Source organism: Canis lupus, chromosome X, assembly GCF_003254725.2.
Source record: "Canis lupus dingo isolate Sandy chromosome X, ASM325472v2, whole genome shotgun sequence".
NCBI lineage: Eukaryota > Metazoa > Chordata > Mammalia > Carnivora > Canidae > Canis > Canis lupus.
Genome location: NC_064281.1, coordinates 98,157,809 through 98,446,166, shown reverse-complemented (window position 1 = coordinate 98,446,166; position 288,358 = coordinate 98,157,809). Strand labels below are relative to the sequence as shown.

At 37.5% G+C, this 288,358-nt stretch overlaps 2 protein-coding genes and 2 pseudogenes across 2 annotated transcripts; 1 reads left to right on the top strand and 3 right to left on the bottom strand.

Annotated features, from left to right (window-relative positions):
• Positions 1 to 9,635: 9,635 nt before the first annotated feature.
• LOC112649096 (proline-rich protein 3-like) lies at positions 9,636 to 10,435 on the bottom strand (annotated as a pseudogene).
• A 12,120-nt stretch (positions 10,436 to 22,555) lies between these two features.
• On the bottom strand, positions 22,556 to 24,558 carry LOC112649382 (trifunctional enzyme subunit beta, mitochondrial-like). Its single transcript, XM_025431616.3, has one exon. It carries the CDS (start codon positions 24,451 to 24,453, stop codon positions 23,077 to 23,079), a length of 1,377 nt encoding a protein of 458 aa, XP_025287401.1. The 5' UTR covers positions 24,454 to 24,558; the 3' UTR covers positions 22,556 to 23,076.
• A 56,109-nt stretch (positions 24,559 to 80,667) lies between these two features.
• Positions 80,668 to 260,528, bottom strand: LOC112649080 (dynein light chain 1, cytoplasmic-like; annotated as a pseudogene).
• A 244-nt stretch (positions 260,529 to 260,772) lies between these two features.
• LOC112649216 (DDB1- and CUL4-associated factor 12-like protein 2) lies at positions 260,773 to 264,563 on the top strand. The gene has a single exon (XM_025431370.3). The coding sequence runs from the start codon at positions 260,773 to 260,775 to the stop codon at positions 262,189 to 262,191; it is 1,419 nt and encodes a 472-aa protein (XP_025287155.1). The 3' UTR covers positions 262,192 to 264,563.
• The last annotated feature ends 23,795 nt before the right edge of the window (positions 264,564 to 288,358 follow it).

The window sequence follows — 288,358 nt, the reverse complement described above, 5'->3', positions numbered from 1 at the left end:
CTTTCTGTCTTGTCTCTGTAGCCGCAATGGAACGTTTGTCTGTTACTGTGTTCTTGATACCTGTTTGCGCGCTGGTCTGTGTTACTGTGTTCTTGTTAACTGTGCGTTTGACTGTGTTGTTTCTTAACTGTCATAACTGTCTGTGCCTTGGTGTGGTCGGGGGACATAATGGGGCAGACACAAACCACACCCTTGTCTCTTATGCTCTCCCACTTCTCGGATGTTAGGGAAAGAGCTCGTATTCTCAGCATAGACATACCGAGAGAGAGATTCCAAATTTATTGCATATCAGAATGGCCAACCTTTGATGTGGGATGGCCCCGAGAAGGAAATTTCACCTACCTATTATCTTACAGGTTAAGGCCGTGATCTTCAGGGACAAACCGGATGGCCACCCTGACCAGGTGCCCTACATCCTGGTCTGGCAGGACATGATCGAGAATTCCCCTTCTTGGCTAAAACCATTTTTACTCCCCAAAGTGCACAACTCGGCTGAAGGTAAGGAGAGACTCTGCGTCCACTGCCAGACTCTAGGGGCAGGTCTCCAGGCTGCCGAGCGCAAGCCTACCAATCTGGCCGAGGTAAGACAGTGTAAGGACGAGAGTCCTGCAGCTTTCTTAGAGAGAATACTAGGAGAGAAAAGCTTGCAGGACTTATAGTAGCAGAAAGAGTCTATAAGTCCGGAAGAGCAACAAACCAAACTAAGTGACCGGCAGACCTGAAACCTAGCCAGGATCCTGCTGGCCACAACCGTGGATGACCACAGGAAAGACGGAGGCACCTCAAGAAGCTGGCTTCAGGGACAGGTAAGGAGGATGGCCCTGGTCCCCGTTGGGAGCGTCCTAAGTTGAACAAAAACCAATGTGCTTACTACAAAAAAGAGGGCCACCGGGTGAAAGACTGTCTTAACAAAAGACCTAAGGCCCCTGCCAAGATCTTGGATATGAATGACCTGGACGACTAGGGGAGCCGGGGTTCAGCACCCTTCCCCGAGCCCAGGATAACTCTCAGAGTGGAGGGGCAACCTGTTGAATTCCTAGTGGACACTGGTGCACAACATTCGGTTTTATTACAACCCCAAGGGAAATTGGCAAACAAGACTTCATGGGTGCAAGGGGCCACGGGCACCAAACAGTACTCATGGACTACCCAAAGAACTGTGGATCTCAGCATGGGCTGGGTATCCCATTCCTTCATGGTCAGGTCGGGATTTGCTCACCAAGATGGGGATACAAATTTCTTCCACCCGAAGGGGCAAAAATCCTAAACAAGGAGGGGCACCCTATTCAGGTGCTTCTCCTGAGTTGGAGACGGATATTGTCTCCACCAAACGCCCTCAGCCCCAATGACTGGCATTGACCATTGGCTGCGGGAATTTGCCCAAGCATGGGCAGAAACTGGGGGAATTGGGCTGGCCCAGCATCGACCGGCCATATACATAGAACTAAAGCCAGGGGAAGACCCTGTCAGGGTCCGCCAATACCCCATGCCTCTCGTAGCATGTAGGGGAATCACACCCCACATATGGTGACTACTGGACTCGGGCATATTGAGGCCTTGCCAATCAGCAAGGAACACTCCCTTGCTGCCGGTTCGGAAACCGCACTCTAACGATTACTTGGGTGAGTTCTGTTCCAAGCACCCTCGTTTGATATCCTGTTGGTGGAGGAGGAACAGGACACATGCCTGTGAAGCACCAGGGACTTGCTACAAACCATTGTGGCTCTAGGATACTGGGCCTCAGCTAAAAAAGCCCAGATCTGCAGAGCAGAGGACAGCACAGACCGTGACCAAGAAACTGCTGGAAGACATTTCACTGAGGTATGGTTTTCCTGTTAAGACTGGATCAGACAACGGCCCAGGATTCCTCTCTAAGGTAACACAGGGAGTGGCACTAGTACTTGGGGCAGATTGGAAATGATATTGTGCATAATGGCCCCAGAGCTCAGGACAGGTAGAGAGGATGAACAGAACATTAAAGGAGACCTTAACTAAATTAGCCCTGGAGACTGGCAGGGACTGGGTGACTCTCCTCCCCTTTGCCCTATATAGGGTGAGGAACTCCCCATAAGATGGGACTGACTCCCTACAAGGCCATGTTCAGTATTCCTCCACCTAGTATCCCCAGTTTAGCAGCAGGTTTCCAAGGTGAACAGCCTCTGGCATGTTGGAACCGATCGGAAGGGAGTCGGGGTAAGATCCTTGAATCCGGAGTGGAGGAGATGGGCGCCGTGAGGCGTCCAGTGTGGTAACACAACCGATCCCGGAGAAGCCAGCGAGAGCCCCGGGGAGAGCTCTCTTTTCTTTGTGAAGGGCAGGGCGCCCTGGAATGGGCTCGCCCGAGACAGGGGCCTGTGCCTTGGAAGCGTCACGGTTCGGTGGTGCCCGGGGAGCTCTCGCTGGCCCTTGAGAATCCGGGGGACAGGGTGTAAATCTCGCGCCGGGCCGTACCAATATCTAAACCTGAGGTGCTTGCTGAGTTTGATCACCAACTCCTTTTCTCCCTCCAAATGTTAAAAGGAACCCATGAGCAGGTGTGGCCTAAGCTGAGGGCCCTCTACGAGACTGGGCCACCCCCGGGCCCCCATCGATACCAGCTGGGTGACTGGGTGTACATGTACATGCAGAGATACCGATGACACCAGACACTTCAACCTCGCTGGAAGGGACCCTATCTCGTGATCCTGACCACTCCCACCGCTCTCAAGGTCGCAGGATTACTCCCTGGGTCCACTACACCTACGCCAGGCCAGCTGCAAGGACTTTGTTAAGACTGCTCTGTTCTCGGGATCCCTGGGTGGTGCAGCGGTTTAGCGCCTGCCTTTGGCCCAGGGCGCGATCCTGGAGACCCAGGATCGAATCTCACGTCGGGCTCCCAGTGCATGGAGCCTGCTTCTCCCTCTGCCTATGTCTCTGCCTCTCTCTCTCTGTGTGACTATCATAAATAAATTTAAAAAAAAAGACTGTGCTGTTCTCACTTACCCCACTAATGTTGTTCATGCTCTGTCTTCTTCGTGCCAGAACCAATCCCCATTAACCATTTAAAAATGTGCACCCAATTCAGCCTTGCTTTTATTTTTTTATTTTATTTATTTTCATTTTTTTTCAGCCTTGCTTTTAAAGTCTTTTAAGGTTTAAAAAGATAGGAGCATCTTAACTGTAGAGAGGCTTTTGCAAGCAAGGGGGGGGGGGCATTATGTGTTGCCCCAGATGAGGAGTGTTGCTTCTTTACTGACCACTCAGGAATAGTCTGGGAATCTATGGCAAAAGTCAGAAAAGGTTTGGCTAGTCGTAAACGGGAGCGAGAACAGCAACAAGGTTGTTTTGAATCATGATTTAATCATTCCCACTGTCTCACTCTGAGACCAACCTGGACCCATGATTGGGTCCTTCCTTAGGTTCCTTTGAGAGGGGGAAATGTGGAGGCCGAGAAAAATTAAGGCCATCCCACCCAAAGTTTAGCATTAGCACAAGTACAGCCATCTTAGGCCCCTGTGAATAAGAGCTGAACTTTATGGGAAAAACTGCAGAATGTCCTCAATGTCTTTGGCAGGTAATCCCGTATCAGAAAGACAACAGAGCCCACACCCGTGGTAGAAAGTCCCATCTTAGAATTCTTCCATCCCTTCTGGAAATACCTTAGACCAGACTATAAAAAACCCAGCTGTAACCCACTTCGGGGTCCAAGTCCCTGCTCTGCTGTGTCGGGTATACTTGGACCCAAGCTCGAGCTTGCTAATAAACCCTTGTGCGCTTGCATCGGTGTCGCCTCCTTGGTGGTTTCTCGGATTCACAATCTTGGGCACAACACCTACACCATGCATTTTGAGTGTATCCAATTGCTGATCTTCTCAAAAGGTTTTCTTTCCATCAAAATTCTTATAAATAGAAAAGGCAGGTTTATATATTTAGTGATCCAGTAGCATAGCTAGAACCATCTCTATGGCAAGCTTCTTTGGTTGGATTTTTGACAGGATGTCTATTTTTAATCAGTAAATGTCATGTAAATGTGAATGTCTCATTGTATGTGGCCGTATTCAGAACTATATTAGTAATACAATTTGTGACTGTTAATTTAGATTTTGGTATCGTCAGCTAAATTCCTATGAGCACACTTTGTGTTTGGTCATATAACTTTATTGTCTTATTATAACCAGTTGGCAACAAAGTTGATCATGTGCTAATATAAGATATAACTTTTCAAGAAAATGTGAAAAGTAATTTTTCAAGAGAAATACAAGAGAGGAATCTTTAAATGTATCCTAGAACTCGAGTCATTCTTCCATATGCTTCAATCACAGTTGAGCTTGGTTTAATTCAGATTTCTGATTTAAGATTAGATAGCACCATATCTGCCACTGTTTGATGTTGCTTCTTGTTATCTCCATTCTAATGAGCAGTTACAGAGAATGAAGTGGAAATAGTAGTGCATTTAGTAGGGAACAAGTAAACTGCCAAACATAGCAGGCTGAAAGCTTTTGCCATGTAGTCATTAATTATAATGAATAATTATTTTTAAGACCCACTAGCACTAACCCATGGTCTTAGGATATACTTGTGTAATCAGTGTGCAAAAGATGGTAGTTCAACTAAACTATGAAGGGTATTCGAATATGGCAATAGAAAGTATAAGTATCATAGCACTTCTATGGCAAATGACCTATTTATTCAGACTTACCAATCTGTTTGGTCTAAATGAAGAGAAAATGTTTAGGATTATACTGAACCATTTATTACTGTTGGCTCTGATTTCAAATAAGCAGGGAAAACAACCCCCTGTCCAGGTGGAAGTTAGTTTTATGCACTTCCTTCGCCTTTCAAATCATCAGAAACAAGTCTCAAAACATGGCTATTTCACAAGTACTTTCTAATGGGTTTTAGCACTTTGTTGTGTTCATTGGAAGTATAGCTTCACATTTGTGAGACAAAATGTGTTGACAATCAAGGTGGCTTTGAAATGAATATTTACATATGAGGTGTTTTTTTTGGTCTTCTCATCAACCAATGTTCAGATTGCTAACCAGGCTGTATGCATGCTAGCTTCAATACAGTCACCCTAAAATGTGCAGTAGCAATCTGACACTGACTTTTCCATTTGAAGATTGTTTACAGGATTTCCTAGAAAAATATGCAGATTTGCAAATGCATATCATACCAATACATTTGATTTAGCCAGGATAGCATGCCCTTTTTAAAAAGATTTGTATTTATTTATTCATGAGAAACACAGAGAGAAGCAGAGACACAGCTTTGAAGAGGGAGAAGCAGGCCCCCTTTGGGGATCCCGATGTAAGACGATCTCAGGACCCCAGGATCATGTCCTGAGCCAAAGGCAGATTCTCAACTCCACTGAGGTGACCCCAGATAGAATGCCCTTATGTCTATAATACTGACTATTTAACCCTATTTCTACTTCTCTTCTTATCTCACCAACTCCTATCAATTACTCCACATGGGGAGGAATGGAAATGTGGTACTAACCTTGGAAGATATTTGAAAAATTCATACCTCTGTAGTGACTGAAGTGATATTAAAGTCCTACAAAAATTCTGTTCTGTTTTATTATACATCAAGCTCTGAGAAATCATATAATTATTGGTTATATATTAATTTTTCTAGGAAATCCTGTAAACAATCTTCAAAGCACTTACATAATTTTCAGTTTTTGAATGTCATAAATAGGTCTTTGCCATGTCATTTTTCATCAAAAGTCAAACTGATTGCATTATTGGTCTTTTTCTTGATTTAGAATCCAAAAAAAAGATACGTATTACAAAAGAAAAGAGATTAAAAAGAAAACAAATAAAGGAAAAGGAATGAGATAAGGAGATCATTGCATAGAAGTCCAAAGTTTCTCAATCAATAATTTTCTAATATTCTCATATAATGAAAAATAGGAAATAGTATGCTATATAATTGGATCTTAAAATTGACTAGTCCTTATGTTATTTTTTTAAAGAATATTTAATACATGTTCAGTAATTCTAATTAGATGCTTAGATTTGGCAAGAGCAGATTGGTTTTAACATAAAGGCTTCTTGGGCCCTTTGGGGCTTTGGAGAGCATTAATATTGAACCTGAAGGAGATATGCAAAGCAGCCAACTTGATGGGGAGGACTTTGCCATCATGCAAGAAGGAAAGTAAAAAAGATGTACCATGGCTGGCTCCCCAAATTTAAGATTTCAAGTATTAAGTATGACAACTAATTTTATACTTTCTTTTTGAACTGTGAATTCCAAGAAAATATGGTTATTTCCAACTTGTTATTCTTACCTTTTTTATTTTTAAATTTTTTTAATTATTTTTTTATTCTTACCTTTTATAATCAATTATTAAACACATTTTAACTAAAGCTTTTAACTATTTGTACTATTTTTATTCATATTTCCATGGATCTTTAAGAAATTGATATTTTATTTGGCATAGGAAGAATTTTTATATACAGACAGTGGTATTTGACTTTGAAACCCTTATGATTTCTATTATTTGCATCAGTATCATCTAATGATCATTATCTATAACTGCTGAGAAGAACACCATGTATTGGTAACCAATGCCAGGGAAGGAGTTCAACTACATAAAGGATTAGTAAAGATCATCACCATGTCAGCCCCAGGTATAAAAATCCAAACATTTCTGTTCATTGCATCTTGGTTTTGGAGTTGCCAAGGAAAACATAACACAGTCAAGTGCTAAACATAACACAGTCAAGTGCTAAATGCTAAATCTTTATGTACCTAGAGATGAGACAGAGCAATATCAGCTCCAAGAGTGGACATCAGTTCTTATGGCCAGTAGGTGTCCTGGACAGCCAACGGGAACCACTGTCATGCTCCAGCAGAAGGACCTCTTCCTCCCTAGGCAATCTGAGATACTGAAAGCTTGGTGTGTGTGTGTGAGGGCCATTAATGTACTTGTTTAAGCAGAAAAGAGGAATAATCATTGATTCTTCAATAGGAAAGGCTATTCTTATATAAGGTGAAAAGCCCAGGAGAGGCTGTGAACCCTGTATCTCTCCTTTTTTAAAATATTTTTATTTATTTATTTTGGGCAACAGGGAGAGTGTGACTTGGAGGAGGGGCAAAGGAAGGAGAGAGAGAATCTCAAGCAGACTCCACACTGAGCACATAGCCCACCATGGGGCTCAATCTCTTGACCCTGAGATCATGACCTGAGTCAAAATCGGGAGCCAGACCCTTAAACGACTGAGCTACCCAGGCACCCTGCGCAAATTATCTCTAGATAAGGAGGTGTTCCAAGTCCAATGCTCATTCTTATGTGATGAGTTGGGGGCGTCCTAACACTGTGCACGTGACACTGCCTCTGCAAACCATAATCAACAGTCACGTAACATGGAAGATTTGGTGCCATGTATTTATAAAACCTCAGAAATTCAAACACTTCTATCATGCAATTAATAACTTACATATAGGTTTCATAGATTACCTTTTATACTACATGCATATAAAAATATTTTCTAAGTAATTAACCATGTTAACTAGATTTGAGTATGTTTAAAGTAGTTAAGAAATCTTCCTAAGGTTCTTAGGTATGTCAGTGTCTTTGGACACCCAACCTATTAATTACAAATAGTACTTATGTATCCACTAAAACCAAGCACAGTATATAATAGACAATTTTTTTTTACTAACTTTTAATCCTGAAAATGCAAGAACTTCTTTATTAACATAAGAGCTTTGGTGCCTACAGTTTATGAGATTATACTATATATTCTGTAAGAGACTGTGGGATGATACAAAAAAAAGTAAGACATTCCCTCTAGACTCAAAGAACTTGGGGCCCAAATGTGATATCATGACAACCAACATGTAAACTCTTCTTTCAACACAGAGTTCATATGTAATCTTCCAATGGTTGCAGATGCTAGATGACTTTGTTGTTTGATAGCTGAAGACAAAAATAACTATTTAATATTTACGGTTAATGAAAGAACAAAGGACAAGTCCATGCTTTTTTCTAGATTGCTGTCTTTAAATCCTATTTGATTCAATAAGAGTATCTACCCTGACTGAGGCCATTAGTGCCTGCAGTGAGTACATATTTTAAGAACATTTGCCTTAAAAGTCTTTTCTGTTCAAGAACATAGTGCCAGGCAAAGCAAACACAAAGCCCCAGTAAGGCAGAAATCCTTACATAGCCAGCTATGTCTTCTACTTAAGTGCATCCTCTTCTGTGTGAGTATGACTTTCTAATCATCTTGCTTCACTGAATTGCTGAATTTCTTTCCACTAATTGTGATTACCAGTTATCAACTGGCCACAATACAGCAATCTGTAGTGACTCTTAGTGCATGGAACAGCAGAGGGTTACTTTTTAAAATATGAATAGTGTAGAATTACTATTCTATTCCTTTGGATGAGATTATTTTTCCATAGCAAGTCATTTTATTGTGGTTTCTTATCAATGTATGTTTTGGTTTTTGCTTTACTTTTATTTTTTGGTTTCCACTGCATTTATTACTAATATAAAAAATGTTAAAAAGAAAAAAATCATTCTCAGTTCTCCAATGGCTCTCATCCTTCCCTCTTGCCCACACAACCCCTTAGCCATTTCCTCAGGGCCAGTTCAAAACTGAGCCTGTTCACTGGTGTTTTCACAGAAAACAACCAGTTCCAGGGATATAGGGAAGAAGGCTAGATGAGGGCGACAGTACCATCCAAGTTCCACCCAAAGGTAGGCCAGTGGAGATCCATAGAATTCAGATGAAAGGGCTGGTGGCCTCACAATGATGTACTCTAACTAAAGTGGGCTGGAGAGGAGATAGACCAGTCAGAGGCTTTAAAGGACATCTCATGGGCTTGTGTCAAACCCAGAAAAACAGACACCAGGAGACTGGGGAGATCAGGGAGGCAGTCTTGCAGAAAGTTTCACAATTTTCTCATGTTGGAAAGTGTGGAAAGTCTAGAAGGCACTAAGAACCTCACTCATTTTGGCAGAAAACTTACTCTAGTGTTGAGAAGTCACAATGATGCCACAGTCATTGAGAAGCTATGTACGAGGGGATGCACAGTTTCACAAAGCATAGTGATCACAGACAAGAGTTGTGGGGATCATGCTATTGACATAAGATATACAAAATCCAAAAGTAGGGAGAGTGGCCTTTCAGGGAGTAACTGCACCAGTCATCTGTACTTGATCCCAGGTCAACTGGTGAGTTTCACAGAGCAACTGGCAACTTTGGGGCTAGGGTTTGTCAAATAAAAAGGACTTAAAAGAAGCAGCTAGAAGAAGGGAATGATAGGAAACTGCTCCAGGAGTCTCAGGAATTGAGGACAGTACCAGGGTGGACAGATGTACAAGAAACAGCACCAAAGAGATTTCTTGTTCAGCAGTCAGTTGGCAAAGGGGAAGAGGATCCAGGAGGCAGTTGAAGGAAGCAAAGATGGGGTCATGAAGGTGAGTCTCGAGGCTGGATCAGAAGAAAGCCCACACACTGGGCACCAGTGATGAAACAACTCTGGACCCCAAATGGGGAAGGTGGCATATGGGGGTTGGTGTCACTGGCTGAGGGTGGTGGATGGAACAGCTTCACAGTAGCTGTTACAAAGCCATAGGGAAATATATGGCCACTAGGTCAAAGGGCTTCTTCCAGCCAGGATGGGAAGGCACAGTCTCACAGAGGAGGTCCATTGACGTCTGGGTGGTAGAAGGCACAGAGGTCCTCATATCAACAGTGGCCCTTTTTGGCAAAGTGTTGGTAGACAAAGCGGTTGGACTTGTCTTCCATAACTTGGGGTCCATTCTTGGGTGGGCAGGTATTTTTGATAGAAGACCAACTTTTGAGCCTTCGAGGATTTCTCTGCTTTTTGTGAAAGCTTCCCCTGGAAGGACCCCCATGGTCAGTCCAGGAAAAGGAGGTTTAGTATTGGCCTCCCACCAGCCCACAACTATATGGGCCACACCTAGGGCCCAGGCCTCTCCTAATTGGGGCTCTGCCCCTGGGAAGAGGTAGGAGACTCAGAAGTTATGAACTCATTGATACCTTTGATCCTGGAGGACTTCTGTGAAGAGAGTCTGCATTCTTTTCTGTCTGGCTCCTTTCACTCAATATTGTGTTTGTGAGATTCATCCAGGTTGCCTGTAGCAGTTCATTCATTCATTTTCATTGCAGTATAGCATCCCATTGCATGCACACACAACTTATTTATTCATTTTACTGATGGTGGAAATGTGGGTGGATTTCAGTTTGGGGCTGACTTGGGGTTACCAGGCTTTCCATTGGCCATGGGGGGAGGGCCCAGCTAGCTGGGTGGTCGGATGGGACTCCCAATTCTCCTCATCTCCAGTCTCTTTCTGCTCTGGCAGCAAGGGCTGTTGTGGTGGTGGTGGCTGCTGCTGATTCTGCTTCTGTAGTTTCAGCATCATGGTTGTGGCTATGGCTGCAATGGCTGTAGCAGGATTTGGAGGGTAGTGAGGAAGCTTTGTTTTACCTTTAAGAGGATGTGTTACTTTTCCTGGCTATTGCTTTAACTACAGCTTGCTTTTTGCTGTTTATTTTTTTAACAGGGCCATAAGATCATAGAACTTTATATCTGGAAGGGACCTTGAAGAACATATAATTGATTCACTTTATTTTACAAAAGGTGAAATTGAGGCAGAGAGATAGAGATAGAGATAGAGATAGATAGATAGAGAGAGAGATTGAGACACTTGCTCAAGGAAGAATATGGACAAAAATTGTCTCCTGATTTATAATCCAGTGTACTTTTATCCAGTGCATGGCTGGCTTCCATTTTGCCATCAGAATTCTTAATAATAAGTAAAAGGAGCTTTTCAAACATGTTAAATACAACTATTGAAGTCTGAGTTAGTTGCTATTTGGATAGACAAAATGATGGGAAAATGGATCACAGGACATTTTAGAAAGACAATGGAAAAAAAGTCAAGATTCTGACAAGAAATCTGACCATAGGTAGATAGTATATATATTTTCTCATTTGTCCCTTTTATTTTCATACCAAAGAAATTAAGGTGGAGTTTTTCTGTAATTCTAAGATATATAGGGCAGTTTCACCTCACCTTGTTTATTGTCACCCTAGATGTTACAAGTTCTAAGTTTCATGGCCCATTCCATTTTCCTATAAACTGCTACTGATATTATTTTACAGCTCTGGCTGTGCAGTGGAATCCTTAGAAATCTGTTCAATGAATTATTTTCAAATGCAAGTCCAGGGACCTGCTTTTCTTACCAACATAATTTCTAAAGAGCTATGGCTAATTTTTGAATCAGTTAAATTAAAATAGGTGCTTCAAAGCAAAGACACAATTTTTACACAAGGTATTTTAAGGTCCTATTATGATCATAAAGGCTTCCTTAGATATGCTATACTAAAATAAAACCTTCCACTTGGCAATCAGAACAGTACAAATTATTTTCTCCAATTACCACCTATTCACCCTTCCCTTCCTCACCACAAGCATTTTCAAATTCTATCCTACCTGCTGAAAGAATCTCATTCCATCCAGAAACTCTTTTTTAGATAGCTTTGAACTATACTAATATGCAGTGTCCAGGAGGCTTCTACCTTGCTGTCTTTACTGATATTTTGCTTCCAGAGAAAATCTACTATGAAGTGTTTCATTTGGTTATTTTCAAAGTCCTGGTTGTTTTTAAGCTCTATAAAAGAAAACAAAATAGTTTTAGTTGCATGTGGCTTGCGTAGGGACAACCAAGAGAGCTACTGACCAATTTCACAAGTCTCTGTAAAAGAGGTAACTGGACAATATTCCTCTCTTCTGTAGATTGAAAGATGGGCACTAAGGGGGGCACTTGGCAGGATGAGCACTGGATGTTATGCTAAATATTGGCAAATTGAACTCCAATAAAAAAAAATTTAAAAGAGTGGGACTATCAACATTAATGAGAATTATTCTAATGTTCCAGAGAGAACTACAATCCAGCTAAGGAAATAAAATCTTTTGATTTTCCCAGGACTCAAATTAACCTGGTGTGAATTTTATCTAAATTAAATATTTCTTGGGATGCCTGGGTGGTTCAGCAGTTGATCGTCTACTTTCGGCTCAGGGCATAATCCCAGGATCTAGGATCGAGTTCTGGGATCTGGGATTGAGTCCCACATCGGGCTCCCTTCAGGAAGCCTGCTTCTCCTTCTGCCTATGTCTCTGCCTCTCTATGTGTCTCTGATGAATAAATAAATAAATCTTTAAAAAATAAATTAAATATTTCTTGGGGTTGCTTTTTTTTGCTGTGTTGTATCCTTAATAATAAAAAAGTTAAGGCTTTTCTATCAGCCTTTCTGAGTTTGAAATGAAAAATGGAGTATCAAAATCATAATTCTTGAGATCTAGTGATTTCCTCCTTTCTGTTCTCCTTCTTGACTTTTTCTTTTTTCTCTTTGGAGAAGAAATGAGAAATTTAATGCAGTTGACCAAATGAGATCAGCCTGAGGAAAGAAAGAATGGACTTTGGAGGGGGTGGGGGAATGATATCATAGCCTGAAGGAAAATATAGATAAGAAAAAGAAAAGCCCTTCTCAGTCATCAAGGATGAGGGCTCAATGTAGCAGTCTGGCTGCCTGTGTCTTTTCATTCACAGAAAGTGTGCAGTAGGGCCAGGGTGCAGTACCTTTATGTACAAATTCATAACACATTTGTGCTCAAGGTCCTAGCCCATGTTTAGTATTTCTAATATGAACCAAGGATGTAGCATCTGAGTTAGATGGAAATTTTATAAAGACTCAAACCCTTTTTAAAAAAGATTTTTATTTATTTGAGAGAAAGAGTGAGAACAGGGAAGGGAAGAGGGAGAGGGAGAAATAATCTGAAGCAGACCACACTAAGCACAGAGCCTGAGGTGGGGCTCAATCCCACAACCATGAAATCATGATCTGAACCAAAACCAAGAGTCCAATGCTCAACCGACTTAGCCACCACATGCCCCAAATAATACATGTATTTTTAAAAATTACAAAATTACACATGCCCCAAATAATACATGTATTTTTAAAAATTACAAATGAAAACCACGTCAGGTTTGAAGCTTTAGTCTTAGACCCAACATTTCTTAACTGGTCTGAGACCCAACATTTGTTAACTGAATGACCTTGGGCAAGTCATTTGAGTGTCTGAAACTCAATTTTCCTATTTGTCAAAGGAGGATCTATGTTGCAGTAATCAATTGAGATAATGGGCATGACATTGCTATGTGGACTAAAAGATGTTAGGGAAATAAGAGGGCTAGTATATGAGAGAGAGAGAGACCTTTCTGAGACTCTCAACTATTTCACATATATATATGGTCACTTACTCTGCTGATTCTGACAACACACAGGTCGGAAAAAAAAAGAAAAAGAAAGACACAAAAGTTTTATTGAAGGAACTGGAAATACTGGAAGAGAATCAGAATATAATTATACCATAGGCAGAGAAATATTAAAAATTCCTTCATAATAACCCACAGTAGTGTTTATTGAGAACGTGGTATGGGAAAATCACTATATGTAGTGTTCTGTAGAGTTGCCCTGGAGTGCATTCATTTGGGAGCTCTGATCCTAAAAAGCTTAAAGGGTGATTAAAACAAACAGTAATCAAACAAAATAAGTAATTAAATAAAACAGTAATCAAACAGTAATCAAACAAAAATAAGAAAAATAAAATACAAGTAGTAGAAAACAGTAAATACAGTAGAGAATATGTAATTAATTACACTTTGAAGGAATAATAGCAAAAATTTATTGAGCACATACTATAGGCCATGTTTGCATTGATCTATATTATCTTACTGGTATTTCTTACACTTCTAGGGAAACCTTTTTAGGATCAACCAATAGCATGTATTTAGGACATCTTTTTCTTTTTTTTGTGTAGGTCCCTTAAGGATGACCCTTTTCTTTGTCATCTAATAGTAGTCCAGATACTAAGTACATGACCAATACATAGATATTGAATTGGAACATTAGAGACTTTGCTAAATGGAAATTTTGCATACAAAAGGGGAAGAAGACAGATTAAAAGCATCAGAGAAGGTCATAGTATAGAAGCAAGAAAACATACAAAAGTCCCTGTCTATGTAAGGAAATAATGTAATTTTGGAGGTGGATGAATGCATAGTTTTTTTTTTAAGATTTTATTTATTTATTCATGAGAGACACAGAGAGAGAGGTAGAGACATAGGCAGAGGGAGAAATAGGCTCCTGGCAGGGAACCTAAAGCGGGACTTGATCCCCAATCTCAGGGTCACGTCCTGAGCCAAAGGCAGATGCTTAACCTCTGAGCCACCCACACATCCCTGAAAGCACAGGTTTTACATCATATCTACACTTTTGTTCAAAAATGTCTAAAGAAGGCATAGAAACTCTAGACATGATGATTACTAAGGACTCCACAGTTGTAGAGTAAGATTAGAAGCACCTAATCTTACTCAAGTACTCAAGTACTCAAGTACTCCCTCTCTCTGCCTGTGTCTCTGCCCCTCTCTCTCTCTCTCTGTAACTATCATAAATAAATAAAAATTAAAAAATTTATTTATTTATGATAGTCACACACACACACACACACACACAGAGGCAGAGACACAGGCAGAGGGAGAAGCAGGCTCCATGCACCAGGAGCCCGACGTGGGACTCGATCCCGGGTCTCCGGGATCGCGCCCTGGGCCAAAGGCAGGCGCCAAACCGCTGCGCCACCCAGGGATCCCTGGTAGATTCTTATCAGTAATAGATACAATTCAAGATGTGTTTCACATCCGTTACTATATATAGTCCTCCTTTATTCAAGTCTTCAGTTACCCATGGTCCTCCACAGTTCGGAAGCAGATTATCCTCCTCCTGACATTGTGCCAGAAAGTCGATAGTAGTCTAAGGTGGATTCATAATGCCTATATTATTCACCTCATTCTGTCTCATCACGCAGTCATTTTATCATCTTACATCATCAAAGAAGGGTGAGTATAGTACACTAAGATATTTTGAGAGAGAGATACCATATTCACATAACTTTCATTATAATTCTATTTTTTTAGTTACTGTTGTTAATGCCATATTGTGCCCACTTTATAAATCAAACTTTATCATGAATACGTATGTATAAGAAAAAGTATATATAGGGCTTGGTACTATCCTTAGTTTCAGGCAGCCACTGGGGTCTTGGAACATATCCCCTGTGGATGAGTTGGGGGAGACTACTGTGTTTTAAAGTATTCTCCTATATAGTCCTCGGTAATGTTAAAAACTTGAGGATTTAAATCACTGTATTTTCATCTTATATCCTCATTGGGAAAGAGACTGTTTAAATGCAAACTGGTATCAGCAGCATTTCCCTAAAATTTTAAAGGGGAAAAATGAGGATTTAGGAAATAACATCCTTGTAGCAACTAAAGACTAAATTAGTCATAGTAAATAAATTAATTCATAATAGTAAATTTCAAGTGGGAGTGATTTTTAAAAAGTAAGAAACAACATTGAGTGAACTCCAATGTGTTATATAGTATATTGAGCACATTACATATATTATCTCATTTAATCTTCACACTAACTGTAATGTACATACTATTCCACTCTCTGCTATCCAGATGAAACTGAAGCTTGGATTAAGTCATTTATCCAAGATAATAGATATTTTTAGTGACCAAATTGACATTCGAACGAGGGTATAATATAATGCAAAAGTCTGTTTTATCTACTACAATTTACTGCTGAAACTCTACAAAAGCAGTTTTGTTAAAATGGATATGGCAGCTTCACATTGACTTCAAAAAAGATGCCATAGTTTTCTCATTCCAAGCTGTTTTTTTTTTAAAGGTTTTATTTATTTATTCATGAGAGACACAGAGAGAGAGGCAGAGACACAGGCAGAGGGAGAAACAGGCTCCATGCACCGGGAGCCCGACGTGGGATTCGATCCCGGGTCTCCAGGATCGCGCCCTGGGCCAAAGGCAGGCGCCAAACCGCTGCGCCACCCAGGGATCCCCTCAAGCTGTTTTTTTATACCATCCCTTCCCACAGACTATACGCAATGAGTACTCAAATTATCAAACATAGCCCCCAACTCTCCTCTGTGTGTAAGGTGTCAATCAGAGTCAGCTTATAGCTAGTGTTTTTTTTATTGGAATAGTGTCTTTTTTTTGGGGGGGGAGTGTAGTAAGAAATTTCAGATGATCAAAATGTTGCCTATTTATTGGACCAATCAAGAACAGAGACTTTTATGGGAGGCATAATAGGAAGATTTCTCAAAAGGACATTTCTGAAGTTAAAAGTCCAGTGCTTACTTTTGCAACTCAAAATTACTTAGGAGCTTTCTGTATCACAGGTATTCAACTAGCTTAAAATCTCACTTTGGTGAGTAAGGTATTAAAAACCTGCTGGATTATTCTGGAAAGGTTTATATTAATAAAAGGTGGCTAGATTCTTCATATCAATCATATGGTTACCTTAAGATGTGATGAGTTGATGTTGAGGCTCAAAAATAAATCCCCTTTGAAGTCATCATATTTCTTTTTTATGTAGTTTTTATTTTTTTTGATAAATAATACATGCCCATTGCTTAAAAAGTCAAAGAAAGAAAAACAGCAGTCTAGCTCCCCACCCCATTTCCACCGTCAAGTACCATTCCCTAGGCTAATAGATTTTAACTCTTTTAGATGTTTCCTTTGATATTTATCTTGCTATTTCTAAAAAGCATGCTAATACTTACATTTAAAAATTTTTATTTTTCCATATTATATTTTGATTTCTTAGCTTGGGATATGAGGAATTCTCTTAAGCATCATCTGAAGTGCTGTATTTGCCTAACTCTATTTCCTGTATCTCCATTTTGTTTTGATTTCATGGAATACATTCCTCAGTAGCTTCTTGAGAAAGCCTGTGTGTTTGATTTTTAAAAAATCTTTCATGTCTGAAAATTATTTATTCTGCCTCTTGCTTGTTTGATGCTTTAACTAGATATAATTTTTTTAGGTTGGAAATGATTTTCCTTTTGAATTTTAAAAATATCTCTCCAATAACATCTACCTTTCAGTGTTCCTGTTGAGAAAACTGATGTTATTCTCTTTTTTAAGTTATTTTTTAAAATATTTTATTTATTTATTCATGATAGACACACACAGAGAGAAAGAGAGGCAGAGACACAGGCAGAGGGAGAAGCAAGCTTCATGCAGGGAGTCTGATGTGGGACTCAATTCCCGGACTCCAGGATCACACCCTGGGCTGAAGGCAGGTGCTAAATCGCTAAGCCACCCAGGGATCCCCTTAAGTTTTTATTTAAATTCCAGTTAGTTAACATATAGTGTAATATTAGTTTCAGGTGTACAATATAGTGATTCAACACCTCGTGCTCATCACAAGTACATTCGCTAATCCTCATCACCTATTTCACCCATTCCTCCTCCTCTCTGATAATCATCATTTTGTTCTCTGTAGTTAAGAGGAGAAAACTGATGTTATTCTTGTTTCACATATTTTGTATGCCACCTTTGTTTTTCTGTTTTATTTTTTCCTCTAGGGAAACTTTTAGGATCTTCCCGTTGCTCCAGTTGTCTAAAATTCACAATAATGTGCTATTTATAAGCCTTCTTTTACTAATTTGGTTCTCACCTTCATTATGGAAGCTCATATTCTTCAGTTATGGAAAGTTACATTTTATGATTGTATTGATAATTTCTTCTCTTTAGATTACTTTTCAATCATTTCTGCAAATTCTGTTATGCAGAAGTAGGACCTCCTACTGTTTTCTTATCTTTCCTGTTGCTTCCAAAGTCTGACATTTTACTTTTTTCTGTGCAGTTTCATTGAATTTTTCTTCCAAACACTTTATTGATTTATTGTTCAGTGCATGGCGATGCTGCTGTTGCTGCTGCTGGCATCCTGTTTTGCTCTCTGTACTAACTCTGTTTCCTCTAAACTCCCAAACTTGTTTGTTTGTTTTGGTCTATTTTTCATTTTAGAAGTTTTCATTGTAGGGTTTTTTTCATATTTAGGAATGAGGCACTAAAAAGTTGATTGCAATCTTTGCATGTGCATTATCTTTTCTGGGTCACCCAGTCAGCTCAGGTGGAAATCCATCCACTAATTCTTTTCCTGGGATTTTAATTTTGGTTGCCAGTGCTCTAGAACTTGAGGGAGAAAGGGCTGAGAGTATTCCAACACTCAGGATGTAGACTCCCAGATAATATCCTAGTTTTAGTTGTGGCATCTGCATTTCTTAGCTGTGCCAATAATCTACAACTTCAGAATTCCTTTGTTTCAATATTGTCCATTTTATGTCAGAATTAGGAATGGATCTAGAGGTCTAAGTGTTCTTTACACAGAATATAAAACACTCCTCTTGTATTTTTTTTTGAAACATGCATCCATCTAGACCTTCAGAATTACCTGGTGATTATAGTTTCTGATTCTACCCTAGGTTCTGAACACAAAAATTGACTGTTTTACTGCTATTCTCTATCCTGTTTCTGTGTTCCTTTAATGCATTTAGCTTTCAATCTTCTAAGTTTTATTATGTCTTTAACTACTCCCCCATGTTATTTGCATTTCTCTATTGTTTTCCCTCTTCTACTTTCTTCAGTCTTATGATTTTTTATCTAATGTGCATTATTTTAATAGACTCAATCTGCCATGCTTAATCAGAAGTTACCAACATCTTTATGTCCTCCTTTTGTGAAGAAGTACTGTCCTTTAGTTTGTTTCTTAGAAGAATAAATGTGAATCTTAGAAAAAGTTTAAAAACGTTAAAATTACTTCACTTCCAGTAGACTTTTGATGTTCCTTATGTTTTATCTAAACTAAATGGACCTATATCCCTCCAGTGTCATCATTGGATACATTTTCTTTCCACATTTTCCAGCAACAAGACTGCCAGAGAAGGTATTGCTGGCTCATCTGATGTGAGTCTAGAACATGTAAGAAGCAGGTGCATGTAGTACAGAATATGTTTTGTTTTTAACATATTTCACAGTTATAGAGTAATATTAAAAAGACTCTCAACTGAAGGATTTCAGATACAAGACTCAGTTTGAGTTCTCACTATGATAATTTATATCTTAGCTAGGCCAGAGAAACTTATGAGTTATCATACATTGCTATTTATTCTAAACACTGCTCTGCATGAGGAATTTCAAAGCTCTCCTCTAGAAAGAGTGGAGCACACAGCTGGCCATGAAGGCTCCTGTCTATGTCACATTAGAAATCCTTTTCCTGTAAGACATTTACACTATACTTCAGCAAAAACTATCTGGACACAATCCTATTAGAAGCCTGTGTACAAAACAACTGGAAAGGGAACAACAAATGCATTTGGCATTCCTGTTGAGAAGATTGCACATTCCAAATCTAAATCTTATGGCAAGATATACTTTCCGCTCACCAGTAGCAGAGAGATTCTATTATACAGCAGCTTGAAAGATAGGGAAATCACAGGATATTAATAAAACACATACTGTTTAGCATAAGCAGGGAAGAAATGCAGAGGGATTTTTCAGAACAGGATACTTCATGCGTGAAGCCATTCTCTTAGGTATAGAAAGAAGAATGTTTCCGGGGAATGTCAAAAGATACAAGTGGTAGTTACCAACATTGAAATTAGGAATATATGTTTTATACTAAGAATATTCTATGTTAAGTATATTAAGTATTCTATACATATGCCTGTTGATTAGCACAAGTTAATGAGAATGTGTCGGGAAAGCTAATCAATTACCGAAAAGCTTTTTTTTTTTTTTAATTTGGTGAAAAAATACTTCTATTTGTTAATGAACAAATAAAATAAAAATATTGAACTATTTTTGCCCTGGCCCCATCCCTGCATGTAAACACATTTGACCTAAAATAAGGAGACAGATGAACAGATGAATTCCTTTATAAAAATCAACTGTAAGCCAGAGAAAGCTTGGGTTAGAATAAATACTGGCATCTGCAGAGAGAATGAACTGCAGGGCAATGTTTAATATATCTTGACTTTTCTTATTTAACATTATTGAGATTGGGCAGTGTGCTGGCTGCTGTGCAGAATGTGAGCAAAACATGCTTTCTTTCTTTCTTTAAGATTGTAGTGAGAAAAACATTTCCTGGCTAGTTAAAGAGAAATCAATGTGAATATCATTTGTATGCATTTACTTGCTGAATTTGAGAAGCCCAGATTTATAAAATCAAATGAAGTTAACAAGTAGATAAGCATCCACTGTGTTCTTACTGTGGTGGTGGGATACAACAAAATAAAACAGTCTTACCAAGGAAACAGTATTAGTTAATATGAAACAATAAGAGACCAATGTATTAAAGAAAATAGAGTGAAAGGGAATATAAGGGAAGGGGGAAGAAATGTGTGGGAAATATCAGAAAGGGAGACAGAACGTAAAGACTGCTAACTCTGGGAAACGAACTAGGGGTGGTAGAAGGGGAGGAGGGCGGGGGGTGGGAGTGAATGGGTGACGGGCACTGGGGGTTATTCTGTATGTTAGTAAATTGAACACCAATAAAAAATAAATTAAAAAAAAAAAGAAAATAGAAGATGGTATATAACAAGTGCTAGATGGTAGAGGAACTAAATAATAATGCAAATATTAAAGGAGGTAAAAAAAGGGAGAGGTAACTGTGAGTTGAGATTCAAAAGAGGAGCCACGGTAGGTATGAAAACAGATTGGATTTCTAGTATGCAGCTATCAAAAATACTTTTAAATTCCAGGATAAAGAACATGAAAATATACCCAAGATATATTAAGTTAAAAAAGTGAAGATTTAAAAGAGTATATAAAGAAGATGTGGTTTATGTATACAATGGAATATTACTCAGCCATTAGAAACGACAAATACCCACCATTTGCTTTGATGTGGATGAACTGGAGGGTATTATGCTCAGTGAAATAAGTCAATCAGAGAAGGACAAACATTACATGGTCTCATTCATTTGGGGAATATAAAAAATAGTGAAAGGGAATAAAGGGGAAAGGAGAAAAAATAAGTGGGAAATACCAGAAAGGGAGACAGAACATGAAAGACTCCTAACTCTGGGAAACGAACTAGGGGTGGTGGAAGGGGAGGTGGGCGGAGGGTGGGGTGACTGGGTGGCAGGCACTGAGGTGGGCACTTGACGGGATGAGCACTGGGTGTTATTCTGTATGCTGACAAACCGCCCACCATCGCTTGTTCCTTTCTCAAAGTTAGGAGTCTCTCATGTTCTGTCTCCCTTTCTGATATTTCCCACTCATTTTCACTCCTTTCCTCTTTATTCCCTTTCACTATTTTTTATATTCCCCAAATGAATGAGACAATATAATGTTTGTCCTTCTCCGATTGACTTATTTCACTCAGCATCGTACCCTTCAGTTCCATCCACGTCGAAGCAAATGGTGGGTATTTGTCATTTTTTATGGCTGAGTAATATTCCATTGTATACATCTGCTACATCTTCTTTATCCATTCATCTTTCGATGGACACCAAGGATCTTTCCACGGTTTGGCCATTGTGGACATTGCTGCTATAAACATCGGGGTGCAGGTGTCCTGGCGTTTCACTCCATCTGTATCTTTGGGGTAAATCCCCAGCAGTGCAATTGCTGGGTCATGGGGCAGATCTATTTTTAACTCTTTGAGGAACCCCCACACAGTTTTCCAGAGTGGCTGCACCAGTTCACATCCCCACCAACAGTGCAGGAGGGTTTCCCTTTCTCCACATCCTCTCCAACATTTGTTGTTTCCTGCCTTGTTAATTTTCCCCATTCTCACTGGTGTGAGGGGGTATCTCATTGTGGTTTTGATTTGTATTTCCCTGATGGCCAGTGATACGGAGCATTTTCTCATGTGCTTGTTGGCCATGTCTATGACTTCCTCTGTGAGATTTCTGTTCATGTATTTTACCCATTTCATGATTGGATTGTTTGTGTCTTTGCTGTTGAGTTTAATGAGTTCTTTATAGATCTTGGATACTAGCCCTTTATCTGATACGTCATTTGCAAATTTCTTCTCCCATTCTGTAGGTTGTCTTTTAGTTCTGTTGACTGTTTCTTTTGCTGTGCAGAAGCTTCTTATCTTGATGAAGTCCCAATAGTTCATTTTTGCTTTTGTTTCTCTTGCCTTCATGGATGTATCTTGCAAGAAGTTACTGTGGCCAAGTTCAAAAAGGGTATTGCCTGTGTGTTCTCCTCTAGGATTTTGATGGAATCTTGTCTCACATTTAAATCTTTCATCCACTTTGAGTTTATCTTTGTGTATGGTGTCAGAGAATTGTCCAGTTTCATTCTTCTGTATGTGGATGTCCAATTTTCCCAGCACCATTTATTGAAGAAACTGTCTTTTTTTCCAGCGGATAGTCTTTCCTCCTTTGTCGAATATTAGTTGACCATAAAGTTGAGGGTCCACTTCTGGATTCTCCATTCTGTTCCATTGATCTATGTGTCTGTTTTTGTGCCAGTACCACACTGTCTTGATGACCACAGCTTTGTAGTACAACCTGAAATCTGGAATTGTGATGCCCTCAGCTATGGTTTTCCTTTTTAATATTCTCCTGGCTATTCGGGGTCCTTTTCTGCTTCCACACAAATCTTAAGATGATTTGTTCCAACTCTCTGAACAAACTCCATGGTAATTTTTTTGATACTTCCTCACTTTATTAAGGTTAACAGGATACTTATACATCTAAACATTTACTGTAGGTATTCAGTGACATTTAAATTCTGAATTACCTTCCCATAATTAAGTTTCTTTAGGCACATTGGTTTGTATTTTATAGAAAACACTTATCTTTAGGTCACAAACAGGAAAGAGTATAATTTGCAAATGTTACAAAGATGATACCAAATCTCAGCTAATCTCTTTCCCAAATTGCAACCACTGTTAGTATTTAATGAAAACAGAGCCCCAAAATAATTGCTTAAACATTATCACTGTATGATTGTGGTGACTAAGAAATCCCTGAAAGAGCAGTAAGCCATGATTACTGGAAAGCTCAGAACACTAGCAAGGCTTAATTGCAAAGTGTTTAACAGAAGGCCACAAATTGTGTTTTCTTAAGAGGAGCTAGGAACTATGGATGTCATTTAGTAATGCATTGGAATGGCATTGCCTAGTGCGAGTGTTGCACAAAAACTCCAGGTCACCTCTTTATCATTATTTTGGATAAGCTTCCACAATCATAGCATGGCCCTGCCCACCAGCTGCACAGGCAGCCACTAAGCCATACTGGCCTCCCTCCTTCCGTAATCTGTTGGCACCTGCCATAACCAACCGGCAGCCAGTAGCTCCAAATGGGTGTCCCAGGGACAGCGATCCACCCCAGTTGTTAAACTTCTCCAGAGGAGGTGACCCAACCTTGGTTTTTCTACCCATGTAGTTTTGTGCAAACCAGTCAGAATCCATGGCTTTAAAATTAGCCAAAATCTGACCTGAGAATGCTTCATGAAATTCAAAAGCATCAATATCATTCAGTGTTAATCCTGCTTTTTCCAGAACTTTTGGAGTGGCATATGTTGGTCCAAGTAAAAGTTGATCTTTTGGATCTTGAGACACATATACAAAATCCCTCAAATACGCCTTGAGCTTATAACCCATGGCCAGAGCTTTTTCCTCTGCCATAATCAGCATTGCAGATGCACCATCGGTCAGGAAAGAAGAATTTGCAGTTGTCACCGTGCCATAGGGCTTGATGAATGCAGGTTTTAGTTTGGCCATTTGCTCCAGAGAAGAAGGACGAATGTCATTATCTTTGGTAACTGTATCTTTTCCTGGTACTTTGAAGGGTACAATATCAGACAGGAGTCCTTCATCCTGTGCCTTCTTGGCAAGGCTGTGCGAGCGCAGTGCATACTCATCCTGGTCCGCTCGAGAAACAGCAAAAGCAGCGGCTAGCCGGTCTGCAGAGTGGCCCATGGTCTCACTGGTGGAGAACTCAGCCACGGCAGGGAGCTCAGGTGACAGGAAATTCAATCTGAATTTTGAGAGTAAAGATAGTCGTTGACCCAGAGTCTTGGCCTTATTGAGATCAAGCATCATTTTCCTAATTTTCCTTGAATGACGAATAGGGACATCAGACATTAACTCTACACCACCTGCCACAACCACATCACACTGCCCAGAAGCGATCAAGCCAACACCTGTGATCATGGCTTGGTTGGCAGAGATGCAGGCCATGGTGACAGTGTGAGCAGGAGTCTTATCAGAGAAGCCAGCTCCAAGGGCAGCCTCTCTAGCCACATTGCTAGTTTTCACTTCCTGTATAACTGTGCCAAAGATGATATAATCAACAACATCCTTTGAGACATTGGTCCGGTGCAACAAACCCGAAAATGCTGCTCTAGCCAAATCATGTGGCATCAGGTCCTTATATGAAGTGCCTGACTGCAAAAACGGAATGCGAACACCATCCACTACCACAATATTCCTTATGTTGGGTTTGGCTAAGGTTTTCTTTGATTTGGTCTGTGCAGCTGGGCAGCTCGTAGCTGGGAGGAACAGCTCAGAGGTCTTACAGAAAATCGGAGGGCCCATTTTGATGCATTAGGAAGATTTTTAAATGTGTAAGTCAAGATGGAAGTCATTCTGAAATCTCAGCTCCGTCCTCTCGAGCTCGCCGCGGGCACGGAAGGTTCGGACTCCTCCATGGTATTTTGATAGGGATTGCATTAAACGTGTAAATTGCCCTGGATAGCATCGACATTTTCCCAAGGATAATTCTTCCATTCCATGAGCATGGAATATTTTTCCATCTCTTTGTGTCTTCCTCAATTTCTTTCAGAAGTGTTCTGTAGCTTTTAGGGTATAGATGCTTTACCTCTTTGGTTAGGTTTATTCCTAGGTATCTTATGCTTTTGGGTGCAATTATAAATGGGATTGACTCCTTAATTTCTCTTTCTTCAGTCTCATTGTTAGTGTATAGAAATGCCACTGGGGCACCTGGGTGGCTCAGTCAGTTAAAAAGCTATTTTAAAAATCTCTAGCACAGTTGCCTTGAAAACAGCATAGCAGTTCCTCATGAAATTAAATATAGGGTTTCCATATGTTCTAGGTTATTATCTGAGATAATTGAAAAGTGTATATACACAAAAACTTGTACAACAATTTTTCTAAAGATTTATTTATGTATTTAATTTAGAGAGAGAGAGAGCACACATTCATGAGTGGGTGGAGGGGCCAAGTGAAAATGAGAGGGAGAGGGAGAGAGAATCTTGGGCAGGCTCCATGCTCAGTGTGAAGCCCAATGTGGTGCTTGATCCTACAACCCTGGGATCATGACCCAACTCAAGCCAAGTCAGAGAGTCAACTGAGTCACTCGGGTACCTCTGTACAGTAATGTTTTAATAACAGCGTAACGTTACAAAGGCAAAAAGCAGTAATAATCCAAATGTTCATCAACTGATGAATTGATTTTAAAATAATGGTATATTCATACAATGAAGTAGTATTCACCAATCAAGACTGATGAAATACTAAGATTTGTTACAACATGTATTAACCTTTAAATCATTATGCTAAGTGAAAGAAATACACATAAAAGGCCTCATATTGTACAATTGTATTTATACAAACTATCCTGAAGGGACAAATCTATCTACAGTTTTTCAGGGACTGGGGACTGGAGGAAAGAGGTGCTGACTATTAATAAGCAAGGGTTTATATTTGGGGTGATGGAAATATTCTTGTATTAGATAGGGATGATGGTTACATAACTTTCTGAATATAGTAAAAAGCACTGAATTATATACTTTAAAAGGGTAAATTTTATAATAAATGTGTTAGATACAAATAAAATATTTATTTATTTTTTATTAAGTAAACTCTACACCCAACATGCTGCTCAAATTTACAACCCCTTGATCAAGAATTGCATGCTCTACTGACTGAGCCAGCCAGGTGCCCCAATGAATAGAATATTTTATTTTTATAACCTAGACAAAGCATCATATTCTATAATGAAATATTAAAAACATTCCCTTTAAGATCAGGAATTAAGATAGCATGTGTTCTATCATTACATCAACATAACATACTGTTGGGGGTCCTTGCCAATACATTTGGGAAATATATTTAAAAAACATATAAAATTAAAAGAGAAGAAACAGACTCTTGTTATTTCTTGACATTATTGTTTTCTATACAGAAAATGTAAAGATTCAAAAGAATAAGCAGAAAAGAATATTAAAATGTAAAGAAAAATTTCCAACAAGTAATGCTGGAACAACTGGATATCTATGAGTAAAAGGAGGGAGGGAAGGAAGGAAGGAAGAAAGGAAGGAAGGAAGGAAGGAAGGAAGGAAGGAAGGAAGGAAGGAAGGAAGGAAGGAAAGAAGGAAAGAAGGAAGGAAAGAAGAAAGAAAGAAAGAAAGAAAGAAAGAAAGAAAGAAAGAAAGAAGAAAGAAAGAAGAAAGAAAGAAAGAAAAAAGAAAAAGAAAGAAAGAAGAAAGAAAGAAAGAAAAAAGAAAGAAAGAAAGAAAAAAGAAAGAAAGAAAAGAAGGAAACTAAGGACAAAACTCATACCTGAAAAATTAACTGAAAATAAATCATAATTGTAAAATATAAAACTGTAATACTTTGGAAATAATGTAGGAGAAAATATAAAGGACCATGAGTTTGTCAATGGATTTTTGAATACCATAACCAAAGTATGATCTATGAAGGAAAAATGATAGTTTGGATTCATTAAAATTAACAACTTCTCTGCTAAATATAATATCAGGAGAATTAAAAGACAAGCAACAGACAAGAAGAAAAATTTGCAAAAAACACATACAATAAAAAACTGTTATCCAAAATATACAAAGAACTGCATTCAACAACAGAAAAACTAAAAAAACAATTTGAAAATTGGCCAAAGACCTTAATAGACATCTCACCAAAGAAGATATACAAAACATATGAAAAGATGCTCCATGCCATAAATTTTCAGGGAAATGCAAACTAAAGCAACAGTGAGATACCACTACACACCTATTAGAATGACTGGAATCCAAAATTCTGAAAACACCAATTGCTTGTAAGGGTACAGAGTAACAAGAATTCCCATTTATTTTTGGTAGGAATGCAAAAAGTTACAGGCACTTTAGAAAACACTTTGGCAATTTCATACAAAAGTGAATATACTCTTGGGATGCATGGGTGGCTCAGCGGTTTAGCTCCTGCCTTCAGCCCAGGGTGTGATCCTGGATTCCCAGGATCAAATCCCACATCATGCTCCATGTGTGGAGCCTGCTTCTCCCTCTGCCTATGTCTCTGCCTCTCTCTGTGTGTCTCTCATGAATAAATAAATAAAATCTTTAAAAGAAAAGTGGATATACCCTTATCATACATTCTGACAATTATATTCCTTGGTATTTACTCCCCAAAAGTTGAAACTTTCTGTCAACACAAAAACCTGCACATGGATGTTTATAGCAGGTTTATTCATAATTGCCAAAACTTACAAGCAGCTAAGATGTCCTTCAGTAAGTGAATGGATAAACTGTAATACATCCAGACAATGAAATATTATTATTCAGCACTAATAAGAAAAAACTATTAAGCCACAAAAAGGCATGGAAGAAAGTTAAATATATATTGCTAAGTAAAACAAAAGCCAATTTGAAAAGACTATAAACTGTATGATTCCAATATATGATATTAAGAAAAAGTGGAGAGAGTAAAAAGATGTGATTATCAGTAGAGTTAAGGAGACTCTTCACAATTCTGTAATGATGGATGTCATTATACATTGGTCAAAACTCATAGAATGTACAACACAAAGAGTGAATCCAATGGAAACAATAGCATTTTGTTAATAACAATATATTAATATTAACTCATCAATTTGTAACAAATGTACTACACTAATGCAAAATATTAATATAGGTAGGTAGAGGGAGGGCAAAATGGGAACTCTCCGTTTTTTCCACTCACCTTTTTTATATATCAAAGACTGTCCTAAAAATAAAGTATATTAAGTTTTAAATGTTATGGCAAAAAAGTATAGAAAGTTCTACCAAGAAACCAGATCTAATATAACTACACAAAAATTCAATTGCACTTCTATACGTTGACAAGAAATTAAAAAACGACACTTGAAAAGATACCATCTTTGGGGTGCCTGGGAGGCTCAGTCGATTAAGCATCTGCCTTTTGCTCAGTTTATGATCCTGGGGTCCTAGGATGGAGGCATGCACCGAGGGGAGGGGGTAGGTCCCCACCCAGTGAGGAACCTGCTTCTCCCTCTTCCTCTGCCTGTCACTCTCTCTGCTTGTGCTCTCTCTTTCAAATAAATAAATAAAATCTTTTAAAAAACCCATCTTCATTTTCAATAATATTATTAAAACTGAGGAACAAATATGACAAAAGGTATACACAGCCTTCGTGTGACAATCAATAAATACTTTATTAAAATACATTAAAGATAGAGGATTAGAGTCTGAAACATATCGATTCTCTTTGAACAGATCTAGCAGTGTTTTGCAACTCTGCATACATATTAAAATTCCCTTGGAAACGTTTAAAATCCTTATGCTTGACTAGTCTCTAACTTCTCAAGTTGAAATAAATTAGATTGTCCCACAAATAAAATTTTATTGGAATGCAGCATTTCTAATGGACAGTTAATTAGAATTCATAATATGTAAAGAACTCCTATGATTCCAGAAGAAAAGAAATTACCCCAATTTTTAAGAAATGAAAGACAAAAAAAGCATTTCATGGAAGATGAAGCACAATGTCCATGAATATGAAAATACATTAATATAATTTTTAATCAGAGAAATTCAGAGTACAACTACAATGCAATATATATATTTTTTCATTTCAAACAGATTGAGCTAAATTTTAATATCTTACAATAGATACTGTTCAGTGATGTTGAGAAATTGGAATTCTCATTCACCGTGGGAATGTTAATTGTCACACCCACTCTGGAAAATAATTTGGCACCACCTATATGGGCATATCCTACAACCTATGATTTCACTACCTAAAATATTTTCTTCCTAGATAAACACTCATACATTTTTATTCGGAGTCATGTAGCAGAATGCCAATAACAACACTGTTATAGGGGGAAAAAAAACACAAAGTTCCATTAATTGTAAAATAAATATACAAAGTGTGATATATTCATATTCGACAAAATGTTACACAAAAGTGAAAATAAATGCATGCAACAACATGCATGAATTTAAAAAAAACATAACATTACTGTTGAGAGATAAAAATAAGACAAAGTAATACAAGCAATATGATTCTGTATATGGAAAATTCAAAACATCGCTACAGCTAAATGATATTTTTTTAGAGCTGTATATAAATGTAATAAAAAATAAAGACAGATAATGAAACATTTGATACAGAATTTAGGATGAGGTTTATTTCTGATGGAGAGAAAAAGATTTAAAGCAAAAAGGTGGGGCACCTGGGTGACTCAGCTGGGTAAGTGACTGCCTTCAGCTCAGGTCTGGCTCAGGTTCGCGTTGGGCTCCCTGCTCAATGGGCAGCCTGCTTCTCCCTCTCCATCATTTGTGCTTTCTTATACACACGCTCTCTCTCAAATAAATAAATAAATAAAATCTTAAAAAAAAGCAAGACAGGGACATGCAAAAGCTTGCAATGACACTAGTAATATTGTATTTCTTAAATTGAGGGACAGATATAAGGTATTCAATTATTTTTAACATATTTAATCCTTTAAAATTTATTGAGAACTTTTCTCATCTGTTTGTACTTCAATTTGTACTATTTTTCTTACTTATATGCTAGAACCTAGCTAATTCTCCCTTTAATTTTGTCTATTTTTCTATTAACCTCATCCAATAAATTCTTAATTTTGATTATTATATTTTTCAGTTCTATAATTTCTGTTGGTTAATTTTCAAATCTGTATTATAAGTTTTTATAGTTCCTAGTTTCTTGCTATATTTTTAAAAGTAAGGATTTTATTTCCATAAGAAGTATTGCAAGCATAGTTGTTTTAAAGTAGAAATCTGGTAATTACAAGGATTGTCATGTGCCTCATCATCGATTGTTTGACATGTATTATATGAAAAAATGTTTTTAGAAATCATTTTATGTTTAGGATGATGTTAACTTTCTCCAGGAAGGAAATACTTTCCTCCTGCCTGATACCTGTGGTCAATAGCAGTCCAAGATCAATCAGCCCACCATTCTAGACTGCAGCCTTTCTGGGCACTACAATAGAGCAGAGTCTTACATTACGGTAACATTTGTGAATAAGTCTGTATTAACAAAGGTATTTAAAAAAAGAACAACAGGAAAAAACAAAGATATTTCTTTCCTCAATTATTGTAATGGATTTCTAACTAGTACCCTTGTCCTCTTTTCCCAGCCATTTCAAACACTGTTGCTTGAATGATCTTTTGAAAAACAATTGATTATGTCTCTCTTCTGCTTAAAGATGTCCAAAGTTTCCCTTCTCCTACAGGAACAATCCTAAACTTCTTAGCAAAGTAATTTATTATCTGATTCCAACCTGCCTTTCCAATCTCACTTCTTGTCCTTACTGTCTAATCACTATGCCCTACGGTTATAGGAAACTTGTCAACTTTCTTTAAACACACTATATTCTTTCAAGTGTCTTCAACTTTATTCCCTATACCTAGAATGTCCATGTCCATGTTCCCCACCTGGTGAACTCATTTCTTAATACTGGACTCAAACTCTTCTTATTTGAAAAAGTTATCCTACAGTGCCAGGCAGAATTAGTTGCTCACACTTCTAGACTATCCTACTACTACAACACAATGAACACAAACCATTTTTTCTCTTAATTTTTTTAAAATTCAAATTAGTTAACATATAGTGTATTATTAGTTTCAGGAGTGGAATTTAGTGATTCCTCAGTTGCATATAACACTCAGTGCTCATTACATCAAGTGTCCTCCTTAATCCCATCACCCAATTACCCCATCCCCTGCAGCAATTCTCAGTTTGTTTTCTAGAGTTGAGTCTCTTATGTTTCGCCTCCCTCTCTGTTTTTATCTTACTTTTCCTTCCCTTCCCTTATGTTCGTCTTTTAAAACAAACCTTTCTTTTAAAGATTTATTTATTTATTTTAGAGAGAGAGAGTTTGAGTGGGGGGGCAGAAGGTGAGAGTGAGGGGAAGAAGACTCCCCACTGAGTGGGGAGCCAGAAGCAGGGCTTGATCCCAGGATCCCGAGATCATGACCTGAACCAAAACCAAGAGTTGGACACTGAACTGACTTAGCCACCCAGGTGCCCTTTTATTTAAAAATATTTCTTTGAGAGAGAAGGAAAGAGGAAAACAAGTAATTTCTTTGAAAAGTAATTGGAAAATATTTGTCCAAATGCAATATTTGCATAACACTGTGATACAAAACTTCCACCACTAGAATGCACTGTACAATGAATGATAAACACAAAGCTATTTATTAGAATATTCTTTGTTTTGAAATAGCAACTACCTGAAAACCAACAAAATGTATTTAAGAAGAGATTGGTTAATTTGGCTTATATCCACACAATAAAATGTCATTTTGTTATTAAAGAGAGTGAGGAGTGGGCCTAATATGGGAAAATCTCCAAGATATTCTAAGTGAAAAAAACAACGTGCAGATGGATGGGCATAATGTATATGCATATGCATATGTATAATGATAATTTCTAGAAAGAAATATAAGAAACAGAATAGTACTTGCCTTTGGGTGGGGAACTGAGTGTTTGCAATGATAGTGTCTTTTTATTCTAATTCATTTTGTAAGGCTTGAATTTATTTTATTACATATATTTGTAAAAAATTTTAATAACAAGATTTTTAATATTAGAACTCTTGCACCCTTTAAAAATGAAAATTTAGGGACACCTGGGTGGCTCAGAAGTTAAGCATCTGTCTTTGGCTCAGGGCATGATCTTGGGGTCAAGGATCGAGTTCCACATCGGGCTCCCCGTGAGGAGCCTTCTTCTTCCTCTCCCTATTCTCTGTCTCTCTCCCTGTCTCTCATGAATAAATAAATGAAATCCTAAAAAAAAATAAAAATGAAAATTTAGCTTATCACATTGTAGTTTATCTGTGTATACTCCAGTTTTCTCTACTTGACTGTGAGCAACTCACAGGTAGAACCTGCCTTATACTCAGTTCTAACACAGTGCCTTATGGTAATAGACATTAAGGCAACTAAATAAAAAATATGAATAGATATTTGTTTACTTAATGGATGGATGAAGAAATGAATGCTTGAATAAATAAATGAATTAATTATAGATAAGAAAACCAAGTTCATTAAAGGACAGTACTTATAGTAGGTCTTCAGACACTCCTCCATGGTCCCTCATGTATGTTTTGAGGATCCATTACAAGAGGAAATTCTGGAAAAATACAACTATTTTATATTCAGAGGTGACCTATCTGATGAAGACTACAGAATGATATTAATTACGCACAGGAGCAATGAAATACATTTCATCCTAGACTGCGTCAAAGGCAAGTCACTGTGAAATGAACTGAATGATTTAACAACACCCAATGCATAAAAGGTCCTCCTCACCTTAAAGGTCTTCAGGACAGCCTCTTAATTTGATTTCTGTTTTGTTGTGCTATCTTCATTTTATGGTCTTTAGTTCTCCTTATTACAAATGTAATTTTTAAGGGTCAAATTAATTTAATTTCACTTTGGCTTTGGGATGCTTGAATGCAAGGTTGTGAAAACCACCAGCTTAAAACAGGTGCTCTGCAAAACTTTATGCCAAGCCTTCTAAGTCATCAGGACATCTATAAAAATCAGTGTTATCAGGTGAGTTCAGAGCTATGCTAGAATAGTAAGGAAAAATTATAGATTTTTTCAGACTTTATCAGCATAAGTTGACATTGTCTTTGCTCATACCACATCCTTCACCCCTGCAGCCTATGAGTCTTGTTTGACTCCTTTTTTTAACTTTTCAAAATCGTGCCTATATTTCAAGATACAACTCAGATCTACTCTCTTCTTGTGATGTCTTTCCTTATTGCCTCAGCTAAAATCATATTTTCCTGCTCCAAGCTGTTTATTTAGAAGCGAATATATCTGGTCTTGTATCTTATATTTACCTCTTTTACCATCTTAGGCCATGAAGTGAATCATAAGCTGTTGGAGTACAAAGAACATGTGCTACACTACTTTATATCTCCATAATCCTCCCCCTGATTCTAATAAATGTTCTTTTGCTTTTTTGGATTCATGAACAACTTTGAGAACTCAATGAAAGCAATTTTCAGGGGAAATATGCGTATGCAGAAAGTAAAATTTTCCATGCAATTCCAAGGGTTTAGGAGTATCTGATCTAGTATCTATTCAATTAATGTTGATAACAACTAGGGAGGCAACATCAGCTACATTGATGTGCTCAGAGTTAAATGCCTTGAGTTTGTATCTCAGTTCTGCTACTTATTAACTCTAAGACCTTGGACAGGTTACTCACCCTTTCTGTGGCTTGATATGCTCTTCTGTGATATGGGAATAATAATAGCACTTTCCTTTTAGGATTATTGAGAAGACTGAATAGTAATAGAAATTAAGCATAGTGCTTGGCTCATAGTATGCTTTTAATGAGATAATGATTTTCTCACAACTACATACATAATGGAACCAGGTTTCCAATCCAGGTTTGTCTAACTTTAGATCTCACTTGAGCCAGGCAGACCAGGTTACAAATGCAGACTTCACCATTTACTAGCCACTTATTCTTGGTTAAATCAGTTGGATGGTCTCCAATACAATATAGTACATTTTCTCAACTAGCACATACAGTTTTAGTATGTTTGTTGTGTACATATAGAACTAGAAAAAGTACCTGAGACAACAAAGAAAGTAGAAGGAAGGCAGAGCTTTTGTCCTCAAGTGCCTCACAATCTCCTTGGAAAAAGAAGATACTAGAGTGATAAATAATAAGGCTTAACAAGTAGGGTGTAAATGACCTGTGAAGGCTGAAGCATGTGAGTCAAAGGAAACAGGCAATGCCATCTGGAAAGGGTAGCTGGATTAATAGGAGCAGGCAAGCCTTTTTTACATTGGCCTTTTTGCTACATCTTATGCATTCAGTAAAGAATGTTACCCACGTATTTTCAGATTCTCAGTTAGTCTCTTATCATGTTTTCATTTGATTTTACTCATCTTCTGAGTCTCCTGCAAAGGCTCAAAGCTGAGTAAACTGCTACTTCTGCATGTCATCACAAACCATAGTGATATATATTGACTCTGTCAAACATCAAACTGATCTTTTATTTATTTATTTTATTTTTTGGTTTTAAGTTCTTTTTTCTTTTGTTTAAAAAAATATTTTATTTAAACTCAATTTACTAACATACAGTATAACATCCAGTGCTCATCCATCCCATGAAGTGCCCTCCCTCCTTAGTGCTCATCATCCAGTTACCCCATCCTCCCACCCTCTTGCCCTTTTTGCAATCCTTTGTTTCCCAGAGTTAGGAGTCTTCCTCTCCATTTTTTCCCCACTCAGTTTCTCTCTTTCCCCTTATAGTCCCTTTCACTATTTCTTATATTCCACATATGAGTGAAACCATATGATGGTTGTCTTTCTCTGATTGACTCAGCATAATACCCTCCAGTTCCATCCATGTCGATGTAAATGGTAGGCATTTGTCATATCTATCTATCATCTATCTATCTATCTATCTATCTATCTATCTATCTATCATCTATCTATCTATCTATCTATCTATCATCTATCTATCTATCTATCCATCTATCTCACATCTTCTTTGTCCATTCATCTGTGGAAGGACATCATGGCTCCTTCCACAGTTTGGCTGTTGTGGACATTGCTCAAACTGTCTTTTAAATTGCTTTGATGACTTATAAAGCTATGTTTAGTTTAGGGCTACTTTTGTTGTATGGTGATTATCTCTTGTTGCCTGGAATGGAGTGTCCAGGTTTTCCAGAATAAAGTGAAACATTTTGCTAGTTTCAAAGAATCTGACATACCTTCTGACTCCTGTTTTGATTAGAGAAAAAAAAAAACACCTTTCATCCACCAATAGACAGAGACAATGCTGAGTGGCTGAATACATTGGGATAACACGGGAAAAACCCTATTTTCTATTCCTATTCGAACAATTGAATTAACAACACTTCTTGGGACAATCATATGAATGATTAAAATTGGTATTTGGAAGTATAGCCCTTCAGGAAATGTTGTTAGGGGATGAATATTGTCCAAAAGAAGATTGGGAGCATCTACATAAAATCTTCTGCTCTTTACTCAACATAAAGTATAGTATTTTTTCCTGCTGAATTTGCTATTTCCTTGATTTCTCAAACAATGGCTAAAGACCATTAATCCACTCTACAAAAATATACCTGTATTATTGTCATACGTGCTGTTTCTGCCTAGAATATCTACCCTAAACTCTTTGCCTATTTAACTCCTTATTCCTTAGCTCTTGGTTCAATAGATAACACATCTATTATAAACTCAAATAACATATATGACTTCCCCTCACAGCACTTGGAACAGTTGCAACTTTTTGCAAGTATTTTTATTAATGTCTGCTTTTTCTCCCTTTTCCCTGCTGAGGGCAGGCACCTGAGCACATAGAATAATTCCTGGCTCACAGCAGTACTCAATAACTGCTTGGTGAATAAATGAATGGATTTCAGTCTTCCCTAATTAGTTTGTATTAATAACATACCAGCTTTATTAGTAAGATGCAGGGATAATCTATGCTTTAAGAAAACTCAGTATACAGATTGAAAAGTTTCACTTGTGAAATTTTTTTAATAAAATAATTTTTTATTGGTGTTCAATTTACCAACATACAGAATAACACCCAGTGCTCATCCCTTCAAGTGTCCCCCTCAGTGCCCGTCACCCACTCACCCCCACCCCCCGCCCTCCTCCCCTTTCACCACCCCTAGTTCATTTCCCAGAGTTAGGAGTCTTTATGTTCTGTCTCCCTTTCTGATATTTCCCACACATTTCTTCTCCCTTCCCTTATATTCCCTTTCACTATTATTTATATTCCCCAAATGAATGAGAACATACGCTGTTTGTCCTTCTCCGATTGACTTACTTCACTCAGCATAATACCCTCCAGTTCCATCCACATTGAAGCAAATGGTGGGTATTTGTCGTTTCTAATGGCTGAGTAATATTCCATTGTATACATAGACCACATCTTCTTTATCCATTCATCTTTCGATGGACACCGAGGCTCCTTCCACAGTTTGGCTATTGTAGACATTGCTGCTATAAACATCGGGGTGCAGGTGTCCCAGCATTTCATTGCATCTGAATCTTTGGGGTAAATCCCCAACAGTGCAATTGCTGGGTCATAGGGCAGGTCTATTTTTAACTCTTTGAGGAGCCTCCACACAGTTTTCCAGAGTGGCTGCACCGGTTCACATTCCCACCAACAGTGTAAGAGGGTTCCCTTTTCTCCGCATCCTCTCCAACATTTGTGGTTTCCTGCCTTGTTAATTTTCCCCATTCTCACTGGTGTGAGGTGGTATCTCATCGTGGTTTTGATTTGTATTTCCCTGATGGCATCACTTGTGAAATTTAAGACAAGGTAGGAATGGAAGATTGCTTACTTGTTTGTGGCAAGGCAGAATCAGATTCCCATGGGATTTACCATTCTGGACTGTGCTACATATAGGAAGCATGAAATGAATATCTGATATTATAAACCCAAGAGTGCAGTAACTCTAGAAATATAGCTCTCTACATTTATTTGTTGTTTGTTTGCTTTTACAGCTCTCTACTTTTAAGAAACTTTCCATCAGTTTGGGATCTTAGCATTAAAAAAAAAAAAAACTACCAGTAATTAGTGAGATAATGAAACATGTTCAGAAGCTCTAGAAATAAGTTGGCATCACAGCTGAAATTAATGCCTACATTCAAATATACAACTCACAGATTCTGTTTTATTTTATGCTGACCAACAGCATACATGTGATTGAAACAATTGAGTTTAAACTGTCTTTTCTCACTCTGCCTTGAAGGCAGAGACCGATTTACTCATAAAGGTAACTAATGTGCCTTGCTCAATGCCTGGTATATAGTAATCTCTTTCTCTCTCTCTCTCTCTCTCTCTCTCTCTCTCTTTCTCTCTCTCCATATGGAATTTACATGTCCAAACATGTAGAAAGTATATACATTGAAAAGTTCTTAGACTGGAGGTCAAGCAACCAGGATTATAGTCTTGTAGTCTCAAATCAATAATAAACTATGTGATCTTAGACAAGTTATTTAATTTCCTTCCACCTTATTTTCTTCATCTATCAAATTTGGCTTATTTGTCTGTCTGACTGTTGTCTGAAAAAGAAAAAATGAAGTGACAAATGTGAAAATGTTTTGAAAAATGAAATGTATCATTCAAATGTAAGTGTGATGGAGAGCCTGTGCTATGAGTAGTAATGTACATGACTAGGCTACATAGTGTTAATTTCAAACAAAATGAAGAGACTGAGGCTCATTCTCTGGAAGCTCAGCCCACATAACCTAACTTGCATAATCATCCTCTTGTCTGTCAGCAGGGCTTCTTCCAGCATTGAAATAACCCGATAAATCTCTCACTTCCTCTCTTGTTCTGCTTGCTGACTCAGCCTTTGTGAAAGTATCCCCTCCAGTGTGTAATATTTTGAAGAAATTTTCAATAAAACTTTATGCCCAGAGAGTGCTGATTCAGCACAGCAAATGAGGTGACAGAGATGTATTTGGAACATTTCATTGGCAGGAACCTGGTCTGACCAAGTCTACATGAATAAGGAGGTACCTGTTTTGCCAATGGAAACACATTGCTTACAAATTACCATATATGTTTCTGACTTTGGAGGTATATGACATGTGGGGTAAGAAGGTATCACCATGTTTTAAAGGCACCATCTTGTACATTCAAATAGTCCATATTTAATTTATGACACATGGTAATCTGCTTTCCTTCTTCTTATGCCTCTGTGTATAACTGATTCTAGAAAATGTACCTTACAGTGTTATATGTCACCATGTTACAAGACATGAAGTAGAAAGGCACTTTTTACTATAATGTATCAGAAATATATCAAAATTATTCATAAGCATGACTGAAGACAAATAATTCTACCTGTCTTAAAAAATCATTATGCTGCAACAGCTTTACTCACACACCTGGAATTTTGACTGGCAGAACGTACATTTTGCTGATTTTAATCTTTAGTAACACAGTGCTTTCCTGAATCTTGTTCACACTTATTAGCTGCCAGATGCAGAAGACATTTTAAAGCATTATTTTCAAAGATATCACAATGTGACAGGAAAAGATGTGTACCAGTAATAGGTGGTAGAGTGAGGATGGTGGTCAGATTGCAATCTGAATGACCCTTCTTCAACCAAGCTTGCAAAAGCAAGTCACTCAAACTAATTAGATGATATAAGGAGATTACTTGAATTCTTCTGGAATACCACAGATTTTTATCATTTTCAAAGCAGATAAACAAAATATAGTCCAGTTAATCATTAAAATCAAGTGAAAGATCAGTTCTCTATAAGCATTAAATCTAAACTTTCCTACTGGTCTCTGGTTAAAGAAAAAAACATTTTTACTATAAAATCCTATTTCTATGTTTTTCCCTTTCAAATGATTCATTTTTTCATGGCATGAAGAAAACAGACTTAATAGAAGTAATCTAAGGAAATAAGGAAAAACTTGAGGAGAATATACTTTGCCAAATATACTTTAACATTCATTGAATATGTGTAGTATTTCTATCAGGTTGATTTTCATGCAAGCTTCGAAAGTCAGCCAATATTTAGAATGTGCCAGAGCTAATAGCGCATTTGATTGTCCATCATTCCATCTCTCTTCCCATCTGTCTGTGAAGTCTAATGATTGTTGTGAAAGAGATCACAGCTGTTTTTCATCTTCATTTTGAGGCATACATTTTTATTCAAACTTACTATTATGTATTTTCATTTCCTGAAGTTATAAAAGCAACTTAGATGGAATCATTTCCAGCTGGAAAGGCAGCTCTTCCTCCTTCTAAGGCACAGTTGGATTCTGTGATTTCTATTCCCCAGGTATACTTTGACAAGTGGCATGTCGATTGGCTCTTTTTGACCTTCTTAACTTATTTTTCACTATCCTTCTTCTCACCCATCCCAACCCTCAATCCTGACTTTATCAATTAAGCACATTTCCAAGATCTACATCTTTCCCCTGTTCTAATCTCCCATCAGAATATTCTCATCCTATAAATGTCCCCGCTTCTGCCTACAAGAGACCATATAACTTGGAAATTAGCAGATTATAAATCAATCCTATAAATTGTGTAAAGTTTATTAATAAAAACAATAGGTTAATGCATTACATATCCCAGGAATATTGTATTTAAACAATAATTTCCTAATGGGATTACTCCCTTATCACAATATTTTAGGCTTCATTGACAATTTTGGAGGGTTATACTACTCAGAAAGCAAAAAAAGACAAGTTGAACATCTTTACTAGCATAGACAAATAATTTTTCATAAAGGGTTACTGTGCTGTAAGGATTTCTTATTTTAAAATCAGAATGTGAAAGAAAATTTAGAATAAGTAGCCTTTTTACACAAATTAACAGATTTTCTGATGGAGAAATGTATCTGCTGCCTCACTATTGTCCCAGATTAAATTCTATCACAATCGTTCTAACAGAATAAACCAGGGGGGACGGCAAGATGGCGGAGGAGTAGGGTCCTCAACTCACCTGTCCCCACCAGCTTACCAAGATAACTTTCAAATTATCCTGAAAACCTACGAATTCGACCTGAGATTTAAAGAGAGAACAACTGGAACATCATAGAGAGAAGGGTTTTCGCTTCTAATAAGGTAGGAAGGTGGAAAAAAATAAAAAAGAATCAAGTGGGGGAGCAGCCCCGCGAGGAGCCGGGCTAAAGCCAAGCAGTGAGAACCTTCAGACAGTAAAGCCCAGCCCTGGAGAAGCAGGAATGTTAAAAAATCCAGGATCCCAGGGTCACTAACAGAGGAAGTGAGCCCCGGGGGAGAGCGCCACAGATTGTGGGCCGAGCTGGGTAAAGGGCTGGAGTACGTGCCTGGCGGGGCCTCGGGAGAAGCTCAGGCAGTGGCTCGGGATGGAGGTGGCTGCGCCTGCTGCCTTCAGGGTCCACGGTCCCGGGAGCGCGATTCCAGCAGCGCAGACCCCAGATCCCAGGGCGCTGGGGGACACAGCCCAGTAACCTGCGCTCCCCTCCTCCGGACAGGCAGAGGTGGGGAGGGCACAGGTCAGCGAGGACGCTCCTGCCACCGGGCGCCCCCAAGCTGTGCAGGTCAGGGCACCCGTGCCGTGCCCAGAGCATCTAGGCCAGTGCAGACGGGGAGACTGTGGGAACTGACTCTAGAGCTGGAGACCTGGCCGCCACCAGTGTGATTGGTCCTACTGGTGTCACCTTGTGCCTGGGAGGTGGGGCCGCCAGGGAACAGCAGCCTCACGGGGTAACAGCTCCCACTGAGCCGTGCACCCAGCATGGGGCGGGGCAGCTCCCCCAGGTGCACACACCTGAGAATCAGCACAGCAGCCCCTCCCCCAGAAGACCAGCTGGAAGGACAGGGGAAGAGCAAGTTCTTGACCGAGCAGCACTGGAAAGCTCCAGGGGAAGTCGAGAGATTTACAGTATATAGAAACAGAAGGTAACCCTCCTTTTTTTTTCTTTCTTTTTTCAGTACAACTCGTTTTTATATCAGACTGTAAATATCCATTTTTTCTCTTTTCCCACCTCAACTACAATATTTTACCACCTCTTCATTTTTAAGATTTTTCCTCTTTGACTTTCATATTTCTATAATTAAGGTCCTAGATATGTTTTCCACTTCTAGATTCCCTTCAACATACTCAACTTAATTTTGGGAGATATACAAGATATGTTTTGTTGTTGTTTTGTGTTTTTTGTTTTCTCTGCCTCATTTTGTTCTACAATGCCAGAAGTTAATACCTCCTTTTTTAAAATAAACATTTTATTTATTTATTCATGGAGAACAGAGAGAGAGGCAGAGACACAGGCAGAGGGAGAAGCAGGCTCCATGCAGGGAGCCAGACGTGGGACTCGATCCCGGGGATCCAGGATCATGCCCTGGGCCAAAGACAGGTGCCAACTGCTGAGCCACCCGGAGATCCCAGTAAATAACTTGTAAAGCATGACCAGTATCCACCCAGAACCAAGTGGTATACTGTGCTGGTTGATTCTGTGAGATTCCTCATTCCCATTCTGCCCTCCTCTTTTATCACATTTATGTTTTGGTGGTCAATGTTGGGGCCCTCTACAAGTATTTCTGGTTTATATAAATTTGGGACTAAGAATCTTCTAACATACAGAACTTAATATACTCAGAAACAAGGGAATCATCCTGTAGAATCCCTCAGGTAGACTACATTCTCCCTCCACTACAACTTCGTAACCACCACCATCTCCCAGTCCTCCCCATTTTTTTTTCCTCCCCATTTTTTAATTTTTCTTTTCCTTTTTTTCTTTTTTCTTTTTCTTTTCTTTTCTTTTCTTTTTTTTCCTCTTCTTTTATAGGATTCCTGGCCTTTTAGTTTTTAAGAGTTTCTTTTAAAAATTGTTTTTCACTTTGCCACCAAAGTGATCTTTGGTGATCTTTCTATTCAACTTCTGGTCTCTGACCTCATCAGAATCATCTAGGGTGAAATTTACTTAGGTCGTGGTTGATATTCTTGACTCAGCCCACTCATACAGCCACTATGCACTGAGCAAAATGACTAGGAAGGAGAGCTCACCAGAAAAGAAAGAATCAGAAACAGTATTCTCTGCCACACAGTTACAGAATTCAGATTACAATTTGATGTCAGAAAACCAATTCAGAAGCACAATTATAAAGCTACTGGTGCTCTGGAAAAAAAGCATAAAGGATTCAAGAGACTTCATGACTGCAGAATTTAGATCTAATCAGGCCGAAATTAAAAGTCAATTAAATGAGATGCAATCCAAACTGGAGGTCCTAACGATTGGGGGTTAATGAGGTGGAAGAAAGAGTGAGCGACATAGAGGACTACTTCATGGCAGGGAAGGAAGTTGAGGAAAAAAGAGAAAAACAATTAAAAGACCATCAGGAAAAGCTATGGGAAATAATAGCCTCAGAAGGAAAAATCTATGTTTAATTGGGGTTCCAGAAGCTTCCAAGAGGGCCAGAGGGCCAGGAAGCACATTTGAACAAATCATAGCTGAGAACGTCCCTAATTTGGGGAGGGAAACAGGAATTCAGATCCAGGAGATAGGTTCCCACCCCCAAATCAATAAAAACTGTTCAACACCTTGACATTTAATAGTGAAACTTGCAAATTGCAAACATAAAAGGAAAATCCTTAAAGCAAAAAGAGACAAGATATCCCTAATGTACATGGAGAGAACTATTAGATTAAAGGTAGACCTCTCCACAGAGACCTGGAGGCCAGAAAGGGCGGGCAGGATATATTCAGGGTCCTAAATTAGAAAAACATGCAGCCAAGAATACTTTATTCAGCAAGGCTCTCATTCAGAATAGAAGGAGAAATAAAGAGCTTCCAAGATAGGCAGAAACTGAAAGAATATGTGACCTCCAAGCCAGCTCCACACGAAATATTAAGGGCAACTCTGTAAAAGAGATAGGAAGCCCAAAGAGATAATTCACAAAAACAGGGACTGAATAGGTATTATGATGGCACTAAATTCATATCTTTCAATAGTAACTCTGAAGGTGAATGAGCTTAATGATCCCATCAAAAGATGCAAGGTTTCAGACTGGACAAAAAAAGCAAGACCCATCTATTCCCTGTCTACAAGAGACTCATATTAGACTAAAAGACACCTCCAGCCTGAAAATGAAAGGTTGGAGAACCATTTACCATTCAAATGGTCCTCAAAAGAAAGTAGAGGTAGCCATCCTCATATCAGGTAAATTAGAGTTTATCCCAAGAACTGTAGTAAGAGATGAAGAGGGACACTATATCGTACTTAAAGGGTCTATCCAACAAGAGGACCTAACAATCATGAATATTTATGCCCCTAATGTGGGAGCTGCCAAGTATATCAATCAATTAATCAATTAATAACCAAAGTTAAGACATACTTAGATAATAATACACTAATACACAGCAGTTTCTGCAAATGGCAGATCTTCTAAGCACAATATCTCCAAAGAAACAAGAGCTTTAAATGATACACTGGACCAGATGGATTTTACAGATATTTATAGAACTTTACATCCGAATGCAACTGAATTCATATTCTTCTCAGATGAACATGGAACTTTCTCTAGAAGAGACCACAAACTGGGTCACAAATCAGGTCTCTACCCATACCAAATACTGGGATTGTCCCCTGCATATTTTCAGACCATAATACTTTGACTTGAACTCAATTGCCAGAAGAAATTTGGAAGGAACTCAAACACATGGATGTTAAAGAGAATCCTTCTAAAAGATGATGGATCAACCAGGAAAGTAGAGAATAATTAGAAGAATCATGGAAACTGATGAGAATGAAGATACAAGGGTTCAAAATTTTTGGGATACAGCAAAGCAGTCCTAAGAGGGAAATACATCGCAATACAAACATCCCTCAAAAAATAGGAAAAAAAAAACTCAAATACACAAGCTAACCTCCACCTAAAGGAACTGGGGAAAGAACAGCAAATAAAGCCTACACCAAGCAGAAGCAGAGAGTTAATAAAGACCTAAGCAGAACTCAATAAAATAGAGACAAGAAGAACTGTACAACAGATCAACAAAACCAGGAGTTGATTCTTTGAAAGAATTAATAAGATAGATAAACCATTAGCCAGCCTTATTAAAAACAAAAGAGAAAAGACTCAAATTAATAAAATCATGAATGAATGAGGAGAGATTACAACCAATACCAAGGAAACACAAATGATTTAAAAAGCATATTATGAGCAGCTATCTGCCAATAAATTAGGCAATCTAGAAGACATGGACGCATTTCTGGAAAACCACAAACTAGCAAAACTGGAACAGGAAGAAATAGAAAACTTGAACAGGCCAATAACCAAGGAGGAAATTGAAGCAGTCATTCAAAATCTCCTAAGACACAGAAGTCCAGGGCCTGATGGCTTCCCAGGGGAATTCTATCAAACATTTAAAGAAGAAACCATACCTATTCTACTAAAGCTGTTCCAAAAGATAGAAAGGGATGGAATACTTCCAAACTCATTCTATGAGGCCAGCATCACCTTAATTCCAAAACCAGACAAAGACCCCACCAAAAAGGAGAATTACAGACCAATATCCCTGATGAACATGGATGCAAAAATTCTCAACAAGATACTGGCCAATGGGATCCAACAGTACATTAAGAAAATTATTCACCATGACCAAGTAGGATTTATCCCTGAGACACAAGGCTGGTTCAACACTCATAAAACAATCAATGTGATAGATCATATGAACAAGAGAATAAACAAGAACCATATGATCCCCTCAATAGATGCAGAGAAAGCATTTGACAAAATACAGCATCCATTCCTGATCAAAACTCTTCAGAGTGTAGGGAGAGAGGGAACATTCCTCAGCATCTTAAAAGCCATCTATGAAAAGCCCACAGCAAATATCATTCTCAATGGGGAAGCACTGGGAGCCTTTGCCCTAAGATCAGGAAGAAGACAGGGATGTCCACTCTCACCACTGCTATCCAACATAGTACTAGAAGTCCTAGCCTCAGCAATCAGGCAGAAAAAGTAATACAAGGCATTCAAATTGGCAAAAAAGAAGTCAAACTCTCCCTCTTTGCAGATGACATGATACTGTACATAGACTACACAAAAGACTCCACCTCAAGATTGCTAGAACTCATACAGCAATTCGGCAGTGTGACAGGATCCAAAATCAATGCCCAGAAATCAGTGGCATTTATATACACTAACAATGAAACTGAAGAAAGAAATTAAGGAGTAAATCCCATATACAATTGCACCCAAAAGGACAATATATCTATCAATAAACCTAATAAAGAGGGAAAGGATCTATACCCAAAAACTACAGAACACTTCTGAAAGAAATTGAGGAAGACACAAAGAGATGTAAAAATATTTCTTGCTCATGGATTGGAAGAATTACTATTGTGAAAATGTCAATGCTACCTAGGGCAATTTACACATTGAATAAATTCCCTATCAGAAAACCATGGACTTTCTTCAGAGAGTTGGAACAAATCATCTTAACATTTGCGTGGAGTCAAAAAAGACACCAAATAGCAGGGGGATATCAAAAAAGAAAATCAGAGCTGGGGGCATCACAATGCCGGACTTCAAGCTGTACTACAAAGCTGTGACCATCAAGACAGTATGGTACTGGCACAAAAACAGAGACATAGATCAGTCTAACAGAACGGAGAACCCGGAAATGGGCCCTTAACTCTATAGTCAGCCAATATTTGACAAAGCAGGAATGACTATCCTCTGGAAAAAGGACAGTCTCTTCAATAAATGGTGCTGGGAAATTTGGACAGCCACATGCAGAGGAATGAAACTAGCTATTCTCTTTCACCATACACAAAGATAAACTCAAAATGGATGAAAGATCTAAATGTGAGATGAGAATCTATCAAAATCCTAGAGAAAAACACAGGCAACACCCTTTTCGAATTGGCCACAGCAACTTCTTGCATCATACATCTGTGATGGCAAGGGAAACAAAAGCAAAAATGAACTACTGGGACTTAATCATGATAAAAAGCCTCTGCACAGAAAAGAAACAGTCAACAAAACTACAAGACAACCTACAGAATGGGAGAAGATATTTGCAAATGACCTATCAGATAAAGGGCTAGTTTCCAAGATCTATAAAGAACTTCTTAAACTCAACACCAAGAAACAAACAATCCAATCATGAAATGGGCAAAAGACTTGAACAGAAATTTCACCAAAGAAGACATAGACATAGCCAAGAAGCACATGAGAAAATGCTCTGCATTACTTGCCATCAAGGAAATACAAATCAAAACCACAATGTGATACCACCTCACACCAGTGAGAATGGTGAAAAGTAACAAGACAGGAAACAACAATTGTTGGAGAGGATGTAGAGAAAGGGAAACCCTCTTACACTGTTGGTGGGAATGTGAACTGGTACAGCCACTCTGGAAAACTGTGTGGAGGTTCCTCAGAGTTAAAAATAGAACTGACCTACGACCCAGCAATTGCACTGCTGGGGATTAACCCCAAAGATACAGATGGAGTGAAACGCCGGGACATCTGCACCCCGATGTTTCTAGCAGCAATGTCCACAATAGCCAAACTGTGGAAGGAGTCTCAGTGTCCATCGAAAGATGAATGGATAAAGAAGCTTTGGTATATGTATACAATAGAATATTATTCAGCCTTTAGAGATGACGAATACCCACCATTTTGTTCAATGTGGATAGAACTGGAGGGTATTATGCTGAGTGAAGTAAGTCAATCGGAGAAGGACATACATTATATGGTCTCATTCATTCGGAGAATATAAAAAGATAGTGAAGGGGAATAAAATGGAAAGGAGAGAAAATGAGTGGTAAATATCAGACAGGGTGACAGAACATGAGAGACTCCTAACCTGGGAAATGAAGAAGGGGTAGTGGAAAGGGAGGTCGGTAGAAGAATGTTGTGACTGGGTGACAGGAACTGAGGGGGGCACTCTTCAGGATGAACACTGGGTGTTATGTTATTTGTTGACAAATCGTATCCCAATAAAAAAATACAAAAAATAAAATAAAGCGAAGGCTTTTTCCATTAAAAAAATAACAATAAATCCTGAAAGTACCTCAAGTACAACTAATCTCTTGCCTTGAGCTGTGCCCTCACTTGATTACAAAAATTTCTTTTTCAAACTAGCATCATAAAAAATAAAATTTTAATCCTAAATGAAGCCTCTTGACATACACTTTTTTTTGCCACTTTTATAAATGAGTTCTATGTTTTACTGTGTTTTTTTTTTTTTAAGTAGTTAGCTTTTCGTGATTCTTTCAGGTAGGAGATGACATAGGAAGTATAATCTGTTGAAATATTTTACTTTTGTAACAGTTAATATATAATAGAACTATTTAAATTCAAACATTTTCTGTACAGGACAGATGGTCACCATAGATACAGTGTTAAGCTATTTTCCACATTTGATCTAAATTTATTTTTGTGGGATTTTGGTCTCTTAGTGGTTCATGATTTCTATAGAGGCATCAGAGAAGCTAGTTCGAGGCAGGTGGTGAGACAAGCTAAGTGATAAAGTGGAAAGCACTATGGTTTTGAACTCAGACAGACCTGCTCAAATCTTGGCTGATATATTTTCTAGCTGTGTCATTTGGAGCAATAATTTACATTTCTGAGCTCTTCCTTAAAACTAAAATGTTGTAACAACCAAATGATAACCTTTTATGTGCATTAGGTGGGAAAATATATAAAATATTTGTAATAGAGTGATCAACATATGATAGGTACTCACAAAATAATCATTATTTTCTATCCCCTCATTTTAATTTCTGTGAGCTTACACAAACTGAGGATCTCATGCCATTATCTGGGGCCTTTGGGTCAGCTTTTTCTGTTAAGTGCAAGCCATGATTAGTGTTATTATTAGAGTACATTATTATTAGGGTACTTTAAACTCTAATAATAACAAAACATAAAAGGACAAAATAATCCACAATAGATTTTTAGGTAAATACAGTGAAGATCAAATTAGCTTGGGGATGGATAGCCGGAGGAATGTAAGGCATTGGAAATCTCTCTCAAGTGTTTCCTCAATGTTGTATCCTTGCTATTATCTGCAGTGTATTAGCTCCTTATTGAGCTGACATTGCACTAACCTTAAAGAGATGAATCACATAGGTTGGACGGCAGGAAGGAAAGATATAACAAAAATGTGGCCTAGTTATAATTTGGCTCAAGACAGAGGCTCAGGGTACTTAGAAAAACCACATTGGGAGAGCAATCAGATGAAAGCATAGTCTAATACTTGTGAGGTAGTTCAGGGGCAAAATTGAATTCACCTTTTATTCATAGACTCTTTTACAGCCCCTTGCTATTTAAAGACATTTGTCACCTAAAATGAGGTTCTTTGGTTCAGCCTCTGTGATTTACTGTCTATGGTGTTTTTAAAAGTGATACCAAACTATAGCAGATAAACTAGTGAGTATATCCCCCTTTTCCCTGATCTAATTGTCTGCTCTGGTAAAAATGTCTTCACAGTTGAGATATGCTTTGTGTTGAGGTCTTTTCATTCCTTGTGTTCATCTATAAAGTGGTAGCTTCAGTCAATGTTAACCTATCTGTTTTCATCTATGATAAGTGTTATCTGAAATTCATTTATGCGTTTAGGAACAAGGTGACAAGATAGTGGTATGCTCTTGATAAATATCACATACAGTATGGCAGCCTATGAGTCACTCTTATAAGTGGTGTAGACTTTATTGTCTTACATGACTTATGCTTATAGCCATACATAAATCACACAGAACTACTAGAGTATTTTTAGTGTTTAGTCATATTAAATAAGAAATATCAAAGATTGTCTCCATCAAATATGAATGAGATCAATGAAGGAAAGGATTCCTAATAAATAATTGGTTTTAACTTCATGTCAGCTAATGAATAAATTCTTTACAAAATTTTAATAAGGAACGTTCATCTTGTTTTATATATGCTTCAAGTATGTGAAATGGAGCCCCTGAATAACTTGGAAAGGTTTCTCTTAGGCTTTAGTATTAGAGGCTTTTAGTTTAGAAAAGGAAAATAATCAGTGTCTAGATCTCATGAGGCTTTAGTTTAGTGTTATATCAGCTCAATATAAAGTACCTCAATTCATCTGTTCAACAAGCATTTATAGATAATTACAGGTGAATTTTGCATGACCCAAAAGTCAAAATTCCAAAACACCTTTCGAAAAAATAGTAGAAACTTGTTTATTCATTTAATTCATTTAAGAAAAAAATCTAATTTCTATAGTATGGCAAATTTCTACAAATGTCTAAGTAAAAGATAACTCAATTTTTCAAAATTGGCAAAGAATTATCATGCTGTTTGCAGAAACCAAGATATAAACAAACAAGGAATATACAAAATGTCATGAATAAACAAAAAATAAAGAAAAACAATACCATATTTTACCTATCATATTGGTAAATATGAAAAATAATATATAATACTCAGAAGGAAATTCATATATGTGCAGTTTTTGGAGGGCAATTTTGCAATTTCTACCCACATTTTAAATACATACACCATTTGACTCAGCTAATCCTACCATAGAAATCTATTTTGCCAAAAAAAAAATCTATTTTGCCAATGTACTTAGACAAGTTTTTGAAAAACCAAGTATTTATTTTCAGTATAACTTTGTTTAATCTAAGAAAGGAAGCAAACTTCATGTCCCTAATAAGTGAATGAGAGAAATTTATATGATTACAGTACATCCATGCAATTGATATAACAATATTGTTTTAAAAAACTAGTTTTATCTATATATGCTTTTATTTTTTAAAAACATTTTATTTATTTATTCATGAGAGGCACAGAGACAGAGAGTCAGATACATAGGCAGAGGGAGGAGAAGCAGACTTCATGCAGGGAGCCTGATGAGGGACTCCAGGATCAAGACCTGAGCCGAAAGCAGACGCTCAACCACTGAGCCACCCAGGTGCCCCTATATCTGAGATTTCAAAGTGAGATTTGGGGGAGAGGGAGAGGTATTTTTACTTTTCAATTTTTAAAAAGATGTATTTATTTATTTGAGAGAGAGAGTGCAGGGGGAAGGGGCAGAGGAAGAGGGAGAGAGAATCTCAAGCAGCCTCCGTGGTGAGCATGGAGTATGATGAGGGGCTCTATCCCACAATCCCAAGAACATAACCTAAGCCAAAATCAAGATTTGGCGCTCAATTGACTGTGCCACCCAGATGCCTATTTTTCTTCTTCCTCTTCTTTCTTCTTCTTCTTCTTCTTCTTCTTCTTCTTCTTCTTCTTCTTCTTCTTCTTCTTCTTCTTCTTCTTCTTCCTCCTCCTCCTCCTTTTCTTCTTCTTCTCCTTCTTCTTCTTCTTCTTCTTCTTCTCCTTCTTCTTCTTCTTCTTCTTCTTCTTCTTCTTCTTCTTCTTCTTCTTCTTCTTCTTCTTCTTCAATATTTTATTTTAAAATAATCTCTGCACCCAATGTAGGGCTCAAACTTACAACCCTGAAATCAAGAGTCATATGTTCCACCAAATGAGCCAGCCAGGTGTCCCTTTACTTCTCATTTTTAACCCTTCAGATGGTTTTAAATGTTTATCTTGTTCATAGTTAAGTATGACATTTTGAGAATTTGGCATGATTAAAGGGGAGACTGCAAAAAAATGTGAACCAACATTAATTAAGCACTCTCTACTTCTCAGGCATTTTGTTTTTGCAATATATATGACTCTGTTTTCATCCTTTCAACAACTCAAGATAAATATCAATTTTCCCATTTCACAAATGAGGAAACTAAAGCCCAAAGAGGTTATGTTGTTTCACCAGTGTTACATAGCTAGTATTAATGAGACTAAATATGGAATGAGAGTAATAATAACAAATGATAATAATCACTAATTTTAAGCACCAATTACATCCAAATGTATTACATATTTGTGTTTCCAATTGTTGTATTGATCTAGCTCCCACTTATAATTAATGAAATTGGAGTTCAAAGAAATTATATAATTTATTAAAGGTAACAGGGTTGGTATTTGAACATAGTTCAGTCCATTTTCAAACACCAGTCTTTTTCACTGCACTATATCATTTTCCATACATAAGGTTCCTGGAAAAAGATATGAGAAGCAAGGATACATATTAGAGTATCTTGCACTAGTATGTGTGAGAGATTATCAGAAGAGAAAAAAATATGAACAAAGTTTCATTGGCAAAGTCAGTAAGACATGATGAGTAATTGGACATTATGGTCCAGGTAGAAGAAAAAGTCAAGGATGATCATGAAATTTCTAGGTAGTAGGTGATGAGCTTTATCAAAATAGGAGATATGAGAGAAACATTTTGGGGTAATGACAAGGTCATTTTTGCATATGTTCATTTTCTGATGTATGTGGTATATCCTAGTGGAGATGTCTATTCAGTAATATAATATATGGCTTTTGATATTTCTGTTATTGTTCTCCATATCATCCAAGTTTTAATCTCAGAATTACTTCTTTTTTTAATAAAAAAGATTTTATTTATTTATTCATGAGAGACACACACAGAGAGAGAGAGAGGCAGAGACACAGGCAGAGGGAGAAGCAGGCTCTACGCAGGGAGCCTGATGTGGGACTCAATCCCAGGTCTTCAGGATCACACCCCGGGCTGAAGGCAGTGCTAAACCACTGGGCCACTAGGACTGCCCTCAGAATTACTTCTAATTCCTCCTCTCATTCTTATCCCTACAGTCAAGTCCTATAATGAAAAATATAGTGCTACAGTGTCTCCTTATCCATTTTCCATTTCTATTTGCAATGAAGTCCCTAGTTCTGACCCACATTATTTCTTGCCTATAAATTTTCAGTAGCATCTAAACTGATGTAAATCTGATAATTAACCTCTCTCCTTTCCATCCATGCTATGCACTATTTCTCAAATAATATTTTTCTTTCTTTCTTTCTTTTTCTTTCTTTCTTTCTTTCTTTCTTTCTTTCTTTCTTTCTTTCTTTCTTTCTCTTTCTTTCTTTTTCTTCTTCTTCTTTCTTTCTCTTTCTTTCTTTCTTTCTTCTTTCTTTCTTTCTTTCTTTCTTTTCTTTTCTTTCTTTCATTTTATTTATTTGAGAGGGAGAAAGTGCACCTGCACATGCATGAGAGGGGGAGGGGCAGAGAGAGAGGGAGGAGTGGAGAAGCAGACTCCCTGCTGAGCATGAAGCCCCATGTGGGGTTTAATTCCAGGACCCCAAGATCATGACCTGAACCACAAAGTCAGATGTTTAACAGAACCACCCAGGTGTCCTTCTCAAATAATCTTTTAAAAATACAATATATCCCCTGATAAAACTGCAACACAAAGAAAAGAAGCACTCAAGTCCTTTTAGTACCCACAAAATAAAATCCAAACTCAGACATAAAATTCAAATTTCACCATGACATGACACCTATTTTTCTTTCTAGGTTTTCCTTCTACTATTGTATCTCACTGAAAGAAGCCAGGCAATTCAGAATTCCACTTAATCTTTCCTAAAGTGACACTAAACAATCATGCCTTTGTTTTTATTACTAATTTATTTATTCATTTCTTCAGCCAATCAACAATATTTTATTGTTTTAACAAATATTTAAAAACATCTCATGATAATGGTGGTACTTATTGAAATATATACATGAATTCAAGCTGTATTTGGGAAGTAGAATTTACAGAAATTGAATATTGAGGAAAAGAGGTAAAAAGATTCTAGTTTTATGGCTTACCCATTTGGAGATTTCTAAGTGATACCAGAAGAGAACCACCTTAAGGTGAGGGTAGAAGATTATGAGTTTGGTTTTGCACACGTTGAAATTGAAGTGCCTTTGATATATCAAAGTGAAGAGATTACGTTGGCAATTGGATATAGAAAGCTGGTCCTCATCACTAGAAATAGAAATCTCCAACTCATCTTCATGGAGTTGATAATAGAAACCATAGGCATACATGAGATTCACTAAGGACAAATTATAGAAAAAAACAAACAATGGCCTAGAATTGAAACTACAACTTGTAATAAAAGGGGATAAATTAGATTGACCTACAAAGGAAACAGAATTGTCATAGTTGGAGAGGTAGGAAGGAAATGGGAAGAATGAAATTTCATGAAGCAAAAATAAATAAATAAAAACTAATCCATGATCCCAGAATGGGGGAGTGATTTATAGTACTCAGTAATAGAGAAGATTAAGCAAAATAAGGACAAGAAGCCTTAATCAAATTTAGGGACCTGAAAATCATTGTTGATTTTGAGAACATTTTTAAAAAATATTTATTCAGATCATCTGCCCATTTTTTAAAGGATTTATTTATTTATTCATAAGAGACACACAGAGAGAGGCAGAGACACAGGCAGAGGGGGAAATAGGCTCCATGAAGGGAGCCTGATGTAGGACCCCATCCCAGGTTCTGGGATCACGCCCTGAGTGGAAGGCCGACACTCAGCCACTGAGCGACCCAGGTGTCCCAAGAACATTTTTTAATAGTATGATGGAGATAGATACTAAAACAAGTGGAAGTGATTAAATGGAGTCAACAAAGTTGGGCACAAAATATGTGGCTAAGGGGATTGGGAATTACATGGGATTATGGGATGTTTAATGTTTGCAGGGTATAACCATGTTTGGAGTAAGATGTTAAATAAGAGCAGAGGAAGGGTGTAAGAAAAGAATGACTGGAATTCTACAAGTAGAAAAAGTACTTTTTGCAAAGTAGGGGTGTGGACAAGTGAAACTGAGGGGATATGTCACAAAATAAATGGTGAGGAGGAGGAAACCTGTGTAAGCTGGCTACCAGAATATTATATAGTCCTGGAGGGCAAAATCAAAACCTTTAGAAATCTGCTCCAGTGAGACTTCCTTTCCTGAGAGGTGCTCAGTGCTGAAGCATGGCAGGGTCCCAGGTTGGACAGTGGAGTCTCTCAATCTCCAGGGTTACAGAAAGAACAGGGTTACCTGAGTAAGCAGAGTTTCCAAGCTTTGGATCAGGGAAACTGGTTTTGGTTACCATGCCTGGGAGAGGGCTCTTTGCTTGGCTTGCCATAAACTGCAAACTGCAGCCTTTTAAGGTGGCTGCTTTCTTTGTTGGGGCCCTGGAACACAACAACCCTCCATCTTCTTCTGAGATGGGTGGAGCTGGTTAAATGCTTTCTGAGCTGGAGCCCCACAAAGTACACAAATTGGCAACTCCACCTTCCCTGAGAGGATTGGAATTGAGTGGGAATCACAGAAGTCTGAAGAGTTTGGCACACACCATGATCTTGCAGCTTTGGGGCTGGAGATCAGGACATAGCCATTTTATTTTCGCCCTTTAAAGAGGCACAGAAAGCCTTCAAGGAAGAAAAGCCACACAGAACAACCAGCTTACATTGATCCCAGCCCCTGGCATGGGGCAGTGCAACTCTGCCCAGGCAAAGACATCTGAGATTCAGCACAGCAGGCCCCTTTCCCAGAAGACTGGCCAGAAGAAAAGGTGAGCAGCAAGCTTACAGATGAAACAGGACTTCAAAGCTCTAGCACTAGGGGAAAATAGTATAAAGAACTTGAGCTTGTTTTCTTATGATTCATTTATCTGTCAGTTAAAACTTCTCCATTCCTTTTTCTTTTTTCTATTTTCAACTAGTTTCTTATTTTATCAACTCTTTGTTTTTAAGTCTTTTTTTAACCTCCATCTTTTACATTTGCATTTTATAAATATATGTTTCAGTTTTGGCTTCCTTCCACTGTATTCAATTTTATTTTCATATATATATATATATGTGTGTGTGTGTGTATACATATATATATGTTATATATATATATATATATATATATATATATATATATATATATATGAAGTTCTGTTTTCTTTACAATTTTGGGACTTAGTGTCTTCTAACACACAGACAAAAAGACTCAGGAACAAGAGGATTACCCTGCTTTGTCCACCCTGTGAGATTATATTCTCTTTCCCCCATCCACTCTTCTCTGGAAAAAATGTCTAGAAGAAGGAATTCACAACAAAAGAAAGAGCCAGAGGTAATACTCTGCCACAGATCAATCTGACATGGATAAAAGCGAGATGTCCTAGCTGGAATTCAGGATAACAATTATAAAGTTACTAGCTAGGCTTGAAAAAGCATAATGAACACTATAGAATCTCTTAATGTAAAAATGAAAACTAATCAGGCTGAAATAAAAAATGTCTAACTGAAATGAAGTCTGAATTGGATGCTTTAATAGCTAGGGTAAATGAGGCAGAAGAGCAAGTCAGTGACATAGAAGACAAGTTGATGGAAAGGAAGGAAACTGAAGAAAAGAAAACAAAACAAATATTGGATCATGAGAGGAGGCTTTGAGAAATCAGGGTTGCCATAAAATGAAACAATATTAGAATTATTGGGGCACCCCAGGGAGAAGAAAGAGAGACAGAAAGGAAACAGGGTATATTTGAGAAAATCATACCTGAGAACTTTCCTAATCTGGGGAAGGAAACAGGCATTCAAGTCCAAAAGGTAGAGAGGACTCCTCTCAAAAATCAATAAAAATAAATCAACCCCCAGATATATAATAGTAAAACATGTACATTTTAGAGCTGAAGAGAAAATCCTGAAAGCAGCTCGGGACAAGAGGTACTTAACCTACAGGGGTAAGAACATTAGACTGGCAACAGGTAGGCCAGAAAAGACTGGAATGATATATATAAGATAACAAATGAGAACAACATGCAGCCAAGAATACTTTATCCAGAAAGACTCTCATTCATAACAAAGGAGAGATAAAGTACTTCCAAGACAGACAGAAAAAAAAAGAATATGTTACCACTAGACCAATCATGCAAAAAATAATAAGGGGGATCCTGCAAGTGAAGGGAGAGGCCAAAACTAACATAGACCAGAAAGAAACAGAGACAATCTACAGAAACAAGGACTTTACCTAAAATACAATGGTACTAAACTCATATCTTTCAATAGTTACTCTGAATGTAAAAGGGCTAAATGCTCAAATCAGAAGACACAGGATATCAGATTGGATAAAAAAAATCAGGACCCATCTGTATGCTGTCTACAAAAGACTCATTTTAGAACAAAAGTAATCTCCAGATTGAAACTGAGAGGCTGGAGAACCAATTGTTATAGTAATGGACCTGAAAAGAAAGCTGGGATAGCAAACCTTATATCAGAAAAAATAAATTTTAATCCAAAGATTATAATAAGGGATGAAGAGGGACACTATATCGTACTTAAAGGATCTAACAAGAAGATCTAACAATTAGAAAAATTTATGCTCCTACTTGGGAGCAGGCAACTATATAAACCAATTAATAACTCAAAGAAACACATTGATAATACAATAACAGTAGGGAACTTTAACACCCCACTCAAAACAAACAACAGATAATATAAGCAGAAGACCAACAAGGAAACAAGGGCTTTGAATGACACACTGGGCCAGATGGACTTCACAGATATCTATGGAGCATTCCACCCTAAAGCAACAGATTACACATCCTTCTCGAGTGCACATGGAACATTCTCCAGAATAATATACTTTACATATTCACATACTGAGTCACAAATCAGGTGTCAACCAGTAGCAAAAGACTGGGATTATTCCCTGCATCTTTTCAGATCATAATGCTTTGAAACTTCAACTCAATCACAAAAGCAAAATTGGAAGGAACACCAACTCTTGGAAGTTAAAGAGCATCATGATAATTAATGAATGAGTCAACCAGGAAATTAAAGAAGAATTTAAAAATTCATGGAAACTAATGAAAATGAAAGTACAACTGTTCAAAACCTTTTAGATACAGCAAAGGGGGTCCTAAGAGGGAAGTACATTGCAATACAAGCCTTTCTCAAAAAATTAGAAAATTCTCAGCTACACACGGTAACTTTACACCTAAAGGAGCTGCAGGAAGACCAGTAAATAAAGCCTAAACCCAGCAGGAGAAGAGAGATAATAAAGATTAAAGCAGAAATCAGTGAAATAGAAGCCAGAAGAAAAGTAGAACAGATCAAATAAACTAGAAGCTGATCCTTTGAAAGAGTTAATAAGATCAATAAACCCCTAGGCAGACTTATCAAAAAGTAAAGAGAAAGGACCCAAATTAATAAAATCATGAATGAAAGAAGAGAGGTCATGACCAACACTAAGGAAATACATAAAATTTTAGGGATATATTATGAGAAAATCGATGCCAACAAAATGGGTAATCCAGAAAAATGGATGCATTCCTGGAAACTTATGAACTAGGAAAACTGAAACGAAGAAATTTAAAAAAACCTGAACAGACCCATAATCAGCAACAACATTGAAGCAGTAATCAAAAATCTCCTAACAAGCAAGACTCCAGGGCCAGGTGGCTTCCCAGGAGAATTCTACCAAACATTTAAAGAAGAAATAATAACTATTCTTCTGAAGCTGTTTAGTTTTTCTTTTTTTAAAAAAGAATATTTTATTTATTTATTCACGAGAGACACAGAGAGAAGCAGACATAGGCAGAGGGAGAAGCAAGCTCCCTGTGGGAACCCTGATGTGGGACTCAACCCCAGGACCCCAGAATCATGCCCTGAGCCAAAGGCAGGTGCTCAACCACTGAGCCACCCAGGTATCCCCAAAGCTGTTTCAAAAATAGGAATGGAAGGAAAACAAACTCATTCTATGAGGCCAGCATTACCATGATCCCAAATCCAGACAAAGACCTCACCAAAAAGGACAATTACAGACTACTATCTCTGATGCCAAAATTCTCCCCAAGATACTAGCCAAAAGGATCTAACAATACATTAAAAGGATTAATTCCCATGACTAAGTGGGACTTGTTCCTGGGATGCAAGGGTGGTTCAACATCCGCAAAAGACTCAATGTGATACTTCACATTAACAAAAGAAAGGACAAGAACATTCTTATCCTCTCAATTGATGCACAAAAAGCATTGGGCAAACCACAGCATCCTTTCTTGATTAAAACTCCACAGTGTAGGGATAGAAGGAATGTAACTCAATATCAAAATCATCTACAGAAAGCTCGTAACAAATATCATCCTCAATGGGGGAAAGCTGAGAACTTTGCCCCTAAGGTCAGGAACATGACAGGGATGCCCATTTTCACCATTGTTGTTCAACATAGTACTAGAAGTCCTAGCCTCAGCAATCAGACAACAAAAAGAAATAAAAGACATTCAAATTGGCAAAGAAGAAGTCAAACTCTCACTCTTCCCAGAGGACATATTTTATGTGGAAAACACAAAAGCTTCCAATCCAAAAATTGCTAGAACTCATACAGCAATTCAGCAACATGGCAGGATACAAAATCAATGCACAGAAGTCAGTTGAATTTCTATACACTAACAATGAAATAGAAAAAAAAATAGAAATTAAAAAGTCGATCCCATTTATAATTGCACCCAAAACCATACAATACCCAGGAATAAATCTAACCAAAGAGGTAAAGTATATATACTCTAAAAACTATAGAACACTTCTGAAAGAAATTGAGGAAGACACAAAGAAATGGGAAAATGTTCCATGTTCATGGATTGGAAGAACAAATATTGTTAAAATGTCTATGTTACCCTGAGAAATCTACACGTTCAATGCAATCCCTATCAAAACACCATTGACATTTTTCACAGAACTGGAACAAATAATTCTAAAATGTTTATGGAACCAGAAAAGACCCCGAATAGCCAGAGGAATGATGAAACAGAAAACTAAAGCTGATGGCATCACAGTGCTGGATTTCTCGCTATATTACAAAGCTGTAATCATCAAGGAAAGATGGTAGTGGTACAAAAATACCCACATAGATCAATGAAATGGAATAGAGAACCCAGAAATGGACACTAAACTCTATGATCAAACAATCTTTGAAAAAGTAGGAAAGAATATCCACTGGAAAAAGGACAGTCTCTTCAATAAATGGCTCTGGGAAAATTGGATAGCCACATGTAGAGGAATGAAACTGAATGATTTTCTTTTTTTTTTAAATTTTTTTTATTTATTTATGATAGTCACAGAGAGAGAGAGAGAGAGAGGCAGAGACTCAGGCAGAGGGAGAAGCAGGCTCCATGCACCGGGAGCCCGATGTGGGATTCGATCCCGGGTCTCCAGGATCGTGACCTGGGCCGAAGGCAGGCGCCAAACAAACCGCTGCGCCACCCAGGGATCCCGAATGATTTTCTTATACCATACACAAAGATAAACTCAAAATGGATGAAAGACCTAAATGTGAGACAGGAAAACATCAAAATCCTAGGGGACAACACAGGCAGTAACCTCTTTGACCTCAGCAGCAGCAACCTCTTGCTAGACATGTCTCCAAATGCAAGAGTACCAAAGGCATAAATGAACTATTGGGACTTCATCAAGATAAAAGTCTTCTGCACATCAAAGGAAACAGTCAACAAAACTAAAAGGCAATCTATAGAATGGGAGATGACATTTGCAAATGACATATCAGATACAGGGCTAGTATGCAGGACCTATAAATAACTTATCAAACTCAACACTCCAAAATAAATAACCCAATCAAGAAATGGGCAGAAGACATGAACAGACATTTCTTCAAAGAAGGTAGACAAATGGTCAACAGATATATGAAATGTTCCACATCACTTGATATCAGAGAAATACAAATACAAATACAATGAGATACCACTTTACACCAATCAGAATGTATAAAATTAACAAGACAGGAAACAACAAAGGTTGGAGAGGATTTAAAGAAAAAGGAACCCTCTTGCACTGTTGGTGGGAATGCAAACTGGTACAACCTCTCTGGAAGATGATATGGAGGTTCTTCAAGAAGTTTAAAATAAAGCCATACTATGACCCAGCAATTCCATTATTAGGTATTTACCCCAAATATTCAAATGTAGCAATTTGAAGGGGCACCTGCACCCCAATGTTCATAGCAGAAATATTCATAGTAACCAAACTGTGGAAAGAGACAATATGTCCATCAACAGATGAATAGATAAAGAAGGTGATAACTAATATTCCACTATATAGTTATGAATACTTACCATTTACATCGACATGGATGGAACTGGAGGGTATTATGCTGAGCTAAATAAGTCAGTCAGAGAAAGGTATTTATCGTATGGTTTCACTCATATGTGAAATTTAAGAAATAGCACATAGAATCATAGAGTAAGGGAGGGAAAATTGAGTGGGAAGTCATCAGAGAGGGAGAAAATCCATGAGAGACTCTTAATTATAGGAAACAAAGTGACAGTTGCTGGAGGGAAGGTGGGTGGGGTGATGGCGTAATTGGGTGATAGGCATTCAGAAGGACACATGACGAGATGAGCACTGGGTGTTATACGTAACTGGTAAATTATTGAACACTACATCTAAGACTAAGTATGTACTATATATTGGCTAAACGAATTTAGATAATTTTTTTAAAAATAAAATTTTTATTTAGGGATATTTAAAAAATAAATAGAAACAGGTGGGATGAATTTATGCTAATTTATTTTATTTAATTATTTAGTTCAAATTATCATTTCATCATGTTATCAGAATAGAAAACGGATAATAAGATATTTTACATTCATTTTTTTGGTACTATATCTTCAAAATTTGCTATATATTTTTATGCCTACAGCATATCTCAAATTAGACTAGTCATATTTCGATTGCTTGTAGCCACACATCATACTAGCTACCACAGGGAACAGTACATCAGTAGACAGAGAGCTCCTTAAATATCCTTCAAAGTTACTGTTTGGATACTCCTATATTTCCAATCCCTAGCTCAGAGCTTAGTAAGTAGCAATTACTAAATAGATGAATAAAATACATTTTTATGTTGATATAGGATCACCTTATGAACTATAGTTGGTTTTAGGAATTATGGAAAGATGTAAAAGTAAAGATATCTATCTATCATCTATCTATCTATCTATCTATCATCTATCTATCTATCTATCTATCTATCGGTCTATCATCTATTTATCTATCTAATAACATGTTGGGAGGGCAGCAAGGTGTTCACCTTTACTTCATTTCTACTATGTTGGCATTTAAAACATCAGATAAGTACAATTCTTCTGGAATGTTCCCTCTTTGTTATGCCTGATATATTCATGTAGCTTTTTTATGACCCCTTTTAGATAATAGAGCCATTTGAAGATAGTATCCCTTTCTGATTCATCTTGTTATCCTTTGTAGTGCAGACAATATTATACTCATTCCATAAAGATTTGTGACATCTTTTGGGGTAGATTTCCTCAGGTCAGCCTTCCTTCATATAGTGTATTCACTATAATCTATGAGGAATCTATCCACTGCTTGCATAGGTCTCAAAGATAGTCAGCAGAGGTGATCTTGGGTAAGATAACATAGTGACAAAAACAATTTTCATGAATAATCAAAATGTATACACAGAAAAGTTGCCAGAGAAGGCTTTCAGTAAACTGTATGGTACAGAAAGGCAAAACCACTAAAACCAAGTATTCATTTTTGTTAGAAGCCAACTCTACTCTTAGAAATAAGGTGATTAGAAAATACATTGTTTTCTCCTTTATATTAATACTTTTGTTCTATATGCATTTTTACATGAAGAGTGAGGACAAGTATAAATAGAAGGTCTCTAGAATCTTTAAATACAATGGCTTACCCTCTCCACTGTTAGTAAATATTCTTTTTTGTTTGTTTATTTTTTTGTTGCCTTTCACCCTCACCAAATTGAAAGGTCCATAAAAGTGAAATTATGTCTTTTTTTATTAACCAGTGTATACTCTATGTAGTACAATGTTGAGCTTGTAGAAGAGTGCTCAATAAATATATATTATATTAATGAATAAATGGGATGATTTTTCACATTGTAATAAAATTTACATTTTTTTCAAGTGGATGATCAAAATTTAACTTAGAAGTAGGGAAAAATACCCAGTATGATAATTTTTGAAGCCTTTTTCCTATAAGTAAACACGATATACTGCATACTTTTCCTCAAATAACTCTGAAGATTCTGCTGAATTTCTGATTATTAAAATAATAATATGAATTAATAAATTAGATTTTATTTATAATCATGATTTGTGGAAATAAATAAACCCTAACCAATTATTTTTCATTCACTATATACAATGATGCACTGCTTTTTCTAAAAAAAAAAAGTGAAATGAATGAGGAAGTGACTTAATATTTTACTTTGCAAGTGCAAGACTTGTTATTCTTTTGCATGTGAGCTAGAATTTCATTGTCCTACTCAGATGAAGTTTAGCTAAAATGTAATTATGAAAAAGGAACTGTATTAAGCACGATTCTCCAGAGCAGTTGGCAATGGAAACCCAGGACTGCTAATGGTATAGTTCCAGTCTGAGTCCAAAGGCTTGCGAACAAGGACAGCTGATGGTTAAGTTTCAGTTTGATTAAAAAAGCCTGAGAACTACAAGAGCTGGAGTTCTGTTCCAATCTGAAAGCTATGAGGCTTGAGACCTATGAACATCTCATGTTTCAGCTCTAGTCTAAAAGCAAGAACAGATCCATGTGCCAACTCAGACAGTAGTTCCCTCTTAGGATATAAGAATGTTCAGCCTTCTTGCCTTCCCTAGAAGGCAATCTGCTTTGTTCAATCTACCAATTCAAATTTCAGCCCGAACACCATCACAGACACATCCAGAACATTATTTAACCAAATATCTGAGCATTATATGGCCCAGTCAATTTGTTATATAACATTAATCATCACAGCTACTCCCAGAAAGGAACTTGTGTGATGTTATAAATAATAACTTTTATTATCTATCGTTGCATTGCTCTGCTTAGCTCAGTCAAATCTTGGATCTTTGTGATAACTGTCTTGTAATTATAATATTTTAAAATGAAATAGTGGTTCTACAGAGTCAAACTAAGTTTATCCACAGAAAACTTGGCTATCTACTATAATGCATTTTTGGTTAGAATGCATTTTGGTTAATTTCTTAACATTAGTAAATTATGGAAATTACTTGCTTGAGTCTTCTCTACTGACCTACAAATAGGAATAGTTCTGCAGCAGAACTTAAAAAAAAAAACAAAATAAATAATTAAACTTAAGTAATTAGAACATTTTTAAAAGGAGAATTTTCTGGTTGAAGCAGGATAAATGGGAGAACATGGAGCTCTGCCTCCTCACTCTTTACTACCTCTTTATCACCTCTGATATTCAAGCCAACTTAAGGCTCCTACAGAGAGGGCTGGGGCTACATAAAATACAATTTGGTGATCACTAGGTATTAAGGTAGTCAAATAGTGACTAAATATGTTATGGAAAAGAGACTACAATAGTGGATTCACCAGACTTTTCCTCACATGGCATCTAAAGTCTCCAGAAGATTTGTTAAAATCACAAGGCTATGTCTGATATTTAGAGGATCTTGAAATGGCAAAATATGTGACTTGCAAAGGAGTATGGGTACACTTCTAATAGAATCTGTACTATCTTTTAAACTGTGTTGGGATCCCTGGGTGGCGCAGTGGTTTAGCGCCTGCCTTTGGCCCAGGGCGCGATCCTGGAGACCCGGGATCGAGTCCCGCATCGGGCTCCCGGTGCATGGAGCCTGCTTCTCCCTCTGCCTGTGTCTCTGCCTCTCTCTCTCTCTCTCTCTTTCTCTCTGTGACTATCATAAATAAATAAAAATTAAAAAAAAATAAACTGTGTTGATGTGTGATGAGAAAATTCATGGGGACTAAGCTGAGATGATTGACCCATTTGGAAAAATGAACTTGGACCTTAATGTGGCCTAACTCGGACTGGACTGTTGATTCTGTCTAGGTCTGTCCCTTAAAATTGTCTATAATGTTGCTTGTAAAAGACAAGCTTCTGGGGTGCCTGGATGTCTCAGTCAGTTAAACCTCCAACTCCTGATTTTAGCTCAAGTGATGATCTCAGGGTCCTGAGATTGAGCCCAGTAACAGGTTCCCTACTCATCAGGGAATCTGTTTGTCTCCCTCTTCCTCTGCTCCTCCTCTTGCTCATGTGCTTTCTCTCTCTCTAAAATCAATCAATCAATCAATCAATCAATCAATTTTTTAAGACAAGCTTCCCACACGTCTGCCCATGCTGATTTGCCTCTATGGATTTTAACAATTAGTACAGAGTAATGCATGTAGAAATTCATACCGATATTAGGAGGATCAGTCCTGGGGAACTGACTAGATCATTTTAACTATGTTGTAGCTCATTTACAGATTCAGGTGCTACAATTTACTTTCTATACCTTAACTTTCAAGTGAATTAGAGCTCTATCTTGGATGCCAGATAATGTCTTCTAATTCATTCTCCTTAGCTTGAAAGCTTCCTTTTTCCATTGATTGTAAATACTGTTTGCTATATATATATAGTTGGATTATTTTAACAGTAGCCCTGGTGCTTAAATATATTGCAGAAAATGAGGAAATGGGCTAAGATAGTAAAGCATTTTACCTTGACTATACCAAACTAGAGTATTCTATCATAGCACAGAATAAAGGTTTTTCTTTAAACTGCAGTAGGAGCCTCCTCAACAAATGTTTCCTTCCAGGACAAGAATGTAAACTTTTGCCTTTGATTTGACATTGTCCTTCATTGTCTCAAGTTCAGCATTCTATACCAATGGCTATACTTAGAGCTTTTCTGAGGATCTTCTGAGCAGTATAAGAATTGAACTGGATAAGTCCTTCTCTTATGAAAGGTCTTCCAATTTGTTTCATTGATTCAGTTTTTATTGACCTAAACCTCACTGCTATCTTGCTTGGCTCTAAGTCCTCTAACGGGATGTTATAAATACCTAGAAGATATGTTTAAGCTTTGGCAGTGGTTTTAATTAAACATACAAATGTCAGATACTAATCATAATGTTGGATAATGGAACTAATACTTCCTATATAGACTCACTGTTCACGTGTTCTTTTTATGGAGTTGTATTTTAACAAATTGTATCTGACACTGTTAGTACATAGTTTAATGCAAACCAGTCTTGTATAGTAGAATGTACATAGGATTTGGAATTAAATAAGCCTGGTCTTGAGTCTCAGCTCTGTCACTTAATTGTTGTGTGACCATAAGTGAGCCGCTTACCCTTCCCAGGTTTAGTTTTCCTTATTAAGACAATAGTAAAAAAAAAAAAAAAAAAAGACAATCATGACATCACATGCATTAACTCCTCAGATTTCCTTCTCCACATACACACATATACGGTGCATTGAGTGCACACACACACATACACACACTGAATAGAGGCAAATGAGGAAAGAAGTATTAAAATCCACAAAAACTGTATTTTAATGGTTCTCTATTATTCCTTGAAGTTTGAATTTTTTTATTTTCCTTCTTTTTTATCCTTTTAAAAAATATTTAATTCTTTTTATTGGAGTTCAATTTGCCAACTTATAGCATAACAACCAGTGCTCATTTAATTCTTTTTATTGGAGTTCAATTTGCCAACTAATAGCAACTTATAGCATAACAACCAGTGCTCATCCCATCAAGTGCCCCCCTCAGTGCCCATCACCCAGTCACCCCAACCCCCCCCCCCCCGCACATCTCCCTTCCACTACCCCTTATTCATTTCCCAGAGTTAGGAGTCTCTCATGTTCTGTCACCATGATATTGACCACTCATTTTCTCTCCTTTCCCTTTATTCCCTTTCACTAATTTTTATATTCCCCAAATGAATGAGACCATATAATGTTTGTCCTTTTCCAGAGGACTTATTTCACTCAACATAATACCGACCAGGTCCATCCACATCGAAGCAAAGGGTGGTTATTTGTCATTTCTAATGGCTGAGTAACATTCCATTGTATACATAAACCACATCTTCATTATCCATTCATCTTTCAATGGGCACCGAAGCTCCTTCCACAGTTTGGCTATTATGGACATTGCTGCTATAAACATCGGGGTGCAGATGTCCCGGCGTTTCACTCCATCTGTATCTTTGGGGTTAATCCCCAGCAGTGCAATTGCTGGGTCATAGGTCAGTTCTATTTTTAACTCTTTCAGGAACCTCCACACAGTTTTCCAGAGTGGCTGTACCAGTTCACATTCCCACCTACAGTGCAAGAGGGTTCCCTTTCTCTACATCCTCTCCAACATTTGTTGTTTCCTGTCTTGTTAATTTTCCCCATTCTCACTGATGTGAGGTGGTATCTCATTGTGGTTTTGATTTGTATTTCCCTGATGGCAAGTGATGCAGAGCATTTTCTCATGTGCATGTTGGCCATGTCTGTTTCTTCCTCTGTGAGATTTCTCTTCATGTCTTTTGCCCATTTCATGATTGGATTGTTTGTTTCTTTGGTGTTGAGTTTAATATTTCTCTTCATGTCTTTTGCCCATTTCATGATAGGATTGTTTGTTTCTTTGGTGTTGTGTTTAATAAGTTCTTTTTAGATCCTGGAAACTAGCCCTTTATCTGATATGTCATTTGCAAATATCTTCTCCCATTCTGTAAGTTGTCTTTGAGTTTTGTTGACTGTATCCTTTGCTGTGCAAAAGCTTCTTATCTTGATGAAGTCCCAATAGTCCATTTTTGCTTTTGTTTCTTTTGCCTTCATGGATGTATCTTGCAAGAAGTTACTGTGGCCGAGTTCAAAAAGGGTGTTGCCTGTGTTCTCCTCTAGGATTTTGATGGAATCTTGTCTCACATTTAGATCTTTCATCCATTTTGACTTTATCTTTGTGAATGGTGAAAGACAGTGGTCTAGTTTCATTCTTCTGCATGTGGATGTCCAATTTTCCCAGCACCATTTATTGAAGAGACTGTCTTTCTTCCAATGGATAGTCTTTCCTCCTTTATCGAATATTAGTTGACCATAAAGTTGAGGGTCCATTTCTGGATTCTCTATTCTGTTCCATTGATCTATGTGTCTGTTTTTGTGCCAGTACCACACTGTCTTGATGACCACAGCTTTGTAGTACAACCTGAAATCTGGCATTGTGATGCCCCCAGATATGGTTTTCTTTTTTAAAATTCCCCTGGCTATTCCAGGTCTTTTCTTATTCCACACAAATCTTAAAATAATTTGTTCTAAATCTCTGAAGAAAGTCCATGGTATTTTGATAGGGATTGCATTAAATGATAAATTGCCCTGGGTAACATTGACATTTTCACAATATTAATTCTGCCAATCCATGAGTACGGAATATTTTCCATCTTTTTGTGTCTTCCACAATTTCTTTCAGAAGTGTTCTATAGTTTTTAGGGTATAGATCCTTTACCTCTTTGGTTAGGTTTATTCCTAGGTATCTTATGCTTTTGGGTGCAATTGTAAATGGGATTGACTCCTTAATTTCTCTTTCTTCAGTCTCATGTTAGTGTATAGAAATGCTACTGACTTCTGGGCATTGATTTTGTATCCTGCCATGCTGCCAAATTGCTGTACGAGTTCTATCAATCTTGGGGTGGAGGCTTTTGGGTTTTCTATGTAGAGTATCATGTCATTGGCGAAGAGGGAGAGTTTGACTTCTTCTTTGCCAATTTGAATGCCTTTAATGTCTTTTTGTTGTCTGATTGCTGAGGCTAGGACTTCCAGTACTATGTTGAATAGCAGTGGTGAGAGTGGACATCCCTGTCTTGTTCCTGATCTTAGGGGAAAGGCTCCCAGTGCTTCCCCATTGAGAATGATATTTGCTGTGGACTTTTCGTAGATGGCTTTTAAGATATTGAGGAATGTTCCCTCTATCTCTACACTCTGAAGAGTTTTGATCAGGAATGGATGCTGTATTTTGTCACTCATTGTTCCATTGATCTATGTGTCTCTTTTTGTGCTAGTACCACACTGTCTTGATACCACAGCTTTGTAATACAACCTGAAATCTGGCATGTGATGCCCCCAGCTATGGTTTCCTTTTTTAATATTCCCCTGGCTATTCGGGGTCTTTTCTGATTCCACACAAATATTAAGATGATTTGTTCTAACTCTCTGAAGAAAGCCCATGGTCTTTTGGTAGGGATTGCTTTAAATATGTAAATTGCCCTGGGTAGCTTTGACATTTTCACAATATTAATTCTTCCAATCCATGAGCATGGAATATTTTTCCATCTCTTTGTGTCTTCCTCAGTTTCTTTCACAAGTGTTCTGTAGTTTTTAGGGTATAGATCCTTTACGTCTTTGGTTAGGTATCTTATGCTTTTGGGTGCAATTGTAAATGGGATTGACTCCTTAATCTCTCTTTCTTCAATCTCATTGTTACTGTATAGAAACACAACTGATTTCTGGGCATTGATTTTGTATCCTGCCACACTGCCAAATTGCTGTATGAGTCCTCGCAATCTTGGGGTGGAGTCTTTTGGGTTTCCTATGTAGAGTATCATGTCATCTGCGAAGAGGGACAGTTTGACTTCTTCTTTGCCAGTTTGAATGCCTTTTATTTCTTTTTGTTGCCTGATGGCTGAGGCTAGGACTTCTAGTACTATGTTGAATAGCAGTGGTGAGAGTGGATATCCCTTTCTTGTTCCTGATCTTAGTGGAAAGGCTCCCAGTGTTTCCCCATTGAGAATGATATTTGCTGTGGGCTTTTCGTGGATGACTTTCAAGATGCTGAGGAATGTCCCCTCTATTCCTACTCTCTGAAGAGTTTTGATCAGGAATGGATGCAGTGTTTTGTCAAATGTTTTGCCTGCATCTATTGAGAGGATCATATGATTCTTATTTTTTCTCTTGCTGATACGATCAATCACATTGATTGCTTTTCGAATGTTGACCAGCCTTGCATCCTGGGGATAAGTTCCACTTGGACATGGTGAATAATCTTCTTAATGTACTGTTGGATCCTATTGGCTAGTATCTTGTTGAGAATTTTTGCATCCATGTTCATCAGGGATATTGGTCTATAATTCTTTTTGGTGGGGTCTTTGTCTGGATTTGTATTTAAGGTGATGCTGGCCTCATAGAAAGAGTTTGGAAGTACTCCACCTCTTTCTATCTTTCTGAACAGATTTAGTAGAATAGGTATGGTTTTTTCTTTAAACATTTGATAGAATTCCCCTGGGATGCCATCAGGCCCTGGACTTTTGTGTCTTGGGAAGTTTTTGATGACTGCTTCAATTTCCTCCCTGGTTATTGGCCTCTTCAGATTTTCTATTTCTTCCTGTTCCAGTTTGGTAGTTTGTGGTTTTCCAGAAATGTGTCCATTTCTTCTAGATTGACTAATTTACTGATGTAAAGTTGTTCAGTTTCTCAACTTTAAAATTGTTTGTATTTCCTTGGTGTTGTTAGTGATCTCTCCTTTCTCATTCATGATTTTATTAATTTGAGTCTTTTATCTCTTCTTTTTAACAAGGCTGGATAATGATTTATCTATCTTATTAATTATTTCAATCAACCAACTCCTGGTTTTGTTGATCTGTTCCACAGTTCTTCTGGTCTCGATTTCATTGAGTTCTGCTCGAATCTTTATTAATTCTCTTCTGCTGGGTGTAGGATCTATTTGCTGTTTCTTCTCCAGCTCTTTTAGGTTCATGGTTAGCTTTTGTATTTGAGTTATTTCCAGTTTCTGGATGGATGCTTGTATTGTGGTGTATTTCCCCCTCAGGACTCCTTTTGCTGTATCCCAAAGATTTTGAACGGTTGTATCTTCATTCTCATTAGTTTCCATGAATCTTTTTAATTCTTCTTTAATTTCTTGGTTGATCATTTCATCTTTTAGCAGGATGGTCCTTAACCTCCACGTGTTTGAAATCCTTCCAAACTTCCTCTTGTGATTTAGTTCTAGTTTCAAAGTATTTTGGTCAGAAAATATGCAGGGTACGATCCCAATCTTTTGGTATCATTTAAGACTTGATTTGTGACCCAGTATGTGGTCTCTTCTGGAGAAAGTTCCATGTGCGCTTGAGAAAAATGTGTATTCAGTTGCATTTGGATGAAAAATTCTGTAAATATCTGTGAAATCCATCTGGTCCAGTGTATCTTTTAAAGCTCTTGTTTCTTTTGAGATGTTGTGCTTAGAAAATCTGTCGATTATAGAAAGTGCTATGTTCAAGTCTCCCCGTATAAGTGTATTATTATCTAAGTATGTCTTAACTTTGGTTATTAATTGATTGATATACTTGGCAGGTCCCACATTCGGGACATAAATATTTGTGATTGTTAAGTCCTCTTGTTGGATAGATCCTTTAAATATGATATAGTGTCCCTCTTCATCACTTATTATTGTCTTTGGGATAAACTTTAATTTATCTGATATAAGGATGGTTACCCCTGCTTTCTTTTGAGGACCCTCTGAATGTAAATGTTTCCCCAACCTTTTATTTTCAGGCTGTTGTTGTCCTTATGCCTAAAATGAGTCTCTTGTAGACAGCAAATAGATGGGTCTTGCTTTTTTATCCAGTCTGAAACCTTGCGCCTTTTGATGGGGTCATTATGCCCATTCACATTTTGAGTTATTATTGAAATATATCAATTTAGTGCCCTTATGATCCCTATTTAATCCCTGTTTTTGTAGATTGTTTCCTTGGACTTCCTCTTTCTTTTAGAATCCCCCTTAATATTTCTTGCAGAGCTGGTTTGGTGGTCACATATACTTTCATTTTCTGCCTATCTTGGAAGTTCTTTATCTCTCCTTCTATTCTGAATGACAGCCATGCTGCATAAAGTATTCTTGCCTGCATGTTCTTCTCATTTAGGACCCTGAATATATCCTGCCAGCCCGTTCTTGCCTGCCAGATCTCTGTGGCGAGGTCTGCTGTTAGCCTAATATTTCTCCCCATAAAGTTTAGGGATCTCTTGTCTCTTGCTGCTTTACGGATTTTCTCTGTATCTTTGGAATTTGCAAGTTTCAGTATAAAATGTGAGGTGTTGAGCGTTTTTTATTGATTTTAGACCTGGGATCTATCTCCTGGATCTGAATGCCTGTTTCCCTTCCCAAGTTAGGGTAGTTCTCAGCTATGATTCGTTCAAATACACTTTCTGGTCCTCTGTCTCTTTTGGTGCTCTCTGGAACCCCAATTAAAAGTAGATTTTTCCTTCTGAGGCTGTAATTTATTTCCCTTAACCTATCCTCATGATCTATTAATTGTTTTTCTCTTTGTTCTTCAGGTTCCCTCCTTGCCATAAACTTGTCTTCTATGTCACTCACTCGTTCTTCTACCTCATTAACCCTCATTGTTAGGAGCTCCAGTTTGGATTACATGTCATTTAATTGATTTTGAACTTCAGCCTGATTAGATCTAAATTCTGCAGTCATGAAGTCTCTTGAATCCTTTATGCTTTTTTCTAGAGCCACTAGTAGCTTTATACTTGTGCTTCTGATTGCTTTCTGACATTGAATTGTAATCCAAATTTTGTAACTGTGGGAGGGAGTATTGTTTCTGATTTTTCTTTTGTGGTGAGTTTTTTGCTTCTAGTCATTTTGCTCAGTGCAGTATTTTGCTCTAAATGAAATATGGGAGAGGCTTTTTCAATGTCAATGTCACTATATTGGTTCACAAATTAAAATCTAAGTGTGCTTATGAGAACCAAATTAAGAATATAATGAAACTTACATTATGGTTCTCAGTATGTACCAGTAATATAATCCTACTAATTGCAAGATATTTTAATGTAGTGGCTTAAATAATCTTATTAAGTATATTATTGCCATCCTACTGTTGGTTGGAAAATAAACCTAGTGCTTAAGTTTTAAATGCAACTATTTGAAAATTAAAAATGCTTTCTTTTACCTAAGTGCAGTTCAGAAACAGAGTTTATTACCAAACTCCAGATAGTGCAAACCACTATGCATTTTTAATGATTTTTTTTCTACCATAAATATAAAATGTTGTATTTGAATGAAAAGCTGGTCACAGAAAATAAAATTAACTTGGAATTTTATTGTTGAAATTAGGAAAAATTATTTTGGTATTCCATTTATGTTTTTTTTTAGAGAATGTGGGGAGAGGGAGAGGGAAGGGGCAGACGTAGAGGGAGAGAGTTTTAAAAAGGTAAGCCCCAACTCTGAGTTCCATTTTACAACCCTGAGACCATTTCCCGGGCCAAAATCAAGAGTGGGATACTTAACCAACTGAGCCACTCAAAGCTCCCCCTCCCCACTTATGCTTTCTTCATCTTGTTGTTCAGGCTGTTGATTTTGGATGATTGGCTTGCTATGAGTACACATCATATACTGATAATAGAAAGTTTAGATGCTGTTGCTTTATCTACAATCTCAGGTTTGCAGATATGAAGCTGTGTACAGATTTAATTTTAAAACAGCTCACTAATTTGGAATTCTTGTGGTGAGCTTGCAAAATAGAAAAATAATGTTAAAGTGAATCACAATTGAATATTTAAAGGATTGTTGTTTTGGCAACAGGTCCCTTTCAGGATGTAAAACTAAAAAAAAAGTACTTTAAATTTTAATGAAATAATTATTTGATATATTCTTCTGCTAGGATATAGCATATGTAGAGTAAAGGAATACTAGTAATCAAAAAGATCTCAGCTTTTTTCTTCCGTTAAAGAATTTTTAAAGCAACACAATCATTTCTGAAGAACGATTTTAGCGTAATGCAGGAAATTATTTTTGGTTAAGCTAGAATGATAGAGTATAAAGGAAATAACACTTGAGTTAGTGAAATAATAAGGCATTTTAAAAAATAACTGTACTCTATATTTATAGGTCTTTCCAGATAATAATGCCTTACGATTTTTAGGTGTTTTACAACAAATAGATCAATCACATGTCAGTGCAGCATGCAGCTACTTTTAGGATAAAACTTAGGAGAATTTAGATGTACAAAGAAACTCTATATAGCAATTAGTAAGAAGCAATTAAAAAATACTATGAGCAATTAGAGTACAATAATATACAATTGTTGCACACAAGCAAATTCAGCATTGTTTTCTTCATCTTTATTTTTTTTTATTTTTTTTTATTTTATTTATGATAGTTACAGAGAGATAGAGAGGCAGAGACACAGGCAGAGGGAGAAGCAGGTTCCATGCACCAGGAGCCCGATGTGGGATTCGATCCCGGGTCTCCAGGATCGCGCCCTGGGCCAAAGGCAGGCGCCAAACCGCTGCGCCACCCAGGGATCCCGTTTTCTTCATCTTTAGAAATACTGCTATTGAAATACCATTCAACTACAGATTTATTCATTCTAAAAATTGATCAATTTTAAGAAATCATATCATGTTTAAATGTGTGAATGACAAGATTCAAATTTAAATTTTTCAGATTTATTTGAAGAGACGTGTGTCTTCAAACTCAGAATCTTAAATCAGGTATCATTTTATTTTAACTATCTAGAGCTTCCTGATCTCCAAAATGCATTCATTTTGGGTATAGTGTGATTGGCAAAACATGAAAGTTTTCTTTATATTTAAGAATGCATTACAGGTTTATAAAAATTTATGCTTTCTCTTGGAAAGCATAATTGCACATATATGTGAATATGTGTAAGGGTGAGTCTGATTTTCTTTTAAACTGATGAGTTGGGTTAGTGATAGCAATTTAAGAAAATGTACTTTCTTGCATATATCAAATTGCTTTATAGTGTTATATCTGGGAATGATAAGACTTTGAAATACTTCTTAAATTGATAATGTCAGGGTCTCTAGTAAAACTCTTCAACTTCTACTGGCTTACATTTGATTTGCTCTAATAAGTGTTATGGAAAAAGAAAAACTATTGGGACTCTATTTAGAGCTGCCTGGCAACAGACAAGTAGGAACATCTTTGAATTACTATTTTTCATTACTAGAGGGTCCCTTAGGACCACATTGGGAAGAATTCTGTCTACCTTAGATAAGAGTCTCCTAGCAGTTTAATGCACCAATCAGTTGTGCTCAGCATCCTGGGATTATCATATTGGAGCTATTAAATTGTTCCAGACCATATGTTTCAAAGGATGGAGAATTTGATATGTGACATACTTCCAAAGAAAGATGATGAAGAGCATTAATATGCTGATAATGGAGAGGGGGAAATATAAAATACTGAACAATGTGGGATCAACAGTACTATAAGATGGGGAAAAACTTATGTAAGCAGTAGGCACCTCATAGTCTACAACTGCATGTCTGCCATAGCCATATTGTTCACTCAATGCTAAAGTTCTCAGTTCTTGTCACTGTTAAGCGTCAAACCCTGGGATAATAGAGCACACATGTACTTTTAAAAGACACAGTGATAGAGGCTAATTAGATTCTCTTTCAGATCAGCACTATTATATGTTCTATTCTGAGAAGTCATCTTGAATAATATTAACTAGAGCCTTATTACCATTTGAGGTTGCCACCATACTTTTGAAAAATAAAACAAGATCTTTAATATGATGCCTTTAAAGTAAAAATAAAATGATAGGGAAAAAGTACACTTTCTTCTTTTTCATCTCAAAAGATCTTACCAGGTAAAGAACTGAGCTTATATTCATTTTTTAAGAAGCTAAATAAGAGGTGTGACTTATGTTACACACATATACTTAGCATGGAATGTAGTTTGTCAAAGAATGGTGACATAGTTCTAAAGTAGGATTAAGTAAGACCTTTGGAGGTCCAAAGGACTAAAAAGAAAATTGTTCCTCACTCCCATCCTTGATATATTATTAAAAATAAGTTTAAAGTACTCAAGTTAATGATATCGAGTTATTTTAAAGAAATGTATTAGTGACCCTATTTTGACAGTACTCTTAGCATGTGTATATACCTATTGGATAATTCAACATATAATTTTCAATATTATAGCTCAGTAGACTATGGCCAGGCCAACTGCCCTAGTTAAGGGATAGAAAAAAAGGAGGTTGGGATAGAAATAATTACCATAGGATATGCATGAATGTCTCTCTGAGGAGAGGGAATTTAAATGAAGTGTGGGAGTTGACCATGTGGGTAGCTGAAGAAGAGTTTCCTAGGCATAGGGAAAAGCAATCGTAAATATTCTAAGCCTGGAGCATATATGCTATGTTTGGTTCAGCAAGTGGCTTGAGCAGAGTGAAGAAGAGCGAGGGAGAAAATTTCAGGTAAGAAAAACAATATGGAAAAAGCTGAGGAGTAACAGATGGCTCTCCGGCATCAGGATTATTTTACTTCTGAAGTCACACAGCCATCCCTAAATATCACTCAGAATATCATATGTAGCTAAACCTATGTCCAGCATCAACTGCATAAACATGGTTTTTTGATCTTTCTGAAGGTCACTGAATAGACTGGGAACACCAGGAACTCAGATGGCTAACATAAGTAACATAAGGTTTACATGAAGGAGACAAATGGGTAAAAGCTAGAATTTGGAAAACACAAGGCAAATTTAAAAAAGGACCTTTTTTTTTTTTTTTTTTTTTTTGGCTTTTAAGCGCTTAACAACAAATCCTGTGCTATCAATTCAGAAAACTCACAAACTGATCATAATTATGCATAAGGTGCACAGAAATTGATGGGTTCTATTAAAATACAGAAACTTGGAGTTGCACACAAAGGACACTGATGAATGATAAAATTCAGTGATGGTACTCGTAGCTAACACATTTTTATTATCTCACAATGTTATTTGAGTACAATGGCATATGGACATGAACAGAAGCTCTAAGGCCAGAAAAGAGCACTGAGTGTATTATAAAAATTCAATGAAATATATTCATAGTCATAGAGGGATACTGAATTTACCATTTTAAAACACGATCAGATAATCATTTTTGTCCAAATTTTGTCTTCACTTAACTAGGGACTGAACAGACCGAACTGACTAATAGTTTGGATTTGGGGGGCACTACGTAACACTATATTAGCATTAATTATGCCAACTTCAAGCAAGTAGTGAAAATTGGTCAACAGAATGGTTTTATCTTTTTTATTTATTATTAGTCTTTTTTATTTATTATTAGTTAAAATTTATTTGAGAGAGAGAGAGAACACAAGCAAGAAGGGCAGAGGGAGAGGGAGAGGGAATCTCAACCAGGCTCTGTGGGAGACCTGAACTGAAACCAAGTCAGATGCTCAGTCAATTGAGCCACCCAGGTGCCCCCAGAATGATTTTAAGAAGTCAAATTGATTGTTTGACATTGTGAAGTTATAACCTAAATATGTTTCAATAAAAATACTTGCTCATATATGCAGATAAAGCCCAGAGCTTTTTTAACCCTCTTAGGTCAAGAGTCTAGAACTGTCCTATAGCACCATATTATATGCACATATAATCCTTTATACTTTTCCAATACTTTTATATATATTCACCTTCTTGATGAGATTTCTGTAGCCACCACCTTCTTTAAAAATCCCTGTCCGCTTCTCCTGCCCTGCCTTATTCCACACTTGAATCCCACAATCCTGTGCCATCTTTTTTAATGTTTTAAAAAATTTATTTATGATAGTCACAGAGAGAGAGAGAGAGAGGCAGAGACACAGGCAGAGGGAGAAGCAGGCTCCATGCACCGGGAGCCCGACGTGGGATTCGATCCCAGGTCTGCAGGATCGCGCCCTGGGCCAAAGGCAGGCGCCAAACCGCTGCGCCACCCAGGGATCCCTCCTGTGCCATTTTTATCCATAAACTTATCACCTTATATCATGCTATCTCAATTACATGTTTATTTTTTTTAATTTTCTGCCTCTTTCTTCTAATATGTAAGCTCCATAGCAACATTGCTGGGTAACTTGACAGGGGCCATAGAGACAATTAGTGACAGTTGAGAGGAAACTAAAGCACGGTGTCTTGATTCTCAATCCTATATTTCCTTTGGAGAATCCAAATTCTCTTTTTTAAGATTTTATTTATTTATTCACGAAAGACACACACAGAGAAAGGCAGAGACACCACAGAGAGAGAAGCAGGCTCCCTGTGGGGAGCCTTATATGGGACTTGATCCTGGATCTCCAGGATCATGCCCTGGGCCAAAGGCAGATGCTCAACCTGGGAGCCACCCATGTATCCCCCAACTTCTCTTTTGACCATCATTCTCAACTATGGTTATGCATTAAAATTCCCTTTTATACTCTATGAAATTATGCCTGGGTCCACTCTTAGAAAATCGTGATGCAGATTGGGCATCAGAATTTTTATCTCATTCTCCTCCTCAATAAATTAAGTCTGTTTTTTACAAAGAAACATTTCAACAGTATAATGGATAGGAATCAGATAGAACTGGGTTCAAATCCTAATATCTATTTTATCCTGGCAAATTCCTCAACCTGTAAAGCTGTTTTCTCAGCTCTCAAATAGGGATAATAACACCAAACTTGTAGGGAAATGCAAGGATCAAATGAGATAGTGTGTATGAAAGACTCTGGCACATAATAGGTGCTCAATAAATATTGCTTTTCTGCCTCTTTTGCTTATTTCTGCCCACAACATTTTTTACTATTTCAGGGTACTATTACATCCTAGTTCTATTACAGAGTTATTAAAATTTGTTAGCTACTAATGTTGACATTGTGATTTTACCATTATTACTATTTATTAATCTCTGTTATATCAGTGTCTGAGATTTTCCTTTAATAAGAATTATCAACTCATGCTTTGAGTATAATTATGATCATGCAATTAGTTCTCTGAATTGATAGTACAGTATTTATTTTCATGGGTCAATAAATAATCACATGTTTGTTGTTTGGGTTTGATTTTATTTTTCCATCTCCCAGTGCTTGCAGATTGTGTCTGTTTTAAGGAATTTAATGCTTAGTCAGGCAACTAGTTAGCCAGACAGTTTACAAGCTGGTCTTGGCCTTTACTTCTTGCTTGCACAGAGCCTTAAGGTAAGCCAGAGGTGGGAGCTTAGTGTCTTCTCAGGTCTTTTGTGAACATCTGTCTGGCAACAGACATACCTGTGGCCTTCTAGATTCCTTAGAATATACAGACGATTTTTAAAGCCCTTATTCCTGGAAACATCTCTTTCTCTATCCTTTTCCTTTTCAAGCTTTTTGGCCTATTGGTTATCTAGTTATCCTTTGCTCATAGCAGCAGTGGCTAATACATATCCTTTAATGCTGACCAGAATGCTGTTTCAGCCCTGGAGAGGTTCTGTGGCAGAAAAAACAAGTTCAAATCCTTGGGATTATCTCTCAAGGAGCCACCAGACAGAAGAAAACACACAACCAGAATTCTTTAAAAATAAGTTCTGTATGTCTTCTTCTGATACTTGTAACCTGCAGTGGAAATGCAAGTTGTCATCATCAAAGTAGAATGGAGAGTAGGAGATGTTAACATGTAAGTTAAAATGTCACAGATTTCTCTTATGTAAATTCATCACCTTTTCTTCATTAAGCACACTCTATTTATTTTAAATTTTTAATTTCATTCTAGAGTTCTGAGAAAGTTGATCCTGACAGTTTTTCAGCTTACTTACTGCTTTTGTGAAGTAACAGAGTTTTGGATTTCCTTACTTAGTAATTTTTGGTGACTTCATTTGATAAGTATCACTTTTAATTTATAGATCAATTTGATGAGAAATTCCATTTTCACAACATTGAGCTTTTAAATATTGATCATTTAGATTATCTTTAATTTCTCTCAGCAATGGTTTATAATTTTCAGTGTATTGGTCTAGAAATTATGTGTTAAATTTATTTCCAAGGTTTTTTTCTTTTTAGGATTTTGAATGAAATATTTTTTCTATTTTTATTTTCAGATTTTCTGTTATTATTATATGTAAATTTATTTGCTTTTAATATATTGTTCTTGTATTCTATAACTTTTCTAAATGTGTTTATTAGTACTAATAATGTGTGTGTTTGTGTGAGCCTATCTTTTTAGGATTTTCTACATTAAAGATCATGCCAGTAGGACTTTTCCTTTGCTTTATTCTTTCTAATCTAAATGCTTTTATCTTCTGCCCTCTTTTTTTTCTTATTGCACTGACTAAAATCACTATTATAATGTTGTATAGGAGTTCCCAAACAATCACCAGGACAGTATGGTACTGGTACAAAAACAGATAAGTAGATCAATGAAACCTAATAGAAAACCCAGAAATGGACCCTCAACTATATGGTAAACTCATCTTTGACAAAGCAAGAAATATCCAATAGAAAAACAGGCAATCTTTTCAATAAATGCCGTTGGGAAAATTGGACAGCTGCATGCTGAAGAATGAAGCTGGACCACTTTCTTATACCATACATAAAGAAAAACTCAAAATGGATGAAAGACCTAAATGTGAGACAGAAAGCCATAAAAATCCTAGAGGAGAACACGGCAGCAATTTCTGTAACCTCAGCCACAGCAATTTCTTGCTAGACATGTCTCTAAAATCAAGGGAAACAAAGGCAAACATATACTATTGGGACTTCATCAAGATATAAAGCTTCTGCAGAGCAAAGGGAAGAGTTGACAAAACCAAAAGACAACCGACAGAATGAGAGAAGATATTTGCAAATGACATCAGATAAAGTGCTAGTACCCAAAATCTATAAGAAACTAATCAAATTCAACAAAGAACAAATAATCCAATCAAGAAATGGGCAGAAGACATGAACAGACATTTCTCCAAAGGAAACATACACATGGCCAATAGACACATGAAAAAATACTCCACATCACTCAGCATCAGGAAAAAACAAAACCATAATGAGATATCACCTCACACCAATCAGAATGACTACAATTAACAAGTCAGGAAACAGCAAATGTTGGAGAGGATGCAGAGAAAGGTAAACCCTCCTACACTGCTGGTAGGAATGCAAGCTGGAATAGCCACTCAGGAAAATGAGATAGAGGTTTCTCAAGAAGTTAAAAATAGAGCTACCCGATGACTCAGCAATTGCACTACTAGGTATTTACCCCAAAGATAAAAATGTAGTGATCTGAAGGTACACAAGCACTCCAGTGTTTATAGCAGCAATATCCACAATAGCCAAACTATTGAAAGAGCCCAGATGTCTATTTATAGATGAATGGATAAAGAAGAGGTGGTATATATATATATATATATATATATATATATATATATATATATAATATATATATATTTATATAATGGAATATTACTCAGCCATTAAACAAATGAAATCTTGCCATTTGCAAAGACGTGGATGGAACTGGAGGGTATTATGTTGAACAAAATAACTCAATCAGAGAAAGATGATTATCATAAGATTTCACTCATATGTGGAATTTAAGAAACAAAACAGAGGAAAGGAGGGAAAAATAGAATTACATGAAATCAGAGAGAGAGAGAAAAACCGTAGAGACTCTTAACTCTAGGAAATAAACTGAGGGTTGCTTGAGGGGAAGTGGGTGGGGGCTTGGGGTAATTGGTGATGGGCATTAAGGATGGCACATTATGTAGTGAGCTTTGGGTATTAGATGTGACTAATGAATCACTGAATTCTATGTCTGAAACTAATATTACACAACATGTTGAATTTAAATAAAAATTTAAAAATTAAAAAAAGAAGTTGCCAAAGCAGACATCTTTGTTTTGTTTTGTTCCCAATCTTAGGCATCATGCAATCAGTCTTTTATCATTAAGTATGATATTGATTTTAAGTTTTTTAAAAAATATTTTATTTATTTATTTGAGAGAGATAACAAGAGAAAGGATGAGCAGGGGTGGGTGAGAGAGAGAGAAGTAAGCTCTACACTGAACAGGTGGCCCAATACAGAGCTTGATCCCAGGACCCTGGAATCATGACCAGAGCTGAAGGCAGACTCTTAACCAACTGATCCACCCAGATACCCCTGATTTTAAGTTTTTAGTAGATGTCTTTTATGGATTTGACCAAGTCCCTTTTCTTTAGTAGTTAGTTGATTGTTTTTATTATGAATTAGTGTTAGATTTTGTCAACATTTTTCTCCTTATTGAGATACTTATGTGGTTTTGTTCTTTTCTCCATTAATAAAATATATTACATTATCAATATTTAGAGGTGAAAACAACTTCACATTCCAGGTATAACTGGTCACTGGATAAAAAGCTTTTTAAAATTTTTTTATTTAGTTTTCACTTCTCTGACACATTTATTTTTTGAAAGCAATGGATTTTGAAAAGAAAAAATCATGAGACAGAAGTATGGAATAAGAAATAAATACAAATGTAAGCTGTTTTGCTAATTGTTTTATAACCACAACAAATTCATACAGAGTATGACCTATACAAAACAACACAATAAAGGCTCAAAGATCAAGGTGTTCCCTTGGGCAAAGCTGAAGATTTTAGTCTCGGGTATTTGAAATTTAGGTTGCTGTCCTTGTTTTTGGACGAATCATTGGGTGTGTGACATAGTCCATGCTTTTAACCATATTTGAACAGAAGGATGGCCACTTAGCCCAGGTTGAAGTAGATGAAGTGTTTGGTTTCACATGTCGCATCACCACCAAAATTCCTCCCCATGATGCAGTGTCAGGGGGGTTCTAATCTTTGTTGAACTCCTTCTTAATACGGGCCACAAGGTCTTTCTCTATATTCTATTTCTCCAGCTCCTAAGTAGCACACTACATAGAGTCCTGTTGCATCTTCTCTGATGAATCAGCATTTTTTTTATCATGGCCTTTTGGTCACACAGGGTTACCAAGGAGTGGGGGTTGGCCAACTACAGTGGTCTCCTGTGGGAGGGGTTGGCGATACTGAGACTTAGCAGTATCTTACTACTGAATCCCTGGTGCATCTCTGTAATGCTTTTTAAAAGTTTTATATATTCAGCTTCATAGTATTTTGTTGAGAATTTATGTCTATATTTTACTATTTGTTTTCTACATCTTTCACATCTTATTGTTCCTACAGTTCTCTTTTGTTGACTTATATTTTGTTGCATAGATATTTTTTGCTGTGTCACCTTAATACCAATTTAGTTTGCTATTTGTTTGTTTTTACTATTTTTTAAGTTACTTTCTTAATTGTTACTATAGGATTTATGTCTTAGTTGGCTCAGACTGTCATAACAAAATACCATGAAATGGGTGGCTTAAACAACAGAAATCTATTTTCCATGGATCTGGAGGTTGAAAGTCTGATATCAACCAGGATGCTAAATATTTGGGTTCTGGTGAAATCTCTCTTCTTGGCTTGCAGACAGCCAATTCTTATCTTATCAAGATAATATAGTATTTCTTCAGGTGTGCATGTGGTGAGAGAGATCACCCCTTGCCTCTTTTAAGGTAACCAGTCCTACTGGATTAGGATCCTACTCTCATCTCATTTAATCTCAATACTTTTCTGAAACCCCTATCTCCAGGGGGGCCCGGGTGGCTCAGTCTGTTAAGCCTTTGACTTTTGAATTTGACTCAAGTAACGATCTCAGGATTCTGGAATGAAGCCCTGTGTCGGGCTCTGTGGTCAGTGTCAAATCAGCTTGAGATTCTCTCTCTCTCTCTCTCATTCTCTCTCTCTCTCTTCATCTGCCCCTTCCTCTGCTCACATGCTCTCTTTCTTAAATAAATAAATAAATAAATAAATAAATAAATAAATCTTAATAAATAGATAAACAAACAAATAAAAGCCTTATCTCCAAACACAATCAAATTGGGAGTTACTCTTTAACATGTGAATTTTGGAGGACACAATGTATGCCATAGCAGCTCAAAATATTCTTTTTTAAAAGATTTTATTTATTTATTCATGAGAGACACAGAGAAAGACACAGACACATGCAGAGGGAGAAGCAGGCTCCATGCAGAAGCCAGAGGTGGGACTTGATCTCGGGACCCCAGGAGCATGCCCTGGGCCAAAGGCAGAGCCAAACCACTGAGCCACCCGGGCTGCCCCTTTTCTTTATTTATTATAATCTTCTTCAAGTTGATTCTAATTGAATTTCAGTAAATATATTTGCTCCAGTGTAGCTTTATTCTCATCCCACTTCTTAGTGCTAGTATTGTCCTATATGTCTTTATGTCATAAAACCAATAATATAGGTTTATTTTTATTATTTTTTTTGGTTCTTTTTTTTAATTTATTTTTTATTGGTGTTCAATTTACTAACATACAGAATAACCCCCAGTGCCCGTCACCCATTCACTCCTACCCCCCACCCTCCTCCCCTTCCACCACCCCTAGTTCGTTTCCCAGAGTTAGCAGTCTTTACGTTCTGTCTCCCTTTCTGATATTTCCCACACATTTCTTCTCCCTTCCCTTATATTCCCTTTCACTATTATTTATATTCCCCAAATGAATGAGAATATATAATGTTTGTCCTTATATAGGTTTATAATTATTGCATTATGCAATTGACTTTTAAAATATTTATTTATTTATTTACTTATTTTTTAAATATTTTTTTAAATTTTTTATTTATTTATGATAGTCACAGAGAGAGAGAGAGAGAGAGAGAGAGAGAGAGAGGCAGAGACACAGGCAGAGGGAGAAGCAGGCTCCATGCACTGGGAGCCCGACGTGGGATTCGATCCCGGGTCTCCAGGATAGCGCCCTGGGCCAAAGGCAGGCGCCAAACCGCTGTGCCACCCAGGGATCCCTAAAATATTTTTAAAATTTATTTATTCATGAGAGAGAGAGAGAGAGAGAGAGAGAGAGGCAGAGACACAGGCAAAGGGAGAAGCAGGCTCCATGCAGGGAGCCTGATGTGGGACTCGATCCTGGGTCTCCAGGATCATGCCCTGAGCCAAAGGCAGGCATTAAACCACTGAGCAACCCGGACAGCCCTCAATCTTTGTTTATATAGGTATGTCTTTTTTTTCATCTTCACTATTGAAGAAAAATTTTACTGGATATAAAATATTCAGCAGGCACTTTTTCTTCCCACACCCTGAATATGCCAACTCACTGTCCCTTGGCCCCCATTGTTTCTGACTAAAGGTAAATTGTTAATTTTATTTTGGTTCTTCTTATATGTGATAAGTTCTTTTTCTCTTGTTGCTTTCAAGAGTTTCTGTGTACCTTTGTCTCTCAACCACTTGTCTATAAGTCTCTAGGCATGGGTCTCCATGTTTATTTTTATTCACTTGAGATTCATGGATGTATAGATTAATATTTCTCTTCAAATTTGGAAATATTTTGGCCATTATTTCTTTTATTTAATTTTTATTTATTTATGATAGTCACAGAGAGAGAGAGAGAGAGAGAGGCAGAGACACAGGCAGAGGGAGAAGCAGGCTCCATGCACCGGGAGCCCGATGTGGGATTCGATCCCTGGTCTCCAGGATCGCGCCCTGGGCCAAAGGCAGGTGCCAAACCGCTGCGCCACCCAGGGATCCCTTGGCCATTATTTCTTCAAATATACTTTCTGCCCCTTTATGTTACTCTTCTCATTTTGAGAATTGTATTATGCCTATGATGATATAGGTTGTTTAGACCTGGGGGTCTCTAGGCTCTATTCATCTCTCTCTCTCTTTTTCTTCAGATCATATAATCTTTATTGATTTATCTTTTTTCATTTCTTTGTTTTTTAAAATTTGTTTTTATTGAAGTTTGATTTGCCAACATATAGTTTAACACCCAGTGCTCATTCCATCAAGTGTGATTTATCTTTTATTCCATTGATTCTTCCACTGTCAGCTCAAATCTGTTATTGAACTCTTCTAGTACATTTCTCATTTCAGTTATTGTACTATTGAACTATAACATTTCCACTTGGTGCTTTTAAAAATATATTTTGCCTTTGTATTGATATTCCTTATTGAGTCATTGTCAACACATGCTCCTTTAATTTTAAAGAATGATTTTATTTATTTGTCTAAGCACATGTATATTAGATACTTTGAAATATTTTTTGCTACTAAGTCCAACATTTGGACACTATTAGAATTTCTCTTGACTTTTCCCCCCTCTGTGTATGAGTTATATTCTCCTGCTTCTTTGCATGCTTTATAAATTTTTGTCAAAAACAGGTCACTTTAGATAAATTAGTTTAGTGCCTATGGATTTGGATCCCTTCTACAGATTTGTTGTTGTTGTTATTGCCTTTTGCTTGGTCCATTTGTTTGGTATCTTTCTTAGGCTAATTCTGTAGAGTCTGTATCCCTTATATCCCATGTACTGTGAGGCCATTGATGTCTCTGTTCTATTTTTAAAGATATTTCATTGTTTTAATTTTATTTTTAATACTGCTTTCATAGGAGTTACCTCTGAGTCATTAAAAATTGGTGGTTAAAAAAAATTGGTGGTAAACCAGTGATTAATTAAAATTTGTGCCAAACTCTTTAAGTGAATAACATTTCTTTGCCAATTTATCTGTGTATAGATTGGGGTACACAATTTAATTTCAGTCAGTTATAAGTCACTTCTTATGAAGTCAGTATTTTTCTGGGTGCACAAGGCTTCATGATCAGATAGGGATAAACACCTTACCTGACTATTCTTTAAGCCATATCACTTTTGGCTTTAATAATACCTCTGGGAGGAGGCAGCTAGATGGCGGAGGAGTAGGAGCCCTCAACTCATCTGATCCCACAAACTTACCTAGATAACTTTCAAAACATCCTGGACACCTACCAATTCGACCTGAGGTTTAAAGAGAGAACAGTGAAAGGGAATATAAGGGAAGGGAGAAGAAATGTGTGGGAAATACCAGAAAGGGAGACAGAACGTAAAGACTGCTAACTCTGGGAAACGAACTAGGGGTGGTAGAAGGGGAGGAGGGCGGGAGTGGGAGGGAATGGTGACGGGCACTGGGCGTTATTCTGTATGTTAGTAATTGAACACCAATAAAAAATAAATTTAAAAAAAATAAAGAGAGAACAGATGGAATGCTACAGAGAGAAATGTTTTCACTTCTAACAAGGTAGGAAGGCAAAAAAAAAAAAAAAAAGAATAAAGTGGAAGAGGGGAACCACCACTAGCAGGGCTAAAGCGGAGCTGCAAAAGCCTCTGGGGAATGAAAGCCCAGCCCTAGAGAAATGGGAACTTCAAAAATCAGCATCAGAGCTTTCCTTGACAGAAAAGTGCTTAGCAGGAAAATCAGGCAGAATAACAGGAAAGGCAGTGAAGCCTCAAGATTCCTGGAGTCACTATAAGAGGAGGGGTATCTGGAGGAAAGCTCACCACAAACCACGGTCTGATCTCAGTAAAGGGCTGGAGTGCTGGAGTCCTCCAGGGCACTTGGAAGAAGCCAGTGAGTTATGTGGGCTAGCTCCAGAATGGCCTTTACACTAGAACCCGGCAATGGACAGAGGTGGCTGTATTCCATTCCCTTCAGGAAAGGCAGTCCCTGGGAATGCATGTCCAGCAGTGATCCTCCATTTTTGCTGGAACAGGCAGAAGTGAGAAGGACAATGGAAAGTGAGAACTCTCCTTCTGCTGGGCACACTGCAAGCTGTGCAGATCAGAACACCTATGCCTGTCCCCAGGCCACTGTGGGCTGGGAGACTGCAGTTAGTTACTCAAGGGGAGCTTGGCTACAGAACTGGAAGTCTAGCCAACACCACTTTTTTTTCTTTTTCCTCCTTGTTTCACCTTGTGTCTCAGAGAGGCAGGGCCTCTACGGGGCAAAGGCTCCACAGGATAAACAGCTCATATTGAGCCCAGCACCAGGCAAGTGGTGGGGCATCTCTGCCCAGGCACAGACACCTGAGAATCAGCACAGCAGACCCCTAACCCAGAAGAACTGCTGAAAGTACAAGGGAAAATCAAGTTTACTGAACAAACAGCACTGGAAAGCTCCAGAACTGAGGGTAAATAGTATACAGAACTAAGGGTCCTTTTTCTCCCTCATTATGACTTGTTTTTTATATCAGATTAAAAATTTGCAATATTTTTTTCTCTTTTCCCATCTTAACTACAATATTACACCAACTCTTCATTTTTCAGTTTTTTCCTTTTTGACTTTCAAATTTCCACAATTACATATCTTAGATATATTTTTCACTTCTGGATTCCCTTCAACATATTCAATTTAAATTTGGTAGATATACAAAATATGGGTATTTGTTTTTTTGTTTTATGCTTTTCTGCCTCATTTTATTTTACAATTGTGGAAATTAATACCTTCGAACACATGACCAAAATACACCCAGAACCAAGTAGAACACCACATGGTTCATTTTGTGACATTATATTCTCTTTTTCTTCCCATTCTACCCCTTTCTTTATCTTATTTATGTTTTTGTGGTCAATGATAGGTCCTTATGTAAGTATAGGTGATTTATATAAATTTGGGATTGACCGTTTTCTAACATAGAAAACAAAATGCACTCAGAACAAAGAGGATCACCCTCTAGGATCCATCAGGTAGACTACATTCTCTCTCCATTACCACTTCCTTACGAACACTATCCCCCCCTTTTTCTCTTTTCTTTACATTTTTTTCGTTTCTTCTTCTTTTTTTTGGTTTTTGACTTTTTATTTTTACTACTTTGTTTTAAAATGTATTTTTCCCTTTTGTGGTCATTTTGTTTTATTTTGATCTGTTCTTCTTTCTCTTATTTTCTGGTATCTACTTCTTCAGAATCATCTAGGGTGTATTTTATCTAGGTTGTGGTAGATACTTTTGACTCAGCCCACTCATACAGCAAATCTGAATTGGAAAAATGATTAGAAGGAATAATCCATCACAAAAGAAAGAACTGGAAACAATGCTCTCTGTCACAGAGTTACAGAACATGGATTTCTCTTTTATTTGTATATATTTTTTATTGGAGTTTGATATGCCAACATATAGTATGACACCAGTGCCCATCCTGTCAAGTACCCCCCTCAGTGCCCATCACCCAGTCACCCGAACTCCCCACCCACCTCCCTTTCTGCCACTCCTTGTTTGTTTCCCAGAATTAGGAGTTTCTCATGTTCTGTCACCCTGACTGATATTTCCCACTCATTTTCTCTCCTTTCTCCTTTATTCATTTTCACTATTTTTTATATTCCCCAAATGAATGAGACCAAATAATGTTTGTCTTTATCCAATTGACTTACTTCACTCAGGATAATACTCTCCAGGTCCATCCACGTTGAAGCAAATGGTGGGTATTTGTCGTTTCTAATGCCTGAGTAATATTCCATTGTATACATAGACCACATCTTCTTTATCCATTCATTTTTGATGGGCACCAAAGCTCCTTCCACAGTTTGGCTACTGTGGACATTGCTGCTATAAACATCGGGGTGCAGGTGTCCTGGCGTTTCACTCCATCTGTATCTTCGGGGTAAATACCCAGCAGTGCAATTGCTGGGTCATAGGACAGTTCTATTTTTAACTCTTTGAGGAACCTTCACACAGTTTTCCAGAGTGGCTGTACCAGTTCACATTCCCACCAACAGTGCAAAAGCGTTCCCCTTTCTCCACAGCCTCTCCAACATTTGTTGTTTCCTGTCTTAAGTTTCAACATTCTCACTGGTGTGAGGTGGTATCTCCTTGTGGTTTTGATTTGTATTTCCCTGATGGCCAGTGATGTGCAGCATTTTCTCATGTGCTTGTTGGCCACGTGTATGTCTTCTTTGGTGAAATTTCTGTTTATGTCTTTTGCCCATTTCGTGATTGGATTGTTTGTTTATTTGCTATTGAGTTTAATAAGTTCTTTATAGATCTTTGATACTAGCCCTTTATCTGAGAGGTCATTTGCAAATATGTTCTCCCATTGTGTAGGTTGTCCTTTAGTTTTGTTGACATTTATTTTGCTGTGAAGAAGCTTTTTATCTTGATTAAGTCTGAATAATTCACTTTTTGCTTTTATTACCCTTGGCTTCATAGATGTGTCATGCAAGAAGTTGCTGTGGCCAAGTTCAAAAAGGTTGTTGTGTATGGATTTCAAAACGAGGCCAGAAAGTCAATTCAGAAGTACACTTAAAAAGCTACTGGTGGCTCTGGAAAAAAGCATAAAGGACTCTAGAGACTCGGTTACCATAGAATTGAGATCTAATCAGGTCAAAAATAAAAATAGATTAAATGAGATACAATCCAAACTGGATGTCCTAACTTCTAATGATGAGTTAATGATGTGGAAGATAGAGTGAGTGACATAGAAGACAAGTTGATGGTAAGGAAGGAAGCTGAGGGAAAAAGAGAAAAAATAATTAAGAGACCATGAGGAAAGGCTTAGGGAAATAAATGATAGCTTGAGAAGGAAGAATTTACATATAATTGGAGTTCCAGAAGAGGCTATGAGAGAGAAAGAGAGAGAGACCACAAAGTATATTTGAACAAATCCTAGCTGAGAACTTCCCAAATCTGGGGAAGGAAACAAGCATTCAGATCCAAGAGATTGAGAGGACCCAGCCCCCAAATAAATAAAAACTGTTTGAAACCTTGACATTTAATAGTGAAACTTGTAAATTCCAAAGAAAAAGAGAAAATCCTTAAAACAGCCTGAGACAAGAGATTCTTAACATACATGGTCAGAAATATCAGATTAACAGCAGACCTTTCCACAGATACCAGGCAGGACAGAAAGGGCTGGCAGGATATCTTCAGGATACCAAATGAGAAGAACATACACCCAAGAATACTGTATCCAGCAAGGCTATCATTCAGAACAGGAGAGATAAAGAGCTTCCAAGATAGGCAGAAGCTGAAAGAATATGTGAGCACCAAACCAGTTATGCAAGAAATATTAAGGGGAACTCTGTAAAAGAAAGAGGAAGCTCACAGAAATAATCCACAAAAGATGGACTGAATAGGTATTATGACAACACTAACTTCATATCTTTAAATAGTTACTCTGAAGGTGAATGGGCTAAATGATCCCGTCAAAAGACACAGTGTATCAGACTGGATAAAAAAGCAGGAGCCATCTATATGCTATCTACAAGAGACTTATTTTAGACCTAAGGACACCTCTAGCATGAAAATGAAAAACTGGAGAACCATTTACCATTCTAATGGTCCTCAAAAGAAAGTTGTGGTAGTACTCCTCATATCAGATAAATTAGAGTTTATCCCAAAGACTGTTGTAAGAGATGAAGAGGGACACTATATAATATTTACAAGATATATCCAACAAGAAAACTTAACGATCATGAATATTTATGCACCTAATGTAGGAGCTGCCAAATATATCAATTAATAACCAAAGTAATGAGATACTTATATAATAATACACTAATAGTAGGATACTTCAACATGGCACTTCCAGCAAATGACAGATATTCTAAGCAGAATATCACCAAAGAAACAAGGTCCTTAAATGATATACTAGACCAAATGGATTTCACAGATATATACAGAATTTTCCATCCAAATGCAAGTGAATACATATTCTCCGAATGGGCACATGGAACTTTCTCCATAATAGACCACATACTGGGTCACAAATCAAGTCTCAACTGAAACCATAAGATTGGGAATGTCCCCTACATATTTTCAGACCACAATTCTTTTGAAACTACAACTCAATCACAAGAAGAAATTTGCAATAAAACTCAAACATGAGGAGGTGGGGAGGAGGGGCAAGATGGCGGAAGAGTAGGGTCTCCAAATCACCTGTCTCCACCAAATTACCTAGAAAACCTTCAAATTATCCTGAAAATCTATGAATTCGGCCTGAGAATTAAAGAGAGAACACCTGGAATGCTACAGTGAGAAGAGTTTGCGCTTCTATCAAGGTAGGAAGACAGGGAAAAAGAAATAAAGAAACAAAGGCCTCCAAGGGGGAGGGGCCCCGCGAGGAGCCGGGCTGAGGCCGGGGCGAGTGTCCCCAGGAGAGGAGAGCCCGGTCCCGGAGAGGCAGGAGCTGCACCAACCTTCCCGGGCGGAAAGGGGCTCCCAGGGAGTTGGAGCAGGACCCAGAAGGGCGAGGATGCCCTCGGGTTCCCTGGGACAGTAACAGAGCAACTGCGCGCCCAGGAGAGTGCGCCGAGCTCCCTAAGGCCTGCAGCGTGCACGGCGGGACCCGGCGGGACCCAGAGCAGCTCCGAAGGGCTCCGGCGGCGGCTCCGCGGAGGAGGCTACTCGGCCACGGGAGCAACTCGGGGGGGCTCGGGCAGAGGAAGAGGCTCCGAGCGGAGGGGGCTGCGTGGTTCCAGGAGCAGCTCGGAGGGGCTCGGGAGGCGGCTCTGTGGAGGGGGCTGCGCGGCCCGGGAGCGCGAATCCAACAGCGCAGGCTCCGGAGCACAGGGCGCCGGGACACAGCCCAGGATCCGGCCTCCCCCGGGACAGGCAGAGGCCGGGAGGGCCCAGGACAGCAAGGACGCTCCTGCCCCGAGCTGAGCAGATCAGCGGCCCCGCCCCGGAGCCTCCAGGCCCTGCAGACGGAGAGCTCCGGAGTTCCTGCCGGAGCTGAATCCAGGTTTCCAGAGCTGGCCCCGCCACTAGAGCTGTTGCTCCTGGGGCCTCACGGGGTAAACAACCCCCACTGAACCCTGCACCAGGCAGGGGCACAGCAGCTCCCCCAACTGCTAACACCTGAAAATCAGCACAACAGGCCCCTCACCCAGAAGACCAGCTAGACGGACAACTTCCAGGGGAAGCCAAGGGACTTAAAGTACACAGAATCAGAAGATACTCCCCGGTGGTTCTTTTTAGTTTGTTTGTTTTGTTTTGTTTTGTTTTGCTTTTGGATTTGTTTCCTTCCCCCACCCCCCTTTTTTCTCCTTTCTTTCTTTTTCTTATTCTTTTTCTTCTTTATTTTCGTTTTTTTTTCCTTTTTTTTCTCTTTCTCTTTTCTTTCCTTCTTTCTCTCCTCTCTTTTTCTCCTTTTCCCAATACAACTTGCTTTTGGCCACTCTGCACTGAGCAAAATGACTAGAAGGAAAACCTCACCTCAAAAGAAAGAATCAGAAACAGTCCTCTCTCCCACAGAGTTACAAAATCTGGATTACAATTCAATGTCAGAAAGCCAATTCAGAAGCACTATTATACAGCTACTGGTGGCTCTAGAAAAAAGCATAAAGGACTCAAGAGACTTCATGACTGCAGAATTTAGAGCTAATCAGGCAGAAATTAAAAATCAATTGAATGAGATGCAATCCGAACTAGAAGTCCTAACGACGAGGGTTAACGAGGCGGAAGAACGAGTGAGTGACCTAGAAGACAAGTTGATAGCAAAGAGGGAAACTGAGGAAAAAAGAGACAAACAATTAAAAGACCATGAAGATAGATTAAGGGAAATAAACGACAGCCTGAGGAAGAAAAACTTAGGTTTAATTGGTGTTCCCGAGGGCGCCGAAAGGGACAGAGGGCCAGAATATGTATTTGAACAAATTCTAGCTGAAAACTTTCCTAATCTGGGAAGGGAAACAGGCATTCAGATCCAGGAAATAGAGAGATTCCCCCCTAAAATCAATAAAAACCGTTCAACACCTCGACATTTAATAGTGAAGCTTGCAAATTCCAAAGATAAAGAGAAGATCCTTAAAGCAGCAAGAGACAAGAAATCCCTGACTTTTATGGGGAAGAGTATTAGGGTAACAGCAGACCTCTCCACAGAAACCTGGCAGGCCAGAAAGGGCTGGCAGGATATATTCAGGGTCCTAAATGAGAAGAACATGCAACCAAGAATCCTTTATCTAGCAAGGCTCTCATTCAAAATGGAAGGAGAGATAAAGAGCTTCCAAGACAGGCAGCACCTAAAAGAATATGTGACCTCCAAACCAGCTCTGCAAGAAATTTTAAGGGGGACTCTTAAAATTCCCCTTTAAGAAGAAGTTCAGTGGAACAGTCCACAAAAACAAGGACTGAATAGATATCATGATGACACTAAACTCATATCTCTCAATAGTAACTCTGATTGTGAACGGGTTTAATGACCCCATCAAAAGGCGCAGGGTTTCAGACTGGATAAAAAAGCAGGACCCATCTATTGCTGTCTACAAGAGACTCATTTTAGACAGAAGGACACCTACAGCCTGAAAATAAAAGGTTGGAGAACCATTTACCATTCGAATGGTCCTCAAAAGAAAGCAGGGGTAGCCATCCTTATATCAGATAAACTAAAATTTACCCCAAAGACTGTAGTGAGAGATGAAGAGGGACACTATATCATACTTAAAGGATCTATTCAACAAGAGGACTTAACAATCCTCAATGTATATGCCCCGAATGTGGGAGCTGCCAAATATATCAATCAATTATTAACCAAAGTGAAGAAATACTTAGATAATAATACACTTATACTTGGTGACTTCAATCTAGCTCTTTCTATACTCGATAGGTCTTCTAAGCAAAACATCTCCAAAGAAACGAGAGCTTTAAATGATACACTGGACCAGATGGATTTCACAGATATCTACAGAACTTTACATCCAAACTCAACTGAATACACATTCTTCTCAAGTGCACATGGAACTTTCTCCAGAATAAACCACATATTGGGTCACAAATCGGGTCTGAACCGATACCAAAAGATTGGGATCGTCCCCTGCATATTCTCAGACCATAATGCCTTGAAATTAGAACTAAATCACAACAAGAAGTTTGGAAGGACCTCAAACACGTGGAGGTTAAGGACCATCCTGCTAAAAGATGAAAGGGTCAACCAGGAAATTAAGGAAGAATTAAAAAGATTCATGGAAACTAATGAGAATGAAGATACAACCATTCAAAATCTTTGGGATGCAGCAAAAGCAGTCCTAAGGGGGAAATACATTGCAATACAAGCATCCATTCAAAAACTGGAAAGAACTCAAATACAAAAACTAACCTTACACATAAAGGAGCTAGAGAAAAAACAGCAAATAGATCTTACACCCAGGAGAAGAAGGGAATTAATAAAGATTCGAGCAGAACTCAACGAAATCGAGACCAGAAGAACTGTGGAACAGATCAACAGAACCAGGAGTTGGTTCTTTGAAAGAATTAACAAGATAGATAAACCATTAGCCAGCCTTATTAAAAAGAAGAGAGAGAAGACTCAAATTAATAAAATCATGAATGAGAAAGGAGAGATCACTACCAACACCAAGGAAATACAAACGATTTTAAAAACATATTATGAACAGCTATACGCCAATAAATTAGGCAATCTAGAAGAAATGGACGCATTCCTGGAAAGCCACAAACTACCAAAACTGGAACAGGAAGAAATAGAAAACCTGAACAGGCCAATAACCAGGGAGGAAATTGAAGCAGTCATCAAAAACCTCCCAAGACACAAGAGTCCAGGGCCAGATGGCTTCCCAGGGGAATTTTATCAAACGTTTAAAGAAGAAACCATACCTATTCTCCTAAAGCTCTTTGGAAAGATAGAAAGAGATGGAGTACTTCCAAATTCATTCTATGAGGCCAGCATCACCTTAATTCCAAAACCAGACAAAGATCCCACCAAAAAGGAGAATTACAGACCAATATCCCTGATGAACATGGATGCAAAAATTCTCAACAAGATACTGGCCAATAGGATCCAACAGTACATTAAGAAAATTATTCACCATGACCAAGTAGGATTTATCCCCGGGACACTAGGCTGGTTCAACACCCGTAAAACAATCAAAGTGATTCATCATATCAGCAAGAGAAAAACCAAGAACCATATGATCCTCTCATTAGATGCAGAGAAAGCATTTGACAAAGTACAGCATCCATTTCTAATCAAAACTCTTCAGACTGTAGGGATAGAGGGAACATTCCTCAACATTTAAAAGCCATCTATGAAAAGCCCACAGCAAATATCATTCTCAATGGGGAAGCACTGGGAGCCTTTCCCCTAAATTCAGGAACAAGACAGGGATGTCCACTCTCACCACTGCTGTTCAACATAGTACTGGAAGTCCTAGCCTCAGCAATCAGACAACAAAAAGACATTAAAGGCATTCAAATTGGCAAAGAAGAAGTCAAACTCTCCCTCTTCGCCGATGACATGATACTCTACATAGAAAACCCAAAAGTCTCCACCCCAAGATTGCTAGAACTCATACAGCAATTCGGTAGCGTGGCAGGAAACAAAATCAATGCCCAGAAATCAGTGGCATTTCTATACACTAACAATGAGACTGAAGAAAGAAATTAAGGAGTCAATCCCATTTACAATTGCACCCAAAAGCATAAGATACCTAGGAATAAACCTAACCAAAGATGTAAAGGATCTATACCCTCAAAACTATAGAACACTTCTGAAAGAAATTGAGGAAGACACAAAGAGATGGAAAAATATTCCATGCTCATGGATTGGCAGAATTAATATTGTGGAAATGTCAATGTTACCCAGGGCAATATACACGTTTAATGCAATCCCTATCAAAATACCATGGACTTTCTTCAGAGATTTAGAACAAATTATTTTAAGATTTGTGTGGAATAAGAAAAGACCTGGAATAGCCAGGGGAATTTTAAACAAGAAAACCATATCTGGGGGCATCACAATGCCAGATTTCAGGTTGTACTACAAAGCTGTGGTCATCAAGACAGTGTGGTACTAGCACAAAAACAGACACATAGATCAATGGAACAGAATAGAGAACCCAGAAGTGGACCCTGAACTTTATGGTCGACTAATATTTGATAAAGGAGGAAAGACTATCCACTGGAAGAAAGACAGTCTCTTCAATAAACGGTGCTGGGAAAATTGGACATCCACATGCAGAAGAATGAAACTAGACCACTGTCTTTCACCATTCACAAAGATAAAGTCAAAATGGATGAAAGATCTAAATGTGAGACAAGATTCCATCAAAATCCTAGAGGAGAACACAGGCAACACCCTTTTGAAATTGGCCACAGTAACTTCTTGCAAGATACATCCACGAAGGCAAAAGAAACAAAAGCAAAAATGAACTATTGGGACTTCATCAAGATAAGAAGCTTTTGCACAGCAAAGGATACAGTCAACAAAACTAAAAGACAAATGGGAGAAGTTATGGGAGAAGTTACAGAATGGGAGAAGTTATTTGCAAATGACATATCAGATAAAGGGCTAGTTTCCAAGATCTATAAAGAACTTATTAAACTCAACACCAAAGAAACAAACAATCCAATCATGAAATGGGCAAAAGACATGAAGAGAAATATTAAACTCAACATCAAAGAAACAAACAATCCAATCATGAAATGGGCAAAAGACATGAAGAGAAATCTCACAGAGGAAGACATAGACATGGCCAACACGCACATGAGAAAATGCTCTGCATCACTTGCCATCAGGGAAATACAAATCAAAACCACAATGAGATACCCCCTCACACCAGTGAGAATGGGGCAAATTAACAAGGCAGGAAACAACAAATGTTGGAGAGGATGCAGAGAAAAGGGAACCCTCTTACACTGTTGGTGGGAATGTGAACTGGTGCAGCCACTCTGGAAAACTGTGGAGGTTCCTCAAAGATTTAAAAATATACCTGCCCTAGACCCAGCAATTGCACTGTTGGGGATTTACCCCAAAGATACAAATGCAATGAAACGTCGGGACACCTGCACCCCGATGTTTAAAGCAGCAATGGCCACGATAGCCAAACTGTGGAAGGAGCCTCGGTGTCCAACGAAAGATGAATGGTTAAAGAAGATGTGGTTTATGTATATGTGGTTTATGTAATATGGAATATTACTCAGCCATTAGAAACTACGAATATCCACCATTTGCTTCAACGTGGATGGAACTGGAGGGTATTATGCTGAGTGAAGTAAGTCAGTCGGAGAAGGACAAACATTATATGTTCTCATTCATTTGGGAAATATAAATAATAGTGAATGGGAATATAAGGGAAGGGGGAAGAAATGTGTGGGAAATATCAGAAAGGGAGACAGAACGTAAAGACTGCTAACTCTGGGAAACGAACTAGGGGTGGTAGAAGGGGAGGAGGGCCGGGGTGGGAGTGAATGGGTGACGGGCACTGGGGGTTATTCTGTATGTTAGTAAATTGGACACCAATAAAAAAATAAATTAAAAAAAAACATGAGGAGGTGAAAGAGCATCCTACTAAAAGATGAATCAGTCAAACAGGAAATTAGAGAAGTGTTAAAAGAAGTTCATGGAAACTAATGAAAATAAAGATACAACCTTTCAAAACCTTTGGGGAACAGCAAAAGTGGGCATAAAAGGGAAATATGGGCAGCCCGGTGGCTCAGCAGTTTAGCGCCACCTTCAGTCCAGGGTGTGATCCTGGAGACCCAGGATCGAGTCCCACGTCGGGCTCCCTGCATGGAGCCTGCTTCTCCCTCTGCCTGTGTCCCTGCCTCTCTCTCTCTCTCTCTCTCTGCGTCTCTCATAAATAAATAAATAAATAAATAAACTCTTTAAAAAATAAATAAAAAGGAAATATATCACAATAAAAGCCTGTCTCAAACAGTAGGAAAAAAATCAAATACAGGAGCTAAACTCCCACCTAAAGAAATTGGAGATGAAACAGCAAGTAAAGCCTACAGCAAACAGATGAAGAGAGATAATAAAGAATCGAGCAGAACTCAATGAAATAGAGACCAGAGGAACTGTAGAGCACATCAACAAAACCAGGAGTTGGTTCTTTGAAAGAATAAGATAGAAAAATCATGAGCCAGCCTTATTAAAAAGCATAGAGAAAAGATTCAAATTAATAAAATCATGAATGAATGAGGAGAGATGACAATCAATACCAAGGGAATAGAAACTATTTTAAAAACGTATTATGAGCACTGATATGCCAACACATTAGGCAATCTAGAAGAAAAAGATGCATTTCTGGAAAAACAAACATTACCAAAACTGGCACAGGGAGAAGTAGAAAACCTGATGAGGCCAATAACCAGGGAGGAAATTGAAGCAGTCATCAAAAACCACCCAAGACCCCAAAGTCCAGGGCCAGATGGCTTCCCAGGGGAATTCTATCAAAGCTTTAAGAAGAAACAATACCTATTCTACTAAAACTGTTCTGAAAGATAGAAAGGGATGGACTACTTCCAAACTCGTTCTATGAGGCCAGCATCACCTTAATTCCAAAACTAGACAAATACCCCAGCAAAAAGGAGAATTATAGACCAATATCCTTGAGTAACACAGATGCAAAAATTCTCAACAAGATACTAGCCAATAGGACCCAACAGTATATTAAGAGGATTATTCACAAAGACCACCCTGGATCACAAGGTTTGTTCAACATTCATAAAACAATCAACGTGATAGATCACATCAATAAGAGAAAAAACAAGAACCATATGATCCTTTGAATATATATAGAGAAAGCATTTGACAAAATGTAGCATCCATTCCTGATCAAAACTCTTCAATGTCCTTCCATTTCTTCTAGATTATTTGTTGGCATATCCCTGCTCATAATATGTTTTTAAAATCGTTTGTATTTCCTTGGTATTGGTTGTGATCTCTCTGAGGGATAGCGATAGGGATAGACAGAACATTCCTCAATATCTTAAAAGCCATTTTTGAAAAGCCCACAGCAAATAACATTCTCAATGGGGAAATACAGAGAGCCTTTCCCCTAATATCAGGAACACGACAGGGATGTCCACCCTTACCACTGTTATTCAACATAGTACTAGAAGTTCTAGCCTCAGCAATCAGACAACAAAAAGAAATAAAAGGCATATTCAAATTGGTAAAGAAGAAGTCAAATTTTCCCACTTCGCAGATGATATGATACTGTATATAGAAAACCCAAAAGACTCCACCCCAGGATTGCTAGATCTCATACAGCATTTCAACAATCTGGTGGAATTCAAAATCAATGCACAGAAGTCAGTTCAATTTCTGTACACGAACAATGAACAGGAAAAAATAGAAATTAAAAAATCGATCCCATTTATAATTGCATTGATAAGTATAAGACACCTAGGAATAAACCTAACCAAAGAGGTAAAGGATCTATACCCTAAAAACTACAGAACACTTCTGAAAGAAATTGAGAAAGACACAAAGAGATGGAAGCAAGTTCCATGGCCATGGATTGGAAGAATTAATATTGTGAAAATGTCTATTCTACTCAGGGCAATTTACACATTTAATGCAATCCGTACCCATATACCATGGCCTTTCTTCACAGAGTTTGAACAAATAATCTTACAATTTGTTTTGAGTCAGGAAAGATAGCCAGAGGAATATTGAAAAAGAAAAGACATGCTGGGGGCATCACAATACCAGATTTCAAGCTGTATTACAAAGCTACAATTAACAAGACAGTGTGGTACTGGCACAAAAAACAGTCACATAGATCAATGAAACAGAATAGAGAACCAGAAATGAGCAATAAAGTCTATGGTCAACTAATATTTGACAAAGCAGGAAAGACTATCCACTGGAAAAAGACAGTCTCTTCAACAAATGGTGTTGGGAAAATTGGACAGCCATGTGCAGAAGAATGGAAATAGGCCATTCTCTTACACCATACACACAAATACAAACTCAAAATGGATGAAAGATTTAAGTGTGAGGCAATAATCCATAAAAATCCTAGAGAATAACACAGGCAGCACCCTTTTTCAACTTGCCCACAATAACTTCATGCAAGATACATCTATGAAGGGAAAAGAAAGAAAAGCAAAAGTAAACTATTGGGACTTAATCAGGATTAAAAACTTCTGCACATGGGGCGGGACAAGATGGCAGAAGAGTAGGGACCCCAAGTCACCTGTCCCCATGAACTTACCTAGGTAACTTTCAAATCATCCAGAAAATCTACGAATTCAGCCTGAGATTTAAAGAGAGAAAAGCTGGAATGCTACAGTGAGAAGATTTCGTGCTTCTATCAAAGTAGGAAGATGGAAAGAAAGAAAGAAGAAAGAAGGAAAGAAGAAAGAAAAGAAAGAAAGAAAGAAAGGAAAGAAGAAAGAAAGAAAGAAAGAAAGAAAGAAAGAAAGAAAGAAAGAAAGAAAGAAAGAAAGAACCCAGTGGGGGATGGGACCCCGCGAGGAGCCGGGCTAAGGCCAGGCAGCGAGAGCCTCCAGGACAGGAAAGCCCAACCCAGGAGAGTCGGGAAATTTACCAATCTTCCCTGTGGGAAAGGCACTGGCAGGGAGCTCGGGCAGGATCCCAGGAGGGGCAGTGGAGCCTCCAGGTTCCCGAGGTCACTAACAGAGGAAGTGTGCCCCGGGGGAGAGCGCGCCACACACGGTAGGCCGAGCTCCCTAAAGGGCTGAAGCATGCACCCGGCGGGCCCTGGGAGCAGCTCAGGCGGTGGCTCAGGCAGCAGCTCTGGTGGCTGCTCCATACAGAGGAAGCTGCGCACCCGGGAACGCAATTCCAGCAGCGCAGGCCTCGGATCCCAGGGCGCAGGGGGAAACAGCCCACGATCTGGCACTCCCTTGGGACAGGTGAAGGCTGGGATGGTCCAGGACAGCGAGAACTCTCCTGCCACTGGGCACCCCCACGAGCTGTGCAGATCAGCGCCCCGCCCCCAGAGCATCCAGGCCCCTGCCGCCTGGGAGCTGTGGTACTTACCGAGGGAGCTGACTCTAGGGCTGGAGAGCTGGCCACTGCCACTGTTGCTGTTCCTCCTCGTGTCACCTTGTGACTAGAACAGAGCAGGGCCACCAGGGAGCAGGCACCTCACAAGATAAACAGCTCCCACTGAGCTGTGCACCTGGCAGGGGGCGCGGCAGCACCCCCAGGTGCACACATCTAAGAATCAGTGCAGCAGGCCCCTCCCCCCAGAAGACAAACTGGAATGACAGGGAAAGAGCAAGTTCTTAACCAAGCAGCACTGGAAAGCTCCAGGGGAAGTCGAGGGACTTAACAGTATACAGAATCAGAGGATACCCCTCCTTGTTTTTTTTTCTTTGTTTATTTGTTTTTCCCCATTTTTTTCCTTTTTCCTTCCTTTTTCAGTACAACTTGTTTCTAGCCACTCTGCACTGAGCAAAATGACTAAAAAGAACTCACCACAAATGAAAGAATCAGAAACAGTCCTCTCTGCCACAGAGTTACAGAATTTGGATTGCAATTCGATGTCAGAAAGCCAATTCAGAAGCAAAATTATAAAGCTACTGGTGGCTCTGGAACAAAATCAAAAAGGAATCAAGACATTTCATGACTGCAGAATTTAGATTGAATCAGACTTAAATTAAAAATCAATTAAATGATATGCAATCCAAACTTGAGGTCCTAATGACGAGGGTTAATAAGGTGGAAGAAAGAGTGAGTGACATAGAGGACAAGTTCATGGCAAGGAAAGAAGTTGAGGAAAAAAGAGAAAAACAAAAGACGATGAGAAAAGGTTAAGGAAATAATTGATAGCCTTAGAAGGAAAAATCTACTTTTATTTGGGGTTCCAGAGACCGCTGAGAGGGACAGAGAGCTAGAAAGCATATTTGAACAAATCATAGCTGAGAACTTCAACAACACGGGGAGGAAAACAGGCTTTCAGATCCAGGAGATAGAGATATTCCCCCCTAAAATCAGTAAAAACCAGTCAACATCCCGACATTTAATAGTGAAACTTATAAATTCCAAAGATAAAGAGAAGATCCTTAAAGCAGCAAGAGACAAGAAATCCCGAGGTCTTCTGTTAACCTAATACTTCTCTCCATGGCATTAGGTTAACAGCAGAACTCTCCATAGAGACCTGGCAGGCCAGAAAGAGCTGGCAAGATATATTCAGGGTACTAAATGAGAAGAATATGCAGCCAAGAATACTCTGTACATCAAGGCTGTAATTCAGAATAGAAGGAGAGATAAAGGGCTTCCAAGATTGGCAGAAACTGAAAGAATATATGACCACCAAACGAGCTCTGAAAGAAATATTATGGGAGACTCTGTAAAAGAAAGAGGAAGTCCAAAGAAACAATCCACAAGAACAGGGACTGAATAGGTATCATGATAACACTAAATTCATATCTTTTAATAGTAACTCTAAACATGGACTTAATGATCCCATCAAAAGGCACCAGGTTTCAGACTGGATAAAAAAGCAAGACCCATCTATTTGCTGTCTACAAGAGACTCATTTTAGATGTAAGGACACCTCCAGCCTGAAAATGAAAGGTTGGGGAAACATTTTCCATTCAAATGGTCCTCAAAAGAAAGCAGGGGTAGCCATCCTCATGTCAGAGAAATTAGAGTTTATCCCAAAGACTGTAGTAAGAGATGAAGAGGGACACTATATCATACTTAAAGGATCTATCCAACAAGAGGACCTAAGAATCACGAATATTTATGCCCTGAATATGGGAGCTGCCAAGTATATCAATCAATTAATAACCAAAGTTAAGACATACTTAGATAATAATAGACTTATACTGGGAGATTTCAACATGGCGCTGTCCCCAAATGACAGATCTCCTAAGCACAACATCTCCAAAGAAACAAGAGCTTTAAATGATTCACTTGACTAGATGGATTTGACAGATATTTACAGAACTTTCCATCCGAACACAACTGAATACATTCTTCTCAAGTGCACATGAACTTTCTCCAGAATGGACCACATACTGCATCACAAACAGGTCTTAAACGATACCAAAAATTGAGATCATCCCCTGCATATTTTCAGACCATAATCCTTTAAAACTAGAACTCAATCACAAGAAGAAGTTTGGAAGAAATACCAACACGTGGAGGTTAAAGACCATCCTACTAAAAGATAAAAGGGTCAACCAGGAAATTAGAGACGAATTAAAAAGATTCATATAATGAGAATGAAGATACAACCATCCAAAATCTTTGAGATACAGCAAAAGCAGTCCTAAGGGGGAAATACATTGCAATACAAGCATCCATCCAAAAACTAGAGAGAACTCAAATACAAAAGCTAACCTTGGACCTAAAGGAGCTAGAGAAAAAACAGCAAATAGATCCTACATCCAGCAGAAGAAAAGAGGTAATAAAGATTAGAGCAGAACTCAATGAAACAGAGACTAGAAGAACTGTGGAACAGATCTACAAAACCAGGAGTTGGTTCTCTTTCTAATATAAATTTATTTTTTATCGGTGTTCAATTTGCCCACATATAGAATAACACCCAGTGCTCATCCCATCAAGTGCCCCCCTCAGTGCCCATCACCCAGTCACCCCCACCCCCCGCCCACCTCCCTTTCCACCACCCGTGGTTTGTTTCCCAGAGTTAGGAGTTGGTTCTTTGAAAGAATTAATAAGATAAACCATTAGCTGGCCTTATGAAAAACAAAAGAGAAAGACTCAAATTAATAAAATCACAAATTAAAAAGGAGAGATAACAACCAATACCAAGGAAAGACAAACTATTTTAAAAACTTATACTGAACTGCTATATGCCAATAACATAGGCAATCCAGAAGAAATGGATGCATTTCTGGAAAAATGCAAACTACCAAACCTGGAAGGAAGAAATAGAAAACCTGAACAGGCCAATAACCAGGGAGGAAATTGAAGCAGTCATCAAAAACCTCCCAAGACACAAAAGTCCAGGGCCAGATGGCTTCCCAGGGGAATTCTATCAAACTTTTAAGAAGAAACAATACCTATTCTGCTAAAGCTGTTCAGAAAGATAGAAAGAGATGGAATACTTCCAAACGCGTTTTATGATGCAAGTATCACCTTAATTGTAAACAAGACAAAGACCCCAATAAAAAGGAGAAGGACAGACCAATATCCCTGAGTAACACAGATACAAAGATTCTCAACAAGATACTAGGCAATAGGATTGAACAGTCCATCAAGAAGATTATTCAGCATGAGCGAGTGGGATTTATCCTTGGGATGCAAGGCTGGTTCAACAGTCGTAAAGCCATCAATGTGATAGATCATAACAACAACAGAAAAAACAAGAACCGTAACGTCCTCTCAATAGATGCAGAGAAAGCATTTGACAAAATAGAGCATCCATTCATGATCAAAACTGCTGAGAGTGTAGTGATAGAGGGAACATTCCTCAGCATCTTAAAAGCCATCCATGAAAAGCCCACAGCAAATATCATTCTCAATGGGAAAACACTGGAGCCTTTCCCCTAAGCTCAGGAACAAGACAGGGATGTCCACTCTCACCACTGCTATTCAACATAGTACTAGAAGTCCTAGCCTCAACAATCAGGCAGCAAAAAGAAATGAAAGGCATTCAAATTGTCAAAGAAGTCAAATTCTCCCTCTTTGCAGATGACATGATACTGTACATAGACAACCCAAAAGATTCCACCCCAAGATTGCTGGAACTCATACAGCAATTCGGCAGTGAGGCAGGATCCAAAATCAATGCCCAGAAATCAGCGGCATTTCTATACACTAACAATGAGACCTAAGAAAGAGAAATTAAGGAGTCAACCCCATCTACAATTGCACCCAAAAGTATAAGATACCTAGTAATAAACCTAACCAAAGATGTAAAGTATCTATACCCTAAAAACTACAGAATGCTTCTGAAAGAAATTGAAGAAGACACAAAGAGATGGAAAAATATCCCATGCTCATGGATTGGAAGAATTAATATTGTGAAATTGTCAATGCTACCCAGGGCAATTTACACATTTAATGCAATTCCTACCAAAATACCATAGACTTTCTTCAGAGATTTGGAACAAATCATCTTAAGATTTGTGTGGAATCAGAGAAGACCCCGAATAGTCAGGGGAATATTAAAAAAGAAAACTAGAGCTGTGGCATCACAATGCCAGATTTCAGGTTGTACTACAAAGCTGTGGTCATCAAGACAGTGTGGTACTGGTGCAAAAACAGACAATAGATCAGTGGAACAGAATAGAGAATCCAGAAGTGGACCCTCAACTCTATGGTCAACTAATATTCCACAAAGTATTAAAAATTGATTGGAGGGGCAAGATGGCGGAAGAGTAGGGTCCCTAAGTCACCTATCCCCACCAAATTACGTAGATATCCTTCAAATCATCCTGAAACTCTGTGAATTCGGCCTGAGATTTAAAGAGAGAACAGCTGGAATGCTACAGTGAGAAGAGTTCAGGATACTATCAAGGTAGGAAGACAGAGAAAAAAGAAATAAAGAAACAAAAGGCATCCAAGGGGGAGGGGCCCCGCGAGGAGGCGGGCTAAGGCTGGGGCGAGTGCCCCCAAGACAGGAGAGCCCCATCCCGGAGAAGCAGGAGCTGCACCAATCTTCCCGGGGGGGAAAGGCCTCGCAGGAGTTAGAGCAGGACCCCAGGAGGGCGGGGATGCCCTCAGGCTCCCTGGGACAGTAACAGAGCAACTCTACACCAGGGAGAGTGCACCGAGCTCCCCGAAGGGCTGCATCGCGAGCTCAGCTGGACCCGGGAGCAGCTCGGAGGGGATCGGGCGGAGGCTCCGGCGAACGGGGCTGCCTGCCGGGAGCGCAAATCCAACAGCGCAGGCCCGGGAGCACAGGGCGCCGGGGACACAGCCCAGGATGCGGCCTCCCGCCGGGACAGGCAGAGGCCGGGAGGGCCCAGGACAGCAAGGACGCTCCTGCCCGGAGCTGAGCAGATCAGCGGCCCGCCCCGAAGCCTCCAGGCCCCTGCGGACAGAGAGCTCTGTAGTTACTGCGGGAGGTGAATCCAGGGCTCCAGAGCTGGCTGCAGCCACTCTGGTTGTTTCTCCTGGGGTCTCACGGGGTAAACAACCCCCACTGAGCCCTGCACCAGGCATGGGGCAGAGCAGCTCCCCCAAGTGCTAACACGTAAAAATCAGCACAACAAGACCCGCCCCCAGAAAAGCAGCTAGAGGGACGGGGGAAAAATTATTGAACAAGCAGCACTGGAAAGTTCCAGGGCAAGTCAAGAGACTTACAGTATACAGAATCAGAGGATACTCCCCACTTTTTTTTTCTTTTTGATTTCTGTTTGCTTCCCCGACCCATTTTTTTCCTTTCTTTCTTTTTTTTTCTTTTTCTTCTCTTCTCTTTTCTTTTTTTTATCCTTTTTTCTTTTTTTCTTCTATTCCCTTCTTTCTCTTCTCTCTTTTTCTCCCTTTCCCAATACATCTTGTTTTTGGCCACTCTGTACTGAGCAAAATGACTAGAAAGAAAACCGCACCTCAAAAGAAAGAATCAGAGACAATCTTCTCTCCCACAGAGTTACAAAATTTGGATTACAATTCAATGTCAGAAAGCCAATTCAGAAGCAGTATTATAAAGCTGCTGGTGGCTCTAGAAAAAAGCATAAAGGACTCAAGAGACTTCATGAATGCAGAGTTTAGATCTAATCAGGCAGAATTAATATTGGCAAAATGTCAATGTTACCCAGGGCAATTTATACATTTAATGCAATCCCTATCAAAATACCATGGACTTTCTTCAGAGAGTTGGAACGAATTATTTTAAGATTTGTGTGGAATCAGAAAAGACCCCGAATAGCCAGGGGAATTTTTTTTAATACATTTTTAAAAATTTTTTTGATTTTTATTTATTTATGATAGTCAGAGAGAGAGAGAGAGAGAGAGAGGCAGACACATAGGCAAGGGAGAAGCAGGCTCCATGCACCGGGAGCCTGATGTGGGTTTCGATCCCGGGTCTCCAGGATCGCGCCCTTGGCCAAAGGCAGGCGCCAAACCACTGCGCCACCCAGGGATCCCGCCAGGGGAATTTTTAAAAAGAAAACCATAGCTGGGGGCATCACAATGCCAGATTTCAGGTTGTACTACAAAGCTGCGTTCATCAAAACAAATACCCACCATTTGCTTCAACGTGGATGGAGCTGGAGGGTATTATGCTGAGTGAAATAAGTCAATCAGAAAAGGACAAACATTATATGTTCTCATTCATTTGGGGAACATAAATAATAGTGAAAGGGAATAGAAGGGAAGGGAGAAGAAATGGGTAGGAAATATCAGAAAGGGAGACAGAACATAAAGACTCCTAACTCTGGGAAACGAACTAGGAGTGGTGGAAGGGGAGGAGGGCGGGGTGTGGGGGTGAATCCCTGACGGGCACTGAGGGGGGCACTTGACGGAATGAGCACTAGATGTTATTCTCTATGTTGGCAAATTCAACAGCAATAAAATGTAAATTTATTATTAAAAAAATAAATAAAAAAGAAACAAGAAAAACAAAGTAGAATAAACTATCCATTGAAAAAAAAGACAGTCTCTTCAATAAATGGTGTTTGGAAAATTGTACAGCCACTCGCAGAAGAATGAAACTATACCATTCTCTTACACCATACACAAAGATAAACTCAAAATAGACTAGAGATCTAAATTTGAGAAAAGAATCCATCAAAATCCAAGAGAAAAACACAGAAAACACCTTTTTTGAACTTGGCCACAGTAACTTCTTGAAAGATACATCTATGAAGACAAGGGAAACAAAAGCAAAAATGAACTACTGGGACTTATTCAGGATAAAAATGCTTCTGCACAGCAAAAGAAACAGTCAACAAAACTAAAAGACAACCTACAGAATGAGAGAAGATATTTGCAAATGACCTATCAGATAAAAGGCTAGAATCCAAGATCTATAAAGAATTTATTAAACTCAACAACAAAGGAACAAACAATCCAATCATGAAATGGGCAAAAGACATGAACAGAAATTTCACCAAAGAAGACATACACGTGGCCAACAGGCACATGAGAAAATGCTGTACATCCCTGACCATCAGGGAAATACAAATCAAAACCACAATGAGATACCACCTGACACCAGTGAGAGTGGTGAAAATTAACAAGGCAGGAAACAACAAATGTTGGAGAGGATGTGGAGAAAGGGGAACCCTCTTGCACTGTTGCTGTGAATGTGAACTAGTGCAGCCCCTCTGGAAAACTGTGTGGAGGCTCCTCAAGGAGTTAAAAATAGAACTGCCCTACTACCCAGCAATTGCACTGCTCAGTATTTACCCTGAAGATACAGATGGAGTGAAATGCCAGGACACCTGCACCCCGATGTTTATAGCAGCAATGTCCACAATAGCCAAACTGTGGAAGGAGCCTCAGTGTCCATCAAAAGATGAATAGATAAAGAAGATGTGGTCTATGTATACAATGGAATATTACTCAGCCATTAGAAATGACAAATACCCACTATTTGCTTTGATGTGGATGGAACTGGAGGGTATTATGCTGACTGAAGTAAGTCAATTGGATAAAGACAAACATTATATGGTCTCATTCTTTTGGGGAATATAAAAAATAGTGAAAAGGAATAAATGGGAAAGGAGAAAAAATGAGTGAATATATCTGTGAGGGTGACAGAATATGAGAGACTCCTAACTCTGGGAAAGGAACAAAGGGTAGTGGAAGGGGAGGTGGGCGGGGGGTTGGCGTGACTTGGTGATGGCCACTGAGGGGGGCACTTGATGAGATGAACACTGGGTGTTATGCTATATGTTGGCAAATTGAACTCCAAGAAAAAAATTAATTAATTAATTTAAAAAATCTTCTGCACAGCATAAAAGATACAGTCAACAAACTAAAGACAACCCACAGAATTGGAAAAGATGTTTGCAAATGAGCTATTAGATAAAGGGCTAGTATACAAAATGTATAAAGAATTTATCAAACTCAACACCCAAGAAATACAAAATCCAATCACGAAATGGGCAAAGGCATGAACAGAAATTTAACCAGAGAATACATACATATCGCCAACAAGCACATGAGAAAATGCTCTGCATCCCTTGCCATCAGGGAAATACAAATCAAAACCACAGTGATATACCCTCACACCAGTGAGAATGGTAAAAAATAATAAGATAGGAAACAACAAATGTTGGAGAAGACGTGGAATAGGGGCTTCCTTTTATACTGTGGTTGGGAATGCAAATTGGTACAGCCACTCTGGAAAACAGTGTGTGGGTTCCTCAAGAAGTTAAAAATAGAGCTACCCTTTGACCCACCAATTACACTACTGGGTATTACCCCAAAGATACAGCTCTATTGAAATGCTGGGACACCAGCCCTCCAATATTCATAGCAGCAATGTCCACAATAGCCAAACTGTGGAAGGAGCAATGATGTCCTTTTACAGATGAATGGGTAAAGAAGGTGAGATCTCACCAAATACCCACCATTTCCCTTACACACACACACACACACACACACACACACACACACACACAATGGAATATTACTCATTCATCAGAAGAGAAGAATACCCACAAATTGCTTCCATGTGGATGGAACTGGAGAATATTATTGGGGGTGAAATAAGTCAAGCAGACAAGGACAATCATCATATGCTTTCACTCATACATGGAATATAAGAAAAAGTGAAAGGGATTTTAAGGGAAAGAAGGGGAACTGAGTGGGAAAAATTTGAGTGGGAGACAAACCATGAGACACTCCTAACTCTAGGAAACGAATAAAAGGTTGCAGAAGGGAAGGTCGACGACAGGATGGGGTAACTGTGATGGGCACTGAGGAGGGCACTTGATGCGATGATCACTGGATGTTATATTATATGTTGGCAAATTGAATTTAAATAGAAAAATTGTAAAAAATAATAATACCTCTGAGCATGAGTTTTTATTCTTTCTCTAAATCAAGACAGCTGCCTTACACCATAAGACTCTTAAGTCCTCATGGCCTATCCTGCACTGGTAGAGCTATCACAACATGATAGAGCTGTGGCTTGGGGATTGGAACAGCCCCAGACTGAACTGCCATATATTCCCATTGTCCGTATTAAGGTTTATTTGTGTTTCTCAAACAAACTTTTTTCAATCTTTTGTATGGCTTTAGTCAATCCAGAATCCTGAAAGGTTAGTTTTTGATGAATTTGAAGTTTTTTATTTTATTTATTTATTTTTTGCTGAACTCCTTACTTTGCCATCCAAAAAAAACAAGTAGCATATATCTTCCTGCTCTTGTTTGAAGGATAAAGTAATGAATTATTATGAAATGGCTATTTCAATTGAGTGGACATAATTTAGTTGAATCATTTGTCATAAGAGTTAAGGCAGCATAAGAAGAGATTTCTATATTCTCCACTTCTGTAAAGGAATCTACAAAATCTTGTTGCTGCTTCACACATTTCCCAACTTTAAAATGTTATACCCAAATAATATTTTTATCGAGATAAAGGCCTTTTATATGTAGGCTTTATAAAAATATGTCCTATTTTCAGGATTTTTGAGGTTTTATTTGCTTTCTTGTTTTTGATTTTTGTTATACTGTTACAGAGCCAGAAAAGAATGTGCCATTATGTAGTTGGCTCTAAAAATGCAAGGCCTTTATTTATTTATTTTTCATTAAAACATTAAATTAAATTATCCAATATATAGTTCATTAAAAAATTAAATTATCCAATATATAGTACATCATTAGTTTCAGATGCAGTGTTAAATAATCACTTTCATATAATATCCAGTGCTCATTACATCCAATGCCCTCCTTAATGCCCATCACCCAATTACCCCATCCCCCCACCCACTTCCCTTCCAGCAACCCTCAGTTTGTTTCCTATAGTTAAGAGTCTCTCATGGTTTGTCTCCTTCTTTGATGATTTCCCATTTAGTTTTTCCTCCCTTCCCCTATGATCCTCTGCACTATTTCTTATCAAAATATGCAAGGTTTTTAAAAAAGTTTTGCCAAATTGTCCTACCTTGATCCATAAATAGCTGAAAACACCAAATAATAATAATATAAAGCTAAATGGATCCAACTGTAGTCACAGCCTAACAAACAACTTCTGCTAGTAAGCCTGTCTATGAAAAACTTATGAGAACTAATTAGGAAGTTTTAGTGTAGAAAATGTTCCACACTAAGATGAAAATGGTATGAAGGGAGCTTGCAAGTAAATACCAAAGCAGGAATTTAAAGTGTATAATTATTAAGGTCTTTCAGATATTGCTCTGGCTTTTTTCCACATAGAAATAGTCTAGTTCTATATAGTTGTATTATTTTTAACTTAAGACTCCTATTATTTCCTGTTGGGCAGTGGACAAACTGTTCTAGAAATATTGCAATATTTTGGGGGGTTGGAAATGGTTTGCAGAGGAATTTTTAAAATAATAATTTTAAGAAGAAAAACACAAGCAACTTGTTTGTATTGCCTACTATCAATGGTGAAGCTGAATCAAGAAAAATGAAGATTTTATTTCAGACTAGACAGTCCATCTTTAGAGCCTTTAATTTTACTTTTTATCCCACATTAGCTGTATGCCCATAATTTTCAACAGCAGGTACTATTTTTCTATTTTTAAGTGGATGAATCATTGAATTTTAGAATTACAGAGGGATTATTGTGTCCATTTAGTTAGAAAAGCTAACATGTGTAAAACTCTATGCCTTACACAAATTTTAACTGTAAAATAATCTCTTTTAGGAAAGAAGTTAAAAATAAGATTTCTGTTTTCATTCTAAATAAGTGCCTTTTAAGTATGGGCACTTGGAACAAACTTTCGAGAAGTCATGACTGTAGATAATTCAGATTTCTAAGATTCATAGTTTAAAGATACCAAACTAAAACATAGGAGATTTCCTTCTCTCTTACTTATAACAGTATCTGTCACATAGTAAGTGTTTTTATTTTTTAAAAGATTTTATTTATTTGAGAGAGAAAGAGAGCACATGAGTGAGGGGGAGGGGCAGAGGGAGAAGTGGGCTCCCCACTTTACAGGGAGCCTGACAGGACCCTTGGATCATGAACTGATCCTAAGGCAGATGCCTAACCAACTGAGCCATCCAGAAGCCCCTAGTAAGTGCTTAAAGAAGTATATGTTGTTTTTTGTTAAATATCCCCTTTAATTTGATGGCATTTGCACTAAAGATGAAAGGCACACCCTATAGATATTAATAGTAAAATATAGTAAAATTAAAATAGTAAAAGTACGTAAACATTATTTTGGCATTGATCTCAAGATATACAAAGCATTTTTCAAAACAAACAAAAAGAAGCAATTAACATTTCCAGTAAATTTGACCAAGCAATATTATCAAAAGTCTACTTGTAGGTGTGGATAACACAGATGGGCTCTCTATGTTGAATATACTAATTGTAATTACTAAATGTCCAGCCTTCTGCTTTGTGATTTAGATACAGATCTCTTTGCAGATATCTAAATAATATTTAAATGGCTAACTTAATCAACTTTCAATGAAGCTGTGTAGAAAAAATAATCAGTTTCATTTATGGAAGCATGCTGTTGTAAATTCAAAATTTGCTTCAGATGTACAAATTAAACCAATTAATTGTACACTTAATTCATCTTCATAGAAATTACATATATAAAACATCTGGTTCATTTTTATTAGTTCCATATAGTTTTTTTGGCACAGATGCTATCAGGGAGATGAGAAATAAAACCCTGTGATTTGACAGACTATTTCACTTTCTTAAAAGTTGCATTGTCATCCTATAGATGCAGCTGAGGGAACATACTACAACTGTATTTATTCTGCATTATCTACCTCCTTCAAATATGAATGTCCCCTAAACATTCTTTGACACTCATCCAAAGAGAGAGTTTAAGACATGGTCATGTTGAGTTTAAGACAACACACTATGTTAAGAATGTCATTATATATTTGACCACAATTGCATGTGTCTATAGTGATGTGAATGTGACACCTCTTAACTTGCAGTCATCTATTACTCCGGATCACGCAGCTTCATAAAGTCCTGAATTAATCTTCAGGGAGAAGAATGCCTAATAAAGAACACAATAATGTGCAGCAGCTCTGGCAATAAATTTGATGAAAGGTTTCCTGAAAGCCACAGCAAAGGGTAAATGAGTCCACTTATTAGTTCTGTGTTGGTATTATTTATGTTCTGCAATCCATAGGGAGATGAGAGATTTTATTTTGCTGCCTGGGCCTCTTTGCCAGGATTTCAGCATGTTGGCACTTTGGGACCAGTGTTTGTATACTGAATGGGATTTTTTTTTTTAATTTTGAGAAATATGCTGCTTTCTTCATGAAGGAAACTTGCAGACGTGTGTGTGTTTGTGTGTGTTCTTGTTGTTGTTGTTGTTGCTACTGCTTTGGTTTAGCTATTTTATTTAATTTTAATCTAGGATCTTGGAGTTTTGGAATTGTGGTGTACTTTCGTGGCTTGTGGGATTTAAAGTTATAAGGGAAAATGAGCTTATTACCTATGTGACCCTGTAATAAATCCCTGGGAATATATTTGAGGAGCAGAGAATCAAAGTGAATCAAGCACAAGTTTCATTAGATACCTTTCCAAGAATATACTCTTTTCTGGTTTTATATCAGTTCAATGTCTGATAACTATAGAGAATATGCCATCTCATTTTTACTGATGTCTTTTGGAGGATATATGTGTGTATTCAAAATTTTATATTTATATATGCATATATATACACATATTTAAAGACTTTATTTATTTATTTGACACACAGAGAGAGAGAGAGAGAGAGAGAGAGCAAGCACAGGCAGGAGGAGTAATAGAGGGAGAAGCAGACTCCATGCTGAGCAGGGAGCCCAATGCAGGACTTGATCCCAGGACCCTGGGATCATGACCTGGGCTGAAAGTAGATGCTTAACCAACTGAGCCACCGAAGTGCCCCTATATTTATATTTTAGAATTATTTTTTGATTGGATTCTTTCAGAGTTGAATTAAAGGAATGGCTGTGGTTATTATATTTTATGTTCATAATTTAGTTCCTTTGATGGCACTCTTTTTTTTTTAATTTTTTTTAATTTTTATTTATTTATGATAGTCACAGAGAGAGAGGCAGAGGGAGAAGCAGGCTCCATGCACCGGGAGCCCGACGTGGGATTCGATCCCGGGTCTCCAGGATCGCGCCCTGGGCCAAAGGCAGGCGCCAAACCGCTGCGCCACCCAGGGATCCCTGATGGCACTCTTAAAGAAAGAATAATGACCCAGGAAAACTTTGGCCTTACATCCTATTCCTTTTTTAAATTTTTATTTATTTATGATAGTCACACAGAGAGAGGGGAGGCAGAGACACAGGCAGAGGGAGAAGCAGGCTCCATGCACTGGGAGCCAGACGTGGGATTCAATCCTGGGTCTCCAGGATCGCGCCCCGGGCCAAAGGCAGGCGCCAAACCGCTGCGCCACTCAGGGATCCCTTACATCCTATTCCTTTAGGAATTTTGCATTGATCATTTCTCTTCACTTCCAAACTCTAAGGTCATTAATACCATTCCTTGAATATTGTGTTCTTTTCATTATTGTCAGCACTGCCTTAGGCTCATTTTTGTGGGTTTCTTTTATTATTACTGTTCTTGTTGTTAGTACTTTTTAGAAAATAAAGAAGATGGTGTTCATCAGGGCTTTACTTGAGTATTTGAACTTGTATATTATGATCTTATTTTTCTCTTTTGATATTACATTTTAATTATGCAGCATTTTGAGCTCCTGAATGTGTGTGGGAGGGAGAAAGAGAGAGACAAATGAAAAGAGTGTTATTATATTTAATTATTATGGGTCAACTATTTATTTTGCATTAATTCTCTATATTTCCTGTATGTCCTCTGTGTTAATTTAATATGATAGTCCAAGCACAGAAACTAGTCATAGAGCTCAAACAAGAAAAATTTGATGCTATTTAGTTCAAAGTATAATTGGAATGATAGATTATAGAACATTTGGGGAAAATGCTCCTTTCTCTGGAATACAGACTTGGGGTAGTAAGGATTAACAAATTAAAGATAGAAAGGTGTACAACTTAAAGAAGAGAAATACAGGTTCTGATTAAATTCAGTGTTTTATTATTATAAAAATGCAGAATTCAAGTGTGTGTATTTCTTGGAGGGAGTAAAAAGAGCTCTCTTCAAAGTTCAATTTGTTGACATTTACTTAATCAACAAATGTGTATTTAATGACAGTTTGTATAAGACACTGTTCTACGTAATATAGTGAATGATTCATGGCCTTTGGCTCTCAAGATTTACTGTCTGTAAACATAGTAAAAAATAATCTTATATGAGGTAAAAAAAATCTTATATGAGGTAAAATTAAACCTAGTTTTAAGCAGGATTAGTTACATAAGCAATTTTCTATAAAAATGCAAACGAAGGATTCATTATGAAAGTGACTAGGAAATATTCTAGAGCAAGTTATATATAAAACTGAAAAATAAATAGTTTGTTAATTCAACAAATTAAAAAGTTGGAACAAAGTCATTTCTTTCTGAAGGAAAAGTAGAGGCAGAGAGGTGTGAAAATATATATCATATTTAAGTAGACACAAGTGGGATCTCCTTTTCCTTCAAGCTAAGCCACCTGCAGTTCTGAGCCCAACCTCTGACTCCTCACTGGGGCCCAGATTCCACTTTCCTCTGTGAATTCTGGACCCCAGCTGCCCCTGCTCTCACTATAAAACCTATAGCAGGCTGCATTTTGTTGCTTCTTCTCTGTGCTCCCCATTGAGCCTGTGTCTCTTGTAAATTCTTTTCTGGAGGTCACTGACTATCTTGGACTCAGATTTGGGAACATGTGTGTTCAATAAATACTGAATAAGTATATTTTTTCCCTTAAGAAAAGTAGATTTAAGTGGATTATTTGATATACATTTGATGGGACTAGCAACCAACTGGTACTTTGGCAGTGAAAAGAAAGTGAGAGAAGAAACTTTGTTTTGAGGCCAAAAATAGAGTCGAGAAGGATTTTCAGAGTAAATGGAAGGATTGACTATTAATTAGCAGACTGGTAAAAAGGAAGCAGTTGTTGACTCTTGAATCCTTTTATGTTTTATTGCACTGACATATAAGTGTTCAATTTTGAAGGGAAACATTTTTTTATCACTATTCTTAAGAAAAATTATCTGAACAATACATTAGTTGAGGACATAGGGAAAAGACTGGATCTTTGTGGGCAATGGCCTCCTATTTAGTTTAGAAAAGAAATTGTTTCATCAACATTTCCATAGTAAGTTCTTCAGATAAATAAGGATCACATGGGGTGGCTGTAAGAATATTAGGCAAGGAAAATACATTTGGAGATCTGTGGGTTCAGCAAGGTTAAATGTTTTATTACTGCTGCTTATGGCCCTGTCTTTAATATAATGTAAATCTTCTAGAGAGGACTGTCTAGTGCAATATCTCTTAAAATAGAATTTGACAAGTAGATGCATTTCTTTTTCTGCATAGCATCTCACAGAACAAGCACAAAAGAGTATTTTTGGAAACATAGCCTTACATAAATGACTTAAAAAAAAAGCCCTGCCTAAAAGATACACTTACTATATGATACTCCAATTTGAAAGTTTCATTCAAAAAACATTATGTACAAAATACTATAATTCCCACTCTGAAGTTAACAAATAATGTTTGTATTGTTCATTTTATGGCTTACAGGTGTAACATTTTTACACTATACTCATGCTACTTAAAGCTCCTGAAGAAGAGTTGGAGGTAAAATGATTAAAGTTCTGAATTCTGCAAAATTTGATGATTCCTTGATGTGATTCATTTCCAAAGAGACTGGATATCTAGTATTTTAACTGCAATTTAGAAACATCTAAACCAAAAGTCCATGAAAATGAAAAACTGAGAGGAAGAAGATGGACAATTGTCTACTTAGAGTTCATATTTCTAAATCTATTGTGCGTAGCAAAGGGAACTGTTGCTTATACATCTATATTTGTGTTGCCCTTGAGTCCTGGCTAATGCTTTATTTTCTTTAAACCTCTGCAGTTTTAAGATGACTGCATCTGGTTTGGGGTAGGTTTAGCACAGAGTAGTATGCATTAAAAGGACTGTTTAGTTAAATTACAGTTTTTGATATACAGTATGAAGTATGAGATTACTTTAAGAAAAAAATGGGATGGCAGAAGATAAACCTCTGCAGTTTTAAGATGACTGCATCTGGTTTGGGGTAGGTTTAGCACAGAGTAGTATGTCATTAAAAGGACTGTTCAGTTAAATTACAGTTTTTGATATACAGTATGAAGTATGAGATTACTTTAAGAAAAAAATGGGATGGCAGAAGATAATGTACGTCTACTCTCAATACTTCTAGCAAACAGTTGGATAGGAAGTGCACCATGGAAACTAAGATCACAATATATTTAAAATGACTGCTCTTTGGTTGAAGAATTTGATATCAGCCAATCTGCTTGATGGGACTTATATACTAAGGCTTTAATTTTATCTTGGAACCAAAAAGTATAGAGATAACTACTTTATGTGGTGCTAATATCTAGAATAATAAGTCCTCACACACATCATCCTTGTTGCAAATAAAATAATTGAGTAAAATATTGCTTTTTAAAGAAACACCTCATCAATGTCATCAGTCATTGTTCAGAGATATCAAGTTACACTAATGAGGTTGTCTCTGTTAATGGTTTAGTACTGTGATATCTTCATCATTGCAGTATGGAGGATTGTTTAGAGGGTGATAGGTCATACAAAGTAAATTTTCATGCCTAAATATATAGCAAGAAAGGGAGAGAAGGAGGGATGGAGAGAAGGGGAAGAAAGGAGAGGGAAGAAAGAAGGAAAGAGAAATAGAGGCAGAATGTATTTAGATTAACTTTCAGAGTTTATGCAATGACCCTTCAATAATGGTTGTACATGATTACACCATATTTAACATCCCTAAGTGCATAAGAAAATATATGTCATTAAAAAAATCAAGTGACATAGTTTCTGTTATAAAAGAAGAACATGGTATGAGAACGGAGAGCACTTGACAACATGTTAGCATAATAGGAAAGTAGGTTAAGACTATTTGCAGAATAATTCACTACATAAACTATGGTACCAATCAAGATTAATGTGGACATCATACATATATACATATACATACAGGAGTGCTTCTGCTCAGAGCAGCTTGGATTTAGAGATATAGAGTCTTAAATAGAAACCTTTGGAGTATAAAGTGATTCATAGCTCTTGGAATCATTGTCTAACAAATTCCTTAAAATATCCAATTACAGATTTAAAAAGTATTTTTTGGCAAGTATTATAAGACTGAATTAGCATCTTTTCAACTAATTTGTCTATTCCCTTGTAAGTAAAAGATATGCCAATTTCTCCAAAGAAGAAATAAATTTCTAGAGTGTGAAGAAACCCGAGTGGAAAAAAAAAAAAAAGAAACCCAAGTGGTCTCTTGCTGGAAAGTTTAATGATTATGGAATATTTGGTGGAGAATATTAGTGCCCTGTTAATAATATGAAAAATGATGCTACAAATGAGACCAAACATCTCTCGTATTGAGGGGCTATTTGACATTATGTGTCAGTTCAAAATATATTCTTTCCTTATAATTTTCCATAACTTAATGGGGATAGTTTTTTTAATTCTGTGCATTATGTCTTTTTCATTAAATCAACAAAGCATAAATTTATAGAAATTACTTAAGAAATTTCTCACCTTCTTCCCAAGTTCTCTATTTTTCCCTTATCCCTCCTCTTCTTTTTTCCTTCCCTCCTCCTTGTTATCTTCCTTTTCTTTAATTAATAACACTTATAGCTACCGTTTATTGAACATAGATATTGTTCTAAGTGTATATATTCTTTATTCATTTCACAAATCCATGGTGAGCATTTCTAAGATAGAAACTATTTTAGGAAAATTATCCCTGCTCATATAGAGCTTGAGGAAATAGATAAATATGTAAGTAAGCAAGATAATTGTAGATTATATGAGAGATTCTAAAGAATGTAAACAGGGTGACAAGATAGTATAACTGAGTGGAGAGAGTTAAGAAAAATCTCTCCGAGGAGGTGACATTTGGACTGAGGTAAAAAAAGAAGTCAGCCATACAAGGCTGTGGGGTTAAAACATTCCAGACATAGGTTACAAAGGCATTTAGGATGTTAGAGAGAGGGGACTGTTTTGTTAGAGCTTACTAAGGAGAAATATATGAAATGATATCGGAGAAGTAGTTTGGAACTAGATCATTTAGAAACACTCTAGGCTGAGGTAAGAAACATAGATTTTATTCTGGGAGTGATGGGACTCCATTGAGGTATTCTATGCTAGGGAGAAGATAGGATCTGCTTTTCATTTTCAAAATTTTCTTCTATTTATTATAGGGAGAATTGGTAGTGAACATTAAGAATAGTGAGAAGTGAACTGATTGGGGACTTGTTTTGGAGATAAGGCCACAGGTTTTGGTAATGTATTGGATGTGGAGAATTAAGGTAAGCAACTGACTGAGGATGAATTCTAAGTTTTCAGTTTGAGGAGCAGAAGTTTACAGTGGCATATTTAGTAAATTGAGGGTAACTAAGGGAACAACAAACTGTTGTTATTGTTTTGGGATGAAAATCATGAGGTCTTTTTCAACATATCAACTTTGGATGCCTAATAAATATGACTGGTGACGTCAAAATATTGTAATACACAAATCTGACTCAGAACAGAGGTCTGGATTTTATATAGAAATTTGAAAATCATCAAAAAAACTAATAGTATTTAAAGCCACAATGCTAGAATGGAGTTACCTAGAAAGTTATTATAGAGGTAAAAGGGAAGGGGAACAAAAAGAGAGCAGAGTGAAAGAGAAGAATCCAAAGATTAAGTCCTCAGGCACACCAAGATTTAGGGTTGCACAGAGAATGCTGGACTCCCAATGGAGACTGAGAAAAAGTCAAGGAACTCAGTAGACAGTCAAGAGAATATGGTGCTTCAGGAAAGCATAGTTAGTTGGGTTAAATGCTGTTGAGAGGGCAATATAGACGTCGTTGTTAATCTTGATCATTGCTATTTCAGTGAAGTTCTCAGAGCAGAAGATTGAAATAAATAGACTAATGAATTGGAGATCATGATGTGAACTCATTTAACCCTTATAAGAAACCTGGGGACTACTACCATTTAACAGAAAGAAAATTGAGGTTCAAAGATGAAGTCATTCATTAAGTGTCACAAGAAATTGATGGAGGCAGGATTCAAAACAAAGTCTCCCTCACATCAAAGATCCCTGTATTTAATCACTATATATCAGGAATTCAGATTTAGAGAGTAAAAGGTTCAGAATTTGGAAAACTTAGTCTATTGCATCAGTGCTGCTATTATTCACTTAGTAACACTGGTAAATTACCTACTCCAAAACAAAAATGGATCTTAAAGCTGTCTTTAGGAATAGGTAGGCTTCAAGGAGGTGCTGGCATTATGCAATGTATCAACATTTATTTCACAAAAGGCAACTTCTATTGAGATGTATCAGCTATTTGGATTGTGAGAGTAGGGCTGTCTGATATTCTATGGCATTGAATTTCTAGTTTTAAGTTATTTTTGAGACTAGTGAACAGTTATTGACTTCATAGCCTGTGCTAGTACATTACAGAGAACATAAATCTCTGTTTTTTACGAATGATATTTCACCTTATAGTTTTGGAGATGTGCCTATCCACAAAATGCCAGATGGCATTGAGGTACTGATTGTTAACTACTCAAGGGCAATTTCATGTACACAATAAAGATAAACAGAATTTGACAAAAGAAATCCTTTCTATCATTATAAATCTCAAGATACTTCATAATGTCCTCAAATGCTCTGTGCTCACAATTTATATTAATTACAAGTCTCTTTTTTAGATTCTTCACAGGGTAAAACTTTAATATTAATTGTACCATCATAGAGGCTCAATGAAGGAAGCCCAATGTGGGGCTCAATCCTGGGACTCCAGGATCATGCCCTGAGCCAAAGGTTCAGTGTGTGGAGCCTGCTTCACTCTCTGCCTATGTCTCTGCCTCTCTCTGTGTCTGTCTCTCATGAATAAATAAAAATATCTTAAAAAGAAAATGTTGAAATTTTTGAAGAAAATAATAACTTACAGTGTAACAGTGTTGGAGCACTAACTGTGGATCAGATATTCTTCTGTTTTCTTTTTCCCATGGATTATTTTTTCCCATGGATTATTTTATTTAATGCTTACAATAACCAGAGGCAGAAGATATTTTTCTATTTCTATTTTTTTAACAAATGAAGAAACAAGGTACAGAAAATTTAAGAATTTCCTAAGGTGTCACACTTGTAAGTGTCAAGATTCAAATGCAAGCAGTCTAGCTTGAGAGCCTAGTTTTTACCACTACATTGCCACTCATAATCTCAAGAGCCACAGAAAACTACTCTCAGTAATTTGATCCATTCTCTTATACGTGCTTATTCTTTAAAGGTGGTTGCCAGAATTGGCTTCCATTTCCCCATACCCAAAGCTGGATTAAAATCATAAATCTCTCATGAAATTCTTTTTTCCCCCTAAGCTTAAATGCATATCCCAATATGCATAAAGATATCACATCACCAAAAACTTACCTATAAGATTTAGGAAAAAATAAGTAATCCTCCCATTCAGTATATATCTATCTTATATTTCTATATTATGATCAGGGTGCCTGACATTTGTAAAAGGCAAAAGTTCGCAGACATGAATTTCACAAGTTTCCAATCCTCCACTCTGATCTCTGCGTTTTTGTTATCCTGTAGAGATCCCAAGGCTTTCATTAGCCCTGTGCTGCCCCGCTGCTTATATACTTCACTAGCTTTTTGCCTCTAGGGAACCATTCAAAATGATATGTATTCTTCCAGAAATCAGAATATAACTAACAAGAAGCACTGATCAAAAATATTGTCCCAGTGCAGGAGCCTTGATCCCCATATGGAACTTTGTCTACAAAAAACTTCACTAACAGTTCGAAGTCACAAATGAATTCACCCTGACCTATGCTCACTAATATCAGATCTTCTGGCCCCATGTAAGAAGTTACTCATAGCACCTACAGGTGTGTTTTCAGTTTTAAATAGTAACTCTTTAATTTAATTGGATTATTCTCTATTGTAGAGCATAAGTACTTTTCCAGGCAAAACATGACATCCCAATTCCACTGTATATCCATTGAATATTAATTGTGGGAGGAATCTGAATTCTTGTTTATTTCAGTGTCTAAGGAACTGATGGCCCTAACCATTCTAAGTGTATGTCACCCCCCTGCCCCATATCAGTCTGCTTGGGCTGCCATAACAGAATACTATGAACTGGGTGGTCTAAACAACAGAAATCTTGTTTCTCACAGTTCTGAAGGCTAAGAAGTCCAAAATCAAGGTGCCAGCTGATTTAGTCTCTGGTGTGGGCTCTCTTTCTGGCTTATAGACATCTTCCTTCTCACTGTGTTCTCATATGATAGGGATGTATATCTCTATATATCTATGTATCTAGATCTCAAGAGAGAGAAAGAGAGTGACCTCTTGTGTCTCTTCTTGTAAGGACACTAATCCTACAGATTTTGGACTCCATCTTTATGACTTAATTTAACCTTAATCACCTCTTATAGACTCTATCTCCATATATAAACATACTGGGGTTAAGACTTCAACATATGATTTTTTTAGATTTTATTTATTTATTCATGAGAGACACACAGAGAGAGAGCGAGAGAAGCAGAGACACAGGCAGAGGGAGAAGCAGGCTCCATGCAAGGACCCCGACACGGGACTCAATCCCAGAACCCCAGAATCATGCCCTGGGCCGAAGGGAAGCACTCAACCACTGAACCACCGAGGGATCCCAACCTTTGAATTTTGAAGGGAACATCATTCAGTCTATAGCATCCCACCTCGGAGTCTCCAAAATGCATGTCCCTGTCACTCCAAAAACACCAAAGGTGTTAATCACTTCAGCATCAACTCTAAAACCTGAAGTTCACAGGTTTTTTTTTAAAGGTTTTGTTTATTTATTCATGAGACACAGAGAGCGGGGGGGGGGGCAGAGGGAGAAGCAGGCTCCATGCAGGGAACCTGACATGGGACTCGATCCTGGGTCTCCAGGATCACAACCTGGGCTGAAGGCAGTGCTAAACCACTGAGCCACCTGGGCTGCCCCTGAAGTTCACAGTTTCATCTAAATATTATCTAAATCAGATTTGGGTGAGACTTGAGATACAATTTGTCCTAAGGTAAAATTCCTTTCCAGCTGTGAATCTGTGAAACCAAACAAATTACATGTTTCCAAAAATAATGGTGGGGTAGGCATAGGATAGATATTCCTATTCCAGAACAGAAAAATGGGAAAGAAGGACGAGATGATGGGGCATCTGGGTAGCTTAGTCACTTGAATGTCTGATTCTTGGTTTCAGATCTCGTTGTGATTCTGGGGTAGTGGGATCAAAGCCCACCTTGGGCTCCACACTCAGTAGGGACTTTGCTTCCCCTCTTCCTCTCCCTCTGCCCCTCCCCCTGCTCACACATTCTCTCTCTCTCAAATAAATATATATCTTTAAATTAAAAAAGGAACGTATGATGGGTTCCAAGCAAGTCCAAAACCTAGCAAGGCAAATTCCATTAGCTTTTAAGGCTAGAGCATAATCCTCTTTGATGATCTGCCCTTCATGCCCACAGGGGTAGCAATGTCACCCACAGAGCTCTTCAGGGTGGCCCCACCCATTCAGCTCAGATGGACAGCCTTCTGCCTTCTCTGCGAGGGTCTTATCCACTGAAACTGAGGAAAAGGCAGCTTTGGCCTGTGGGGGGAAGTGGGACCCCTGATGATCTCCAAATCACCTTCTGAGTGGTTATTCCCTTTTATTGAAAGATAAATCATGTTAGAAGTCTTCTTTCATTTGGTTTCATTTTCTCTGTGTCTTTTAGTCCCAGCTGGCAGTGTTATCATTGGTATAATCTCATTTCTATTGCTTGCTTTTCTGAGGTTACTGACTAAATTTGTGGTTCATAACCATACAAATATCCTCAGCAAATGGGTGTTTAGCCACATGCTTAAAGTCCTCTTAAAAACAGTCTTTCTCATTTGTTGTATCATGGATATGGTTGGAATTTTTCGAATTCTCGAGTTCTAGTTCCTTTTTGCTTAACAGCTTCTTAAATTTAGCAATCCCCTTTCACACTTTACTGGTAAGTATTAAACAGAAGCAAAGCCACACATTCAACACTTTGCTTAGAAATCTCCTCAGCTAAATACCTAGTTTCATCATTTGGACTTTCTACCTTTCGCCAAACACTAGAAGACAATTCAACCAAGTTCTTTGTCAATTTATTACAAGGATTGCCTTTCTTCCAGTTTCTAAATTACCGCTCGTTTCCATCTGACACTTCACCGGAATGATCTTAATGCCTATATTTCATTTTATTTATTTATTTCATTTTTTTATAATAAATTTATTTTTTATTGGTCTTCTACTTGTCAACTTACAGAATAACACCTAGTGCTCATCCCGTCAAGTGCCCCCCTCAGTGCCCGTCACCCATTCACCCCCACCCCCCCCGCCCTCCTCCCCTTCCACCACCCCTAATTCATTTCCCAGAGTTAGGAGTCTCTCATGTTCTGTCTCCCTTTCTGATATTTCCCACACACTTCTTCTCCCTTCCCTTCTATTCCCTTTCACTATTATTTATATTCCCCAAATGAATGAGAACATATGTTTGTCCTTCTCCAAATGACTTATTTCACTCAGCATAATACCCTCCAGTTCCATCCACGTCGAAGCAAATGGTGGGTATTTGTCATTTCTAATGGCTGAGTAATATTCCATTGTATACATAAACCACATCTTCTTTATCCATTCATCTTTCGATGAACACTGAGGCTCCTTCCACAGTTTGGCTATTGTGGACATTGCTGCTATACACATCGGGGTGCAGGTGTCCCGGCGTTTCACTGCATCTGTATCTTTGGGGTAAATCCCCAGCAGTGCAATTGCTGCGTCATAGGGCAGGTCTATTTTTAACTCTTTGAGGAACCTCCACACAGTTTTCCAGAGTGGCTGTGCCATTTCACATTCCCACCAACAGTGTAAGAGGGTTCCCTTTTCTCCACATCCTCTCCAACATTTGTGGTTTCCTGCCTTGTTAATTTTCCCTATTCTCACTGGTGTGAGGTGGTATCTCATTGTGGTTTTGATTTGTGTTTCCCTGATGGCAAGTGATGCAGAGCATTTTCTCATGTGCGTGTTGGCCATGTCTATGTCTTCCTCTGTGAGATTTCTGTTCATGTCTTTTGCCCATTTCATGATTGGATTTTTGTTTCTTTGGTTTTGAGTTTAAGAAGTTCTTTATAGATCTTGGAAACTAGCCCTTTATCTGATACATCATTTGCAAATATCTTCTCCCATTCTGTAGGTTGTCTTTGAGTTTTGTTGACTGTATCCTTTGCTGTGCAAAAGCTTCTAATCTTGATGAAGTCCCAATAGTTCATTTTTGCTTTTGTTTCTTTTGCCTTCATGGATGTATCTTGCAAGAAGTTACTGTGGCTGAGTTCAAAAAGGGTGATGCCTGTGTTCTCCTCTAGGATTTTGATGGAATCTTGTCTCGCATTTAGATCTTTCATCTATTTTGAGTTTATCTTTGTGTATGGTGAAAGACAGTGGTCTAGTTTCATTCTTCTGCATGTGGATGTCCAATGTTCCCAGCACCATGTATTGAGGAGACTGTCCTTTTTCCAGTGGATAATCTTTCCTGCTTTGTCGAATATTAGTTGGCCATAGAGTTGAGTGCCCATTTCTGGGTTCTCCATTCAGTTTCATTGATCTATGTGTCTGTTTCTGTGCCACTACTTCACTGTCTTGATGATGATCGCAGCTTGATAATACATCTTGAAATCTGGCATTCTGATGCCCTTGGCATTGGATTTCTTTTTCAATATTCCTCTGGTTATTTGAGGTCTTTTCTGACTTCATACAAACAGTAAGATTATTTGTTCCAACTCTGTGAAGAAAGGCTATTGTATATGGATAGGGATTGCATTGAATCTGTAAATTGCTCTGGTAGCATAGATTTTTTTCACAATAATTATTCTTCCAATCCATGAGCATGGGATGTGTTTCCATCTCTTTGTGACTTCCTCAATTTCTTTCAGAAGTGTTCTGTAGTTTTTAGGGAATAGATCCTTTACCTCTTTAGTTAGGTTTAATCCTAGGTATCTTATGCATTTGGGTGCAAATATAAATGGGATTTTGTTTTGGTTTTGTTTTGTTTTGTGTGTGCCAATGGGATTCCTTAATTGTTTCTTTCTTCAGTCTCATTGTTAGTGTAGAGAAGTGCAAGTGATTTATTTGCATTGAGTTTGTATCCTGCCACATTACTGAGTTGTTGTATGAGTTCTAGTAATCTTGGGGTGGAGTCTTCTGGGTTTTCTACGTACAATATCATGTCATCTACAAAAAGGAAGAGATTGACTTCTTTGCCAATTTGAATGCCTTTTATTTCTTTTTGTTGTCTGATTGCTGAGGCTAGGACTTCTAGTACTGTGTCGAAGAGCAGTGGTGAGAGTGGACATCCCTGTCTTGTTCCTGATCTTAGGGGAAAGGCTTCCAGTTTTTCTCCATTGAGAATGATATTTGCTGTGGGCTTTTCGTAAATGGCCTCTAAGTAGCTGAGGAATGTTTCCTCTATCCATACACTTTGAAGAGTTTTGATGAGGAATGGATGCTGTATTTCATCAAATGCTTCCTGTATCTATTGAGAGGAGCACATGGTTCTTGTTTTTTCTCTTATTGATGTGATCTATCACATTGTTTTATGAATGTTGAACACCCTTGCAACCTAGGGGTAAATCCCACATGGTCATGGTGAAGAATCCTCTTAATGTATTGTGGGATCCTATTGGCTAGTATCTTGGTGAGAATTTTTGCATTCATGTACATCAGGGATATTGGTCAATATTCACCTTTTTGGTGGGATCTTTTTTTTCTAAATAGTCAACATAAATTTATTTTATTTTTTACATATAATCGTCATTTATTTTTTTGCATGTTTTCATTTTTTTATATGAGTTCAGTTTGCCAACATATAGCATATCACCTAGTGTTCATCCCGTCAAGTGCCCCCCCTTCAGTGCCTCTCACACACTCACCCCAACCGCCCTCCCACATCCCTTTCCATATCCCTTGTTTGGTTCCCAAAGTTAGGTGTCTCTCATGTTCTGTCACCCTCTATGATATTTTCACTCATTTTCTCTCCTTTCCCCTTTATTCCCTTTCACTATTTTTTATATTCCCCAAATGAATGAGACCATATAATGTTTGTGCTTCTCTGATTGACTTATTTCACTCAGCATAGTACCCTCCAATTCCATCCATATCAAAGCAAATGGTGGGTATTTGTCATTTCTAATGCCTGAGTAATATTCAATTGTATACATATACCACAGTTTCTTTATCCATTCATCTTTTGATGGACACTGAGGCTCCTTCCACAGCTATTGTGGACATTGCTGCTATAAACATTTGGGTGTAGGTGTCTTGCCTTTTCACTGCATCTGTATCTTTGGGGTAAATCCCCAACAATGCAATTGCTGGGTCATAGGGCAAATCTATTTTTTACTCTTTGAGGAACCTCCACACAGTTTTCCAGAGTGGCTGTACCAGTTCACATTCCAACCAACACTGCAAGAGAGTTCCCCTTTCTCTACACCCTCTCCAACATTTGTTGTTTCCTGTCTTGTAAATTTTCCCCATTCTCACTCGTGTGAGTTGGTATCTCATTGTGGTTTTAATTTGTATTTCTGTGATGGCAAGTAATGCAGAACATTTTCTCATGTGCTTCTTGACCACGTGTATGTCTTCTTTGGTGAAATTTCTGCTCATGTCTTTTGCCCATTAAGTGATTGGATTGTTTGTTTTTTGCTGTTGAGTTTAATGAGTTCTTTATAGATCTTATTACTAGCCCTTTAACTGATAGGACATTTGCAAATATCTTCTTCCATTCTGTAGGTTTGCTTTGAATTTTGTTGACTGTTTCTTTTGCTGTGCAGAATCTTTTTATCTTGATTAAAATCCCAATAATTCATGTTTTGCTTTTGTTTCCCTTGCCTACATAGATGTATCTTGCAAGAAGTTGCTGTGGCCGAGTTCAAAAAGGGTGTTGCTGGTGTTCTCCTCTAGTATTTTGATGGATTCTTGTCTCACATTTAGATCTTTCATCCATTTTGAGTTTATCTCTGTGTATGGTGTAAGAGAATATTCTAGTTTCATTCTTCTGCATGTGGCTGTCCAATTTTCCCAGCACCATTTATTGAAGAGACTGTCTTTCTTCCAGTGGAGAGTCTTTCCTCCTTTATCGAATTTTTAGTTGAGCATAGAGTTGAGGGTCCACTTCTGGATTCTTCATTCTGTTCCATTGATCAATGTGTCTGTTTTTGTGCCAGTGTCACACTGTCTTGATGACCACAGCTTTGTAGTACAACCTGAAACTGGCATTGTGATGCCCCCAGATATGGTTTTCTTTTTTAAAATTCCCCTGCATATTCGGGGTCTTTTCTGATTCCACACAAATCTTAAGATGATTTGTTCCAACCCTCTGAAGACAGTCCATGGTATTTTGATAGGGATTGCATTAAATGTGTAAATTGCCCTGGGTAGCATTGACATTTTCACAATATTAATTCTGCCAACCCATGAGCATAGAATATTTTTCCATCTCTGTCTTCCTCAATTTCTTTCAGAAGTGTTCGTAGTTTTTAGGGAATAGACCTTTACGTCTTTATTAGGTTTATTCCTAGCTATCTTATGCTTTTGAGTGCCATTGTAAATCGGATTGACTCCTTAATTTCTCTTTTCAGTATCATTGTTAGTGTATAGAAATGCTGCTAATTTCTGGGCATTGATTTTGTATGCTGCCACACTGCCAAACTGCTGTATGAGTTCTAACAATCTTGGGGTGGAGGCATTTGGGTTTTCTACGTGCAGTATCATGTCATTTGCAAAGAGGGAGAATTTGACTTCTTCTTTACCAATTTGAATGCCTTTTATTTCCTTTTGTTGTCTGATTGTTGAAGCTAGGACTTCTAGTACTATGGTTGAATAGCAGTGGTGAGAGTGGACATCCCTGTTGTGTTCCTGATATTAGGGGAAAGGCTCCCAGTGTTTCCCCATTGAGAATGGTATTTGCTGTGGGCTTTTCATAAATGGATTTTAACCTGCTGAGGAATGTTCCCTCTATCACTACACTCTCAACAGTTTTGATCAGGAATGGATGCTCTATTTCATCAAATGCTTTCTCTGTATCTATTGAGAGGATCATATGGTTCTTGTTTTCTCTTGTTTTTTTTTTTTTTTTTTTTTTTTTAAATTTTTATTTATTTATGATAGTCACCGAGAGAGAGAGAGAGAGGCAGAGACACAGGCAGAGGAAGAAGCAGGCTCCATGCACCGGGAGTCCGATGTGGGATTCGATCCCGGGTCTCCAGGATCATGCCCTGGGCCAAAGGCAGGCGCCAAACCGCTGCGCCACCCAGGGATCCCCTTGTTTTCTCTTGTTGATGTGATCTATCACGTTGATTGCTTTACAAGTGTTGAACCAGTCTTGCATTCTGGGGATAAATCCCACCTGCTCATGGTGAATAATTTTCTTAATGTATTGTTGGATCCTATTGGCTAATATCTTATTGAGAATTTTTGCATCTGTCTTGCTCAGGGATATTGGTCTATAATTCTCCTTTTTGGTAAGGTCTTTGTCTTGTTTGGAATTAAGGTGATACTGGCCTCATAGAATGAGTTTCGAAGTATTCCATCTCTTTCTATCTTTTGGAACAGCTTTAGTAGAATAGGTATTGTTTCTTCTTTTAAAGTTTGATAGAATTCCCCTGGGAAGCCATCTGGCCCTGGACTTTTGTGTCTTCGGAGTTTTTTGATGACTGCTTCAATTTCCTCCCTAGTTATTGGCTGTTCAGGTTTTCTATTCCTTCTTGTTCCAGTTTTAGTAGTTTGTGGTTTTCCAGAAATGCGTTCATTTTTTTTCTAGATTACCTAATTCATATGTATATAGTTTCTCATAATATGTTTTTAAATTCATTTGTATTTCCTTGGTATTGGTGGTGATCTCTCTTTTTTCATTGGTGACTTATTAATTTGAGTCTTTTCTCTTTTGTTTTTAATAAGGCCGGCTAATATGTGTCTATCTTTTTAATTCTTTCAGAGAACCAGCTCCAGGTTTTGTTGATCTGTTCCACAGTTCTTCTGGTCTTTATTTCATTGAGTTCTGCTCGAATCTTTATTGACTCTCTTCTGCTGGGTGTAGGTTTTATTTGCTGTTCTTTCCCCAGTGTTTTTGGTGCAAGGTTAGGTTTTATATTTGAGTTTTTTCCATTTATTTGAGGGATATTTGTATTGCTATGTATTTCACTCTCAGGATTTCTTTTACTGTATCCCAAAGATTTTGAACAGTTGTATCTTCATTCTCATTGGTTTCCATGTATCTTTTAAATTCTTCTCTAATTTCTTGGTTGACCCTTTCATCTTTTAAGAGGATGGTCTTTAACCTCCACATGTTTGAATTTCTTCCAAATTTCTTCCTAATTTATTCTTGTGATTGAGTTTAGTTTCAAAGCATTGTGGTCTGAAATATGCAGGGGACAATTCCGATATTTTGGTATTGGTTAAGGCCTGATTTGTGACCCAGTATGTGGTCTATTCTGGAGAAAGTTCCATGTGCACTCGAGAATAATGTGTATTCAGTTGCATTTGGATGTAATGTTCTGCAAATATCTGTGAAATCCATCTGTTCCAACATATCATTTAAAGCTCTTGTTTATTTGGAGATGTTGTCCTCAGAAGATCTGTTGTTTACAGAAAGGGCCATGTTGAAGTCTCCCTGTAGAAGTGTATTATTATCTAAGAAGTATACTGTCTCCCCATATAACTTAGGGATCTCTTGTCTCTTGCTGCTTTAAGGATCTTCCCTTTATCTTTTAAATTTGCAAGTTTCACTATTAAATGTTGGGGTGTTGACCGGTTTTTATTGACTTTTTTGGGGGGGATCTCTCTACCTCCTGTTTCAGAATATCTGTTTCCCTCCGCACGTTAAGGAAGTTCTCAGCTATGATTTGTTCAAATACACTTTCTGGTCCTCTGTCCCTTTCGGCTCCCTCTGGAACTCCAATTAAAGGTAAATTTTTCTTTCTGAGGCTGTCATTTATTTCCCTTCACCTTTCCTCATGATTTTTTGTTTTTCTCTTTTTTCCTCAGCTTCCTTCCTTGTCTTCCTTGTCTTCCATCTCCTTGTCTTCTATGTCATTCCCTCTTTCTTCTACCTCATTAACCCTCGTCGTTAGGACCTCCAGTTTGGATTGCATCTCATTCAATTGATTTTTAATTTCAGCCTGATTCGATCTAAATTCTGCAGTCATGAAGTATCTTGAATCTCTTATGCTTTCTTCCAGAGCCACCATTAGCTTTATAACTGTGCTTCTGAATTGGCTTTCTGACATCAAATTGTAACCCAAATCCTGTAACTCTGTGGGAGAGAGTATTATTTCTGATTGTTTCTTTTGTGCTGAGTTCTTCTTTCTAGTCATTTTTCTCAGTGGAGAGTGTCTAAAAAGAAGTTGTACTGGAAAAAGGAAGGAAGAAAGAAAAAGGGAAAGAATAAGGGAAAAACAAAAACAAAAACAAAAACAAAAACCCCAAAGAACAAAAACAAAAACAAGATCAAAAAACAAGGAGGGGTATCCTCTGGTTCTATATACTGTAAATCCTTCAACTTCCCCTGGAGCTTTCCAGTGCTGCCCAGTCAAGAACTTGCTCTTCCCCTGTCCTTCCAGCTGGTCTTCTGGGGGAGGGGCCTGCTGTGCTGAGGTGTGTGCACCTGTGGGAGCTACCCTGGCCCCTGCCAGATGCCGAGCTCAGTGGGAGCTGTTTATCCTGTGAGGCCCCTGTTCCCTGGTGGCCCGGATTCTCCAAGGCACAGGGTGACACCGGGAGGAACAACAGTGGCAGTGGCCAGCTCTCCAGCCTTAGAGTCAGCTCCCGCAGTAACTACTTCAGTCTCCCAGTCTGCACTGGCCTGGATGCTCCAGGGGCGGGGCAGGGTGGGGTGCAGTGCTCATCTGCACAGGAGTAACTACTTCAGTCTCCCATTCTGCAGGGGCCTGGATGCTTCAGGGGTGAGGGGTGCTGATCTGTACAGCTCGGGAACGCCTTCTGTCAGGAGCATCCTCACAGTCCTGTGCCCTCCCACACTCTCCCTGTCCTGAGGGGAACACAGGACCATGGCCTGTGCCCCTCGGTGATCTGGGATCCAGGGCCTGCACCACTGGAATCACGCTTCTGGGGCCTAGCAGCCCCCTCATCCTGGAGCCCCACTTGAGCTGCCCCTGAGTCCCCGCCAGGCGTGGGCTCCAGCCCTTTACTGTGCTCAAACCACAGGGTGTGGTTCAGTCTCCCTCAGGGCGCACCTTCTCTGTTAGTGACTCCAGGAACTTGGAGGCTCTGCTGTCCCTCCTGGGATCCTGCTCGAGTTCCCTCGGAGTACCTTTCCTTCCGGGAAGACTTTTAAAGTTCCTGCTTCTCCAGGACTGGCCTTTCCTGTTCTGGAGGCTCTAGCTGCCGACCTTGGCCCTGCTCCTCGCGGGGCCCCTCCTCTACTGGATGATTTTATTTTATTTTATTTTATTTTATTTTATTTTATTTTATTCGTCTTCCTACATTGTTAGAAGCGCAAACTCTTCTCACTGTAGCATTCCAGCTGTTCTCTCTTTAAATCACAGGCCAAATTCGTAGGTTTTCAGGATGATTTGAAAGTTATCTAGGTAAGTTGGTGGGGACAGGTGACTTGGGGACCCTACTCTTCTGCCATCTTGTTCTGCCCCTTGGTGGGGTCTTTGTCTGGATTTGGAATCAAGGTGATGCTGGCCTCATAAAATGAGTTTAGAAGTATTCCCCCCCCCCATTTCAATCCTTTGAAACAGCTTTAGCAGAATAGGTATTATTTATTCCTTAAATTTTTGATGGAATTCCCCTGGGAAGGCAACTGGCCCTGGACTTTTGTCTTGGGAGGTTTTCAATGACTGCTTCAATTTCCTCTCTGGATATTGGCCTGTTTAGGTCTTCTATTTTTTCATGTTCCAGTTTGGGTAGTTTGTGGTTTTCCAGGCATGCATCCATTTCTTCTAGTTTGCCTAATTTGTTGGCATATCACTGCTTGTAATACGTTTTTAAAATCGTTTGTATTTCCTTGTTATTGATTGTGATCTCTCCTCTTTCTTTCGTGATTTTATTAATTCGAATCTTTTCTTTTCTTTTTAATAAGGCTGGCTAGGGGTTTATCTATCTTATTAATTCTTTCAGAGAACCAGCTCCTGGTTTTGTTGATCTGTTCTACAGTTCTTCTGGTCTCTATTTCATTGAGTTTTGCTCAAATCTTTATTACCTCTCTTCTTATGCTTGGCGTAGGTTTTATTTGCTGTTCTTTCTCCATTTCTTTTAGGTGTGAGGTTAGCTTGTGTATTTGAGTTTTTCCAATTTTTTGAGACATGTTTGTATTGTGATGTATTTCCCACTTAGGACTGCCTTTGCTGTATCCCAAAGATTTTGAACAGTTGTATCTTCATTTTTGTTAGTTTCCATGAATCTTTTTAACTATTCTCTAATTTACTGTTGGACCAATTCATCTTTTAGTAGGATTCTCTTTAACCTCCGCGTGTTTGAGTTTCTTCCAAATTTCTTCTTGTGATTGAGTTGTAGTTTCAAAGCATTGTGGTCTGAAAATATGCAGGGGACAATTCCAGTCTTTTGGTATTGGTTGAGACCTGATTTGTGACCCAGTATGTGGTCTATTTTGGAAAAAGTTCCATGTGCACTTGAGGAGAATGTGTATTCACTTGCATTCGGATTGAAAGTTCTGTATATATATTTGTGAGATCCATTTGGTCCAGTATATCATTTAAGGCCCTTGTTTCTTTGGTTATGTTATGCTTAGAAGATCTTTTATTTACTGAAAGTACCATGTTAAAGTCTCCCCGTATAAGTGTATTATTATCTAAGTATCTCATTACTTTGGTTATTAATTGATTGATATACTTGGTGGCTCCTACATTAGGGGCATATATATTCACGATCATTAAGTGTTCTTGTTGGATAGACTCTGTAAGTGTGATATAGTGTCCTTCTTCATCTCTCACTACAGTCTTTGGGATAAACTCTAAATTATCTGATATGAGGATTGCTATCCCAACTTTCTCTTGAGGACCATTTGAATGGTAAATTGTTCTCCAGCTTTTCATTTTCAGGCTGGAGGTTTCCTTTGGTCTAAAATAAGTTTCTTTTAGACAGCATATAGATGGCTCCTGCAATTTTTATCCAGTCTGATAGCCTGTGTCTTTTGATGGAATCATTTAGCTCATTTACCTTCAGAGTAATTATTTAAAGGTATGAATTTAGCATCATCGTAGTACCTGTTCTGTCCCTGTTTTTGTGGACTGTTTCTTTGGGCTCCCTCTTTCTTTTACAGGGTCCTCCTTAATATTTCTTGCTAAGTTGCTTTTGTGCTCACATATTCTTTCAGTTTCTGCCTATCTTAGGAGCTCTTTATCTCTCCTATTCTGAATGAGAACCTTGTTGGATAAAGTATTCTTGGCTGAATGTTCTTCTCATTTAGTACCCTGAATACATCCTGCCACCCTTTACTGGCCTGCCAGGCCTTTGTGGAGAGTTCTGCTGTTAATCTGATATTTATCTCCATATATGTTAAGAATCTCTTGTCTCAGGATGCTTTAAGGATCTTTCTTTTTCTTTGTAATTTGCAAGCTTCTCTATTAAACATCGAGGTGTTCATGGTTTTTAATTTATTTTCGGTGGGAGGGGGTTCTCTCTATCTCTTGTGTCTGAATGCCTGTTTCCTTCCCCTGATGAGGGAAGTTCTCAGCTATGATTTGTTCAGATATACTTTGTCCCTCTCATTCTCCTCTGGAACCGCAGTTATATGTAAATTCTTCCTTCTGAGGCTATCATTTATTTCCCTAGGCCTTTCCTCATGGTTTCTTAATTGTTTTTCTTTTTTTTTCCTCAGCTTCCTTCCTTACTATCAATGTCTTCTAACTCACTCACTCTCTCTTTCACCTGTTTAACATTTAGGACATCCAGTTTGGATTGCATCTCATTCAATCTATTTTTTTTTTTAAATTTCGGCCTGATTAGATCTCAATTCTGCAGTAACAAAGTCTCTAGTGTCCTTTATGCTTTTTTTCAGAGCCACCAGTAGCTTTATAACTGTACTTCTGTATTGACTTTCTGATCTCGTACTGAAATCCATATTCTGTAACTCCGTGGCAGATAGTATTATTTCTTGTTCTTTCTATTGTGATGGATTCTTCCTTCTAGTCATTTTGTCCAGTGCAGAGTGGCTGAATGAGTGGGCTGAGTCAAAAATATCAACCACGACCTAAGTAAAATACACTCTAGATGATTCCAAAGAGGTCAGAGTCCAGAAAATAAAAAAGATCATATAAAAATAAAAACAAAAGGACCACTAGTGGGAGAAAGATATTTTAAAACAAAGTAGTAAAAATAAAAGGCCAAAAGCCACAAATAAGAAAAAAGAAACAGGAAAAAGAGAAAAAGACAGAAAGAAGGAGGTTGGGGAATGGTGGTGGTGAAGAAGTGGTAGTGGAGAGAGAATGTAGTCTATCTGAAAGGTCTTAGAGGGTGATCCTCTTAGTTCTGAATGTATTTTGTTCTGTATGTTAGAAGATGATCAATCCAAAATTTATATAAACCAGCAATACTTATAGAAACCCCACCATTGACCACCTAAACAGAAATAACATAAATCATGGGGAGAGAATGGGAAGGAAGAGAGCATAGGAGCTCACAGAATGAACCAACATGATATTCTACTTGTTTCTAAGTGCATGTTGGTCATGTTTTAGAAGGTATTAACTTCTACTGTTGTAAAACAAGATGAGGCAGAGTAAACAAAAACACAAAGCAAAAACCCATATTTCATATATCTACTAAAATTAAATTGAATACGTTTAAGGGAATCCAGAAGGGAAAAATATATCTAAGACATGTAATTGTAGAAGTATGAAATTCAATAAGGAAAAAAAACTTAAAAATGAAGTACTGGTAAAATATTGTAGTTAAGTTAGGAAAAAAGAAAAAAATATTGGAAATTTTTAGTCTGATATAAAAACGAGTTGTAATGGAAAAAAGAGGGGAAAAAAAAGGGCTGGACCGTCTAGTTCTGTATACTATTTTTACTTCATTTTCCCTCATTTCTTGAAGTTTCCAGAGCTTCTTGGTCCAAAACTTGCTCTTCTCTTGTTTTTGCAACTGGCCTTCTTGGGGAGGGTTCTGCTGTGCTGATTCTCAGGTGTCTGACCCTTGGTGGAGATGCCCTGTCCCCTGCTAGGTTCGGGGCTCAGTGGGAGCTGTGTATCCTGTGAGGCCTTTGTTCCCTGGCTGCCCTGCCTCTTCTCTGCACATGGTAAAATAAAAAGGAAAACATTAATGGCAGTGGCCAGATTTCTAAGTCAGGTGTCAAGCTCCTTGGGAGTAACTAACCACAGTCTCCCAGTCCACACTGGCCTAGGTGCTCCTGGGGGCCAGAGCAGTTGCACTGATCTGCACAGCTTGGGGGTGCCCAGTGACAGGAGAGTTTCACTGTGCTGTGCCCTCCCATCTTCCCGAGTCCCAGGGAGAGCTCAGGATAGCTGGCTTTGTGCTTGGGCGCCCTGGGTTCTGGGGCCCTGTTCCTCTGAAACCATGCTCCTGGGGGTTGCCTCTCCCAAAAGGAATGGGGGTACAGCCACCTCCATCCAGAGCTGGCCCGCCTAACCCACTGGCTTCTCCCAAATGTCCCAGAGGGCTGTGGCACTCCAGCCCTTTACTGATATGGGACCGCAGTTTGTGGGGAGGTTTCTCCCAGGTGCTCCTCCTTTTATAGGGACTCCAGGAATCTTGAGGCTTCACTGCTCCTCCTGGGATTTTGCCCAATTTCCCTGCTAAGCACTTTTTCTATCCAGGAAAAGTCTGGTGCAGATTTTTAAAGTTCCCACTTCTCTAGGGCTGGGCTTTCTGGTCCTGGAGGCTTTTGCCGCTCCACTTTAGCCCAGCTCCTCGCGATTCCCTTCCCCCACTTTATTCTTTTTTATTTATTTATTTTTCCACCTTCCTACCTTGTTAGAAGAGAAAACTTTTCTCTTTGTAGCATTTCAGCTGTTCTCTCTTTAAATCTCAGGTCGACTTGGTAGGTGTTCAGGATGTTTTGAAAGTTATCTAGGTAAGTTTGTGGGACCAGGTGAGTTGAGGACCCCTACTCTTCTGCCATCTTGCCCCACCTAATGTTTATTTTATGTATTCTCTAAGAATATGGAAACTTTCTCTACAGCTCTTCTCTTTTTATGCTTTCATCTGAATCACCTGTAGCATCTGTATTTCTACCAACAATTCCTTTGTGGCAATCCAGGCTTTCTCTAGCACACACTTTAAAAATCCTCCAGCCTCTACTCATTAACAAGTTCTAATACCATTGACATCTTTTTAGCACTCCACTTCTCAGTACCAAAATCTGTGTCTGTCATCTCAGGGTGCCATAACAAACTACCACAGCCCGGGTGGCTTAAACAACAGAAATCTATATCTCAGTTCTAGAGTTTGGGAAGTCCAATATTAAGGTGCTGGCTAACTTGGTTTCTGGTGAAAACTCTCTTCCTGGTTTGAAGATGCTGCCTTCTTGCTGTGCCTTAACATACTGGAGAGAGAGAGAGAGAGAGAGAGAGAGAGAGAGATATTTCCTATGTCTTCTTTAAAGACAATAGTTTCTCCTTATCAGAACCACACTTGATTACCTCAATTGAACTTAAAAACCTCCCCATCTCACCACCTCAAATAATTTATTTTTTTATTTTTTTAAAGATTTTATTTATTTATTTATTTATTTATTTATTTATTTATTTATTTATGAGAGACAGAGACAGAGAGGCAGAGACACAGGCAGAGGGAGAAGCAGGCTCCATGCAGGTAGCCTGATGTGGGACTCAATCCCAGGTCTCCAGGATCACACCCTGGCTAAAGGTAGCGTTAAAACACTGAGCCACCCGGGCTGCCCTCAAATAATTTATTTATGAGAGTTTATACCTTTGTGTTCCAAAATATGTTTTTCAGATCATTTCTGCCTTGTCATTCTTATATTATTCTTCTCTGAAGCTTCTACTAGTCTGAACCCCAAATATCTTTCTTTTACTGGACACATATATCATTACAAGTGACCACTAATGATGACAACATCTTATGGAGTGGTATATTTACCTTCATGTCTAGGGTAAGCACTGATATCTCTTACAGCTTTCCAGGATGGTCAGAACTCAGCTATAACTTCTTGAAGGTAGATTTCTTAGCAACTTCTGCCCAAGATATTGGCTATTGTAGAAACTGTCCACTTCCTTATACTGCTGGTGCTGCTATGGGTTTTTATGCTTTCACTGACAATTGTATCAAAAGGTCTCAGCTCAGAAATGACATTTCTATCTTCCTTGATTGCACATGATCAGAGGAAACTCATCCCTGCTATCTTGAAATCTAGGTTCTGAGAGATGAAGAAGTTCCTCTAATCAGTTGAAAGGCTTATTTCATTTTATCCTCTAGGGTTAGCCAATCTTCTTTAGAGGATAAGAGCTTCCCACTCAACGGGATATGGTACTGCTCTTGTAGCCAAAATTACACAAATACAAAATATTACATTGGTATTGAGTTTTTCTGTTTTGTTCAAGGTCACCTTCTCATACATGAATCCTTTACTAGCTGCTTATAAAAGCTACAGCTAATCTAGAGAAGCAGGCCCAAGGCTTAGGAAGGAAGAAATATCAATTTTAGTATAGTATATTGATTAAACATGCTTTAATGCTTTGGACCTTTCCCCTATGTATATCCCAGGGCTGTAGTGAGTAGCAACACATGATAGCTGTTGAGGAGGCTTAGAAGATGCCCCCTAACCCACTGAACTCACACTGGTTTCAGTTTGGCCTGTACAAGAAAGGTGAATAGACCCAAACACAAACTAGCCTCAGGCTTAATTCATTGTGGCAGCCCATAGAGCATGATTCTAAAATAGGAACCAAAAAGATAAGTAAAGAAAGCAATATAGAATATGCCATAGAGAAGTCTGAGCTTTTATACTATTCACTTATACCAAAATTTAATTGCTAGCATTGTTTCAATAAAGTCCTTGCATTTGATCAATTACTTTTTCACATCTTTGTTGAGGTACAATTTACAAATAAAATTATATATAAAGTGTACAAAATAATGATTTATGTCTACATTTTGAAATGATTACTACAATTATGCTAATCAAGAGAGCCATCACATGACATAATAAGTACATTATTTCTCCACAGAAATTGTGGGGATGAGAGAGAGTAAAGAATCACACTGGAAGATAAGTTGGGCTACTAAGATCCTTCTTTAACATTTTATAGATATTTTTATGTTATATATATTTCATATTAAATTTTTTTCTATAAATTTAATATTGCTGCTATTATATTGGGACTTTTCCTCTATTACAGTTTCTACATGCTTTTGTTGGTGTGCATGAATTATAATAATTTTCATAAATTTATAATTTGGGGGGATTTAAAAATATTTATAATTCCAGGGGATCTTTATTTATCTTATTTGGTTCTCAAGGTACAAAATTACTCTATCTATGGATAGAGTTTTTCCTTCATTTCTGTAAGTTGCACCTATTAATTCTTAGCTGGACTTTCTAGAATCACATCAAATAATATGAGTGATAAAAGTCATCTCTATTGCTATATATATGAAAGATGGTTTTAATGGAAATTTGTTTTCTGTTTTACTATGAAGTGTAATGTTAGCAGTTTATTATAGTTGTTTCATTTAGGAAGTAATAGGGATCCCTGGGTGGCGCAGCGGTTTAGTGCCTGCCTTTGGCCCAGGGCGCGATCCTGGAGACCCGGGATCGAATCCCACGTCGGGCTCCCAGTGCATGGAGCCTGCTTCTCCATCTGCCTATGTCTCTACCTCTCTCTCTCTCTCTCTCTGTGACTATCATAAATAAATAAAAACAAATTTAAAAAAAGACTCATAAGTAATAGAATACTCACCTCAAACTGGTTTAAACAAGGAAAATTTTCACCTCATAAATGAAAAATTAGAGGTAGGGCATGCAGGAGCTAGCCATGACACAACATCCTTAAGGACCAATCTTTCTGGTATTGTTCTTGAATTTGGCTTTAGAATAGAATGGCTACAATAATTCAGGTTACCAAATCCAGAGAGTGAAATATCCAAAAGAAAAAAAGACTATATATTCTTGAGTCTCTTTATTAGGAGTGAGGACACTTCATGGAAGTCCTCCAACAGAATTTACCTTGTATTTTATTGTATAGAATTGGGTTGACTGTAGACTTTCCAACATAGTGGAGGAGTAGGAGACCTTAATTTTGTCTGGTCCCAGGAATTCAGCTAGATAGGTATCAAATTATTCTGAACATCTGTGAACTCAACCAGAGATGTAAGGGAAGAATTGTTGCAATTCTACAAATAGAAAAGTGACCAGTTTCTGCAAGGTAGGGGATGCAGAGAAATGAATCCAAGGGGATATATCAGAAGATAAACTGCAGAGAGAGAGAGCTTCCATAAGCCAGCTACTGGAAAGTGATATAGCAGTGGAGTGCAAAATCAGAACTTTTAGCATTTTGCTCCAGTGAAGGGTGCCCCTGCCCGAAAGACACTCAGATGGTGACATAGGGTGGAATCCCAAGTGGGACAGTGTGATCTCAGGGTACCCAGGGTCACAGAAATAATGGGGATGCCTGAGTGTGGCAGAGAGCTCAGAAGTGGGATTTCAGTTCTGTATCGCCATAAACCACAAACCAAGGCACAGTCAAGCAACCACCCCTAAGAGAGGGACCCAGCAAGTGGCAGAACCATAGTGTGACACCACAGGTGGAACACACCCAGGTGGAACAGCACAGGTGCGTGCTGCAGGAGTATGAAGGGTTTGGATAATTGAAGTGGGTTTGTGTGCCTGAGATACACACCCTCGATCACAAGCTGGGTGAGCATGGAGTAATTGACTGCTTTTCCCTGAGGGCACACTGAAGATTGGCAGAGGGAGCTTTTGGATCCAGGGCTGGAGATTGGAAGGCTGCCATTTTCATTTGCATCCTCTAAAGCAGTATGGAAAGCCTTCAGAAAACAGAAAAACACAAAAGCCACAGAGAGCAATCTGGGGCTGCTTGCACTTAATCAGGGTCCCTGGAAATGGCAGTGCAATTCTACCTGGGGCAAAGACATCTGAGAATCAGCACAATAGGCCCTACTTCCAGAAGATGAGCAAGAACATCCAGCTAAGACCAAGTTTACCAAATCACATAGAATTGCAAAACTCCAGTGCTGGGAGAAAATAGTATATAGAATTCATGTTTTTTTTCTTGTGATTCTTTAGTGTTTCAATTTTAATTTTTTCCCCTTTCCCTTTCAACCAATTTCTTATTTTATCAATTTTTAAAATTCTATTTTTTAATTTTCATTTCTACAATTAGTGAATATAATTAGTGAATTATTCTTTCACTGTATTTAATTTTATTTTTGTATATATGTAAGTATTGCTTTATTTATAATTTGGGGATGTAGTGTCTTCCTTTTTATAAGATTTATATATTTATTCATGAGGGAAACACAGAAAGAGGCAGAGACATAGGCAGAGAGAGAGATGCAGGCTTCTTGTGGGGAGCCTGATGTGGGATTCAATCCCAGGACCCCACAGCATATTCTGTGCCCACATCATGCTCAACCACTGAGCCACCCAGGCATCCCATGGGATGTAGTTTCTTCTAACAAACAGACCAAAAAACACCCAGGGTATAATGTATTGCTTTGTTCTGTTCACCTATCTGATTATATTCTCTCCTTTTATTTTTATTTATTTTTATTCTGGTTTCATGGCTTTTCTGATTTGTTTAGTGTATATTTCTCTGGGGTCATTGTTGCCATTTTAGTATTTTTTATCTCATCTGTTCCTCTCTGGACAGGATGAGAATACAGAAAAAAGTCATCTCAAAAAAGAACAAGAAGCAGTACTGACTGTCAGGGACCTAATCATTATGGATATAAGTGTAATGTTGGAAGTAGTTTCAGAATAATGATTACAAAGATACTAGCTGGGCTTTAAAAAAGCATTGAAGAAACTAGAGAATCTCTTTCTGGAAGGAATAAAAAAACTAAAATCAAAACAAGTTGAAATCAAAATGGTTATTAATGAGATGCAATAAAAATAGAGTCTCTAACTGCTATGATAAATGAAGAAAAAGAGAGAATGTAGTGATATAGAAGACAAAATGATGAGAATAAACAAACAGATAAAAAGAGATATAAATAACTACTGGATCATAAGGGGAGAATTCACTAGTTAAGTGACACCATAAAGCAAAACAATATTAGAGTAATTGGGATCTCAGAAGAAGAGGAAAGAGGGGAGGGGGGGCAGAAAGTATATTTGAACAAATTATAACTGAGAACTTCCCTACTCTTTTTTTAAAAATATTTTATTTATTTATTTATTCATGAGAGACACAGAGAGAGGCAGAGACATAGGCAGAGAGAGAAGTAGGCTCCCCTTATGGAGCCCGATGTGGGACTCAATCCCTGAACTCCAGGATCACACCCTGAGCTGAAAGCAGAGCTTAACTGCTGAGCCATCCAGGCATCCCAGAGAACTTCCTTAATCTTGGAAAGGAAACAGGCACTCAAGTCCAGGAGACACAGAGAATCCATCAAAAATAATAAAAATAGGTCAACATCTCAACATATAAAGGTGGAGCTTGCAAATCTCAGAGGCAATGACAAAATCTTGAAAGCAGATCAGGACAAGAGGTCCTTAACGTACAAAGGTAGAAACATTACAATGGCAGAAGACCTATCCATGGAGACTTGGAAGGCCAGAAAGGACTGGCATGATATATTCAGGGTGTTAAATGAGAAAAGCATGCAGCCAAGAGTACTTTACCCAGCAAGGCTGTCATCCAAAATAGGAGAGATGAAAATCTCCCAGGACAAACAGAAATTAATGTCTGATCACTAAACCAGCCCTACAAGAAATATCAAGAGGGATCCTTTAAGTGGAGAGAGCCCAAAAGTAACACAGACCAGAAAGGAAGAGACAATATACAGAAACAGTGACTTTACGGTAATACAGTGTCACTAAATTCATATCTTTCAATAGTTGCTTTGAATGTATAAAGGCTAAATGCTCCAATCAAAAGACCAGGGTAGGGGATCCCTGGGTGGCTCAGTGGTTTAGTGCCTACCTTCAGCCCAGGGCTTGATCCTGGAGACCTGGGATCAAATCCCACATTGGGCTCCCTGCATGGAGCCTGCTTCTCCCTCTGCCTGTGTCTCTGCCTCTCTCTCCCTCTGTCTCTCATGAATAAGTAAATAATATCTTTTAAAAAATCTGAATAATAAAAAATAAAATAAAATACAAAAGTAAAATAAAATAAAATAATAAAATAAAAAGACCGGGGTATCAGATTGGATAAAAAAGCAAGACCTGGGCAGCCCAGGTGGCTCAGTGATTTAGTGTTGCCTTTAGCCTGGGGCCTGATCCTGAGGACCTAGGATCGAGTCCCGTGTCGGGCTCCCTGCATGGAGCTTGCTTCTTCCTCTGCCGGTGTCTCTGACTCTCTCTCTCTCTCTCTCTCTCTCTCTCTGTGCCTCATGAATAAATATACAAAATCTTTAAAAAAGCAAGACCCATCCATACACTGTCAGGAATAGATTCATTTTAGGCACAGAGATGAATCCATATTGAAAGAGAGGGAGTGTAGAACAATTTGTTACGCTAATGAACATCAAAAGAAAGCTGGAATAGCCATATTTATATCAAAGTAGATTTTAAACAAAAGAGTGTAATAAGAGATGATGAAGGACACTGTATCATAAATAAATGGTCTATCAAACAAGAAGATCTAACAATTGTAAATATTTATGCCCCTAAAATGGGAGCAGCCAGTTATATAAATCAATTAAAAGCAAAATTAAAGAAACACATTGATAATAATACAATAATAGCAGGGGACTTCATGATCACACTCACTGCAATGGGAAGACCATCTAAGCAGAAGACCAACAAGGAAACAAGGGCTTTGAATGACTCACTGGACCAGATGGATTTCTCAAATATATACAGAGCATTCCATCCTAAAGCAATAAAATACATATACTTCTCGAGTGCACATGGAACATTCTCCAGAATAGATCACATACTGAGTCACAAATCAGGTCTCAATCCATACCAAAAGATTGGGATCAATACTTGCATATATTTCAGACCACAGTGCTTTGAAACTTTAACTCAGTCACAAGAGGAAACTTGGAAATGACTCAAATACATAGAGGTTGAAGAGTATCCTACTAAAGGATGAATTAGTCAACCAGAAAATAAACGAAGAATTTTTAAAAATCATGGAAACAAGTGAAAATTAAAGCACAACTGTTCAAATCTTTTGGGATGCAGCAGAGGCAGTCCTAAGAAGGAAGTATATAACAATACAAGCCTTTTTCAAGAAACAAGAAAGGTCTTAAATACATAAGCTAAACTTACACCAAAAGGAGCTAGAGGAAGAACAGCAAATAAAGCCTAAAATCAGCAGGAGAAGAGAATTAATAAAGATTAGAGCAGAAATCAATGAAATAGAAACCAAAAGAACAGTAGAACAGATCAATGAAACTAGGATCTGGTTCTTTGAAAGAATAAGATTGATAACACCCTAGCCAGACTTATCAAAAACAAAAGGAAAAGGACTCAAATCAATAAAATCATGAATGAAAGTAAAAAGATCACAAACACCATGGAAATACAAATTATTGTCAGAATGTATTCTGAGCAACCCTATGCCAACATATTAGGAAGGAATGGATGCATTCCTGGAAACTTATAAACTACAAAAACTGAAATACGAAAAAAGGGAAGACCTGAACAGACACATAACCAGCAAGGACATTGAAGCAGTAATAAAAAAATCTCCCAACAAGCAGGAGTCCAAGGACAGATGGCTTCCCAGGCAAATTCTACCAAACATTTATTTTTTTTTTAAATTTTTATTTATTATTTATGATAGTCACACAGAGAGAGAGAGAGAGGCAGAGACACAGGCAGAGGGAGAAGCAGGCTCCATGCACTGGGAACCCGACGTGGGATTCGATCCCTGGTCTCCAGGATCATGCCCTGGGCCAAAGGCAGGCGCCAAACCACTGCGCCACCCAGGGATCCCCTACCAAACATTTAAAGAAGAATTAATACCTATTCTTCTGAAACTGTTCCAAAAAATAGAAATGGAAGGAAAATTTCCAAACCCATTATATGCAGCCAGCATTACTTTGATCCTAAATCCAGACAAAGACCCCACCATAAAGGACAATTATGAACCAATACCTTGATGAACAGATGCCAATATTCTCAGCAATATACTAGCCAAAAGGATACAACAGTACATTAAAAGGATAATTCACTACAACTAAGTGGCATTTATTCCTGGGCTGCAGGGGTGGTTCAGTGTCCACAACTCAATCAATGTGTTATATCACATTCACAAAAGAAAAGACAAGAAGCATCCAATACTCTCAGTTGATGCAGAAAAAGCATTTGACACAATACATCATCCTTTATTGATTAAAATTTTCCATAGTGTAGGGATAAAGAGAACATATCTCAATATCATTAAAGCCATATACAAAAGTTCCTAGGGAATAACATTCTTAATGGGGAAAAACAGCTTCTCCCTAAGGTCAGGATGTCCACTCTCAACACTGTTTTTGAACATACTACTGGAAGTCCTAGCCTCAGCAATCAGACATCAAAAACAACTACAACTACAACAACAAAAATAAAAGGCATTGAAATTGGTAAAGAAGTTGAACTCATTCTTCACAGATGACGTGATACTCTATGTGGAAAACCCAAAAGACTCTACACCAAAATTGCTAAAATCTATATAGAAATTTAGTGGCAAGATATAAAAATCAATGCACAGAAGTCAGTTGTATTACTGTACATTAACAATAAGACAGAAAAAAGAGAAATCAAGGAACTTATCCCATTTACAATTGCACTAAAACCCAAAAGATACCTAGGAATAAACCCAACCAAAGAAGCAAAGTATCTGTACTCTGAAAACTTTAGGATGCTCATGAAAGAAATTGAGGAAGACACAAAGAAATGGAAAGATGTTCCATGCTTATGGAATGGAAGAACAAATATTGTTAAAATGTCTATGCTACCTAGAGCTATCTATACATTCAGTGCAATCTGTATAAAAATACCACCAACATTTTCACAGAGCTGGAACAAATAATCCTGAAATTTGTATGAAACCAGAAAAGAGACTGAATAGGCAAAGGAATGTTGAAAAAGAAAATTAAACCATGGTGGTATCACAATTCCGGACTTCAAGCTGTAATCATCAAAGCAGGAGGGTACTGGCACAAAACCAGACACATAGATTAATGGAACAGAATGGAGAACCCAGAAATGGACCCTCTACTATATGGTCAACTCATCTTTGAAAAAGAAAGAAATATCCAATAGAAAAAAAGGCAGTCTTTTCAACAAATACTGTTGGGAAAATTGGACAGCCACATGCAGAAGAATGAGATTGGACCACTTTTTTATACCATATATAAAGATAAGCTCAAAATGGATGAAAGACCTAATGTGAGATAGGAAACCATCAAAATCCAAGAGAACACAGGCAGCAATTTCTGTAACCTCAGCCACAGTAACTTCTTGCTAAACGCTTCTCCAAAATCAGGGGAAACAAAAGCAAATATGAACTATTGGGACCTCATCAACATAAAAAGATTTGCAGAACAAAGGAAACAGTTGACAAAACCAAAAGACAACCTATAAAATGGGAAAATATATTTGCATATAACTTATCAGATAAAGGACTAGTATTCAAGATCTAAAAAGAACTTATCAAATTCAACACCCGAAGAACAAATAATCCAAACAAGAAATGGGCAGAAGACATGAACAGACATTTCTTCAAAGAAGACATACAGATGGCCAATAGACAAATGAAAAAATACTCCACATCACTCAGCATCAGTGAAAAACAAATGGAAACCACAATGAGATACCACCTCACACCAGCCAGAATAGCTAAAATTAACAAGTCAGGAAATGACAGATGTTGGCGAGGATTCAAAGAAAGGGACAGACACCCTTTTACACTGCTGGTGGGAATGCAAGCCGGTGAAGCTGGTGCAGCTACTCTGGAAAACAGTATGGAGGTTCCTCAAAGAGTTGAAAATAGTGTTACCCTATGACCCAGCAATTGCATTAGTATTTACCCCCAAAATACAAATGTAGGGATCTGAAGAGGCACCTGCACTCCAATGTTTATAGTAGCCATGTCCACAATAGCCAAACTACTGAACGTGCCTAGGTGCCCATTGACAGATGAATGGATAGAGAAGAGATGGTGTATATTTACAATGGGAGATTACTTAGCCATCAAAACAAATAAAATCTTGCCATTTGCAGAGACATGGATGGACCTAGAGGATATTATGCTAAGCAAATTAAGTCAATCAAAGAAAGGCAATTATCAAATGATTTCACTCACTCATATATGTAATTTAAGAAATAAAGCCAAGGAGCATAGAGGAAGGGAGGGAAAAATAAAACAAGATGAAATCAGAGAGGAAGACAAACCATAAGGGCCTCTTAATCATAGGAAACAAACTCTGGGTTGCTGGAGGGGAGGGAGTACCTGGGTGATGGACTTTAAGGAGGGCGGGTGATGTAAAGAGCACTGGGCATTATATAAGACTATGAAATCACTGACCTCTACCTCTGAAATTAATGATACATTATATGGTAATTAACTCATTTAAAAAAATAGTTGGACACTTAGTTGACTGAGCCACCCAGGCACTATACAAATTTTCTAATTAATAATTTAAGCTTGTTGTCTATAAAATTAATGTATAGAACTGAGTTTAGTTTTTGTACCCAACAAACATAAAGCATAATTTTAAAAAAGATATAATGTACACTAATAAGAAGATAAAAGTACTCAGGAACTTATAGATTTGGTTATAAAGTTTTTAAAATCTTTAAAATTCAAGGGGGCCTGGCTGGCTCAATGGGAAGAGCATGTTACTCCTGATCTTGGGGTCCTGAATTTGAGCCCCATGTTGGATGTAGAGATTGCATAAATGAAAAATTTTAAAATAAAAATATTTCTAAAATTTAATTTTTTTAATGGATAAGAATATTCAATGTTATAAAGATGTTAATTATTAAAAAAAAAGAATTGGGTTGACTGTTTATTTTTTAAATCAATCAATAGTAAGAAGAGTAGGATAACCCTAACTAGCTTAGAATAGTTTCTTAAAGTTGGAATGGATATTGGCAAATCAACCACATTGAGTATAAAATTGCATTATGTTTTCATTACATATAATTTTTTTCTAGTGAAAACTTTTTTCTTCCAAAATTTCATTTAAATTCGTTAGTAAATACATGCTGTAATATTGGTTTCAAGGGCAGAGTTTACTGTTTCATCAGGTACATATAACACCCAGTGCTTATTACAGCATGTGCCCTCTTTAATGCCCTTCACTCATTTAGCCCATCCCCTCCACCCATGTTCCCCAGCTTGTTCTTGATAGTTAAGAGTCTCTTATGGTTTGACTCTCTCTCTGTTTTTATCTTATTTTATTTTATTTCCTTTCCACTATGTTCATCTACTTTGTTTTTTTCTTTTTCTTTCTTTTTTTAAATAATAAATTTATTTTTTATTGGTGTTCAATTTGCCAACATACAGAATAACACCCAGTGCTCATCCCGTCAAGTGCCCCCCTCAGCAGCCGTCACCGATTCACCCCCACCCCCTGCCCTCCTCCTCTTCCACCACCCCTAGTTTCTAGCAGAAATGTCCACAATAGCCAAACTGTGGAAGGAGCCTCGGTGTCCATCAAAAGATGAATGGATAAAGAAGATGTGGTTTATGTATACAATTGAATATTCCTCAGCCATTAGAAATGACAAATACCCACCATTTGCTTCAACGTGGATGGAACTGGAGGATATTATGCTGAGTGAAATAAGTCAATTGGTGAAGGACAAACATTATATGTTCTCATTATTTTGGGGAATATAAATAATAGTGAAAGGGAATATAAGGGAAGGGAGAAGAAATGTGTGGGAAATATCAGAAAGAGAGATAGAACATAGACTCCTAACTGTTAATCTATTTTGTTTCTTAAATTCCACATATTAGTAAAATCATACATTTGTTTTTCTCTGACTACTTATTTCACCTAGCATAATACACTAGTTCCATCCACATGGTTGCAAATGCAAGATTTCATTATTTTTGATGGCTGAGTAACATTATATATATATATATATATATATATATAAAATATGATATTTTATATATATATATCACCTCTTCTTTCTCCATTCATTAATCAATCAATTGACATTTGGGCTATTTCAATAATTTGGCTATTGCTGATAGTGCTGCTATAAACATTGAGGTGCATGTGCCCCTTAGAATCAGCATTTTTGTATCCTTTGGATAAATACCCAGTAGTGCAATAGTTGGGTCATAAAGTAGTTCTATTTTTAACTTTTTGAGGAACCTCCATGCTGTTTTCCAAAGTGGCTGTATGAATTTGCATTCCCACCAACACTACAAAAGCATTCCCCTTCCTCTGTATCCTCACCAACATTTGTTACTTCCTGAGTTGTTAATTTTAGCTATTCTGACTGGTGTAAGGTGGCATCTCATGATTTTGATTTGTATCTCCCTGATGATGAGTGATGTTGTGCAGTTTTCCATGGATCTGTAAGTCATCTGTCTGTATGCCTTCTTTGGAGAAATCTGTTCATGTCTTCTGCCTATTTCTTAACTGGATTATTTATTTTGGGGGTGTTGAGTTTGATAATTTCCTTTTGGATTTTGGATACTAACCCTTTATGAGATATGTTGTTTGCAAATATCTTCCCCCATTTTGTCAGTTGCCTTTTAGTTTTGTTGATTGTTTTCTTCCCCGTGCAGAGGCTTTTTATCTAGATGAAATTCCAAAAGTTTATTTTTGCTATTGTTTCCCTTGCCTCCAGAGATATGTCTAGTAAGAGGTTGCTATGGTCCAGGTCGAAAAGGTTGCTTAGGCAACACTCTTCTACTTTTTTGGCATTATATTAGTGTTAATCTTTAAGTAATGATGGCAAATGGAAAGAGCACAGGATTTGGAGTCAGAAATAAATGCTATATTAATTCTAAGAATTTTTTAGTGAAATCTTTAGATTTTTCTGTATATAAAATCATATAATATGCAAATAGAAAATTTTACAACTTCTCCTCCAATTTGACCACTTTTGTTTTCATTTCTTGCCTAATTGTTCTGGGCACAATTTCCAGTTCTATGTTGCATAGGAGTGATAAGAGTAGACACACTTATCTTGTTCCTGAGTTTTGCAGGAGCACTTTCACCTTTTCACCACTGATTATGAGCTAAGCTGTGAGTTTTTCATATATGGCCTTTCTTCTATAACTGATATGTTAAATTTTTTATTATAAAATAATGTTAAATTTTTCAAATGCTTTTTTCTGCATCTGATGATATGGCCATATAATTTTTATCTTTCATTCTATTACATTTTATTCTATCACATTTATTAATATGTGTACATTGAATCATCTTTATATCTCAAGGATAAATCCCATTTCATCATTTTTGTGTGATTCTTTTAATATGATTTTGAATTTGGTTTGCTAGCATTTTGTTGACAGTTTTTACATCTATATTAATCAAGAATAGTTGCTCACAGTTTTCTTTTAATGTCTTTATTGTGGTATAAGGGTGAAAGTGTTTTCCCCCTCTTCAACTTTTTGGACGAGTTTGAATTGCATTGGCTGTGATTATTTCTTAAGTGTTTGGTAGAATCCACCAGTTAAATCATCTGGTCCTGGACTTTTCTTTATTGGATGTTTTGGATTACTGTTTCAATATCCTTACTCATTATTATCTGTTCAATTTTTCTATTTCTTCCTAATTCAGTCTTGGTTTGTTATATGTTTCCAGGAATTCATCTATTTCTTTTAGGTTATCCAATTTGTTAGCATGCAGTCATTGATAATAATCTCTTATGACAGTTTATATATATCTATGGTTTCTCTTTCATTTTCTGATTTTATTTATTTTAATCTCCTTTTTTCCTAGTGTGGCTAAATACTTGTCAATTTTGTTTGTTTTTTCAAAAATCTAACTCTTAGTTTCATTGACTTTTGTATTTTTTCTTTTTCTATTTCATGTATTTCTGCTGTGATCTCCCTTATTTTTTTTTCCAGAGAAAACTCTCTGCTTTTTTTATTATTATTATTTATTTATTTATGATAGTAACAGAGAGAGAGAGAGGCAGAGACACAGGCAGAGGGAGAAGCAAGCTCCATGCACCGGGAGCCCGACGTGGGATTCAATCCCAGGTCTCCAGGATCGCGCCCTGGGCCAAAGGCAGGCGCTAAACCGCTGCGCCACCCAGGGATCCCCCATTTGTTGATTAATAAATCTTCTACCTTCTTATTTGAAATGGTACCTTTATCAGGCATAAGTACTTAACTATGCTGTGTTTGTTTCTCTCTCTCTTTTTTTAAATAGATTTTATTTATTTATTCATAAGAGATACAGAGAGAGGCAGAGACATAAGCAGAGGGAGAAGCAAGCTCTCTTTGGGGAGCCCAATGTGGGACTCAATCCCATGACTCTAGGACCATGCTGTGAGCCGAAGGCAGATGTTCAACCACTGAGACACCCAGGCATCCCTTGTGTTTGTTTCTAATCTATTCTGCTAATATCCATATCTATTATTTCACCAATAAAATATTTTATGAGCTACAGCATATGATAAACTTCTGTTATTTATTGTATACTACAGTTTTAACTCTGTTGTTATAATTTTAATTTTCTCATGACTATTTATTTTTTAGAAGATTTTATTTATTTATTCATGAAAGACAGAGAGGAGACAGAGACATAGGCAGAGGGAGAAGCAAGCTCCTCACAGGGAGCCTGATGTAGGACTCAATCCTGCAACTCCAGGATCGTACCCTGAGCCAAAGGCAGACACTCAACCACTGAGCCACCCAGGCGTCCCAAGACACTTTATTTTGGCAGCATTTGTAACTATACCTGTCTCTGCATCTCTTTTGTAAAAAATCCCATTCTTATGCTTCCTTATGACTTATATCTCAGTCTTATATACCATATTAACTCAGTAATAATGCCAAATATTTTTCTAAAATATTTTTCTGTTTAAGAAATTACTTTAATATGATTTTCTGCAGCTTCCAAATGATAGTTTACATGAATTAAAATATTGTTTAATACTTTCCAAATTTAGCATTTAGTCTTTTTCCATTCTTAAATAATAAAGATTATTCAAATTCAATATTTGCCAACAGGCAGCACATATTAGATTCCCTTTATTCTTGCATGCTTTCCATATGACGATGAATGGAATCACTTCTTAGATGTGTTGCTGGAAAATAAATTAATGGTATAGAGACTACTCTAATTTTTGGTAACTAGCATGCTTTCATTTTCTATTCTCCTCAGTTGTGATTATTTCTTTTCCCTAATGGCTTGATATTTTGGCATTTCAAATCACCAGTATTCATTTTTTTTATTTATTTATTTTTATTGGTGTTCAATTTACTAACATACAGAATAACACCCAGTGCCCGTCACCCATTCACTCCCACCCCCCGCCCTCCTCCCCTTCTACCACCCCTAGTTCGTTTCCCAGAGTTAGGAGTCTTTACGTTCTGTCTCCCTTTCTGATATTTCCCACACATTTCTTCTCCCTTCCCTTATTTTCCCTTTCACTATTATTTATATTCCCCAAATGAATGAGAACATATAATGTTTGTCCTTCTCCGACTGACTTACTTCACTCAGCATAATACCCTCCAGTTCTATCCACGTTGATGCAAATAAATCACCAGTATTCAAAGTGTGACTCCTGGGGACACTGATAGCATCTGGATCTCAGTTAAATGAGATTTGGGGATCTACGTTTTACCATGATCTACAAATATATCTAATGCACATTAAAGTTGTGGTCCAGAAGGATTTCATGGAGAAGGCCTTGGAATTGCCTGACTGAAAGAGCATGTTTGTTAGTAAAGAAGAGTATTCTTTTATTTTAGGTTTTTTTTTTTTTCACTGTATGCCAGAAGTCATATGACTGTTAGGGATATGGTTTAAGTTCTTTATGATGTATACCTTTTGTGTTTTGATACCTTTGATAGTTTCATGCTACACGGATTTACTGAAAGATTAGTTCTCTGTGTGTGTGCATGCACATTCACATATGTATATATTTCCCAACTATTTAAGTAGAAAGAGCAATGGGCTAGAATCCAAGAGAATGAGTTTTTATCCCTGACTGTTCTCCGAATTTTCTCAATTATGGTCTTGGACTGGTTTGTTTGTTATATTTTATGGCATTGATAGGAATGGGAATTGCTAAAATTGCCAAAAAAAGGGCAGATCTTAAAGGTTCATACTCATCCAGAACATGGTATCTGGATACAGTGACAACAGAATATATTTGGTGTTAGTATTTGTTCACATAAAGATTCTGGATGTAGATAAAAGGAGTATGGCAAAAATCTGGTTCCTAAAAATGAGATAGTGACCACGTCTTTGAAAAAAAGCAAGATGGAAGCCCAGCTATCAAAACCTGGCTTGAATTAGCATAGGACAATTTAATGCTGACTCATACTAAAATAGAGCTCCCTAAATCTCTTTTGCCTAAATTCAGGATTAGTTCTATATCTGTCAGCTTTCAACCAATGACCAAGAAATAAATGATGGCTATTGACACAGGACGTCTGAAAGAGCCTAAGAGATTTAAGCTTTCTAGGGTGAGGTCTTATCTTTGCCTGTGTTCACCAGAAAGCATACCTGATACAGGTTTTCATGCCATTATTACAGAGTCCAGTCTCAGGGAGCAGGAGTAAGGAACAAAAAGAGAAAATCAGTGAAGGAAGAAGTGCTAATATGAGGAGTTGTTATTGAGCAGGCTACTATTAAATGTGATTGCCTGATTCTTGGAACTGATAATCTGTACCCCCTATGTTATACAAACTATATATAGGCTATTCCTGGAGGGTAAGGTTTTGGGGGAAAAGGCAGAATGAATAATTTGTTTACTTGCTCCTCACATTGGTCAAATATTTATTTGGTCTTTAGTTCCTCTATATTTCTAAGTTTCCCATATATGTTCAAGGATATTGATCCCATGGGAGTGTTTTATGGAATGTGAACAGGAAAGCCTGCACCATGAGGCAAGAGGTGTGCTATGAGGGCAGGACACCAGAGACTCTGAGATCACAACTGTAAAAAAATTGGTGAGAGCCAAGGTGACCATACAAGTGATAGTCCAAATTGGAACACTTATGAGAGTGAAGGGACAATATTAATAATTGAAATGAGATAACAGGTTTATAAACTCTTCCAGTCAAACTGTGATATATGGTCATTTAATCAGATCTAGGGCAGAGGTGAAAAAAAAAACAAAAAAAAAAGAGAAAGAGGAGCATGATTATAAGAAGTGTCTGAGACAGTTGCATTCATAAATATGAAAAAATTTATGTAATTAATTAGAGGGTTTTTAAAAAATTTTAACAACTTTTTTTTTTCCAAACAAAGTCTTAAAAAGAAACCAACTATGTGGAACAAATTAAGTCAGAGCCGCTCTCATTGAAGTAAGAAAAAATTAGGACTCAAAGGTTTGCCTGTTTATTTCCTCTCAATAATCTATCCCCTGCTTTGGAGAAATCTTTAGAGCAACTCTATTCTATGGAAATGTTATGTAAGCTACAGCTGTGAGGTGGGTTAGTGATTTTAAATTTTCTTTTTTTTTTAAGTTTTATTTATTCGTGAGAGACACAGTGGGAGGCAGAGGCATAGCCAGAGGGAGAAGCAGGCTCCACACAGGGAGCATGATGCAGGACTCAATCCCAGGACCGAGGGATCACCACCTGAGCCAAAGGCAGACGCTCAACCACTGAACCACCCAGGTGCCCTGATTTTAAATTTTCTAATAGCTATGTTAAAAAAGTGAGAAGAAATAAATGTAGTTAATTTGAGTGATAGATTTAATTAATGTAATATATTAAAATATTAGCAGCAATATGTTATCAATATAAAAATGATTGATGAGATATTTACATTTTGGACTAAGTACTCAAAATGTAATGTGTATTTTGCAATTATAGCATATCTCAATTTGGACTATTCACATTTCAAGTGCTTGATAGCCATATGTGTCCAGTGGTGACCTTGTTGGGTAGCAGCATAAGTGCTCATGAGCAGCATGAGAGCATGATTTAAAACCTTTCACAGTAAAGGAATGCTCTACCAAGGACTGCTCATTTCTTCCCAATATATTGCTATCCATGAAAAAAGTTTTAAAGTCTTATTAATTCCAAATATACATTGAGAGAAAAATATAGAAAACAGTTCATTTTTTCACTAAGTCCAGTTTTGTATTTGTGAAGAATTGACCATTTTGACGTTCTTACCTACTGTGATTCATAAGGGAACAGAAAGTTGTATTTCTTTAATAGAATCAAATAGTCTTTAATTTAAATACCATTTAAATAATGTGATAAAGCACTGATTATAATCTCAACTTGGTTGAGTCAAATCCTTTTGGATGGTAGTTCTAACTCTTAAAGTTTCAATGCATTAATGGGATATATTTTTTATGACTGTTTTAAAAATCCATAAGAAATCCACATTTTCTGAGATGGAGGGTGAGGGGGGAACACTGGTGTATAATACAGGAAAGTTGCTAAGAATAAATCCAAAGAGTTCTCATCACAGGGAAAAAAAAGCCAAACTTTTTTTTTTGTCTATAGTAGGTTATGGATATATGTCAAATGCTTTTGCTGTACACCTTAAACTCATACAGTGCTATATGTTAATTATATCTTAATGAACTAAAAAAAAGAAATCCATATTTTCCCTTGCCATAAGTGCTTGGTAAAAGATGAAATAGCTCTCATATTGAGGGAACCAAAAAATAAAAATCAAAGAGAAGTCTTCTCTTTTTGAGTTTCTATGCACTTAACCCTTACATGGCAAGCTCTAGTCTTATTCTGTTTATTCTTAGTATGGCTTCAATTCCAGTTGTTTTGCTAATGATAAGTTGCTCTAGACCAGTGATTTCCAATATATTAAATTCCAGGAATACTTTATAGAAATGAAGTCTTATGCGTATAATATGTTCAATAGATAAAATCTTTTCAGGAAGGGTCATGGAGCTTCACTTTGTGCTTTCATTTTCCTACTTGAGGACACTGTACACAATCCTAGGTTTTCCTGAGCACTGTTTGACAAACAATGCTTCAAGCCATGAATATTTTCTGACCCATGCCTTTTAAAATCAATAGCATTCATTTTCTAGGTATTTGATTTAAATTATGTTTCAAGAATCAGCCTATTGGGATGCCTGGGTGGCTCAGCAGTTGAGCACCTGCCTTTGGCACAGGGTGTGATCCTGAAGTCCTGGGATCCAGTCCCACCTGGGGCTCCCTGCATGGAGCCTGCTTCTCTGTCTGCTTGTGTCTCTGCCTCTCTCTCTCTCTCTCTCTCTCTCTCTCTCTCTCTGTGTCGCTCATGAATAAATAAATAAAATCTTTAAAAAAAGAATCAACCTAGCAATATAGTATTTGTGAATCCAAATTGCATGACTCAAAGATGGGAAAAACTGCTTCAGTCACATTAATAACTTTCTGTACTCAATTCCATCCATTCAATTAAAAAATGTTTTATTGGATGCATGCGTGTTAAGTAAAATGTATGAGGTGGTAATAAAATAGAAATGAATTAGACAAGGTCCTTGTCTTAAAAGAGAGTACCATCTTCTGAATAGTTTAGTAACTAATTAAATCGCTATTTAATAAGGGACAGATAATCTAGATAGTCATTCATTCAACAAATATTCACTGATGTTTGGTATATTAGAGAAAATGCACTGTTTGTGGCTGGGAATGAGAGAATAGAGAATTGAGTAAGAACATTTTCATCTTCAAAGATGCCACATAAAGGAAATGGGCAGAAGTAGAAACTTACACCCTGGTACTGATTCATGCCTTAGGTAATTGCTATTATTGTGTAAATATAAGTGCATTTGAAAATATGTGTTGTACATATAAAAATGGATATAGAACCCAGAAATGGACCCTCAACCCTATAGTTAACTCCTCTTCGACAAAGCAAGAAAGAGTATCCAATGGAAAAGAGAAAGTCTCTTCAATAAATGGTGTTGGGAAAATTGGACAGCCACATGTGGAAGAATGAATCTGGATCATTCTCTTACACCATACTCAAGGGTAAACTCAAAATGGTTGAAAGATCTAAATGTGAGACAATAAACTATCAAAATCCTGGAGAAGAACATTTGTCTTTCTCTGATTTATTTCACTTAGCATAATAAACTGTAGCTTCACCCACATTATTGCAAATGTAAGATTTCTTCCTTTGATGGCTAATATTCCACTGTCTATATATACCATCTCTTCTTTATCCATTCATCAGTCAATGGGTATTTGGGCTCTTTCTATAATTTATACTGCTATAAACATTGGGGTGCATGTGCCCCTTTGAATCAGCACTTTCATATCCTTTAGATAAATACCCAGTAGTGCAATAGTTGGGTCATAGGGTAGTTCTATTTTTATCTTTTTGAGGAACCTCCATACCATTTCCCACAAATTTGCATTCTCACCAACAGTGCAAAAGTGTTCCCCATTCTCTACATCCCCATCAACACCCTTTGTTTCCTGAGCTGTTAATTTTGCCATCCCAACAGGAGTGAGGTGGTATATCATGGTTTTGATTTGTATTTCCCTGATGATGAGAGATGTTGCACATTTTTCCTGTGTCAATAAGCCATGTGTATGCCTTCTTTGGAGAAATCTCTGTCCACATCTTCTGCCCATTTCTTAACTGGATTACTAATTTTTGGGGTGTTGAGTTTGATAACCTCCTTATGAATTGTGGATACTAGCCATTTGTGCATGGTATTTGTAAATATCTTCTCCCATTTTGTCAGTTGCCTTTTACTTTTACTGATTGTTTCCTTCCCTATGCAGAAGCATTTTATCTAGATGAAGCCCCAAAAGTTTGTTTTTGCTTCCGTTTCTCTTGCCTCTGTAGAAATGTCTATTAAGAAGTTGCTGCTGCTGAGGTCAAAAAGGTTGTTGCCTGTTTTCTCCTCTGGGATTTTGATGGCTTCCTGTCTCACATTTAGGTCTTACATTCATTTTGAGTCTGTTTTTGTGTATGGTGTAAGAAAGTGCTCCAGTTTCATTCTTCTGCACGTGGCTGTCCAATTTTCCCAACACTATCTGCTGAAGAGAGTGTCTGTTTTCCATTGGATATTCTTTCCTGATCCACCAAAGATTACTTGACCATAGAGTTGAGGGTCCATTTCTGGGTTCTCTATTCTGGTCCATTGATCTATGTGTCTGTTTTTGATGTCAGTACCATACTGTCATGGTGATTGTAGATTTGTAACACATCTTGAAGTCTGGGATTCTGAAGTCTCTCACTTTGCTTTTCTTTTTTCTAAATTCCTTTGGCTATGTGGGGTCTTTGCTGGTTCCATACAAATTTTAGGATTGTTTGTTCTAGTTCTGTGAAAGATACTGATGTTATTTTGATTGGAATTGCATTGAATGTGTAGGTTGCTTTGGGTAATGTAGACATTTTAATAATATTTGTTCTTCCAATCCATGAACATGGAATATTTTTCCATTTCTTGGTGTCTTCAATTTCTTTCATAGATATTCTGTAGTTTTCAGAGTACAGATCCTTTACCTCTTTGGTTAGGTTTATTCTTAGATATCTTATGGGTTTTGGTCCAATTGCAAATGAGATTGATTCTTTGATTTCTCTTTTTGCTGCTACATTATTGGTATAAAGAAATGAAACAGATTTCTGTACATTGATTTTATATCTTGCAACTTTTCTGAATTCATGTATCAATTTTAGCAATTTTTTGGTGGAATCTTTCAGATCTTTTACATAAAGTATCATGTCATCTGCAAATAGTTAAAGTTTGACTACTTCCTTGCCAATTCGGAAGCCTTTTGTCTCTTTTTGTTGTCTGCTTCCTGAAGCTAAGACTTCTAGTACTGTGTTGAACAACAGTGGTGAGAGAGGACATTGCTGTCATATTTCTGACTTTGGGGAAAAACTCTCAGTTTTTCTCCATTAAGGATGATATTAACTGTGAGTCTTTTACATATGGCCTTTATGATATTGAGGTATGTTCCCTCTATTCCTACTTTCTTGCAGGTTCTTATCAAGAAAGAATGCTGTGTCTCGTCAAGTGCTTTTTTTCTACATCTACTGAGAGGATCATATGGTTTTTATCCTTTCTTTTATTAATGTAGTGCATCACATTGACTGATTAACCAAAGTAATATTAAGTATCATATTCAAGAATACATTAGGGATATATATATATATATATCACATTAGGGACTTCCAAATATTTCACATAACTTTAAAATGTAAGGCTTTCTTGTATTTTGAGTTTAAAAAGATCATAACAAAAGGATAAGTATCAAACTCAGTTTACCTCATAATCATTTAAATTTCTGTTGGCAATTTACGTGACTTGTTGTTAAAGTAAAAAGGTCCTTTTAAACAGTGCTAAGGTATATTTATGTATGTTGTACACTGAATATTTTATCACAAGCTTTCAGTGAATTGTTTTATTGTACTGAATTTATCATAACAAGTTATTTATTACATGTTCTCTTATTCGTGTTGTTACCCTGCTCAGTGAAAAATAATTTATATTTTCATGACATTTACTTGTTGATAGTAATTTTTATAACCTTGCATTTTGATTCTACTATTCATTTTTATACATGATGATTTGTGATTTAAAGATTTTACAGCAGCCTTCTGAGTTTTATGCATAGTGAATCATAATACTGACCAACTGTCTCCTTGTGTATGATGTCAATAGTAGAATGAAAATATATTATTATTACAATATTTTAGATTAAATATAAATGATAAAAAGTTTAGCTAAATTTTAATTCAGTAAGGAATAGATGTATACTTATTCATTTGGATATAAATTATCTTTTCATTGTTTCATAGCTATGAGGACAGATACTCAGTATATAGATGAAAAATTATGATGAATTATGCTCAATAAATTGTGTTTCTATTCATTTGGTTATGTCTTATGAACCAAATACAACTGCCTACATGCAGAAAATCCAACTGGAATTCTCTATTTACCGGGATAACCTATATTCATAATTATAGAATGAAAATTATATACTATACTTACATGTTTCCTTAATCAACAGGGGAAGATTAAATTATGCCCAGCACATAGTCTGTGTTAAATCTATTTTATTTATATTCTAAAAATCTGTGAATAATAGTGATATGTGCATGATATATAACAAATATCTACTAGAGTTTTTTATTTTTCAAAACACTTCATCCAACCTGTCTATTGTTGGATAGCAATTTGCCAAACCATATACTTAGGTATTCTCCCATTTTCTTCCTAAATTAAATCTTAGCTGCAACTACCAGATGTCATTCATTCTGAAAGATGTGACAGAGGACTTGAGGACGCTTAGAAGTGCCTAGTCCAGCCCCAATGAAACTGCTTCTTTCCGCAAGATGTGTGGGGAGGATCGGGAAAGCCATTTCAGTAGATAAGAGAGTCTGATTTCCCCTTAAAGTTTTTCCCAAACACACTGAGAAGTGCTATTAATTAGTGCTCCATTTGGGTTACGGAACTACTGTTATAAAAGACAGATCAACCAATTTGCTTCAATTTTTATGATTTCTTTGTTGTTATTCCTTTATGCTTGTCTGGAGTTACTTAGCTGCAGAGGAATCTTTGCTATAACTTAAGAACATGCAACACAGAAATCCATAGTTGTTCATTCTGCAACTCCCATCTCCTTCCTTGTTATTTCTCAGCCTATCAAACTTTTCTAATATAGCTTCTTCTTAGCTGCAGCTTCAAATATACTACAGTTTTGCTATAACAAAGCAGTTAACAACAATCATTAAATCAGCAAACATACTTTAAAAAATAATGCTAAGTCAATTGATTGTCTCATGATGGTTTTAAAGAGGTATTTTGGATTAATTTCATGAGTTTTTTCACCACTCAGTGGACTGTTTTGTTTATTTTGATTCCTGGAAAACTCATGCTGAAATGTGAAAACTGATTAATGGGGTGGGGGTTGGTGGTGGTGGGGCTAACTCTACTCATTAAACTTGGGCCTTTAATATAATAAGTCAACAACAAAAATCTTAACATTGGAGACTATACATTTCCACAGATATTAAAAAAAATAAACATTGCTTCCGCTACTAATACTACAAAGCAAAATACAGTAATAGGCTATTGTTGCTTCCAGAACATAACATTAAACAATGCCAAGGATATATATATATATATATATATATTTTTAAATACTTTATTTAAATTCAATTGGCCAACATGTAGTATAACACCCAGTGCTCATCTCATCATGTGTCCTCCTTGGTGCCTGTCACCCAGGTACCCCTCCCTACACCCACATCCCTTCCTGCAACGCTTTGCTTCTCAGAGTTAGGAGTCTCTCATGGTTTGTCTTCCTCTCTAATTTTTCCCCCACTCAGTTATATCACATCTTCATTATGCATTCAACTGTGGAAGGACATTATGACTCCTTCCACAGTTTGGCTATTATGGACGTTGCTGCTATGAAGATTGGGGTGCAAGTGCCCCTTCAGATCACTGCATTTGTATCTGTGAGGTAAATACCTAGTAATGCAACTGCTGGGTCACAGCGTAGCTATATTTTTAACTTCTTGAGGAACCTCCATACTGTTTTTCAGAGTGGCTGCACCAGCTTGCATTCCCACCAAGAGTGAAAGAAGGTTCACCCTTCTCTACATCCTCGCAATATTGATTGTTTCCTGTCTTGTTATTTTAATCATTTTAACTGGTGTAAGGTGATATTTCATTGTGGTTTTGATTTATATTTCCCTGATGACAAGTGATGTGGAGCATTTTTTCATATACCTGTTGGTCATGTGTACCTACACATGGAGAAATAACTGTTCATGTCTTCTGCTCATTTCATGACTGGGTTGTTTGTTTCTTGGGCATTGAGTTTGATAAGTTCTTTTTAGATCTTGGATACTAGTCTTTATTTGATATGGCATTTGAAAACATCATCTCCCATTCTGTAGGTTGTCTTTTAGTTTTGTTGACTCTATCCTTTGTTCTGCAGAAGCTCTTTATCTTTTTTTTTTTTTTGAAGCTCTTTATCTTGATGAAGTCCCAACAGTTCATTTTTGATTTTGTTTCCCTTGCCTTCATAGATGTGTCTTGCAAGAAGTTGCTGTGGCCAAGTTAAAAAAGATTGTTGCCTGTGTTCTTCTCCAGGATTTTGATAGTTTATTGTCTCACATTTAGATCTTTGAACCATTTTGAGTTTACCCTTGTGTATGGTGTAAGAGAATGGTCCAGATTCATTCTTCCACATGTGGCTGTCCAATTTTCCCAACACCATTTATTGAAGAGACTTTCTCTTTTCCATTGGATACTCTTTCTTGCTTTGTCGAAGAGGAGTTAACTATAGGGTTGAGGGTCCATTTCTGGGTTCTATATCCATTTTTATATGTACAACACATATTTTCAAATGCACTTATATTTACACAATAATAGAAATTACCTAAGGCATGAATCAGTACCAGGGTGTAAGTTTTTACTTCTGCCCATTTCCTTTATGTGGCATCTTTGAAGATGAAAATGTTCTTACTCAATTCTCTATTCTCTCATTCCCAGCCACAAACAGTGCATTTTCTCTAATATACCAAACATCAGTGAATATTTGTTGAATGAATGACTATCTAGATTATCTGTCCCTTATTAAATAGCGATTTAATTAGTTACTAAACTATTCAGAAGATGGTACTCTCTTTTAAGACAAGGACCTTGTCTAATTCATTTCTATTTTATTACCACCTCATACATTTTACTTAACACGCATGCATCCAATAAAACATTTTTTAATTGAATGGATGGAATTGAGTACAGAAAGTTATTAATGTGACTGAAGCAGTTTTTCCCATCTTTGAGTCATGCAATTTGGATTCACAAATACTATATTGCTAGGTTGATTCTTTTTTTAAAGATTTTATTTATTTATTCATGAGCGACACAGAGAGAGAGAGAGAGAGAGAGAGAGAGAGAGAGAGAGAGGCAGAGACACAAGCAGACAGAGAAGCAGGCTCCATGCAGGGAGCCCCAGGTGGGACTGGATCCCAGGACTTCAGGATCACACCCTGTGCCAAAGGCAGGTGCTCAACTGCTGAGCCACCCAGGCATCCCAATAGGCTGATTCTTGAAACATAATTTAAATCAAATACCTAGAAAATGAATGCTATTGATTTTAAAAGGCATGGGTCAGAAAATATTCATGGCTTGAAGCATTGTTTGTCAAACAGTGCTCAGGAAAACCTAGGATTGTGTACAGTGTCCTCAAGTAGGAAAATGAAAGCACAAAGTGAAGCTCCATGACCCTTCCTGAAAAGATTTTATCTATTGAACATATTATACGCATAAGACTTCATTTCTATAAAGTATTCCTGGAATTTAATATATTGGAAATCACTGGTCTAGAGCAACTTATCATTAGCAAAACAACTGGAATTGAAGCCATACTAAGAATAAACAGAATAAGACTAGAGCTTGCCATGTAAGGGTTAAGTGCATAGAAACTCAAAAAGAGAAGACTTCTCTTTGATTTTTATTTTTTGGTTCCCTCAATATGAGAGCTATTTCATCTTTTACCAAGCACTTATGGCAAGGGAAAATATGGATTTCTTTTTTTTAGTTCATTAAGATATAATTAACATATAGCACTGTATGAGTTTAAGGTGTACAGCAAAAGCATTTGACATATATCCATAACCTACTATAGACAAAAAAAAAAGTTTGGCTTTTTTTTCCCTGTGATGAGAACTCTTTGGATTTATTCTTAGCAACTTTCCTGTATTATACACCAGTGTTCCCCCCTCACCCTCCATCTCAGAAAATGTGGATTTCTTATGGATTTTTAAAACAGTCATAAAAAATATATCCCATTAATGCATTGAAACTTTAAGAGTTAGAACTACCATCCAAAAGGATTTGACTCAACCAAGTTGAGATTATAATCAGTGCTTTATCACATTATTTAAATGGTATTTAAATTAAAGACTATTTGATTCTATTAAAGAAATACAACTTTCTGTTCCCTTATGAATCACAGTAGGTAAGAACGTCAAAATGGTCAATTCTTCACAAATACAAAACTGGACTTAGTGAAAAAATGAACTGTTTTCTATATTTTTCTCTCAATGTATATTTGGAATTAATAAGACTTTAAAACTTTTTTCATGGATAGCAATATATTGGGAAGAAATGAGCAGTCCTTGGTAGAGCATTCCTTTACTGTGAAAGGTTTTAAATCATGCTCTCATGCTGCTCATGAGCACTTATGCTGCTACCCAACAAGGTCACCACTGGACACATATGGCTATCAAGCACTTGAAATGTGAATAGTCCAAATTGAGATATGCTATAATTGCAAAATACACATTACATTTTGAGTACTTAGTCCAAAATGTAAATATCTCATCAATCATTTTTATATTGATAACATATTGCTGCTAATATTTTAATATATTACATTAATTAAATCTATCACTCAAATTAACTACATTTATTTCTTCTCACTTTTTTTTTTTCTTCTCACTTTTTTAACATAGCTATTAGAAAATTTAAAATCAGGGCACCTGGGTGGTTCAGTGGTTGAGCGTCTGCCTTTGGCTCAGGTGGTGATCCCTCGGTCCTGGGATTGAGTCCTGCATCATGCTCCCTGTGTGGAGCCTGCTTCTCCCTCTGGCTATGCCCCTGCCTCCCACTGTGTCTCTCACGAATAAATAAAACTTAAAAAAAAAAGAAAATTTAAAATCACTAACCCACCTCACAGCTGTAGCTTACATAACATTTCCATAGAATAGAGTTGCTCTAAAGATTTCTCCAAAGCAGGGGATAGATTATTGAGAGGAAATAAACAGGCAAACCTTTGAGTCCTAATTTTTTCTTACTTCAATGAGAGCGGCTCTGACTTAATTTGTTCCACATAGTTGGTTTCTTTTTAAGACTTTGTTTGGAAAAAAAAAGTTGTTAAAATTTTTTAAAAACCCTCTAATTAATTACATAATTTTTTTCATATTTATGAATGCAACTGTCTCAGACACTTCTTATAAACATGCTCCTCTTTCTCTCTCTTTTTTTATTCAATAGACCACATAGCATAGTGGTTTTAATGTTTCCCAGTCTCTGGAAGTAGACTACGTGGATAAAAAATTAGGGCATTGCAACTTACTAGCCGTATGGGACGCCTGGGTGGCTCAGCAGTTGAGCGTCTGCCTTTGGTCTCAGGGACCCGGGTTTGAGTCCCACATCGCGGTACCTGCATGGAGCCTGCTTCTCCCTCTGCCTATGTCTCTGCCTCTCTCTCTCTCTCTCTCTCTCTCTCTCTCTGTCTCTCATGAATAAAGAAGTAGAATCTTAAAAAAAACGTACTAGCTGTTTGACTTTGCCTGTGTTAATTAAACCTTAACTTCCTCCTCTATAAAGTAAAGATAGAAATTTACATACTTCATAATATGAGGATTAAATATACTTTTATGTGTAAGATATCAATATCTGGCAAAAAATCCTAAATAAACATGAACCACTAGTTTATAGACTACTACTATGACTATTTCTAACATAAGCCATATGCTATAGTTTGGTTGGGGATGTTGTTAAAAATGAATAGGAGCTCTTTAGTAACTCATAATTTAGTACAGAAGACAAGTAAATAGATATATTAGTTATTTTTTCTGCCATAGAAAATTACAACAAATTAACAGATTTAAATTTATTTTTATATATTTTCCATGAGTAAGAAGTCCAGGTAAAAAGTGACTTAGCTAGGTTGTCTGCTTAGGTTCGCACAAGGTCAAAAGTCAAGGTAGTGGACCAAATTGAGCTTTTATTTGTAAACTCTGAGACAGAATCTTACTTTCAAGCTTATTCAAGCTTATTCTTTACTGGCAGAAATCATTTCCTTGAGGCTGTAGAAACAAGGTACAAGTTTCCTTGCTAGCTGTTTGCTGGGAGCTACTCTCTCATCCTAGAAGCTAGCTATATTTCTTCTCATTGTGGTCCTTTTTATCTGTAAACTAGCAATAATGCATTGAATTTCTCATGACTAGAATTTCTCAGACTTCCCCTTCTGCCTTTATTTTCTGTTATTAAAAATTAATGTCTTTACATTGATCCCACACTGATAATACAGAATAATCTTCCTATTTTAAGGCCAGATGATTAATAAGAATTGTATCTGCAAAGTCTCTTTTTCTATTGTAAGTTAACATATTCAGGGGAGTAATACCAGGAAGTGGAAGTTATGGTGGCCAAAGGTCTGTCTACCTTAGTGAGTAATTATAATACATAATATTTAGTCTAAAGGCAGAGAATATTTAATTGAAAGCATTACATTAAAATTCCAGTTCCAGGGATGCCTGGGTGGCTCAGAGTTTGAGTGTCTGCCTTGGGCTTAAGCCATGATCCTGGAATCCGGCATTGAGTCCCACACTGGGGTCCCTGCAGGGAGCCTACTTTTCCGACTGCCTGTCTCTTCCTCTCTCTCTGTGTCTCTCATGAAAAAATAATTAAATCTTTAAAAAAAATAAAACACCAGTTCCATAATATTTACTAATGATCTTAGTGTCAGTTTTCTTCGTCTGACCTGAGGGGTTGGGAATGTATCAATCTCTATGATGACACTTAAGATCGTTGAGATAATATATGAAGTCTTTGAAAAACAAAACACTACAAAAGTGTTATTTATTTTGATAGAGTTATACACAAGTTCAGTGAAAACAGAAGAGCGCTTAATTCCATATAAAAGAGCAAAGGAACACTTTATAGAAGAAATGCCACTTAAGTCAGGTGATAAAGTATAGGTGTAGAATGTTGCCTATTTTATCACAGCTGCTAACATATATTTAAAACATATTAAATGCCAGAGGTTGTGATAGTGCTAAATAATCTTATATGCAAACATGCTAAATGATCATTGAAGCCTACAAACTCTAGAAGGTACATAGGTAGGTTTTATTAATGCCACTGTATAACATCAAGTTGGTTTTGATCAATAGTCCTCAAAGATGGAGGGAGCGGTGCATGTTGGAATCGCCTGGGATGCTTTTCAAAAATTGTGCAAAAAATATATCTGGAGTTGCACACAAAATTTTTAAACTGTTTACACTCTCTTAAAGAGTATTAGGGTAGGAACTTGAGATGTCCCCTTTTCACTTTGTGGCAAACACTGTTTATTGCCTGGCCCACAGCCATTCTTCCCTTCTTCAATAATACTATCCCACATTTTTAGCGGGTCACATGACTTTCCAGAATAAAAATTCCATTTCTCAGCCTTCTTGAAACTAGATTTGGCCATCGGACTGACTTTTGTCTACCTACATGATGTAAGCAGAAAAGTTTTGTGTGATGTAATAGTTTGTTAGGGCTGTCATAGCAAAGTATCACAAACTGGGTAGAATAAATGACAATAATTTATGATCCCACAGTTTTGGTGGCTAGAAGCCCAAAGTCAAAGCGTTAGCAGGGTTGGGCCTTGTGAGGGCTGTGAGAGAAGTATCTATTCCAAGCCTTTCTCCTTGGCTTGGAGATAGCCATGTTCTCCCTGTGTGAATGTATGACTCTTGTACAAATATCCCCTTTATATAGACACCAGTTATTTTTAGATCAGGGCCACCTTAATGATCTCATCTTAACTAATCCATCTGCAATTACTCTATTTCAAAATAAAGTCATGTTTTGAGGTATTACAGGTTAAGAATTTAAAATATGGATTCAGGAGTCCATTAACAGCCTATAATGTGATTTCCCATAAAATATTTTTAATTTTTTTATTTTTAATTTTTTATTGGAGTTTAATTTGCCAACATTTAGCATAACACCCAGTGCTCATCCCACCAAGTGCCCCCCTCAGTACCCATCACCCAGTCACCCCAACCCCCTGCCCACCTCCCTTTCCACTACCCCTTGTTTGTTTCCCAGAGTTAGGTGTCTCTCAAGTTCTGTCACCCTCACTGATATTTTCACTCATTTACTCTCCTTTCCCTATATTCCCCTTCACTAATTTCATAAAATATTTTTTAAATGAGGAAGAAAGGTAAGTACTTCTTTTCAGTTTTTCCTTATTCCTCTATGATAGAATACAAACACGATGTCTAGAGCTCTAGATGATTCAGGGATGGAAGTTACAGATGGCAGAGCAACTAGATAGGGTTCTGGAAAATGTAGAAGCAGCCTAACCATTCCTGAGCTACTTATCTCCAGATTTTGTTTTTCTCCAAGAGAAAGAAAAACTTGTCTTGTCTCAGTAACTGTTATTTTTGAGTTTTAAATGCAAATAAACTAAGGTTAGTGCATATTTTAAATTATTTATTATGTTTTGAATTATTTTTCCACATGCATTATTTTAATTGAAAGTATTTTTTTTATTTATTTTTATTTTTTTAAATTTATTTTTTATTGGTGTTCAATTTACTAACATACAGAATAACCCCCAGTGCCCGTCACCCATTCACTCCCACCCCCCGCCCTCCTCCCCTTCTACCACCCCTAGTTCGTTTCCCAGAGTTAGCAGTCTTTACGTTCTGTCTCCCTTTCTGATATTTCCCACACATTTCTTCTCCCTTCCCTTATATTCCCTTTCACTATTATTTATATTCCCCAAATGAATGAGAACATATAATGTGTGTCCTTCTCCGACTGACTTACTTCACTCAGCATAATACCCTCCAGTTCCATCCACGTTGAAGCAAATTGTGGGTATTTGTCATCCACGAAGGCAAAAGAAACAAAAGCAAAAATGAACTATTGGGACTTCATCAAGATAAGAAGCTTTTGCACAGCAAAGGATACAGTCAACAAAACTCAAAGACAACCTACAGAATGGGAGAAGATATTTGCAAATGACATATCAGATAAAGGGCTAGTTTCCAAGATCTATAAAGAACTTATTAAACTCAACACCAAAGAAACAAACAATCCAATCATGAAATGGGCAAAAGACATGAACAGAAATCTCACAGAGGAAGACATAGACATGGCCAACATGCATATGAGAAAATGCTCTGCATCACTTGCCATCAGGGAAATACAAATCAAAACCACAATGAGATATCACCTCACACCAGTGAGAATGGGGCAAATTAACAAAGCAGGAAACAAATGTTGGAGAGGATGCAGAGAAAAGGGAACCCTCTTACACTGTTGGTGGGAATGTGAACTGGTACAGCCACTCTGGAAAACTGTGTGGAGGTTCCTCAAAGAGTTAAAAATAGACCTGCCCTACGACCCAGCAATTGCACTGTTGGGGATTTACCTCAAAGATACAAATGCAATGAAACGCCAGGACACCTGCACCCCGATGTTTACAGCAGCAATGGCCACGATAGCCAAACTGTGGAAGGAGCCTCAGTGTCCATCGAAAGATGAATGGATAAAGAAGATGTGGTTTATGTATACAATGGAATATTACTCAACTATTAGGAAGTATTTTTTTAAATTTTCCTTATTTAGTGAGCTCTCCTGGTATATGAAAAACATGATTTAAAAAAAAATCAACAGACATTTATTATTTTGGTGAAATATGCCATTGCTTATGTTAAGATTGCATTTTTGCAAATGATTTTTTAAAAAAATCAAATCAGGAAAATTTTCTTTTGCCTCTCTTATTTGGTTGATTATATATCTTTTCCTCCTTTTCTTTTTTGGTGATTTACATGCATTTATCTCCCCAAAGACATCATTTATCCATGTCATTGACGAAACATTTATATTGAAGAAACATTTATTTTATAGTTTTTTGCAGACTCATTGCAGATTGGAAAAGAAGCTCTTTCTCAGCTATCTTTTGTCTCTGCCTTTGTTTTAAACTCATATGGTAAGTTAAAAATAGTACCCAATAATAGGTTAAGATAATGGCTTGTGACAGATAAACAGTAGGTGGTTTCACACATGGGCTGTGGGATACTCTTACTGTGGCAATCTTTACCTATTTGTATAAGAAACATTTTAATTCTATATGCCAGTGGTTCTTATCTTCTTTTGGGTCATGAACCTATTTAAGAATCTGTTGAAAGCTATGGATTCTTTCCCCAAAAAACTGCACATATCTGCAAAAATTTGCATATAATTTCAAGAGGTTCACTGACTCTGAAAATTCATCCATGAAAACCAGTTAACTATCCTTGCTTTGTGCAATCCTTAAACATATTTCCAGTGCTCATTTCTTCGTTTCATTGCTAGCTTAACTTTAAAAAGTACACTTTGAAATACAATGGAATTATGCCAAACATAGGAATAAAAATTAAATTACTGCAGTTTTTTCCTGGAAACCATGCTTACTTTTTCTGACTTTCTTTCCTTTAGTGTCTCTTTCTCCCCACCTCTTCAACATATTGTCACTTTCCTAGAAGAATAAAGAATATTTATTTTCTTATCAAAATGCATTTCCTAGAAAAGACATGGTAAAGCATTTGTACTAAAAATATAAATGTATAATGGGAATTAAAGTGATATCCCTCTCAGGGATACCCTATAGCAGAGACAAGAAATATGGAGTCAAGTAAATTCTTCTCTAATAGTAAATTATAGGCATCTGGGAATAAGTGAATGAGGAACACCATTGGAGTGAGAAGATTTGGGGAGCCTACTAATCTTACCATGAATGCAGTTAACTAGTCTTCAATATGAAAACCTGGTGGCATGTTAGAACAGCACTTGTTAATGCAGGTTTTACTGTGGTGGTTTTTCAAGTATTTTGAGCAACTATTCTTTTAACTTATTTAATTTTTTATTCTTTTATAATAGTTAAGCCAGGCCCTGATGATGTTCTAGTGTGTGTTTAGATAGAAATTATAAATCCAGTAAATTTTTCATCTCAATAAAATTTCCATTTAATGCTTGGTGGTTCCGAGTCTAAATGTAAGATTGTACATTTACTTATTAGGAAAGAGTTTTGTTATAGAATTTCTTTTGCATAAACTTATGGTCAACTCATTCAGAAATCTAAATATAATAGTATTAGTCCTGCTAGCTTAAAGACAAAGTGTGATGATGATGACATTTTGGTCCAGTGTAAATGCAAAAATATTTAATGTGTTATATAATATTTCAAGAATGCTCACCTGCTTTGCTGATGAAAATCATTCCACTCTATGTTATATTTATGTTATTTTTATGATATTCCCATTGTAATGATGCAGTAAAATGAGTAAGTAGAATGGAAATTTTTAAACATTAGTCTTTAAAATTCAGCAGACTACTTTTATTGACAAATGGAGGTCTATCCAATAAGAAAGGGTCTTCTTTCGCGTCCTTCCTAAGAGCAAAGTTCTTAAAAATGTCTGTTTGCAATGTTATGTCAGTCAAGAAAGGCAAAATGATGCAAAATAAACAAGCAGCACTCAAATCTAAATGGTCTATGTATTAGTTTTCTAATTCCGCATAACAAATTACCACAAATTTAGCAACTTAACTAATTCCCATTTATTATCTCACAGTTTCTATAAATCAGAAGTCCTGGCAGGATGTATCTGGTTCACCAGGGTCTCACTAGGTTAGAATCAAGGTGTCAGCTGAGTCTGTAATCTCATCTGAGACTTAAGATCCTTTTCTAGGCTCAAATTTTTGGCCAATTTCAGTTTGTAGCTGTTGTAGACTGAGATCCCATTTTTCCTGTTGGCCATATTAGTCACTCTTAGGTTCTAAAGTGAGTTCTCTTACAACATATTACCTTGCTTCTTCGGTGCCAGCAAGAGAATTTCACTGCATTTGGGTACAGGGGAGTCTGTATCATGTAAAAGATATAACTATCTGATCACCTTTGTCAAATAAGGAAACTAATCAGGGAGTGAATATCCGATCCTAGTAACATCCTTTCTCACTCCAGGGATAGACCCGAGATATACACTAGAGAGCAGGGTTATTAAGAATCCATGTAGAATTCTGCTATACACAGTTTATAACAAATGTTGATTTCTTGCTTAATAAAAGTTTGTTGTAGGTATGTGTGACTCTTCAGGGCAGCCATCCTTCATACTTAGCAATTCTGTTTCAGTCTTTTGGCACTGCTACATCAACATGACACTTTTTCCTCAACTGCTTTGGCTGAGAATGAAGCATTAGAGAGATAAGAACAAGCAATTAAATATTTTCAGCCTGAAGTGATATATGCCACTTCCACTCACATGTTATTGGCCAGTGAGTATCAAATGGCTATGTCTGACTTCAAGAGAGAAGATAGGGATCCCTGGGTGGCGCAGCGGTTTGGCGCCTGCCTTTGGCCCGGGGCGCGATCCTGGAGACCCGGGATCGAATCCCACGTCGGGCTCCCGATGCATGGAGCCTGCTTCTCCCTCTGCCTATGTCTCTGCCTCTCTCTCTCTCTGTGACTATCATAAATAAATAAAAAAAGAGAGAGAGAGAGAGGATAAATGGAATTTTGCCATACACATGGAATTAGATGATAATCAGATATTGATAAACAGTAGAAAGGCTTATCACAAAATATTGATATTAGTGTCAGGCTTCTTTCTCCTACTGGGTCATATATTAGTGTAAGATGAGATTTTTAAAAGTGTTTTTTTTAAGATTTTATTTATTTATTCATAGAGATGCAGAGAGAGAGAGAGAGAGAGAGAGAGAGAGAGGCAGAGACACAGGCAGAGGGAGAAGCAGGCTCCATGCAGAGAGCCTGACGTGGGACTCGATCCAGGGTCTCCAGATCACGCCCTGGGCTGCAGGCGGCGCTAAACCGCTGCGCCACCGGGGCTGCCCTAAAAGTGTTTTTTAAATATTTTATTTATTTGAGAGAGACAGCAAGAGGGAATGAGTGAGGAGGGGTGGAACAGCAGAGGGAGAGGGAGAAGTAGGCTTCCCGCTGAGCAGAGAGCCCAATGTGAGGCTCAATCCCAGAACCCTGGTATCATGACCAGAGCTGAAGGCAGATGTTTAACACACTGAGCCACCCAAGTGCACTGAGGTTTTTTTGAGATATAATCTACATATCATAAAGTTCATCTATTTAAAACACACATTCAATAGTTTTTAGTATATTTACTAGATGAGTTCTTCAATGTGTAATTGTAATAAACATTCCTTAAGTGTCTATTATGTGTGTAACAATATTAAAACCAATGTAGAGGAACAGAAAATAAAAGTTTTGTTTTGTTTGGTTTGGTTTGGTTTTACCTTGAGATCACAATCTAATTGGAGAAGAGAAAGTGAATATATAGTAAATTACTAGAGAATGATCTCAAGTCTTTAAATATATATATAAAACATGATTCTGAACTGGGAAGGGAAATTACATTTATTGAATATCTACCACTTGGCAGGCATCATGCTAAATGTCTTATGTATACTATCTCATGTGAACATAATAATAATTCTATTTTCTCCAATTTTTACAGTTGTGGGAGTTAAGGCTCAGAGAAGTTAAATGTCTTGCTCAATTTCACACACCTAGAAATTAAAAGTCAGAATTCATTTTCAATTCATTCTTAAACTAAAGGTTTGTTATGCCACACAATATTATCATACCAACAGTTATAAAACCAGTGGATTAAGGTTTATCTGGGAGTATAATTAGAACATTTTTTTAAAGGGCTAGAAAAAGGATGGTAAAATGATGGGTCTTTGTGTGTGTGTGTGTGTGTGTGTGTGTGTACATGTGTGCCTGCATGTATATTGACTACACTTCACCTACCTTCAAATAATTAATGTTATGAGTTTAGGCAGCATGTGAGCTTTTTCAAGTGCCCTTCCATTTACTTGTCTGTTGTAAAATATTTGTGCATTTATGTATTTAATCAGAAAACATTTATAAAGAACTCATTTTGTTCCCAAGAACTTACTCTACTAAGTTCTGAGATGAGTACAATTTGAATTTTTATTAAAAATTGCTATGATAAAGAACATATAAGATGAATAAAGGAAGCACACTGTTCTATTGAAGATAAGTAGTTAGAGATACTTGCTACCTAGGCTGATCAAGGAAATCTTCATGAAAAAATAATGGTAGAGTTGGAACCTGAAAAGTCAATAAGATTTTTGGACAGAGAAGGGGATAAAAAATATAGCAAAAATGGCATAAGCAAAGTAACAGAAACAGGAAAGAAAAGATAGTATTTGGGAATATATAAGTCATCATGGTTTCCAGATGTACATAAGTGTATATAAACTAGAGTGGTGAAAGATCATAGAAGGCTTTGAATGACAAGTTAAAGATAACTACATCTGATAAGGAATTTATAGCTTTCTGTGTATGGCAGAAAATTCTATAACCTCTAAGAAAGAAAGAAGAGATCCAGAAATTAGGGAAGACCAATTGTACTTAATGTTCTTCATGATCAAGTTAGTGGAATATGACTTCGTAAATACAACCTTGAGTCATGAGGAAGAAAAGTATTCTTTGAGCATTATAAGGTTGATATTATATTGACCACACAATATCCCTCTTATCTAGACTTGTTGAAGGAGTTTGGCAAGAAACTAACTCTCAAAATATGAAATGTGTCTAAATTTTTAGATACTTGGGGAAATGCAAATTGCAATGTAAAATGTGAGACATGATCTTACACCTTCCTTTTAGATAACAGCAGAAACCTTGTTGAGAAGATCACATTTCTGATTCAAAGTAAATCCTTCTGAAGGTATGGATTTTCAAGACATACAAAGGAGTTTGGGACTTGTTTCCCAAGGAAGAAGTAACCTAAAAGGGGATGGGGCAGGAAAAGAGACTTTTTCACAGGGGACGTTAATCAAGACAGACTGCAGGACAAAGAAACAAGGGATAACATGAGGAGGACAGGGAAGAGGTAGCCAGACTAAATGCTTACCAGTCACTTTTTCACCCCTCTTTTCTCTGTATGGTTTGGACATAATCTTTCTCTTTACCAAGGTTGTGCATATTTGGAAGAGGGAACAAAGGAGGCTGCTGTCACCAACTACACCTTTTCCCTTTTATGCTACAGTCACTGGCAGGTGCCCAGAAACAGCTTCATTGTGTCCTAGAGAGAGATAAGCATAATAAGCATTTCCTTGGAATTATCTATACTGCCAAAGACTTAACCTTCTTGTTAGGAAACAGCTTATTCTCCCAGTCCTGCTTAGATCTAGAGAGCTTAGGTGCCTTATGTGACAGAAGACAAGAATGGTGCCACAAGACAAAATGGAATCAGCAAAAGCAATTAAGGTGTTTGTATTAACATCTTACATTAAGAGGGATGTGATCAAAATGGAACCCTCACATTGGGAGTACAACTGGTGTTCTGTGTTGTACCATTTGACCATTTGAGAATAGATATTCTGTGTATAAGTATGGAATTTTACAGTGCCATATACATTTCTCAGGCTAATTTCTTTCTTATGGGCAAGGTAGACCACAGGCATGTGTGATTGTTCACATTTTAACAAATAGTTTTGGGGGATTTGTTTGTTGGCTTGCTTGTTAGTTTTAAGAAATTTATATGAGTTCTTGATAGAAAAGTAAAATATTTCTCCATGATGTTGAGATCCATTTGGAGAATCAAGCAAGCAGTGACAGGCTGGTGGCTAATTCTGTATCCTGGATTGATGACCTGTGGTAGACATCAGGAAAAGACAATATGACCTGTGGTCAACACAATTATTAGATATGGAAGATGAAGAGTGTTTTCAGAGGAGTTTGAACTATGGCTTGATTACATTAAGTAAGGGTGTCAGCAATGGAATTTTTAACAATTTGAGAAATGAAGAAGGGTCACAGAGTGTTTGAAACAGCATACCTTCTAGGCTATATTAGCATAAATATAATAATGTATATTCCTTTTGGTAAGTTGCTTTATTACCTTACAATAAGTCTTTGACAGTAGAGATAAGGAAATGCTTATTATGCTTACTACAGGAATAATGGGAAAAGACCTCTTAATATGTAATGAGATGGTAGATGTAATTACAGAAGACTGTAGAAAAGGATAGAATACAGCCCCAAGTTTTAGGAGCATCCTGAGAATCCTTTCAGGAATTTTAGAACTAATTTGAGCAGTACAACTCATTCATCTGATTCAGGCAGAGCAGAAAAAAAGATAAGGATAAATTTAAGTCCATAGATATTTACAGGCAAAATAAATTAGTTGATATTATATCTTACACTGAGCTTGATTTTAGTGACTGCAAAAGAAGAGTCATGGAAAGACAAATTGGAGTATTGGTGGCAGATGTAAAGGTGAGGCATAATGATCCTCACTTCCAAAGAAAGTTGGTAAGCTTGTTTCTTTTGCTTGCTTTTGTTTTCCCCAATAAGCAAGGTATTCAGTGGTAAGCTATGTGTTCATGGAAGATTACTCTCTATTATTGTATTTTCACATTGCACATTTGAAATTGTATTTTATATTGTATATTTTGATACTGATTTGATATTGCATTTGATTAAGTGTATATTGATTATTGAATATTGTTCAGATTTTGAGTGTATGGTCTTGCTCTCTATTATGGCTAATGGCATTATTTGCCTGATAACGTTTCAAGAAGCATGCTCCTGCTGGCTTAATGATTTGTTTTGTTTTTAACATGAGATGTTATGGTTAAGGATCCTTAAAATTACCTAGCAATCTGTTATCTCATCATGTGAATTTGACTGACCAGCTTCTGATTCTAGGGGATTTGTTTGACCTTTTACTGACTGCAGAGATAAGAAAAGAGGTAAGAAAACAGTGACATAGATAATAAAAACTCCATCACCTCCTTCTCTTCCTTCTGAGCTAAATAATCACTTCAAATTCAAATAAATTTATTGTCATATTTTCTGTGGCATATCTGCATAGCTATCTAAAAATCTATCTATCTATCTATCTATCTATCTATCTATCATCTATCTATCCATCTTTCTTTCTATCATCTATCATCTATCTATTGGCAGATAGAGATTGAAATGGGAGATATAAAACTGCTTGTACCCTAAATAAGATAGTCTTCTTAAGAAAAATTTAATTCACAGTGATTTAATTGCCTCAAAAACATATATGTTATTCAGATCATATTTTATTTGAAAACTCAGAAAGTTCTATCCTATGCTTAATTTTTCTTCTCGTTGTTTGCCAACTCTAATTATCCCTGTTTTACAATTGGGAGAAATTGTCTTACATAGAGATTGAAAAGTTCCCAGTAGCCAACTGTTGACCAGGGAAGAAAGTGAAATTATTCCCTGAGCTAAATTCCATTTAGTAGCTGTTCCAAAAGTAAAAGAACAAATGTATTTTTAGAGAAAATCAAAGAATTGAAACTTATCTTTGTGTCTAACATGAAGGGAAATTCTATGTCTGCCTACACTAAAGCCATCAAAGTGAAACCTTTTGATTGTTCAAACACATTGCACAGATCTGTATTTGCACATATAATAAAGGTCAAAACTGTAACTTATTATCAGATGTCATTTTATTTGAACAGCCCAAGGAGAGACTGTTTATCTTATGGAGCCTTTCTACTAATTTGTTTTCCTCAATGTGGAACATTTGCTGTGCTATGTTATTTCATTTGACCAGTTGTAAGAGAAAACAAACAAACTTGAGTCATATATTGACAGATGAGTATGAAACTTGGCTGGAAGAGTCTTAAGATTTTCAAGCCAGAGAAGTAATTGAGTTAATTTCAGTAATTGGTGAGATGCAGTTGATTTCTTGGAAAGATCATGGGCTTTGGAGTTAGATATGGATTCAAATATCTGACTGTCATTTTCAGTTAATGACCTTGAGAAAGTTAACCCAATTATTCTAAAATTTACAGGCTTTGAGAAACAGTAAAATAAAAAAACTAATGTTATAGACTAAAATGGACATTAATGAGTGCACTTGTGATGAGCACCAGGTGTTGTATAGAAGTGTTGAATCACTATACTGTATATCTGTATATCTGAAGCTAATATTGCACTATGTTAACTGCAATTTAATAAAAACTTAAAAAAACATATGTTTGTAATCCCCAAAGAGCCTGGTGCAATGCTTTACATTGTGATAAAAGCTGAATTTTACATACTCAATAAATGTTTGCTGAAATAATTCTAAAAAAATAAATAAAAAATAATTCAGCCCAAAAAAATAAAATGTTCCCAGCTTCTTATTTCACCAGGTAAAGATACAATAAAACCCCACCAATAAATGCATGAAGAACTATCAATTATCATCACCATCTATGGCAGGTACTGCTAGTTGCCTACTCAATATCTATTTCCTTTCTTCCTCACTTATAGAATCTCAAGTTTTGTTCACAGACACAACACACCCAGCTAAAATACATTTATCAGTCTCCTTTGTACCTAGGAGTAGCCATAAAATACAGTTCTGGGCAATGAGATATAAGGGAGAGTCTGCTGGGATTTCTGGAAGGCTTTTGCATTCCTAATATAGGCAGCCACCTTCCTTGCTGTGTCCTTTTTTTTTTTTTTTTCGTACTTGGATATGAGGCTGGGGTTGGAGCAGCCATCTTGTGACATGTGATGGAATAAAGATAGAAGTTATATGCTAAGAAATCAGAGGAGAAGATGAAAAGAAGCGTAGGTTCTTAACAGCATTTGAACCCACCTTATCAATTTTGGTTTACTGCAGGACTTCTCATGAGAGAAAATGCCCCCCCTTTTTTAAACCATTATTTTCTAGGTTTCTGTAACTAATGATGAAATGTAATTCTGATTACAGTTCAGCATTTTGTAAAATAAAGGATATTTTATACTCAGAAGTGTCTTGCTTTGCTTTCTCCATAAAAGATATCTTCTTTTCTCTATATTCTTCCATCCCTAGCATCCTGTCAGGGCATTTTTAGTTCTGTGCACCTTGGCAACAGCTTCTACCTTCTGCTATAGAATTGCTTAGGTTTATGTATGATATCTCCTAGATGAGTCTTGCCCTACTTCTAGATATTTCTTTCAGTTGGGCACACCCCCCAAGGTTTTTCTAAATAGATGTTCCCGTTGATGCTTCCAAACCTGTATTCTCATGGGCTAAGAAAGAATGAATATGTCCTCTGCCATTTGTTCCTTAAAACTTTTATTTTCTTCTGCTTCAGAATTTTCTAGTTTTGTGTAACTTGTGAAACAGAATAGAAGAAAGCATCCTTTTTCGACTTCTTTCTTTGAAGCATTAGTATATACCTCAATAGTTGAATGTTGATCTCTTATTTCACTAATCCTTTGAAGCAGTCCCAGCTGAGTTGTATTTCAAAGAGCATTTTATTTTTATATTTTGACGGCATGGTATTTATAGAATGATAATTATAACTTCATTGTAGATTGTATCCTTTGTCCAAGAGTTTAAAAAATATTCATTAAGATTCTTCGTTTTACTTTGAATTTTATTTTTTATAATAATAGTCTGAATTTTTTTCTTGTTATTATATCTGACTGATATATTTGTGTCTAACATCTAATTTTAATTTTATCATATCATTTACTTTATAAATGTATTTTGTAAGTATTGTATAGACGAATTTATCTTTAAATCCAACCTGAGTCTTTTCTTTTAATAAGGCGATTCATTTTAAGTTTATTCTTGGAACTGAAAAGTTTGTTCTTACTTTATCATCTTATTTTGTGTTTCTCTCATATCTATTTTCTTTTTAATAGAAAATATTTGCTGGTAGCATAACAATGTTGGATTTCAAGCTCTATGATAAAGCTATCGTCATCAGGACAGCATGATGCTGGCACAAAAACAGACACATAGATCAATGGAACAGAATAGAGAACCCAGAAATAGACCCTTAACTCTATAGTCAACTAATCTTGACATACCAGGAAAGAATATCCAATGGAAAAAAAAAACAGTCTGTTCAATAAATGGTGTTGGGAAAATTGGACATCCACATGCAGGAAAATGAAACTGGGCCATTCTCTTACACCATACACAAAAACATGTTCAAAATGGATGAAAGACCTAAATGCATAACAGGAAACCATTAATTTCCTAGGGACAAACACAGGCAGCAACTTCTGTGACCTCAGCCACAGCAACTTCTTAAAAGATACGTCTCCAAAGTCAGGGGAGACAAAGGCAAACATGAGCTATTGGTATTTCTTCAAGATAAAAAGACTTTTGCACAGCAAAGGAAACAGTGGACAAAAGCAAAAGACAACTAACAGAATGGAAGAAGGTATTTGCAAATGACATATCAGATAAAAAGCTAGTATCCAAAATATATAAAGAACTTATTAAACTCAACACCCAAAGAACAAAGAATCCAATCAAGAAATGGGTAGAAGATATGAACAGACATTTCTCAAAGAAGACATGCAAATGGCCAGCAGGCACACGAAAAAATACTCTACATCACTTGGCATCAGGAAAAAGCAAATTAAAACTACAATGAGATGCCACCTTACACCAGTCAGAATGGCTAAAATTAACAGACAGGAAACGATAGATGTTGTTGAAAATGTGGAGAAAGGGGAACCCTTTTACATTGCTGGTGAGAATGCAACTGGTGTAGCCATTCTGGAAAACAGTATAGAATTTCCTCAAAAAGTTAGAAATAGAGCTACCCTATGACCCAGCAATTCCACTACTAGGTATTTACCCCAAGGATACGAATGTAGTGATTTGAGAGTTCCCCTGTACCCCAATATTCATATGTTCACAATAGCCAAACTATGGAAAGAGCCTGGATGTCCATTGACAGATGAATGGATAAAGAAGTGATGTATATATTCAATGGAATACTCAGCTATCAATTTTTGTTTACCATTTGCAATGATGTGGATGGAACTGGAGGGTATTATTCTGAGTGAAATAAGTCAAACAGAAAGATAATAATCATATGATTTCACTTGTATTGAAATTTAAGAAACAAATTGGAGGAGCATAGGAGAATGGTAAGGGAGTAAAATGACAAAATAAGAGAGAGAGATAAACCATAAGAGACTCTTAATCATAGGAAATAAACTTAAGATTGCTGGAGGGGAGGGTGGTGAGGAGATGGGGTCACTGGGTGACAGGCATTAAGCAGGGCACATGATGTAATGCCACTAGATGTTATATAGAACTAATGAATCACTGAACTGTACCTCTGAAACTAATAACATACTATATGTCAATTAATTGAATTTAAATTAAAGAAAAAACATAACTTCTGTAGAATTATTGCCTAACCATTTAGCTATTCAGATATGGGAACTTCCATAAGAAGTCAGAATTAAATTTAAAAATAAGAATATAAGTAAGTTATAAACAAATTAATTCATTTAAAAAACTGAGTTGAGAAGACATCATCTATAAATGGCAGGGAATATAGATGTCATAAATTTAACCTAGGCACGTTATTAAACAAATAAATAGCAACAACAAAAACCTTTAGGAGGAAAATCAAGACCCATATTTGCTCTAACATATTATCTAAAATATCTGTAACAGAAATTTAAGAAATATGCAAAGAAACAAAAAAATATGCCCCATACTCAGGGGAAAAAATCAGTGAATACAAAACAGTCTCACTCCCTTTTTTTAAAGGAAGCTCCATGCCCATAATGATGGCCAATGCAAGATCTGAATTCATGACCCTGAGATCAAGACCTGAGCTGAGATCAAGAGTTGGGTGCTTAAGCAGCTGAGCCACTCAGGCACCCCTACAAAATGGTCTCTGAGTGGACTAAAAACTACAGAACACTTCTGAAAGAAATTGAAGAAGACACAAAGAGATAGAAAAATATCCCATGCTCATGGATTGGAAGAATTAATATTGTGAAAATGTCAATGCTACCCAGGGCAATTTACACAGTGAATGCAATCCCTATCAAAATACCATGGACTTTCTTCAGAGAGTTGGAACAGATTATCTTAAGATTTGTGTGGAATCAGAAAAGACCCTGAGTAGCAACGGGAATATTAAAAAGGAAAACCAGGGCCGGGGGCATCACAATGCCAGATTTCAGGTTGTACTACAAAGCCGTGGTCATCAAGACAGTGTGGTACTGGCACAAAAACAGACACATAGATCAGTGGAACAGAATAGAGAAACCAGAAGTGGACCCTCAACTTTATGGTCAACTAATATTCGATAAAGGAGGAAAGACTATCCATTGGAAGAAAGACAGTCTCTTCAATAAATGGTGCTGGGAAAATTGGACATCCACATGCAGAAGAATGAAACTAGACCACTCCCTTTCACCATACACAAAGATAAACTCAAAATGGATGAAAGATCTAAACATGAGACAAGAATCCATTAAAATCCTAGAGGAGAACACAGGTAACACCAGTTTTGAACTTGGCCACAGCAACTTCTTGCAAGATACATCTATGAAGGCAAGGGAAACAAAACAAAAATGAATTATTGGGACTTATTCAGGATAAAAAGCTTCTGCACAGCAGAAGAAACAGTCAACAAAACTAAAAGAGTACCAACAGAATGGGAGGAGATATTTGCAAATGACAGATAAAAGGCTAGTATCCGAGATCTATAAAGAACTCATTAAACTCAACACCCAAGAAACAAACAATCCAATCATGAAATTGGCAAAAGACAATCACACAGAGGAAGACATACAAATGGCTAACAAGCACATGAGAAAATGCTCCACATTACTTGCCATCAGGGAAATACAAATCAAAACCACAATGAGATACCACCTCACACCAGTGGGAATGGAGAAATTTAACAGGACAGGAAACAACAAATGTTGGAGAGGATGTGGAGAAAGGGGAACCCTCTTGCACTGTCGGTGGGAATGTGAACTGGTACAGCCACTCTGGAAAACCATGTGGAGATTCCTCAAAGAGTTAAAAATAGATCTGCCCTACGACCCAGCAATTGCACTGCTGGGGATTTACCCCAAACATACAGATGCAATGAAAAGCTAAGACACCTGAACCACAATGTTCATAGCAGCAATGTCCACAATAGCCAAACTGTGGAAGGAGCCTCGGTGTCCATTGAAAGATGAATGGATAAAGAAGATGTGGTATATTATATAATGGAATATCATTCAACCGTTAGAAACGACAAATACCCACCATTTGCTTCGACATGGATGGCACTGGAGGGTATTATGCTGAGTGAAGTAAGTCAATTGGAGAAGGACAAACATTATGTGGTCTCATTCATTTGAGGAATATAAAAAATAGTGGAAGGGAATAAAGGGGAAAGGAGAGAAAATGCGTGGGAAATATCAGAGAGGGTGACAGAACATGACAGACACCTCACTCTGGGAAAGGAACAAGGGGTAGTGTAAAGGGAGGTGGGCAGGGGGATGGGGTGTCTGGGTGTTAGGCACTGAAGGGGGCACTTGGCCGGATGGGCACTGGGTGTTATGCTATATGTTGGCAAATTGAACTCCAGTAAAAAAATAAAATAAAATAAAACATAGAAAAATGTAGGATTAGGATTTTTAACTTATATTAAACAATTTATATTATACCACTGTTTCTTTATGTTCATCCTTGCCTGCCATTTGGATAAATTACTAGTATAGGAAGTAAGTTAGGTAATTCCTAACGACATTAACTCTCAAACACATGAACATACAGGGTGGCATTTCACTGTGACAGAATCTCATTTTACAAATTTGTTATGTAGGTGGCTTTCTGGGATGTTTTCCTCATACATTCTCAAAATCAAGTTGAGGAGAAGGTCAAATTTTCCACTTCTTGTTTTTCAATATTGCCTTGTTAAATTAATTAAGTATAACAGATCCATAATTGTTTAGCAACTAAGCCTAAGGGGATATTGCTCTCCTTCTTTCCTTCTTTTTTTTCCTTTATCCTTGCTTTCTACCTCTTCTTAATTTGTTCTTCGTATTCTTTTCTTAGGATCACTTTTACTAAAATATAGTGTTTTATTTTTCTTGTATTTGTTTCTAAATTATATGTAAGATTTTTATATTCTGTGTCTGCCCACATTTCTCACCATCAACAGATGAAATATTTTACAATGAATCATAGGCAAATTAATATCCAAATAACCAAACTGTTTTCTTCTAATACATCATTATCTTTCAGTTAGGGACTGAATGTTCGTTTCCTTCCAAAGTAAACGTGTTGACATCTTAACTTCCAATGTGATGGTATTAGGAGATGGGTTTTAGGAGGTGATTAGAGCATAACAGTGGAGACCTCATGAATGGTACGAGTGTCCTTATAAAAGACACTCTAGAGAGCTCCCTCACTCCTTACGCCCTGTCAGGACACAGCAAGAAGATGCTGTCTGTGAACCAGGAAGTATGCCCTCACCAGACACTGACTCTGCTGGTGCAATGATTTTAGACTTCCAGGCCTCCACTCCAGAACTGTGAGAAATAAATGTTTGTTGCTTAGCCACCCAGTTTATGGAAGTTTGTTATAGCAGCCCAAAGAGATCAAAATAGTATATGAATATATATATACATATACAATATGTATATGTATGTATGTGTGTATAAAAATCTCTCTTTTTATATTGGTTTATAACTTCTAAAGTGATTTTACATATATACTTTATTTCTACCTGATAATAATAAGACTACCTAGTAGTCTTTTACTAGGGCAAGTATCATTAGTGCTTTCTTTCCTACTAAGAGCTTAATTGTCAAAGAAGTTGTGTCATGTCAAAGTCCACAGAGCTAGAACAAGGGCTGTCAGTTTTCTGAGTCCAGTGCCTTTTCTCAAGCAATAGCATATTTTCTTATAGTCTAGTGAATATCCATACATGAAAAAGATCAGTGAAATAATATGTAAGTGACATTCAGAAACATATTATTGAATAGGTTATGTAAATCTTCAAGAGGAAGAATATATTATATAGCATTTTCCATGTTTATCCAACCCCTGAAACTCTGTTCTGTGACACATCTATTAACATGTCCCAGGAGAGTGTTTTCTATTATTTATGTATATTTTTATTGGAGTTCGATTTGCCAACATACAGTATAACACCCAGTGCTCATCCCATCAAGTGCCCCCCTCAGTGCCCGTCCTCAAATCACCCGTTCCCCAGATTACCTCCCCTTCCACTACCCTTTGTTCATTTACCAGAGTTAGGAGTCTCTCATGTTTTGTCACGCTCTTTGATTTTTCCAACTCATTTTGTCTCCTTTCCCCTATAATCCCTTTCACTATTTTTATACTCCCCATATGAGTGAAACCATATAATGATTGTTTTTCTCTAATTGACTTATTTCATTCAGCATAATACCCTCCAGTTCCATCCATGTTGAAGCAAATGGTGGGTATTTGTCATTTCTAATGGCTGAGTAATATTTCTTTATATATATATATATATATATATATATATATATATATATATATACCCCACATCTTCTTTACCCATTCATCTGTCAAAGGACATTGTGGCTCTTTCCACAGTTTGGCTATTGTGGACATTGCTGCTATAAACATTGGGGTGCAGGTGTGCTGCTGTTTCAATGCATCTGTATCTTTGGGGTAAATACCCAGTAGTGCAATTGCTGGGTCGTAGGGTAGATCTATTTTTAACTCTTTGAGGAACCTCCACACAGTTTTCCAGAGTGGCTGCACCAGTTCACATTCCCACCAACAGTGCAAGAGGGTTCCCCTTTCTCCACATCCTCTCCAACATTTATTGTTTCCTGTCTTGTTAAATTTCACCATTCTCACTGGTGTAAGGTGGTATCTTATTGTGGTTTTGATTTTTATTTCCCTGATGGCCAGTGATGCGGAGCATTTTTAGGCGTTTCTTCTAATACTTATTTGCAATTATAACCTTCCCATAAATTACAATGCAGAATGCAGGAAACAATGAACAATATGTATCCCCATCAGCAGTCTTCATTTCTGATTGTAACTGTTATTAATTAGGTGTACTAATAACTAAAAAATCATGTTACGTATTTGTAGTGTATAAAACTTTACAATATTCTTTTATGAATTAAGCTAAAACTTTGAGATTTAGACAACTTCATTAGATTTTAGGATCTCATTTTTGTTTTCAAATATCTTCTGAGGAATGTCTTCTATATCTAAAGTGTCCTGTTTTGATTCTTTTATATAATTATTGAGGTATAATTGATATAAACTGCACATAGTAAAAATTTAGTGGATTTTGACATAGAAATACGCCCATGGAGCCATCACCACACTGAAGATTATAAACATATTCATCACCCCTAAAAGCTTCCACTTGCTCATTTCTTATTCCTCCCTCTAGCCAAACCTCCAACTTCTGTCCAGGTCTGTAGGTCCACTGGTCTCCTTTCTGTCAATATACATTAGTTTGTCTTTCTAGAATTTTATGTAAATGGAATAATATTCTTTTTGGTCTGGTTACTTTCACTCCACATAATTATTTTGATATTCATCCATGCTGTTATGTATATAAATACCTAATTCCCTTTTATTGCTGAGCACTATTCTATATATTTACCTGTTCATGAACTTTGGGCTGTTCACCTTTGGGGCTATTACAAAGAAAGCAGCTATAGACATTTCTCCACATGTGTTCGGTGTGGACATATGTTTTAATTTCTCTGGGTTAATTACCTACAGGTGGAATAGCTGATTTATATAGTAGTAGTATGTTTAACATTATAAGATATTATAAAGCTGTTGTCCAACTATGCTTTACAAATTTACACTCCCACTAGGAGTGTTTCAGTTTCTCTGCATTCTTGCCAACACTTGGTAAAGTTAGTGTTTTTAGTTTTACCCATTCTAATAGGTCTTTAGTAATACCTAGTTGTGGTTTTAATTTGCACTTTCCTGATGACTAATTCATATGTTTATTTGTCATTTGTATATCTGTTTTAGAGATACATCTGTTCAAATTATTCGTCCCTTTTTCATTGAGGCCTTTGTCTTCTTATTGATTCATAATAGTTGTTTATAAGTTCTAGTTATAAGTCCTTTGTTAGGATTGGGATTTGTATTCCAAACTACAGCTTGCTTTTTCATTTCTTAATAGTGTCCTTTGAAGAGCAAACACTTTATTTATGACTTGGGGCTCAATCTCAGGACCCTGAGATCATGATCTGAGCTGAAGGCAGACACTTGACTGACTGAGCCACCCAGATGCCACTTCCTACTTTTATGTTGCAACTAAGAAACCCAAGATTACTAAATCATAATTCTGTTTACCTCTAGAAATTTTACAGTGTTAGCTCTTGAAATGAGGTTTATAATCCAATTGAGTTAATCCCCCTTTTAAAAAAAGATTTTATTTATTTATTCATGAGAGACAGAGAGATAAGCAGATACATAGGCAAAGAGAGAAGCAGGCTCAATGAAGGAAGCCCAATGTGGGACTCAACCCTGGGACTCCAGGCCGAAGGCAGATGCTCAACCACTGAGCCACCCAAACGTCCCTCCCCCTTTTTTTCAAGTTAATTTTAGTGCAGGGCGTGAGATAAATGCCTATCTTCCTTTTTCTCTTCTTCTTTCAGTTTTATTATGGCTATCAAATCTTTCCAGTACTATTTGTTGAAAAGGCTTCTAAGTTTATTTAAAATATTTAATTATCTTAGCAACTTTGTCAAGAATCAAGTTGAGCCTATATGTGTAGGTGTATTTCTGGACTTGATATTATTTTTTATTGATTTATTTGCCTCTCTATACCAACATAATACTGCCTTGATTACTGTAGTTTTATAGGAAGTTCTAAAATCACATAGCATAGGGCAGCCCTGGTGGCTCAGTGGTTTAATGCTGCCTTCAGCCCAGGGCGTGATCCTGGAGGCCCAGGATGGAGTTCCACGTCAGGCTCCCTGCATGGAGCCTGCTTCTCCCTCTGCCTGTGTCTCTTCCTCTATTTCTCTCTCTGTGTCTCTCGTGAATAAATAAATAAACAAATATTTAAAAAAATAAAATCACACAGTATAAGTTCTCAAAATTTGTTCTTTTCTTCCCACAGGTATTTTGCTTATTTTAGAACTTTGAATTTCCATTTGAACTTTATAATCCACTTGTCAATTTCTGAAAAAGTTGGTATTTTGATAGAGATTTTGCTGAATTTATAGATCAAATTGGAGAGAATTAATACTTTATCAATAATTGAGTCTCTTAATTCATAAAAATGATATATTTATTTAGGTCTTTTAAATAACTCTCAAAAATGCTTTATACTTTTCAATGTACAGTTTTTTTAATAATAAATTTATTTTTTATTGGTGTTCAATTTGCCAACATACAGAATAACACCCAGTGCTCATCCCGTCAAGTCAATGCACAGTTCTTGCACATAGGTTGTCAAATGTATTAGTAGGTATGAATAAATTTATTACTATTATAACTGGTATGTTTTTGTTTGAATATATGATTTCTCATTGTTATTATGTAATAATACAAATTATATTTTGGTGATCTTGAATCAGTTTTGCTTAACATTTTATATCTGTTTTTGCATCTCTTTGAAGACTTTACAGGATTCTATACACAGATGAAGTTATTCTGTGGCCATAAAGAATTTTACTTCTTCCTTTCCAATCTGGATGAATTTATTTCTTTTGTATGCCCCATTGCAATAACTAGAGCTTCCACTCTAATGTTAATTGAAGTAGTAGAAATGAACATTCTTTGTTATCATATGAGAAAAGCATTCAGTCTTTCACAATTAAGTATGATCTTAGCCATATGTTTTGCCATAGTACATTATAAGGTTGAGGAAGTTCCATTTTATTCCAGTTTGCTCAGAATTTTTATCGTGAATGGATGACAGTTTTTATCAAAAACTTCTTCTGCATCTACTGAGATTACCATACTTTTTTTCTTATTTTGAATTTCTTAATATCCATTGAATTTCAAATGTTAAATCAACCTTGACTTTTTTAACTTTAAATGCAATTGGCCAACATACAGTACATCATTAATTTCAGATATGGTTTTCATTAATTCACCAGTACTCATCACATCATGTGTCTTCCTAAATGCCCATCATCCAGGTACCCCATCCCTCCAACTACCTCCCCTTCAGCAACCCTTGGTTTGTTTCCCAGAGTTAGGAGTCTTTCATGGTTGTCTTCCTTTCTAATTTTTCCCCATTCAATTCTACTCTTTGCTTTAAAGTCCCTTTCACTATTTATTACATTCTAAATGTGAGTGAAACCATATGATGATTGTCTTTCTCCTACTGACTTATTTCACTCAAAATAATACCCTCCAGTTCCATCCATATGGAAGTAAATGGTAGATATTCATCCTTTCTGGTGGCTGAGTAATATTACTATATATATATATATATATATATATATATATATATATATATGCCACTTCTTCTTTATCCTTTCATCTGTTGAAGGACATCTCAGCTCCTTCCATAGTTTGGCTATTGTGGACATTGCTGATATGAATATTGGGGTGCAGATGCCCTTTCATTACAATACATCTGTGTCTTTGGAGTAAATAGCCAGTAGTGCAGTTGCTGGGTCATAGGGTAGCTCTATTTTAACTTTTGAGGAAACTCCACAATGTTTTCTGGAATGGCTGCACCAGCATGAATTCCCACTAACAGTGTAAGAGGGTTTCCCTTTCTCCATATCCTTGCTAAAATTTGTTGTTCCCTGTCTTGTTCATTTTAGCCATTCTCACTTGTGTGAGGTGGTATCTCATTGTGGTTTTGATTTGAATTTATTTGATGGCAAGTGATGTGGAGCATTTTTTCATGTGCCTGTTGGCCGTTTGTATGTCTTCTTTGGAGAAATGTCTGTTCATGTTTTCTGCCCACTTCTTGACTGGATTGTTTTGTTTCTTGGGTGTTGAGTTTGATAAGTGCTTTATAGATCTTGGATATTAGCCCTTTATCTGATATACCATTTACAAATATCTTCTCCCATTCTGCAGGTTGCCTTTTAGTTTTGTTTACAATTTCCTTTGCTGTGCAGAAGCTTTTTATCTTGATAAAGTTCCAATAGTTAATTTTTACTTTTGTTACCCTTGCCTTTAGAGACATGTCTTGCAAGAAGTTGCTGCAGCTGAGGTCGAAGAGGATGCTGCCTGTGTTCTCTAGAATTTTGAAGGATTCCTCTCACATTTAGGTCTTTCACCCATTTTGAGTTTATCTTTGTGTATGGTGTAAGAGAATGGTCCACTTTCATTCTTCAGCATGTGGCTGTCCAATTTTCTCAACACTATTTATTGAAGAGACTGTTTCCATTAGGTATTCTTTCCTGATTTGTTGACGATTATTTGACCATAGAGTTGAGGGTCCATTTCTGGGTTCTCCATTCTGCTCCATTGATCTATGTGTCTGTTTTTGTGTCAGTACCATGCTATCTTGATGATCACAGCTTTATAGTATAGCTTGAAGCTAGGCATTATGATGTCTCCATCTTTGGTTTTCTTTTTCAACATTCCTCTTGCTATTTGGGATCTTTTCTGGTTCCATACAAATTTTGGGATTATTTATTCCAGTTATGTGAAAAATGTACATGGTGTTTTGGTAGTGATCGCATTGAATGTGTAGATTGCTCTGGGTAGCATAGACATTTTAAAAATATTTATTTCTCCAACCCATAAGCAAGGAACATTTTTCCATTTCTTTGTGTCTTCAATTTCTTTCATAAGTGTTTTATACTTTTCAGTATACAGATATTTTACCTCTTTGTGTAGGTTTATTCCCAGGTATCTTATGGTTTTGGTGCAGTTGTAAATGGGATCAATTCATTGATTTCTCATTCTGCTGCTTCATTATTGGTGTATAGAAATGTGGGTTGATTTTATATCCTGCAATTGCTGATTTCATGTAAAAGTTCTAGTAATGTTTGGTGTAATCTTTTAGGATTTCTACACCTAGTATCATGTCATCTGCAATTAGTGAAAGTTTGACTTATTTCTTGCTAATTTGGGTGATTTTATCTCTTTCCGTTGTCTTATTGTTGAGTCTAAGACTTCCAGTACTATGTTGAATAACAGTGGTGAGTGTAGACATTTCTGTGGTGTTCCTGACCTTAGGGAAAAGCTCTCAGTTTTTCATCATTGAGGACAATATTAGCTGTGGGTCTTTTGTATATGGCCTTTATGATATTGAGCTATGTTCCTTCTTTCCCTGCTTTCTTGAAGGTTTTTATCAAGAAAAGATGAAGTATTGTGTTGAATGCTTTTTCTGCATCTATAGAGGATAATATGGTTTTTATTATTTCTTTTATTAATGTGTTGTGTCATGTTTATTGAGTTGCAGATATTGAACCAGCTCTGCTGCCCAGGAATAAGTCCACTTGATTATGGTGAATAATCCTTTTACTGGACTGTTGGATATGATTAGCTAATTTCTTGTTGAGAGTTTTTTTAAAGATTTTATTTATTTATTCATGAGAGAGAGAGAGTGGGAGGCAGAGACAGAGGGAGAGGCAGGGGGATTCAATCCCATGATATGGGGAACATGACCTGAGCCTAAGGTGCTCAACTGATTGTACCACCCAGGCACCCCTTGTTGAGAATTTTTGTATCTAAGTTTATCTGGGATATTGGACTGTAACTCTTCTTTTTAGTGGAGTCTTTTTCTGGTTTTGGAATTGAGATAATGCTGGCCTTGTAGAATGAGTTTGGCAGTTTTCCTTCCATTTCTATTTTTTGACACAATTTCAGAAGAATAGGTATTGACTCTTCTTTAAATGTTTGGTAGAATACCCCTGGGAATCCACCCTCCCCTGGGACTCATGTTTGTCAGGAGATTTTTGATTACTGATTCAATTTATTTACTTATTATGGGTCTGTTCAAGTATTCTATTTCTTCTTGTTTTAGTTTGGGTAGTTTATATCTTTCTAGGAATTTATCCACTTCTTCCAGACTGCCTAATTTGTTGTCATATAATTGCTCCCAATATTTTCTTATAATTGTTTCTATTTCTGCATTGTTGGTTGTAATTTTTTGTTTTTCATTTGTGAGAGACACAAATTTGTCTTTCATTTGTGTCTTTCATTTTATTTATTTGGATCCTCTCTCTCTCTCTCTCTCTCTCTCTCTCTCTCTCTTCTTTTTGATAAGTCTGCTTAGTGGTTTGTCAATTTTATTAAGTCTTTCAAAGAAACAGCTCCTGGTTTCCTTGATATGTTCTACTGTTTTTAAATTTCTATATCATTTATTTTTTATTTAATCTTAATTATTTTCCTTATTCTGCTTGTTTTTTATTTATTTGCCAATCTTTTTCCACCTCCTTTAGGCGTTAGGTTAGGTTGTGTGTTTTCTTGTTTGAAGAAGGCCTGTATTGCTACATTCTTTCTTCTTATGGCTGCCTTTGTTATGTCCCAAACATTTGGACTGTCTGTGTTTATTGTCATTTGCTTTTATGTCTTTTTAAGATTTCTTCTTTAATTTCCTAGTTAACCCACTCATTCTTTGGTGGGATGTTCTTTAACCTCCATGTATTTGTGGTCTTTTTAAATTTTTTCTTGTGGTTGACTTCAAGTTTTATAGTGTTGTGGTCTGAAAATATGCATGGTATGATCTCAATCATTTTGTACTGGTTGAAGCCTGATTTGTGACCAGTATGTGATCTATTCTGGAGAATGTTCCATCTGGTCCAGCGTGTCATTCAAAGCCTTTGTTTTCTTGTTGATGTTCTGTTTAGATGAGCCGTCCATTGCTGTCAGTGGGGGTATTAAAGTCCCTACTATTATTGTATTATTATCAATGAGTTTCTTTATGTTTCCTATTAGTTGATTTCTATATTTGGTTGCTCCCAAGTTAGGGGAATAAATATTCACAATGGTTAGATCTTCTTGCTGGCTAGACCCCTTTATTATGATATAGTGCCTTTCACCATCTCTTATAATCACTGGTTTAGAAACTAGTTTGCGTGATATAAATATCACTATTACAGCTTTTTTAATGTCCATTGGCATGACAAATGGTTCTATACTCCCTCATTTTCAATATGTAGGTGTCTTTGGGTCTAAAATGAGTCTCTTGTAAGCAGCAAATCAGTGAGTCTATATTTTTATCCATTCTGATATCCTATGTCTTTTGATTGGAGCACTTAGTCCATTTACGTTCAGAGTGATTATTAATAGAGATGAATTTAGTGCCATTGTATTACCTGTATAGTCACTGTTCCTATAGTTTGTCTCTGTTCCTTTCTAATCTTTGTTGCTTTCAGTCTTTCTTTCTTGCTCAGAGGGTCCTCTTTAACATTTCTTGCAGAGCTGATTCAGTGTTCACAAACTGGTTTAGTTTTTGCTTATCTTAGAAACTCTATCTCTCTTTCTATTATGAATGATACCCTTGTTGGATAGAGTATTCTTGGCTGTATATTTTTCCCATTTAGCATGTTGAACATATCATCCCACTGCTTTCTGGCTTGCCAAGATTCTGTGGACAGGTCTGCAGCTAAACTTATGTGTCTCTCCTGTAGGTTAGGACCTTTGGTCCCTTGTTGCTTTCAGAATTTCCTCTTTATCTTTGTATTTTACAAATTTCACTATGATATGTATTTATGTTGACCTATTTTTGTTAATTTTTGAGGTGGGTTCTCTGTGCCTCTTGGACTAAAATGCTTGTTTCCTTCCCCAGATTAGATAACTTCTCATCTATAAATAATTTCTTCAAATAAAACTTCTGCCCCATTTTCCCACTCTTCTTGTGTGACTCCTATGATACAGATATTATTGTGCTTTGTGGAATCTCAGAACTCCCTAAGTCTATATTTATGAAAACTGAAAAGTTTTATTTCCCTCTTTTTTTCAGTTTCATTATTGTGCATAATTGTATCTTCTCTATCACCTCTTCAATCCTCTGCTTCTCCCATCCTCATTGTGATTAAATCCAGTCAGTTTTGCATCTGTTATAACATTTTTAAATTTGTCCAACTAGCTTTTAGCTCTTTTATCTCTGCAGCTAGGTTTTCTATGGTGTAGTGATGCTTCTTTCAAACCCAGCTAGTATTTTTATGACTGTTGTTCTAAATTCTTGTTCAGATAGATTACTTTTATCTCTTTTGAGCACATCCCTGGCTGTGATTTCTTCTTGATCTTTGTTTTGCAGAGAATTCCTCTGTCTTGTTATTTTGTCTAGGTTTCTGTCTTTTGCATATTATGAAAGCTTGCTATATTTCTTGCTCCTGAGAGTAATACTATATTAAAAAACATTCCTACACCGTACAGGATCTGGCACTTCAGGAAGTGTTTTTGGTGTATGCTGTTATGTTTTGGCTGTTCATCCCACAGATCAGGCCTCTGTATAGTTCCTTCTTGCTTGCAGTGGGAAGTTTTTGGACCTTTAACTGTGTGTGCTTTGAACTGCTTATTAAGATAAAACTGGAAAAAAAAAACAGGCTTGATCTAAGAAAAAAGAATAGGAAAAAGGAACAGAAAAGCAAGCAAACAAACAACTTTAAGTCTGATTTAAAGAATAGGAAAGAAAGGGTGAAAAAAACTTGAAACCTGATCCAAAAAATGAGAAAAGGAAACAAACAAATCAACCAACAAATGAACAAAAACGTATAACCCTGATACCAAAGGAAAAAGAAGAAAAATAATCAAAGAAAAAAAAGGAAAAAAAAAGAAATCTTGGTAGTGTTTCCACTAGAACTGAAGGTGACACTTTGGAGCATTCTATATTCAGTAGACTTGGTATATTCAGGGGCTTATTTAGGTCTTCTAAGAGAGGCCCATAGTACTGGCTTACAGTCAGACCTGCCTTTGCAAAAATGCTTCTGGGTGCAAGGAGGTGGTGGTTTGATGTAAGGGACTCCGGCCTCCACTGGAGATGCTGTTTCTCTCTGAAATCTGACCCGCTGATGGTCAGGGGGTGGAAGATGGCATCATGCCTCCTTCTAGTCACTGGGGACCGGAACTCATGGCAGTGCTGTTGAGGAGGCCCTCCCAGAAAAGGGAATCCTCTCTTCTCCTTTGTACCAGGCTTTTATCAGACCCCCACCCTTTATCTGTTTGTGCCCACCTATTGGCATGCCTGGTGGCACAGTTTTCCTAGGTTTTACCTCTGGCTGGTGGCTGGGATTCAAACCTCCACATCTTAAAGGACCTGGTGAAATGGGGGCCCAGTTCCCTCTCCTGGAGGAGAGCCTTGCACTGTGCCTGGTACCATTCTGTCCCACAAAAGCTGTCACACTCATGCACATGGTGGCTGGAGTCTATTGTGGCTCAAAGTGAAAAGTTGCAACCAGGTTTTCTGCCCGCTGTGCATGTACCTCTGTTCCCTGCTTTTAAATGGCCACTTAATGGCTCCTGGCAGGACTTTTGACCTTAGAGAGGCAAAATACCTTCTTCCAAACATACTGCAGGAAGGGGAGCATTTTCTCCCAGTGCAACCCAGGAGATCCCCTCACCAAGGCATATTGTGGAAACTCTACCTGCTGCTTTCTCTCCTACTCTCTCCCTTTCTGCCTGGCTTTGCTCCATGAAAAGAATTCCCTCCCCTTCACTGTACCATGGCTCTAAACCTTGCATCTACTGTATTCTCTCCCTCCAACTGTGTAGATTGTTTTCTTAAACCTCAATCAATTTCCTAGTTGTTAAAAATTATTTGGTATTGATTTAGCTGTGTTGATGGGATGAGGCAAACTCAGGATCCCCCTTCTATTCAACCACATTAACTAATTTCCCTAAAATTGTTATAGTTTCTTCCTTAAATGTTTGGCAAAATTACCAATGATGCTATTTTGTCCAGGAATTTTTCAATTGTTTGGAAGTTAAATAACACATATCTAAATAACCCGTGGGCCCAAGAAGAATTAATAAAATAATTAGAAATTAGTTTTTATTCAAATGAAAATGCCACATATACAATACTGTAGGATGCAACTAAAGGAGTATTTAAAAGAAAATGTTTAGTACTAAATACTCATATTAGAAAGAAAGACAGGTCTCAAGTCAACCACCTTTGATTCCACCTTAAACTAGAAAGTAACAAATTAAATAAATAAATTAAATAAATAGTAAAAAATATTGCATTATGTCCTTCACCCAGATGCCCCAAATGTTAATGCTTTAACATACTTGCTAGCCATTCTTTCCCCTCTCCTTCTCTCTGTAGAATTTCAGAATAAATTGAATACATGATGACACTTTACCTTTAAATACTTTAGTGGTAATTCTCTCCTCTCAAAAAAAAAAAGGTGGGAGGCTTTATCTTATATAACTACAGCACACTTACGAAAATCTGGAAATTAAGACTCACCTTATTTAGTTGTTGCTACTGTCATTCTAATGTCCAGGTCTCACTCAAAAATTACTCATTCTGTTTAGTTGCATGTGTCTTTAGCCTCCCTTAATACCAAACACATATTTTTTCTTATTTTTTTTCATTTTTTGTAAAGGCAGAAACTGAAAATTTGATAGAAAGTTTAAACGACTTGCAAGATCACAGATGATAAGCAGTAGAGCCAGGGTTAAATTACCCTTTGACTTCTCTTCTAGTTCTATTTTCACATTGAAATATATTCCTCCAATCTAGTGTGTGTGTGTGTGTGTGTGTGTGTGTGTGTGTTCTATAGGTTTCTCATCTATGTACAGAAAGACAGTTACTGTATCTTATCACATCACCTAAAGCAGTTCAGTAAAGATGGCAGTCATTCAATCATTGTCCACATTTGACTAGATTAACAAACTAACCTACATGCTTGCAATATGACCAAAATTTAATTATAGTTATTTCCATATGCTGGCTGATGACAGTCAACTTCCTTTTCTCCAATTGAAATGACTTCTTTAACAGAAAAAAAATCCTTGGTAAAATAAATTTATATGTGTATCAAACACAATTTGCTAGCCAAGAAGATGCTGTGACTATGTGCCCAATGCCTTGTTACCTGACTTAAACTATATTATGCTTCATCAAAGAAAAACTGTTTGCTTTTAAGAACTTACCTGAGAGATTATCCTTGTGAGTTTTAAGAGGTGTGAGTTCATTGACATTTTCAGTGTTATTTTTTCAAATGAACTTTACTTTCCTAATATTGAAATGAAGATATTTTTCCCTCATTCGCCGCCCAGCTAAGTAATGGAATGGGCAAAAGATGTTTGAAATTAAGTGGTCATAAGCAATTTATTACAGAGAAAGAAAAATAAAATCTTTAAAGAACTTAAATTCTTTCTCCCACACAAACACATAACCCATGCAAATTCTAACTTTCTTGCAATTCAAGGAAGTTCTACAATAGAGGAATAAGCCTCTTAACAAGATTGAATTTACTATTGTGCATGTTACAAGCTGAACAAACAGAGATTGGAGAAGGCTCTGTTCATTCATGTGCCTCCTTTAAAAAACAAATACCAGTTTAATATAAATGGAAATGAGGGCAACATTAGTGTGAACACAAATCTTGATCCACTGTAACCTAATAATGAAAGCCATACTTTTTTGAGGCTGGATAAATGGATAACGTCATCCATTTTAGAATCTGAATCATCACCATTTTGTTAAAATTTTCTTCCTTTATGGATTTTACTTTGCATTCTGGGATAAGGATAAACTCTAGTACTGAAAGTCTTGAATGTTTATATGCACAACTAAAATAGTATAATTAGGAATAATGATGCTGGATGCCTGAGTGGCTCAGTGCTTGAGTGTCTGCTTTTGGCTCAGGGCGGGATCCTGGTCCCGGGATTGAGTCCCACATTGGGCTCTTTGAGTGGAGCCTGCTTCTCCCTCTGCCTGTGTCTCTGCCTCTCTCTCTCTGTGTGTCTCTCATGAGTGAATAAATAAATCTTTTTTTAAAAAGGAATAATGATGCAAAAAAATTGTACAAACTTACAAAATAAAACCCAAAGGCCAGCTTTATAAAAATTCTGTCTTTATAATCTTTTATTATCAAACACCATAGCTAATGGTTGTACTCAAACATTTGCCCTGCTTCAAGGTGTGATCACAGCAGCATTATTATAGAAGTTTTGTTTGCAAACAGGCAGAACTGAAATCCTTCCCTTAATTTGGGAGATGAGAATATCTTAAGAATACAGGGAGATAGTTTTTCTTTTTCCTAACTCCAAAGGAAGAACTTCATATAATTCTATGTCTTAACAGCTTTTAAAAATACAAATAAAAATTAGCTTCCTGATTTGTAAAAAAAAGTTTTCATTATTAAAAGAGATTTTCTTATCTTTTATAACATAAATAAGTTAAATTAAAAAGTTACTTAAGGAGGAGGGGCAAGATGGCGGAAAAGTAGGGTCCCCAAATCATCTGTCCCCACCAAATTACCTAGATAACCTTCAAATCATCCTGAAAACATACGAATTCGGCCTGAGATTTAAAGAGAGAACAGCTGAAACGCTACAGTGAGAAGAGTTCATGCTTCTATCAAGGTACGAAGACGAGGAAAAAGAAATAAAGAAACAAAAGGCATCCAAGGGGGAGGGGCCCCGCGAGGAGCCGGGCTAAGGCCGGGGCGAGTGTCCCCAGGACAGGAGAGCCCCGTCCCGGAGGAGCAGGAGCTGCACCAACATTCCCGGCGGAAAGGCGCCTACAGGGAGTTGGAGCAGGACCCAGGAGGGCGGGGATGCCCTCGGGCTCCCTGGGACACTAACAGTCACCTGCGCCCCGGGTAGAGTGCGCCGAGCTCCCTAAGGGCTGCAGCGCGCACAGCGGGACCCAGAGCAGCTCGGAGGGGCTCGGGCGGCGGCTCCGCGGAGAGGGCTGCGGGGCGGGAGCGCGAATCCAACAGCGCAGACCGGGGGCACAGGGCGCCGGGGACAAAGCCCAGGATCCGGCCTCCCCACCCAGGACAGGCAGAGGCCAGGAGGGCCCAGGACAGCAAGGACGCTCCTGCCCTGAGCTGAGCAGATCAGCGGCCCCGCCCCGAGCCTCCAGGTCCTGCAGGCTGAGAGCTCCGTAGCTATAGCAGGAGCTGAATCCAGGGCTCCAGAGCCGGCCCGGCCACTGGGGCTGTTCCTCCTGGGGCCTCACGGGGTAAACAACCCCCACTGAGCCCTGCACCAGGCAGGGGCACAGCAGCTCCCCCAACTGCTAACACCTGAAAATCAGCACAACAGGCCCCTCCCCCAGAAGACCAGCTAGATGGACAACTTCCAGGGAAAGGCAAGGGACTCAAAGTATACAGAATCAGAAGATACTCCCCCGTGGTTTTTTTTTTTTTTATTGCTTCCCCCACCCTTTTTTTCCCTTTCTTTCTTTTTCTTTCTCTTTTTCTTCTCTTTATTCCTTTTTTTCTTCCTTCTTTCATTTTTCTTTTTCTCTTTTCTTTCCTTCTTTCTCTCCTCTCTTTTTCTCCATTTCCCAATACAACTTGTTTTTGGCCACTCTGCACTGAGTAAAATGACTAGAAGGAAAACCTCACCTCAAAAGAAAGAATCAGAAACAGTCCTCTCTCCCACAGAGTTACAAAATCTGGATTACAATTCAATGTCAGAAAGCCAATTCAGAAACACTATTATAAAGCTACTGGTGGCTCTAGAAAAAAGCATAAAGGACTCAAGAGACTTCATGACTGCAGAATTTAGATCCAATCAATCAGGCAGAAATTAAAAATCAATTGAATGAGATGCAATCCAAACTAGAAGTCCTAACGACGAGGGTTAACGAGGTGGAAGAACGAGTGAGTGACATAGAAGATAAGTTGATGGCAAAGAGGGAAACTGAGGAAAAAAGAGACAGACAATTAAAAGACCATGAAGACAGATTAAGGGAAATAAACGACAGCCTGATGAAGAAAAACCTACGTTTAATTGGTGTTCCCGAGGGCGCCGAAAGGGCCAGAGGGCCAGAATATGTATTTGAACAAATCATAGCTGAAAACGTTCCTAATCTGGGAAGGGAAACAGGCATTCAGATCCAGGAAATAGAGAGATCCCCCCCTAAAATCAATAAAAACCGTTCAACACCTCGACATTTCATAGTGAAGCTTGCAAATTCCACAGATAAAGAGAAGATCCTTAAAGCAGCAAGAGACAAGAAATTCCTGACTTTTATGGGGAGGAATATTAGGGTAACAGCAGACCTCTCCACAGAGACCTGGCAGGCCAGAAAGGGCTGGCAGGATATATTCAGGGTCCTAAATGAGAAGAACATGCAACCAAGAATACTTTATCCAGCAAGGCTCTCATTCAAAATGGAAGGAGAGATAAAGAGCTTCCAAGACAGGCAGGAACTGAAAGAATATGTGACCTCCAAACCAGCTCTGCAAGAACTTTTAAGGGGAACTCTTAAAATTCCCCTTTAAGAAGAAGTCCAGTGGAACAATCCACAAAAACAAGGACTGAATAGATATCATGATGACACTAAACGCAAATCTGTCAATAGTAACTCTGAATGTGAACGGGCTTAATGACCCCATCAAAAGTCGCAGGGTTTCACTGGATAAAAAAGCAGGACCCATCTATTTGCTGTCTACAAGAGACTCATTTAGACGAAGGACACGTACAGCCTGAAAATAAAAGGTTGGAGAATCATTTACCATTCGAATGGTCCTCAAAAGAAAGCAGGGGTAGCCATCCTTATATCAGATAAACTAAAATTTACCCCGAAGACTGTAGTGAGAGATGAAGAGGGACACTATCTCATACTTAAAGGATCTATCCAACAGGAGGACTTAACAATCCTCAATATATATACCCCGAATGTGGGAGCTGCCAAATATTTAAACCAATTAATAACCAAAATGAAGAAATACTTAGATAATAATACACTTATACTTGGTGACTTCAATATAGCTCTTTCTACCCTCGATAGGCCTTCTAAGCACAACATCTCCAAAGAAAGGAGAGCTTTAAATGACACACTGGCCCAGATGGATTTCACAGATATCTACACAACTTTACATCCAAACTCAACTGAATACACATTCTTCTCAAGTGCACATGGAACTTTCTCCAGAATAGACCACATATTGGGTCACAAATCGGGTCTGAACTGATACCAAAAGATTGGGATCGTCCCCTGCATATTCTCAGACCATAATGCCTTGAAATTAGAACTAAATCACAAGAAGAAGTTTGGAAGGACCTCAAACACGTGGAGGTTAAGGACCATCCTGCTAAAAGATGAAAGGGTCAACCAGGAAATTAAGGAAGAATTAAAAAGATTCATGGAAACTAATGAGAATGATGATACAACCGTTCAAAATCTTTGGGATGCAGCAAAAGCAATCCTAAGGGGGAAATACATCGCAATACAAGCATCCATTCAAAAACTGGAAAGAACTCAAATACAAAAGCTAACCTTACACATAAAGGAGCTAGAGAAAAAACAGCAAATAGATCCTACACCCAAGAGAAGAAGGGAGTTAATAAAGATTCGAGCAGAACTCAACGAAATCGAGACCAGAAGAACTGTGGAACAGATCAACAAAACCAGGAGTTGGTTCTTTGAAAGAATTAACAAGATAGATAAACCATTAGCCAGCCTTATTAAAAAGAAGAGAGAGAAGACTCAAATTAATAAAATCATGAATGAGAAAGGAGAGATCACTACCAACACCAAGGAAATACAAACGATTTTAAAAACATATTATGAACAACTATACGCCAATAAATTAGGCAATCTAGAAGAAATGGACGCATTCCTGGAAAGCCACAAACTACCAAAACTGGAACAGGAAGAAATGGAAAACCTGAACAGGCCAATAACCAGGGAGGAAATTGAAGCAGTCATCAAAAACCTCCCAAGACACAAAAGTCCAGGGCCAGATGGCTTCCCAGGGGAATTTTATCAAACGTTTAAAGAAGAAACCATACCTATTCTCCTAAAGCTCTTTGGAAAGATAGAAAGAGATGGAGTACTTCCAAATTCGTTCTATGAGGCCAGCATCACCTTAATTCCAAAACCAGACAAAGACCCCACCAAAAAGGAGAATTACAGACCAATATCCCTGATGAACATGGATGCAAAAATTCTCAACAAGATACTGGCCAATAGGATCCAACAGTGCATTAAGAAAATTATTCACCACGACCAAGTAGGATTTATCCCCGGGACACAAGGCTGGTTCAACACTCATAAAACAATCAATGTGATTAATCATATCAGCAAGAGAAAAACCAAGAACCATATGATCCTCTCATTAGATGCAGAGAAAGCATTTGACAAAATACAGCATCCATTCCTGATCAAAACTCTTCAGAGTGTAGGTATAGAGGGAACATTCCTCGACATCTTAAAAGCCATCTATGAAAAGCCCACAGCAAATATCATTCTCAATGGGGAAGCACTGGGAGCCTTTCCCCTAAGATCAGGAAGAAGACAGGGATGTCCACTCTCACCACTGCTATTCAACATAGTACTGGAAGTCCTAACCTCAGCAATCAGACAACAAAAAGACATTAAAGGCATTCAAATTGGCAAAGAGAAGTCAAACTCTCCCTCTTCGCCGATGACATGATACTCTACATAGAAATTTGGGGAATATAAATAGTAGTGAAAGGGAATATAAGGAAAGGGGGAAGAAATGTGTGGGAAATATCAGAAAGGGAGACAGAACGTAAAGACTGCTAACTCTGGGAAACGAACTAGGGGTGTTGGAAGGGGAGGAGGGCGGGGGGTGGGAGTGAATGGGTGACGAGCACTGGGGGTTATTCTGTATGTTAGTAAATTGAACACCAATAAAAAAAAAAAAAGAAAAAAAAAAAGAAAACCCAAAAGCCTCCACCCCAAGATTTCTAGAACTCATACAGCGATTTGGTAGCGTGGCAGGATACAAAATCAACGCCCAGAAATCAATGGCATTTCTATACACTAACAATGAGACTGAAGAAAGTGAAATTAAGGAGTCAATCCCATTTACAATTGCACCCAAAAGCATAAGATACCTAGGAATAAACCTAACCAAAGAGGTAAAGAATCTATACCCTAAAAACTATAGAACACATCTGAAAGAAATTGAGGAAGATACAAAGAGATGGAAAAATATTCCATGCTCATGGATTGGCAGAATTAATATTGTGAAAATGTCAGTTACCCAGGGCAATTTACACGTTTAATGCATTCCCTATCAAAATACCATGGACTTTCTTCAGAAAGTTAGAACAAATTATTTTAAGATTTGTGTGGAAGCAGAAAAGACCCCGAATAGCCAGGGGAATTTTAAAAAAGAAAACCATATCTGGGGGCATCACAATGCCAGATTTCAGGTTGTACTACAAAGCTGTGGTCATCAAGGCAGTGTTGTACTGGCAGAAAAACAGACACATAGATCAATGGAACATAATAGAGAACCCAGAAGTGGACTCTGAACTTTATGGTCAACTAATATTCGATAAAGGAGGAAAGACTATCCATTGGAAGAAAGTCTCTTCAATAAATGGTGCTGGGAAATTTGGACATCCACATGCAGAAGAATGAAACTAGACCACTCTCTTTCACCATACACAAAGATAAACTCAAAATGGATGAAAGATCTAAATGTGAGACAAGATTCCATCAAAATCCTAGAGGAGAACACAGGCAACACCCTTTTTGAAGTTGGCCACATAACTTCTTGCAAGATACATCCTCGAAGGCAAAAGAAACAAAAGCAAAAATGAACTATTGGGACTTCATCAAGATAAGAAGCTTTTGCACAGCAAAGGATACAGTCAGCAAAACTAAAAGACAACCTACAGAATGGGAGAAGATATTTGCAAATGACGTATCAGATAAAGGGGTAGTTTCCAAGATCTATGAAGAACTTCTTAAACTCAACACCAACGAAACAAGCAATCCAATCATGAAATGGGGCAAAAGACATCAAGAGAAATCTCACAGAGGAAGACATAGACATGGCCAACATGCACATGAGAAAATGCTCTGCATCACTTGCCATCAGGGAAATACAAATCAAAACCACAATGAGATACCACCTCACACCAATGAGAATGGGGAAAATTAACAAGGCAGGAAACCATAAATGTTGGAGAGGATGCGGAGAAAAGGGAACCCTCTTGCACTGTTGGTGGGAATGTGAACTGGTACAGCCACTCTGGACAACTGTGTGGAGGTTCCTCAAAGATTAAAAATAGACCTGCCCTATGACGCAGCAATTGCACTGTTGGGGATTTACCCCGAAGATTCAGATGCAATGAAACGCCGGGACACCTGCACCCCGATGTTTAAAGCAGCAATGTCCACAATAGCCAAACTGTGGAAGGAGCCTCGGTGTCCATCGAAAGATGAATGGATAAAGAAGATGTGGTCTATGTATACAATGGAATATTACTCAGCCATTAGAAATGACAAATACCCACCATTTGCTTCGACGTGGATGGAACTGGAGGGTATTATGCTGAGTGAAGTAAGTCAATCGGAGAAGGACAAACATTATATGTTCTCATTCATTTGGAGAATATAAATAATAGTGAAAGGGAATATAAGGGAAGGGAGAAGAAATGTGTGGGAAATATCAGAAAGGGAGACAGAACATAAAGACTCCTAACTCTGGGAAACTAACTAGGGGTGGTGGAAGGGGAGGAGGGCGGGGGGTGGGGCTGAATGGGTGATGGGCACTGAGGGGGGCACTATTAAGAAAAGTTATTTAGAATATAAATGTACCTCTGTTTTCTGATTTGACTGTATAAGTAGTCTTTTGAAATGTCTGGGAATGGAACACAGAAATAATCAAAATGAGAGTAGGAAGACTTGCTAAATGAGTTTGGTCATCTTTAAATATAAGCGATATACCTATATCACTGTATTATTTTGAAGATTAGATTAGGTAACAAATGTAAAATACTCAGCAAAGTGTTTGTGAAGCTAGAGTGCATATTTGAGAAACTATAGATGTTTTTGTTATTATTTCCTAAAAGGGCAAATTTCTTCCTAATTTTCCTTTTTCCTGGATTTATATTCCATAAATAACTGCATTATATTTGAAACCATACCATAATTCCTAAATTTTGAAACTAGAAATAGATTTAAAACAAGTAAAATTAAATAAAACAATTAAAATTATATTTGGTTTCATAGGGTGTGAAAGATTTTTTTCCCCTTATCTATATTTACATCATTTATTTTGTAACACATTATATATGCTAATATATATGCTGGAGAAATATTTAACAGTTTGGGAAAGCCATATCAATTAAGGTAGGATTTATTGCTCTAAATTAGTACAGTAATTTATGAAATGACAATATTTTATAAAAGAACTATATAATGAATGCTGAAAGAAGAGCTTTCCCTATGAGAACATATGGGCTGATATCATCTAGAAACTCTGACTTTCATTACTGTAACAATTTTAATAGGATACTCACTCAGAGGGCTTATCAAATACTGAGTCGTGTACTATATTTTTATGTGTTATAACAAGTATATTCTGATTTGTTTTACTATTTTATTTTTACCTTGTATCTTTTTTAAAAGCTTTGAGATAATTTGAAGATACTTGTAAATAATTTGGCCAATATGCTTTTCTCTTGGATTCAGACATATCCACAAAAGTGGCCCTTGGAGATAAGGTTTTCTGAATATAATTTGTCTGATAAAAAGAATTTGGCAAATTCATTTCCTGTCCTAGTATTCACAAGTTCATTATAATTTTGTCATTGATTAATTTATACAATATATATAATTTTAAGTTTGTAAAATTGAGCTCAGAAAAATTTGAGTTGGTTTTTCTTTCTCCAATATATTACATTTTAAGCAATGTTTGTTTAATCACTATAATTTTCTGAATGTATTGATGAACTTGCTAAAACCAAAAAATCCTAAAACCATTAATAATCTGATAGTTACATGATATTTGCTTTTTTTTTCAAAAGAAATGTTGTAAAATAATCAAAAGAAAATCCATTTTTGAAAGTTTACTCATCTCAAAATAGTGTTTATCATGGTTGAAAAAAAATTGTTTCTCAACCTTTATAATCCAGAGACAGGTAGAGTTCCTCAAGCTTTAGACTTATGTATAACTATTCTCTTATTCTTCTTAAACTATTCTCTTATTCTTCTTATTAAACTCCTCTGCAAAGCCATTGATAAATGCTGTTGAAGACTTAAGTTAAAAGGACTTTGACATTTAAAGAACCCATTGATTTACCAAGTGGTATTTGAGAAAATTTACTTCCTATATCAAAGTGTTAACTTTTTGAATGGTACAGCTTCTTGTGCTTATTTATCTGAGTTGAATGTTAGTTTTTTTTTTTCTAAAAATCTCAAAAAAGATTATCAAAGACCTGATTAGGTTAATTAGACTGAGGATCTCCAGCTGCTGTATTGTTGCTTGCTAGGAACCATAATAAAACAATTAGGCTTAATTAAAAAATCTCCATGATTGTTTAGGATATATAAGCTAGTATGTGATTGTCACAGCTAATACATGGGCCTGCCAGTGTTACGTCTGATTAGCCCATGCTTTCATGACACAATTGGACAATTTCAAAACATTGCTGAAGTTATGATACTATAGCATGCATTTTGTAATAGGCTTTTTTCTTCTGCTCAGGTTCTCTGCCGTGCCTGAGCTGAAATAGCAGTTCATCTCTGTGTTTCTTGTCTTCTGAGATAAATTTCAATGCTACAGCAAGCCATCTTGGTAACACAGTTATAAAGAGATGTTCATCCACTGATATCTTCAAACTTCATTTAGAATATACACTGGCTATCCAAAAGTATTTAAGGGGTGCCTGGGTGGCTCAGTCAGTTAAGAGTCTGCCTTTGGCCCGGGTCATGTCTCAGGGTCCTGAGATCAAGTCCCACATCAGGCTGTCTGCCTAGCAGGGAGTCTGCTTCTCCCTCCTACTCTCCCTCTGTGCTCTCCCCCCTCAAATAAATAAAATATTTTTTGTAAAAAAAAAGAATTTAAAAGTAAAACTCAAAAAAAGCAAGAAATTACACTAAAGTATAAAAATAAACCACTAGGGATTTTGTAGACGTTTTCATTCAGACTATGGCATTTTAAAGGATTAATCTATAAACATCTAGATCTAGGACAAGAGGGTATAACCAACATGTCCTTTATTTTTCTAACTTAATTTTCTAGGACCAGTAAACACCAGGTATATCCTTAAGAGTTTCTATACTCATTCAGTGTTCTTTTCTAAGAACAAGCCAAGGGTGATCTTTGAAAAAAATTGTTATAGTAGCCCAAGTTTGATTCTAGGGGCTCTATATCTCATTGGTAGTTAATCTTTTCCTCTAACCTTCTTTAAATAATTCCTTGCTCCAAGTCTCAACTTTTCCCAATCCACTGTACCCTTGCCCCTAATGATAGTGCAGAGATTCCAATCATCAGGTCTAGATGTTTCCCATCCTCATCCCCCCTTTCCCCTGAGTTGAGTACACTCAACTACTAACTGCAAGTTTAATCTCTGACCTGATGTATGAATAATTAGAAAGACATGATACTTTAGTTCCATAAAGTTTAGCATTCAAAAAAAATGAAAAAATAACAAATAATACATAATCCTAACACTCTCACACAACTGAGATAGTTTTATATCATTTTACTTACAGTTTACATATCAGTTTTTGTTCTATTATTTTCTCTTAATGTTACATCATAATTATTTACATAATTTCCCAGTCTTAACTGGGATTAATATTTTAATATGCTTTTCCTTTTGACATGCTTATATATCAAAATTTATTAAATCATTTTACTAAACAATTAATTATCTCTGATATTTTCTTCTAGAGGTAAACATCTCTTTATTTTTAATTTTTTTATCTCTAAGTTTTTATTTAAATTCGAGTTAGTTAGGGATGCCTGGGTGGCTCAGCCGTTGAGAGCCTGCCTTTGACTCAGCTCATGATCTCGGGGTCCTGGGATCGAGTCCCACATCAGGCTCCCTGCAGACCTGCTTCTCCCTCTGCCTGGGTCCCTGCCTCTCTCTGTCTGTGTCTCTCATAAATAAATAAAATTTAAAAAACAATTCGAGTTAATGTACTATGTTACATTAGTTTCAGGTGTACGATGTACTGATTTTTTTAATAATAAATTTATTTTTATTGGTGTTCAATTTGCCAACATACAGAATAACACCCAGTGCTCATCCTGTCAAGTGCCCCCCTCAGTGCCCGTCACCCAGTCACCACCACCCCCTGCCCACCTCCTTTTCTACCACCCCTTGTTCGTTTCCCAGTGTTAGGAGTCTTTCATGTTCTGTCTCCCTTTATGATATTTACCACTCATTTTTTTTTTTTTAGAGTCTGTGTTTAGATTTGTCTGTCTTATCTCTTTTTCCCCTTTTCCCATTTGTTCATTTGTTTCTTAAATTCCACATATGAGTTAAATCATATGATATTTATCTTTTTTGACTGATTTATTTTGCTTAGCATAATACTCGGTGGTTCCATCCATGTTATCACAAACGACAAGATTTCATTCTTTTTTATGACTAATATTCCATTCCATACACACGTGTGCATGCACACACACACACACACACACACAACACCACATCTTCTTTATCCATTTATCAGTCGATAAACATTTGGGCTCTTTTCATAATTTAACTATTGTAAATAATGCTACTATAAACATTGGGGGGCATGTATCCCTTTGAATTACCAGTTTTGTATCCTTTGGGCAAATACCCTTCAGTGTAATTTCTTGATCATATGGTAGTTCTATTTTTAATTTTTTGAGGAACATCCATACTGTTTTCCACAGTGGCTGCACCAGTTTGCATTCCCACCAAAAGTGCAAGAGGGTTCCTTTTTCTCCTCATCCTCACCAACATCTGTTGCTTCTTATATTTCATTTTAGCCATTCTGACAGGTGTGAGGTGATATCTCATTGTAGTCCTTAAAAATTATTTATTTGTTTATTTATTTATTAGAGAGAGAAAGAGAGAGAGAGAGAGAGGAAGCAGGCTCTATGCAGGGAGCCCAATGTGGGACTTGATGCCGAGACTCCAGGATCACACCCTGGGCCCAAGGCAGGCGCTACAGCGCTGAGCCACCCAAGCGTCCCTCTCATTGTAGCTCTGTTTTGCATTCCCTTGATGGTGAGTGGTGTTCAGCATCTTTTTTATGTATCTGTTGGCCATCTGTATATCTTCTTTGGAGAAATGTTTGTTCATGTCTTCTGCCCATTATTTTCATTGAATTGTTTTGGGGGTATTGATTTGTATAAGTTCTTTATATTTTTTGATACTAACCCTTTATTGGATATGTCATTCGCAAATAGATTCTCCCATTCAGTAGATTGTCTTTTGGTTTTGTTTACTGTTTCTTTTGCTTTGCAGAAAATTTTTATTTTGATGTAGTCCTAATAGTTTATTTTTGCTTTTGTTTCCTTGCCTCAAAAACATACCTAAAAAATTTGCTACTGCTGATGTCTAAGAGGTTACTGCCTATTTTCTCTTCTAGAATTTTTATGGTTTCAGATCTCACATTTAGATCTCTAATACATTTTGAATTTATTTTTGTGTATGGTGTAATAAGTGGTTGAGTCTCTTCTGCATGTGGCTGTCCAATTTTCCCAACACCATGTATTGAAGAGACTCTCTTTTTCCCACTTGATATTCTTTCCTGCCTTGTCAAAGGTTAATTGACCATATAGTTGTGGGTTTATTTCTGGGCTTTTTGTTCTGATGCATTGATCTATGTGTCTATTTTTGTGCTACTACCATATTGCTTTGATTACTACCACTTTTTAATATAACTTGAATTCTGGAATTGTGATGCTTTCAACTTTGCTCTTCTTTTTCAAGACTGCTTTTGCTATATGAGAACTTTTGTTGTTCCATACAAATTTTAGGATGGTTTGTTCCACCTCTGTGAAAAATGCTGTTGATATTTTAATAGGGATTACATTATATGTGCAAATTGCTGTCGGTATTATAGACATTTTAACAATTTTTGTTCTTCCAATGCATGAGCATGGAGTGTTTTCCCACCTCTTTGTGTCATATTCAATTTCTTTCATCAGTGTCTTATAGTTTTCAGAGTACAGGTCTATCACCTTTTTGGTTAGGTTTATTCCAAGGTATCTTAATGGCTTTCGATGCAATTGTAAATGGGATTGCTTTCTTAATTTCTCTTTCCATTGCTTTATTATTGGTGTGTAGAAATGCAGCATATTTCTGTATATTGATTTTTCATTCTGTGACTTTACTGAATTCATTTATCAATTCTAGCAGTTTTTTGGTGGGGGCTTTCAGGTTTTCTATATACAGTATCATGATCATGCCATCTGCAAATAGTGAAAGTTTTACTTCTTCCTTACTGATTTGGATGCCTTTTACTTCTTTTTGTTGTCTAATTGCTGTGGCTAGGATTTCCAGTTCTATGTTGAATACAAGTGGTGAGAGTTGACATCTTTGTCTTGCTCCTGACCTCAGGGAAAATATCTGTTTTTCACCATTAATAATGATGTTAGTGGGACGCCTGGGTGGCTCAGCAGTTAAGTGCCTGCCTTCGGCCCAGGGTGTGATCCTGGAGTCCTAGAATCAAGTCCCACATCAGGCTCTCTGCATGGAGTCTGCCTCTCTTTCTGCTTATGTCTCTGCCTCTCTCTCTCTTTCTGTCTCTCATGAATAAATAAATAAAAATCTTTTTTTTAAAAGAATGGTGTTAACTGTAGTATTTTTATACATAGCCTTTATTAGGTTCAAATATATTTCCTTGAGCCCTACTTTGTTGAGGGTTTTTATCATGAGTGGATACTGTACTTTGTAGGTAAACATTTCAATGGATGTTTTAATGTATAGTTTTTATTCTACTGTTAAATTATTATTATTATTCTATTGTTAAATTATTTTCTTAAGAGAATACCTAGCAGTGGGGTGACTTTGTCAAAGAGTGTGTATATTTGTAACACATAATTTACCTTGTCATATCGCTTTCTAAAAGGCTTATTCCAATTTATAATGCCACTCAAGTTGAAATACATTAACACCTTACCAGTAGAAGTTACTACAAACTATGTGCTTTTTGTAAGTCATCAAAATGGCTCCAGTTTGACTACTCTTAGTGAAGATTCACATTTTCCAACATGTTCAAACACTAATTTTCTATTATGGGAAATTTATGTTCAAATTCTATATCCATTTTTCTAATGAGAATTTGCTGTTGTTTCAATAAAGTTAAATATATTCTTTATACATCATACATGCAAACATCATGTAAGCCATGTAAATATTTTACACAATTTCCTGCTGATTTTTGTATTATTTAATTGTTATTTTATCATCTTTAATTTTTATATTCAAATATGGCAGTTTTATCCATTGTAATATCTATTACTTCCAAAAGAAAATATTTTTGTGTAAATATACTCTTTTCTTTTTTGTTTGATTTTCTATAATCTGATGAATCTTGCCTAATCCACCTAAAGTATACGTTGTTGGATTTACAAAGCATATTTAGACTACTTATTTACCTATAAGTAACAAAAAATTCTTAAAGATCACAGGTTTTACAATGGAATAGACTAGGTCTCAAATTCATGTTGTAACTTGAGAGTTGTGCTATGTTGGCCAGATTATTTAACCTGAGTCACCACCTTTTATCTATAGATTGTGGGCATGTAATGCTGGACTTGCAGGATCATTATGAGGATTGAGAATTATGTAAATATAATATCTGACATATGAAAGACATTTAATAAATGATCATTTTTTAAAAAGATTTTATTTATTTACTCATGAGAGACACAGAGAAAGAGGCAGAGACATAGGCAGAGGGAAAAACAGGCTCCCTGTGGGGAGCCATGATGTGGGACTTGATCCCAGGACCCTGGGATTACAACCTGAGCCAAAGGCATATGCTCAACCGCTGAGACACCCCGGTGCCCAATAAATGGTCATTTTTATTGAAGGTGCAACACAATTGTAGTTGGATTTATTTCTGGACCTTATGTTTTACATAGTTGTATTTTTGTGTCTATAATTACAAAAAATATTTTGTTTTAAATAATTAAAAAAAAATTCAAAAAATGGGATAGCTGCATGCAAAAGAATGAAACTGGACCACTTTTAAATGTCATATGCAAAAATAAATTAAAAATGGATTAAAGCCCTAAATGTGAGACCTGAAACTATAAAACTCCTAGAAGAATACATAGGCTGTAATTTCTTTGACACCAACTGTAGAGGTATTTTTCTAAATATGACTCTTCAGGCAAAAGAAACAGAAGCAAAATTAAACTATTGAAGCTACACTAAAATAAAAAGTTTTTGCACAGAGAGGGAAACCATCAACAAAACAAAATGCAACTTACTGAATGGTAGAAGATATTTGCAAATGATATATCCAATAAGGGAACAATACGTAAAAAAGAATTTATACTACTCAATACCAAAACACACACACACACACACACACACACACACACACACACAAACATATTCCGTTCATGTCTTTTGCCCATTTCATGATTGGATTGTTTGTTTCTTTGGTGTTGAGTTTGATAAGTTCTTTATAGATCTTGGAAACTAGCCCTTTATCTGATAGGTCATTTGCAAATATCTTCTCCCATTCTGTAGGTTGTCTTTGAGTTTTGTTGAGTGTATCCTTTGCTGTGCAAAAGCTTCTTATCTTGATGAAGTCCCAATAGTTCATTTTTGCTTTTGTTTCTTTTGCCTTCGTGGATGTATCTTGCAAGAAGTTACTGTGGCCGAGTTCAAAAAGGGTGTTGCCTGTGTTCTTCTCTAGGATTTTGATGGAATCTTGTCTCACATTTAGATCTTTCATCCATTTTGAGTTTATCCTTGTGTATGGTGAAAGGGAGTGGTCTAGTTTCATTCTTCTGCATGTGGATGTCCAATTTTCCCAGCACCATTTATTGAAGAGACTGTCTTTCTTCCAATGGATAGTCTTTCCTCCTTTATCGAATATTAGTTGCCCATAAAGTTCAGGGTCCACTTCTGGATTCTCTATTCTGTTCCACTGATCTATGTGTCTGTTTTTGTGCCAGTACCACACTGCCTTGATGACCACAGCTTTGTAGTACAACCTGAAATCTGGCATTGTGATGCCCCAGATATGGTTTTCTTTTTTAAAATTCCCCTGGCTATTCGGGGTCTTTTCTGATTCCACATAAATCTTAAAATTATTTGTTCTAACTCTCTGAAGAAAGTCCATGGTATTTTGATAGGGATTGCATTAAACGTGTATATTGCCCTGGGTAACATTGACATTTTCACAATATTAATTCTGCCAATCCATGAGCATGGAATATTTTTCCATCTCTTTGTGTCTTCCTCAATTTCTTTCAGAAGTGTTCTATAGTTTTGAGGGTATAGATCCTTTACATCTTTGGTTAGGTTTATTCCTAGGTATCTTATGCTTTTGGGTGCAATTGTAAATGGGATTGACTCCTTAATTTCTCTTTCTTCAGTCTCATTGTTAGTGTAGAGAAATGCCACTGACTTCTGGGCATTGATTTTGTATCCTGCCACGCTACCGAATTGCTGTATGAGTTCCAGCAATCTTGGGGTGGAGACTTTTGGGTTTTCTATGTAGAGTATCATGTCATCGGCGAAGAGGGAGAGTTTGACTTCTTCTTTGCCAATTTGAATGCCTTTAATGTCTTTTTGTTGTCTGATTGCTGAGGCTAGGACTTCCAGTACTATGTTGAATAGCAGTGGTGAGAGTGGACATCCCTGTCTTGTTCCTGATCTTAGGGGAAAGGCTCCCAGTGCTTCCCCATTGAGAATGATATTTGCTGTGGGCTTTTCATAGATGGCTTTTAAGATGTCGAGGAATGTTCCCTCTATCCCTACACTCTGAAGAGTTTTGATCAGAAATGGATGCTGTATTTTGTCAAATGCTTTCTCTGCATCTAATGAGAGGATCATATGGTTCTTGGTTTTTCTCTTGCTGATATGATGAATCACATTGATTGTTTTACGGGTGTTGAAACAGCCTTGTGTCTCAGGGATAAATCCTACTTGGTCATGGTGAATAATTTTCTTAATGTACTGTTGGATCCTATTGGCCAGTATCTTGTTGAGAATTTTTGCATCCGTGTTCATCAGGGATATTGGTCTGTAATTCTCCTTTTTGGTGGAGTCTTTGTCTGGTTTTGGAATTAAGGTGATGCTGGCCTCATAGAACGAATTTGGAAGTACTCCATCTCTTTCTATCTTTCCAAAGAGCTTTAGGAGAATAGGTATGGTTTCTTCTTTAAACGTTTGATAAAATTCCCCTGGGAAGCCATCTGGCCCTGGACTCTTGTGTCTTGGGAGGTTTTTGATGACTGCTTCAATTTCCTCCCTGGTTATTGGCCTGTTCAGGTTTTCTATTTCTTCCTGTTCCAGTTTTGGTAGTTTGTGGCTTTCCAGGAATGCGTCCATTTCTTCTAGATTGCCTAATTTATTGGCGTAGAGCTGTTCATAATATGTTTTTTAAATCGTTTGTATTTCCTTGGTGTTGGTAGTGATCTCTCCTTTTTCATTCATGATTTTATTAATTTGAGTCTTCTCTCTCTTCTTTTTAATAAGGCTGGCTAATGGTTTATCTATCTTATTAATTCTTTCAAAGAACCAACTCCTGGTTCTGTTGATCTGTTCCACAGTTCTTCTGGTCTCAATTTCGTTGAGTTCTGCTCGAATCTTTATTAACTCCCTTCTTCTCTTGGGTGTAGGATCTATTTGCTGTTTTTTCTCTAGCTCCTTTATGTGTAAGGTTAGCTTTTGTATTTGAGTTCTTTCCAGTTTTTGAATGGATGCTTGTATTGCGATGTATTTCCCCCTTAGGACTGCTTTTGCTGCATCCCAAAGATTTTGAATGGTTGTATCTTCATTCTCACTAGTTTCCATGAATCTTTTTAATTCTTCCTTAATTTCCTGGTTGACCCTTTCATCTTTTAGCAGGATGGTCCTTAACCTCCACGTGTTGAGGTCCTTCCAAACTTCTTCTTGTGATTTAGTTCTAATTTCAAGGCATTATGGTCTGAGAATATGCAGGGGACGATCCCAATCTTTTCGTATCTGTTCAGACCCGATTTGTGACCCAATATGTGGTCTATTCTGGAGAAAGTTCCATGTGCACTTGAGAAGACTGTGTATTCCGTTGAGTTTGGATGTAAAGTTCTGTAGATATCTGTGAAATCCATCTGGTCCAGTGTATCATTTAAAGCTCTTGTTTCTTTGGAGATGTTGTGCTTAGAAGACCTATCGAGTATAGAAAGAGCTAGATTGAAGTCACCAAGTATAAGTGTATTATTATCTAAGTATTTCTTCACTTTGGTTAATAATTGATTTATATATTTGGCAGCTTCCACATTGGGGCATATACATTAAGGATTGTTAAGTCCTCTTGTTGAATAGATCTTTTAAGTATGATATAGTGTCCCTCTTCATCTCTCACTACAGTCTTCGAGGTAAATTTTAGTTTATCTGATATAAGGATGGCTACCCCTGCTTTATTTTGAGGACCATTCGAATGGTAAATGGTTCTCCAACCTTTTATTTTCAGGCTGTAGGTGTCCTTCTGTCTAAAATGAGTCTCTTGTAGACAGCAAATAGATGGGTCCTGCTTTTTCATCCAGTCTGAAACCCTGCGCCTTTTGATGGGGTCATTAAGCCTGTTCACATTCAGAGTTACTATTGAGAGATATGAGTTTAGTGTCATCATGATATCTATTCAGTCCTTGTTTTTTGTGGAATGTTCCACTGAACTTCTTCTTAAAGGGGAATTTTGAGAGTCCCCCTCCAAGCTGGTTTGGAGGTCACATATTCTTTTAGTTGCTGCCTGTCTTGGAAGCTCTTTATCTCTCCTTCCATTTGAATGAGAGCCTTGCTGGATAAAGGATTCTTGGTTGCATGTTCTTCTCATTTAGGACCCTGAATATATCCTGCCAGCCCTTTCTGGCCTGCCAGGTCTCTGTGGAGAGGTCTGCTGTTACCCTAATACTCCTCCCCATAAAAGTCAGGGATTTCTTGTCTCTTGCTGCTTTAAGGATCTTCTCTTTATCTTTGGAATTTGCAAGCTTCACTATGAAATGTCGAGGTGTTGAACGGTTTTTATTGATTTTAGGGGGGGATCTCTCTATTTCCTGGATCTGAATGCCTGTTTCCCTTCCCAGATTAGGAAAGTTTTCAGCTAGAATTTGTTCAAATACATATTCTGGCCCTCTGTCCTTTTCGGCGCCCTCGGGAACACCAATTAAACGTAAGTTTTTCTTCCTCAGGCTGTCGTTTATTTCCCTTAATCTATCTTCATGGTCTTTTAATTGTTTGTCTCTTTTTTCCTCAGTTTCCCTCTTTGCTATCAACTTGTCTTCTATGTCACTCACTTGTTCTTCCACCTCGTTAACCCTCGTCGTTAGGACTTCTAGTTTGGATTGCATCTCAATTGATTTTTAATTTCTGCCTGATTTGCTAAATTCTGCAGTCATGAAGTCTCTTGAGTCCTTTATACTTTTTTCTAGAGCCACCAGTAGCTGTATAATAGTGCTTCTGAATTGGCTTTCTGACATTGAATTGTAATCCAGATTTTGTAACTCTGTGGGAGAGAGGACTGTTTCTGATTCTTTCTTTTGAGGTGAGGTTTTCCTTCTAGTCATTTTGCTCAGTGCAGAGTGGCCAAAAGCAAGTTGTATTGGGAAAAGGAGAAAAAGAGAGGAGAGAAAGAAGGAAAGAAAAGAGAAAGAGAAAAAAAAGGAAGAAAAAAACGAAAATAAAGAAGAAAAAGAATAAGAAAAAGAAAGAAAGGAGAAAAAAGGGGGGTGGGGGAAGGAAACAAATCCAAAAGCAAAACAAAACAAAACAAAACAAAACAAAAAAAGAACCACGGGGGAGTATCTTCTGATTCTGCGTACTTTAAGTCCCTTGGCTTCCCGTGGAAGTTGTCCGTCTAGCTGGTCTTCTGGGTGAGGGGCCTGTTGTGCTGATTTTCAGGTGTTAGCAGTTGGGGGAGCTGCTGTGCCCCTGCCTGGTGCAGGGCTCAGTGGGGGTTGTTTACCCCGTGAGGCCCCAGGAGCCACAGCCCTAGTGGCGGGGCAGCTCTGGAAACCTGGATTCAGCCCCCGCAGGAACTCCGGAGGTCTCCGTCTGCAGGGCCTGGAGGCTCCAGGGCGGGGCCGCTGATCTGCTCAGCTCGGGGCAGGAGCGTCCTTGCTGTCCTGGGCCCTCTGGGCCTCTGCCTGTCCCGGGGGAAGGTCGGATCCTGGGCTGTGTCCCGGCGCCCTGTGCTTCGGGGCCTGCGCTGTTGGATTCACGTTCCCGGGCCGCGCAGCCCCCTCCACGGAGCCGCCGCCTGAGCCCCCTCCGAACTGCCCCCGCCCCGCAGCCCCCTCCTCACGGAGCCTCTTCCTCTGCCCGAGCCCCTCCGAGCTGCTCAGGTCCCGCAGTGCGCGCTATAGCCCTTAGGGAGCTCGGCGCACTCTCCTGGGCGCGCAGTTGCTCTGTTACTGTCCCGGGGAACCCGAGGGCATCCCCGCCCTCCTGGGTCCTGCTCCAACTCCCCGCGAGCCCCTTTCCGCCCGGGAAGGTTGGTGCAGCTCCTGCTTCTCCGGGACGGGGCTCTTCTGTCCTGGGGACACTCGCCCCGGCCTCAGCCCGGCTCCTCGCGGGGCCCCTCCCCCTCGGAGGCCTTTGTTTCTTTAGTTCTTTTTCCCCATCTTCCTACCTTGATAGAAGCGTGAACTCTTCTCACTGTAGCATTCCAGGTGTTCTCTCTTTAATTCTCAGGCCGAATTCATAGATTTTCAGGATAATTTGAAGGTTATCTAGGTAATTTGGTGGAGACAGGTGATTTGGAGACCCTACTCTTCTGCCATCCTGCCCCTCCTCCTCCTTTTGTCAATTTAATAAATCAATGGACACCTGGGCTGCTTCCATATCTTAGATATTATAAATAATATTGTGATAGTCATAGGGGTGCAGGTATCCCTTCGACTTAATATGTTTGCATTCTTTGAGTAAATATCCAGTAGTACATTTGCTGGATCATAGGTTAATTCTATTTTTAACTTTTTGAGGAACCTGCACACTGTTTTCCACAGTGGCTGCACTAGTTTGCATTCCCACCAATAGTGCAAGAGAGTTCCTTTTTCTCCACATTCTCACCAGCACCTGTTGTTTCCTGTGTTATTAATTTTAGCCATTCTGATAGGTGTGAAGTGATATTGCATCATAGTTTTAAGGCTTTTGGAATTTTAATGAGATTGCACTGAATGTGTACAACACTTTCAATAGTATTGACACTTTAACAATATCAGGACTTCCCATTCACGAACACAGGATATCTTTCCATTTATTTAGGTCTTCTTCAATTTCTTTCAGCAATGTTTTATACTTTTCATTGTAAAACTCATTCGCCATCTTGATTACATTTATCCATAGGAATTTTATCTTGATCTCTTGCAAATGAAATTGTTTTCTTTATTCCCTTTTTCAATTGTTCATTGGTGGTGTATAGAGACACAATTGATTTTTATGTGTTTATCTTATACACTGTAACTTTGCTGAATTAATTTATTAGTTCTAATAACTTTCTTGTGAATTATTTGGAATTTTCTATATATTCACCATGTCATTTGTGAATATAGATAGTTATAATTCTTCCTTTCCAGTCTGGATGCCTTTCATTTGTTTTTACTGTCTAATTGCTATCGCTAGGACTTCCAATACAGTGTTGATTAACAATGTTGAAACATGTATCCTTTCCTTATTCCTGGTCATAGGGGAGAAGTCTTAATCTTTTCACCACTGAATATAATGTTAATTGTGGGTTTTTCGCTTATCATGTTGAGGAAGTTCCCTTCTATTGCTTTTTTTAATGTATCTTTATTGTAAATTTTTGGGGGGATTTCTTAAATGTATTTTCTATATCAGTTGAGATTTTGTTGTTCTATTAGTATGAAGTATTATGTTGATTGATTTCCTTATCTTGGACCATTATGCATTCCTGGAATAAATCCCACTTGGTTATGGTATGTAACTCTTTTAATACTCTGTTGAATTGGGTCTGATAACAAAATGTGGATTTTTTACATCTGTATAACATATTTTGGTCTGCAATATAACTTTCTTGTTATGACTTTGCCTTTGGAATCAGAGTAATGCTGGGCTTATATAGATTTTAAGATGGACTGATGTTAACCTTCCTTTAAATATTTGGAAGAATTCACTAGGGAAGCCATTTAGTCTTGGATTTTCTTTATTGGGAAGATTTGATTACTGATTCAGTCTCTTAGTTGTTATAGGTTTGTTGAGATTCTCTACATTAATTTCAGTCAGCTTAAGTAATTTGCATATTTCTAGGAATTTGCCCATTACATCTAGGCTATTTAATTTATTCATAGTATTCTGGTATGTCTTTATTTAAGGTTGGTAGTAATGTCCCCATTTTCCTTTGTGATTTTAGTTGAGTCTTCTGTTTTTGTTGTTGTTGTTGTTGTTGTTTTGGTTTATTTATTTATTATTTTACTGTTAATATGCTAATTTGATTAATTATAAGTATTAATTAATTTATTAGTAGTTGTTTAATTCACACTGCTAGCTTTAGGTTTAGGAGTCTCTTCTTTTTCTAGTTCCTCAATATGTAATATTAGATTATCATTTGCAATGTTTCATTTTTATTTTTATTTTTATTTTTTTAAAGATTGTATTTATTTATTCTTGAGAAACACAGAGAGAGAAGCAGAGACATAGGTAGAGGGAAAAGCAGGCTCCCCACAGGAAACCTGATGCAGGACTTGATCCCAGGACTCCAGGATCATGACCTGAGCCCAAAGCAGATGCTCAACCACTGAGCCACCCAGGCATCTCTTCAATGTTTCTTTTTTTAATATAGACATTACAACTATAAATTTCCTTCAATATTACCTTCACTACAACCATAAGTTGTGGCATTTTTCTTGTCATTCATCTCTAAGTGCTTTCTAATTTCTCTTGTGACATGTTCTTTGACCCATTTGTCTTTAAGAGTTGACTTTAAAATTTTTACATTTTTTGTGCATTTTCCAATTTTCTTTCTTTTATTGGTTTTCAGATTCATTCTACTGTGGACAGAGAAAATATTTTGTACAATTTAAATATTTTTAAATTTATTGAGACTTATTTTGTGGCATAATGTATGATCCATCTTGGAGAATTTTCCATGTGTACTTGAAAATAATGTGTATTCTCTTGTTCAGGTGGTGTCTTAGGCAATTCAGGCTGGTATAACAAAAATACCATCAACTTGGTAACCTAAAAACATTGGAAATTTATTTCTCAGAATTCTGGTGGTTAGAAAGTCCAAGATCAAGATACTAGCAGAGGGCAGCCTGGGTGGCTCATCAGTTTAGTGCCTGCCTTCAGCCCAGGGCATGATCCTGGAGACCCGGGATCGAGTCCCGTGTCGGGCTCCCTGCATGGAGCCTGCTTCTCCCTCTGCCTGTGTCTCTGCCTCTCTCTCTCTCTGTGTGTGTGTCTCTCATGAGTAAATAAATAAAATCTTAAAAAAAAGATACTAGCAGATTCAGAGCCTGCCGTCTGGTACATAGATGGTTGTCTTCTTGCTGTAGCTTTGCATGGTGGACCAGGCAAGGAAGTTCTCTGGGGTCTCTTTCATAGGAGTACTAATCCAAATTATGAGGGCTGTGCCTTTATAACCTAGTCAATCCCAAAATGCTTCTTGTCCTAATACTATTGCATTAATTGGTTAGGATTTCACTATTTGAATTTGAGGGGGAACATGTTCAGTCTATAGCAGGTGGAGTAGGTTTTGTTGGTTTATAGTCTTATTTATATACTTTATTTCATTATTGATCTTCTGCCTAAACATTCTATACATTATTGAAATTGGGGTACTAAAGTGTCCAACTATTACTATAGAGCTATCTTTACCTTCACTTATGTCAGTGCTTGATTTATATATTTTTGGGTTGTTAATTTGGTACTTAGATGTTTATAATTGTTATTAGTTCTCAATGAGCTTTTAAATCAACATACAATGTCCTTCTTTTACTCTTTTATCAGCCTTTGACTTTAAATCAGCTGGGTCTGATATCAGTATAGCCACCACAGGTATCTTTTCATTTTTATGTCCATGAAATATCATTTTCTATTCCTTCACTTTCAACTTATTTGCATCTTCGATCTAAAGTGAGTCTCTTACAGACAGCTTAGAGTGGATCTTAGTTTTTTTTTTTTTAATTCATTCTGCCAGTCATTGCCTTTTGATTGGATAATTCAATCCAATTACACTGAATGTAGTTATTGATAAGGAAGGACTTACTCTTGCCAGTTTATTTATTTTCTGTATGTTTTATGGATATTTTGGTTCACCTTTTCCTCCACTACTGCATTCTTATTATAAGTTTTTAAAAAGATGTATATATTTGAGAGAGGGAGTGTATGAAAGAGAGAGAATAGGGAGGAAGGGCAGAGGGAGAGAGAGAATGTCAAGCCAACTCCACTCTAAGTGTAGAACCCCAAGGCAAAGTTCCATCTCACAGGGCTGAGATCATGACCTGAGCTGAAATCAAGAGTGGGATGCCTAACTGAGTAACCAAGGAGCCCCTCAACTACTACATTTTTATTCATTTAGAGAATTTATTTTAGTGAACACTTTTGATTTCCTTCTAGTTTCTTATTGTGTATATTATATATTTTTGTTGTTGTTACCATTGAGTCTGCAGACAGTACTGAGATCTGCGGACCTGCCTCTAAAAATATGGATGTGTCTCCCTTCTAGTCTTTGAGTAGCACAACTACCCCCAGACTGTGGCTGAGAGAGCCTAAAGCGATGTTATGAGTCACTTCAGGGTCCATAACCAGGACTGAGTTTAGGGGGCCTGTCACTTGAGGTACAGGTGTATGTGGTTCCTCCTGGGTTACTTTTCAGATAGTATTGGTGGCAGTACCAGGACCAAAGGGGGTTGTAACTAAATCCACATGGAGATGGAGCTGTTTCTATGTCTGTCTCCAGGTCCTTTGTTAATGAGTCTGCCATCTGGGCATGGGCCTTTTCAAAATGATTCTCTTGGTGTTGGGCTCCATGGAGTTTTGAAACCTACCTAGATCCCAGAACTCCTACAAAAGCTCAAAGTTTGTGGATGGCTGTCAGATTGCTGTTTCTGCAGTGGGATGCAACAGGGTACCTCCTATTTCATCCTTTTAAGATGTTTTTTTAGAAGAGGGGAGGGGAAGAGGGAAAGGGTGAGACAGAATCTTAAGCAGACTCTATGCCCAGCTCGGAGCCCAATATGGAGCATGATCTTCCAATCTTGAGGTCATGACCTAGGCCAAAATCAAGAGATGGATGCATAACTGACTGAGCTACCCAGGTGCTCTAAGCATTTTTTTCTTTTTCTTTTTTTTTAATTTTAGAAGCTTTCTGGTAATATCTGGTGATTTGGGGTTGTTGTTTGTATTTAAAAATGCACCTTAAGAGCTTGTTTGGAGGTTCTAGCAGGGGAGCGCAGCTACTCATATACCCTTGACCGAAGAACGGTCCTCCTCTATCGGGGATGGTCGTCCTCTTCGACCGAGCGCGCAAGGGAAGGGAGAAGAAATGTGTGGGAAATATCAGAAAGGGAGACAGAACGTAAAGACTGCTAACTCTGGGAAACGAACTAGGGGTGGTAGAAGGGGAGGAGGGCGGGGGGTGGAAGTGAATGGGTGACGGGCACTGGGGGTTATTCTGTATGTTAGTAAATTGAACACCAATAAAAAATAAATTAAAAAAAATAAAAATGCACCTTATAACTTTTTGCACCTCACTGAATCTTGGTTTTGCTATGATTATCATTTGGTCATCTGGGATTTTAGAGGACCTCTAAATGTTATTGCCTATAGGTTTTCTCAGGAGTGGTTCAGGTTCTTCAGCAAACCATTTCCCAGGCTCCTACTTGTGCATATTAACCTGGCTTATGGCATTTTATTGCTGGGGGGGAGGTGAGGGATCCATCTCTCAGTATGCAGATTTTTATTTAATATTTTCCATATGTTATCTCACCCATGTCAGAGATTGTATTTTATCTTTCATGGGGGTAGGGATGGAGACATATAGCTATTTGAAAGTGAGAGATAAAAGAAAGAACCTACATATGGGAGTAGAGTCTAATTTATCTTTTTTCAGACTTTCAAACACTGTCTTTATTTTCTGCCCTTGCAGCATTACTCATATATTAGGAAATTCCTAGGGCTCTAAAGCATGGGCTTTTCTGAAATTACATCAGATTAGTTTCTCTCCATTTCCCATTCAACCCAGGTGCTTAGGTTTGTCCCATCTCCTAACTGCTAATTTTAATGCTTGCTCTATTTTTATTTTTATTTTTTTTTTATTTATTTATGATAGTCACAGAGAGAGAGAGAGAGAGAGAGGCGGAGACATAGGCAGAGGGAGAAGCAGGCTCCATGCACCGGGAGCCCGATGTGGGATTCGATCCCAGGTCTCCAGGATCGCGCCCTGGGCCAAAGGCAGGCGCCAAACCGCTGCGCCACCCAGGGATCCCTGCTTGCTCTATTTTTAAATGGTTAATAGCTCTTAGTCTCATTGAAGATTGTGTTTCTGGTAGTTGTTGCTATTATTTTTTGTTTTGTTTTGGGGTGTTTTCTAGAAAAGAGAAGCAGACAAAATTCTTCATTACACCAGAAATTTCAAGGTCTCATTTAAAAGAGTCACATGGAGGAGGAGGCAAGATGTTAGAAGAGTAGGGGTCCTCATTTCATTTTGTCCCCCAAATCTAGCTGGATGATTTTCCTTTTCAAAAAATATTTTATGTATTTATTCATGAGAGACACACAGAGAGAGAGAGAGAAGCAGAGACACAAGCAGAGGGAGAAGTAGGCTCCATGCAGGGAGCCCAACATGGGACTCACCCCGGGACTCCAGGATCACACCCTGGGCTGAAGGGGGCGCTAAACCACTGAGCCATCCAGGGATCCCTGGATGATTTTCAAACCATCCTGAACACCTGTGAATTCAACCTGAGATGTAAAGAAAGAACAGCTGGAATGCTACAGAAAGAAAAGTTATTGCTTCTTGCAAGTTAGGAATGTGGAGAAGAGAAACAGAGGGGATATATAAGAAGATAAACAGTGGGAGAAGGAGTCTTTGTAAGCTGGCTGTAGGAAAGTAATACAGCACTAGGGCATACAATTGAATCCTATAGAAATCTGCTCCTCAGAGAGTCTTCCCTGCCTGAAAAAGTGCTCAGTGGTGAAATAGGACAGAATCACAGGAGGGGCAGTGAAGTATAAATATTCCTGGAGACATAGAAAGGACAAAGGCACTCAGGAGAAAGCTCAACTTGTACCATAAACTGCAAACTGAGGTCACATCGGGGGACCTATGCTGTCCTAGGTCCCAGTAAAGGACTGGAATGCAGCAACTCTCCCTGGGCATCCGGGAGAGTGGAGCAGGTGTGCACTCAAGCAGGTAAATGCTCTCTGCCCCAGGGTATGGCAGACAGAGGTGGGCTATCCTCCATTTCCTCCAGGTGAGATGGAAATGGGGAGCACACAAGATGACAAAAGCACCTCTGCTGCTAGGCGCTATCTAATTTGTATGAATCAGTGCCCCTTCACCTGCCCCCAGCAGGATCTGAGCCAGTGCACATTAAGAGACTGCAGTTCGGTACAGGCAGGGAGGTCTTGGCTCTGGGGCTGGATATCTGGCTGCTGCCATTTTTTTTTCTCCTTTCACCCAGGGGAGGCATGGGCTCCAGGGAACAGAGGCCTCACAGAGCAAACAGCTTATATTGAGCCCCGCCACCTGGCAAGCAATAGGCATTTCCGCCAACGCACAGAAATCTGAGAATCAGTACAGCAGGCCCCTCCCCCAGAAGAACAGCTGGAACAGGGAAAGAGCAAGTTTACTGACCAAGAAGCACTGAAAAGCTCCAGGACTGAGGGAAAATGTATATAGAAATCGAGGTGTTTTTCCTTATGATTCATTTATCTTTCAGATTAAAAATTTCCAATATGCTTTCTTTCTTTCCTGTCTTAACTATAATATTTTATCAACACTACATTTTTAAGTATTTTTTCCTTTCTGACTTTCATATTTTTACAATTACATGTCATAGATATATTCTTCATTTCTGGCTTCCTTTCAATGTATTCAATTTAATTTTTGTAGATATATAAGTTTGGGATTCTTTTGGATTTCGCTTCATTTTGTTTTATTTTATAATTTTGGAATTTAGTAACTTCTAATGTAAGGACCAAAATACACTCAAAACCAAGTGGAGTAGTGTGTTGGCCCACTCTGTGAGATTATATTCTCTCTTCCTTCCCATTCTTCTCCCTCTTTTTTCTTCTTTTTGTTTTTGTTGTTGCTGTTGTTTCTCTGTATAATTTTTACTTTTCTATATAAATTAGGAATTTAGTACCTTCTAAAATACATACCAAAATACACTCAGAACAAAAAAGATCCTGGTCTTGGGCCATTCTGTGAGGCTGTATTCTTTCTCCCCTACCATTCCCCACCCCCCCCACACACACTTTAAAAGAAAATTTACAGTTTTTAAAAATTTGTTTTTCACTTTGATGGTCTTTTCTTTTCTCTTCTTTTCTGGTCCCTGACCTCGTCAGAATTGTCTAGAGTATATTTACTTAGGTTGTGGATGCTATCTTTGACTCTGCTTGTTCATATAGCCATTCTGCACTGGACAAAATGACTAGCAGGAAGAATTCACCACAAAAGAAAGAACCAGAAGTAATACTCCCTGACACAGACTTAATGGATATGGATTTAAGTAAGATGTCAGAGATACAATGCAGTATTATAATGATAAAATTACTAGTGGCTCTTGAAAAAAAGCATAAAAAACTCTGGAAATTATCTTACTGCAGAAATATGATCTAATCAGGCTGAAATAAAAAATACTTTGAGCTGCAGTCTAAACTGGATGCTCTAACAGCTAAGGTTAATGAGCTAGAAGGGAGAGTGAGTGATGTACAAGACAAGTTGATAGAAAGGAAGGAAGCTGAGGAAGAGAGAAAAACAACAAAGAGCTCATGAGGAAAGACTGAGAATTAAGTGATAATTTGAGAAAGAAAAATATTCATCTTATTGAGATTCCAGGGGGCATGGAGAGAGAGAGAGAGAGAGAGAGAGAGAGGACCAGAAAGTATTTTTGAACAAATCATAATGAAATGTTTCCCTAATATGGTCAAAGAAACAGGAGTTCATATCCAAGAGATAGAGAGGACCCCTCAAAACTCAACAAAATCTTATCAATACCCTGACATATAATAGTGAAGCTTGCACATTTCAGAGATAGAGAGAAAAATCCTAAAAGCAGCTCCAAACAAGAGATTCCTAACTGATATGGGGAGAAATATCAGATTAACAGCAGACCTATCCATACAGACCTGGCAGCCAGAAAGGGCTGGCATGAAATATTCAAGGTAATAGATGAGAAAAACATGCAGCCAAGAATAGTTTATTCTTGACAGCCAGAAAGGCTATCATTCAGAATAGAAGGAGAGATAAAGAGATTTGAAGAGAGACAGAAACTGAAAGAATATGTGACCACCAAAGCAGCTCTGCAAGAAATATTAAGGGGGATCCTATAAGTGAGGAGGGAGCCCAAAGAAACAATCCACAAAAACGAGGACTTTATATGCAATACTATGACACTACTTTCATATTTTTCAATTGTTACTCTGAATGCGAATGCGCTAAATGAGCCAATCAAGAGACACAGGGTATCAGACTGGATAAAAAAGCAAGACTCGTCTATATGCTGTCTACAAGAGACAAATTTTAGACCTAAGGACACCTCCAGACTGAAAATGAAGTGGTGGAGCATCACTTACCATTCAAATTGTCCTCAAAAGACGCTGAGGTAGCAATCCTCATATCAGATAAATTATAGTTTATCCCAAAGACTGTAATAAAAGATGAAGAGGGACACTATATCATACTTACAGGGTCAATCCAACAAGAAGATGTAACAATTATGAATATTTATGCCCCTAATGTGGGAGCAGCCAATTATATCAACCAATTGATTACCAAAGTAGAAGTACACTTAGATTATAATACATTAATAGTAGGAGACTTCAACATAGCAATCTCAGCAAAGGACAGATCTTCTAAGCAGAACATCACCAAAAGAAACAAGGTCACACTGGACCAAATGGATTTCACAATTATATACTGAACATTCCATCCTGATGCAACAAAATATGTATTCCTCTCAAGTGCACACAGAACTTTCTCCAGAATAGACCACATACTGGGTTACAAATCAGTTCTCCTCTGATACCAAAAGATTAGGATTATCTCCTACATATTTTCAGACCACAGTGCTTTCAAACTAGAACTCAATCACAAGAAGAAATTTGGATGGAGAACTCAAACACTTGAAAGTTAAAGAGCATCCTACCCAGGAAATTAGAGAAGAATTAAAAAGATTTATGGGAATTAATGATAATGAAAGCACAACTGTTCAAAATCTTTGGGATACAGCAAAGATGGTCCTACAAGGGAAATACATGTCAGTACGAGCCTCCCTCAAAAAATTGGGAAAATCTCAAATACACAAACTAACCTTACATCTAAAGGAACTGGAGAAAGAGCAGCAAATAAAGCATAAACCAAGCAGAAGAAGAGAGATAATAAAGATTTGAGCAGATCTCAATGAAATATAGGTCAGATGGACTGTACAACAGATCAACAAAACCAAGAGTTGGTTCTTTGAAGAATTAATAAGATAGATAAACCATTAGCCAGCTTTGTTAAAAAGAAAAAAGACTCAAATTAATAAAATCATGAATGAAAGAGGAGAGTTTACAACCAATACCAAGGAAATATAAATGATTTTAAAAACATATTATAAGCAGCTATATGCCAACAGATTAGGGCAATCAAGAAGAAATGGATACATTTCTGGCAACCCCAAAACTACCAAAACTGGAACAGGAAGAAATAGAAAACCTGAACAGGCCACTAACCATGGAGAAAATTGAAGCAGTCATCAAAAACCTCCCAAGACAGGAAAGTCCAGTGCCAAATGGCTTCCCAGGGGAATTCCACCAAAAGTTTAAAGAAGAAATAATACCTATTCTTCTAAAGCTGTTTCAAAGTATTGAAATGGAAATAATACTTCCAAACAGGTTCTATGAGGCCAGTATTACCTTGATCCCTAAACCAGACAAAGATCCCACCAAAAAGGAGAATTACAGACCAATATCCCTGATTAACATGGATGCAAATATTCTCAACAAAATACTAGCCAATAAGATCCAACAGTACATTAAGAGGATTATTCTCCAGGGCCAAGTGATGTTTATTCCTGGGATGAAAAGATGGTTCACATTTATAAAACAAGAAATGTGATAGATCACATCAATAAAAGAAAAGACAAGAACAATATAATCCTCTCAATAGATGCAGAAAAAGCATTTGACAATATACAACATCCATTCCTGATTAAAACTCTTCAAAGTGTAGGGGTAGAGGGAACATATCTCAATATCATAAAAACCTTCTATTAAAAGCCCACAAAGAATATCATTGTAATGGGAAAAAGTGAAAGCTTTTCCCCTAAGGTCAGGAACACGACAGGAATGCCCACACTCACTACTTTTGTTCAACATAGTACTAGAAGTCCTAGCCTCAGCAATCAGGCAACAACAACAACAACAACAACAACAACAAAATAAAAAACATTCAAATTGGCAAAGAAGAAGTCAAAGTCTCCCTCTTTGCAAATGACATGATACTGTATATAGAAAACCAAAATGACTCTACTCCCAAATTGCTAGAACTCATATAGCAATTAGGAACGTGGCAGGATAAAAGTCGATGCAGAGAAATCAGTTGCATTTCTATACACTAACAATAAGACTGAAGAAAGAGATATTAAGGAATCAATCCCATTTATAATTGCACCCAAAACCATAAGATATCTAGAAATAAATCTAACCAAAGACCTAAAAGATCTATACTAAAAAAACTACAGAACACTTATGAAAGAAATCAAGGAAGACGCAAAGAAAGGGATAATCATTCCATGGTCATGGATTGCAAGAGTAAATATTTTGAAAATGTCTATGCTACCAAGAGCAATTTATACGTTCAATACAATCCCTATCAAAATACCATGGACTTTCTTCACAGAGTTGGAACAAAGAATTTTAAGATTTGTATGGAAACAGAAAAGACCCTGAATAGACAGAGGAATGTTGAAAAAGAAAACCAAAGCTGTGGCCATCACAGTGCCTGACTTTAAGCTGTATTACAAAGCTGTAGTCATCAAGACAGTATGGTCTTGGCACAAAAACAGACATTGATCAATGGCACAAAATAGATAACCCAGAAATGTACCCTCAACTCTGTGGCCAACTCATCTTCAACAGAGCAGGAAAGATGGGATGCCTGAGTGGCTCAGTGGTTGAGTGTCTGCCTTTGGTCCAGGGCGTGATCCTGGAGTCCCGGGATCAAATCCCACATTGAGTTCCCTGCGTGGAGCCTGCTTCTCCCTCTGCCTATGTATCTGCCTCTCTCTGTATCTCTCATGAATAAATAAATAAAATCTTTAAAAACAAAACTAGGAAAGGATATCCAATGGAAAAAAAAGACAGTCTCTTCAGTAAATGGTGTTGGGAAAATGGGTGTCAGAAAGCATGAATACTACCATTTACATCAATGTGGATGGAACTGAAGGGTAGTATGCTGAACGAAATAAGTCAATCGGAAAAAGACAATTATCATATGATTTCACTCATATATGGAATACAAGAAATATTGAAATGGACCATAAGGGAAAGGAGGGAAACTGTGTGGGGAAAAATTAAAGAGGGTAACAAAACATGAGAGACTCCTAACTCTGGGAAACAAACAAAGGTTGCAGAAGGGGAGGTGGGTGGAGGGAAGGGGTAACTGGATGATGGACACTAGGGAGGACACATGATGAGATGAGCACTGGGTGTTAAACTATATGTTGGCAAATTGAATTTAAATAAAATATTTAAAAAAAGAAAATAAAAGTTGTATGTTATATGTGTTAACTACAATTGTATTAAACACATGATATTTTGTCTGTGGTCATTTATAACAGTGCAGTTTCTTACATATAAGGTACTAAACACATCCGTTGATTCATTGGATTTAATAATAACATTATTCACTTTTATGTTAAAATGTTATTTACTTTTTAAAAAGTTTGTTTTTGCCATAACAAACTTGTAGATATGAAGGAAAAATGTTCACAAATGTTACTTGGAAATGATTCTTAGTTAATAGGCATTAAATTTGAATATTTGTTTGCATTTTCATTATCAATGAAATCAATGACATTATCAATAATATTCTTGAATAGGCATTCCTTTTAGTATTTTTTCGAATTTTTCACAGCATCTAACACAGTTCTAAACACATGATAGGCACTCATTAACTGAAGTTTTACATAACAACTCATACATGCCTGAGATCAGTGCTGAGACTACAGTGATAGAAATAATTGTACCAATTTCAGCAGGACACTTTGGAAGAAAGAGAGTGACAAAACATGAGATGAGAGAAGTAGGCAGATGCCAGATCTTGAAGGGTCTTTATGACATACTCAGGATACTGTACTTTATTCTAAATGCTATTAGGTATGATAAATAGCTTTAACCAATGGACTTATGTGGTCTTATTTGGGTATTAGAAATATCAGTCTAGCAACAGCACCAAGGGTAGTTTTGAACAGGACAGGACTTGAAATCCACCATTGGATTTGGTGTCTAGAGGTCATTGGCTACTATGACAAAAAAAAAATAGAGTTGCTTTAGTGTAATGATAAGATTGGAAGCCAATTTGAAGTTGTTCAAAAGAAAATATGGAAAAAAATGAATAAACTGTTTTTCAAGTAGGTTGGGTATGAAATATAGGATGAATAAGGAGCATGTACAGCCAAGGAAGTTTTGTTTGGTTGTATATTTATTTGTTTAAGATTATAGATATTTGGATATGTCTAAAAAGTGTTGAGAATTCTTAGATTAAGTTGAAAAGACAGAATATTTGATTCAGCTATGTTCCTAACGAAGCAGGAGGGGACGAAATCCAGATACATTCAAATACTAAATAAATGCTCATTATTCAATGAAAGATCAAAAATTCTATTGCAAATGTTATTTTTAGAAACACTTTTAGACTTACAAAATTTTGCAAAGAAGTAGGAAACTTTGGGGTGCCTGGGTGGATCAGTTGGTTAAGCATCTGCCTGCAGCACAGGTGATGATCCCAGGGTCCTGGGATTCAGCCCCTCATTGGGTTCTCTGCTCAGTAGGGAGCCTGCTTCTCCTTCTCCGTCTGCCACTCTGCCTGCTTGTTCTCTCTCTCTCTCTCAAATAAATAAATAAAATCTTTAAAGTATTTTTTAAAAAAGCAGATTTTTTTTTTCCTGAATCAATCAAGAGCAGATTGATGCCATGTTACCCAGGAATTCTTTGACTTTTATTTTCTATGAATGGAAAAATTCTCTTATTTAACTACAACAATCAAAATTAATAAATAAGCATTAATAGGTTACAACTTTTTAATGTAGCCCATTTAAATTCCATCAAAAGTTCCAATACTATCCTTCACAGATAAAAGATCCAAATAGGAGTAATTCATTGCGTTAAAGATGTAATTTTCTTTAGTCTTCTTCAATCTGGAAAAAATCCCAGTCTGTCCTTGACTTTGTTAGCCTTGAAAGTTTTGAAAATTAAAGGCCTGTTATTTGGTAGAATATACCTCAGTTTGGGTTTGTCTCATGTTTCTTTGTGCTTAGATTAAGGTTATACACTTTTGGCATGATTATTATAGAAAAGAAGCTGTGTTTTTCTTCAGTATATCTTACCATATTTTATAAGGTAGTAAAAGGTTTCAATTTATCCCTTTATTGATGATGTTGACTTTGATGATTTGATCAAGGTGGAGTCTGCTAGATTTTTGTTACAAATTACTTGTTCCTTTTGTATTCAACATGTATTTTTGAGGCATTCCTTTGACACTATGTTTATATCCTTCTTCTCATCAAACCTGCACTCAGAAGTTTTAGCATCCACTAAAGTTTCTTGCCTGAATTATTACTTTGATGATCACCAGGGAGTTTCTAATTCCATCCCTCCTTCTATATTTATTATTTAGCATTCCACTCTATAAAACTTGTTCCTTCCTCCTTTCCTTCCTCTTTTAATATAGATCATTGAACATTTTATTTATTCTTATTTGTTTATTTATTATTGCTAGTTTTGAAGGTCACATTGTCCCATCTCTGATCAATATGAGTCCTCGCAAAATGATTTCTGCATCCATTGGAGATGTCCCCATCATTCCTTCAAACTTTCTTACTTTCTGGTGCAACAAGATGTTACAGCCTTATCCTGTGCTTTTCCTTCCCCATCCACCCCTTCATTTTTTCAAGGAGCTTTAGTTCTTTTCATTGGAAACTAAAATGATGTGCCATCAATATACTTATTGCTCCCAGGACTTCTACCTGGAAAAATTATATATAATATATACGCATGTATATTTTTCTATATTTCTATGTCTACTCATATATTTAAAACCATGGCTTTTCTCTAATATCTCCAATTGTAAAACCTAACAACAGTGTTGATGCCTAGCCTTCCCCTTCTTTTATTTTCTTATATTTGTAAATCCCTTCTCTGACAGTGAGAATCTGGGTCCTGCTATTTTCTATATATTTACATGATAGTGAGAAATCTGGGTCCTGCTACTCTACATATATCTGCTTATTTTCCTAGCCTGCTTGTATGAAAAAAAAAATCTCCTGATTCTGCTAAACATCAACCCCATTTCCTTGAGTTTGACCCAATATCTTCTGGAATGATCCCACCTCGGTGAGCATGACTTTTTCATGCAAATCCCAAAAGCTTCGTGTCTGCATTTTTCAGGAAGAAATGAAGAAAGAAGGTCATAATATAGATGTTTTTTGAGTAAGGAAGAATTAACTTATACATCTAGAATATTTTTCTAAGATTTTAGAGAATTTTTAACAAGTAGTGACAAAGCAAGTCAAATGGACAAGATCCCAGGAGTCCCATGACCAATCAGCCAAAATTATATGAATAAATCAGTCAAATTCTACAACATCATTTTGAACCTGTGCTCTATTCTAGGAGCTTGTATTGGGATCTAATGATAAACATAAGAATTTTAAAATAAGGCATATACTCCAGTTTTTAGAAACATAGTCTCATAGAAAACAAAGACAAAAACATTTATCCATTTATTTATCAATAGACTACTCTGTGCCAGACCAGTTTCTAGATGCTGAAGAAATGGTGGTGTGTTAGGCAAACATAGAGTTACTGTTGTCCAGGGTTTATATTCTAAGGGTGGGTGTAGACAGACAGTAGCCAAAGTACTCATACCTTGTGATCAGTGTCATGAAGAAAATGGAAGAAGGAAATGCTAATGACTGAGTAACTATTTAAACTGAAGTAGTCAAGAAAGCTCTCCATGATTATATTTAACCAGAGAACTCAATGATAAGAAGGATCAGGCTACATGAAGATTAGAGAATATAACATTCTTGGCTTGGAGGACAGCTAAAGCAAAAAGTCCCCAAAATCTGAGTGACCTTGGTGGGTAAATAATTAAAGAACAGAAAGAAGAAAGTATGGATGGACTGTGATAGATTTTGAAGTGGTAGGCGAAGGTTGGATTGTAGGGCTTTGTAAGCCAGAGTATGAAATTTGGATTTTATTCTAAATATAATGGAAAGTCACTAGAACTCTTTAAGCATAATATAGTAAATATATACAATTAAAAGCTCATTAAATAATAAAACATCATGGTATATGTTGGGAAGAAAAAGTCAGGTAATAAAACCTAAGGCAAGGAAGAGTGAAATAATAGCCAATGAACTGGGGAATCAATAAATCTTCAGATGCTATAAAATGAAGCAAAAGATGAGGGACTGAATAAGGGTCATGGAAATGGAGATCACATTGGAAGTAGGGATGGATTTAAGAAACACTTGAGTAAAAAATTGTCAAGAGTTGCTAGTTTATTGGATGTACGAGTGAGGGAGAGGCATAGGAAGCACTCAAGAATGACATGGTTTTTTAGGCTTAGGTGATATACAAAGACCAAATAAAAAGTTATCTTTGCTTATGTATGGTTGATGAGATGATGGAGATTGTTACTTTCTTCTTTACATCACCCAGCCTTATATGCACTTTCTACTGTGCTAGGGTGAAACATTCAGATCCCTTCCCTCTTCAAGCCTGTGGCATTCACCCAGTACATTGTAGTCAGCTTAAAGGAGTTGCTGTCCCCAAGGTTACACTCTTTCCCCACAACAAATTACTGGTTAATGGAAAGGTAACAACAGCTGGACAACATTGCCTTCATTTGAGATACCTGTTAAGGCTATGCCAACTCCATAGCTCCCTGTGAGTTCAAGGCCTCTGGTTCAAATGCATGACACTCCAACTACTCTGTCTAATGTCCTTCCTTCACTTAAAACAAATGATATTTTTGAGATCACTTCCCAATAATCATCTGCATGCAAATATATATCTCAGAATCTATTTCTGAGACTATGGGAAACTATGACTTTCCTAAAACAACTCTGAAAAAGAATTCAACAACAATGATTCAATTTTTGTTTTGGAAAATCAAGATGCTTAACACTAGGGAAAATATACTTTGATTTTTTTTTTTTTAGCCACTATAAGTAATAGCTACAAGTACCCTTTAAGAATGGTGGACAATAGGGATCCCTGGATGGCTCAGTTTATTGCCTGCCTTCGGCCCAGGGCATGATCCTGGAGTCCTGGGATCAAGTCCCACAACAGGCTCCTTACATGGAGCCTGCTTCTCTCTCTGCCTGTGTCTCTGCCTCTCTCTCTCTCTCTCTTTTTGTGTGTCTCTCACGAATAAATAAAAAAATCTTTAAAAATAAATAAAAATGGTGGACAATTCAAAGACATCTTCTATAAATAACAGAACATGCTTAGAGCCATTGTAAATGAAGTGGGGTTTTTGTAATGTTGTACATGTCTAAATGCCTATTGAAACCTTTGGATGAATTTGCAAGTATAAAAGAGTAAGGTTAGATTTTTCCAAATGGGCTGAAGATCATTCATTCATATTTATTATATATTCTCTGTGGTAATTAACAACCATTAGGCATATGATTTGTAAAAAATAATCTCTATTCATGATATTATATAGTATATCTCTATTCACAATTCATAATGCCTATTATTCATTACCCTTAAGCACATTGGAGTAAGAGTTTGGAATAAACTTCCTTGTATTATAACAAAAGGCTCTTGAGGATGCACATTGCATATTTCCACTAATAAGGATTTAATCAACCCTTAAACTTTTTTTTTCTGCTTATTTATAACATCAAGCAACCTGTGAGAATGCCAAGAGGAATTGGAAGTGTTGGTTGAATTTTCATCAGCTAGCCTGCCAGTTGGAAAGCTGATAGCTTACCTCAAGTGACATCTGTAAAATGAAAGCAAAATTAATTAGAAATCTTCGCTTCTGGAAGGTAGACAAACACATCTTTTCTTATCTTGTCTCTTTGACAACCATCTGCCTTCTGTATATGAACAATGAATATAAGAGAATACAATTTGAAACTAAAATTATACACAGTCACACACACATCATGAAAAGACAAGTTAATTAGAATACACTTACTTTGTATATTTTGAGAATTGTTTATTAATGTTAGAAATAAAAAAATCTTGTGACTGAAAATAAATGGTAGCGAACACAGAAATTGTTAATCTGTTTTTCTACATAATTAATTATTCTTTTGTGCTATTTAATTAACTGGGAGTATTTCTTCATATTAATTTCAAAAGATATTGTTTTTAAAAAGTAACTTGCATTATATTTTTCAGGATGAAAATAGCTTTGTATCTTCTCTGCTTAGGTAAATTATATATTTTTATTATAAAAATTTGATGTAGAGAAACTGTAATTATTAAACTAAAATTTAATTTGAATTCTAACTTCTATAAAGAAATAGTGTTATCTGTTTTGTATCTACCCTTTCATTAATATGTTCTTTCTGTATCTATCAACCTACTTACCTATACACAAATAATATTTATATATAATCAGTAATACTACATTTACTATCTTCATATATTTTTGGTACTCAAGGAGTCATGGACATCTTTCTATGTCAATAAACATAGATCTACAGTCTAATTTTAAATAGCTGCATATTTTTCCATTATATGGTCATTTCATATATTTTATTCAAGTGAGTCCCAAATAAAGGACTTACTAGACTGTTCTTGTTTTTGAAATATATAATAAAATTCATAAAAGCGTAATATGATAAATGACAGATATATAGATAGAGGTATGCCTAAACATCTATTCATTTGTCTCTTTAGAACGTTTTGTTCCAAGTGGAATTTTGAGGTCAAAGTATACACATTTCTTTTTAAGTAAAAGCAGCTGCCATCCATCCATCCATCCATCCATCCATTCATTTTGTTTATAGGTCTATTATGTTATGTAAATTTAGTTAGAGTGAAATGTACAACTCCAAAGTGTACATTGCAATGCATTTTGAGAAATGCACATACCCACTCATATCCTACAAAGATGGAGAACTCAAAGATGTAACTCATATCCTTACAAAAATCTAGAACATTCCCTCATTCCAGAAAGTTCCTTCATGTTAATCTCACTGCACACAACACAGGCAATAGTTTTTCATTTTTTTATCATACATTAGTTTTGTCTCTTCTAGAAATTTATAAACATCATACTATATGTCCTTTTTGTTCACAACTTCCTTCTGTCTGTATAATGTCAGTGTGACTGATTCATCTCTATCATTGTGTGTAGCAGTAGTTTATTCCTTTTAATTGAGGAGTAGTATGTCAATGAATGAGACAGTCAAAATTTGTTTATCCATTTTCCTACTGATTGTCATTGGCAGCTGTGTCTCTGAGATTTTAAAATAAGTAATCTAAATATTTTTTAAATTGTAGTAAAGCATCTATATACAGAAAAAGTGCTCAAATACTCAAGTTTTGAAATCTGTTTAGTCTCATGCAGCATATTTTCTTTGTCTTTCTTTGCTAAGCATTATTATTTGTAAGATTTGTCCACGTTGCTGCATGAAGTTATAGCTTATGCTTTTTCTTTAGTGTTGTTATTTCCATATTTTTTGTGTTATTTAAAAAAAATTTCTCTTGTGGATATGTGTCCCTACAGTACGCATTTTAGTATGTTTTGGCAGGTTGTATATATTCTTTGGAGACATGTCCATTCAAATTGCCTTTATTTTTTAAACTGTGTTGACATTTTATTGTTGTTTTTGAGTTCTTGGATATGGCACCAAAAGCACTAGTAACAAAAGAAAGAAAAAGGAAAAAAATGGACTGAATAGAAAAATAAACACTTTTTCACTGGAAGTCCTCTACTTAGCCGGACATTCTTTGATTCTTGGGATCAGCACCATATGAAGGGTTAAGGTCTTCTGAACCCTTTTTCTGGAATGTATTTTGTCTGGGCTTTGAGGGTTTTTTTTTTTTTTATTCTCCCATATACAGGGTTGCTTCTGAATGCTTAATTTCCCAAAGCATGTCACATCAGTTTCTCCTTCAAGTCTTAGATGATCTATTGTATGTTTCTACCCATAATCCCTTTCTCCAGGCCTCTGCAGGTCCTCCATCAACTTTTACAAGCAGTACTTTATGTTTTCACCACTTTTCCCAGCCAGAGATCCAAGTTAGGTAAAACAGAGACCTGTCCTTTAAGCAGCCCAGAAACATTAGAATGTTGTAAACAAGGTCTCTCTGCTTCCCTCGGTTTAAAGAGAAACAGGAAATGAGGATACTGCCTTAAATGGTTAATTAACTTAATTAACTGTCTTCACACAAAATCTCTTGCTCCAGGCATCTCTGGGTCTTAGATTCCCAGTACTTTTCATAAATACTGCCCAGTGATTTTCCCTTCCGAGCTCAAAGTTAAATGAAACAGAGACTAGTCACTCAGGCAAACCTCAGGTAAGTCAGAACACTGCTCTTCTTCCTCTGGTTCTAGAGGGATTTGGAAAGTGGGCAGCAACCTCCTCCAAAAAGAGACTATAAAGCACCAGGGAAGGGGTGGGGTATTGGAAGGTAAAAATACTAGAAAATTTCCTATCATTCGAATTCTGCTTTCTCTTGATTGTGCATTTGCTTGATGGCTCTAAACCTTTGATTATTTTCCAAAATTCCTATAAAGCTACTTTAGCCAGGCTTACTTTAAAAGATTTTTGTTTGTTTATTTGTTTGTTTGTTTATTTATTTATTAATTCATGAGAGACACACAGAGAGAGAGGCAGAGACACAGGCTGAGAGAGAAGCAGGCTCCATGCAGGGAGTCCAATGTGGGACTTGATCCCAGGTCTCCAGGTCTCCAGGTCTCCAGGATCACATCCTGGGCCAAATGCAGGCGTCAAATCGCGGAGCCACCCAGGGATTCCCTAGCCAGGCTTTCATTTGCTGTTGTTGCTGTTTTGTTTCTTTTTTGATGTTTCCATGAGGAAATGAGGATCTGGAACTTCCTACTCCATCATTTGGCTGATGTCACCTCTGAATCATTAATGTTTAAACAGATTCAACATAATTAGAGGTTTCACTGCATTTATTATGATTTGATCATTTTTTTCATTATTCAAAAGATGCTTCTGAATGTTGCTGAACCTGAGAGACATAATTATCCATATCAGCGCATTATCAACATAAGCAGACTCCTTGATAGATAGATTCATTTTATCCTAATGTATCCCTTCTACCATTTTCATACTTTTTTCAATTACTCCAATAAATTTTTCAGAAAAAGGGTCTAATATCAGTAATTTATATTTCTGTGTTAAGATTCTTTTCCAATTGTTGAATAGGTGGTTTTGTTCCTTGTTAAAAGAACATGAAATATTGCTGAGTTAATGAGAGAGGCAGATGAAATCACATAATTTTGGCAATTCTCTTCTTTCCTAAATACAACTACAAACACAGCAGCACATAAGCTGGGTCATGAAATATGCTTTATCCATGTATAAAAGAAAATAGAATTATTGAAGAAATTATGGCTCTTTAAAAAGTGCTATTTTCCACTGACTCACAGTCAGATACATTGCTGCTACTGTCCAAATCATTCCATCAAGTTCTTCCATATCTCCCAGGATCTGTATTCATATAACCACATAAACTAAATCAATTTGCCACCTGGACTATATCATTAATTACCATGCCTACATCATAAGTACATTATCTGGACCCATAAGCAGAAATGTTCAGTCTTTCTCCATATTTCACCCAACTCTTTTCTAGAAATGAAACCCTCATGCTCCATATTTCAAAATCTTATGCTACCTCCTCGATTCCATAGAGGATCTCATATGCTCAACTCTCAAGTTCTTTCAACAATTTTTTACCAGGAGTAATTTTGCCTAGAAATTGGACAGTGTAATAAGCATTAACATAAAAAAAGTTTATACCAACAAGTAGTTTAAAATTAGTTTGGGGGAGGAGGGCAAGATGCCGGAGGAGTAGGGTCCCCAAGTCACCTGTCCCCACCAAATTACCTAAATAACTTTCAAATCATCCTGAAAACCTACGAATTTGGCCTGAGATTTAATGCTACAGTGAGAAGAGTTAGCGCTTCTATCAAGGTAGGAAGACAGGAAAAAAAAAAAAAAAAGAAATAAAAAGCATCCAAGGGGGAGGACCCCCACCGCAAGGAGCCGGGCTAAGGCCGGGGCAAGTGTCCCCAGGACAGGAAAGCCCCGTCCCGGAGAAGCAGGAGCTTCACCAACATTCCCAGACGGAAAGGCACTCTCAGGGAGTTAGAGCAGGACCCCAGGAGGGCGGGGATGCCCTCAGGCTCCCTGGGACGCAAACAGACACCTGCGCCCCGGGGAAGAGGGCGCCACACACCGCTGCGGAGCTCCCTAACCACTGCGGCGCGTGCACAGCTGGGCCCGGGAGCAGCTCGAAGGCGGCTCCCGCAGTGGCTCCGCTCGGAGGGCCTGCGTGGCCTGGGAGCGCGATTCAAGAGGCGCAAGCCCGGGAGCCCAGGGTGCTAGGGGACACAGCCCAAGATCCGGCACTCCCCCTGGACAGGCGGAGGCCAGGAGGGCATAGGACAGCAGGGATGCTCCTGCAGCTGGGCGCCCCCGAGCTGCTGCAGATCAGCGGTCCCCACCCCCGGAGCATCCAGGCCACCACTGTTGTTCCTCCTGGGGCCTCACAGGATAAACAACCCCCACTGACCCTCACAGTGGCCTCACAGGATAAACAGGATAAACAACCCCCACTGACCGTGCACCAGGCAGGGGGCTGAGCAGCTCCCCCAGGTGCACACACCTGTGAATCAGCACAGCAGGACCCTCCGCCAGAAGACCAGCTAGACGGACAGGGGAAAAGCAAGTTATTGACCAAGCAGCACTGGAAAGTTCGGGGGGAAGACCAGGGATTTACAGTATACAGAATCAGACAATACCACCCCTTGTTTTTTGTTTTCTGTTTGCTTCCCCTGTACTTTCTTCTTCTTCTTCTTCTTCTTCTTCTTCTTCTTCTTCTTCTTCTTCTTCTTCTTCTTCTTCTTCTTCTTCTTTTCTTTATTTTCTTCTCTCTTTTTCTCCTTTTCCCAGTACACCTTGTTTTTGGCCACTCTGCACTGAGCAAAATGACTAGAAGGAAAAACTCACCTCAAAAGAAAGAACCAGAAACAGTCCCCTCTCCCGTAGAGTTACAAAATTTGAATTACAATTCAATGTCAGAAAGCCAATTCAAAAGCACTATTATAAAGCTACTGGTGGCTCTAGAAAAAAGCTTAAAGGATTCAGAGACTTCATGAATGCAGAATTTAGATCAAATCAGGCAGAAACTAAAAATCAATTGAATGAGATGCAATCCAAACTAGAGGTCCTAATGACGAGGGTTAATGAGGCAGAAGAACGAGTGAGTGACATAGAAAACAAGTTGATGGCAAATAGGGAAACAGAGAAAAAAGAGAAAAACAAAAGATCATGAGGATAGGTTAAGGGAAATAAATGACAGCCTCAGAAGGAAAAAATCTACATTTAATTGGGGTTCCCAAGGGCACTGAAAGGGACAGAGGTCCAGAATATGTATTTGAAAAAATCATAGTTGAAAACTTTCCTAATCTGGGAAGGAAAACAGGCATTCAGATCCAGGAGATAGAGAGATCTCCCTAAAGTCAATAAAAACTTTTCAACACCCCAACATTTCATAGTAAAACTTGCAAATTCCTAAGATAAAGAGAAGATCCTTAAAGCAGCAAGAGACAAGAAATCTCTAACTTTTATGGGGAGAAATATTAGATTAACAGCATACCTCTCCACAGAGACCTGGCAGGCCAGAAAGGGCTGGCAGGATATATTCAGGGTCCTAAATGAGAAGAACATGCAGCCAAGAATACTTTATCCAGCAAGGCTATCATTCAGAAGAGAAGGAGAGATAAAGAGCTTCCAATATAGGCAGAAACTGAAAGAATATGTGACCACCAAACCAGTTCTCCAAAGAATATTAAGGGGGACTCTAAAAGAAAGAGGAAGACCAAGGGAACAATCCACAAAAACAGGGATTTAATAGGTATCATGATGATACTAAATTCATATCTTTCAATAGTAACTCTGAAAATGAATGGGCTTAATGACCCTATCAAAAGGCGCAGGGTTTCAGACTGATAAAAAAGCAAAACCCATCTATTTGCTGTCTACAAGAGACTCATTTGAGACATAAGGACACCTACAGCCTGAAAATAAAAGGTTGGAGAACCACTTACCATTCAAATGGTCCTCAAAAGAAAGCAGGGGTAGCCATCCTTATATCGGATAAACTAAAGTTTATCCCGAAGACGGTAGTAAGAGATGAAGAGGGACACTATATCATACTTAAAGGAACTATGCAAAAAGAGGACCTAACAATCATGAATATTTATGCCCCGAATGTGGGAGCTGCCATGTATATCAAAAAAATTAATAACCAAAGTTAAGACATACTTAGATAATAATACACTTATACTTGATGAGTTGAATGTAGCGCTTTCTACAATCGACAGGTAATCTAAGCACATCTCCAAAGAAACAAGAGCTTTAAATGATACACGGACCAGATGGATTTCACAGATATTTACACAACTTTACATCCAAACACAACTGAATACACATTCTTCTCAAGTGCACATGGAATTTACTCCAGAAGAAACCACATACTGGGTCACAAATCAGGTATTAACTGATACCAAAAGATTAGTATCATCCCCTGCATATTTTCAGACCATACTGCTTTGAAATTAGAATTAAATCACAAGAAGTTTGGAAGGATTTCAAACACGTGGATGGTTAAAGACCATCCTGCTAAAAGATGAAAGGGTCAACCAGGGAATTAGGGAATAATTAAAAAGATTCATTGAAACTAATGAGAATGAAGATTCAACTGTTCAAAATCTTTGGGATATAGCAAAAGCAGTCCTGAAGGAGAAATATATCGCAATACAAGCATCCATCCAAAAACTAGAAAGAACTCAACTACAAAAACTAACCTTGCACCTAAAGGAGCTGGAGAAAAAAACAACAAATAGATCCTACCCCTAGCAGAAGGAGAGCATTAATAAAGATTCGAGCACAACTCAATGAAATAGAGACCAGAAGAACTGTGGAACAGATCAACAAAACCAGGAGTTGGTTTGAAAGAATTAATAAGATAGATAAACCATTAGCCAGCCTTATTGAAAAGAAGAGAGAGAAGACTCAATAAAATCATGAATGAGAAAGGAGAGATCACCACCAACACCAAGGAAATACAAACGGGGGATCCCTGGGTGGCGCAGCGGTTTGGCACCTGCCTTTGGCTCAGGGCGCGATCCTGGAGACCCAGGATCGAATCCCATGTCAGGCTCCCGGTGCATGGAGCCTGCTTCTCCCTCTGCCTATGTCTATGCCTCTCTCTCTCTCTCTCTCTCTCTGTATGACTATCATAAATAAATAATAATAAAAAACCATTAAAAAAAAGAAATACAAATGATTTTAAAAACATATTATGAGCAGCTATACGCCAATAAATTAGGCAACCTAGAAAAAATGGACGCATTTCTGGAAAACCACAAACTACCAAAACTGGAACAGGAAGAAATAGCAAACCTGAAGAGGCCGATAACCAGGGAGGACATTGAAACAGTCATTAAAAAACTCCCAACACACAAAAGTCCAGGGCCAGATGACTTCCCAGGGGAATTCTATCAAACATTTAAAGAAGAAACCATACCTATTCTACTAAAGCTGTTTGAAAGGTAGAAAGAGACGGAATACTTCCAAACTCATTCTATGCGGCCAGCATCACCTTAATTCCAAAAGCAGACAAAGACTCCACAAAAAAGGAGAATGATAGACCAATATTCCTGATGAACATGGATGCAAAAATTCTCAACAAGATACTAGCCAATAGGATCCAACAATACATTATGATTATTCACCATGACCAAGTGGAATTTATCCCTGGGATGCAAGGCTGGTTCAACACTCGTAGAGCAATCAATGTGATTCATCATATCAGCAAGAGAAAAACAAGAACCATATGACCCTCTCAATAGCTTCAGAGAAAGCATTTGACAAATTACAGCATCCATTTCTTATCAGAACTCTTGAGAGTGTAGGGATAGAGGGAACATTCCTCAGCATCTTAAAAGCCATCTACAAAAAGCCCACAGCAAATATCATTCTCAATGGGGAAGCACTGGGAGCCTTTGCCCTAAGATCAGGAACAAGACAGGGATGTCCACTCTCACCACTGCTATTCAACATAGTACTAGAAGTCCTAGCCTCAGCAATCAGGTAAAAAAAAAAGTAATAAAAGGCACTCAAATTGGCAAAGAAGAAGTCAAGCTCTCCCTCTTAGCAGATGACATGATACTGTACTTAGAAAACCCAAAAGACTCGACTCCACCCCAAGATTATTAGAACTCATACAGCAATTCGGCAGTGTGGCCAGATAAAAAATCAATGCCCAGAAGTCAGTGGCATTTCTATACACTAACAATGAGACTGAAGAAAGAGAAATTAAGGAGTCAATTCCACTTAAATTTGCACCAAAAAGCATAAGATATCTAGGAATAAACCTATCCAAAGAGGTAAAGGATCTATACCCTGAAAACTACAGAACACTTCTGAAAGAAATTGAGGAAGACACAAAAAGATGGAAAAATATACCATGCTCATGAATTGCAAGAATTAATATTGTGAAATTGTCAATGCTATCCAGGGCAATTTACACAACTAATGCAATCCTTATCAAAATACCATGGTCTTTCCTCAGATAGTTGGAACAAATCATCTTAAGATTTGTGTGGAATCAGAAAAGACCCCGAAAAGCCAGGGGAATATTGAAAAAGAAAACCATAGCTGGGGGCATCACAATGCCAGATTTCAGGTTGTACTACAAAGCTGTGGTCATCAAGACAGTGTGGTACTGGCACAAAAACAGACACATAGATCAATGGAACAGAATGGAGAATCCAGAACTGGACCCTCAAGTCTATGGTCAACTAATATTCGACAAAGGAGGATAGACTATCCACTGGAAAAAAAGACAGTCTCTTCAATAAATGCTGCTGGGAAAATTGGACATCCACATGCAGAAGAATGAAACTGGACCATTCTTTTACACCATAGACAAAGATAAACTCAAAATGGATGAAAGATCTAAATGTGAGACGAGATTCCACCAAAATCCTAGAGGAGAACAGAGGCAACACCAATTTTATACTTGACCACAGTAACTTCTTGCAAGATACATCCATGAAGGCAAGAGAAATAAAAGCAAAAATGAACTTTTGGGACTTCATCAAGATAAGAAGCTTTTGGACAGCAAAAGAAACAGGCAACAAGACTAAGACAACCTACAGAATGGGATATTTGCAAATGACCTATCAATAAAGGACTAGTATTCAAGATCTGTAAAGAACTCATTAAACTCAGCAGCAAGGAAACAAACAATCCAATCATGAAATGGGCAAAAGACATGAACAGAAATCTCACAGAGGAAGACATAGACATGGCCAACATGCACATGAGATAATGCTCTGCATCACTTGCCATCAGGGAAATATAAATCAAAACCACGATGAGATACCCCCTCATACCAGTGAGAATGGGGGAAATTAACAAGGCAGGAAACAACCAATGTTGCAGAGGATGTGCAGAAAGGGGAACCCTGTTGCACTGTTGGTAGGAATGTGAACTGGTGCAGCCACTCTGGAAAACTGTGTGGAGGTTCCTCAAAGAGTTAAAAATAGATCTGCCCTACAACCCAGCAATTGCACTGCTGATGATATACCCCAAAGTATAGATGCAGTGAAATGCCGGGACACCTGCACCCCGATGTGTATAGCAGCAATGTCCACAATAGCCAAACTGTGGAAGGAGCCCCGGAGTCCATCAAAAGATGAATGGATAAAGAAGAATTGGTCTATGTATACAATGGAATATTACTCAGCCATTAGAAATGACAAATACCCATCATTTGCTTCTACATGGATGGAACTGGAGGGTATTATGCTGAGTGAAATAAGTCAATCGGAGAAGGACAAACATTATAAGGTCTCATTCATTTGGTGAATATAAAAAATAGTGAAAGGGAATAAAGGGGAAAGGAGAGAAAATGAGTGGGAAATATCAGAGAGGGAAACAGAACATGAGAAACTACTAACTCTGGGAAACAAACAAGGGGTGGTAGAAAAGGAGGTGGGCAGCGGGTGGTGGTGACTGGGTGACGAGCACTGAGGGGGGCACTTGATGGGATGAGCACTGGGTGTTATGGTATATGTTGGCAATTGAAGTCCAATTTAAAAAATATGTAAAAATAAAAATAAATAAATAAATAGATAAATAAATAAATAAATAAATAAATAAATAATAAATAAAATAAATAAAATAGTTTGGATCTCTATCTTCAATATGAGTACCATCTTTATAGTCTTTCTTTCTTGTATATGGAATGTAGCTAGTAGTCTTTTGTATAATACAAATGCAGGTCACACTTTGGATTATTCTGAATATTAGAACATTTCATATATTCTGAGAACATTCTGTTTTACTTTATTATTAATCTCAAATACAAGAATAAAGTTTTTTCTGCAAGTTTCCTGGCTAATAGCATCATATTATTTAATTGAGATCCAGTACTCAGCTTGTCAATTCTAAGTATTTCTGGTCTGCTAGAGTGAGTTTTAGTTTGGGCTAAATTACACTATTGATTTAGTAATTTGGTTTTAATTAGGTATATTCACTTAATTGTTCCTAGTTCTGTCATGACTTTTAAAAATGGAGTTTTGGAAATTTATTTCACACTTTGAAGACTTAAGTATGTCTTTTTTATTTTTAATTCATCACTTCTACTCTGAAACTTTGCATACAAGCTTTAGTCAGATGAATCTCTTGCAATTGATTTTTACATGTAGGTTTGTTTTTTAAAGAGTGAGTGCTTTCAACAAATTTCTTTAACCACAGACATAAAAATTGTCATGTGCTGCAGTGCAAGAATAGAGTTATGCCAATTGTGTATAGTAATCATTTTCTAGAAGTTTAAATGTCACCTATGATGATTGTGATGGTTAATATTATGTATCAGCTAAACTGGATCATAGTATGCCCACATGTCTGCTTTAGAATTATTTCTGTGTGCCTGTTAGGGTGTTTCCTGAAGAAATTAGTATTTGAATCAGGTAGACTGAAAGGAGCAAATTAACTTTCCCTATGTAGGTGGGCACCATCCAATCCTTTGGGGGGCTGAATAGAACAAAAAAGGTGGAGGCAGGAGAATTATATCACTTCCTTCTTACCTGTTTGAATTGGGGCATCAGTCTTTTCCAACCCTCGGATTGGGATTTATACCATCAGCTCCCCTGGTTCTCAGGCTTTTGGACTCAGACTATAATTACCCTGCTGGTTTTCCTGGGTTTCCAGCTGAGAAGTCCTGTGACTTCTCAAGACTCCATAATCATGTGAAGCAATTCCTCATAATAAGTATTTTTACCTCTCTCTCTCTCTTTTTTTCTATCTATCTATCTATCTATCTATCTATCTATCTATCTATCTACCTATCTAAATTTCTCTGGAGAACCCTGATTAATACAATGAGGGAGCAATATACCAATAAATTTGTCTTTGTTTTTCATGTAATAATAATAATCATAGTAACTCTCATCACCATCACCATTATTTTCTTTAATATTTTATTTATTTATTCACAAGAGACACACAGAGAGAGGCAGAGATATAGACAGAGGCAGAAGTAGGCTCCCCGTGGGGAGCCTAATGCAGGACTCCATCTCAGGACCCTGGGATCAAGATCTGAACCAAAGGCACTCAACCACTGCGCCACCCAGGTGCTCCACCATCACCATTATTATTCATCTATTCAAGATGTTGAATATTAAGCATATAAAATTTAAGTATAATACACACTTAATATAGTCTTCTACTGTCCCTGACACCCACTGTAGCTTTTTCTTATCCACTGAAAGAACCATAAATGTTATTCAATTAAGCTTTCTTCTTCATGTTCACTCCTGCTAGCATTGTAACATGATGTATTTTATTCAAATTCCCCAAAACTATAGTTATAATGCCATCCAGGAAGAATATTGGAAGAGCAGAGCATGACTGACAGAAATTAATATTTTTCAAAGTGTGTTTGTTGGGAAAGTACTTAATAGAAAAGAAGGCTTGGAAAAAACTGATTAAAATAAAACAGATTTCTTTTCCACAGGACTTGTCAGGGACTTCACTCAGATAGCAAGCATTGTGAATTTTTCCAAATGGAAAGTAGTGTAAACCTATTTTCCAAATGTATTTCATTGCACAACACACACACACTCACATATTTTTTGCTAAGCATCTCACAAATGAGTGTTTATAATACATCTTAGAATACTTGCATGGAAAATGTTAGGGTTTTTTTTCTTTTTATAGGAGTTTGACTTGCCAACATATAGCGTAACACCCAGTGCTCATCTGGTCAAGTGCCCCTCTCAGTGCCCAACACCCAGTCACCTCATCCCCCCACCCACTTCCCCTTCCACTACCCCTCGTTCATTTCCCAAAGTTAGGAGTCTCTCATGTTTTGTCACCCTCTCTGATTTTTTCCACTCATTTTCTCTCCTTTCCCCTAAAATCGTTTCGCTGTTTTTTATATTCCCTGTATGAGGGAAACCACACAAATATTGTCCTTCTCTGATTGACTGCTTCACTCAGCATAATACCCTCCAGTTCCATCTACATTGAAGCAAATGGTGGGTATTCGTCGTTTCTAATGGCTGAGTAATATTCCATTGTACATATAGACCACATCTTCTTTATCCATTATCTTTTGATGGACACTGAAGCTCCTTCCAAGTTTGGCTATTGTGGACATTGCTACTATAAACATTGGGGTACAGGTGTCTTGGCTTTTCACGGCATCTGTATCTTTGGGGTAAATCCACAGTAGTGCAATTGCTGGGTCATAGGGTAGCTCTATTTTTAACTCTTTGAGGAACCTCTACATAGTTTTCCAGAGTGGCTGCACCAGTTCAGATCTAAATGTGAGACAAGTTTCCATCAAAATCCTAGAGGATAACACAGGAAACACCTTTTTTGAAATTGGCCACAGCAACTTCTTGAAAGATATATCTATGAAGGCAAGGGAAACAGAGGCAAAAAATGAACTACTGGGACTTCATCAAGATAAAAACCTCTGCACAGCAAAAGAAAGAGTCAACAATATGCAAAGACAACCTACAGAATGGGAGAAGATATTTGCAAATGACATATCAGATAAAGGGCTAGTATCCAAGATCTATAAAGAACTTATTAAACTCAACAGCAAAGAAACAAATAATCTAATCATGATATGGGCAAAAGACATGAATAGAAATTTCATTGAAGAAGACATACACACAGCCACAAGCACATGAGAAAATGCCTCACATCACTTGCCATCAGGGAAATAGAAATAAAAAGCACAATGAGATACCCCTCACACCAATGAAAATGGTGAAAATTAACAAGACAGGAAACAAGAAATGTTGGAGAGTATGTGCAGAAAGGGGAACCCTCTTACACTGTTGGTGCATAGAAAGTTTTGAATGCTCTTTTTGGTGTTTGTTGTGAACTGAATATTTGTATTTCCCAAATATCCAAATTGTGATGTCCTAACTTTCAATATGATGGTATTAGGAAATGGAGCCTTTGGGAAGGAACCAGGTATAGATGATTTTGAAGATGGAGCCCCCACCATAACCTGACCATGGCAGCACTCTAATCTCAGACTTGTAGCCTCCAGAATGTGAGAAACAAATTTCTGGTTTTTAAGCTATCTAATCTATGATATTTTGCTATGGCAGCCTAAGCTGACTACATGCAGTTGAGAAGTTTGGGATAAAACTGAATTTTTGGTTCATCCCTGACACTGGCAGTCTAACTTTATCTCTTAGTTTTTCAACTCATCTGTAGAGACAAAAATATTTACTCTTCAGGGTTATTGTGAAGATGGTATGTACATAGCTCATAATAAACTATGATAAATTATATAAATGTCAGTTATTATTTCTATTATTCACTATTATTATAGGTTTCTATTAAACTCGGTTTAAAAATAATTGAAAATTTGGAAATTTATGAATTAGCCTACTCAAACTGGAAAATTCTGATCAAAATACAGTATCCCTTTGGATCCTCTTGCTGAGAACTATACCTCAAAATCTGTTACTGTTAAAACTGAGTCCAGAATAGTTGACCTTGGGGTTTCTGGGGTGATAATAGATCAGCTATTTAAACATGATCAATGCCTAGTGATAAAACCTAGGTGAGACCTTGCTCTCTTGAGCACACTGATTTTTTGATTAACATTTACTGCTCAGCAGGCCCAATTATATCAAATGATGTGTTAGATGTATTAGTTGGCACTCCACTGAGCTCAAATACTTAAAGAAGTTTTTATGTAAAAAACTCCAAAGACTATTTCTGGACTATTAATATAATTTTTGTACCCATAGTACCTCCAGGTCATCATCACAATAACTTACGTCTTGTGCTGGTTGAGAATAATTCTCATAATCCAGCTAACTTTTTTTGCTTGAAAACTTTATCTTTGTTTAGTGATTGTGTTTCATAAAAATTATGGAAAACATCCTCAGATCTGGATTTTTTTTAAAGTGCTAGCTGACAATTTAGCCCACTATCTTAACCCTAAGAAATAAATACATCAATGTTGAAATTTCTGGATGTTAGATGGGTAGAAACCTGATTTGAGCATTTGTTTTACAACATAACTCCTTTTAAAATACTTTTTTTTGAAAACCTTGTTTTACAATTTAAAATCATTTAGTCTAGGCATGGTAGGAAAATTTTTTATTTATTTAATTTTTTGGGAAAAAATTTTAAAATAAGTAAACTGCATAATGCTTCTGCCTTTGGAGACCTTGTAACTTACTACTGTATGTTTTCATGTGTAGGCAACATATCTGTTGAGAGACAACGAGTATATTGTAGTTGGGTTTTTTTATTATATTTTCCAGATGCATATGCACTCTCCCAATGCCTTTTTAAGTTTATTTATTACAGTTTTTTAAAAGATTTTATTTATTTATTTATTCATGAGAGACAGAGAGACAGAGAGGCAGAGACACATGCAGAGGGAGAAGCAGGCTCCATGAAGGGAGCCTGACGTGGGACTTGATCCTGGGTCTCCAGGATCAGGCCCTGGGCTGAAGGCAGCGCTAAACCAATGAGCGACCCAAGCTGTCCTTTATTACAGTTTTTATTTAAATTCCAGTTAGTTAACAAATAGCATGATATTAGTTTCAGGTGTATAATATAGTGATTCAACACTTCCATACAATCACAATAACTGCACTCCTTACTTATTGAGATGAGCACATGTATTTGATTAATCACTGGATTCTGCTTTTGAAACCAGTGCTGTACTGTATGATAACTAACTTGAATTTAAATTTAAAAATACCCTGAACTCCTTAATCCCCATCACCTATTTCCCCCATCTCCTCACCCACTTCTACTCCAGTAAGCATCAGTTTGTTCTCTATACTTAAGAGTCTCTTTCTTGATTTGCCTCTCTCACTTTTTCCCGCTTTGCTCATTTGTTTCGTTTCTTAAATCATATGTGTGAAATCATATGGTTTTTGTCTTTTTCTGACTGATTTATTTGGCTTAGCATTATACGCTCTAGCTCCATCCATGTCACTTCAAATGCCAAGATTTCATTCTTTTTTATGGCCAAGTAATATTCCATTGTGCATAGGCAGGACATCTTTATCTGTTCATCAGTCAATGGATACTTAAGCTGTTTCCATAAGTTGGCTTTCGTAAATGATGCTGCTATAAACATTGGGGTGTATGTATCCCTTTGAATCAGTTTCTTTGTGTCCTTTGGGTAAATACCTAGTAGTACAATTGCTGGATCACAGGGTAGTTCTATTTTTACCCTTTTCAGGAGCCTCCATAGTGTTTTCCTGAGTGGCTGTACCAGTTTGCATTTCCACCAACAGTACAAGAAGGTTCTCCTTTCTCTACATCTTTGTTCCAGTGGATAGTCTTTCCTCCTTTGTCGAATATTAGTTGACCATAAGGTTGAGGGTCCACTTCTGGATTCTCTATTCTGTTCCATTGATCTATGTGTCTGTTTTTGTGCCAGTACCACACTGTCTTGATGACCACAGCTTTGTAGTACAACCTGAAATCTGGCATTGTGATGCCCCCAGCTATGGTTTTCTTTTTTAATATTACATCTTTGCCAAAACTTGTTTCTTGTGTTGTTGGTTTTAGTCTCCCAAAACCTTTTTGAATCATTATTTATGTATATATGAATTATTATTTATGTATATATATATATGTGTGTGTACAGAAAACGAGAGATACAAAGATACGTGGATAAATAAATCCTTGTTTCCTATTTTCAATTAATTTCTCTATAGGACAGCATTTTGCTATGAGGTCAATTAGGTTCTCTTAAAACATAAAATTAATGTGAGAAAATATTACTGATTGGGTCTCCTTTAATTTTTCAATGCTTAGAGGACATTTAGACAAGTGATAATGGGAAAACTTACATGTAATCATATGAAATAATTAAAACACACATGAAATGCCAGTTTGCTCCTCAAAAATATATTATAAAAGACATATAATTTGGAGATAAATTCATTAAGTTTTGTTTTAATTGTAGTAACTAGTAGTCTCATTGTTAATTTGCCAATCAGCTATAGTGTTAGTTCCTTTGTACTTTTATTGCAATACATTGCATTGTTATTTAATTCAACTCCAGCCGCTATTTCCCCCTGCGAATCAGGGTTTTCAAAATTCCATTGTAGACTAGTTATAGCAAATGCATATTAAGTTCACGGTAGTTGGTATTTCCTACTATAACTGAGAATATCATTGTCCCAGCTCATTTTTGACCTAGGATACAGTCACCTGTCTTTCTATGAACTGACTTATCTTTAGCCTCTTACCTATACTTGGTCTAATCAGTTAGGACCAGGATAACAAAGTCATGTGGTATAAAGCATGATCAACAAAAAGCTTCTTTTAAAGCAAGACCTATCAGTGAGGCAAGTTGACAACAAAAACGCTGTGGCAAAGCAGGCACCATGCTCTTTTCCTACTCCTTGGTTCAGGATAACTTAGGGAACATTAACCAGGAATTAAGGAAATGGATCTCTGTTGATGTTTATTGATCCTATAATTCTAAGAATCAGGAATTAGAAAAAGTATAAGAAAATAACACACAACTGAAATCATTGAACACTACATCTGAAACTAAGTATGTAGTCTATGTTGGCTAATTGGACTTAAAAAAGGAAAGAAAATAATACTAAGATATTACATATTTCCTTTTCTTATATATTTGATACTGGGCATTATGCTATATTTTAGATTTTTGAAATTATCAAGATTGATTTGATACATCCAAAAAATTCTGAACAAAAGGAACCAGACACTTGGGTAAGAAGAATTCAATGTATCTTTTTTTCCATGATCATGAAAAAGTTGTGTATGCTGAAATGAGAGATGCCAAGTAGAGAGAGTGGTGCCTCACCATATTTTTCCCCTTTCTAACCCTCACATGTTCTAATGACCTCAGACAAATCAAAAGAATTTAATATATCTTAACTTCGTCCTAATAGTTCTCAGTAATTGGCTCAAGTTTTTAACTGAGTTGTACATTTACCATTTCCTAACTATATTCTACCTTAAAAATAAAAGCAGTACTTCTTAATCTTCAAAGAAATAAAACAAGAGCCTCACTATATCATTTGTTATTATAAGCAAAAATTCAACAAAGAATACATGCTATAGGCTGTGTATTACCTTGGGAAACAAACCAAGATACATTTTGATCTCAGCTCTTTCACCTACTAGATGTATAAATTTTCATCTAAAGAGTTGTCTTAAAATTGCTATAGCTTCACTTCTTAAAATGTTAAATGGCAGAAATAATATTTGTTTCTAGCCATAATGGTAGGTATTAAATAAAATAAATTATGTAAATCACTTAGCATAGTACTTATCTTATTGATAAGCACTCCATAAACTACAATTCCCTAGAACACATCTTCAGAGCAGTAACTACAGGAGGGGGCAGGGCAAGATGGCGAAAGAGTAGGGTCCCCAATTCACCAGTCCCAACCAATTTACCTAGACAACTTTCAAATCATCCTGAAAACCTACAAATTCAACCTGAGATTTAAAGAGAAAACAGCTGGAATGCTACAGAGAGAAGAGTTTACACTTCTAACAGCTGGAATGCTACAGAGAGAAGAAGAGATAAAGAGCTTCCAAGATAGGCAGAAAATGAAAGAATATGTGACCACCAAACCAGCTCTCCAAGAACTATTAAGTGGGGCCTGTAAAAGAAAGACGAAGCCCAAGGAAATAATCCACAAAAACAGGGACTGAACAGGTATTACGATGACACTAAATTCATATCTTTCAATAGGAACTCTGAATGTGAATGGGCTAAGTGATCCCATCAAAAGCTGCAGGGTTTCTGATTAGATAAAAAAAAAAGCAAGACCAATCTCTATGCTGACTACAAGAGACTCATTTTAGACCTAAGGACACCTACAGCCTGAAAAAAAAAAGGTTGGAGAACCATTTACCATTCAAATGGTCCTCAAAGGAAAGCAGGGGTAGCAATCCTCATAGCACATAAATTAAAGTTTATCCCAAAGACTGTAGTAAGAGATGAAGATGGACACTATATACTACTTAAAGGATCTATCCAACAAGAGGACCTAATAATCATGAATATTTATGCCCCTGATGTGGGAGCTGCCAAGTATATCAATTAATAACCAAAGTACAGTACAGTATCTTATTTAGATAATAATACACTAATACTGGGAGACTTCAACACAGCACTTTCTGCAAATGACAGATACTGTAATCACAACATCACTAAAGAAACAACGGCTTTAAATTATGCACTGGACCAAATGGATTTCACAAGTAAATACAGAAATTTCCATCCAAACACAACTGAATACACATTCTTCTCAAGTGCACATGGAACTTTCTCCAGAATAGACCACATACTGGGTCACAAATCAGGATTCAACCGATATGAAAAGATTGGAATTGTCCCCCGCATATTTTCAGACCCCAATGCTTTGAAACTAGAAGCCAATCACAAGAATATTTGGAAATTTGGAAGAAATTCAACACGTGGAGGTAAAAAGCATCCTACTAAAAGATAAATAGGTCAACCCGGAAATTAAAGAGTATTAAAAAGATTCATGGTGGTCAGCCTGAGTGGATCAGTGGTTTAGCACCACCTTCAGCCCAGAGTGTGATCCTGGAGTCCCGGGATCAAGTCCCACATTGGGCTGCCTATATGGAGCCTGCTTTTCCCTCTGCCTGTCTCTGCCTCTCTTTCTCTGTGTCTTTCATGACTAAATAAATAAATAAATAAAATATTTTAAAAAGGAAAAAAAAGGATTCATGGAAACTAACGAAAAAGAAGATACATCCATTCAAAATCTTTGGGATACAGCAAAGGCAGTCATGAGAGGTAAATACATCGCAATACAAGCATCCTTCAAAAACTTGGAAAAAAACTCAAATACACAAGCTAACCTTGCACCTAAAGGAACTGGAGAAAGAACAGCAAATAAAACCTACAGCAAGCAGAAGAAGAGAGACAATAATGATTCGAGCAGAACTCAATGAAATAAAGACTAGAAGAACTGTAGAACAGATCAACAAAACCAGGAGTTGATTCTTCAAAAGAATTAATAAGATAGAAAAACCATTAGACAGCCTTATTAAAAAGAATAGAGAAAAAATTCAAATTAATAAAATCATGAATGAATGAAGAGAGATCACAATCAATACCAAGGAAATACAAATGATTTTAAAAACGTATTATGAGCAGTGATATGCCAACACATTAGGCAATCTAGAAAAGATAGATGCATTTCTGGAAAACCAAAAAGTACCAAAAATGGAACAGGAAGAAATAGAAAACCTGAAAAGACCAATAACCAGGGAGGAAATTGAAGCAGTCATTAAAAACCTCACAAGATACAAAAGTCCAGGCCCAGATGGCTTCCCAGGGGAATTCTATCAAACGTTTAAAGAAGAAACCATACCTATTCTACTAAAGCTGTTCCGAAAGATAGGAAGAGATGGAATACTTCCAAACTCGTTCTATGAGGCCAGCATCACCTTAATTCCAAAACTAGACAAAAACCCCACGAAAAAGGAGAATTATAGACCAATCTCCCTAAGTAACACAGATGCAAAAATTCTCAACAAGATACTAGCCAATAGGACCCAACAGTACATTAGAAGATTATACACCAGGATCAAGTGGGATTTATCCCGGGATGTAAGACTGGTTCAACACCCCTAAAGCAATCAACATGATAGATCATATCAACAAGAGAAAAACCAAGAACCATATGATCCTCTCAATAGATGCAGAGAAAGCATTTGACAAAATACAACATCCATTCCTGATCCAAACTCTTCACAGTGTAGGGATAGAGGGGACATTCCTCAGCATCTTAAAAGCCATCTATGAAAAGCTCACAGCAAGTATCATTATCAATGGGGAAACACTGGGAGCCTTTGCCCTAAGATCAGGAACAAGACACGGATGTCCCCTCTCACCACTGCTATTCAACATAGTACTAGAAGTTCAGCCTCAGCAATCAGACAACCAAAGAAATAAAAGGCACTCAAATTGGCAAAGAAGAAATCAAACTCTCCCTCTTCGCCGCTGACATGATACTCTACGTAGAAAACCCAAAAGACTCCACCTCAAGATTGCTTGAACTCATACAGAAATTTGGCAGTGTGGCAGGACAAAATCAATGCCCAGAAATCAGTCGCATTTGTATACACTAACAATGAGACTGAAGAAAGAGATATTAAGGAGTCAATCCCATTTACAATGGCACCCAAAAGCATAAGATACCTAGGAATAAACTTAACCAAAAGGTAAAGGATCTATACCCGAAAAACTACAGAACACTTCTGAAAGAAATTGAGGGAGACACAAAGGGATGGAAAAATATTCCATGCTCATGGATTGGAAGAATTAATATTGTGAAGATGTCAATGCTACCCAGGGCAATTTACACAGTGAATGCAATCCTTATCAAAATACCATGAACTTTCTTCAGACAGCTGGAACAAATCATCTTCAGATTTGTGTGGAATCAGAAAAGACCCCGAATAGCCAGGGGAATATTGAAAAAGAAAACCAGAGCCTGGGGCATCCCAATGCTGGATTTCAAGTTGTACTACAAAGCAATGATCATCAAGACAGTATGGTGCTGGCACAAAAACAGACACATAGATCAATGGAACAGAATAGAGAATCCAGAAATGGGACCTCAACTCTGTGGTCAACTAATATTTGACAAAGAAGGAAAGACTATCCACTGGATAAAGGATATTCTCTTCAATAAATGGTGCTGGGAAAATTGGACAGCCACGTGCAGAAGAATGAAGCTGTACCATTCTCTTACACCATACACAAAGATAAACGCAAAATAGATGAAGGATCTAAATGTGAGACAAGATTCCATCAAAATCCTAGAGGAGAACACAGGCAACACGATTTTGAACTTGGTCACAGCAACTTGTTGCAAGATATATCTATTAAGGCAAGGGAAACAAAACAACAATGAATTTTTGGGACTTCATCAAGATCAAAAGCTTCTGCACAGCAAAAGAAACAGTTAACAAAACTCAGACAACCTACAGAATGGGAGAAGATATTTGCAAATGACGTATCAGATAAAGGGCTAGTATCCAAGATCTATAATGAACTTATTAAACTCAACACCAAAGAAACAAACAACCCAATCATGAAATGGACAAAAGACATGAACAGAAATCTCACAGAGGAAGACATAGACATGGCCAATAAGCACATGAGAAAATGCTCCACATCACTGGCCATCAGTGAAATACAAATCAAAATCACAATGATATACCACCTCACATCAGTGAGAATGGGGAAAATTGACAAGACGGGAAACAATAAATGTTGGAGAGGATGTGCAGAAAGGGGAACCCTCTTGCTCTATTGGTGGGAATGTTAACTGGTACAGCCACTCCGGAAAACTGTGTGGAGGTTCTTCAAATAGTTCAAAATAGAACCGCCCTACAACCCAGCAATTGCACTACTGGGGATTTACCCCAAAGATACAGATGCAATGAAACGCCGGGACACCTGCACCCCGATGTGTATAGCAGCAATGTCCAGAATAGCCAAACTGTGGAAGGAGCCTCTGTGTCCATTGAAAGATGAATGGATAAAGAAGATGTGGTCTATGTATATAATGGAATATCTCTCAGCCGTTAGAAACAACAAATACCCACCATTTGCTTCAGCGTTGATGGAACTGGAGGGTATTATCCTGAGTGAAGTAAGTCAATTGGTGTAGGACAAACATTAATTGTCTCATTCATTTGGGGAATATAAAAAATAGTGAAAGGGATTTTAGGGGAAAGGAGAGAAAATGAGTGGGAAATATCAGAGAGGGAGACAGAACATAAGAGACTCCTAACTCTGGAAAACAAACAAGGGGTGGTGGAAAGGGAGGTGGCCGGGGGGGTTGAGGTGACTGGGTGACAGGCACTGAGGGGGGTGCTTGACCGGATGAGCACTGGGTGTTATGCTGTATGTTTGTATATCGAACTCCAATTAAAAAAATATACCAAAAAAAAGCTGTGAATACAAAACAATCCAGTTAGGTACCAAAGAACATATTAGATAATTAATTTGCATATTACTTTTTATTAAAATTATATTTATATAAATACATAAATACATATAGAAAGTTTCAAATAAATGTGTACATGTAATTATGTATGCAGAATTTTTTTTTTTAAGATTTTATTTATTTATTCATGATAGTCACAGAGAGAGAGAGAGAGGGGCAGAGACACAGACAGAGAGAGAAGCAGGCTCCATGCATCGGAAGCCCGATGTGGGATTCGATCCCGGGTCTCCAGGATCGCGCCCTGGGCCAAAGGCAGGCGCCAAACCGCTGCGCCACCCAGGGATCCCTGTATGCAGAATTTTGGAAGGAATTTTAATTTTTCCCTTTTTGCTTTCTTCATCCCTTTCTCTCCTTCCCCCATATCAACTCCCTTTCTCCATGATACACAAATATATTCTAGGTATGCCACATTAGAATACTAGTAGAAATCTGCATTACATTAATTTATTAAATCAATTTTTGTTCTCAAGAATGTTTAAAGTATATGGGCATAGTAGTATGTGTGTGTCATACTTAAATAAATAGACAAAAATCAGGTGTACCTGCTTAGATTTTTTTTTTTTACTCTGTGAACTAGTCTTTTGCCTACTCGTGTTTTAGACAGTTATAATACTCACCCTCCACTACTGCAGACATACAGGCATTGTGTTATGCCTTGGAAGATATTAGGTGTGTAAGTGGTTGCCTCTCCTTCCATGGTAACATATCCCCAGAGCATACAAGGTCCTCTCTTTTTCTTGTGAATCTTGGGTAATGGGTATTATCTTCTTTCATGAAACATGGGGAAAAATACAGCACATTTCAAAATTGGGCCCATCTGGCTGGTAGAAAGTCTAATATCAGAAATTCCAAGGGCTATCCTTTTTATGGGATATCACTAAATTTTGATGCTTACTTGGTCCCAGGAAAAAAGAGGGATGTAGTTCTTAGTTCTTTGTGTTTGCTATGGATCTTCATATTGCTTATTCTATTACAGAATGACATCAGGATGACCTAAACTGGTTCTTGCTACTCTGGTTGCTGTCAGGGAAGTTATAGTGTCGCCTCTTTCAGAAAGCCTTGCCACTGATCACAGGATCTCTCACACCTGTTCTGTATCTTTACCCATGGAGTCCAACTTCCACAGATGTCCACAGCCATATTTCACCATTTTGGGTGGTGCAAAGGTCTTTTTAAAATAATCTCTATCACTAGCAGAACCTTTCATTCAACTCCTAACATATCTCTTGAGAAGTGATTAAGAACATGGAATTTGGATTCAGATTACTTGAGTAAAATCCTGCATCCATCACTTACTAATTCATTGACTTACTAAATCATAACTCCTGCAAGACTCCTTTTCCTCATCTACAAAATCCACCACTATTATAACAGTGGATTAGACAAGATAATATTTTAAAATTACTACAACAATGCTTGTCAGTGTAATAATATAGCAAAGGTTTCAGGTTAAATAGTAAAATATAATAAGTTATATATAGTTCATAGGTATAATTTCTCTGCCTAGGCTACCCTCTGCCTTGGCCTCAAACTGATAATATCCACTTTAATTGCTAAGGCTTTGACAATTATCACATGGATAGGGGGTCCATTTTCAGGGTAGCTCTGAAGTACTCTGAAAATGTACTATTAATCTCCTATCTGCAACATACTCTGGCCTGATCGGTTGAAAAGAGCCTAGACTATTATTTCTCAAAGAGTGGTTCACAGACCATCTGTATCAAATCTTTTAGGATAGGGTCAAGGCATGTGCATATTTATTAAGCTGTCCCCATTACCTGAATATGCACTAAAGTTTGTGAATCTCTTCTCTACACTCTGCATACCTTGTCATATAGTTGCTTCTTTCTGAAATGTCCATTCCCCTAGGCTCACCTGTGGAAACAAAATGTAGCCTTTTCCATGAAGCCTTTTCTAATTTCATGTTCACTACCTGCAGCAGTTGCAACCTCTTCTGTCAGCTATGGGCTGAATGAGATGGGGAGGAATCAGGGCTGGGGTGCCGGAGAGTGTTAGGGATCACTGGAATGTAACACCTGGACTGGCATGGTGGGAAAGGCCCATGGTTTGTACTTGGGAGTTGGGCACTTTACGTGACATTGCAAAAACAGTAGGGGAAGTAGGGAGAAAAATCAGTAAAACAGAACAGGGGAAGTGGGGAAGTACCAACCAGTAGCTTCAAAGTGCGAGGTATCACTGTGTAACTATTTTTTTATAATAAATTTATTTTTTATTGGTGTTCAATTTGCCAACATACAGAATGACACCCAGTGCTCATCCCGTCAAGTGCCCCCCTCAGTGCCCGTCCTCAGTGCCCGTCACCCATTGACCCCCACTCCCCACCCTCCTCCCCTTCCACCACCCCTAGTTCATTTCCCAGAGTTAGGAGTCTTTATGTTCTGTCTCCCTTTCCGATATTTCCTACCCATTTCTTCTCCCTTCCCTTCTATTCCCTTTCACTATTATTTATATTCCCCAAATGAATGAGACCATATAATGTTTGTCCTTCTCCGATTGACTCATTTCACTCAGCATAATACCCTCCAGTTCCATCCACGTTGAAGCAAATGGTGGGTATTGAATGGATAAAGAAGATGTGGTTTATGTATACAGTGGAATATTACTCAGCAATTAGAAATGACAAATACTCACTGTGTAACTGTATGCCTGTGTTTGGAGGAACCTGCCACTAGGCTGTTCTGAATGGTCTGAGGGTATGAAACTTCCAACTCCTGAAACTAAGCTGGTGCTCTGAACCTTTACATTCTCTCATCAATGTGTCCCTGTGGCTGCCTCCTTCTGAAAGTAGTTTATCTCCATCTCTGTGACAATCCTGCCTATCCCACAGTACCCTTCCTCAGGCCCCAGGGGAATATGCCCAGGCACCTGAGGCTGAGAGACTGAGAGAGGGAGCTAACACAACCAAGGAGCAGAGAGGAGCTGCACCCCTTGACTCCTCCTTTCCACCTCCTTATGTCTCTAGGGTACAATAGAAGCCAAAACCTCCAAGGAACTTCTCCCTTGTCAGCATCAGTGTGGCCTGCCATGTTCCCAAAGATATGCCTAATGGGTCTCCTCCATCACGCCTGCCAGAAAGTGGGATCCCTGGAGACCTGTATGTGGAATGCACTCCTCAAGGCACTCGGGTGCATGAGCTCAAAGACTTCAATTTTTAGTACACACACACACACACACACACACACACACACACACACAGGTATAGTAGAAAGTGTTTAAGATCACTGCAGAGCGGCCGAAAGAGGGGTGGCTGCAGAACGAACAGAAAGGAGGGGGTCCCCTGTAGTTCCCAAACACTCCCATTCCCCCACTAAATTCAATGTCTAATCTTAGCCCAGGGTCTTCCAGGATTGCAGCAAGTGCACATTTATTTCTTCGTGAAGACAATTGCACTGGCTCTTTCTAGCAACGTGGTAGGCTATATCTAAGATTTCAAATTTTATTTAAGTAGGGATTTTAAGAAGGTTGGTTGGCTGCTGTCCTGAGACCGGCGAAATATCCTGTGTCACTTGGTGGAGGTCCAGGACAAGAGCACATGGCTAGCCTGGAAATACCTGGAGCGCAGGCCCTCGTGCACCCCCAGCCCCAGTGGTCCATCCCACTTCCCCTGCTTGGGGAGCGCTCACTCCATCGCGCCTGCTTGCTCCAAGCCCACGCCTCCCGCTGCCTCCGCCCCCTCACCCGCGGGCCCCAGCGCAGTCCTCGCCCTGCTCGCCCTTCACCGCTGCCCCACCGGCCGCACTTCCCGCCATCGCCTAGGTCCACGCCTCTGCAACTGCACTACGGCCGAGCTCCACTCCCCTCCGCCTGCCGCCCTCGCCTTCTTCGCCGCTGCGTCCCTTCTCGGGAGGCTCCGCGCCGGCCGTCTGGCCCCTTACAGTCCAAGCTCCCGGCTGACACGGAGGCGCCGCGGTGCCTGCCGCCGCCGCAGCCAACGTGGGTGCCACGGGCCGCCGCGCCGCCGCCGCGCCCGCCGCCACCCGCCCGCCGCCCACCATGGCCCTGCAGCAAACAGGTAGCAGGAAGCGGAAAGCGCCGGCGATCGAGGCGGGCGCCGCGAGCTCGTCGTCTCAGGGCTCGGCGGCGGCGGCGGCGGCGGCGGCGGCGGCGGCGGCGGCCTCCGAGGGGCCGCTGCTGCGCAAGAAGCAGAGGCGGCGGGCGACGCGGCGGTCGCTGGTGCAGTACCTGAAGGGCCGCGAGGTGGGCGCGCGGGGCGGCGCCGGGCTCCGGGGCTCCGAGGGCGAGCTGCGCGGCTACGCGGTGCAGAAGCTGCCTGAGCTGTTGAGGGAGCGCGAGCTGGCGCTGGGCACGCTCAACAAGGTGTTCGCGTCGCAGTGGTTGAACGCCAGGCAGGTGGTGTGCGGGACCAAGTGCAACACTCTGTTCGTGGTGGACGTGCACTCGGGCCAGATCACGCGCATCCCCCTGATGCGCGACCGGGGGCCCTGGTTGGCCCAGGCCCAGCCGACCTGCGGCATCCACGCCATCGAGCTGAATCCCTCCAAGACGCTTCTGGCCACCGGGGGCGAGAACCCCAACAGCCTGGCGGTCTACCACCTGCCCACCCTGGACCCCGTGTGCCTGGGCGACCGCCACGGCCACAAGGACTGGATCTTCAGCATCGCCTGGATGAGCGACACGGTGGCCGTGAGCGGCTCCCGCGACGGCACAGTGGCGCTGTGGCGGGTGGACCCCGACATGTTCAACGGCAGCATCGCCTGGCACAACGACGCCGGGCTCCCCGTGTACGCCCACATCCGGCCGAGGGACATGGAGACCATCCCCAGGTCCAGCACCAGCCCCAGCAACCGCAAGGTGCGGGCCCTGGCCTTCAGCGGCAAGAACCAGGAGCTGGGAGCCGTGTCCCTGGACGGCTACTTCCACCTGTGGAAAGCCCGGAGCGCTCTGTCCAGGCTGCTGTCCATCAGGCTGCCCTACTGCCGGGAGAACGTGTGCCTGACCTTCTGCGACGAGCTGTCCCTGTACGCCGTGGGCTCCCAGTCCCACGTCTCCTTCCTGGACCCGCGCCAGGGCCACCAAAACATCCGGCCCCTGTGCTCCAGGGAGGGTGGCACGGGCGTACGCTCCCTGAGCTTCTACCAGCACATCATAACCGTGGGCACGGGCCATGGCTCCCTGCTCTTCTACGACATCCGCGCCCAGAGGTTCCTGGAGGAGAGGGCCTCAGCCAGCCCCGACTCCTCTCCCGGGCCCTCAGGGAGGAAGCTCAAGCTCACCTGTGGCAGAGGCTGGCTCAACCACGACGACCTGTGGGTGAACTACTTCGGTGGGATGGGCGAGTTCCCCAACGCGCTCTACACCCACTGCTACAACTGGCCTGAGATGAAGCTCTTCGTGGCTGGAGGACCTCTCCCTTCAGGCCTCCATGGGAACTACGCAGGCCTCTGGAGCTAAGGGTGGCTGCTGCGTGCGTTCTCACGGTGCCCAGATTTACCTCCCGGTCCCCTCTCACTTTCCTTCCTCACGCTGTGTTTGTGCTTCTTAACTCAATGTGCTGTTTGTCTTCCAGGTCGAAAGTGCCCAGCTTACCTGTCCCGTGTGTGTGTGTGTGTGTGTGTGTGTGTGTGTGTGTGTGTGTGTGTGAGAGAGAGAGAGAGAGAGAGAGAGAGAAAGAGAGAGAGAGAGAGAAGAGACGTTTCCTTCAGGCAATCAAAACTTGGCTTTAATACTTTTTTACACTTCTCCAAACCATCTTTTTGAATTCACATTAGAAAGAGTTTTGGCTAACTCTTACTTGTTTTCTTTGAGTTATATATTCTCTTTTTAATGCCACACAGTCATGGTTTTAGAATTTTGTATTTCTTTATCTTGGATTTTTTAAATTTATTTTTTATTGGTGTTCAATTTGCCAACATATAGAATAACACCCAATGCTCATCCCATCAAGTACCCCCCTCAGCGCCTGTCACCCAGTCACCACCACCCACCGCCCACCTCCCTTTCCACCACCCCTTGTTGTTTTCCCAGAGTTAGGAGTCTCTCATGTTCTGTCTCCCTTTCTGATATTTACCACTCATTTTTTCTCCTTTCCCCTTTATCCCCTTTCACTGTTTTTTATATTCCCCAAATGAATGAGACCATATAATGTTTGTCCTTCTCCGATTGACTTATTTCACTCAGCATAATATCTTGGATTTTTTGTTTATATATTACAATAATATTGTGTTTAGTTATTTTCATTGCAGGTAAATGGTATATTAAAATCAGAGATCCCTAGGTGGCTCAGCGGTTTAGCGCCTGCCTTTGGCCTAGGGCGCGATCCTGGAGTCCCGGCATCAAGTCCCACATCGGGCTCCCAGCATGGGGCCTGCTTCTCCCTCTGCCTGTGTCTCTGCCTCATTCTCTCTCTCTGTCTATCGTAAATAAATAAATCTTTAAAAAAATAAAATAAAATCATGCAAACAGGGTTTGTACATCTGTTCTGGAAAGTTAGCCATAGTTTTATAGAGCATTGTTCCAATTGGAAAATACATTCCAAGTTCTAGATTACCAAATTTGGAAACATTCCATTTGTAAATTGTAATCTTAGGTGTTTATGGTTTCTAAGTTGTTGGTGCTAAGCATACTTTTTAAAAAAGGTTTTTCTCTTTGAAAAAAAATGTTGTCATAGAATCTTGTTTTTGTACCAAAATTTCAATATGTCAGAACACTTCAGGAATGCAAGGGTTCTGTTGGTTGAATGTTCAGAATTAATCTGAACAATTAATCTTTTTGTCCTTCAATCCTTACTTAAGTTTTAATGACCTGTTGTTAAACAAATAAATGAATGTGTATTTTTCACTTCTTGCCTTAGTACTATCAAAATTTGTAAATATATTTGAATGTTTGTTGTTTAAGGAACTTGCACAGAATTTCAGTGCCATCATTCAAAGCAGGGATTCTAAGTATAAAAATGTAGAATGTATGGCAGGTGGGGCAGAATGTATACTGATCCAGGATATAGACTGGATATTTTTTCTGTTTCTGTTTTTAATGCCAAATATTATATTTCAGCATACTTTAAATTTTCTAATTCTGCTGAACAGTTACATCACAAAAACCTGCGAAGGACAAAAATGAACCCAGTCTCCATCCCTTTGGAAAAAGATGCACAATTTGTAAAGTCCAAATTAATAAGATTTTATTTTGTGAATTTCAAAGATTCTTATCTAAAGTAGAATAAATATATTGTTAAAAAAGAAAGTATTGATGTTGTAGCCCTCAATGTAATAATATACAATTATCAAAGGCACTGGAAGTTTGTTTCAGGAGATGATCTGGGGATTAAAATAATTGGGATTAGGTTGAAGATATGTTAGAATATTGGAAGTGAGAAGGGAGATTGGCCCTTCCTCAAAACTGGCCAGGTTATGCTGGCCTTGGATTAGTGTTGTGGCATGTCTGTTTTTTCCGTAAATGTTCTGGCACTCAAGTGCTGCCTTAGTGTCCATTCACTACATGCTATTCAGTTGCAAATCTGAACCAAAGGTACTAAAAGTGAATTAAGAAATACAGAAAAATAAGCTTTTGCTCACAGAGATTGTCTTAACAGGTTTATATAGTTGTTATACAGCAGTAAATTGTGTTTGTGTGCATGTATGTGTTTCCAACTCAGTCATAATTGTTTTGAGAGCAGAGAATCTTTATATTCTCTCATTTCTCCACTAATGCCTAGCAAATCATAGGCAATCAATTTACTGAATGAATGTATTTGCCTCTGGAGACTTAAAGTTCAAGGCTATGAAAAATAAACAAATGCATAAACACATAAATAAAAGTTTACTCTTAAATAGTATGGGATCCTGTTTTGTTTTAAGCATTTTCTTCTTTGCCCTAATCCATTTCCCAGTAAGGCTCTAGTGCCTGTTCATTTTCACCTGCAAATACTTAGATTTGAAGGTTTTTAAAAATATTCTGTTTCTTTTTCAGAAATTAGTTTTGAAAGATCTTTAATTTTGTAGGAGTTTTTCTTCTTACCTAAAAAGTTATTTGTTAAAAACTTCTTTAAACATTACCTAAGAACTTCACCAAAATATTTATTGCCCATCTTATTGTGGGTTATAGGGTATTTTTATAGTATTTGATCATTATTTGGGGACATTGGAAGAACATCTTCAGAGGAAATGACAGTTTTAAATGAGGTAGAGTTTTAAAGAAGAGTTAGAAGAAACATCTCTGACCTGTTCTTAGGCTTGTCCCTTAACTTCATCACTGTCTCACTCTTAATTTTCTAAGTTAGAATACATCTTTTTGATGCCAAATCACATGGCTTGTCTTTTAAAAACACTAAAGAGCCTAATTATGTATGTATTTACATTATGTAGAAGTTTAATTATTTTGAAATATTTCCTACTTCAGGAGCAAAATGACCTACAGAAGTACAATTAATTATGTAGCTTGTGAGTGACATAATTGAAAAAGTAATGAAACTGGCACTACAGGAAACCCATAAATGTAGTTCACTTAAAACACACAAGGGGAGGGACGCCTGGGTGGCTCAGCGGTTGAGTGTCTGCCTTCAGCCCAAGGCGTGATCCTGGAATCCCAGGATGGAATCCCACATCAGGCTCCCTGCATGGAGCCTGCTTCTCTCTCTGCCTGTCTCTCTCTCTCTCTCTCTTTCTCTCTCTGTGTGTGTCTCTCATTAATAAATAAATAAAATCTTTAAAAAACACATACATAAGGGGATACATATTTTTATATACAAATTACCTATTATGGTTGTCTGAAACCCTTGCATTATAGGTTCTTATAACTATTCATTAAAAAGTTAGTTCCATTTATCTAACTACATATTCAGATATACCTCCCCAAATATATTTCTGACTTGAAAATTTATGTTCTTTCCCTTACTCTTTGGATGAGTTAATTTCTAATTTTTTTGAGGAGAGGGAGAAAGAAATGACTAATCAAGGATATCCAGTGAAATAAATTGAGATGAGTGCTCTCAAAAATTCATCTGTTAAATATATTTTAGCATTAATGATAAACAAAATTGGATTCTCCAGAGGTTGTTTTTTTTTTCCCAGCTGAAAACAGTGTTGAACAAATTGTCAAAAAGTTTCCATTAATTACTAATTTAGAGTGATTTTTTTTTTAGAGTGATTTTAAAAAGTAATTCACAATGCCTTCCTGGACGTTTTACTGACAATTTCCTAATCTCTGCAAGTTTTAGGTAACCCAGCTACATTAAACATGTCACTATGTGAGCTGCTCAGGGATTCAATTCAGTGAGAACGACATGTACTTATGTGAAAGAAAAGCTGTATAGGCCACAAGTGTTTGCTTTAAGAGATGTTATTTTAAGATCTTTTGAGAGTGTTCCCTAAAACTATTCCCCACTACTGGCTGCTGCAAACCCAGAAACATCTACCATTGGAGTGTGACATCAATAAAAGGGCAATGCAGTTACAGGAGGTTGCCATGAAACAGGCTAATCTTCACGAAGAAGATGTCTTTAACTACTAGTTGTTGTTTTGCACAGGCAGTGGTCTTTGCTTCATAGTCCCTTCCCCCAACTGTTTTTTTCTTCTAAACTCTGTGACATGGCAGGGCAGTATGCATAATTCTTCATGTTTCCAGAGTGAAAGTTTTGTTATCTTAATATAGCATTTATCAGATTGTAATGCAGTTAACTATGTGAGCATCTTGCTACTCAACCCTGCAACCCCCCCATTTGAATGTGAACTCTGTCATCCCAACATCCAGCACAGTAGGCTGCACATAAATGGCACTGGGAAGTCCAGAACAATGACTAATGCAATATTCTTGGCATCCATTATTTTATCAGATTAGTTGACCAGAACATTTGCAAATGTAATAAGGGTTAGGTTGATGGATGAAGAACATCGTGAGATAGGCCCCATGGTAGTGATCATGTCAACTTCATACCATGGGATAATGTGGGCAAGGCAGCAGAAATTTTGATTACTTAACAGTTTCATAGAGGACTGATACTGGATCTGGGCCAGAAATATAAAATGGAATGAATATTTTATAATCACAAAAACCTGGGTTTGAATCCCTGCTTTGTTATTTTTTTACTGAGTAACCATAAATGTGTTGCTTAACTTTTCTAAACCTGACCTTACATTACTAATTGATCAATCCCCAGAATCTAGTATGCTGTCTAATACATATAAGCACTCTATTGATATTAGTTCTCTTTCTCTCTAGATCCCCACTAATACTGTTAAAGAGTATATGTACTTTTTTATCTAATTGTTACATTTTTACAGGGAAATTTTTATGTACATTGTGGAAAGTGGGACATATATAAAGGGAAATATAAGAAAACAAAAAAAAATCTCATTTCCATCAGCCAGATATTACTATTATTTAACAACTCAGTGTATAACTTTCCAGATTTTTTTCTGTACATAATGTATTGATCTATGTCATCACTACTAAAATGAGAATAGTTTCTATAGTTTGGCTTGTAATATTTTTTTGGTTAATGATTCCATCTTTTCGTGGCAACAAATATTCATCTTATCTAGTATTCAGGATGTTCTCAAGGTGTAGATGCAGAAAATTAAAATGGATTATTTGATGCCCCACTTAGGAAATTGGTTCTATTACCAGAAATCATTAGAAAAATGTATCAGACATTTATCCCAATATAGTAGCCCCTCTTACCTGTGGTTTCGCTTTTTGTGGTTTCAGTTACCTGTCTTCAACCACAGTCTGGGAGCAGATGACCCTCCTGACTTAGTATCAGAAGGTCAATAGTAACCTAATACTACATCACAATGCCTACATCATCCACCTCACATCATCTCATCACATAGGCATTTTATCATCTCATGTCACAGGAAATGGAAGGATGAGTGCAGCATAATAATATATTTTGAGAGCGACCACATTCACATAAATTTTATTACAGTATATTTTGTAATTTTATAATTGCTCTATTTTATTACTTATTGTCATTAATCTCTTACTCTGCCTAATTTATAAATTAAATTTTGTCATAGGGCTGTATAGGGAAAATACATAGTATATATAGGGTTTGATACTATCTGCAGTTTCAGGCATCCACTGGGGATCTTGAAATGTATCCCTCTTAAAAAGGAGGGATAACTATGAGATTGTATTCTTACTTAAACCTCAAGAGATAATTGTAAACATTTATCATGTACTGATAATCTTTGTCTAGATGCTTGCTTAATTCAGTGATTTTCAGATATTGAAGCATATCACAGCCACTTGCACATATTTTAAAAGTGAGAGTTGTTCAAGTCTCAACTCAGATCTACTGAAACAGAATTTCCTTGTAAAAACACCATTTTATTTGAGTGTTTTCAAATTAATTCAATCAAAACCCAAATGAGATACCATCAACAAAATAGGGTATCTGCCTTAAAAGTTTATGGTGTAGCAGAGGAGAAAGATATCTAATCCATTTATTATAAAAATTCACTGGTGTCCAAAAAAAGTAAGTACAATATTAAAGTTATGCTAAGCACAATGAGAATACGGAAAGAATAGCATTAATTCTGCCTGGGAAGGTCATGGAGAGCTCCCAGGAGATAAATTGCTTGAGCTGGGTCTGGAAAGTGAAATAAGGGTGGAGACTGAGTGCTAATACCTGTTTGAAAGTACATTATGAGGGATCCCTGGGTGGCGCAGCAGTTTAGTGCCTGCCTTTGGCCCAGGGCGTGATCCTGGAGACCCAGGATCGAATCCCACGTCGGGCTCTCGGTGCATGGAGCCTGCTTCTCCCTCTGCCTATGTCTCTGCCTCTCTCTGTGTGACTATCATAAATAAATAAATAAATAAATAAATAGATAGATAGATAGTACATTATGAGTGTCTGGAATGTATGAGCACATACATTCACATACATTACAGCCCTTGTGGAATTCCTTGTGGAACTTGAAGTGCCTATGGGATTTCTAGATGCCTGGTTGGTAGTTGGAAATACAGATCTGGAAGCTCATGAGAGAGGTTAGGGCTAGAGATACAAACGTGGGAGTCACCACTATAGAATGGTACTTGGGGTACTTGGGGTAGGGAACAATATAGTGTCTCAAAGACTAGGTCTCCTGGTTCCCATTCCAAAACCCACCTATATTAAATAGGTCTGCACATCCATATATGCATACATTACTATATGCCTGGCATGTAGTATGTAATTAATGACTTCTAGGTAGATGATCAAATAAATGTTTCTTTAGTAAATATTAAATGCTACTTAGTAGTCTCCAAAAAAGTAATATTTCATCTTTTCATTTGGTAGTGAACAACTTTTAAATTCACCTATTGGAATCACATTAACCAAAAGATGACAAAGGAAATCTACCAACTGTTGCTTTTTTAAATGGAGAAACCTATATTTTGCTTAGTCGTGTTTTTATCCTTTGTAGAATGTGGATCATTCTACAGTTGGGCAAGAATAAAGCTAGGTATTGATGATAGCTTCCTTACAAATTACTTTTTTTGTTATTTCATTTTGGAGGGTACAGTTCACTGAAGCAAACACATTGATGATGTCAATGAGAGTAATGGTGCTATTTTCACCCTTTCTAATGCCATTATTGTGCCATTAGCTGTTTCAACCTACGGCATTAATGTTTCATGTTGATTAAATTTTAACATCTAAATTGCCCTTTTATGTTACACACAAATGATAAACTTGAACATTCTAGTGAGAGGGCAGCAACTTTAGTTTCCTCTAGGCTCCTAGTAAATTCATCAACTAACATCCCCAGCACCTCAGAAATGGCTAATTTTTGTTGCTTCTTCTTTACTAAGAGATATAGGGTTGAGTGTGTTTTTGTTTTTGAATTATGCCTCATATGGCTAAAACTCGACCCCATTTTATACAATGGATGCATTTCTTGACATTTGTACATGAAGCACATTTTTGAAATCGGAATCACATATTCACCCGTTGACTTATATTAATTTCACAAGTGTCATCTTTATTATGGATTGATTTCCAATTGACAGTGGTTTCTAATGCATTGTCACTGCCTACACCTCTAAGACATGTACTTTAGTCTTCAAATAAAAGCTGAGTGATATAATGGAATTCCTTATTTCAAAGAATATTAAAGGATATTTTCAGAATGTGATAAATTAAGCCCAATTTCATTTGTGTAGAAAATGGCATTTCTTAAAATGGGACATTTTGTAATTTGATTTTCTCTGTATATGTTTATCACAAGCCAGAGCAAATTCTAAGATACCCTCATTTGTCATACCTAAAGAAGCTCTCTTCTTTCTTTTCCTGGTATTTAAGAATGTTGCCCTAAGCAAAGGTGTTTGGCTCACAGATACTCCAAGGGAATTATAAATAACCTTTTGTTTTTCCTTACTATTTTTAATTTTTTAAAACTCATAATATTTAAATCATTTTTTAAACAGACTATTTGGGCATCATTATTCTAGACTGACTATAGCTCCAAAAATAATGAGAATTTGAATGTTTCCTTAATTGCCTTCTTAAAGATCAGGGGCTTTTGTTTTATGACTTAAATTTTTTTTTCCCAATTGTGGCAAAATACACATAACATAAAATTTACCATCTTATATATTTTTAAGTGTACAGTTCAGTAATGTTAAGTATATTCACATTGTGCAACTACCTCCAGGATTTCTTCATCTTGCAAAATTGAAACTCCATACCCATTAAATAACAATTTCCCATTTTTCCCTCCTCACTAGCCCCTGGCAGCCACCATCCAACTGTCATTTAGTTTGACTATTATAGGTACCTCACAGAAGTGGAATAATACAATATTTACAATATTTTGTAACTGGTTTATTTTATGTAATATAATTTCCTCAAGTTCCATCCATGTTGTAACAAGTGTCAAAATATTTATTTTAGGTTTTTTTTATTTTTTTAAGATTTTATTTATTTATTCATGAGAGACACAGAGAGAGAGAGAGAGAGGCAGAGACATAGGCAGAGGGAGAAGCAGGCTCCATGCAAGGATCCCGATGAGGGACTCGATCTCAGGACCCCAGGATCATGCGCTGAGCCAAAGACAGCCACTCAACCACTGAGCCACCCAGGTGTCCCAATTTTCTTCATTTTAAAGGCTAAATAATATTCTATTGTCTGTATATCCCACATTTTATTGATCCATCTATCCACTGATGGACACTGGGCTGCTTCCATTTCTTGGCTATTGTGAATAATGCTGCTATAAACATGTGTGCGCAAAAATCTATTCTAGACAATGCTTTCAATTTATATATATATCCAGAAATAAAAATACTGAATTTTAAGGTAATTCTGTTTTTAACTTCTGCTTTCCATCATGGCTATACCATTTTATACTCCCACCCAGAGTGCACAAGGGTTCCAATTTCTCAACAGCCTTGCCAATATTTGTTATTGTATGAGGTTTTGTTTTTCATTTTTCGTGTTTTGTTTGTTTTGTTTTGTTTTGTTTTGTTTTGTTTGGGGGTAGTGCCCATATAAATGAAGCATGAAGTGTCAGGGGCTGTTTTCAAACTTGTTTCAACTAACAATTGATTTATACAAATATTCTACCCCAATCTTTAAGTACTAACAGTACACTACATATGGAACAGAATACACAGCTGTGATTATCATGAGGAGAAATCATGATGATTTAAATGTGAGCAAGGGAGTCTTGAAACCTGTAAAGTACACAGAAAATATATTTTTGATATATTTTCCTAAAAAGGTATCCAGCAGGATAATTTGAAAATTAGAACTATCACTTATATGGGCTTAATGACCCCATCAAAAGGCGCAGGGTTTCAGACTGGATAAAAAAGCAAGACCCATCTATTTGCTGTCTAGAAGAGACTCATTTTAGACATAAAGACACCTACAGCCTGAAAATAAAAGGTTGGAGAACCATTTAACATTCAAATGGTCCTCAAAAGAAAGCAGGGGTAGCCATCCTTATATCAGATAAACTAAAGTTTATCCCAAAGACTGTAGTGAGAGAGGAAGAGGGACACTATCTCATACTTAAAGGATCTATGCAACAAGAGGACTTAACAATCCTCAATATATATGCCCCGAATGTGAGAGCTGCCAAGTATATCAATCAATTAATAACCAAAGTTAAGACATACTTAGATACTACACTTATACTTGGTGATGTCAATGTAGTGCTTTCTACAATCAACAGGTAGCACAACATCTCCAAAGAAACGAGAGCTTTAAATGATACACTGGACCAGATGGATTTCACAGATATTTACAGAACTTTACATCCAAATGCAACTGAATACACATTCTTCTCAAGTGCGCACGGAACTTTCTCCAGAAGAGACCACATACTGGGTCACAAATCAGGTCTTAACTGATATCAAAAGATTGGGATGGTCCCTTGCATATTTTCAGACCATGATGCTTTGAAATTAGAACTAAATCACAAGAAGAAGTTCGGAAGGATTTCAAACGCTTGGAGGTTAAGGACCATCCTGCTAAAAGATGAAAGGGTCAATCAGGAAATTAGGGAAGAATTAAAAAGATTCATGGAAACTAATGAGAATGAAGATTCAACCATTCACAATCTGTGGGATGCAGCAAAAGCAGTCCTGAGGGGGAAATACATTGCAATACAAGCATCCATCCAAAAACTGGAAACAACTCAAATACAAAAGCTTACACTGCACCTAAAGGAGCTGGAGAAAAAACAGCAAATAGATACTACACCCAGCAGAAGAAGAAAATTAATAAAGATTCGAGAAGAACTCAATGAAATAGAGACCAGAAGAACTGTGGAACAGATTAACAAAACCAGGAGTAGGTTCTTTGAAAGAATTAATAAGATAGATAAACCATTAGCCAGCCTTATTAAAAAGAAGAGAGAAAAGATTCAAATTAATAAAATCATGACTGAGAAAGGAGAGATCACCACCAACGCCAAGAAAATACAAATAATTTTAAAAACTTTTATGAGCAGCTATATGCCAATAAATTAGGCAATCTAGAAGAAATGGATGCATTTCTGGAAAACCACAAACTACCAAAACTGGAACAGGAAGAAATAGAAAACCTGAACAGGCCAAGAACTAGGGAGGAAATTGAAGCAGTCATCAAAAACCTCCTAAGACACAAAAGTCCAGGGCCAGATGGCTTCCCTGGGGAATTCTATCAAACGTTTAACAAAGAAACCATACCTATTCTACTAAAGCTGTTCCAAAAGATAGAAAGAGATGGAATACTTCCAAACTCATTCTATGAGGCCAGCATCACCTTAATTCCAAAAGCAGACAAAGACCCCACCAAAAAGGAGAACTATAGACCAATATTCCTGATGAACATGGATGCAAAAATTCTCAACAAGGTATTAGCCAATGGGATCCTACAATACATTTAGAAGATTATTCACGATGACCAAGTGGGATTTATCCCAGGATGCACGGCTAGTTCAACACTCATAAAATAATCAATGTTATTCATCATATCAGCAAGAGAAAAAACAAGAACCATATGATCCTCTCAATAGATGCAGAGAAAGCATTTGACAAAATACAGCATCCATTTCTGATAAAAACTTTTCAGAGTGTAGGGATAGAGGGAACATTCCTCAGCATCTTAAAAGCCATCTACGAAAAGACTACAGCAAATATCATTCTCAATGGGGAAACACTGAGAGCCTTCGCCCTAAGATCAGGAACAAGACAGGGATGTCCACTCTCACCACTGTTATTCAACATAGTACTAGAGGTCCTAGCCTCAGCAATCAGACAACCCAAAGAAATGAAAGGCATTCAAATTGGCAAAGAAGAAGTCAAACTCTCCCTCTTTACAGATGACATGTCCCTGTACACAGAAAACCCAAAAGACTCCACCCCAAGGTTGCTAGAACTCAGACTGCAATTCGGCAGTGTGGCAGGATACAAATTGAATGCCAAGAAGTCAATGGCATTTCTATATACTAACAATGAGACTGAAGAAAGTGAAATTAAGGAGTCAATCCCATTTACAATTGCACCCATAAGCATAAGATACCTAGGAATAAACCTAACCAAAGAGGAAAAGGATCTATACCCTAAAAACTACAGAACACTTCTGAAAGAAATTGAGGAAGACACAAAGAGTTGGAAAAATATTCCATATCATGGATTGGAAGAATTAATGTTGTGAAAATGTCAAGGTTACCCAGGGCAATTTACACGTTTAATGCAATTCCTATCAAAATACCATGGAGTTTGTTCAGAGAGTTGGAACAAATTATCTTAAGATTTGTGTGGAATCAGAGAAGACCCCAAATAGCCAGGGGAATATTAAAAAAGACTACCATAGCTGGGGGCATCACAATGCCAGATTTCAGGTTGTAGTACAAATGTGTGGTCATCAAGACAGTGTGGTACTGGCAGAGAAACAGACACATAGATCAATAGAACAGAATAGAGAATCCAGAAGTGGACCCTCAACTTTATGGTCAACTAGTATTCAACAAAGGAGGAAAGACTATCCACTGGAAAAAAAGACAGTCTCTTCAATAAATGGTGCTGGGAACATTGGACATCCACATGCAGAAGAATGAAACTGGACCATTCTCTTACACCATACCCAAAGATAAACACAAAATGGATGAAAGATCTAAATGTGAGAGAAGAATCCATCAAAATTCCTGAGGAGAACACAGGCAACACCCTTTTTGAACTTGGCCACAGTAACTTCTTGCAAGATACATCCATGAAGGCAAGAGAAACAAAAGCAAAAATGAACTATTGGAACTTCATCAAGATAAGAAGCTTCTGCACAGCAAAAGAAACAGTCAACAAAACTAAAATACAACCTACAGAATGGGAGAAGATATTTGCAATTGACGTATCAGATAAAGGGCTAGTTCCCAAGATCTATAAAGAACTTATTTTTTTAAATTTTTATTTATTTATTCATAAGAGACAGAGAGAGAAAGAGAGAGAGAGAGAGGCAGAGACATAGGCAGAGGGAGAAGCAGGCTCCATGCAGGGACCCTGACGTGGGACTCGATCTCTCCTCTCCAGGATCATACCCTGGGCTGAAGGCAGCGCTAAACTGCTGAGCCACCCGGGCTGCCCCTATAAAGAACGTATTACACTCAACACCAAAGAAACAATGCAATCATGAAATGGGTAAAAGACATGAACAGAAATCTCACAGAGGAAGACATAGACATGGCCAACATGCACATGAGAAAATGCTCTGCATCACTTGCCATCAGGGAAATACAAATCAAAACAACAATGAGATACCACCTCACACCAGTGAGAATGGGGAAAATTAACAAGACAGGAAACAACAAATGTTGGAGAGGATGTGGAGAAAGGGGAACCCTCTTGCACTGTTGGTGGGAATGTGAACTGGTGCAGCCACTCTGGAAAACTGTGTGGAGGTTCCTCAAAGACTTAAAAATAAATCTGCCCTACGACCCAGCAATTGCACTGCTAGGGATTTACCCCAAAGATACAGATGGAGTGAAACGCCAGGATACCTGCACCCCGATGTTTATAGCAGCAATGTCCACAATAGCCAAACCGTGGAAGGAGCCTCAGTGTCCATCGAAAGATGAATGGATAAAGAAGAATTGGTCTATGTATACAATGGAATATTAATTAATTAATTAAGAAACGACAAATACCCACCATTTGCTTCAATGTGGATGGAACTGGAGGGTATTATCCTGAGTGAAATAAGTCAATCGGAGAAGGACAAACATTATATGGTCTCATTTATTTGGGGAATATAAAAAATAGTCAAAGGGAATAAAGGGGAAAGGAGAAAAAATGAGCGGGAAATATCAGAAAGGGAGACAGAACATGAGAGACTCCTAACTCTGGGAAACGAACAAGGGGTGGTTCAAGGGGAGGTGGAAGGGGGATGGGGGTGACTGGGTGACGGGCACGGACAGAGGCACTTGTTCGGATGAGCACTGGGTGTTATTCTATATGTTGGCAAATTGAACACCAATAAAAAATAAACTAAAAAAAAAGAACTATCACTTTTTAAAAATTCTCAATACATTTAATCTCCCATTTATTTAGTTGATCACAGCTAGTATTCCTAACTTTATGTAAGTAAAAGGTTATATTTTAAGTGCTATCCTTGGTGTGTTTTGAGGGGAAACTCATATATCAAAAATCAATTTTAGAAATAACTAATAATTATATTCTGCAAATGGATATAAGTTTTTCACAATTGACGTAGCCTGAAGTCTCTTAGGAGTATCTTTGGAAATAAAATGAGTTATAAAAAGAGGATATTTCACTTTCAATGGTACTTAGAACAAAACATCACAGAGATGTTTCAGATAAAACAAAACATCATGGAAAGTTTGTTTATTTTTGAGAAAAGAGAGCACTACTGGAGGGAGAGGCAGAGGAAGAAGGAGAAAATCTTAAGCAGACTCTGCACTGAGTGAGGATCCCAATGCAGGGCATGATCTTATGTCTCTGAGGTCATGACCTGAGCCAAAATCAAGAGTCAGCTGTTCAACTCACTGAGCCACCCAGGCACTCTAAGGGATGTCAAGGAATTTTTAATCTCTTTGATTTAACGTCTGTATTAGTAAATGTTGGAATATTTTATAATAGCTAGTATTGTTCTTTTTTCCTGTTTTAAAGGTCTCATTTCAGTCAATTATGTATAACATGCTAAATCTCAAACTTTTATATTTCTATAACACTACACTGTCATTAGCGATTTACTTATATATTTTTTAAAATTGTTTATTTAAATTCAATGTAGTTAACATATACTTTTTCATTAGTTTCAGGTGTAAAATTTAGTGATTCATCATTTGCATAGAACACCCACCGCTCATTACATTAAATGCCCTCCTTAATGCCCATCACCAATTACCCCATTTCCCCCACTACTCTCCCCTCCATCAACCCTCAGTTTGTTTCCTAGAGTTCAGCATCTCATATGGTTTGCCTCTCTCTATTTTCATCTTATTTTATTTTTCTTTCCCTTCTATGTTCATCTGTTTTGTTTCTTAAATTCCACATATAAATGAAATCCTACGGTATTTGTCTTTCTCTGACTGACTTATTTCGCTTAGCATAACACCCTCTATTTCCATCCAAGTCATTGCAAATGGCAAGATTTCATTCTTTTTGATGGCTGAATAATAATAATAACACCTTTTCTTTATTCATTCATCTATTGATGAATATCTGGGCTACTTCCATGTTTTGGCAACTGTAGACATTGCTGCTAAGGGGTACATGTGCTGCTTTAAATAGCTATATTTGTATCCTTTGGATAAATACCTAGTAATGCAACTGCTGGGTCATAGGGGAGCTCTATTTTTAAATTTTTGAGGAAACTCCATACTGTTTTCCAGCCTGGCTGCACCAACTTGCTTTTCCACCAGCAGTCTAAGAGGGTTCCCTTTCTCTGCATTCTAGCCAACATTTGTTATTCCTCAAGTTGTTATTTTTAGTCATTCAGACTGGTGTGAGGTGGTATCTCATTGTGGTTTTGATTTGAATTTCCCTGATGCCAAGTGAAGTGGAGCATTGGTTCATGTGTCTGTTGGCCATTTGTATGTCTTCTTTGGAGAAATGTCTGTTCATGCTTTCTGCCCATTTCTTGACTGGATTATTCAATTTTGGGGTGTTGAGTTTGATAAATTCTTAACTGATTTTGGGTACTAGCCCTTTATCTGATAAGACATATGCAAATATCTTCTCCCATTCCATAAGTTGCCTTTTAGTTTTGTTGACTATTTCCTTTGCTGGGCAAAATTTTTATTTTGATGAAGTCCCAATAGCTCATGTTTGCCTTTGTTTCCTTTGCCTTTGGAGATATGTCTAGCAAGAAGTTGCCGTGGTCAAGGTCAAAAAGGTTGCTGCCTGTATTCTCCTCTAGGATTTTGATGGATTTTTTCTTGTCTCACATTTGGGTCTTTCATCCATTTTAAGTTTGTAGGTGTGTATGATATAAGAAAGTGGTCCAGTTTCATTCTTCTGCATGTGACTGTACAATTTTCCCAACACCAGTCATTCAAGAGACTGTCTTTTTTTCCAGTGGATACTTTTCCTGCTTTGTCAAACATGAGTTGACCATAGAGTTGAGGGTTCACTTCTGGGTTCTGTATTCTGTTCCAGTAATCTATGTCTGTTTTTGTGCCAGCACTATATTGTCTTGATGATTGCAGCTTTGCAATACAGCTTGAAGTCCAGAATTGTGATGTCTCCAGCTTCGGTTTCCTTTTTCATCCTTCCTTTCACTATTTTGGGGTATTTTCTGATGCCATACAAATTTCAGAATTGTTTATTCCACCTCAACGAAAAAATTTGATGATATTTTGATATGGATTGTATTGAGTGTAGATTGCTTTGGGTAGTATATACATGTTAACCTTATTTTTTCTTCCAATCCATGAGCATAGAATGTTTTTCCATTTCTTTGTGTCTTCTTCAATTTCTTTCAGAAGTGTTTTATAGTTTTCAGCTTACAGATCCTTTACCTCTTTGGTTAGGTTTATTCCTAAGCATTTTATGGTTTTTGGTGCAGTTGTGAATGGAGTCAATTTCTTGATTTCTCTTTCTTCTGCCTCATCTTTAGTGTATAGAAATGCAACTGATTTCTGTTCATTGATTTTATATCTTGCCATGTTGCTGAATTCCTATATCAGTCTAGCAATTTTTTGGGGTGGAATCTTTTGGGCTTTCCACATAGAGTATCATGTCATCTGAGAATAGTGAAAGTTTGACTTACTCTTTACCAATTTGGATGCTTTTATTTATTTTTGTTGTTTAATTGCTGAAGCTAGGACTTCCATACTATGTTGAACAACAGTGGTGAGAGTAGACATCTCTGTCATGTTCTGGACCTTAGAGGAAAAGCTCTCAGTTATTCCCCATTTGAAGATGATATTTGCTGTGGGTTTTTTGTATATGGCTTTTATGATATTGAGGTATTTTCCCTCTATCTGTACATGGAGGAGAGTTTCTATAAAGAAAGGATGCTGGATTTTGCCAAAGCCTTTTTCTGCATCTATTGAGAAGTACTAATATATTTCTAATATTGCAAGCATCCTATAAAACCATGTATTTTGAACTTCTACACCTCAATAAAGTGGATGGAATGATAAATGCTCAATATACTTTGAACAAATTGATTTTCTGATTTTTAAGTAAAAATGAGAAAGGTTGTAAATCATATCTCAATGTTAAGTCTGGGCAATGTTGATATAGGTTAAAATTATCTTCAGGACTCTTCTATGTAATGCAACCACTGCTAATCCATTTGCAGATGCCATACACTCATATAATATCTTATCTCTAAAATTTCCATCATTATGCACAGTGACATCACTTAGGCTTTGAGATATGGCCTTGTATAGGAATTCTCTAAGTATTTTTTGTCCATCTTGCTAAAAAATATCACAAAATCTGACATTTAGGAGTTTCTTACTTCCAAATATGAATTGCAAATATTGTTTCAGATGTGCCATATTAATTCTAATGAAGGCTTAACCATTCCATTTTTTGGCAATATCCCACAAGTCAGCATTAAATAGGCCCCATCCTGTAACTCCTATCTACTAAGTTCATTTTGTATTAGCTATTGGATAGAGGTATGTTCCTTTTTACATGTCAGTTTTACTTTCAACATCTTCCTGGAATCATATTCTCTGAAAAATAAGTTGAGTTTTTAAATGCGATACAGAGTTTTAAAATTATAAAACATATTTGGGAATGGGAACCAGAAGTTGGTGTAAAACAGGGATGTTTATGTAAGTGTATTTAAACTTGGGATGATTATGTAAAATATTTTATTGGTCTTTACGTTTATCTTTATTTAGCCTGTACAAAATGAACATATTTTATAAGCTACTAAAAGTATAAGAGTTGATTCCATACAGAAAATGTTTATGTACTCAATAGAGCAACAAAAAATGATATCTCCGTTAATTCCACTAAACTAGATCTCTTCTCAAAAACCTAAAATTCAAAAAATGAGGACTATAGCAAGAAAATAATAGTTTCAAAAAGAAGGATCAGGGCAGCCGGGGTGGCTCAGCGGTTTAGCGCCACCTTCAGCCCAGGGCAGGATCCTGGAGACCTGGGATTGAGTCCCACGTCGGGCTCCCTGCATGGAACCTGCTTCTCCCTCTGCCTGTGTCTCTGCCTCTCTCTGTGTCTCTCATGAATAAATAAATAAAATCTTTTAAAAAGAAGGATAATTATACAGCAAATACTATGACCATATCTAAGTATAAATTCATTAAAATAATATATGGAACTGTATTTTTAAAACATAAAATACTGGTCATGCTCCTATGGATTTGGAAATAGAGAAAACTTGCTAAAGCATGGTTGTAGTTAAAAATGTTTAGCATAATAAAAAAATATATGAAAAAAATGTTTATCGTGGGGATCCCTGGGTGGCTCAGAGGTTTGGCGCCTGCTTTCAGCCCAGGGCATGATCCTGGAGTCCCTGGATTGAGTCCCACATCAGGCTTCCTGCGTGGAGACTGCTTCTCTGTCTGTGTCTCTGCCTTTCTCTCTCTCTCTGTGTCTCTCATGAATAAATAAATAAAATCTTAAAAAAATGTTTATCGTTTTCCAATAGGTCATTGCTAGTCATGGCTTTTTTTCCCAGACATTCTTTCCCCGTATGTGTCTTTAGTTTCTCTTAAGAGGATGCCTCAGGCAAATATACAAACTATATTTTGTTTCTCACTGGTTTATTTTTTGCAACCATATTAAAGTTATTGTGATCCTACCAAATGAGAAACTTATTTCCCCTTTGTGTTTTCAAATGCAAATGGAAATAAAAGCCACAATAAATTTTGAATCACTCATATTTTCCTACAAGTTAGAACTGAAAATGGATGAAGGAGAAAATTAAGCCTAATTTTGGCTGGACTTTAGACTCTTGCTTCTTTTATGGAGGTGAGTATTTCTTCAAGTGTAGTCCTAGAACTAGACACCCTAACATTATCTGGGATGTTACCAAACCAAGCCAAACAAAATTCAGATCCCTGACTGGGTCCAGAAATATTCATTTAAACAATGGTCATCAGATATTTGGATCCCCTTTTAAATTGGGAAAGACTTACTTAGTGTTGACTTTCCCACTACCTGGTATCTCTCAGAGCTTATTTTGCTTACTGTTTGCTTTTTCTTTTCAATTTTTAAAGTTTAAATTCAATTAGTTAACATATACTGTATTATTAGTTTCAGAAGTATACTTATTTTTGTTAACCCAAGAAAATTACATGGAAGAAAACTAGGTATGATTTAAATACTTAATGTCATTTTAGACTTAGGCTTTGGCTGTGAAGTTCTTATTCCTCTTTGCTAGTGTGACAGTCTGAGTAATTTATCTCGGCAAATTTGCCTGTGAATCCTCAGAACCTGGAAAACACGTAGAACACAGAATGTGCTCAATTAATTTTAACCAAAAATATAAGAAAACTCAAAATGTAAATAACAAATTTCATTCTCCTAAAATATAAAAAAGTAACAAGTCTCATCACTGTATATTTGACTTCACTGACAAATATTTGATTGACAAATATTATTTGATTTTGTGTGTATTCATTTTTACCCAATGTAAAGTCTTAGCATCTCACTTTTTTCTCTATAAGTGTATATTGGGATTAATTTATAAAATGACCTGCCCTACACTTACACTTGAGAGGGTTTTTTTTAAATTGTGTTTTTTTTCTTTCTTTTTGTAAGATTTATTTCTTTTTTTGAGATGTATTTATTTATTTGAGAGAGAAAGAGAGAAAGAAGATCTCAATACTGAGTGTGGAGTCCAACAAGGTGCTCAATCCCATGACCCTGAGATCAAGACCTAAGACAAAATCAAGTGTCAGAGGCTTAACTGAGACATCCAGGCACCCCTGAGAAGGATGTTTTAGAAAAACTCTCTAACCCTGTTATATCTAGCAATGGAGTAAGAGTATGTTCCTATAAGCAGTATTTCATGATTGATAAATTGGTATACATTAACCTTTTGTCTTCCTGTTTCAAGGTCTATAGCTGAGATATGTAACAGGATAAAAATTATTTTCAATATAGGGTACTTACTTTATATTGCATTTTAAGGAATTATCTCACAAATTTATATTTTCCTTTAGCAGTATAAGCTACTTAAAAATGTTTTTACTGAAATATAACACAGGAGAGTTCACAAATCATAAGTGCAAAACTGATAAAATTCTCACAAATTCAGTGCACCCTTGTAACCAAGAACAACCAGAATCAGCAACCAGAACAACACTGGCCCATTAACATCCCCCTCATGCCTCCTTTTAGTCATTACCTCTTCCTTATTTCCAAAAGGTGACTGTCATGATTCTAACACCATAAACCAGCTTTGTCTGTTTTTTGAATTTGACAAAAATGAGCCAATGTGTGTTCTTTTGAGTCTGGATTCTTTTACTCAATGTTATGTCCTTGAGGTCTTGAATTTTATCAAATGCTATTGTCTAGACAGGAAACAAGTTTGGAGAGGATGTGGAGAAAGGGGAACCTTCTTGCACTGTTGATGGGAATGCGAACTGGTACAGGGACTCTGGAGAACAGTGTGGAGGTTCCTCAAGAAGTTAAAAATAGAGCTACCCTATGACTCAGCAATTGTACTACTGGATATTTACCCCAAAGATACTGATGTAGTGAAATGCTGGGACATTGCACTCCGATGTTCATAGCAGCAATGTCCACAATAGCCAAACTATAGAAGGAACCACGATGTTCTTCGACAGATGAATGGATAAAGAAGATGTGGAAGATATCTTCTCTCTCTCTCTCTCTCTCTCTCTCTCTCTCTCTCTATATATATATATATATATATATATATATATATATATATAAAATTAGAAAGGATGAATACCCACCATTTGCTTCAACATGGATGGAACAGGAGGTATTATGCTGAGTGAAAATAAATCAATTGGAGAAGGACAATCATATGGTTTCATTCATATGTGGAATATAAGAAATAGTGAAATGGATTATAAGGGAAAGGAAAGGAACTGAGTGAGGAAAAATTAGAAAGGGAAACAAACCATGAGAGACTCCTAATTCTGGGAAAACAAAGGGTTGCAGAAGGGGAGGTGGATAGGGAGATGGGGTAATGGATGACGAGCATTAAGGAGGGCACTTGATGGGACAAGTACTGTTATACTATATGTTGGCAAACTGAATTTAAAATTTAAAAAATTAAATAAAAATAAAAAATAATAGGGGATCCCTGGGTGGCTCAGCAGTTTAGCGCCTGCCTTTGGCCCAGGGCGTGATCCTGGAGTCCCAGGATCGAGTCCCACGTCGGGTTCCCAGCATGGAGCCTGCTTCTCCGTCTGCCTGTGTCTCTGCCTCTCTCTCTCTCTCTCTGTGTGTCTCTCATAAATAAATAAATAAAATCTTAAAAACAGTAAATAAATAAAAATAAAATAAAATAAAAAATAATTAAAAAAAACAAATGACATTGTCCGCATCTATTTTAAAATGAATATGTAATTCTGTTCTTTATTCCATTAGTAGGGTGCATTACATAAATTATTTTTTTATTTTTATTTTTTTATTATTTTTAAAATTTTTTAATTTTTTATTTATTTATGATAGTCACATAGAGAGAGAGAGAGAGGCAGAGACATAGGCAGAGGGAGAAGCACGCTCCATGCACCGGGAGCCCGACGTGGGATTCGATCCCGGGTCTCCAGGATCGCGCCCTGGGCCAAAGGCAGGCGCCAAACCGCTGCGCCACCCAGGGATCCCATAAATTATTTTTTTAAATACTAAACCAATTTTGCTTTCTTGAAATAATCCTCTCTTGATCTTTTTGCATTATCTTTCCATATATTACTGGATTGGGTTTGTTACAATTTTATTTAATAATTTTTATCTGTATTTTTAAAAATATTTTATTTATTTATTTTAAGAAAGAGAGAGCATGAGTAGTGAGAGGGGCAGAGGGAGAGGATTCCCCACTGAGCAGGGAGCCCCTGGTGGGGCACTATCCCAGGGTCCTGGGATTACTACCTGAGCTGAAGGCAGATGTTTAACCAACTGAGTCATGCCAGCACCCTTGTATCTTTATTACTGAGAGGTATCTCTGTAATATTTTTCTTCTTCTTCTTCTTTTCTTCTTCTTCTTCTTATTATTATTATTTCTGGTTTGGGTATCAAGTTCTGTTGTCCTCATAAAAAGTAAAAGAATGGTTCCTTTTTTCTATTTTGTGGGAGAGATTGGGTAAATTTGTTTTTTGTTTTCTGACTTAAGTAACTTAGAAGAATTCATCAGCACAGATCTTTGGCACAGAGTATATTTGTAGTAAGATTTATAATAACCAATTCAATTTACTTAAATGATCTAATGATTTTCTAGTTCTTCTTGTGTCAATTTTACATGATTACAGTTTCCAAGAAGTTTGTTCATTTCATCTAAGTTGACAAATGTATAAAATTGCTCAAAATAGTGTCATATCTTTTTATTTGTCTTTAAGGTATTAATTATATATAGTGAAGTGCTCCAAACTAACAGTATACTAACACTTTACATACATACACACAGAGATTTATTTAATATAATATATATATTTTTATACATTCTGGTATGTGTGCAGTGGTATGTAATTATGGTTTTTATTTGCATTACCCTGAGCAGGGAAAATGTTTATCATCTTTCCATATGCTTATAGTCAATTGTGATTTCCTCTTTTGTCAAGTGCCTCTTTAATTCTTTATCAATGTTAAAAATTGGGTTTCCCTTTTTCTTATTTATTTATGAACTCCATTTTTTCTAGATATAGCACTTTGTCAAATACATTTATTCTGAAAAATCTCTTTGTACCTTACCCCTTCTTTAGTTTCTTGATAGTGTCTTATGATAAACAAAATTAACTTTTATTGAGTCAAATTTAGCAATTTTAAAATTTTATAATTAAAAGTGATTTTGGTGCTTTGACAAGGAATTTTTTCTTTATTTTTCAAGTTTTTATTTAAATTCCAATTAGTTTATATATAGTATAATATTAGTTTCAGGTATAGAATTTAGTGATTCATCACTTCCATACAACACCCAGTGTTCATCACAAGCGCACTACTTAATAACCATCATCCATTTAACCCATGCCCCCACCAACCTCCTGTCCAGTAACCCTCAGTTTCTTCTCTATAGTTAAGACTCTTGTTTTATGGTTTGCTTCTCTCTTCTTCCCTCATGTTCATTTGTTTTGTTTCTTAAGTTCCACATATGAGCAAAATCATATGGTATTTGTCTTTCTCTGACTGACTTATTTCACTTCGCATAAATGAAGCTCCATCCATGTTGTTGGAAATTGCAAAATTTCATTATTTTTAACGGCTGAATAAAATTCCATTATGTATATGGATACCACCAGCATATTTCATAGAAATACAAGAAGCAATCATTAAATTTATATGGAACAAAAGACCTAAATATCCAAAGCAATCTTGAAAAAGATAACCAAAGCTGGAGGCATAACAATTCTGAACATTCTTTATCCATTCATCAGTTGATGAACCTCTGGGCTCTTTCCGTAATTTGGCTACTGTTGATAATGTTGCTATAAACATCAGGGTGAATGTATCCCTTCAAATCAGAATTTTTGTATCCTTTGGATAATACCGAGTAGTGCAACTGCTGGATTGTAAAGAAGTTCCATTTTTAACGTTTTGAAGAATATCCATACTGTTTTCTAGGTTGGCTACACAAGTTTGCATTCCCACCAGCAGTGTGTGAAGATTCCCCTTTCTCCACATCCTCAACAACATTTGCTGTTTCCTATCTTACTAATTTTAGCCATTCTGACAGGTGTGAAGTGACATCTCATTTCAGTTTTGATTTGTATTTCCATGATGGTGAGTGATGTTGAGCATCTTTTCATGTGTCTGTTGGCCATCTGGATATCTTCTTTGGAAAAGTGTCTATTCATGTCTTCTGCCCATTTCTTAACTGGATTACTTGTTTTTTGGATGTTGAGTTTGATAAGTCCTTTATAGATCTTGGATACTAATCCTTTATCAGATATGTCATTTGCAAATATCTTCTCCCATTCTGAAGGTCACCTTTTAGTTTATTGATTGTTGCCTTTGATGTGCAAATATTTTTTATCTCAATAAAGTCCCAATACTTCATTTTACTTTTTGTTTCCCTTGCCTCAGGAGACATATCTAGTAAGAAGTTGCTGCAGGCAAGGTCAAAGAGGTTACTGCCTGTGTTGTCCTCTAGAATTTTGATGGATTCCTATGTCACATTTATGTCAATCATTCATTTTGAAATTATTTGTGTTATGGTATAAAAAATTGGTCCAGTTTCATTCTTCTGCATGTGACTGTGTCCAGTTTCTCCAACACAATTCGTTGAAGGGACTATCTTTATTCCATTGGATATTCTTTCCTGCTTTGTCAAAAATTAGTTGACCATAGAGTTGAGGGTTCATATTTGGGGTTTTCTATTCTCTTTAATTGATCTAGGTGTCTGTTTTTGTGGCAGTACCATAGGGTTTTAGTCACTAGAGTTTTGTAATATAACTTGAACTCCAGGATAGTAATGCCTACAGCTTTGGTTTTTCTTTTTCAAGATTGCTTTAAGTATTTAGGGTCTTCTGTTGTTCCAGATAAATTTTAGGATTTCTTTTTCTATTTTTGTGAAATATGCTGATGGTATTATGATAGGGATTGCATTGAATATGTAGATGGCTTTGGGTAGTATACACATTTTTTATATGTATATTTTTTATTGGAGTTGGATTTGCCATCATATAGTATAATATCCAGTGCTCATCTCGCCAAGTGCCCCCCTCAGTGCCTGTCACCCAGTCACCCCATTCCTCTCCCCACCTCCCCTTCCACTACCCCTTGTTCATTTCCCAGAGTTAGGAGTTGCTCATGTTTTGTCACCATCTCTGATTATTCCCACTCATTTTCTCTCCTTTCCCCTATAATCCCTTTCACTAATTTTTATAATCCCCATTTGAGTGAAACCATATAGTTATTGTCCTTCTCTGATTGACTTACGTCACTCAGCAAAATACCCCTCAGTTCCATCCATGTCAAAACAAATAATGGGTATTTGTCATTCCTAATGGCTGAGTAATATTCCCTTGTATACATAGACCACATCCTCTTTATACATTCATCTTTCGATGGACACCGAGGCTCCTTCCACAGTTTGGCTACTGAGGACATTGCTGCTATAAACATTGGGAGGCAGGTGTCTTGCCGTTTCACTGCATCTATATCTATGTAGTAAATCCTCATTAGTGCAATTGCTAGGTCTTAGGGTAGCTCTATTTTTAACTCTTTGAAGAACCTCCACACAGTTTTCCAGAGGGGCTGTACCAGTTCACATTCCCACCAACAGTGCAAGAGGGTTCCCCTTTCTCCACATCCTCTGCAACATTTGGTGTTTCCTGTCTTTTTAATTTTCACCATTCTCACTGGTGTGAGGTGATATCTCATCGTGATTTTGATTTGTATTTCCCTGATGGCAAGTGATGCAGAACATTTTCTCATGTGCTTGTTGGCCATGTCTATGTCTTCCTCTGTGAGATCTCTGTTCATGTCTTTTGCCCATTTCATGATTGGATTGTTTCTTTGCTGTTGAGTTTAATAAGTTCTTTATAGATCTTGGATACTAGCTCTTTACCTGATAGGTCATTTGCAAATATCTTCTCCCATTCTGTAGGTTGGCTTTGAGTTTTTTTGACTGTTTCTTTTGCTGTGCAGAAGCTTTTGATCTTGAGAAAGTCCCAATAGTTCATTTTTGCTTTTGTTTCCCTTGCCTTCATAGATGTATCTTGCAAGAAATTGCTGTGACCAAGTTCAGAAAGGGTGTTGCCTGTGTTCTCCTCTAGGATTTTGATGGATTCTTGTCTCACATTTAGATCTTTCATCCATTTTGCATTTATCTTTGGGTATGGTGTAAGAGAATGGTCCAACTTCATTCTTCTGCACCTGGCTCTCCAATTTTCCCAGCACCATTTATTGAAGAGACTGTCCTTTTTCCAGTGGATAGTCTTTCCTGCTTTATCGAATATTAGTTGACCATAGAGTTGAGGATCTACTTCTGGATTCTCTATTCTGTTCCATTGATCTATGTGTCTATTTTTGTGCCAGTACCACACTGTTTTGATGATCACAGCTTTGTTGTACAACTTGAAATCTAGCATTGTGATGCCCCCAGCTCTGGTTTTCTTTTTTAGTATTCTCCTGGCTATTTGGGGTCCTTTCTGATTCCACAGAAATTTTAAGATGATTTGTTCCAGCACTCTGAAGAAAGTCCATGGTATTTTGATAGGGATTGCATTTAACGTGTATTGCCTTGGGTAACATTGACATTTTCATAATATTAATGCTTCCAATCCATGAGATGGAATATTTTCCCATCTCTTTGTGATTTCTTCAAGTTTTTTCAGAAGTGTTCTGTAGGTTTTAGGGTATAGCTCCTTTACCTCTTTGGTTAGGTTTATTCCTGGGTGTCTTATGTATTTGGATGCCATAGTAAATGGGATTGACTCTTTCATTTCTCTTTCTTCAGTCTCATTGTTAGTGTATAGAAATGCCATTGATTTCTGGGCATTGATTTTGTGTCCTGCCACACTGCCAAATTTCTATATGCAGAAGTTCTAGCAATCTTGGGGTGGAATTTTGGGTTTTC

Excerpts from the sequence above, each read along its gene's own strand:
- LOC112649382 (XM_025431616.3), bottom strand. The coding sequence starts at position 24,453 with ATGGGCCCTCCGATTTTCTGTAAGACCTCTGAGCTGTTCCTCCCAGCT.
- LOC112649216 (XM_025431370.3), top strand. The coding sequence starts at position 260,773 with ATGGCCCTGCAGCAAACAGGTAGCAGGAAGCGGAAAGCGCCGGCGATC.